Source organism: Gasterosteus aculeatus, chromosome Y, assembly GCF_964276395.1.
Source record: "Gasterosteus aculeatus chromosome Y, fGasAcu3.hap1.1, whole genome shotgun sequence".
NCBI lineage: Eukaryota > Metazoa > Chordata > Actinopteri > Perciformes > Gasterosteidae > Gasterosteus > Gasterosteus aculeatus.
The window spans coordinates 16,880,986-17,164,008 of record NC_135709.1 but is presented as its reverse complement, the minus strand read 5'-3'; the positions used below and the strand labels follow the sequence as shown (position 1 = coordinate 17,164,008).

Below are 283,023 nucleotides of genomic sequence, written 5' to 3'. Positions count from 1 at the left end.
ATGGGGTGGTGATGAGAGATTGGGATGGCAGGGAACAGACACCCATTCAGAGTGGGACCAGTAAGGGAGGCCTACTGGGGAACTCTGAGGCCCTTTATACCCCCTACGCTGTCTAACCCCAGGCTGGGGAGAAAAACATTTTGGGAGGTAAGAATGGAGAAGGATCGGGGGTTGGGGGGGGTACTTTTCAGTAGGGATTACACACATGGACCCATGGTGTTGTTATTATTCTTAGCGTAGCCTGAGCCAGCCGCAGCGGCTTCCACATAGACTACAGTATGTGTCCACGCAAGATGCTGGGAATCAATTACTTCTCTATGCTACCTGAATAAATAATAACTCCACTGTGTGTCGTGCTGGTAGGTTGTGGAGAAACAATAACAAACCCGAGCCGGCTTCCTCGAGTAAAGGACATGATACTCCCAGATATTTCTGAGAGCACACACAGAAATAGAAGACTGATAAGAATCAGTCAGCTAAGGTCATACCAGGTACTCAGAGGGAGACTGCAATAGATGTTCATTTATAAATACCCACACCTAGGAAACCCCATATACCGGCTATCAATTCAATGACAATGTTTTCTTTTTACCAAAATGTAAAACCTGCATAGGTACCGCAAAACTGTTTCAATGCCCTTATTGATGCTAGACAGTAGAGCGATGACAAGAAACCAAGGTCCCTGGCTGGATATGACTGAGTACATGCAGTTCATGCATAGTGCTGTAACCAACATTTCTGAAATTGTCTAGTTACCCGATCCCGTTAATAGGGTCAGGGTGGGCCTCGGTTGTAAGATGTTGTGATGTGTGCACGCGCCGTGTGTTTTCTCTCGCAGCATTCCCGGGGCCGTTTCCGTAGACGGGGAGGGAGATGGATGAATCGACTATTGTTTGGGTTGCATGTGGCACATGCGTCAAGGGACAGAGTAACCAGACACAGCCCCTCTCCACATCCCCACCAGGGATCTGAGCCAGAGAAACTCTAGTCACATTCAAATAAATTATTTCCTGTCCAAATTGACACCCTTCCGTTGCCGTGGTGTGGCTTTGGTTTAGTTTACAGTAATTTAGAGTCTGGGTGGCAGAGGAATGTGGCGCGGGACAGAGGCTTATGAAGCACTTAAGACGTCCTCAAATGATGGCCTTTCCCAACATTTATCACTTATACAGAGAGGTTTACCTGCTGTTGGAAAAAAAGCAAGTCGTTATTTAAAATGGGTTACATATAGATGTAAACAAAGCCATACTGCTGCTCTGTTTACATTTGAATGTCTTTCTTCTTTCTCTGTAATAAAGGCTAAAAACTATTCCTCACTGTCAAGATAATCACTGGACCAATAATCATTTTTTCTTTATAAATTGCAATGTTTTGTTATTTAAATTGGAAGATGCCTACTTTTTTCTTTGTATTCTTACATATCACACACGCTAGCATTTAGATTCATGCAAAGTTGCATACAATGACCAACTTAAAGTGAAATATTTTCAACATACTACTTTAAGTCTACTACCAAGCAGATCCTATTTGAAGCTCCCTCCAAGGCAATTCATTTGTTAATAATAACTCACCAGACCCAAAGCATTCAGCGCTGTGTGAGTATATTTTGGGTCGGATATAGTATTGATGGCAAGCGTGAACATTCCCATGCCCATGAACAGTAAAGCGGAGTCAGTTTTGCTCAATTTCAAAGAACGATGGTACAACATGTGGTGCAGTCTTTATTTCCAGTAAGCAAGATCTAATAAAAGCAGCTCAAGTACACAAGAAGAACTGACACATGGTGTTCATAAGCGACTCAATGCCCTTCCTGCTAAAAGTTAATAGAATCCCCACTGCAGGGAGAAATTTAAATTAACACTGTAGCCTCTCTTTTATACTCATAATCTAGTTTGTCTACCCACTATCAAAATTCCCGTTTTAATGTTATGACTTACGTATGTTCAATGGAAAGTTAAGTTGTGGAATATAGCTCATATAAGTCAGCCTCTTCGCTGCAATAGGTTTAAGATAAGGTAAATAAGGAAGGTAAAGCATTCCTACCAATGACACGCACATACTAATGCAAGAAACAGTGTGCCTTCGATTTATTGAAGTAGAAGTAAGGTTGCAAAGGTCAGTGCGGAGAATGAGCCTGTAGCGCATCTTAGTTTCACACAGGGCTCTTTTCACAAACGCGCAATGATTATTTAACTATTTTATCCAAGTCATTTTTAAGTAACCAACCAACCAACCAACCAACCAGTCAGCCGCTAACCCGGAGTCTTTCCAATGCCTGAAGCCAGGCTCCCAATGGAAGACAGCGTTATCCAGATGAGACCTTTTTCCATCTCTTGAGGCACTGATGATGCCTGCAGCACGGGCCACTGGGGTTCCTATTGATTTTAATAAAGAGACTCAGCCAAATGTCAATGTTTATTATCGTTGCATATTTCCATATGTTGCTGCCCTGGCCGTGACCGCCTACAACGTGATTATTGCAATAAATCTCGCCAGGAACACGACGCAGCGCAGTTAGTTTCTTTATGGCCATCGCCCGTCTTTCCTCACCACCAAGGCTGATCACCACATAGCACAAAAGCACAAAAGATCAAATGTGCAGCGAAGGCAAGGCCATGAAAGTTAATCTCTCTTTTTGAAAGACATCTCAAGTGAGTAAAACACTAAAGTAATAAAGTGTACAGTGAGCCAGTGAAACAATCCAGCTTTGTCATATGTGACAACACGGCTGGGTTGGGTTAAAGGCTAACAATAATGCAGAAAAGTCAGGTAGAGAAAAGAGTACTCTGAAAGAAGCTTGCAGGAAGAAATACGCATTGCTGGCTGGTGTTGCTGGGAGATGAATTGCTAAACGAAGAAGGCTGTTCTTTTTGCGCCTGCAGTCTGTAAGAGAGAGAAGGGGTATCTAATCTGAACACGTGTGGAAACTTTTTTACTTCATTCTCCTGCAGCGTCCTCTTTGTGCAACCGCCAAAGCTCAAAACTGTGCGCAACGTTTCAAGTGGAGACGCCTATTAGAGGAATTCCAAGGTAGCAGCATTAAATCACCTATGCAGACCTCTTCAAACGCAGTCGCAGTGGTAAGAGGTCATGTTCACATAGTTCTGCAGGGGACACAATAGTTCCTGCAGCCTATAAATTATATTCTTGATTCTGGAGACTGTATTTAATTGCAAAAAAGTGCTACATTTATCAAAAATAAATTGCTAGCTCACTTGGTCCCCCTCAATTGGTCTGATTGTTTCTCATTGATTAATGTTTGATTCATGCTTTTTGACTGGCAATTCGAGGACAGCACTGGCTAATGCGTGGTGGGTGCAGTGTGAAGTTAGGGTCAGAGTAGAGGCCAGTGAAACAGCAGAAATTATGAAAACAGTTGCCATGAATCAAAGGCCGAAAGACAATAAACACAACCTGGCATTGGATGTATGTCTCCTCTCTTATATACAATTCTACCGGAGGACTAATCCAAAATGACAGACTGAGTAGACGCATTAAACCGTGTGCAGATTTGCATTTGTGCACACGGTTTGAGTTAATGACAAAGTGTGTAGCTTTTTTATCTTTAGCCATTGCCTGAGTCTTTTGTGATGGTGGGTGGGAGCCAAGGACCGGCTCCACGACTCCATGTGGGATCTGGCTGTATTTACCTAGTCCTGATGGAGTCCAGATGGGCTGCCTATGACTCCCCTCTCTTTTATAGGCTTTCAGTCTGGACCACTGATTCCAGCAGCAGGGCAGTTTGGAAGGTGGTCTCTGGATGAGTGAGGAAGATGGTTCATAGTTGGGAGGCAAGAGATGCCAAAGCTGGATATAAATTATTGTGCTCAGCCAGGGATGGAGCAATATTATTTAAAAAAAATAAAAGAACTTCTTCTCATGTGGGGTGAAGTTACATTGGCAAAAATTTCCTTCATGGAAACTGCCTTGATTGTGCATGAATGAAGACATTGGTTAGTTATTTGAAATGATTTATGAAACTGGCCATAGTCATTGTTACGCTACCTGGTGGCTCGACCTGGAGCGCAACATAAGGGCAACAGGTCAAAGCAAGTGAGGCGCCAGCCACACAAATCCACCACACAAAATGTAACAAAAAAGTATTTATTTTGCAAAAGTGCAACACAGGGATCAACAAGGACTTTCAGTGGCACCAAAGAAAAGAACCTAAACAAACCGCCCCTCATTGACCGGTGCTTAGCACCCAAAAGTACAGTGGGTGGTGCTCACTCTAGCCTAGGGTACTAACAACAGGTACACCTACGTGTATGCAATATGTAAACCCCGGAGTATCTTACCTGTCCTCATTGACCCTGTGCACACCACCAAAAGATATTACCACAACTACCACAAGACAGTGCTCTTCCAACCGAGAGCCCAGCTCAACACAAAATAGCCCTTTTCCCCCTGAAAACAAACATTGACTATATAAAAAGGAATGGTTGATGGGAGATCTGGAACAGGTGTGGTGATTGGATGAGGGGGACCAGGTGTGCACATCTGTGAAGTGAGAGAATGGAAACAGAAGGGGGAGACAAAAACACAAACCAACAACACAAAAAAAGAACACCATATCTGTAGACCTATTCCCTTATAGCACTGTACGTAACACTCCCCCCCATAAAGAGTCAGCCCGTGGCTGACGATACCTCAGTTCATGGGTTAAACCCAGCTTGAAGTCAAATCCAGAAAAAAATTAAAGGCCAAACAAAACTTAGCCACCACTAACCCACAATGGTTACACCCGGGACAGAGCGTCTGCAAACACATTTTCGGTGCCCTTTTTGTGGTGGATCACCAGGTTGTAATTGGTGATAATCAAGGACCAACGCATTAGTCGTTGGTTGTGATTGTGCATGCGATGCAGAAACACCAGCGGATTGTGGTCCGTGTAAACCATCACAGGCTCCGCACTAGACCCAACATAAACCTCAAAAAATTGGAGCGCGAGCAGCAAAGCCAACGTCTCCTGTTCTATGGTCGAGTAGCGCATTTGGGCACTATTGAATTTCTTTGAAAAGAATCCCACAGGGTGGACCAAACCCTCAGAATCCATCTGAGTTAGAACTGCCCCAGCACCAATAGAGCTCGCATCGACTTCAATGGAAAAAGATTTATTGAAATCAGGAGCACTTAGTACCGGGGCATTACATAATAGCGCTTTACAGCATTCAAAAGCGATTTGACACATATCTGACCAGACAAATTTTACCAATGGACTGATCAAGTCAGTCATCGGGGCTACAACGGAAGAGAAGTTCCTACAGAACCCTCTGTAGTAACCAGTCATTCCGAGGAATCGCCGTAATTCCCGCCGAGTGGTGGGTACTGGAAAAGACGTGATTGCTGCGATCTTTTCCTCCAAGGGTCGCACTTGGCCTCCGCCCACCTGTTTACCCAAGTAGGTCACAGTTGCCTTTCCAAACTCACATTTTGCAAGGTTTAGTGTCAGAGATGCATCCGCTAGTCGCTGAAACACTGTTCTTAGAGAGTCCACATGAGCAGTCCACTCTGACGAGTGTATTACCACATCATCCAAATATGCTGTACAGTTAGGCACACCACTGAACACACTACTCACCAACCTCTGGAAAGTGGCCGGAGCGTTTCTCATCCCGAAAGCCATCACGAAATATTGCGCAAAATTATCAGGAGTTGCAAAAGCACTGATGGCAGAAGCCCTTGGTGAAAGGGGAACTTGCCAATAACCTTTCAATAGATCCAACTTTGTGACATAGCGAGCGGATCCTATGGTATCCACGCAATCATCTACGCGGGGCATAGGAAATGAGTCAGGCACCGTTACATGGTTTACCTTACGATAATCTGTGCAGAATCGGACAGTACCGTCAGGCTTTGGAACCAATAAGCACGGAGAACTCCATGGACTGGAGCTGGGTCGTGCAAAGTTATTCTCCAGTAAATAATCAACCTCTTTTTTCATCAGAGATCTGTTGTATGCATTTACTCTGTACGGGTGCTGCTTAATAGGTCTGGACTCACCTACATCGATGTCGTGCTCTAGCACCGTAGTGCGGGTAGGCACATCTCCAAACAGACAGTGGAACTCTGAGATAAGGCAGAGTAGGTCAGCTTCCTGCTCCCTGCTTAAATGACACATTAAGGACGGAAGTTTCAACAACATTTCTGAGTTTGACAACCGAGGAGTCTGTTGCTGAGCATTGCGCAAACTCAGGCCATCCTCGTCATTTGCGGTGTTAGGACTCACAGCTGACACCGCAACAGTGGCTACAAGAGGTACACTGCGAGTCTCAGGCTGGACATCGGCTCTAGTGTAATACTTTTTCAACATGTTTATATGACAAACTCTGGTTTTCCGCCTTCTATCAGGAGTCCTGACAACGTAGTCAGTATCACTCAACCTCCTGTCAATAGTATAAGGGCCAGAAAATCGAGCACTCATTGAAGTACCTGGAATAGGCAGCAACACTAAAACCAAGTCACCTGTTTGAAGAGAACGTGGAAGTGCTTTTTTATCAAACTGCCGCTTCATACCCTGCTGTGCAACAGAGAGACTTTCCTTAGCGATACTGCAAGCCTCGTGCAGTCGTTCTCGGAAGCGACTCACGTAGGTCAGCACGTTTCGCTGGGTGGGCGAACCCTCTCCTGTTAGCTGATCCTTTAACACCCTTAACGGTCCTCTAACTGTGTGGCCAAATACCAGCTCTGCTGGACTAAAACCTAGTGACTCTTGCACTATTTCCCGAACTGCAAATAAAGCCAAGGGGACTCCATCATCCCATTCCCTACCGCTGTCCATGATATATTTGCGCAACACTGACTTAAACGTCTGATGCCATCTTTCAAGTGCCCCCTGCGACTCCGGGTGATAAGCACTCGAGACTCTGTGTGCTATTGACAGTGATGTTAACACCTGCTCAAAAATACCCGAAAGGAAGTTGGTACCTTGATCGGTTTGCACGATCTTAGGGAGGCCGAAAGTAGAAAAGAACTTGATCAGGGCCCTAACTACTGCCTTAGCTGTTATACTCCTAAGAGGGATAGCTTCAGGGTACCGGGTAGCTACACACATTATAGTTAATAGGAACTGGTTGCCAGATTTCGTTTTTGGCAGAGGGCCAACACAATCCACCAATACATGCTCAAACGGTTCCCCCATAGCCGGGACCGGGTGAAGAGGCGCAGGCTTAATAACCTGATTAGGCTTCCCCGTGACCTGACATACATGGCATGTACGGCAAAACAAAGACACATCCCTCTTCAAACCTGGCCAGAAGAATTGTCGCAGCACTCGGTCATAGGTCTTCGTAATACCTAGATGACCAGACCAGAGATGTTCATGAGCCAGAGATAAAACAGACTGTCGGTACTGTGTAGGAACAACAATTTGACTAACATTACTCCTCCCATTATCCAAATCCACGCGAGATTTCCATCTCCGCATCAGGAGATCATTTTCCACAAAATAATCTATTTCTTTATTTTTAGCGCTCTCCGGAGCAAGAGCCGCAGCAAAACACTTGGCTAAAGTAATGTCCTCCTTCTGAGCAGCAATTAGATTACTTCGAACCATGGGCAACCTAGGTGTCTCTTTGGTGGACGGATCACACTGAACCTTAGGCTGGACACTCGGCTCAGCAGCAGACTGAGGAAACACAGGGGAAACAGTCTGGCCATTCAACTCAGTCGCGAACAGAGTATCCGACAAAACAACTGCTTCACCCAAGCTACGTGCTTGAGCACGGGTGACCACACACACAGGGAACACTTCAGGGAAGTCCTGAGCCAACACATCAGGCTGCAAGATCTCAGGTCGTTCTAGAATTTCTAAAACTGGCATAACTTTACCACCAGCGATGTCATTCCCTAGCAGAAATGTGATGCCTCTAACGGGCAAAGACGGGCGTACCCCCACTTTAAACACTCCATTTGCTAGGTCGCAGGCTAAATGTATCTCATGGAGAGGCACAGCCACAAACCCCATTTCAATGCCTTGCACAAGCACACTAGAGCCACTTAAAGTGTCATCACAAAAGGGTAACACGTCTGACAATATGAAAGACTGAGCGGCGCCCGTATCTCTAAGTATGCGCACTGGACGCTGGTTCAACGAATTTGCGCTGAGGGAAACCAGGCCGTCCAAGATAAATGGTTCATAACAAGGTTCCAGAGTATCACCCTCCATCTCCATCGACACTGGAGCCACAAACGCACGCACTAAACCAACCTCTTTTGGTCGTTTGCTTGGCTGTGACAGCTTGCGTTTCAGCATAAAACAGTCATTCTTTATGTGACCCGTTTGGTGACAGTAGAAGCACTCTCGTTCCTCAGTGGAGCGGAGTGGCAATGGCCGTGGCGGACTAGACTGCATTCTAGCCGAGGCAGAAGGAGTAAAAGACCTACTCTCATATCGGAGAGTTCCAAACGTTTGTTTGTGTGATAACACAAACTCATCAGCAAGCACCGCAGCCTGCGCTAATGTCTCCACCTTTTGCTCATTGAGATACGTCACAATTCGATCAGACAGACTATTCTTGAATTCTTCGATGAGAACCAATTGAGACAGAGTGTCAAAATTAGTCACGTTGCTCGCCTTGCACCATCTATTAAACAGAGTCTCCTTCTCGCGGGCGAACTCAACAAATGTTTTGCTAGACAATTTTTTTAATGTTCTGAACTTTTGTCGATATGCTTCAGGCACTAGTTCGTAGGCACGAAGCACAGCAGTCTTAATTGTTTCATAACACAAACTATCTTCCAGAGGTAGTGCAGCTAAAATCTCCTGTGCCTTCCCTGTCAGCTTACACTGAAGCAGTATTGACCAGACCTCTTTTGGCCATTCCAGTGAGGTAGCTACTCGCTCAAAAGCAGTAAAATAAGAGTCTACTTCCGCCTCACGAAATTGAGGGACCAACACAATATTTCTGCTCACCTCAAAACCTCTTGTAGGAGCGGAGGGATCCAGGTGTATGGACCTATTAGGGTTAGGAGAGTGAGCTATACTCAAAGCAGCAGCAGCAGCTTCTAGTTCTAGGCGCTTTAGCTTCACCTCTTTCTCTGCTGCTATTTCTAATGCCATTCTTTCCGCCTCCATTCCTAACTCCATCTTCCGAATAGCCAACCTGTGACTATATTCTGCATCCCGCTCTTTCTCCTGCGCCTCAAATTGCAAACGTGCTAGGCGTAGCTTATGGCGGGCCTCATCGCTTACCTTAGGTGAGGAAAACGGAGAAAATCGGGGCACTGTACGAGGAGGCTTCAGATCGAAATCAGGGGCCTCATCTAAAGGAACGGGTTTATCCGCAACCAGCCCTCCATCAACTACCTCTTCCTCACAACTGTCCTCTGCGCTAGAAGACAAGGAATGTGAGACAGCGGCCTCATTAGCAGTCGCACTGCTGTCCGTACCAAGCACTTTTTTGCTTACCAACATATTTACAACCGCTTCCTTTAACTCTGCCTTTAGCAGAACTGGTGAAAATGCAAATCCAAAATGTGCCGCAATGGCATACAAATCCTTTTTTGTGCAGTGATCAATCTGCTCCACAGAAGGATCATCAAGAAAACCCTGAAGATCAAACATGCTCATGTTGTCTTTAACTCAAATTAACCAATACTACCAGCCTATTTGACGTGTGTACTGCACACCAACACTCATCCAACCTGTTGCTTATTAAGGATCAACATATCCCGGACGAGCCCCCATTTTATGTTACGCTACCTGGTGGCTCGACCTGGAGCGCAACATAAGGGCAACAGGTCAAAGCAAGTGAGGCGCCAGCCACACAAATCCACCACACAAAATGTAACAAAAAAGTATTTATTTTGCAAAAGTGCAACACAGGGATCAACAAGGACTTTCAGTGGCACCAAAGAAAAGAACCTAAACAAACCGCCCCTCATTGACCGGTGCTTAGCACCCAAAAGTACAGTGGGTGGTGCTCACTCTAGCCTAGGGTACTAACAACAGGTACACCTACGTGTATGCAATATGTAAACCCCGGAGTATCTTACCTGTCCTCATTGACCCTGTGCACACCACCAAAAGATATTACCACAACTACCACAAGACAGTGCTCTTCCAACCGAGAGCCCAGCTCAACACAAAATAGCCCTTTTCCCCCTGAAAACAAACATTGACTATATAAAAAGGAATGGTTGATGGGAGATCTGGAACAGGTGTGGTGATTGGATGAGGGGGACCAGGTGTGCACATCTGTGAAGTGAGAGAATGGAAACAGAAGGGGGAGACAAAAACACAAACCAACAACACAAAAAAAGAACACCATATCTGTAGACCTATTCCCTTATAGCACTGTACGTAACAGTCATGAACAAAAACATACATGCTGTATACATATTAACTCGACTTTGTAACAGAATATATACCTAAACTCAACTTTGCCATAAGACTACCTGGAATGACCAGAGTTCTTTAACAGACAAGCTTGTCATCGGTCACAAATGTGATAAATTGACATCATTGCAAATGAAAGAAAAACTCCATCCTTTCGATACTACACATTCTCATTTTCCCCCAACTTATTACTTTGCCTCATGCTGTTACTGTTTCCAATGTTACCAATAACTGATGATAGATAAACTATAGATCACATATTGATCTACAGTTACATTGCTTACATCAATTGTGCACACAGAGCATCAGTGACTTTGCAGGTACATGATCACACAGAGCAGGTTTCAGGTTTCAATTTGCATCTAGGCCTTAAAATCTGAGGTTGCTAGGTTGGTCAGGAGGACTGTGCAAAGTAAAGAAACTACAAATATGCACAAGCATGTGTTCCTTTTAAAATTAAATACTGATTGTACTCCCCTACATCCTCGGACACCTCTGCTCAGCATGCCTTCTACAAATATGTATCAGCCTGTTACGACCCCCGGTCTTGTCTGTGTTCTGTGTGTGTGTGTACATGTCTCTGCTGTGTGTGTTAACCCTCCTCAGGTGGAGCTAATTGTCTTCATTACTCATCCGCCCTCCCGTGATCTCCTACAGCTGGTTCCTGTTTTCCCATCCTCCAATCGCATCGTCCCATCACCTGTATTTATGTGTTCCTGGTTGTTCAGTCCAGATCTCTCAGGCAGGGTGTAAGGTTGTGTTGGGGGTGCTCTTGTGAAATTGTTTGTTCATGGTGTTTTGGATTATTGAAAGTGTTAATCATTTGTATTTCTTGTGTCCTTCCCAGGGAGAACGGAAAGCACTTGGGAGTGTTAGGAAAGAAGCCCTGGGCATACATCACCCGTAGGGATATCTCCTGTTATACACACCAGGTTAGATCTGAGCGATCCACCCCCTGTATTTTTGGTTAGGGCGCCTTGCTCGAGCGCCAGAGTAAATAAGTGTTTTGTGTAGGACGTTGGAACAGGTAAGGGGTGGGGATTTTGCTAATTTCTTTGTTTTGGATCAGCTCAGCCGTTCTCCCATTTCCCTCTATAGTTTATTAATATTATCATTATTAAACTGGCACGTGCTAGCCTGTTTAAACCAAAACCATCGGTGTTGGTGTGATTACTTGCGCCCACTTGCTCCTTACTTGTGGCAGAACTCTCAGCAGATCCAGACTTGCACCCATGTCAACAGAGTGTTCTAAGACCGGCCAAGAGTAAGAACCAACACCAGTTGACAGCTAGTGGGCTCGATGGAGCCAATGTTACAGATGGTTTGATAATCTGTCGCGTCCCTTCATTAAAAGAGACACTTTGTTGTTGTTCATTTTGCTGTAAAGATGATGTCAGAGTGCAGTCCGCTGCCCTGAGAAATCCCACATCAGTCACCTCGAAAGGCATTTCGGCTCTGACGTGGCTGACCTCCTTCATCCTCTGTTCTCCCCACAACAGCCGGTCTTCACCAGCAAAGTAAAGTCACCAGTAAAGTCAAAGTGACAGACAGCCTCAGCCTCAGCACGAACGGAACGAAACCACTAAATATAACGCAAAAAGCATTGCACAATTTAATTGCATACATGGACATTTATGTGCATCAGTTCGGCAAGTGGTGCTGACACTTTCCATGGTTCCCCGCCATTACTGCACCCCCATTGGCAGAGACATTGACCCAATACTCACTGGACCGGCTTGCCCAGGTATTTATACAAATGGCGGATAAATGGATAGCCGCACCTAATGCAGCAGTTGCGTGTGCAAACGTTCTTTCCGCTCACACTACTCGTCCTTATATATTAATGTAATGTTGAATTTTGTCTGGCCTAGACAACCAACCCGTCCACCTGCTGTATTATGGCACTGATACCTCTGCACTGGCGGGTGAGGTTCCCTTGTGGCTCCCTATACATCTACTTCTTACATAACTGCTGTCTTGTTGTTCCAGGAATATTTCTTAAAAAAGCTGCGAGCCAATGGACTAAACGCCTGCTGTGGAATGAGCAGGGTATCCCAGGTGAGCTCAGTCACCCCTCTGTCTTCAAGGACAGCTCGGTTGCCATCGTTTTCCCAGATAACAATGGAATGATTGGATCTTTTTGAGCCACCAAGCTGATTCCAAATTCCATCTGCAGAAGAATAAAGAAGGGTTTCTTTGTTCAACACTCCAATACAAACATAGTAGGAGATGTATTCTCTGCAGTTCAGTCTCAGATATATCCAACATGCTGTCTTTAAACCGCTAAAAGTCACAGAAGGTCTTTCATATTGACCTCAGCAAGGTCACCCCCGCTCTTACAGAATGATATATTCTCTCCTCTGCATTCTGTCCCAACATTTCTTCTTATTTTAAACTTTGCCCCTCCTACACAACTTCAATTTCCCTTTTCTCTACAATAACAATGGGTCTGAGGGGTTTAACGCACCCAGGTGAAATTCAAGTCACACCCAGCAAAGTGGAGCAAAGTGCTTCTCAAAAAACAGTAGGGTCAAAGATGCACTAATCCCAGCTATCTGTGAGCCAGATAATACATGTGCATGTATGCAAACACAGAAGTCATCTGTGCTGATCTAGCATCGACAGGCACACAGTATAAAGTCACGCTGCGTTTGCCACGCCCCTCTCTCTGAAAATACAATATACCACATTTCTGACAGGTCATAAGAGGTCTGTCAAAGTCCAGATGTTAACGTTAAAAAGGGTTGTTTATACACCTAACTGCCATCATGTTATAAAAGCAGCTTAAAATGGGGACCATGAATGGAAAACTGAGTGAAAAAGGAATGACAGCCGTCCCGGCTTTCTGATGTGGTAATAAGTGGACCTTGAATCTGAAAATAAAAGTTCAAACATAGATGAAGACGGATCAAGCTCATTACAAACATTCCAGCGTGTCTTAAGAGTGAAAATGCAAACTAAAACAAGTATGTCCAGGTCGCTTTTATTAACAATAATGGCATTTTCTTATGAACTCAGGAAATGCAGTGACCTGGTAACCAGAAATCCCACAGTGTGTGTGGTTTATTTAAAGGAGCACGCCCTGAGTATAATGATGTCATCACAAAACAGGTTAAAGCAGGTAACCTCAGAAACAATAGATAGAGATTTTTAGAGGAACTTAGAGGTTGAATTGCATTGACTGCATAAGTGAAGGATTTTATTGCACTGCAGACCTGCGTCTGATGCACTCACAGCGCATTCCTACCAATTCAAGCTTCAATCCTGCAAACACAAGTCAATGCATTTCCTTAGAGTGAAAGACAGTAGAGGGACAATATGTTTGAAGAGAACCCCCATAAAACCTGTGCCGACACTGAGGCTATTTGACATTGATTGAGAGCAGGTCAAAAACCGCTCTTTATATGTGCTAGGGATTTAAGCCAGAAGTGCACCCTGTTGTGTTCAGAAATGAAGAAACGCCGGACGGACAGTGGTCATCGCTGATCAAAAGGTTAAAATCAAATGTATTTAATAAAAGACATGGCGTTGTGGTAAAAAGAACATCTCAGCTGAGGAGCCGCTGGTCTCAGCAACCAACAGGCCCCAGGTCAGTCCTTTGACCATCCCTAGTGCCCGTCTGCTGCCTCCACCAGCGAACTCTAGAACAATGGTTCCCACAGGTATTTATAACAATGCTTAAAGGTGTGAAAGTCAGTGTCCACACCTCTGGGAGTCTTCTGGTGAGTTCAATGTAACTCAGATTTCGAATGATCCATAGTCATTATCAGTTGTTGTTCAAGTATTACATGCATGCATTCCAGTTGATTACATTACATCAAATACAATCATAACTGCATTGGTATTATTCTATTACAGCTGCAGATTTACAGTAGTTTTACAATATTGTCATTACTTTATGGATTACACAGTTTCAGAATCATGGCTGCATTCTGGTGTACACTATATGCATTTTTATTAATTTTATGAACCGGATCGTCAATTTGTTTCTAATATCCTACAATCCATCCCTTTACACTAATTTTGGTGTAAAAACCAATCAGAGGGATCGGTTCATCAAATTCCTCAGTTTTGTCAGATGTGTCGCCTCTATTTGTTTAGCACAACGTTCGATCCAATATGATACGCTTGATCCTAAACATTCTAATCATAAGATGTGCATCTGGACACACCTTGTTAACTTGTACCTGGCACAGAACAAAAACTCCCTCGAAAACCCTTTTTGGGAATAAAACGAGGAAGAAATCTGTCGGAGAGATTGAAAGATCTTCTCCCAGGATTTAACATTTCATCACGGATGTCATGTGTACAGTATAAATTGACATAGGACACATTAATTTAATAAACCTAATGGCATCATGGGGCTGGTCTTCTCTGATGATTCTAATGATAAGAGTCCTGATGCAGAGGATGCAACAGCATCCACCTAGGAATAGAATGCTGGCCATAATGGAGACTGTTATAACAGAAATAAACAATTGTTTGTATTTACTAAATCATGAGTCCTATAAACCTGAGAAGCGGTTGTCCATGTCACTGTTCTCTGCTGGTTCTTCAGTGAGAGCTTTCAGCAGTGGTTCACCTCCATTCGTGTGTGCGGGTGTTTTCTCGACCATTTCAGGATCTCTTGTGCTCAATGGTTGTTGTTGTTGTCCATGGGGCAGTGTTTGTAGAGGGGATCGGAAACTTGGAAGTGTCTGTACTGGAAATCGATGGCTCTGATGTGACCCAATGGGTCTGAGGTTATGTCTGTGCTGGGCTGTCGTTGTCCCCCATTAGTGTGAGGTGGTCTTGGAACTGTGCTGTCCCTCAAAAGGGTGACCGGAAGGTTGCTTGGACCCTTTCTGAATCGGTCCTAGTCTTGCTTCTGGTCTCCTAGAACGATGCTTGTCTTGCTTCTGGTCCGGCTCTGCGGTGCTGGTTCTGCTGTGGTCGGTCCTGATGCTTCCTCCTGGTCCTGCATGGTGGTCAAGCAGACTCTGGGCTGAGGAAGTCCTTCCTCTCAGCGAGATGACGGTTGTTTGGTCACTGCTCACGGTTCCTTTGGCGCCGCTCAGGTTGACATGCGGTAGAGAAGCACAATGGGGTGCCTACGTGTGTGTGTGTGTGTGTGTGTATGTGTGTTGGTTCTCTTTTGTTAAGTTTTTTCCCATCGTTCAATTTGGAAAAATATTTCTATATCTACATCCCTCCTGTTGAGGCATGTGTTATTTTAACACATGTCTCAAAATAAATGTGTCATAATCAGCATCAGGTCAGCTTCAGACTTCTTTGCATTGTCTCAAAGTTCAACGCTGGCTGGCGAGCTCTTCCATTGTCTTTGTGACTTTCCATCACAATTGGACTTTCATTTGCATCCTCAGTCGTCAGGGCAACTTACTTGCGTTCTCTACCTGTGAACTCAAAACTCAACTCATGGTTTGTTAGTGACCTAGAACATTCATTTATTCCTAATGAAAATGGTAGATTATCAATATATCATATATAGTTACATGTTTGTATGGTTTGTTGACAAAATCATTACAGGATGATGGTCTGTAACAAAGTTTCCCATTCTGTACTGCCCTATGATCTAAAATTTGCTTCCGTCATTAAGATGCTGTATGAGATGTACCGTGCACTGTACATCTCATATCCACACTCAACAACTTGCAGCCTATCACTAAGTTTAAGAGAAAATAACAAATTATTTACAACAAGGTCTACAGATTTGGCTCAAATCACATTATTTCCCACTCATTTAAACGTCTCCCTCTGTGCTAACTATTTACATATATTCACCCACTGGACTGTTGACCGTCCCTACGTCCCTATGGGTCGCACCTCTCTGGGAACGACTCCCTTTTGTCTTACCAGACCGGCTCCACAGACAGCGTCCTGTCCTTTGTCTCTTGCCCAAGACCCATGGGTGTGTGTGCTAATGTGCATCTTCAGGTGTGCTGCTGCTGTGTGTGTCTGTGTGTGATGTGTTGCAGACTCTGATTAGAGTATCTCTTAAACTCACTAATTGTAAAAATGGTTAAACAATAAATGGGAAAATTGTGTTAATGTAAGCAGAGAACAGGTTATATACACGTTAAAACATAAAGAATCACATAGAGCCTAGAAAAAGTCCATAGACCATTTGTAATGCAAGCAAAAATCACATGGTCCTAGGAATGGAGGAAGAAAAAATGTTAGAATCATTTGGAAATGGAGACAGGGGAGACACTGTTTAATGGGAATACAGAGTGGAGGTGGGAAATACAGAAACTGTTACATCTGGTGCAACTTTCTTCTTTTAACTGTCGCCGGCTGCCATTTTGGAAATCTCCAAAGCACATGTTCTCCACCCCCAGTAGTGGTGGATAACAAGTCATTGTTATCTCCTCTGTAGACCAAGCTGAGAATTTCTTTCTCAGCCATCTTTTAACTGTTTTCTCTATTTATCTCCGCCCGCCATCTTGTAATGTTCCAAAAACATGTGCTCCGTTTTCCCCAAGACCAGGCCCCAATCAAATCCTTAATCCGGCTTCATTCTTTTCGAAACATGCAACATACAATTATATACAAGTTCGCAACGTTTTCAACTGATCTATATTTATTGTAAAAATGTATCCAGTAATTTATTATTTTCGGGTCTTGGCAGACGGCCGTGGCACTATCCTCACCCTTTTCGAATTTAAATTGTAACTTCCAGCCTTCAGGGTCTTGGCGCGCTGGTCCGTGACTCTGTCCTCACCTGCAAGGCGAGTTATATGATGACCTATTTCTTATCTTATCTCTCATCTCTTATTATTTTAGGTCTATTTATCCCTGCACTTAATTATCCGCAAAATTTTAGTCAGTTCTTGGCAACTACGGCGCGTTGCTCTGTCCTCACAAGTTCCAAATTTTCTTTAATCTTGGTATCTAGCCTCATTGGCGTCATCTAGTTCATATTTTAATTTATTGTGCCGCCTAACAGAGTCTAAAAGAGCTTACGGAGACAACAGTCAGGAAATTATAGTATGTGTAATAATGTTTAGTGTTAGAATTATAGTTTGTGTGATGTTTGATATTAGTTATTACATTAACATGTTAGATGAAGTGAATACAATTTGAATCAAACACAATGTATAGTCATTTAAATCGTATAAACACTGTACACATTAACATTCTGTCACAATGTGATGTTAAAACCTGGGGACGGATGCCAATTGCCGTCCTTTATGGATTTCTCCCAATTTTATCCCCAAAGAGGGTTTTTTGGGAGTTTTTTCTCCTGTCAGGTAATAAATGAACAACTTAATGTAAGGCAGCCAACTGGGGCAAATGTCTTGAGAATTGAACCACATGAACTGTCTTAGATCTTATCATTATCATTAATGATGGGTTGTTGTAATTAAAGTGTCCTAGTTATAAGATGAAGACTTAAACAATGTATGCTTTGTTAAATTCACTCATTGAGGCGTAAAGCCAACTGTATCTACATTGAGTGTATTGGAATGTGAGGGACAGATAGTACAGTGAGGTTTCAGGTTACAGCTGCAGCTTCACACCTCGACGTGAAGGGGACAGTCCAGGAGGTGACCCTTTGAAGAAGAAGCCAATGGCATTCAAATGCACCAAGGAAGACACACCTCAAGAGTTTTCAAAGGACCAAAGCGGGGAAAAGACTTAGAATTTTCCTGCAGCCGCTTTGATAAGTCACTTTAGACTTGCTCAGAGGATTCTCTATTTCGCGAAATATTTTACTGTTCGCTTAGTATTTCACTTTGTAATTGTGTCCCTTATAACGTTGTTTAGTTATTAAATACTGGTTGTATTTTTTAATTTAAGCAAACTGACTCAAAGGAGTGAGGCTTCCCTCGAGGGCTTTCCGAAACTCTAACATTTGGCGCCCAACGTGGGGCTCTCGATTGGGGGAAGACGTTGCTGAGAGGTTTGACTGCAAGTACCACGGGTACAAACAAGGTAAAACAGAACCTTTTTCATGAATTCTGTGATAGGTAGATTTAGGAAAATTTAGAGTGGTGCTGGCAGTCGGCCATGAGGCAAGGCCTTAGATGCTAAAGACTAAAGGCTAGTGCATTAATGACTTGGGTGAATATAATGAGCTGATATTGAATAACAGTAGGGGCATACTTTTGCAAAGTGAATGCGAATGGGAGCCGGCTTTTAGAAATTCCAAACACGTGCGTTTGGTGCGTTCAAGTACACACTTTGAGCGTTAGAAAATCCAGTCGGCGAACTGGTCTGCTGAGACATAAAGACCAGCAGGATAAATTCATACAAGTAGACCCGTATGGGATTGGTTAGGGGGTTCGCATGAGGTGTGACGATGCGCATGTTCTCCACTAGGTTTCCCACAATAATTACGGCGTCTTTAGAGAAGACTCTTCTCTTCATTTCCCCTCTCTGTGCAAGTCCTTCACAATTAGGTATTGCAGGATTTTAATAGATTGGGGGGGGGGGGGGGGGGGGGGGAGCTTGCTCTACAGGATTGGGATACGGGAAAATCCAGCATCGACTGGTTAATGGAAAATCCAGCATCGACTGGTAACGTGAAAATCCAGCATCGACTGGTAACGGGAAAATCCAGCATCGACTGGTAACGGGAAAATCCAGCATCGACTGGTAACGGGAAAATCCAGCATCGACTGGTTACGGGAAAATCCAGCATCGACTGGTTTGATTCTGCTTAACATTTTCCACTCTCTAGAAATCCTATAAAATTAGGTAGATAGGGTATTTAATAGAGGGTGGGTGGCAGATAAGCGCTTTTAGTGTAAATGATAGTGTATATATATTTGCATGCTGGTGTGAGTGTTTGAGCAACGTGGTGCATGTGCTTGATTGATGAATAGATGTTCCGGATTATGACTTACTGTGTGTATGTGATTGCTTAACATTGTATATAGATGTATAGAATCCGAACTGGAGACTGATCATCTCCGGCGTCGGGTTATAAAACCTTAGCATATTAAGGTGTTGGTGAACAGTCCAACCTGGACCACGTGAGGCTGCATTGCTAGCAGCTAACGGGGTCTCATTGGTAATTCCACTGGGGAAATAGCGGGGCTTGCGGGGTGCTGATAGCTTGACCACATCGTGGGTTAGCAGTTAGCTTGATCCCATTGTTCTTTGCTACCCCGGCACACGGCCTTTTACGATCCATGTGCTGAGGTGTGAGGCACTTCCTCTTTGGTAGTTCTGTGTTCAATCTTCAGCTATCGGCTGAACAGCGCCTCGTGTGGTTGGAGTAAGTGCACATCGTGAGGGGAAGCCCCTGAGTGTGCCCTCTGGTGGATGTAAAGGGAATTACAAGGGGGGAGTTCAATTTCTTCACTTGCTGTGTTCGGATGTTGACATTGATGCACACTTGCCTTTGCTTACTAGGATAGTGTAAAGATTGATAAGATAACTTGACGGATATCTGGATTGGTGTTGACGTTTATTTGAAACATTAAAGTGCTGTGATATTACATTGAATTTGGTTTGTACTATAGTTCTGCATTTGTTTTGGATTGAAATTGGAGATTGACTTAATGTTGATGTGGTGCTTTTGTGGAGCTGTTATGAATTGTTTGATTTCGATCTCTAATGTTTAACTGAAACCAGATTGACTGTCATTGCATTGTCTCTGGGTTGTGGGTGGATAATTGTTTGTATTGCAGTATAATCTCTGGCGGCATTTGTGGGGGAGTGCTTCTGCTCTACTTCCTGATTAATATTGCCGGCAGTTTGACTGTATCATCATAACTTTGTAATGGTAAAAATATGTTATAAGATTGTTTTCTGCTAAAGCCGTGTCTCAAGTGTCCTGTATTTGACCCTGATGTGCAAAGAGCAGTATGATACAAAATGTTGGTTTGCAGCTGTGCTCTGAGAAGGGAGGACGGTTGACTCGATCTCATAGAAGCTTCAAAACAAAGGACTCCTCTTCATGGCCTTGGTTGATATCTTATTCTGCACGAAAGTTCTGGATCCAAGTTTTACTTTCATGTCAAGTAACAATGATTTGCAGCGGCCATTGAGGAGGATCTTGTGTGTGTGCTACCCTCAGCTTCACCTGGGTTCTTATCTCAACCTGCTTTGCAGCTTCTCGTAGCTGGCACGGAGAATGTCCTTCATATGTGTATAAAAACTCAGTGTCTTTTGTGCTCGGAGACGCCATTTCCACAGAGCACCGTGATACGTGCCTGTGTATTTGACCTCCTGCTTGCAAGCAATAAATGGACTTTTTGCAACTTTGATCATTCATCAAGACTCTGTTTTATCAGACAAATCATTCTCTTCTACCGAGCTTTTATTGAAATATTCCACAACAATTTGGCGTCACGAACAGGATACGCTGACCGTCCGTCAGGCTCCAGGGGACCGTCCGGGGAAAAAGGCCTTTTCCAGGATCACCAGCTGATGATCCTGCCTCATACCTCCTTAGACAAGAGAGAAAGGACCGGCAGAAACCAGAGGAGTCCTGATTGACGTCACGTGTATCCAGCGAAAAAGAATTAATTTCTACTAACTCGGGTAAGAAGTTGAAATTCCAATTATAAAGTAACAGTAAGAGTTGAACATAACGGAAACGGATGACTGATCAAGTGGTTGTTATAGTCTGGGGAATACAATTATTATCATTATTTTTTTTTTAAACATTTTGGGTTTTTATTTGTTTTATTTTTTTATTATTTAGTACATGATTCCGGGATATTTCTAATGCATCATTTTATGCGAAGGTAGATAGGATCGTTCGACTTCACTCGGAACAAATTCTCCGAGATCGTAACATCGCTAGACTACAAGTAGAAGACAGGATTGCTTACGGTAAAGATTTCACTCGGAACAAATTCTCCGAGATCGTAACGCAGATCGCTTGACTACCCGGGTAAAATAAGACCGTTGTTATTGACCAAACGTGAATTCCACCTATGGAATAAGATTGTGGAAATAGCGTACGTGAATTTTATGCTGAAGCAGGTAAAACGATATCACTGTTATTGATAACCAAACGTGAGTTCTACTGAATTACCCTTAGAATAAGATCGTGGCAATATCAAAGCGTGAGTTTTACACTGAAAAACATTCAAAACAATATCACTGTTTTTGATAACCAAACGTGAGTTCTATTGAATTACCTTTAGAACAAGATCGTGGCAAAATTGAAGCGTGAGTTTTTGAGTGGGGTTTTTGCAAAGTTTTTCCTCGAGTAAAGAAACTAAGCCTTACGGTGACGACTGTATTGTAATAAGTAAACCGGTAGGGTCCACCAGTAAAAGATGGGTGGCCAGTCCGCAAAACACACGGAACGTCGGGTCCGATTGTGGCAATGATGCAGCAGAAATACGGGAAAACATGTACAGAGTGTCTCCCATACTGGACAAAAGAGTTTGGGTTTCCAGAAAACGGCTCGTTGAGTGCCGCTAAACTTAAAATGTTAAGAGGGGATTTGGAAGGTTGGAAGAAAGGTTAAAAAAAAAAAAAAATGGAAAGTGGTAAAAAGATCAAAGTTAAAGACTTGGAAATAATAGAGAAAAAACAGACATGTCTGGCACAATGGGAAATGGAATGGGAATGCAGGGAGAGAAAACGAATGATGAAGAAAATGACGTGTTTAAAAACTGAAAAACCTGACATTGAAACACAGAATAATCCATGTGTGTCTTCTCCACTGTATCCATCCCTGACAGGGGCAGGCGGTCCTCTCCTGAACACGTGTTATCAAATTCCTGCACCACCTCCAGTCCAACAATCACCACCACCGTACAACCCCGATCCTACGGTTGGCAGACCTGTAACACGCAGTCAAACCCGGCTGGGAGACCAGGGAGGTGCAGACGTCAAATCATGCTCAACCCTCAACCCATTCAGACCTGACCCCACAGCTCAGTCCACCCCGACTCTGCGTGGTCAATCCACAACCCATCCCCCTGGAGGGGCACAGCCAGCAGAATTGTGGATTTTCTTAGTCCTAACACCACCATGGACAGTAAACTGGATGGGTCTTATATTCAAGCCCCCATGTTTCAAGTTCCAGGGCCACAGGATGGACTACCTGCCTCCCATCTGCCCACCATAGAAAATGGCGTGGCTTTTGGAAAAGAGTTCCTGACGTTATGCAAAGACATAACAGCCATCTGTGCTGCTGTGGTTGCGGCCTTCCCAGTCAACATGGCACTCATCAACAGCACGAAACAAGGTAAAGCCGAAGATGTAACGTCTTACTATCAGCGTCTTGTGGCTGCCTTTCAGATTCACAGCGGCCTCGAGGAGCCCACAGACATAACCAACATGACTGTGTGGGAAACTCATCTCAAGAACGCCTTCATGAACGGGCTTCTGCCAGACGTCAAAACTGCCACTGAACGCTCTGTCGTGGGTCTGGAAGATGCAAGGCTCACAGAAGTGGTAAAACATGCACGACACAACTATAAAATGCATGTGGAAAATCAAATGTGTCGAGACAAACGCAGCAAGCAGACTGGGGAGAAAGTCACGCTTGCGATGCTCCAAGCTGTAAAACAGTTGACACTGGGTGCAGAAGGAGGACGAGACCCCCACCCATCCGGAAAATCTTATGGGAGGGACCAACAGAGAGGACGAGCGTATGGAATAAATCATGGGAGAAGAGGGCGTTTTCAAGGAGGGGCCCCACGAGAAGGGCAACCCGATGAATGCTTCCTCTGTGGCAAAACAGGACATTGGTACAAAGACTGCCCCTACCGTTCAAACCAGGTACGTCAGCCACATGGACGACAGCGCCACTCCGGGACTGACAGAGGGGGTCAACAATTCGGCACTTCAGACTGACGGTGTGTGTGGGATGGAGATTGCACGTGTGAAGGGATGACTACTGCTGCCTCTCCAAAACAGGGAAGTGAAACACACCACACACAAACACAATGCTGCAACGAAGACCTGCTTCCTCGCACGCACACCCACATACACATGCACACACAATGCTGCAATGAAGACCTGCTTCCTCGCACGCACACTACAGAACAACATGCTGTTTTGCTCAGCATCATTTCTCACTTAGAGCAACAGAATACATCCACACCACCACCACTCACGTATGCTATGTTTTCATCAGATGCATACAAGGATATGCCAACTACAAGAGTAATGGTGGAAGGGAAAGAATTGGCGTTTTTAGTAGACTCCGGAGCTACTCATTCAGTAATTCAAGAAAAACCTTTTCCAAATCAAAAAATGAGTGGGCGATATGTATATTCTCAAGGGGCTTCTGGTTTGACTGTGACAGAAAAATTTACTGCACCTATGGCGAGTGTACACTCTGACGAGACTGACCTAAACCCTGACATAAAAGTAAAACTTTTTTCTTTTTTACTCTCTTCACTCTGTCCCATAAATCAGATGGGCAGAGCCTTGATGTGTTCATGTGGTATTTGTTTGACGTCATCTCCAGACGGCCTTAAAGTGGTGCGGCGTAGAGCAGCACTCCAAATGGTGCAAAAGGCTCCCTCTAATCCTCTTTTTGTGTATCAGTGGTGGATCCCGATCGATGAAGCTCGGAGGCTGAGCCAGGCTGGTGAAGCACGGGTTTCTCCTCATGCAGACGTATGAACCCTGAACACCTGCATTGCACAACATGTGTCTCAGAGGGTCCAGACGGCTCTTTTGAAGAGACATTTTTTGAGGCCCTCAATGATGCAATTGCCTGTTCTACTTTGTACTGGTCAACTTGTAAATCTGCTGTCTCTGTTTCTCTGTCTCCCACACAGAAAGAACTGTTTCAAGTTCCCGGCTCCTATCCTCATGTCTCACTGTCTAAAGGACGCCTTGACCAATGCAGGGATTTGGGACCATTTGTGGCTCAGTGAGAATCTCTCACTGACTGGGAGGAGACAATCGATCCACTCGTTCTGCGCTCCGCCTCTACAGGGTTTCACAGAACTCACTGTGTACACTGTTGCGTATTTCCCCGCAAAACTCGACCCTGTCGCTGCAGGACTGCCACAATGTTTGCGCGCTGTGGCCGCGGCTGAAAAGGCGCTCACTGCCTCACGTGGCATAGTGGGTTACGCACCACTCACTCTGCTCGTTCCGCACGCGGTTTCTTTGATTCTCCTCGAACAGAAATCATCTCACCTCTCTGTGGCTTGCTATTTGCGTTACCATACATGTCTCCTGGACATGCCGAATGTCACTATAAACGTTGTACTAACCTTAACCCTGCATCATTACTTCCTATTCCTGGGGATGGGGAGGACCACAACTGTTTGGCTGAGCTCCAAGCTCAGTGCACTCCTCGCCCTGACCTAGTGGACACTCCACTAACTAACAGCGACATGGTAATGTATGTGGATGGATCCGCCTCCCGTGATCCTCAGTCTGGTGAAAATCGTGTTGGTTTTGCTGTTGTTTCTGACTCTGGTGTGCTGTGTTCAGGTCCTCTGCCATGTCACCTCTCAGCCCAGGCAGCCGAGCTCATCGCTCTGACCGAGGCCTGTAAACTGGCTACGGGTAAAACAGTCACAGTTCACACTGACTCTCGCTATGCGTTTGGTGTAGTACATGATTTTGGGGTGCTGTGGAAACACAGGAACTTCCTTAAATCGGACGGTAAGCCCATCCTACACCACACTCTCATTGCTGAGCTGTTGGAATCCATCTTGCTACCCACAGCTATTGCTGTCTGTAAATGTGCAGCACACACGTCCAATATGGATGATGTATATATGATGCTCGAGCAGACTCTGCTGCAAAAGCTGCTGCTCTGCTTCCGCTTCCCACTACCTGTGCTCTAGTGTGCTCTGAGGAGTCAGTTCCCTCCTCTCTCACAGCGATGCAGTCACTCTCTACCCCTGATGAAAGACGGCTTTGGTCCACATCTGGCTGTGTTTACACCAACGGTATCTGGACTGGACTTGACGGCAAGCCGTGTTTACCTAAACACTATTTTGCTCATTATGCTAAGTTGACTCATGGGTTAGACCATGTGTCAAAAGGGGGAATGTTATGTGCACTTAATGAGACGTGGTTTACAAAAGGGTTCACTGCATATGCACAAAAATTCTGTTCTGCATGTGTCACCTGTTCTACTCACAATGTAGGCAGGCCCGTGGGCGTGTCCAGCCAGGCTGCACACCCACCACCAACCCGCCCATTTGAGCACATTATGATGGATTTTGTGGAGTTGTCTCCATCACAAGGTAAGAAACACTGTCAAGTGATGGTGGACATGTTTTCCAAGTGGGTGAAGGTTTTTCCATCAAGCAAACAAACCGCTGCAACAGTAGCCAAGGCCCTAATTTCTGAAATCATCCCTCGATGGGGCATTCCTTCTAAAATATCAAGTGACAATGGTTCTCATTTTGTCAACCAGGCCATTACAGAATTAAGCGCATACCTGGGTATTGATTTAAAAACACACTGCGCATACCATCCAGCCAGTGGAGGGGCTGTGGAACGAGAAAATGGCACACTCAAAACCAAATTGGCAAAATGCTGTGCAGACACAGGTCTGCCCTGGACAAAAGCCCTGCCTCTAGTGTTGATGTGCATGCGCATGAGAAAACGAACACGAAGCAACCTGAGTCCCTTCGAGATATTGTTTGGTTTTCCTCCTCACGTAGGAACCGAGGCACCGACGGCATCACTCCCTTCAACCGCATTATGCGAACATGAAATGTTAACATATTGTGCACAACTCTCTTCTGCTCTGTCTAACATACGACAACAGGTTGCAGCCGCCCTCCCAAAACCAGCTGAAGGCCCACTCCACAAGCTGAAACCTGGTGACTTTGTGATGGTGAAAGACTTCAGAAGAAAAAACTGGAAAGCACGACGCTGGCAGGGACCATTCCAGATCCTCCTTGTCACCCAAACAGCTGTCAAAGTAGATGAGAGGGCAACTTGGGTCCACGCGTCCCATTGCAAGAAGGTTCCAGTACCAGCAGTGGGCTCAGGCGACCCTACCCCCACAACAAGTGTCAATCAACCGACACCACCGATCCAGTGACCACGGACGGGCAGTTGACCGACAGACACACAGTGCATTGTGATCTGTGTTGACTGTCTACAACGCGGATGCCTCACAAGAAAGAAGGTTGGCAGACTCCACATCCCAACGTGTACCTGCGGACCAACACAAGAAGAAGAACACGGCCAGGACCCCTCCACATAGACACAGAAGTCGTTTGTGTCACTACGGTTTTATTCATATTATTGCTTGCTTCAGTTTCATTATCTAAGTATCTTTTTGTGATTTTGTAATCAGCCATCTAAAGAGTGGTTTACACTTGCTTGCTAAACATATTTTTTTGCAATATTACGTGTGATTAAATAATAATCAAAAGAGTGGAATGTAATGGTAAAAATATGTTATAAGATTGTTTTCTGCTAAAGCCGTGTCTCAAGTGTCCTGTATTTGACCCTGATGTGCAAAGAGCAGTATGATACAAAATGTTGGTTTGCAGCTGTGCTCTGAGAAGGGAGGACGGTTGACTCGATCTCATAGAAGCTTCAAAACAAAGGACTCCTCTTCATGGCCTTGGTTGATATCTTATTCTGCACGAAAGTTCTGGATCCAAGTTTTACTTTCATGTCAAGTAACAATGATTTGCAGCGGCCATTTAGGAGGATCTTGTGTGTGTGTGTGCTACCCTCAGCTTCACCTGGGTTCTTATCTCAACCTGCTTTGCAGCTTCTCGTAGCTGGCACGGAGAATGTCCTTCATATGTGTATAAAAACTCAGTGTCTTTTGTGCTCGGAGACGCCATTTCCACAGAGCACTGTGATACGTGCCTGTGTATTTGACCTCCTGCTTGCAAGCAATAAATGGACTTTTTGCAACTTTGATCATTCATCAAGACTCTGTTTTATCAGACAAATCATTCTCTTCTACCGAGCTTTTATTGAAATATTCCACAACAACTTTGATTAATGTTGTAACTTTGATTAATAATTTGGAATAATTCATTTTTAGACATCAAGATTAATTTTATTAAAGTTTAATTTTTTGAATTTTTTGACTTTTTTAAGATTGAGTTTTGATTTGAAAAATAGTTCATTCTTTCTCTTTTTCCTCTCTTTAATTGTAACCATAGTCTCTGGCATTGATCATTGATTATACAAATTTTTACAGTTCCGTGATTGATTTGATTTTGTGGTTAGAGGTACTGTTAAGTTGATTTAACTTAGTGGTCTAACAAGATAGTTTTGGTAAATTACACTGTAGTTATTGGACTGATTTGATGTTGTAAATTGCCCTCCTTTCTTTTAGATTTGGTTGTTTGTTTTACTGTGTCGATTCCGGTTGACAGTTCGATTTCACATTTCCTCGGACAGCTGTTAGAAGTGACTTGGTTTGTTTTTTCTTGCTGTTAGTGACAGAGTAACACCTAGGACAGACGGGACAGCATAGTGGTTGTTTAGAGTATTCCAGGTTGCATGTTGGCTGCGCTTACAACTCAGAAATTGCTTGGTAGGGCCAGAGAGTTCATGGAAGAACAAACTGAGTCCAAGGAAAGAGAGAGGGAGTGGAGTAGGATGAAGAGATATTTGAAAAGATGGCAAAAGAGTGGATGGTTTCCAACGGTGTCGCCGCCAGCAGGTGAAGACAGGCGCAAGGTGTGGAGGGAGACTGTAACAGCGAGAAATCAAGCCACTACAGCTTATGTAGAAGCCGGCCAATTAAATAGAAAGGGTGAGAAGAGAGCCCTCAAAAGAGAGGATAAGAGATGTGTCCGCACCAAGCGGCTGCTTGCCTACTGGACTGCAGTCGACCCAAACACCCGCAAACCTGCTGTTGACCTGACAGAAGAAGAAGAAGCAGATTGTGAGCCCAGCGTATTTCTACCCTGGAGTCATCGAGACAGGGAAACGCTGGAGAAGGCATTGCCGCCATTGGATGGAGGAGCCAACCCATGATCCTGCTCTTTAAAAGGCACACAATAGGTGATGAGTTGGCTCTTGGAGATATGAGAGCCTCTAGCCCACATGTAGGGTACTGACAACCTAAGCGCCTTAGAAGCAAGAGCGGGAACCACCAACCAAGAGGATGAGGCTCCATTTGATAAGGTCAGAGGAGTATTTTGGGCCACAATGTGAAACATCTGGCCTACAAAGCCAAGTATGTCCATCCCGATGGGTCTGAGTATGAAACAAGGTGAAGACATGTCTCAATATCTGAGGAGAGCAGAAACAGAATGGCATTTGGCCACAGGAGAAAGACACGACAATAACAAATCTACTGCTGTGATCTGGCAACACACTGTGCTGCAAGGCTTGTCCCTGTTAGAGGGAGTAGTGGGACTGGACGACATGGATGAAAGCACATGGAGAGACCGTCTCACCCATTACCACCAGAAACAGTAAGCAGTGGAGACGATCGAACGGGGAAAAATCAAGAGACAGACGAAACAGCTTCTGAAGGTTCAACTGGCAGCAGCAGATGCAGAAGCAACGGAAAAACGGAGAGTCAGGAAACAACTGTCGGTGAGTGATGAACAACCCCAATACCCTGTTCCTCCAGAAGCCACATATCCAACCGTAGGTCAGCAGTGAGAAACCAATTGAGAGGATACCAGCAACCACCACAGTACAGAGGGAGAGGCAGAGGCCGTGAATATAACCGAGGGAGTGGATACTACCAAGGAGGGTATGGGGGTGATGTGTGTTATATATGTGGGCAGGTGGGACATTGGTCAAGAACGTGTCCAGTGAAATATGAAGGGAACACCCGGTCGAATGCTCCTCCAGGAAGGTTTCCCTACCCACTGCAGCCCAGGCAGAACCAGAGACTGGGCACACCCCAGCCTCCACCGCCCCATATGTGGTGACCACAGCAACAGATGCCACTTGCGTTGATGGAGACAAAGCAGACAAGGCCCTAAACAACTAACTGGTGACACACCGACCCCCGCTGCTTTCCAACAGCTCAGATAAGCACCCTCAGCCTCTACGGTTTACGACTCACATTCCAGGTGGAAGAAGGGAGACTAGAGATTATAGACTGCTGAGAGTGTCAGCTGAAACTAGACTTAAACCCGCAGGGAAGATTGATTAAAAAAAAGGGGAAATCAGTCATAGAAAATTAAGACACAAGGTTGTGTAAGATTTAAAGGATGAATGAAGGTGATAAGGAATTAGGAGAGTTGTTGTATATATTGTCCGTATGTTGTATAAATGTTTGTAGTTTTTCGAGTTTTCTCCTAAATTCAGAGATGGGCTGTAAATTGTTGAGTGCTGCTATTGAGTGTATAGTGCACGATACACTTGATACAGTATCTTGATGATGGAAGCAAATGTCTGATCAAAGGAACACTGACAGCACCAGTACACGAAATATGGAAACTTGTTACAGACGGTCATCCTGTAATGTTCAACAAGTAGTACACCCTTACATTTGGATACGCTAACCATGAGAGGTTGGTGATCTATCAGTAATGAATGAATGGATTGGATCAAACTAAGCATGAGCTGAGTTTGTGTTTGCAGGTAACAGACATGTCTCCCACCCTCTGCTTTGCTTTTGGGCTGAAGAGCAATAAAAGTGGAGATTAACACTGGAGGGGGGTCTGGAACAGATGGGTCTGATGCTAAATTGATTTATTATCTCCTGGTACTTTTTGGGATCAAGGGACTCACAATCTTTATTGTTGTTTTATGACCCTGAAGGGTTTGGAGAACCTTTGTTGATATCACCGGGGTTTGAGGTTCACATTCTGATACATTGATTGAAGTTTTAGAGACTGATACTGCAAATGCTCAACCACTTGTGAAAGTGGTTACAAAGGTCAGCAAAGAAAAGAAAAGTAGGTTGGAATGTTATGAGAGACACACGCAGGTGTTTGAAAGTATGACCGAGGGTAAGTGGAAGTGTAAAAATGGGAAATACAGGTTGAAGAGTTATGCAGTAATGCACAGGTTTTCAAAGATGATGACACATCATGACAGAGCAAACAGGCTGAAGGTAAAAGGAGAAGAAATTCACTGTGAGGGTGAGAATGTGAGGTAACATTTTTGTGTAATCTTGGTATGAGCAGATTTATTCCTGGTTGGTCAATTAGTTGATGAAGACATGAAACAGTCATACACCATGAGGGTGAGACCTACAAGCAAAAACTCAAAGAGATCATTGAACGGGGACACAAAGGCAATATTGGTGTTGTTGTGTTCAAAAATGAAGAAACGACGGACGGACAGAGGTCATCGGTGATCAAAAGGTTCAAATCAAATGCATTTAATAAAAGAGATGGCGTTGTGGTAAAAAGAACATCTCAGCTGAGGAGCCGCTGGTCTCAGCGACCAACAGGCCCCAGGTCAGTCCTTTGACCATCCCTAGTGCCCGTCTGCTGCCTCCACCAGCGAACTCGAGAACAATGGTTCCTACAGGTATTTATACCAATGCTTAAAGGTGTGAAAGTCAGTGTCCACACCTCTGGGAGTCTTCTGGTGAGTTCACTGTAACTCGGGATTTCGAATGATCCTTAGTCAATATCAGTGGTTGTGCAAGTATTACATGCATGCATTCCAGTTGATTACATTACATCAAATACAATCATAACTGCATCGATATTATTCTATTACAGTTGCAGATTTACAGTGGTTTTACAATATTGTCATTACTTTATGGATTACACAGTTTCAGAATCATGGCTGTATTCTGGTGTACACTATATGCATTTTTATTAATTTTATGAACCGGATCGTCAATTTGTTTCTAATATCCTACAGTGTTAATTTTTCCTGAGTTGACTATGGGGGTCAATAATCAGTTATGTCGGAGATTTAAATTTCTATAAATAAATGGCTCCTCAAATCGGTTGGAAACAAGGCCGTTTGAGAAAGGCAATTTTCCAAAACAGTGTGTAAATACTCTAGGAGCAGATAAAGATATGCAGAGGCATTCTTTACGTCAACGCATCACATTTTTCATTCAGCTGAGGCTCTAATCCAAAGCGACTTGCAGTAAGTGAATTTGAATAAGAGGGAACAGAACCAGAACAGCAGGAACAAAGAAGAGATTTCTCCTTCTAAGAAAGCAACATTTGTGAGTGTCATCCAGGTGCTAATTACTTCAGTTGTAGTAGGTAGGTATGTGTGTTTAGCTCTACAGGCTTTACGTTGTCCTAATATCATTAGGGAACTCCTACCACCATCAGGTGACCATCAGGAGTCAGGACAAATGATGACTTTGTTGGGTTAGTTTAGCTCCCCGTTGGAGAAACAATAGGCAGATGCTGAGATGGGAGTGAATTAGGGACGAGTCTGAGAGGCTGCAATTCAGAGGAGATGCAAAGGTTGAAAGGTGATGGCGACTCGTGGTCGAGGAGGGAGTGAGCAGGCCTCCCTAAACCAACGACTGATAAGAGGAGGAATCTCCTGTCGGAGCCATAAAATCCATCCATAGGTTGTATGTCATCTCAGAGTCACCCAACAGGTTTAAGAATCACACACGGTTTGAATGGGAGCAATTATTTCACTATGATAAAATTTACTGACACATTTTTCCTCGAATACATGTGCAGGTGTCACCCAGTAGAAACGGTGTTGAGGGGGTTTTACGACATTGTTGGATAAGCCAGGAGGTGGCCTGGGGGTGATTAGCATCACCAAAGGCTATGTGAAGGGATGCTTTTACACCTACCTCAAAGTGAGGGACTGGGGGAGAACAGAATACAACTAGAGTATTTGCCGATTTGGGAACATTATTGCATGCAGTGTAAAACACAATCATAAGATTCTAAACAACAGAGATGTGTAGATGACATTGATTTAAAGTGTTAAGAAGAACATACAGTCTTTCTATCAATGAAACAACTCACAAATTGATTAGAATATTTTTAGGAAAACACTAGATGTTAGAGTTTAGCTACTCAAGTGGCATTTCTGGAATAACAGCAGACGATGGCCAACGCAGGAAGATCCAACCTGACTTTTCTTCCTGGAACGAATGTGTATGTGTGAAAGTCCACCATTTCATAGAATTATGCCTATTCAGATAACTACAGCATTGTCTCGGTTGAAAGGCATATATCATAGTAAGAATTGAAATTAAGAATTGTTTTTAGGAGGCTAGAAGTTCCTGTATGTGTTGTTTCTATTTCACTCCAAACAGAGCTGAGATCATTAGTCAATGCAAGTGAATCCACACGACAACAAGTGGAGAGATGGTGTCCATTCATGGAGGGAGAGTAAACTATGAAGGGCAGGGTCTCAACCATTGACTCACTGGTTATGTTCTCCTCCTCAACATGTGTTTTCAACTTGAAGCATCACTGTGGCACCGCCACATATAGAGCGGTTATTCTGTTTGATGATGTCATCCCTCCAGAAACAAACAGGGATGGGAGCATCAATTGAAAGACACATCCAGAGCTGCCCCTGGGGGGGGTAAATTATGTCCCTTATAACGTTGTTTAGTTATTAAATACTTTGAATTTAAGCAAGCTGACTCTTTTGATTCTTCGTTTCCGGCCGGGACGAGAACAAAGGAGTGAGGCCTCCCTCGAGGGCTTTCCGAAACCCTAACATATGACCATATGATACATCACTGCATGTTTTAACCACATTTGTCATTGTTTTTTCTCAAAACAATGACATTGTGTAGTCCAGAGAATCAAGTTTTTTACACATCCATTGTCACCGCAATGAACGTTCCATTGAATCTTTTCTGTCATATTTGTGTGCATCCATGTGTATGTATGTATATGAGTGTGTGTGTGCGTGCGTGTGTGTGTGTGTGTGTGTGTGTGTGTGTGTGTGTTTATGATGAAACCTTAGAATGCTGACCACATTCAGATCAAATGTAATAAATCTTTACTTCATTATTATTTTTGGTAGAAGAACAAACACGGGAAGTTTCTGAACTCGACTGCGATGCAGATGATGGCCATATTGCTCAAGATGTGTAATATTGTTGAATTCCAACTTAATCCTAAACTTCCCTTCCTGCTGTCATGCTGCATTAGTGCATCTGGCTGTGGGAAGCTGCAAGCTGTTACTAATTGATCTCTGCTATTTATTTTCCAATTTATCCTGAAGGACATTTGTTACACTCTTTTTTTACATTCAAAAGTTACTTCGGGGCAGGAAGTGGAAAGTCTGAGGGAATCACCAAGGAAGCGTGGTGATGACGGGCTATTAACCCGGTCCTTACAGATAACAACCGGGTCCTCCTGAGTTTCAGCCTCCTTCTCGCAACTCGTTGTGCTTAAGTGCCGTTTGGGGTAGCGAGGGGTGTGACGGCGCATTGTTTCTTTTGTTTGTTTATGCACGAGTGAAACCAAAACACCAGCAGTCAGCTGTGCCGTCTTCAGAGGGCATTCACTGTGTAATTTGCTAAAGCGGATCAAAGGCTGTGACAGTGAAAGAAAGCACCATTTGTGTGCTGAATGTCTACCCCCTTGTGGACAAAAGGCATATGCAATCTGGTGCAGGATAATATGGTGAAGACATTGAAAGCCATTTATTTAAAAGCTAAATCCCATTTGATGTTGAATAAATGGCAAATATAAATAGCCATGGCAGCAAAGGTGCAGTTGGTTCGACATAGATGTGAATGACAAATTATGTTAATCCTCTCCCCTTTTTTTTGTGAATACGAGCGGTAGGTTCGTTTTCATCAGCCCAAGATAAACCTGTGGTTTTGACCGTCCGTGCCAAGAAACATTGTAAAGCTGCAAAAGGCTGCCAAGTCCATCCGTAAGTAAGCGAAGCAGCAATGTGCAACGAACATGCTCACCCCACTTACACCGCTGTCAGCGCGATGCTCCATCTCAACGCTCTCACTCGCTCTTCCCAGTAGTCAAAGTGAGAGTGAGGTCGCCTTTCAAAACTCCCCCTGAGAAACGGCGAGAGGAGCTCAAGGTCTTCTTGGAAATCAATCCTGGAGTCCAAAAAGGTCTTTTCAGGCGCACTGAAATAAAGTCCCGTAGAAACAAGACTAGATATATGTACGTGTTGCGGTTTAAAGCGTATGTATGTATAAGCTAAAGTGTTTGGATGCCCTTGGCGATGTGAGTGAACTCTGATACTAATCTAAGAGCTCACACAGACTTACTACAGCACCGTCTTGGCGCTGCAGAGCCGTTAAACCCGAGCATTATCTTGGCACCTTTTCTCTCCTGCCAGGATGCATTAGATTTGGGTTTGTGTTCTTTAAAAAAAACAGATGAACACTTCTGTTCTTTAGTCAACCAGGTTACAACTACTATTGTAACTCACATTTACAAACAGCTAATAATGAACAAGAGGATCACAATAATTATAAGACGGTAAAAAAAGAAAAGTGTCGCACATACAAGCTGCTCTTGTCTAATTCATGTAGAAATAACTAAATGCACTCAATGGAGTATGATACATATAATAACAGCTGTAATTCAACACCACGATGGCTTCAACACATTTTAGAACACTCTTGAGTGTCGAAATCCTGCTCTAATCAAACGCAGACAGATTTCAATCATTGACCAAAAAAAAGCTCTTAGAACTGATATGGAAGTGATGCCATTCATCTTGCAGACAGGGCAAATAATACCATAAACATTGTATTGGTCATTCTTAGAAGCTTGTGTCTATGTGAAATCCCTTTTGTTACGCATATTCATTCATCATTTATTTATATGAGGGATAGTATTCAAATGGTGGTCACTCTAATCATTATGCAGCTGTATCTGTGTAATGATGGAATGCAAAACACATAAATAACAACAAGAACAATTGGCCTCAACGTCGGCAGTTTGCAGCCACCACACCAAGCTCGGAAAGAAAAAGTGGGATCTGGGAGTAAAGATCTAAACAGACACTCTTTCCTGGGAAGGTGCCAGGGCCTTTATTAAAACAGTATGTTTCACCAGCACTTTATATGGATGTTTTTGTTGGCCGTGGTAACGATTATTCTATTAACCCAGAGGTACAGCAGAGATAAATGCACCTTAGATCACTGCATGATCAGCAGTATTCAGTTGATCATCTCACAACAGCTCGGGCAGGTGCGGCCCTCTCATTCTCCTCACTCAATGGGCTTCACGCCGGAGCATGAAGGGACGAAGCCACTCCCCACCACTAAAACACACACAAAGAATGCCGCCGGCTGTCAATCATTTTAACTGACCCGACCCTTTCGTATGCCACAAACTCCATCATCGACAGGCCTGTAGAGCCGGGTGCTTACCCCCGTCTAGACAGACTGGGGGACTGGCAGCCACGGGCATCCGAGTGGAGTAACGCACCCAGTTTAACCACAGATGAGAGCTCCACTCTCATTTAACACCGTGAATCAGCCTCTCGCCCACAAATAGCCGGCTGGAGCCGAGGGCCGAGGTGTTGAGAAACCAATTTGAGGAGTAATCTGAAAGCAAGGTTTCAAAGCATGAGGAGCTGGGCGAAGGAATTCCCTTTGGATCAAACACATTAGGCCACCTCGGGCCAAACTGCGCTATGTGATGAATCATCAGGATGAAGCTAAAGTATAGTCTTTTGGGATTTCCATGCCATGAGCGTTATTTCCAGCCAACCGGCTTCAAGGATAAAGTCTAACGGGGGGGGGGAGTTGTCTCGGAGCCGAAGTTGAGATGAACGCTCTGAATCACGCTCCCCATCAGCAAACATTGCACTGAGGTGGACAGAACTACATGTTCACATGGTTATTTGGGCAAATAAGAGAAGTTCTTGTTGTTGCGAGTGAAGCACTCTTCTTTCTGCAAAACAAATATTGTCGTCCCCCCCCCCCTTTTAACTCAACAAGCACTGACAGAGGCACACTGTCCGCTGCCTCTAGAGACCTCAATCCTGCATGGCACCCGAAAATATTGGAAAACATTGCCACCACACGTTATTATCATATTAATTACCACAGCGTATTTTTGCTCTACCGGATGTTAAGGAATGGCAAAATAAAAAATCGGAAAAATGAAGAAAAAAAAAACAGTCCTGCCAGAAGAACGCAAAAGTCACAAGGCAGAAGAACAAATTCTAGAAACAACACTGGTTGCAACATTAAGCCTGAACGTCTGCACGAATACAGATTGAGCTGTGTGGGTGCTTTTCAAGAACATCAGACTTCTTATACCAAAAAGACGAGGGAAACTGTATATTTTGGAGTCCACAACTGTCGATAAATGAACCGGAGTGTAATCATCTTCAGCACAGCCGTGACAAGTCCTCCAAACAGCGTGGCTGCTGTTGCTTTGATGTAAACCGACAGTGTCTGTCTCGTTCTGCAGCACTTTGACTGGAACCACGGCCATATCACTGCAAGGAAGTGGAACTGTTATTGTTATGACCTCAAAGGCTTTGGGTGGTCCACGTTCGGTCACACACAAATATGAGGCGAGAGAGACAGAGAGAGACGAGAGAAGGACACGCAAATGTAACAGTCCAAAACACTGGTAGAAGCTCTCTCTGAACATCTGCAGTGTCCCATCGCGCACATCGCTTCATTCACACACACACTTTCATATACACGATCAATACCCGCAACGACGTTTTTTATGAAACAGCAAAACTATTTACGTTTGAGACATCTACACTGGGAACTTATCCAGTGGTGGCCTGTTTTTGAGAGGGAGAGAACTGCGTTCGTCGTGGGGCTTTCATGGTTTCTGCTGTATGCTGTCAGTGGATGATGCGAGATTGTAGAGAACATGCTCAACATCGCCTTAAGCCCATCGCCACTGCAGATCTGAGAAAACGCCAAGGTGCCGCTCTAAGCTGTTCAGTTTTTTGGTCATTTTTCTATTTAGGATCTCAGCTGCTATCAGCGCAATTGGTAACTGGTTAAGCGTGTGTGTGGTGACAACCCATCAGCGCCCAGCAGATAGAAACATCACTGTATCCACTTAGTCTTGTGAGGACACACGTCTCACACATGAAGACGGACTGAGAGAAAGAGACATGCTCATGTTGGGTGTATCGAACCAGGGATCCCGTGCACACGCACCCAGACTTTTGCACATGGAGACAAATGGTGGCGATCAGTGGGTGGACGTCAGCCCCGAGACGGGAACTGCTCCATGCATTTATAACGCGGCCCATCAATCAGTGCTCACAATGGGGTAATGAAACATTGAGAGAGGTGAAACTAGTCTGTCAAATTCAGCGTCTCTTCTGAAGAACACACGTTCACAGCTCTGCTTTCATTATAATGACCAGCGATGTGTGCGGTTTTGACAAAACTTCAACACGCTAACAAAGCACAAATATACCAGATTGAACCAAAGTCTAGTGTGGCCTCAGTGGCACTTTGCGGTACATTTGTTAAAAATTACTCAAAAGGTGAACTCTTTGTACTACTGAAATGTCGTATTAAAGGTTTAGAAACAAATCTAATACCTGTATTTTTACAACCATCAGTTGAAATGACATGGTATTGTGGTATTTTCTTGTGTGGTTATTCAAATTTCCCGGAAGAATCTAACAAAATCTATGCTGGCCTGCTTTCTATCTAATTTTCAGGAGGAAGACACACTGGCGTCAAAACATGATACGTCAAAGGAAAAAGTATAATTGCAATGCAAATGTGGTCTGTGTGGAAAAGAATCGGCAAAGTATCCTTAATGTCATTCCGGTCATCTGTCACCCATTTAATTGTGTTTAACACACCATTGAAGATACTTTGAGGCCTTTGTCTTATTTTGAAAACATTTCTGCAATTACTAACAGACTTCAATGAAGTTCAAATGCAGCAAAATTAACTTCAGGAGGAGTTTTTTTTTTCTTGCATTATATTCAACGGGGCACTGTTGGTAATATTTAGCTCTGTAAACGGTGTGAGACAGACTTTAAGGCTCGGAAGAAGTAGATCCTCAAACTGATCGGTTCATCTTCTGCAGATTTCCTCCACATTAATTTAATCAATTATGTATACAACTGCAATCTGCAGGCTATCACAGAACAGAGACACACCCAACAATTTAGAGATTCAGACTGATCGGCATACAAACAGCTCTTTGAGGGCTAATCATACAATTGGATTCTCCGGTCTAGTTAAATAAGAGTCAGTTTCTCATGACAGCGTCTAGATGATTGATTCCAAATATGTCAACGGTGTTTTTAAAGCATTTTTTCTGCAAAAAACAAGTAATATCACCTTTAAGTAGACAATCATCGGCCTGTGTATCTAAACTATTTCACCACGTCACCTCCACTATACCACTGCCCCCCAGTGGCTGGACATGACCACCAGCGGTGAATACACCAGTGAGGGGGATGGGGAGGGGACTGACAACGCGTGAAACTGTCTCCCGATTGTTGTCACATTTTCAGGTGACTCACCCTGAGCGAGGCTGTGGACATCAAATGCATCGCTGGCGTTACAGCACATCGGCGGTGACAGATTCTCACATGGTGTGGCAGTAAAGAGAAAGGAATGAGTAGGAAGAGAATGAGTATCATCATTATGCTAAATATTGTTGATTCGTTAATTAGCAGTTGCAGACTTGATTTATACGTTCACATAATCACTTTTCTGAAAAGCTTTTGACTTCTTTACCAGAAGTACCATATGTAGCAATTTGTACTGAAGCCACTGTTGAGCAACAGTGGAGAAGTGAATCATTAGGATCAATGGATTATGAGAAGTCTCTATGGACAAACGGTATTTGTATGTTTTGACACAATGGCCTACGAGTGGGATTAATAATGACTGACGTGAATCCCCTCTTCTACTCTCTGCAGCCCTCCGGGCTCTGGCATTCAGTTAAATGGCTTTTCCAACATAATCTATGCTGATTACACTAAACTAATCCTCTCTTTTTCCCCAATGTGAAACACAGGTAGCAGCAAAAATCTCTGCCTGGCTGACTGACGTCTCTCGGTGGATGTCTGCACGCCACCTGCAAATGAACCCTGACGAGAATGAACTACTTTCCCTTCCATGGGGACGGCTCTCGCACCCACGACCCATCACCTTTGAGAACTCCTGCACTGACACTCGATAGTCAACACATTTTCTTCAGCAAAGGACAGGCCCACACACGTATATATACACGTCTGCATGCAATACACGCCAAGTGCACATACATCACATGCAGCACGTAATAAGGATACATAAAGTGATACATGCAATACAAAATACAAGTAATGAATAAAGCTTAAATAATTCTGCACTTACTGTTTGAGTTCCTGTCAGTTGTGTCTCTTACTTCAGTTGCTCGCCGCTGCTTGGTAAGACTTTTCTATAAGACACAATATTGGACAAAACGTTTAGACGGGGTAGACACACTCTGGATGAAGGAATTACTCACCACCAGCTCAGTTAAGATCTCAATAAGTCTGATTTGGGTTTTTTTAAAAAGCTAGTAGAGCAGGTGGGTTGAGAACCTGGGGTACCCACATGCCTCTGGATGAAAGACAAACACAACTGGAGGGAACAGAGTTTACCGGTACATCGTTACTAATGCGGAGATCACAACAAAATTCCTCCTAATTGATATGAATAATCTAACCATGGAAAGGATGCATTGCTTCAGCACAAATACTTTTGGGACAGACTTAAATTATGGAATGTAAAACCCTGTATGTCTGCGGTAGGATAAAAAAAAAAAAATGTAGCATTGCAAACTCAATACAAATCAACCGAGCAAATGTTCCCAAAAAGGCCGGAGTGTGGACATGATTTCCGTGTTCAACGTCAATCCAAAAGCTATTTGTCAGATGGTTTTCTAATGACATGCGCAAAGTGTAAAAGCTGCCAATGACAACAGAGTGGCTCTCACTGTTTACTCTGAATCTGTGCCTGCACCATCAACCTGAGGAAGGAACGGTGTTCTTACGAAGGGCCCCAATCCTGCTTGTCATTCATTTACAGCTTAACTTCTGATGAAAAAATGATGTGATAACATGTGCCAGTATTTTAAAGCGCCCCGAAACAGTCAAATACTTCAGGAATCAGATTTACTGAATAGAAGACAGCGGGATTATGAGATTTGGAAACCAGTAAGGAAGGCATTGACACAGCTGCTTGTGAGAGCCTGCGAGGACCTTTGAATCGGATTGGTTTGAGGAACATAAAATGTATCACCCCTGAATGCAGCCAAGTGGGATATATATTCATGGAATTGCTGACAACGACTTCTGTTGCGGAACAACTCCATTCCAACAGGGCTCAGCCCAGCTGGATATGGACAATCTGAGATTTATCTCTGATTAAGTTTGAGAAAATGGAATAAAAGCGTAAAAAAGCCCCAAGGGGAGAGGGGGGAGGATGGAGGCGGATCACCAACGGTGAATGCTCTCATTTCAGACCCTCGGGCCACACTGATTGAATCTAAATCCATTATGACAAGACAACTGCACACGCCACTATTCAGACACTCTTCTTAATCGCCTGTGTTACAAAAAAAACATTATCCCGTTTCATGCACATGGTTTGAATCAGGGTTGGATTGGCTGCTTGGTTGTTATTTTCTAATGTTTTTTGTCAAGTACATGGACCAGGTTTTGGTCGTGGTCCATGTACTGCATACTGTAACGTTCCCTGTCCAGCCATAGATAAACAGCTCTCAAGAAGACCTAATCGATTGGGTTCTGCACAAACACTGGCTGCTCATTAGGATGCAATGCAGCTCCGTAGCACTGAGCCAATGCAAAACAGCAACACGCCAGAGATGCTGCCAGAGCCGATGTTGCACGTAGTCCTTGAATAAGATAAAATGATGAAGTCATTGTGAACCTTTTTCTCAGGTTACCATGAACTGTTGAAGCAGAAAGATACAATACAATTTTAGCCTGTTTCAGTCAGTTTGTGTTAGGGTGTCCACCAGGGCTGTAGTGGAGGGTAAACGCACGTAAACGCCGTTTGTGGCGTTTACGCACCTCAAAGTTCCCTGCGCCTTGTATTCTTCCGTTGAAATAATCCGAAATAAACTTGTTGTAATTTTAAAACAGCTAAGACTACGTTTCCTATTTTTTAACATATAAACGCTGTAGTCTGAATCATGTTCATCTCCGCTGTATTACGGTCTGTGAGCATCCAATCAGTGCCTTGCGGCTGCAGCAGCGACACCAATCAGGATCCATGAGGTGTGTAAACACATACACATTGTGGATTAGCCTGCCTGCTGTTCGGAATGTGTAATATTCGTGTGCGTGCACTGACATTTAACTGTCTAAGTACGACACGTACCAGTGAGTTTCTTTTAGTCGGCTCTGTATGCGTCCATCTTTATTAGTGCATATTTACTTCTGCGCATAAACGCGTACCTTGATGACCTCATCACAACATGACAGACATTTGAACCGGAAGTATCCAAGATACTACAGAATGGATTACCGCCGGTAATTAGCAATGGATATCAGGCGATATTTGTAGAGACCATCGAGTGCTCCCACTCCCAAAGATGCCCGCAAAAGGCCTCAAGTACAAACTAAGACTGAAGAAGATCAATTCACGTTTTTAAACGTTGTTTTGGTTCGCACAACATCGCATTAAGACAGGGACAAACACTATTAACAACGTGCTTTCAAATACGATGATGCAGGTACAAGCCAGCCTTCCCGGTCCCATCTAAATAGGCCTAATAAAATGAGTAATTATCCTCACGCATATTGCTGCAGATTAGGCTAATTCATTGAAAAATTGTCAACAGATGTGCAAGCCAGTTAGACATAGCTAAGAGAAATGCTAAGTGAAATGTTTTAGTTTAGCTATAGAATCTTCAAATTTCGCGGTTAAAGTCAAATATATTAGTTTTTTACTTTCGTGATGACATCATGTCCTGCTCTCGCAAAGAAAACGTGAGCGGGGAGCAAAGCTGTTGCTTCACTGAATAGGCCTATATGCTTAATCAATTATTTGAAGTCATGAAAGGTGTAGAGTAGCCTGTAAGCGAAATACACTGTAAACATAGATTATTTGAAAACAAGTCAGTTCTCAATGTGAAAAAAACATGCTGTATAGGCTATTTCTGATGACATAGGTAGTACATGAGTGTTCCTTTAACTTATGTTGTCAGTGTAATTGACAGGCTGCTTAATTTAACATTACATTACATTACATTACAGGTCATTTAGCAGATGCTTTTATCCAAAGCGACTTACATTACATTTTAAACCCATGGCTTTTTCACATTTTTGCCTGGGGAGCAATTAGGGGTTAGGTGTCTTGCTCAGGGACACTTCCACATGGAACATGGGGCAGCCTGGACTCAAACCACCAACCTTGTGCTTCCCAGCACACCTTCTCTAACCCCTGCGCCACGACAACACTAACTGGTATTCTCAGCCCCACAACTCTTAAATTCAACATATTTTTTCAGGCAGTGAGAGGACAGGCAATGATGCAGAGAGCACAGGGAGAGAAACACCAGGTCGAATAGAGAGAGAAGAACGGCTGATGAGACAACGAAATCATGACAGTGGAGAACCAAAGAGTGGAGAAGAGGAAAGGGGAGGAAATGAAAGAAGACCAACAGAGAATGAAGAAATAGAGAAAGGGGAGACAGAGAAAGATGAAATAGAGGAAGGAGATGAAGAAACAGGTAGTAAGAGAGGAGTAAGAGAAGAAACAGGGGCAGGAGAGATGGAGAGTGAAGAATCTGAATTAGAATCTGAAGTAGAGGGAGATGCAGAGGAAGAAGAATCTGAGACTGAAGACACAGTGAGAGGAGAAATAGAGAGCAGATGCCACCCACATATCTGGACAGAAAACATAATGCAATATAGCCAGGACAGACTTACAGAGTCGCTGCGCTTTGTGTCGCGTTACATCGCATCGCGTTGCATTGCGAAGAGGTCTGTATGATCACAAAATTCAGAGTTTACCCACCTCTAATTTTACCACTACAGCACTGGTGTCCACGCCGGTCTCGTCTCGGGGGGGGTCATTCTTTAGCATTGTTATCTGAGAATGGAGCTGCTTACTAAGCGGAACGTTTTTTCCTGAGGAATTTCTACAGGACCACAATCAAAAATACATGTGATATTCCCAGATTTAACTGTGATCTGATGAAACGCTAACAGGCAGAACATATAGGCTGTGCCAAAAGTGTCCTGGTTTGGTGCAATAGTTTTTGTGTGTTCCAAAACACCCACAGCTGTTTTCCCCCATTCCTCCTGTGCTTTTTCCAACAGATCTTTCATGACAGATGTACACCTCACTTGGGGTAGAAATGACAACCAACGCTCCTGTGTGCTATGAAACGTATCCTCAGGTGAAGGGCTGATTTCGCTAGAGCAACGTTGTGCCATTAAACCCACTAACAATCCACCTTAACTGGAAACACGCATACTTACAGTCCTTCCGTCTTCGCAACGTCCGCGTGGACGCGTGGTGGTTTGGCTGGAAGCATCTGATCTGTTCTTCCCCCGTGATCCAAACTTCTTTCATCAGCACCAAGCAAGCCCAAGGACGTGTTCGCCCAAATCCACCCACGCACCTCCTTCCTCCCCGTCGCATCCCTCCCATTTTCCCACCGCCGACCAACCCACCGCTTCATCAGCAGGCCTCTGTGTCCCATCTACTGATGCATCCAGGGAGACAGGTGTTTCCTGTCTGAACCTACTACAGGAGGGGGGAGGGGAGGGTCCTGAAGGCCTACATGCATCCATAGATACTGCAGCCCTGTGTGGGCCTGTGTGGCCTGGGGCTTGACATGTGGAAGTAATCTCGGCAGAAAGCGATGAAATGAGGCACAGAACTAATCAAAAGACGGAGATCTAATGCCTAATCAAAATACTGTCACACGAGCAGTGACTTCTCGGGTGCGGGTGAATGTCTCAGAGTGGAGGCCAACCGTCAGTAATGACCGGGATCGCGTGAGTACCTCCATTATAAATAATGGTCCAAAAACACTGCTCACACAATAACTCTCAGCACTGCAACGGTGCCATCATGGTAACCCATAAAGCATTCAAAAGGCGTTTAATAGAATAAAATGTCTAAATAGCAAAAAGGTTTCCATTTTCTAGCTGCTCTCAGTTAAATCACAATGTAGGAACAGAACTCCCGTGTCAGGCCTCCTCTTCAGAATGACTCTTTGTTGGCAGGAGTGTTATACAGGGTTGGATTGTGATAGTCTTTTGCATTTTTCTTTTCTTTTTGTTTCCAGGTTTGTAAAGTTTTAAGCTCTGTATCCGACAATTTGTTATCTTCTCATTCTTTTATATTAGCATAATTGCATAAGGATAGTTCACATAAATAGTGGAGCAGACACGTAATCTATCTGGAATGGTTTATTTTGTTTTTGCCCTTCAAACTAAATGCTAGTTATATAAAACATGTTGTTGAAAGTTAAAAGAAAAGCTACGGTCTGGGAAATGTGTGTTTTTTCTTTTTTGTCCAGGAGATAAATGATCAAGAACGCTGTTATTTTTGTAGTATTAATAGGAAACTGGTTGACTTAAGCTTAGCATGCAGACTAGAAACAGGGGCAAACAGTTGGCTGGTTCTGCCCAACGATGACGACATCCACCGACCGATGGTGGCTTCAGGTGAGGCGGACTGGTTCTTGGACAATGTCGTCCTGCAGTCTTAAACACATCCAGGAGTTACCAAAATCTCCAGGTTGATACTGCACATAGCTGAGAAATACCCCATAAAACCAAACCAGACGTTCCTTTTATGGCTGCATTAAACAAATCTCTATAATGTGTTAATGGGTTTAGGTAGATTGACTTCGGTACCTTAAGAAGGAGGCACGCTAGATGTTTCCCACAGTTTTCCAGGTTTTAATCTGAAGACATGGACGCTTTGAAAGATGTTAGAAGTTTTGAGTTCTGAATCCAACAAACTCATCGTCATCCACTTTCTCGCAAAAATGTAATGCTTTTAATGTGGAGACAAATTTTCTACAATGGCAAAGGCAGATGAATACTATTTAAACCTCCATTTCTCACACACACACAGTGTAGTGCACAAAGACACATTCTTAGGAGTCCAATGTCATGTTTCTGTCAGTGTATCTTCAGGTAGCACTCTCTGCATCTTAAACTAGGAATCGTTCTGAGACAAAAGAGAAAGAGACAGCCTGCTTTGCAATCTTCACTCCTCATTCATCTTCCGCACACAATTACCATCGTCTCTCTGACAGCAACTGATCCTCGCACAACATCAATAACAACTTCTTGGCCCAATTCTTATGAATGTGTTTAGTAATTAAAAACGTGGGCAAGCAATATACTACACTCGGATTCTACAACTGTTATAGCACTTTATTGATTACAGTGGCGGTTTTGTGGATGTGGAGCACATGTGTCAAACTCGGGGCCGGCGTCCAGTGCGGCCCGCCGCCGGATGATATTGCTGTTGTGAGGATTACAGAGAGGTCGCCACGCACACACGCACGCACGCGCGCTCGCTTGTGACAGAGGAGAGGCCCGTTGTCTTTAAAAAAAAAAAAAAAAAATCGATTCGTTTTGCAAGGTTTTTGTTTCTTAAAAAAAGATCTCAGTAACACTTACACAACAGTACATTTTAAACAAGACATTTAAGAACGTGTCTTTTTGTGTGTTTGTACCGTAGATCAAGAAGACCTGAACCAGATGGCTAAAAGCCGTAAATCCCCCCGAGCAAAAACACACGCACACAAACCAAACATCTATGGTGTAACTTAGGCCAGACTGCAAAGCTTTAACACGTTACCACCATTCTTTTATAACAAATACTTTATTCTCTTTATAGTTGACAAACATTCAATCCAATCAAATGTCTTCTCTCCGCAGATGCGTGCCGACAACAAACGCTTGTGGCCTTCACGCACTGGATGTTAATGGCTGTGAGTTCACTCGGCGCAGGCTGGGGAGGTTTGTTAATCCTTCAGGTTTACATCACATTCCGCCTCGGGCCTTCTAAGGGCCACTGCCAGGCGCACTCACTTCATCATGTTCCTCAGCAGAGACAACGGCCTTTGGGTGTTTCCCCATCTTGTCTCCGCAATTGCACAAAAGCTATTTGCTCAGCCAAGTCACAGCTGGGTACAACGACAGTCACCTCATGCTCCTTGACGGAGTACGGTGGAGCTAAGCGGCGCGAGCACCGCGGATGCTGGGAATGAAAAGGTTCTTGTTCAGCGCTGATTGCAAAGATAATTGTTGGAGCTGAGAGCCAAAGAAGCCCCCTACCCCCCATGCCTTTCCTTCAGCCTCCTCCACAGTCTTCACTTAAATCGTAAATACGGCACAAACGCGAGGCACCGTCCGCCTTACAGTCCCAAACCCTGAACCCAAAGTACGACGACTCAACCAGAAAACAGCCGGTGCTGAGAAGTTCACACCACATCCTCCTCCATGGGTTTCCTGTGTTTGCAGCAAAGGCAGTGAACTTGATTTACTTCAGTGTGAGAGATTTAATGAGGATCTGCTTCTTGTTTTCTCTTCTCTCGAATTTTCTGCACACTTTCTGGAGGTCATTAAGGAGAAGAAAGAGTATGATACGACCACTCGGCCTGCAGAAGAGGCGTGAAGGTTCTTGTGAAATGGAAAGTATGTGTCGGGTATACGTCAAAGAAACCTGACTGACTGGGAGTTTAATGTAATGATCCTAAACTACAGTCTATGTAAATACACCATAACAATTACCTGGTCCATGAAAGCTACATCCCTGGGACATTTGACCTATTTTATTCTACTTTATTCTTATAATTCACAAAATCACAAATTCCTGTATGTGTAACATAAATTGCTTCCGATTTGGATTCTGAAACATCCAAGGGCTCATTGGACTGATCTCTGGTGGGGACGAGTCCGCCTACAGGTGGAGTCTGACCACCTGGTGTCGTGGTGCAGCCAGAACAACCTGGAGCTCAACGCTCTAAAGACAGTGGAGATGGTTGTGGATTTCAGGAGGAACAGAGCCCCACCCTCCCCCATCACCCTGTGTGACTCCGTCACTATTGTGGATTCCTTCCGTTTCCTGGGCTCCATCATCACCCAGGACCTCAAGTGGGAGCTGAACATCAGCTCCATCACCAAGAAGGCTCAGCAGAGGTTGTTCTTCCTGAGGCAGCTGAAGAAATTCAACCAAGACGATGATGGTCCACTTCTACACGGCCATCATGGAGTCCATCCTCTGCTCCTCCATCACCGTCTGGTACGCTGCAGCCACAGCCAAGGACAAGGGCAGGCTGCAGCGTGTCCTCCGCTCTGCAGAGAGGGTGTTCGGCTGCAATCTGCCGTCCCTGCAGGACTTGTTCGCTTTGAAGACCCTGAAGCGAGCTAAAAAGACGGTGGCCGACCCCTCTCACCCCGAACAAAACCTGTTTGTGCCCCTTCCATCTGGCAGGAGGCTGAGGTCCATCAGGACTAAGACCTCCCGCCACACCAACAGTTTCTTCCCGTCGGCAGTCGGGCTCATCAACAGAGCCGGTCCCCCACTGACTGACTGTAACACTCCACCGGTCACTTTCTTTCACACGTCACTTTCACTTTCTGTTCGCTTGTGCACTTCATCTTTAATTTTTAAATATATTTAACTTTAACTTTTATTCCTTTTTTTTAAACTAACCCATAGCCTTATACTACTAACCCATAGAATTATTTTTTATTTTATTCCTTGTGCACTGTTGCACATGTTGTCGCACTGTCTGCTGTTACGCACCAACAGCCAAGTCAAATTCCTTGTATGTCTGACATATTATGGCAATAAATGTTTCCTGAATCGAGGAATAAGTCGTTGCTGACCTTTGTAAATCACCAGCCAAAAAAGACAGAGGTTTCCACTATCCATCAAAGATTTTTCATGTATTTTGAACTCCTATTATTGCTCTAAATCACATCTAGACAAGCTGGAATGTATGATGACGACAGAAAAAAACCTGTAAATTACACAATATTACACGTTTAGCTAAATTCTAATATCTGTTTATTCAACCAAACCAATACACTAAAATGCCAAGACTTTTTTTTCAATTGGTGTTTGTGAAGGTGTATTTTACAGCCAGAGTAAAATAGCTGTAAGGTTTCTGCGGTTGTCAACGATTCGAGGGTTGTGGTCACTGAAACATTACGGTCGCTGCGGTAAACTGTGGGTCCAACTTTAGACCTTTTTAACAGGAACCCTTTTGTGACATTCCAAAGCAGGAAAAAGCACAGTTGTAATTATTGCCTCTAAAAACAGCTGCATTCCATTTGAGTTCTAATTCCAGCGTCCTGGTCTCGTGCATGCTGGCTGACGAGCAAGACTTACAAAGAACACTTACGCAATCTTTGACCAAATTTGAGGGGTGTCAAAGTCTCTGATGTAAGAAAGGCCAAGACATTTTTCAAAGAGAGAAAGGCGGTAACCTATTGGATAAAATGAATGACTGCTGTAATCTATTGGGCGGCTTTGATTTCAGGTTGTTGGTATCGTGCATGTTTGCTCCCTGTCACTTTCACTGCAACACACTAGTGGTAGGACTCAGACTGTGTTCCAAAAGGTTTCATTTGAATTGTTTCTGAAATAAGAAAGTAGGTTTCAGAAACAAGCTAGCCTACAGCATCGTTAAAGCTACAAACTCTTAACAAACTCTGCCCATCATGAGTGATGTCCGCTCCTTAAAATACATGGTATGACCCCACTTTTTCAAAACATAATTAAAATAGAAAGAAACATTATCACACCAATGAAATATCTAACAAATATAAATTGATATATGACTTTCTTCTTGTGAGCGTACTCAAATTCTCACTTTTATCTGTTCCTCCCACTCTCCTCTCCCTTTTCCCCTCTCCGCTCTCACAAAATATAAGAAACAATTTATAACATACATACATACATTCATTTCAGACAGAGCTGGCTGAAAGATATTAGTTTAAATCAAAATACCAATTGATCATGTCTATGCCAAACCAAAGGAAATTAAATTCCCTCAGTGGACGAATAGATTATTTTCCAGCTATCAGTTCATTTTTAGTTGTCAGTTAGCTGACAGTGGCGGTAATTTTATTAACTTGACAGAGAACCTTAACGGTCAATTTGCTCTTCTGAAAGTATTTACTTGCTAAACATCTGTCAACTGTAAAGCAAACACCTGCCATCAGTGGTCCACACGGAGGTTTCGCGATGGTTGCACGGAACTGGAAATCAAGTTCTAATTTCAAACTGTCCTCCTCTCTCTGCTTTGTGTACATTTTTCAGCCAGTTAAAATCTTAGAATGGATCTTTCCATCCAAACATCTGGTAGACTCCCAAACCCAACGCAATGTCAGAGAAAGGTCTTGACCGCATCCTAACGCCCGCTTGCCGGCTCCGTCTAATCGTGCCGATCTGTCCGTGTCTTGGCTTTCTATGAACGTGACAACTGCTCATCTGGCTTTGATGCCGTCATTCAGCCTCTCTAGCCAGAGACGTGTGCAATAACATTCAGGCTTTTCTGTCACCCATCCTCTAGTGATCAGTTGAGCCAGCCAGGGTTGAGATTCGGCTCATAGTGCGAGGCACAAACCCCAGAATCAGATAGGCAGACTTCCTGCCGTGTGCTCATATACCAACAAGAGGCCGAGGGCTCATTTTACAAAGTCTTGTGAAACAGTAAATCAATCTCTCTCCCTGCGCACATCAAACAAACTTAGATAAACGTGTGTTGACTGATAATGCTTGAATATAAGCGGATTGGTGGGATGCGGTTTCAACAGATGCAGAAACCTCTGAGGCCTTTTTCCCCTGGACTGACTTCCTGGTACGTTTGGACCGAGGGAAAAGTTATGAACCAATTCCGACTTCAGACAAAGCCTCATACTGCATGCCATGTCGGGCATAATTATATACAACCATAACAAAGATAAGAGGAGGTAAATCTAACACAATCTGTCTCAGAGCACTTGCCATTCGGTTCAATGAAAAAGCTTATCGGAGTTCCTTTCACCACGTGGGAGCTTTCTGGCGTTAACAAACAAGCAGTCGTTCTCCCATGGAAGAAGGCTCGGCCTCGGCCCAAAGCCAGACGTCCTCTTAGTCCCCCAACGTTCCTGAAAACAAAAGGCCCATTCTGGTAGGTTAAAGCTCACCAAGGGTGAACAAAAATACTCTGCAAGATGCAGTCATTTCCGTTACTGACCTCTTCTGTACTGACTGTACAGAACAATACATGTCTTTGAGTGAAGTTATCCTTACCCTGATGCATATTTATGCAGACGTTATCAATCTGGAGGTTTCAGTGTGTTCCCATTTGCCAAAAAGTATTGGAAGATGAGGACATGACGGAGACTAAAGACGCACAGTGTAAGGTAACGTATTCCAGGTATTGACTAAATCAGTTTACCTCCTCAAATGTAGCTTGATATTCATTATCAACCTGATAAAGTATGTCACAGTATGAACCTTGTAATATGGAAAGAGGCAGTGGTTGTGTTATTAGAATTCAGCCGCTCATAGTAAACCGTAGGCTCTCAATGACTTATAGCGCGATCAAAATTATGTTGTGGAAATAGACCCACATTGTGCACATTATAAAAATGAAAGTAAGATGGATGTTGCACGGCACTCTGACAAAAAAAAGAAGCTCACGGCCTCCTATCTAAGACATCAGCTCTGCAACCCACTCACATTTAAAACAACGGTGATCACATTTCTTTCAAATAAATCATCCTCTCTTGTTTGGAAATTATTAACAATCTTTGTTATTGTTAAGCTTTCAATAGGTAGTGTTTCCAAGCAATGGGCGATATCCAAATAAGTTTCGTGGAAAACAGGGAGTAAATACAAAGACTTTTTTGCGCCTTTACCTCGGTACTAGATATGAAAGTGTGATCTTCACATGATGATGGACTCCTTCTCGGTATCGATGCACCTGCTTCACTCTTCGCGTTGGCCGGTCAGCTGAGGCACAAGGAACTGTGACACACCGCGAACCCCCTTCACGCCTTTGAAGGACTCGGCCGGTTGGTTTTAAAGAAGTTAGCCTGCTGACGTCATGACCTCATGGGTTCACCTTAAGGTCACCGGCGTAATGCGCACAAATTTAGACGGCCAAATAAAAAGTCAACTCACCGTCAACGACCAAAATAAAAAGCTTTCAGTTAATGGCCCGAGCTTTCAACTCGTGACCCTTTTTTTGTTGTGTGCTGTTGACCAAAGCAGTGTAGCAGGAAGCGGATTGTATCCGCTGTGTGGGTGAGGTTGTACCCCTCCTCTCTCCCTCCTCCCTCCTCCCTCCCTCTCTCTCTCTCCTCCGGTCCCTCGGCTGGAGGAGCGCCTCCCATCCTTCAGCCTCAGCTGCGCATGCAGAGTCCTCTCTTCACTTCCAATACGTTTTAGAGAGGTGAGGAGTTCGCTGCTGGTTCCTGTTTAGTTAGTAATGCCCCTGAATGGGTCTGAATGAATTGGTGTATGAATCCTCCCACTGTTTCCCCGGTGACGTCGTCAACAACATTGATTGTATGCGTGGATCTGTGAAAGCTTCGTATAGTTGATGCAGGATTAACATCACGGATAATCGTGTAATAGTGAAAACGTGCAGTGTAGAAGACCAAATACTCACCAGGAATATCAGTAGCAAGGAGAGCTAAAAAAGAACTGCAACATTCTTGGTTGCTAATATTTATTTTTGAAAAAAAAGAAAATTTCCAGTAAAATATAAACAAAACCGTAAAGCATTCTTGGAATGATAAATCCGTACACTTCCTATGTGTACAGAATCTTTGGAAGAGGACTGTATTTTTCAGGCCAGCTAATTTCTTCTTTTTATTTGAAAAAGACCTCCTGGTGCTTCCTTCTTTAGCTTCTGTTAAATTATTATAATACTACTGCAAAATAAACTAATATATCAAGTCAAGTACAATTACCAACTTGTGATTGTACTACATTCATGTCTGTCCATACTCATGATATACATGTTGTCGAGACTTTGAAGGAAGCCGATCTGTTAGTTGCATTACTTGATTAAATGCAAGTAGTCACTACATTGACATGCATGACTGCAGTGAATCATTTCCAGTGGTAAGGCGGCTGTTTTCACTTGAGACCGTGTTTTGCTCACTCACCTGAAAGCGAAGGCAACGGGCTTGCGGTGGACTATCGGAAGAACAGGAGGACTCTTCTGGTTGTCGTCCAGGAAGAAGGTATGAAGACCGATGACTAATGCAAGTACCGTGGGGACCAAATCAATAAAAAGAAACTGGACTGGTCCCAGAAACCACTGAAGCTGTCATCAAGCAGGGATGGAGGACGTATGTACCAAATGTAATATAACTCCATCTATAGGAAATCAACCTCAACCTCCGACCACCAAAATCTATTCAGTTCATCCTTGAGTCCAGGAGAACCTTTTGTGCCAGTTTTCAAGGAATTCCCTGAACGGATGCCAGAGAAAGCTTTTCCCAAGTAGCTTATCATTGTTTCTTGAGTAAAAGAGACGGCAGGTAAACTTTTGACTGTGACTAAAAACTTTGGACTATCAACATCAGGCGCTCCTTCTCCATTTTATGATGCATGTAATAAAAGCCATGTGGCCAGGCTTCCCCTGGCCTGCTACCGTCAAACGTGCATCGAAATCCCACACATTGAATGAAATACTCTGTACTACTGTTTGGACATTTTAGCTCCAACACATATAAGACTTATCTTTGCGCATCCTGAGGAAAACGATGGGGTAATTTCGGGCGGGCGGGTAGCGGAGGTCAGTACCGATACGTGCATGTAGAAGGAGATGCCAGCTGAGCTGCGAGATGCGCGTCACCGCGGGGGAACGGAGCTGCTGAGAGAAGACAGGGAAATGTGCACCGCCTGGTCTCTGTCCATCACTCCGCTCCTTCTCCTAAAACATGCAGCCTGCTTCCAAACAACCTCATCCATCCATCACTCATTTCTGTTTTCACAAAGTTATCTCGGAGGCGGCCGGAGAGAGGGGCCGTCGCCGTGGTAACCACTTCAGCTCCTGGATGGAGCCCAGGCTTGTAAAACCCGAGAGCGGAGTCGGTTCCCTTTCAAGTACACGATTTAAAGTGAGAGGTCACCGGGGGGAGAGACGGATGTCCAGGCCAACGTTTTAACAGCTACATCAAGATTATTTTTAAAAGGATGGACCCACCACTCAACCCACTGCATTTTAGCCCCAGCTAAGAGTATGATTATAAGGGGAATTTAAGAAGTACTTTAATACAGCTTCCCAAGGAGAAAGAGGGAAAACAAAAGCCGAGTGGGAGGAGAGGACTATGTGCGAGCGCCAGAGAGGGGAATGGACAAGATGAATAAGCGGGGGGGGGGGGAGAGAAGGGGGCGTCAGAGACAGCAACAACAGACTAGAAACAGGAGGAAGCAGCCAAGACCGCGAATGTTGTTCCATCAAGTTCATTTTGTCGCCTGGTTCCTTTCCACGAGTCCAAAATACACCATTACATCACACCGAGCATGGGAAAGTTCCCCAAACCAACACACAGCCCGAGATTATCTCCTTCATTGTTGGCTGCAGATATTCACCATTAGCCGAGGATCAAATCACATCGGGGCTGGAGGGGAGTCGGTAACCGCTGTGCCACCTTGTTCATAAATGGTAAATACAGGAAATCAAACTATTATTTACCACTCTCTTCGATTGTCTAGGTGTAGCAGATGAAAGCTAAAGTCATGCCTTGGACATCTTTGAGGCCACTTTGATGCCCGGGGGTTTGAAATGCGGAGAAAACTAAAATAAAAACACCTTTTTTTTATGGCAACCACAAAATGTTTTATTCACACGCACGAGAGACAAAACTAGAGTAACAACTTCAAGGTCTCCTTGGTTTTTCTACGAGCAACTTTGCCCCGTCTACCGCTGGCACCAGCTCTTCTATTACATGGTCTTCTACCTCCAAAATTAAAGCTCTCCGAATACTTCAGCATGTTGCAATTATATAAATCAAAACAAACAAACAAACAAACAAAGCTGTGTGGCTGAAGTAATATGAAAACAAGGAGAGCAAAGCAAAAGGCAGGCCAGGCTCACAGCCGGGGGAGATGCGGTACGAACCGAATCAAGGAGTGCTACGGGAAACTAAATCAATCGCGACCAAAAGAGGCTGTGCTCAGCGACGTCTACTGTCCACTGCAGTCCACCGTGACGAGACACGGGGAGAAGAGGTTGGCAATGAACTGAGGAGATTGCAGGGGAGAGAGAGAAAAGAAAAACTCCTGCGTTTCATCAGTAACCTTCGGCATTTATCACAAACGCTTTCCGACTCATGTGCATTTGCCAACCTCCGAGACTCGCCGGGGGCGACGCTGTGGAGAAGAATTCCGGCCTGTGTTGGACCAGAGGGGGGCTCTCAGGTGGCCACAGAGGTAACAATCTGGAGCACCTCGCCGTTCTCTCCCTGGATGGCCCCTTGGATGGCCTCTTTCACCTCCATGTCCGCCTGCAGCGCCGGGGTCAGCTCCACAGCCTGCAACACATCAGAGACAGCAGAGGGGAGGAGGTGATAATTCTGAAGACCCGTGGAGATTCGATGCTGCGTTCTGCTACAGCAAATTGGGAGTAATTAGGAAAAGACTGTGACACAAGTGTTTCCTGTGCACAGATGGGGAGAAAGCAGCCTTTAGGACACAAACCAACGGAGAAAAGAGAAAGCAAAGAGAAGAGAAGAGAGATTTTGGGGGAGATGAAGAAAGACATTTGGGCAAAGGGCCGAGGAAAGAGGTGGGACGACAGGTGAAGAGGGACTTGGCCAGCGATGAGCTATTTGTATTTAACGCTCTAGGGTTGTCTCATGTGGTTGTTGTCAGACAGAGCAATGTATTGTGTTAAACCTCAAAAGACGAGAGGTGCATGACTCATGAGTCCTGGATGATGACCGTGAAGAATGACTCACTCCTTCCTCAAACGCACGCCAGAAGTTTCCTCAAAAAACACACCTGCAGCGTTGAGTCCTCCCTCCCGGCAGACGCCAACATCAACGTGTACTTGTACAAAGTGTAATAAACTTGAAACACTGGACATGTTGAACCAGTTGGAAAGTGGATAATAGATTCACTGCTTGGTGGTTCACCCGGGCTGTTGGTGCTGTGTAAGCAGAACTTTGGACCTGAAATGCCCTTTCCGATAGCCAGACTATCTCCGTGCGTAGCCCCCCTGCTCCATCCAGTTTGTGAAATGGAAAGTATTTAACAAAAAGAGGAAAAATGAAGAGATAAATAATTACAGCCCAAGTAATTTTTCTTGAACTTGTGTAACTGCTACCACATATCTGGAGACAGATGAAAGCAATTCACGGGATTCAACACTTTTCAGAAGAGGGCGGGCCGGGAGGGAGGGGGAACAGCGCTGACCTTCCTCTAAACTTTGAACTGCCAGCGACGTTTACACTTGGGGACATGGGAACCCAACTGTGATAATAACCCCCCCTCGCCCCTCCTGTACCGGACAGCTACCGGCCCTTTACTTTCACTGTTCTGTTTTAACTTTTGATGATTGATTATCAGTTATTGGTGGGATCGATCTTGTTTAGGTTTACTCTGTAACGTCCTTTAAGGCATATAAAACATTTTCTTTATGGAAAATTGAAAGAAAAGTTTCCTTAAACCCTCTGGATGCATTCAACGCTGCTCATTATTTTGGCAGTGAGGTTGAATGAAAATCTGCATTTGACGAGTTGATTCATCATTTGAGCAATAAAACACCACATTGTTAGCAAGTTCTTTCATTATGTCCTCGACCCCGTCTTTGCGCCCGTCCCAAATGCTGATGAGTGAACAGACTTCTTCTGACTTTGTTGATTTCTGGCAAGGTCTGAGTACAATCAGACATTAGGCAGAACAAATCCATGCTCATAAATCAGTTGAGTAAACAAACAGTCGGATTGCTTTGAGAAACGTGGAGAGCAGGCCTTGGAATATAGGGCGGCAATTGTTTTCAACTCAGTTCATCAGTTTGTGTGTGATCCACACCCAATATGATGGATGGATGCAAGAGGCTTTAAATACCTCTCACAGGTTGAACCAGTTACCTCCACGACTGGAGACAAATCACCAAGAGAGCCCAGTTCGAACGATGGTGGATCACAGTCTGCAGGGAGATCCGTACCAGGCTGCAGGACGGCAGGTATTTCACACACCAAAAACCATTTCAGCTGATTTCTGTTTGTATGATACTAACACAACAAAGACAGGATGGAGAAGATGTGATATTAAATCTATTTGGGGGGAGAACAGAGAAGCAGAGAGGACAATGGAAAGCGGTTCTTTTACATTCCTGGCCGTGTGGGGCGCGCGCCTTCCCACCTCCACAAAAGGCTCCATCGCAAAGGGATTTAAGGAAGATCTAACAATGACTCCTCTTCTCCTTTTAACGCTTTTTTTTGTTAAATTACTGTTTTTCCAGTAATGACTTTAAGTTGAGTCTATTTTATTTGAGCATAATTATGACAACAGGGTAAAAGGAGGCCTACAATACCTGCAGGTAGTTTAGCTAAATTGCACGCATAATTATTATAACACTGTGGTAAATTATGAATGAAATATTACAGGCTTTATTCTCCCCATTATGAAGCGGCTCAAACCATCACAGAACAAAAGAAGGCAGGCGTCAGCCCAAACAAACAGAAAGCTTTGCTGCCTGAAAAAAAAAGAAGAAAGAAAGATCGCAGACGAGATGTTTAAAGATTCCTGAAAATCCCAAAATATGTTTTGATGTTTTAGTGTATTTTTCACTTAATTCCCTGTCATGATTTATGAAGCTGTGACAATTCTTTAACAATTGATCGATATATTCATGACGTACTCTCCAGCAAAGCGGGAAATGCCGTTTTTGACACCAGCACAATGATCAACTGCGTTGGCATCCAAGTGTTGTCAACTGTCTCACTGTTTCCAACGCGGCGTGGACACGATGTTCTTCTAGTTGAGTCATTGGTACAAACAATTAAAAACACAGTTAAAAGCAATCGAAGGCACAAGACTGTGTGTGACTCCAAATTCTGCAGTAAGAGAAAGGTTATCGTTCCTACCAAACAGTCAGTTTCTTACGCCACTATTGAGTGGTTAGAGGCTGCGCTTTGCAGGATAGTTTCTGTAAGTTTGATCAAATCCCTTTTGGAGTTAGTTTAATTGTTTATGACTTGAGGTGGTGTTGTGTTTTATGGAAAGGCAAACGTGCACATTTGGGACCGTCTTCACCAAAACCAGCTGATGTGGCTCGTAAGCACAGTGTAGTTACTTCCATCGGACATTCCAGACTAACAAAAGTGGTAACTAGTAAGGTACATATCTGAACCATTTACAACTGATGCGTTAAACTGAACCTCGTAGCATCGTGAAATTATCCAGAAGGCTCACAAAGTAAAAGGTTTTTAAAAAGTTCACTTTTAAATCTAGATTTGTATTTCAGAAACACCCTCCCATAACTTCTTGGCAGGTTTTCCCGCTGATTTTAAACATAAATGGCATCTTCGTGCAGACCGAATATGAATAAGAACATTTTCCTTAATAGGAACACTAGACTCCAGACTCCACCTTTCAGTCCGTGACTTCTACACACCAGAGCACAAAACCGCCCGGCGTGCTGGGACGTGGACTTTCTGGCCGAGCACCCGAGAGCACAGATGAACAGCAGCCGCAAAGGATTGATCGACACTATTTATTTCTCAATGAGGGGCGGATGGGGAACAGTTCATCATTGTGGACTTCTTAAAACACCAGCCCATGCAGTAAGACTGATTTACATCAGTGCCAGGGTCTGTTTCAGCTCAGACAATAGACGCATACTCCAGCACTTGGAACGCGCCGCCCCCCCAGTTACAACCTGCAGCCAGCGAGAAATAGCTTTTTGTGTATGTGTGTGTGTTTGTTTCTTTACCTGTACGGCAGCTGTATGATCTGCAACTGGGGCCAGTTGGACGTACTGCACTTGGATGTCAGACGGGAGGGGGGAGCCCTCCACGGCCGTGGCCCCTCCATCGGTGGATGCCACCGCTATGAGCTGAGCCCCGCGCAGCACCTAGGAGAGATAAGAGGAAACAACCGCGGCAGACGTTTTCACTCCACTCTCGAAACGACCATCATTTAATCAACCTCGCTCTCGCTGCTCGTGTTGTACGAGGAGTTCAAAAAGCAACAATCTGCAATAGTCTACCGCACACATCACTGGAAACTACAAAATGAAAACAAACAGCAGGAAGACTAATTTATGTCCCATCTGATGTGTTTATGTTCTTTTATTGATTACAGCCGTCATGGTTTACAATCACAGTGCCTCAGAAACAAGTAACTTTGTGGTAAGGAAAGAGGCATCAGCGTGGCGTAAATAAACATTTCGGTTCTGCTGTTCGCACTGCTTCCCATCCCGACCTCAGTGTATACGTTGAGCTGGAGAGGAACTTTATGGCCCCATTCAAATCAATTGTATTTTTTAAGAGTTCTGTTTTTCCTAGGCTCCATAACATGATATACATGATATTTTCATTCAATTAAAGTCATTGAGGAATGGAGGGCGAGCCTTCGCGGGGGAACCCGACGCTTCTGACGCACTGATCACAGAGAAATGCTAACACAGTACTCTATAGTCTGTTCCTATAGATGGACTGCCACTGCAAACATGCAGCAGGAAAACAGGGAAATCTTTCTTATAAAATGCTCATTTAGAATTAATTTAGGAATTTGTTAGGAATTATGAAGTGATCTTTGATATTCCTCAAATTACATACATACAAAACATTTTCCTCCCTATATACTAAAAACATACACAATGTTGATAAATTAAGATTTTTGCAGTAGTTCCAACTTTAGTAATCCATCCTTTTTTGATAAATAAATTAAATGAATTAATGATATAAGTTGTTGATATGATAAAAAGTTTGGACCCATCCTCTCATTGAATGAGAAGCTAAACCCGCAGACTCTCATTGTCATCTAAGAGACAGCCGGTTTCACCATAAAAAATCTGCTGCCTCTTAGCCAGAATGTGCCAGAATGTGCCAGGCCTGGGCGTCCCGATGGAGGCTATTAGTGTGTTAGAAGTCTGACTGACTCAACTCCTGAGAAAACCAGGACGAGTCCAGCACAGACATGGACGAGGCGGAGTGAGCGAGACTCTTAAGATAGCAGTAGACTGTTTGGTTCAAAGGAATCAGTGTCTGAGGAGCTATTAAAACATTCCTGATCAATTAGAGCATTAGCCTGCAGGGTTAGTTCAAACACTAATCAGGTAGTGAAAGACTATCGATCAATATACTTTTGCTTCTTCCAGAGCGTTAGAAGAGAAGATCGATAGCACTCGTGTGCATGTGCACTGGTTCCAGAGCTGGAGCCAGCAGTCAGCTGGCACGAAGCCGCGGAGCAGACGGAAACCGCTACCATGGCTCGTTCCAAGCTACGCTGCACCTATTTCCCAAAATGTTACTCTATTGTTCATACTTCAAGTAAGGATCATCCCAAAAATCCATTACATTTTTTTTTTAAATGAGCTCCATCAGTCACCTCATTGAGGACAGTGAGAAAGCAAATGTGTTGCCAGCGTTTCGTCATGGTAGACGTCCATCCTCGTCCGCGGCACTTCATCACGCTGCTCTCTCGGCGGGGATCAGCCTGCCTGGCGCGCGCATGTGAACGCACAGGCGGAAGAAACCCAAGCACCATCACGTGTCTGTACCGCGAGTGTCCACTTCAGCGCAGCTCACGAGATTGGACGTTTGATACTTGAGATGCTAAAAACACTTGTCTGGCTCAATTAGATTCTCAACCTCCATTTGCAAGTGTTTTTTTGCATTCTCAGCTGTGGGGAGCAGCGCACGGAGGCTCAGGCGAGCATTTAAAGAGTTGGAACGGTGTGTGAGATCTTCGCGGCGATTACACAGGAACTTCTCGGATCCGCATCCTGTCCCACGACTGGCCGGGTCAGAGCAACTCCTCGCCTCTGTTTGGGTGGATAACTGTCATGCTCGATGTTTAAGTATGACTCAGCCGAAAACGATTTAAGGCTAAATCTGCCCTCAAGAAACATCCAACAACTTCACGGAAGTTTACTCGGGGATACATGTCAGTCTTTCTAGTAGAATATACTTACCTCTATAGATATGAAGTCTTGATTTGTTATCAATAGTTGCCACATGGTTGGTTCATACACGACACTGTTGAGCACCATTACAGGACTGTAAGATTGAGCAAACACCATATAATCAACACAATAAGTGGTTTGGCAATGATGCAAATAAACAATAGAAATCTAAAAAGGACCTGAAGGAAATGTTTTATGAGGGACAAAGTCAATCTGCTTGAACAGAAAATCAAGATTGCTGGTAGAAACTAATGAATTGCACGATGAGAGCAATGTTTATGGGGGCTGTCTCGGAGCGGACATGTCCCCTGACACCGGGGGAAAACTTTACAATCTTGCCTTGATTGCCTAAAAACTGGTATGAGTCACTTCGACTGAAGACCAATATATTTTATTTGACATGGTGGGCTTAATTAGTCAGAAACGGGGGCCAACAGCAGATCTTAAGTGGATTAGATATTGTTGATCTCCCAGTTTTAGGGACTGGGACACTGAGATAATCAGCGCCGGCTGGCTGGCCGGCCCAAGAGAGGCGATGATACCACAGCGCAGTCCCGGAGAGAAGAGTGCTGAACAATCAAGAGCATCTTAAATCCTCTGCAGGCTCACTATCGGCCGTGGCCCTGAGAACGCGGGGAAGGGAAAAACAAAAAGGAATCTTTTGCAGATGCTGTAATGCTTTCAGTAATGGATCCAGGACACCGAGGAGACACACAAACTTGAACAACAGGGCCTCATTTGAAAAAAAAAAAAAAGATTCAGAGGCTGGAAGACGACGACCAACTGGATAAACTAGGCATCGTTGCTCTTCCCTTGTCTGAGCAAAGCATTTTTTACAATGTACATTTTTGTCCTTTACTTTCACGTAAAACTAGTAAAACAAGATAAATAAGCTTTTGAGAAAGTACGGGTTGTGTGAAGATGCAGTGGTTGGTAAGAGTATTTCATCAGTAGGAAAATTCATTCCCGGTAATGCAGATACTGGATCAATTCCCAGTCTCATGGGAGGCACTCCAGCTGAACCCAGCTGGGAATCGGACTCAATAATACAAGTGAACTGCTTTGTGTGCGTATGTATCAGTAGCCTTTAAAGAATTTAGTATCGACATACACTGGAATCCCCCAATAATAAGATCCTCCTTGCGAAAGAGTCAAAAGTCCTATCCTATCATTCCAGTTCCTATCATTGCTCCTCTTTGGTCAGATGGGAAAAAAAACAGGGAAATGAAAAAAGAAACATTTAGACTTTGGCTGGAACTTTCTTTAAGCTTCACAGCCGGAAGATCACTGAGTAACATTAGCTCTGGGTGGGTGGGGTAGTCGGTGGAGGAGTTGGGGGTGCTAAGGCCTGGCTGCGACTATGCTGTAAAGATGCCCATAGACGCAGTGGCGTGCTGAGCGATTGCTACGTAAAGATTGGGAAACTGAGCACACCGGATTATGCACGTCTCAATGAGAGCATGAACTCCTTTTTTATTTTACCTCAGATTCTGAAAACACTAGTCGGATTTCAGCCGGCCCTCAGCTCATATTATGATCGAATGGACATACGTGGGCTGGTGCAACAAATAAAAAATAAAAAAAGAATACGTCAGTAGCTGAAACACAAGCCAAAAGGTATCACACTTTCTTTACTTGTGATTTGGGAATTCTCTCACTTATTTGCAGTTGTAGGTCCAGGCTATGACAACTGATGCTAGCCTGCATTACTGATGAATCCATCTGCTGTCAACGCACTGCTCTGACATACACCCGCGATATAAATATTTATGTCTTGCGATCCCTGACCTGGTAACCTGGCCCACTGCTTCCCATCTCCACACACACACACACACACACACACACACACACACACGCACACACAAACCCCCTGACGCCGTTTCTACACCAAAGGTCGGCACCTGCATCCAATCAGTCCCTCCCTTGCATCCCTTCACTCGGCAACTCCCGCCAGAACACTGGGAGTCGGATTCGGACAGGACGCGGAGAGGGTTTACGACAAAACAGGCGTGACTTCATTTTTGATCCAGAAACAGCAAATCAAAACGAGACTGATTACAAAAAAAACTGCCGTTATATAGAGTCAATGCCACCGATCCATTGAGGGTTTTTCTCTGTTCTTATGCATGCTCTTATGCAAGAAGGCATTTTTACAATCGCTGTAAATGTCATGATTTCATGACTGTGTTTAATTTGACGGTGCCAGAGAAACTTATATACACAGCTTGTAAAACTCAAACTGACAAAATATCACACTGCACAAAATACCTGTGAGTCGGCACCTATCTGAGCAGGTAATTGAGACAAAAACTATACATGCACAATGCCAGAGACCAGAACATCCTACTGACCCAACGAAGGTGAAACATACGATTCCATTTACGGTTCTGGCACGTTCATTTAAATATCCAAAACAAACAACATTGCTTTGGAAATTACATTTTAAGACTAGACAAGTTCCCGGGGACTCAAGACTGACCCTTAAGCAGTTTCCTGAAGAGGACTAAGTGGATTCAGGGCTCATGTTTAATACACAATAGAAATGAACCCAACTAAAACTAACTAATGCGTCATCACACATCAGCAGATAGCACACTGGAGTTTTTTAAATGACTGACGTACCACTTCAGATGAAATTCCTTTCACTGCTTCCTGTGCACTTGCCAGCAGCGGTGAAAGGGAAAACAAAAACACACTCTTCAAAGAGGGGTCGCTGGGAAGAAACCATCCATCTCCCCCATCTGGCTTGGGCTTCCTCTGGAATAATGCCCAACAGTCATGGTAACGTTCCAAGAATGTGTAGCAACACCTTTGCAGTGTATGTAAAATGTTATTTTCTATCACTACAATAAAAAAACATTTTATTTTACTTAGAATTCCTGTTGAAGATGATGACTAATGAGTGAAGCAGGGCCGACGGTGAGTCACGGTGGAATTCATCTAGAACATCTGTTCCCGATTTCGCGCACGTCCACACGCACGCACTCGGTTCTGCATACAAAGATAAAACGCTACCACCACTGTGGGTACCAGCCTCTGCACTCATCTAAACACACACACACACACTTTATCTCAGAGCCATGATGCAACAAGGACACAAAGCAGACCACTACCCCTTTGAAACAGGATCCACCACGAGACCTCGACACCCTCAAATGTCTAAACACGTCCCACAGACTCCAAACATTGGTCGTAAAACATCTTGTTTGCATCTTTTCATCTCATGTCTGCCTCCTCTCGAATGACAGGAATCCCAACAACCGCATAGTTATTGAACACAAAATTCCTGAGCGGTGGGAGAGAGAGAGAGAGAGAGAGAGAGAGGGAAAGTGAGTCGGGGACGGGCCAGCCGCGCGATCGCAGCACAGATCACACGCCGGTTCTCTGAGGTTAAACACTGTTAAGGCATCTGCTTTCTGTGTGCTCGTCACAAATCGTGAGGCCGTGTCCTAGAACGACCAGCATTTTACAAACGTTAACTAACAACAGACATTGAAGAGTAGAGGTCTCTCCTTTATATACCAACCCCCCCCCCCCTCGTCTTATGTTCATTACCTCACTCAATTCTTTCCCTTGGCCCTGTTTTGCTCTCCTCCGTCGACTCATTGACGTGTCCTCCTGTGCACCGCTCTTACACAACGCACTGCCTGTATTTATCTGGGTTCTGGATTTACGGGTCCCAACGGTTCGGAGTTGCACTCTCTGCTCTGTGACCAATTTCCCACAAGGAACATGAAGAATTCCCATAAGGAGCCTCCAACAGATGCACTGACAGGAAGTGGTTCAAATCGGGGGAAGGTGAGGTGGGTTCGTGGAGGACGGGGGGTCATCCGAGGCCATTGCATTTGCCTAAGCCACTTCAGTTTCTGGAGGACTTATGTGACACGCGGTACCTCGCGTGTTTTTACACTTCACTGCCCAACCAGCCTCGGTTATCACTCAATGGGACAACACCTGTCTTCCAGAACGTGTCCCGTTTAGGCTTTCACCCTTTTGGATGTAAGATGTGAGGCCCACTGTTCTGTCCACTGCATGCAGTGAATCTTTGGGAACGACACGATGAGCATGATGGGGTAGACAGAGGGGTCACTAAGTATCATGCAAAAAAGTCTCGTACGTAGACTCAAGTTCATTCAGAATGCGAAGGAAAACAAATTCCAGGAGAGATCACAAAATAAATGCCGGATTACAAAATTGGCGATACATCAGTCGTACGAAAACACACATCAGGTTTATGTCTGAACTGTTATGTCTTTGTCTAATGCTCCTAACAAATTTTGGTCCAAGATACACAACACCAATCAGGATAAATACATAGTATGTCACTTGTGTGCAACCATATCTGGTCCATGTGATTTATCTTTGTGATTAAGTACGAATCACTAAAATCATACTTGTTTGGGCCCCACTTCCCTCGAGTGTCTTGTGAGTAAGTTCCTGGGTTTGTTGGTTTGTAGTGCTTCACTGCGTGTGTGTGTGTGTGTGTGTGTGTGTGTGTGTGTGTGTGTGTGTGTGTGTGTGTGTGTGTGTGTGTGTGTGTGTGTGTGAGTGTGTGTGTGTGTGTGAGTGTGTGTGTGTGTGTGTGTGTGTGTGTGTGTGTGTGTGTGTGTGTGTGTGTGTGTGTGTGTGTGTGTGTGTGTGTGTGTGCGTGCGTGTGAAAAGCTTGACCTGCAACCTGAAGTTGAAAGAATAAGTCGCTGTGTTTGTTTTGGCCATGACCTCCGATCGTTTTGCAGACCCAATCAAAGTATGAACCGCAAAGAAAGAAGGAAAATAAAAGTGCTTTTTATTGGACCCTTTGGTGTCCATTTTACGAGAAGCTAATGCCTATGCAAAGTCCACACCATACAAAACCGCTTGAAGAGAACCTGCTAACACTGAACGTATTCTTATGTCCTCTGCACTGATATGAACATGTGGTGTGCCACATCGTGGTGCAAAATTCAAAACTCTGGCCCAAATCCTCGAGAAGGAGAGGAATGCTGCTATCGGGGACATTCAAGGACGCAAGCAGATATGTTTTCATGCAGAGAACTACCTCAATCGAGTGAAAACACGGAGTAGGACAGCAGATAAAGCACATAAAAAACACTCATATAAAGCAGATGCATTCACACATCTCCAACGTGTGGGCACACACACAGGCCTCAGGCGCTTTGGACCAACGAGCAAATTGAATGCAATGGTAATCACACGATGAAATATAGCGCTGAGGTAGAAAGCACATGATTGGGGGATCTGGTGAGAGGTGGCAGTCATGGGCGTCAGGTAGGAGGAAGCTTTAAAAATAATCTGTCAGTTACCAGAAGGGCCGAGTGCGCTAATGAAAAGCATGTTAAATTGGATCACAAATCACAATGTGGCTCTGGGTACCGACAGATTACCGATCCTTCATTTTACCTTAATCTGTCCACACAGTCCGCTATAATGCGGCAGACACATAACCCGCCTGTGAACAAGTATTACGTTACGCTGTCTCGGTAACACGAGGCGGGCGTGCACATCCGACCCACATGAGTGATGAAGACCATCAGCGAGAGGGTTGACTATTTCTATATAGCTTTTCGTGGCACAGAGCGCAAAAGCTGGAATGGTGTAATGGTGTTTGCCTCGCCACAATTGTTTAAGGGCACAATGCCAAAGTAACATAATAAAAATGGTAGGTCACTTTCATAAGAGGGGCATGTGTAATAAATTCACTTTAAACATTTTGCCATAACAACCCCAAAAATGAATATGTGTATCCTCCATTCAACTTTTAGGAAGGGGGAAAAAACTGGACAGGCTGTTGCATAAAAACACCTGTTGCAACAAAACCACACAAAACGGTTTAACAGACAGATGGGCAGCATGAGAAATAACTTCCTTCCCTAAAGTCCTGCTGCTTGACAAACATTATGAATTCATGAAAGTGGAATGAAGCGTCCATATGTGCCCTGCGCTGGTCAGACACGGGCCAGCTCGGCTTAGATCGACACCCGCTCGGATATCAGCAGAAAGAACAGAGGAACAGGAAGGGCCAGGATGTCCGAGACGGGGGAGGAGGGATGGACAGACACACAAGACACTCGGAGGACACAAAGACACGGGCGGTGAGCGTGTATGTTTCTAATTAGCGCGGCATTATTACATAAAAGTCTGTGGTAGTTTGTGATGCTGTTGAACGGAGGCAGCGGGGTGGGTGGTTCATCGAGTGGGTCTCTGACGTAAAACACGCACACAATGGTGCTGCCAATGGTTTCACAATATTCTGATTCACAGGTGGTGGTAAGAAATGTAGCAAGAAGAAGATGGCCAGCGAGTAAACATGGATTGAAACAATTCTCGATTAAACACACGACTAAATCTGCTTTGTAAATGTTTTATGAGTACGATGATGCATTCAGCACATTTGCTGGCGCTCGAAGATACTTGTGTAACATTGGAACCCCGCGGCTGATTGAATGATGAGTCAATTCTGTGCATATACTACAAAACAAGTCATTTTCATTCCTGTTTATGTTTCTACTAGTTTGTTGCTGCATTAAAAGAAGATACAATCTACAATGTCTGAATGAAAAATTGATCATTTGAATAATAAATAACAATTCAATAAATGTATATCTATGTATTTATTTGCTGTATTAAGTTTGAATAAAAGTAAAGCCTGATTTACTAGCACATAGTGATTAATTAAACACTGCTATCATATGAGCATTCAGCATCGACCAATCACTCTGCCCACAGATCTGGCAGTAAAGTCATGTGGGTTTTTGTGTTTTTCAGAACCACAGCTGCTTTTGAAGGATCTAATTCACTGTACGTAAAGCACAAACGTAACAAGTGATGCAGATATGTGGCTTATCACCCACCGCATGAATTCATTAGTGTATCGTACCTCTTAATTAGTTTTATGTAAACGTTCTTACCTGTCCATCCTGACCAACGTGTACCTGGTGGATCTGGAGATTTCCCTGAAAAAGAGGAGTGACGCGTCCCGTCAAAGGTCTGATGCCATATTAAATACACATAATCATTTTGCTATTTTAACCACCAAACATCGAGTCACGGAAATGATAACTCTTGCACATTTCTTTGGCCTCCTATTTGAACCAACGTACATTGACAACGGATTACTAAAACCTGCCTCGAGGTGAATCCGGTTCTAAAAAGGGTGGTAAACTGAACAAGGTGGAACGTGAATGTCTGAGAAGAATCAAGACCTTTTTCCCGGGTTTCTGAGCATCCGCGGTTTGGCCGAGGGTTTTTTTAAAAAAACGCAATGACATAAGAGTGAGAGGACGTCTTTCTTCAAACGCCAACGTTGCGTCATTCACGGTGAAGTTTACAAGACCACATTAGAGAGAACGTCATCAAAGCCAAATTTAGAAACGCCAAACTTTGGGTTGTTTTCTCTTTGTCAATCGCATCTAATGCAGCGAATTGCCTTTTCAAGGACGCTAAAACCAATGAATTTGACGAATTTAGCCTGTTCCAAATGTGTATGTGTCTACACTTCATGTCATAAATCCCTCTTCCAAATCTTCAAAAAATATCACTAACAATGATGCTGATGTGGAGGTTTCTCTCGAGCAGCTGGTGTGGTTTGGAATTAGATTTTGATTTTAACAGCCAGGCTGTGTGTGCACGCAGAGTGCATGTCTGGTGGGGGACATGAGACATCTGGGCATTATGTGGAAACTAAAGTCATAACCCTGCGCAAACGCAAGCGGATATATAAACATTACGTGACATCTGCTTTCGTTAAAATTCACCAATGACTTAATTGTTGTCAGATATTACTCGGGTGCATTATGCCTCTTTTGGATTACAGGAAAAGTGTAATTTTGTAGAGTAACGTATTGGGTTTTATGAAAAAACTTAACTTTATTACTGGGAATTGCATTCTATCCACGTTAAAATATACATCTTTAAGCATCCCCGTGTTTGGAATTGTTGATTACAGTTCAACTCAATTCAATTCATGCAAATTTGCATTAAATTGTCTTGTCGTTGTGTCTGCAAAGTTCTGTAGAATTTGCAAAAAGCCATCCAGGGTGCGTTTGCTTAATCTCCATGCTCACACGGATACGGTGTCCACAATGTTGGCTTTCTCTTCAGTTGAACCACCTATTCCTCAAGCATGACTTTATGGTCACGGCTTTGTTCTGTCAGGAGACAAATTATCGAGGCAATTATCTACTGCTCTAAGAGGTAGTATGCCAGAGGCAAGGCTTTAAGCAAAGGAGTGGCTGATTGTCCCCTAAACACACACAGACACTTGCCTCGCTGTCCTGTGTGATCTGCACCTCCTCTCCTTGTGGCACCTGGGCGATGTGCAGCTGACCCTGAGGAATCTGGGAGACACGGCGAAGGAGGAAGTTGCAGACATGTGATCAAACCATTTGCTGCTACTACTACTACTTATCACATTTTTCCCTTTAATGCTAAATGTTATTTAAATGGAAAAGAAGCATGTGAATGATTATCATACATTTACAAATAGGCACCAATAGACAGTTTAAAAGGTACTTTGCTTGTTGTAATCATCCCGTCTCTACATACTGGCCATTAAGAAATCAATGTCTAAACTGTTTTAATATACCCAGTTGTGTTGAGTAAAATGAAATATAGAAGTCTCTTGTTTAGTCAAATTTAAACAAATCAAGTGAATTCACAGTTGTTGGAACTTCCAACAACTGAATTACGAGGGACTTTGTATCCCTGTCATAACAGTTTGTGTGCCAATCAGCAGATATGGAGCCTAACAGCAGAAGGTTCATGTGGTATCATCAGACCATGTTTAGTTATTATCATTTCTTTGTTAGAAACACTGACTTTGCAACTTGCACACACAAACTCCTGACAAACTTTGTCTCACAGCTTGTGTGTGTCGGTCACCGGTTGTTTGATTACACAACATTAAACAAGACCAGCCGAAGAGGCTCTTCCACAATGAATTACTGTACTCAACGTTAAGCCTTGGACTTTTACACGGAACAGAGGCCACAGAGTTTAATGAAGTGGTTTATCGCTCGTTGGAGGTATTTTTTGGTGATTTCAGAACAAAGATACGAAAGGCAGGTCACTTCCTTCCTGTCAGCCCACAATTGATGCACAGTATTTCTTCATGCTAGTGGGTGGAAAGATCTTTCCTTCCGCACTATGAACAGGCATGAAAATGGGTCAAGGGTGAGAAGGATATTACCCCTCTAGGGCAGGGGTTTTCAACTGGTTTTGTCCCAGAGATTTCTTCGGGTCATTCGTTGACGGAGGGGGGGTAAGATATTACCCACCATTTTACCGACTCGGTTCTTTGAATCTCGTTCAGTAAAATTAACGAATCTTTCTTCAAGTCATTCGTTGACGGAGGGTAGGGGGGGGGGGGGGTAGGGTTAGCGTTAGCTAATCATTTTCCACCGTAGCTTTAGCTAGCTGGCCAACGTCACGTTCTCTCCTGCTGTGTTAAATGACTCAACTCATCAAGCTGTAGCTAACGTTAGCTAAGTCTATGTCAACAAAGCTCCTGGGTAACTTAACTTGGATATACCAGAAAATATTAAAACCATCACTCACCCTGTTCGCAATTCACTGAATCTCACGCTCCCTTCTGACACGCGCACCTGTTCGCAGGTCACTGAATATGAATAACCCCCCACAAAAAGAACTCATTGAATCTACACGATTCACGTAGGTCACCTATTTTGGTTTCAAAACGGCGAATTTTGCCAAAAGGTGAGGGATTTTCATGCCGGTATGAACCTGTCGCCTATGACGACAGCTACACTCGTACTCTAGCCATCAAGACAAAATATATTGTTCTTATGGATGGATTCAGAAAATGATTAAAAAAGGGGGGGGAAAAAGTCTGACACTCACCACCTGAACTTGTCCATCTTCCCCGATACGGTGGAACTGGACCTGTTGATTGGCCAGCGTGTAGTGCAATGTCTGCTGGGTGGCGGCCTCGATGTGGCCCGTTTCTTCTGCCGTGCCTCCCTCTGGTTAGGAGGCAAACCGCAGGGCCAACGAATAGGTCAGAGTGACATTGCAAAGGATTCCAGCACACACAGGAAATACGGATGGGGCCGAGACAGACACACAAACCAACAAACACCCGCATATCAAAGGGCTGTAGCAACATCTTGTGAAAAAAAGAGCTAATTCCGAGGCCATCTGTTGGATGATGTCTTGTTTATACTTTATCAAACGCCTAAATACACAAGAAGAGCTCTCCAGCTGGTCACCCGGCTTGAGACCGCCGCATGGACCTTACGGCTGAAACACCGCAAGATGCCTTTCAGCGGTCTGAGAAGGCAAAGTGCTCAGTGACAGCGGAGCTTGGATTAAATGCCAGAAAGAAAAACGGCATCTAAAGACATCTGTAAGATGGCAAAATGACAAAAAAACTAAAAGATTTGTGAAGACTTGAGAGGATTTTGTCATTTCTGTGAGTCAGAACTTGAACCGGGGCTGAGAAAGGCGGTCAGACTACATTCTTCATCACAAAAAAGGAATGCAGCTTTAAAAAGGGAACAGTATCTCAGCACATATTGGTTACCCTCTGTTTTGTGGTAAGCTGCTTTGGAAAGTAAGGCTATCTTTGGTTATTACTGCTATGTACATTATTAAATAATGCTCAGGACTTTTGTTTGCCAGATGAGGAAGTAAGAGCCAAGTGGTTTGTGACTAAAGCTCTCCTTGTTGGTTTACCAAGAAATAATGGTTCTAAAAGCGGACGAATTGACACTTTCTGGCCCATTAACACATAATCAAATTAAGGGAGGAATGATTGTCTGGAGTGTCTCTATCCACGTTTGTGCCTGCACCGTCTTGCACTTGTGTTGTGCACTGTAAGGGCGTGTGTGGCCTGACTATCTTGAGCACTCGCAGGATATTTGGGTTTCCCCTGCAGTCTTTTCCTCGGTCAGAGGTCAAGGCTCACAGGGAGGGAAGGACAGCATGCATGGTGTGCAGATTACAACCATCTGCAGCAAAACACAATGCATCTGCATTTGGGTTGAGGTCTTAAAATATCTTCTTTATAGCTGCTAAAATAGGTCCTGTATGAGCTGACCGTGTAGGACGTTTTGTGGATTATTTAACAATTTCCTAAATCAAAAACCCATAAATACTGGGAACTGTGAATACATTTATAGGGTGCAAAATGGCCAATGAGTAAGAAAAGGGTGCACATAAAATATGTACCTCGGTAGTTTACTTAAATTGATAGCACCAAAACCATTTTTGCCCAGCATAATGCTAATACAGAAAGCTTTTAGGTGGACAAACCAGACACATTTTATAGAAAACTGTTAGAAAGCCATAGCGAGCAAGATGATAAAGTTAAAGAGACTGACTCCAAAAATATTTCCCTCCATTACTTTCGAATTGGTTGAGCACCAATTCAATTTAAAAAAAAAAAACAATCTTTCGTAAATACGAACCCACTGATCAACATGCCAATCCACGAAAACCAGTAACTAAATCAACTACTTAAAACGAAGAACCAGTGATGGCATCATTGGCGCATGAGAAATAGAAACCGCAGCAGATCTTTTTGGTTGATTTAACACTGTGGACCTTGTTTGACAAGAAAACAAACAGAAAAAACGCAGCAACCTTAACAGCAGATAAAGACTTGAAGCGAACGGAGCCAGGTAGGCTCCGTTTTCTCAGAACATAGATAAATGTTCTCCCTCCCAAAGCATTTCACAAGAAAGGTGGCAGATGGTTGTAAAGATGTTTTTTCCTCATTTAAAAAAGGTTCACTTCAAAAGAAAAATGTTCATGTCATTAACGTTTTAGAAATCAGCCTAAAGTAAATGAGGGAGGTGGTCTTTGATTAGAGAACCGCACATCATTCTCTAAACAGATTCAATATCTCGCTCACTGTTACTGGAACTCTCTTTTTATTTGGCAATCGGAGGGGACGTCCCATTTAGTCCCATCGATGGTCTTGATGCACAGAAAGTAACACAAATACATGCATTGCAGTCTGTACCTCCAGATGTACCACGAGGCGTTCGTTTGGAGAAGCTCTTGACAGCCAGACTTTGGCCACGCTGCTTGCGTCTCCAGGCTGTGCGACACTTCGAGTCAATGCTTTGCTTGATGCGGTACCAGTCTGACTCAGTGATGCGAAATTTGTGGAACAAGTGGCCTGTTGGGACACAGAGAGGGCTGCTTGTTAGCACATTAAGCACAGCAGTCCGGCATGCATGGCAGAACAATCAATCTGCAATGAATGCACAAGTGTGTGAAAACTAGGGACAAATACGTGTGCAGGTTCTGTTTACTTCTGCTCCCCTCACCCTTTGATGAGAACCGGTCTGTGTGCAGTGCCTCATTCCTCCCTCAGCAAAGAAAGTGGCAGGTGCACCTGGGTGCAGCTGTATTTAGTGGCGGTCTACCTCTGGTTTATGAAGTGGGGTGACCCGCTTGGAAGCTCATTTCCACACAAATTAATCAATGAAGCCGGAAAGAAGAGGGGGGCTTTGGTTAGGGAGATCAATGAGAAGCGCTTTCACACCGGACGGGTCCGGCACAGACCGGCAGGGCACATGTCCCTCCATCGTGTTGCTTTTTTTTTTTAATACAGGCAGAATGACTTACTCAAAGATGCCCTGGCCCTGCTGCAGCCTCTGCAGGTCTCATGTGTGCCACAGGGTATGTTTACTAAAGCCTCCTGCAGGGGGCAGAAGCTGTTTGCACAGCAATGTGAACCAAATACACTATATAGTCACATGACTTTTATATATTTCCATCTGTCCATTTTCAAGACCTGGACGTGAGGATCTTTCAACCAAACATGCGCATGTCATTTAAAGTCTGGTATTATATAAAATGCTTTGCACATTAATGCTAGCGTGCAGTGATTAATGCACGTTGTTGTAACCCACATTGGGAATAGAGACCGCATTCTACTTCTGTTTTCAATCCGGTGCTGCTTTGTGATGGAGCTACGATAAAATGGGGAAAGGTCTCAGAGAGTTCCTTTACCCCTTACCGAGACAGTGGTCACTAGATCACCACCTCAGAGTTCAATTAGATAACGGCACGTAAAAAAACACACGTCTCTGTAAACTTGGTTATCGTGAAATAATGTTAACCACCGGGTCTCCCAAAGTAAAGCGGCTGGAAGGAAATCGATAGCCTGTCCATGCCAGCTGGTTACGACGACGACAACACAAGAGGACTCACAGCGAATGCCATAAATCATGAGCGGGTCCAGCTGCTTCTTGCCGTGTTTGCCCTGACCAGAGAGGTTGGACAAGGCCTGGACCTCTCGGTGGAACAGGTAGTCTAACAGAGTCAGTGCCATCTTCTCCGCTGTGCGGCAGTTTGTGGTGATGTGGAGCATGTCCGCCGCAGAGACTGGGCAACGAACTCGCATCTCGGTGTTGTTTTCGTCTCCCAACCAGGTGCCCACGGGGTAATCGTCTAGAGGAGACGGGAGACGGGGACAGTCTTTCAAACACAGATCTCTGTCAGCAAGCCTGTATTAACACAGAGATCTGGGGCAGTATGTAAATTCTACCACACTTCCATTCACAGGTGGACAAACACTACACTGGCATAGAGCCACTGATTTACGTGTGTAATACAACAGCGCAGCCTTGTGGCGGAGAATGAGAGTTAGTTGAAGTGTGGGCAAAAATGTGTTATCACCGATGTATCAAAGCGTAATACGTGCCTTGGCAGTTTGCTCACGCGAATGTTCTCTGTTAAACACACCACACAAACAAACCGATCATGAGGCACAGTTCTGGATACCATCTAGCTAATAATGACGAATGGTTTTATCACAGTTCACAGTGACCCACAGCTGCGAAAAACAGATTAGTTTGCATTTGAAGATAACCAGAAACGTCTTTAAATCACAAACAAAACACACAAATAATCACAGTAAATAGCAACACAGTTACAACAACATGGACCTGATTTACATTTAGCACATGTCTCGGCCAACTTCGCTCTCCAGCTCAGCAGAAAACCACAGAGTGAAGCAACTGAAAACATGAAGGATTAATTAGAGCATTTATCAATGCGGTCTGAGGGCATAGAACTGACACATCAGCAAAGTTTCCTTCAACAAGGACACCACCTGAATGAGGCCCGTTAGCCATGTTGAACAAATTCAACATGAACAAAACTATTGGGGCAATTATTTAAGGCAGCGGTGGCTCATGGTCATGGATGGTCGGACCACAAACAATTTCTAGTAAAAGTACTCACATTCTCCTACTTTCCAACAACAAATACCAATAGAGTACTTAATAAAACCATTTACATGCTAAACAATGGCTTTCAAAACAACAAGACCAGCGACACTGGGGAAACATCAAGTTACTGTTGAACTTGTTTGGACGTTCCCGATGGTGGAGTCACCTACGATCAAAGCCGCGAGCTGACATGGACGCTGAATTTGTAGGTCAGGAGCTGGACACCCTGGAGGAGGAGTGCCGGCGCATTGAGGGCCACAAGCTGCTCCTCAGAGCCTAGAAAACCGTTTGACCAGTAGTCGGCAGTGTAGGACACGTTGTTTTTTCTCAACCGAAACGCCCCACCGGCCTCAGAAAGTAGGAATCTCTGAAGAGCTCTGCATGTTGTGTTGAGCACCGAGCCTCCCTCGATCGGCCTCATGAAGAAGGACGGAGCCAAGACTTGTGTGTGTTTGTGTCTAATGAGCAGTGTTAAGTCATACCTTCTGAATTGAGTGTGATGAGTGTAACATTTTGACCATTTTGTGCGTTGCTGGACTGGCCCCCATTAGAAACGGTGTCACTGGCATCTGAGCAGCTGTCTTGCTCCTCCTGACTCTCGTCGGGGGCCGGCACCTTCACCATGATTGTGTTTTGACGCTTCCTTGTCACCGTACTGAAAAGAAAGACATATTTGACCACAGTGTGTGAGACAGATTGAGACGGATCATGGCACCGGCAACCTGTTTTAAGGAATTAGGTGTTCAGCTTGACCGATATTATAGAATGCTACATACGGGGCATTAACAGTATATTCAGACGATACGCTTTAGAAGGTCTCAATTGTGTTGTCGGGCAAAGCAAGAGTCCAGTTTCTACTGGTGAAACCGAGGGGATTTCGTCCAACACGCTGATAAAATGGTTTGTTTTTTGCCCTTCACAATTACAGCAACTGCTGTTTGGGCAATTAAAAGACAGGACTCTGATAGAATATTCATAAATAGGTTTTACAACCACAAGAACGAAAAGGACATTTTAACCGAGCTTGGCATTTGCCATCGTCATAAGGGCTACCATATAAAGCACTATGATGTGTTTCACTACATCATAAGTAACATAGGTCCATTTTTGAGAATTGTCTAAATTAAGTAGTCTCGTGGTACAAAACAAATCAAACATCATTTTTAATCATGCCATGTAGGGGCAGTTTTCGGAAATCCCCAACACAAGGAATTCTACTCTAAACACAAGAAAAACAATTTAAAGTAACTCCAGAATTAAATGTAAAAGACTATCAATTATTTAAGGATGAGTGTGAGTTTCTCTAATCTCACCTGGCTGCCGTGGCTTTGTTCAGGTTTTGATAAAAAACAGTATGACTATCTAAAGGGAAACAAGGATATTTCTGTAAAATATAGCGGAGAACGTGTCATATGGTCAATATAGCACGCTAAACATTTACCAGCTCGACAACATACGCTAGGCTACAGGGGAAATTGACAGTAAGCCCGCACACAGGATTACTTAACTGATACTGACATTACAGGTGCATGTAGAATGCAGATGAACAGATATCTTATGAGACCTATTTTATATTGAAAACAGCTAATTTGGCAGAAAGGTCACACGTTTCCACACTGGTGTTTTACAATAATAACCCAATAGAGACGTTCCCATGTCTGACGTCATTAGGCATCATTTTGGCACACTGAGCAAATAGTGTAAATGTGAGCCACTCACTTGCTTAGCAGATTTTCCAAAGGGTTGTCTTCATCGTTCGTGCCTTTCGGGTGTTCACTGCTCACTATCACATTTGTTTGTGGAACCACACTAAACAAGAAGTAACACACACATTGGTTAACGGGCACATGCGTGTATGCTTAGCGGACCGTTTTCTGCATCATAAAATATTTTGATGAAGACTCATTAAACTGCATTTTACTGTGGAGACAATTAGTGGAGACTAATTGCTAATGGTGCAAAATGAAACAAAGGGAAAAACTTGCATCTTACCATCGCACTTTGTTCCAAGTTTGAGTGGCCCCCTGAGGAGACCCTGCCACCATAGGAACCTGGATGGGACTCTTTGCACATGGCAACATGTTGTCTAGTTTGCGTCCAAGGGCTTTGCATGTAGCATCGAGGGAATATAACCTTGATTCAATTCCTTCCAGTCGCTGGCTGATTGATGCGGTAAATGAGACCAACAGATTCTGCAGACAAAAATACAATTTTGTCAGTAAAATTGAAGTAATTTCCTCATATTTTAAATACATAAAAACATATGAGCTTTAGACAGAGTCCTGGTATAATGAGCTGTTACCTTAATAAAAAATATGTCTTGGTTATTGTTATTGTTATTGTTATTCTCTTGGCTGATACTTAATTTTCTTTTCTTCTTCTGAAGCCTTTCATCATCGTCTTCATGATTGTCCAACATGTCTGGCACGAATCAAATATGGAGACAAGAATTCTTAATAATTCACATTTACAGAACACACAGCATCGTATTAAATGCATATTAAATGTACATTTTGATGGTGCTGCATCCAATATACCTCTCGACTCATCAAGCGGGCAGGGAGTGCAAATATTCACTACCAAGAAATTTGCTACACACTGATAAGAAAAAATATTTTTCTTATCAGTGGAGAAAAAATATTTTTCTTATCAGTGTGTAGCAAATTTCTTGGTAGTGAATATTTGCACTCCCTGCCGAAGGACGAATTTTTTTTTTTTATATGTAAAAAACAGATGGTTTTCATGTTGCATCACAAGACTCATACCTGTCCGGTCATCCGGGTTAAAGTCCTCCACAGTTATTTGCACAATTTCATCCAACTCTTGTTCAGACATTGTTCACAACTGAAATAAGATGATAGCAAAACTTTAGCCTCTAACAAGAGAGCAAATATGCATTTACATACATCCTACCATAAGAAAGGATATATTATGTTGTTTGCATTATGGTGAATATGAACTTTCAAAAAAATATATAAATCGTTATTAGTTATTTCCTCTTGCTCACCATTTCATACCTACACTGAGCATAAATTTCTGCTGTCTATGTAAATGTATGCAAACTATATGTAATGCTAAATATTGTTAAGAAGTTCTAGGTGATCACTACATCTCTAATGACTTATTTGAGCTTCTATTGGGGCACATAAGTATCTTATCAAATCTTGAGTGACAGTCAAATGTAGAGCTTCTAAAATGTATTATTTGTAGATTGTTGTAAAAAAATATAGTTATGGTTGATGGAAAAAAAAAACTACTACAGCATGCTTCAATAGTATCCTTATAACCACTCTCAACAACCTTTCACTGTAAATCTAGGATACATATTTAAAGATGGATTTTGACTTTATCAATCACTTAAGGGGAGGGATCGGTTTATTGTGTAGGTGTACAGCATGTATATGATCCAGGCAGTCACAGAAGGGACAGTCATGTGTGTTTTTTGGGGAAAGGGAGAGTAATATTAACGACAGGTATTAAGACATTATGTCCTCGTCTGTTAAGTTACCACGTTAGGTCAATTCCTCTTCACGTGGCGTATTTCAATCATGACAGCGTGGATTTCAACGTAATGAAATTATTAACGAGAACAAATAACTTAAAACTGCAGAACCCCAAGCACTTTATGAAGTTGTCTGACTGTCAATGTCATCTTCTTGAGATGACGTTAAGCTATAGCAGTTGGGTTACAAGTCTTTTTTTACTAAATTAGGCTCATCTACAAATAGCTAATCGGTGTTGCGTAATTAAAGCACACCGACAAAGTATTGCTGGCTCTATATTGAGTAAACCGTAACTCCGTTTACATCGCTAACATTACTCCACTTTCAGCGTTAGCTAACGTAACTACCGCAGTGGCTAGCTAGCTAACTGGGCGGGGGTCTATTGACAGTCTAAATGAAGTTAGCTATCGGTAACATTAAGGATATGAACCGTCCATATTCACGTGTTAGCTGGCTGGAAATGTATATAATACCATTAGGTGAATCCTAGCTAACGTTTATACCAGTGCATTTACGCATAAACGTCCAATGTTGCACTCCCGCTAGCAATGTAGCATGGGCGGAAACATATTAGCTAATGTAGCTAAGTTAGCACGACTCCAAAATCGGATTTGCCAGCTCGCATGCTAACGTTAAAACCGAGGCGACGGAATTGAGTTGGTCTCTAAGCTAGCGTTGCAGTTAGCATGCTAAATGGGGCCTAAAGGCCGCCGAAATGTAAAGCAACCAACGTAAACTGATCTAAGAAATAACAATTAACTGCTGTTTTGAATCCGCTTCTTTCCTCCCACTACTGACCATGTAAGATTGGGTTATATTACCGTGTGGATGTTGAATTCTCGTGTTGTTTGTAGGGATTCCGATAACGGCGTCGTTCCTCGCGAGAGATGAGACCTCGCCTTGGTTTGTTCCTCGCGCAGGCGGTTCCTCGCTCATTTAGGGGGAACACAAAAAGCAGCACACAGAACAGTACAACTACATGTAAGCTGATCCGATGACTTAACCTTAACAACAACTTTTCTTATCGATTTGTTGACAATTACTTTATTTTGTAGTAGTTTAATGGTTTAAGCTTGTTAATTGTTAGTTATTTGTCTCAAAACGGCTTTAAATGAAACCATCATGTTGTGTTTGATTTAAGAATCAGAATCAGAAACATTTATTTGCAAAGTATGTTAGACATGTGAGGGAATTGTCATGGTGGGTGGTATGGAACAAAAGGTAATAATTAAATACATTTAAATAATTTCACAGTTTATTTTATTACGTTGTGTCATTCTGATCATACAGGCACTCTGGGAATACATTGTAAATGTCAACGCCCGAAATCACATTTTTTAGGGGGAAAAAATATATATGTTTTGCACAAATATCAGTTTTTTGCTGCCTCTGCCTGAGCGAACGGGTAAAAAAGACGAGCTAGCCAGGAGTCGAACCTAGAATCTTCTGATCCGTAGTCAGACGCGTTATCCATTGCGCCACTAGCCCGCATGAAAACACCGAGATGAAGATTTACATCATATCCCTGCATTCATGCTAATGTTAATATACAAGTGCAACCCAGACGTTGCTGACCAAAACGAAGTTAAGAGGTTAAAATAGGTTAAAATACCAAAATATTCATTAACTTCACTGTTGATGATTGGTAGCATGACCACAATCATTTCATACAATAGTGAGCTCAGTAATGTTGTACTATAGCTGTTATTTTGATTAAATGGGCTTCTGATTAATTATGGTGGACTTTTATTGTGAATAATATTTAATAGTTGATTCGAATTCATTGTTGAACCTCCCGGCCGGCAGTTGTAGTAAATCAGTAATTATTGAGAGATCTACTTAGATAGTGCAGAATAGTTGTTATTGGCAGGATTAGTCAATAGAGTTTAGTTAAATTGGCAAAATATTTACAGCATCGGACTCCCGGTTCAATCACTCACCGGCAAAACGTGGTTACCGAACTAATCAAGATGCAACATGTACAGTGATCATACTAATAGTGAGGCGTAAAATGAGGCGGTCTTCTTTCTGTCGGCGTGACCTTTCGCTACAGTAAAGGACTCAAGGAGTCACGTGTTGTGTTCGCACACTTAAAACAGGAGAGGAGCGAGATAGGAAAACTGATCTTTTCATTTCAAAGCCAGCAGTGTCGTAATCCACCCAGACGACGACCATGAACTTCCGTGCAAAACCCATTTTCGTCTTTCTGACGTCTGCGTTGTTTCTCGATGTTGCTGCAGACCTTCATGGTAAGAAGGAGAAAAGTCCTTTATTTGCACAATAACTATGGGGACAATGACCCACGTATTACGCTGCTGTATGGAGATCTGATTGCACTTTATATGTGAATAACAGAGATCCGCTCGAGTATTAGAACATCATATCGTCTCTTGATGTATTTCTAATTGGAAATAATTTCAATCTGTTTGCATTTCTGTTTGGATTTCGTGGCGCCTCGATGGAAGTGAAGTCGACTTTGACCTTCATATGTGCTATGCAAGTGTCTAATAAATGTGAAACTCGCAATGAGGTCTTATCTTCTGCTATCTCAGCAGCAAAGCCCATGTTTGGAAACAGACTACTGTTGGGCCCTGAATAGGAATGACAGTGGGTATGAAAAGTATTACACAATGCTTTAAAACTGCTCAAATAGATGTTTTATTTCTATGGTCTGTATTTTCTTAGTAGGTTATTGTAGAGCTTAGATCTACACAATGAAAAAAAGGAATGCCCAGCACTCTCTACATTTCATTTTGAGATACATGTTTGAAAATTATGTCCGTGACAATACAAATCAAACTTGTCCACTTGTCAGTTGCAAAAGCTTAAAGTAACTGAAACCAGACACACAATACATGGATGATTTTCTTTTTGACTTCGACGCATTTTTCTTGAAACTTAAACTGAAATATTGCTTCGCATTATGATTTTGAATAATTCCTAATATCCCGACAGCTCCGGAAGTCCACACAAAGTTGGGGGCCCTTAGAGGTCAGTATGTGAGTGTAAAGGGAAACCAGGGTCCACGCCTACCTGGGAGTCCCATTTGCCAAGCCACCCATAGGCCCTGCTCTGAGACTGGCTGCCCCCCAGCCTGCAGAGGGATGGGAAGGAGTGAGAGATGCCACCCAGCAGCCACCCATGTAGGGCCTTCATCGGCTTCTGTTGCTTGATAACACACTTGTAGATTTACATCCAGTTTTCACTGTGAATTTCTTTTCCCTCAGGTGTATTCAAGTGAAGCAGTTATCAATAGATGTCATTGCTAAGTATGGTGCTGTGTTAGTTGGTGTCCAAGACATTTCAGAGGACTGCCTTTACCTCAACATTTACACTTCTGCAAAGAAAGCTCCCGGTACCAAGATGCCAGTAAGTTGCTGCATGTTTTTGAGTGATGCATAACTATTGGTGGTCCATAGAATCCATAATGGTAATATGAGTAGCGATGCCCATATTTGGAACCCAACTGCAAAGAGACTGATGCTCTGTTTTTCTTTTCCATCAGTCTTGTTTTTTGTCACATTCCAATTTTAGTTTGAGTTAGTTTGAGCAAGGTTTTTGTGAGCCCAGAGACGAAAAAAGGTACAAATGTGGTTAATGTTGTGTGGAAAATATAAAGGTCTTTCATTGCCTTACGAGGTCATGGTCTGGATCCATGGTGGAGGGTTTATCTTTGGGGCCGCTTCACTGTATGACGGCTCTGCCCTGGCTACCTATCAGGACGTGGTTGTGGTTGTTATCCAGTACCGCTTGGGATTTCTGGGCTTTCTCAGGTAAAAGTATTTAAATTACTAAGCAGAGGAGGGTTGCTATTTTTTGTATTTGTATTTGAAGTTAATAATAATTCATAACTGGGTTGCTCTTATCAGCCGGTGTTGAACATAATTTTATGCTGTATCAAGCACCGGAGATGAGCACATGTCAGGGAACTTTGGAATGCTGGACCAAGTAGAAGCTCTGAGGTGGGTCCAGCAGCACATTCATAACTTTGGAGGAAACCCAGATTTGGTCACCATATTTGGAGAGTCTGCTGGTGGAGTGAGTGTGTCCCTCCTGGTAAGCATCAATCTGCAGATGATGAAACTCAACTTGCTTCTTTTGCAAATATTTCATAGTTATGTCACAACACAATCTCTACTCTCAGCAGTACTCTTTTTTTCTGCATAAATCAACAGCTTTTATCACCATTGTCTGATGGCCTGTTCCACCATGCCATTGCTGAGAGTGGAACTGCTGCAATCAGACTACTCCTCGCAAATGATCCTGTCCCAGCGATGCAGGTTAACTATTCTTATCTCTCTTTTGTCATGTAAAACATTATTCATTGCATATTTGACCATTTGTGTTATATTTGTGAGATGGATCTCTCATATCGGCCCTCAGGTGGTAGCAAATAAAACTGTCTGTAGCCTCGAAAGCACAGAGAAGATCGCTGATTGCATCAGAAACCTCGATCTTGACACAATTCTGTCGACTGTGCAGGACTCATATTGACTGACTTAATGGAATCTGCCTATTTATGCATTTATTTTGCTTAGACATATTGATCCCAACTTTTGCACATTTTATTCTTTAAAGGATGTGGCACTGAGGATTCCATTGAATGTTGATGGAGTCTTCCTGACAAAACCGGTGGATGAGCTGTACCAGACACATGAACTCCTCACCATACCATTCATGACCGGCGTCAATAGCGATGAAGGGGGCTGGTCAATTTCTAGCGTAAGCCTGAATGCTACTGAAATTTGTGTGACTGACAAGCTTACAGATGAGCCCCTGGAAACTTGGTTTTGTTCTGCAATGGTGCATGTCTGAAATGTTGGTTGTCTTCCTTTAGTTCTTTGCTCCTCCAAACTGGACCGAGGGAATGGATTGGGAGCATGTTGAGAACTTGCTATTCATGTTCTACCCTGATGTAAGGCGAAAAGTGCTCAACATTACAATATTGTTTCGCTCTATCATGGTCAAACATTTCTAATAGACGTCTGGCTCTTTTCCTCGAGCCCAAAGATATGTTCTTCAGAGATTTGATCACAGATGAATACACTGGAAGAGGGGAAGATCGTCTGAAAAATAGAGATGCGTTCACTAAGATTATTGGAGACATGATGTTCACCATTCCAGCAATCAAGACTGCTAATGCCCATAGAGGTATTTTATTTACTCAAGATATTGTACTGTCACACACGTTCTCGGACAAGATACAGTATATGACCGCCATTCCTCCACGACTAGATGCCGGTGCTCCCGTGTATCTGTATGAGTACAAGCATGCTCCCACATTCCTGCAGTCTATGAGGCCAAGCTTTGTTGGCAGTCACTGCCAACAAAGCTTGGCCTCATAGCCAATGGTGATAAAAATCCAAATACTGTAAAGATCTCATCTGCATGTATTTGGATTATGCTTCACAACTACCCACGTCAAAATAAGCGGTAAGCACATATAAAAGAAATTGCTTTATCAATAGACCACCAAAGGTCTGTGTTTCCTGAGTTCGAAGTGTCTTACACAATGATCATCATTTTAGTGGCATGCGATGAAGTGGAGGAACAGCTGAGCAGAATCATGATGAGCTACTGGGGAAACTTTGCTCGCACTAGGTGAGAATTCATCTTATTACGAGCAATAACACACATGGACATAAGACTATTTTTAACTTGTGCACGTGCGCGCACGTAGGTGTCCCAATGGTGACGGCCTCGTCCTCTGGCCAAAGTACGGAGCAGAAGAAGGATACTTGTCAATTGATGCAAAGGAGCAGACAACTGGTCATCACCTGAAGAAAGACCAGTTTGTCTTCCTGACTCAGACTCTCCCGGAGAAGAGCCGAGAATACAAAGAGAAGCTGGAGCGCAACGAGCTGTAGAGCAGTAGCCTCTCCTTTCTCCGTGCCGTCCTTCTTTATTAATTGATTTAATTAGAAAATTATAGAAATAACGTGATACATTAATGTGATAATTGTATTTAGGAGAGGACTTCCTTTTCAAAATGCATCTTTCGTTGTTTTTCAAATCCCATGTGAACTTTTATGACAGGATGCATTAAACTTAGTTGGGAGAATACTTTTGACCTGTGTTTATTGATCAGTTGGAATTCAAGCTCTACTAAAAGCCCAAGAGGAAATATGTCGTAAGATACCATCTCTGTGTTTGGCCATATATTTAGTATCTGGATTTCAATGTAAATTAAAACAAATAATATGAATCCTCTGGAATTGTGTGGAATAATATTGTACTATTTAATTGCATGTGATACTATACTGCGCAACAACGTCATTCACTCTTATTACAGAGCAAGACAATTGCACACATTGGTTGTTAGGCTTGAATTAGATGGAGGGTCCTTCATCAGTTTAATAATGTGCTATGTGAGGTGAACATTATACTTTAAAGAACAACAGCACACTGGGCTGAGGCCAGTTAAGGATGGTGTGTGAGGGGATGCAACATCTAATTGCATTATTATCAAAATTCAACTGTGACACTGCAAGGAGAGAATGGGATGAGGTGATAGTTGCGCCGAAAAGGGAGACTACAGATTTGATCAGTTTTGTATTTTTTATTACTGAGAAGAGCGCTCAAGCTGAAAAGCTCCCTGAAGTGTGACATGAGCTGTTCAATAGGTCAAACTTCCCCACAATCAAGCGTGTGGCATTGTAAATAGTAGAAAGTAACATTTCTTTTTTTTCTGAAGGCAAATCACTCCAATAGCGAGCCACAGAGGGCTTAGGATATATATGAGAATGTCAAATAAATTAAGAGGAAATAATAAAAAAAAGAAAAATTGATAAGCAGACACTTTTATTTTGCAAATGTTAGTAAAGCAGCAGTCCGATATAAAAGTGCTGGCTGAATGATTCACTATACTGCCCAGGAAAGTGCACTTGAACTAAGGAAGCTACTGAGCAACCCCATCATCATCGGCTGTAAGGAGACAAATAGACACTTACTTAGTACTTTGAGCTGTTATTTTGTATAATGTGCAAATAGCCTGGTCTCAAGTTGGAAATTATTTGGAAAACTGGAGGGAACAACTTTGCAGTTGGAAAGCCGGGCAAATGATAGGTCAGCCATTTAAACACAACAAACACATTTCAAGAAAAGTTTCAGATAATTATACAAGCACATAAACGGTATAACTTGAATATCAGACCAGCTTATGTAAAGGTCATGTCACTCTATTGCAGTACTACACATCTTTCCCACTTACATAATGTTATGTCAAGCGTGATGACATGAAAGGTGTGTGTGTGATGTAGTACCATGAGCCAGGTCATATCACAATCTATGAAGTTCAAAAGGGCCAAAACTGGCTGATTGTTTTATCTACTGTGTTTTGATAAGACAGCACACCCTCACTTGTCAAAGGGGACAAAATTACCCCATTGTGAAACTCACTCAGTATTTTACTGGACAAACTACCAAAAAGATTTTGAACTTCACATAAATAATTAACTTTTCACTGATTTGTGATGAAGAGAAAAACATCCGAGAAGCAGTTTTTTTTTAAGCAAAATACACAAAGGAAAAAGATTCAGATAAGGGTGAGATGAGATGAGATAAGACCAAATGCAGCATGCATTTCAACATGTTGGGCACTTAACTCCGAGTAATGCTTTATAGTAGAATACATTGGACACTTTTATCGTCTTCAAGCGCTATCAAGTTACAGACATGGTTTTAGAATCGGAGGCACGTACAGTTTGATTCATAATATAAGAAATCAGAAACATCATTCCTTTTCGCCTTGGGGGAAATAAATAAATAAATTTAAAAAAGGATTACTGTGACCCGTTTTCATGCTGCAGTAGAGGATAAAGGTCATTCTGAGGTGGGCTGATAAACGGTGACCTGGGGAGGCCTTTTAAAGTGCTTGCATGGGAACAGGAGCATAAGAGCGCTAGATCAGGGTGATACAACCAAACAATAAAACCAAATGTTTGAGAAACATACCAATAACACGGGGACAATTGCGGCGATGAGCTATCGCGGTGAGTCATAGGTCACGACTCAAAGGGCGGCAGGAGATTATTTGTGTAAAATGGTTGCTTTTATGCATTGTGTTGTGGGGTGAAGCTTAGAACGTGGTGCATCAGGATGTCCAGGACTGCATGTTAAACAGCATGGCCTCAAATCTCTTCATATTTGGGGCATGAGCGTGAGCTAGTTGGTCCGTCAGCCGGCTGTACAAACTGAACGACTTCAACTCCAGCCAGATGAAGCCAAAATGGTCCTCGTCGAACAGCACAAAGAGCCCCGGGGTGCGCTCGGGACTCGTAAAGCCGTGACCAGCGATCAGGCCTGTACCATAGAAGCTGAAATGGAGGCACATCAATTCATAAATCACCCAATCAATACTCCTTTGATATAGGTTTCAATGGGTAGAAGTGTAATTTAACCAGGGAGTTAGTTGCTCAGTTTATTTCGGTTTATTCTGTTTTTACTTATTGGGAAAATCTTGTAAACCATGCTAGCAATGGGTTGTTAAGTCTTCAGCACAGACCTTTTTGTGGATTTATGAAGATGAATAAATTGGGAATATGTGATAAAAGCAATGTTGTTTTACAATTATCCACAGCCATATTCGAAATTAGTGTCTTTTCTTTGAGGGTGCCACCACAGCATGCAAATACATTAAAAAAAACTGCAATCTGCAGTTCCGCTCCTCCTGCAGATTGCAATTAATTAGGGAAGCCAAAATCCCCATGATAATTTTGGTATTTTGTTAATTAACCATGTTTATCCATAAAACATCAACATTACTGACAAGCATTGATTAGCGGCTGCTTTCAGCCTTTTGGACTTTAAACAGCGTATAAGCTTAAGACAGCTCAGGAACAATCAGCGCACTGTGTCTAACACCACTGTTACTGGAACAAAGCCAGCTCCAACCAATTCAATCCCCCCTACACTCTGCAAAATGTATACTTCATGCTTTTTCCTTACAGGCGAGTTCTTACCATTTTCTACAGGTGCGCGGGTAGACCTCATTGCGTGCCATAACTCCCAGGGGCAGGACAAAGGGCTGGGCTTCGGGAGGACTGGTGCTGGTGCTGGGGCCGGGCTGGCAACTGTGTGAACAGGCAACACGGCCCTCCTCCACCCAATTGGCTGCACTGGCGTTACCGCAGGCCCCCTCTGCTGCCCCTCGGCTTGCGGCAGGAGCGTCCTTGGCCTGTTCCTGCTCTTCTCTCTGGACCTCTGCGTGGACCTCCAGTACCAGGCGGGACAGTTCCTCTATGTTGCGCTGGTGCTCCAAGTCTGGCAGGACGACAGGCCGGCTCAGGTCAACATCTAAAGTGAGTTGCCCTGCAGGAACATTGGGGTCTCCCTGCAAGAAAATCAACATGCACTATTCATTTACTGTTTGGAAATTAATTGTACAGCTTATTTTTTTAACAGAAGCACAGCCTCTGATGTGGATTGTTCATCAGCTTACAGTGAGCTTGGTGGCTCTCAGATAGATCCCGTGGAAACTGAGCATGACGATCTCCAAGCCATGACTGCCGTAGGTGCCTTTGAAGAGGCCCGGATGGAAAAGGTCAGAGGGCATCAAAGGTGGCAAGTAGATCCTCCGGTATGTCAAGCAGTTACTGTCAAATCGAAGCAAACAATAATGGTCAAAATTGACTTTTGCCATTGTTGAGTATTGTTATTTCACCAAATATTTGTAATATATGCAACAAACGATTTACATTATAAACTACATAAAAGTGGAGATGGTGGCCGCCGCAAAGGGCATCGGAGCTTCATAGCCCAGTTTTACATTCACTCACAAGTGAAAATCAGAGCTATCCACAAATATATCAAGCCATTCTCGCAATACTTTTTTAACAGTAACAGATTCGTAGGCACACAATCTTTAAGTCAGCGTTAGAGAAAGTGTGATGTAAGAAAAAGACTCATACTCATATTGACTAGTGTAAATAAACTTCATCAGAATGAGCTCCTGCATGTGCTCGTGGAAGATTTCTTCAAGTGTCCGGCCCCATTCTTCCTCCAACCACGTCCTGAACTCCTACACACACACAAGTTAGAGAAATCAGTAGAATGCTGCTCACAGCCTTTCCAACATCATCAAAGCACATGGGCTTTTAAAAAGATACACAAGACAAGGGAATAGTTCCGGTATCAACCACTGCCTCACCTCCTGTCTGCCTCCTGGCATGCGGTGATGATCAGTCTGGTTACACTTTGTTGAAAACTCATCCTTCTTCCCAGTCTTAAAATAACAGAATCACGGCACACATATTAAAACGTAACATACTTTATCAATTTGTAATCTTACAATGAAGTGGAATGTTCTTCTAAAATGTGTCAGAAATATCCAGATGATCCAGAGCAGGTGCTTTATTTGGGCTGTGCAGGCTCTCACCTGGATGTCTCCTTTGTGTGGCCCCTTGTGTCCGTACATACACTCCATGGTGGCCTTATTGCTCTCCAACATGTGGATACGAAAGAGCGGCCGTCTTCTCATGGGATCCTCCACACGGGGGTCGTGAGGTGGCAAATACATCCAGCCGATGATGAACAGCCCATCCACCTGAATGAAAAATACTTTGAATAATTCACGAATCATTGAAATTATTCTAAAAATATGCTAACGTCCGGATTTTCAGATTAATTAAAAACAGTGGACAATCGGCAAACTGCACACTATTGTCATCATTTCTCATCGTTTTGCAAATGCCTTGATGGAGAAACACTTCTTACCACAACATTGAGCAATCCCCCGTAAGGCCCTATGTCAGGCTGCCATAAGCCCAAGATATGTCTGAACGGGTGTAGCACTGCAACACAACAGCACAATATCACACCATACAATCAGTATCTGTAATGTAACAGCTTTACTATGGGCTAAAACTGTGCATGGTTACAAACACAAGAAGAGTTGTTAATACCTACAAACACCACTTTCAAAGGTAAGAAAGCGTCAACGGACGCGTCCTGTCCACCAGTCCAAACTGAATACACAGCACACCAAGTAATCGGGTTTCCCATTTCATACTTAATATGCAAGCAAACAGCACTGAGGACAATTGAGAACATCGTTCAAAAAGGGAATACGTAACACTGCCGCAGCCGTTTGCTTGCAAATTAAATCAATGAGTCCCACTCGCACAACCCCTCGCGCAGCAGCCATCCGCGTTGAGGCCCGTGTACACACAGCGTTTGTACACGTCTTTATAGTCCATGCGCTCGTAGTCCGGAAGGAGCTTCTTAAAGCGCCCAGACTTCACCCGTGGGTTGACACCTGGACAGGCACAACACAGGCAAGTGTGGAGCAGACAAGGACTAAGCCCAGTAACAGATGGAGGAACGGATTAGTGGAGCAGATGAAATTAAAATTGTGGTATTCCAGTTGCTGGGACTGTTTCCTGTCTTTTGCAAATCAAAGTAATTTGGATGATCTGCGAAACTATACACAAAAAAACATGAGGGTGCAAATCACGAATGAACCAATGGTGGACGACTGCACCAAATACTTTATTGGTGGGTGACATCAGACCTTCACAAGCTGCAGTGTAACTTACGTTCAACATAGAGGTCCCGGCTGGATACTCCTCCAACTTCCATCCTCCTCAGATCCTCCTTCATATCAAACTCTGCAGAGAGAAAAAACAAGAGAGAAATGAGTTCAACATTAAATTTACTTCAAATTCATGCAAAATATGACATAATGTTGATTGAGGGGGTTTACATAAGTACATAAGTGATTATAAGAAGCCAAAGAAGAACGTTTTGAAAGTACGGTCACTAGGAGAGGTTATTGTTGTTTTGTCCCTTTTTATCATTATTAATTAAAATGCACTAAACAGATTGTAGATTGTTGTAGATTGATCAGTAGATCAGTAGATTGTTGACGGAGTTCTAACGCTGCAATATTTACAGCTTTTAATCGTGCATTAGCGGTTGACTGTAAATGTTTATGCCGGCAGTAGGATCTATTTGACTGCTATTAAGGTCTATGTTAATGTGGTTCATGTAACTCTGAATCAGCTGACTTTGCTAGCTGTCGTCAGTGTGACTGATTTCTTAATTTACTATTGTGGACAATGTTGCAGAACTGCTTTGTTTGGTTATAAGACTATTAACAACTTTTCATTCGATATATCAGAAAAGTATATCATCACACAAAATTGCATTTCCCATATAAAAACCTGTTATCATATTTCATGCACTGATTGTTAAAATTATTACAAATATTATTTCACAGTATTTGTGTTGTATTATGTACAGATTATTAGACACATTTGTCCCAAGTAGGGCAGTCTCATACATATGTCACAACAAAACCGTTCAAAACTAATGTTCGAGGCCCCCAAAAGGTCATGTCCCACCCGCGGAAACATCTTATCAGCTGCACGGAATGGCTGACACAGGCCTCATAACAGAGAGAGACCTTGGCCCGTGTGCACAGCAGTGACTGGGTTAACCTTAATGTATTCTACGCTTCCCGTCCGGATCTATAAAATGCTTTTAAGCAAACACACTTCGGAGTAACCGCGGCACGAATAACCTGTTTACAGAAAGGAATCTCCCCGGTCTGGTGCACAGATATATTGCCTCATGTTTGGGGTGGGGGGCGCATTCTAACGGTGTGCGTGAGCGTCTCCACTATCTGTACGTGCAGCCGTCGCTATAATTACCTGCCATGCACCGCCTTCTCCAGATGGTTTCTGTGTTGAGGATTTGTCGGAATTTCTTGCCTACGAGGGCGACACTCGGTAGCGCTGTTCCGGGCAGCAGGGAGAATATCTCCACCAGGAGCTCCGGCGGTAAATCCGCTAACGACTGCGGGCGCGGAGGTCCCGTGCCGCCGCGATCCAGAGCGCCTGCTCTGTTGACATGACAGCTGCCATCTTCACGAGCAACACTCGGCCCTGCAGCAGCGGCGGCGCCTGCTGCGCCTCCGTCGCCTTGCGTCGGCCCAACGATCTGCTCCTCTTCTTCCTCCTCCATGTCCGAATCGCTGCCCTGGTCCTGCTGGTTATGCCGCTGTCGCCTCCGGCATCTCCGCGACTGACCCACTCCGCAGAGCCTGGCACAGACAGCCATCCGGAGTCACCGAGCAGGCGACGTTACATCACTGCGAGGCATCTAATCGGCTGCAGTCGGGCCGATCTCCCTGCCGCTCGGTGAGCATGGGCAGAAACCGCCCCGATGACGTCACGTCAGCGCACGTAAACAGCGTAGCGACTTTTCATCTATAACACGTGTCACATCTGAGACCAGCAGTGGGGTTATGTATATTTTAGTATACTATAATTACTAATATCACGGCAAGAATCGAGTAAAGAATCTTCCAGTTAAATATGAAAAAATATAATTTTCATGAGGCTAACATAGTGACTAATAGTGAGTCCAGTAAAAAACGGCGATTTACAGAATACAATTGAAATACTCAAGCAACATACTAAAATGATTATAAAATAAAGAGAAACCATATTATTTTCGAAGCATTGGAAAGGTCAATTCTTATTTGACGTTATTTGGACGAAGCCAGGCAGCGATAAATGCGCTGATTTGCCAAAAAAAATACATTGGGTAGAATTTTGGTTACTAGCAAGAGTCCCCTTTGTTGACAGGCGCACGAATCTGAACGCATTAATACAACCTGATTGGCTCTTTCTTGGTGGAATTGCGGCAGCAATGTGATTCCAACAATCCAGCACTATCTGTGTGTAAGAAGTGGTCTATGGTCGTCTTATTATACTAAAATATTAATTACATGTAGGTTCTACTTTATATATTTTATCAAAAGCATAATATATTTGGCAAGAAAAACCTCGAGCTAGCCAGGAGTCGAACCTGGAATCTTCTGATCCGTAGTCAGACGCGTTATCCATTGCGCCACTAGCCCGTCCTGTTCACTCTCCAAGCCTAGAAATTACTTAATCAAAATCCAAATGTTGTGTCGTGTGGTTTACAGTATACATATATATGTGTATATATGACTAAATCCACATCGAGTGGAGCGGAAATAGTTTGCTGTTTGCTTCCTTGCTCCGTGAGGATACCCCGTGTAATCAAGATGGCGTTTCAGTACATTTGATATACAAAAGACACGTGACACACCTGGAATAACGTGAAAACATGGCAGCGTTCTATAGATGAAACAGTTCTCCTTTTGTTTGCATATTTTTTGCTTATTTTAAGATAATCAGATAGATAATGTTCTGCCATTTAAGGCATGGGGCTGATATTACAATACGGTTATAGATACTTAAATGACATTAAACAGCTACAATACTGACAATATACTTTTAAGCTATTAAGTAATGTGTTCCTGTACTTTACAAATCTGGTTTTATATTATTCGTCACCACACTACGAACATTGCGGATGTGGGCGTGTCTTGTAAACCAGGTTGACAGGTTTGCAGAAATACCGTTTTTTTACAAAATGTTTATATTCCTAATTTCATTCGACATTTTTGATTGTAGCTTTACATTTGTTTATTTTATTATATATACGTATACGTTATTATAGTAGATATTTTTGTCACTGTCGTTATGCTACGGTCTAATGGAATATTATGCTCACGGCGTTGGGGGATATTTTGAGCCAAACCTGGCAACCAAAAAGCCTATCAGGAAGTTTGCGCTGGCGGGAGGTTCGTTTTATTATTGCATCTTTGATATTACGCAAGCGTCACCGACGTTACTGAGGTGCTTGACTTTGCCTATTTCTCGATTTGAACTTTGATGACGCAGTTCACTTAATTCAATCGATCCCATTCATGCAAATGAGCTAAACACTCGTGAACTATGGAGGACTAAAAGTGCCACAATTAAATAAATAAATACACCATTAAATAATTACTTAAATGTGTCATTCATTAATTAAAATTGGAATTAAATAAATAAATGTGTCATTAAATGTGTCATTAATTAATTAAAATACCGATTCATTGTATGTAAAATGCATATATAACTATTTCACTATTTACATTTACATTTCATGATCCTGCGTTGCAGCGCTTCATGAATTACTTAAAACTGTCAAACTGACCCATCAAAGTCAGTGGGCGGGGCTAACGCGAATCTAGTCTGATCCATTGCTTTGGTCTGAAGTACCTGGATAGAAACATGGAGGATCTCCGTGAACTTTCCAGGGAGTTGGTGAGAGACATTTTAAACTTAGCAGGGGATGTAGAAGCAGGACCTGCTGAGTCCGAGCATGTAGCTAGTAAAGCAGAGGAACTTATTGAAGTTGTTGGAGTCATTTCCGCACTTTCTGACGAAGATATCGACCACAGAGTAATTACAAATCTAGAAGAAGTTGTCCACCGCTTCTCTGGTACCAGGGCGCATCAGGCCCAACACACACAGGGACCGGGGCGTTTGCCGTTTGACATACCGAGTGCAGTTCTGGAGCATCAAGTTCTTTGTGGAGTTCCCGCAGTTCAAATCGCAGCGATGTTCGGAGTGTCAAAGAGGACCATCAGGAGGTGCATGCAACAACACAGTTTAAGGTATTTACACTAAATTCATGAGGTTTCTGTTTATCAATTGCTGCTCTCATACACTCTGAAAGAATATGGCGTTTAAGGTAACATTACTTGATGTTGTGTTTTTTTTGTTTCTACAGAAAAACAGATCTCTATTCAGCTGTGAATGATGAGGAATTGGACCATATTGTAAGTGAAATTCACAGAAGTCATCCAAACACCGGCTACAAGCTAATGCGTGGTCACCTGAATGCAAGAGGTGTGCGTGTTCCAAGTGAGTATAATAATATGGGCATTATTTAAATGTATTTTTAATTCGGAGCTCTGCCCTTTTGAAAGGTGAAGGAAGCCCGCTTTTGGAAAGACATCGCCTCTGAGATGTAGAATGTGTATAATAGAAGAGAAACACACATTTCAGGACAGCTGACTTCTATCATCAGGATAGACATGTCCTGTGATTTTTAGCCTCCTGTTTAATAGAGGTGGAACAATATCTGACAGTAATACGCTCAGCTGTCCGGATGTTCCTCCCCTCAGTCTCAAGACTGCAAGAGTCTTTACGCAGAGTAGATGCAGAGGGAGTCTACATGAGACGTCTGAGGCTGCGTGTATTAAGGCGACGGCAGTATTTTGTGCCTGGCCCAAACTCTTTGTGGCATATAGATGGCCACCATAAGCTCATCAGGTCAGTGATATTAGCAGATAAACAATTCATCGTTCTAGATGTTTCATTACAATTGTTTCACAATAAAGTTGTATGTTTTCATGTCTTTGCAACAGGTGGAGATTTGTTGTCCACGGTGGGGTGGATGGATTCAGTCGTTTAGTGGTCTACCTGACTGTGGCTGGCAATAACAGAGCTCATACGGTCTTACAGAGCTTTATCGCCGCTGTTGAGCAGTATGGGCTGCCATCAAGGGTACGGTCTGATAAAGGGGGGGAGAATGCAGATGTAGCAGAATTCATGATCAGAAGCAGAGGTACCGACAGGAATTCACACATCACAGGCAGAAGTGTCCACAATCAGCGGTAAAGAAATATGTTTGGCAACTAGGCTCACACAACTAAAATACCAGTTGAATGTACTTTAGCATATGTCACATAAATTAACAATTTGACAATTTTATCCTAAACACAGAATAGAGAGGATGTGGAGAGATGTTTATGAACATGCCCTGGACCTCTTCTATCAGATCTTTACTTCATTGGAAGATCAGGGAACACTGAATCCAGACAATGAAGTCCATCTTTTCGCTCTGCACCGGATTTTCCTTCCACTGGTTCAGCAAAGCCTAGACTCTTTTCGAGATGCTTGGAACTTTCACGGTCTGAGAACTGAAAGGAATCAGTCACCACTCTGGAGACGTTACAGAGAGCAAGGCCCTGAGGAGGATCCTACTGAGGTTAACAATCAACTTTAAACACGTTTCTAAAGTGTTTGCCCAAAAGGAATTATGGGAGGAAAAAAATTGTGCTAAATGTGGTACTTTAAATGGAACATTTACTATATTGTCTTTAAAATCTCCCAAGCTTTTAAAGATCAACCTGTGAGCTGTAGTTTCTACAGTGCATACTACAGCTGTATTATTTCACAAAACTTTAATAACTAACAATTTCTCACTGACTTGGTGACCAAAAATAACAATCTTGTGTTAGGACATGTCAAACTATTTTTAAGTACAAGTTTGATTATGCTTGTCATCTTTTCAGATTCCTGAAGAGTCTGGGATCGACTGGAACGGACCTCACAGCCTTCATGGAGGCACTGTGTCAGTCCCCGAGGTTCAGCTGGCCCGTGAGCTCTCAGATGAAGAGGTTGCAATTTTGCCAGCTCCAGGAGTTTCTGTTACTGATGCGCTTAGACTATATGTAGAGACTGTGGAAGTGTTATCAAGAATCTTAGACTGATGTCCGACACGTTTTTATTTTTTGTGTTAGAACAAGCAGTCAAAAACTGAAAGTTTGCTTTCCTTTAAAAAAAAAAATATATATATATATATATATATATGCCGAATAAAAATAAAATAAAAAGTCAACTGCTGCAGTGTGTTAATCAGTTAACAAGTTCAAGACACTGAACTTGTGTCTGAAAATACTTAAACAAGCCCAAATCCAGTACTTTTTATAGCAGAGACAAGTGCTTTCTCAAAGTCCATGTAGATCTTGAAATGAGCTGGCAGCTTTAGTGTTTCAAAGCATGTGGAGGACGTAGGAAGGGTTCCCTCAGAAATCACCACTGTCAGTTCAGGAGGAAGCATCTCCCAGCCAACCCAGAATGTCAGCAGCTGGGCCAGGGTACCTGATGAAGCTAAAAGTCATACAATGGATTGAAGACATTTAGTTCAACTTTATTTGATCATATCTATCCATGAGACATAGAAGCATTTGTAAAGAGAAATGAGGTTTATACCCGTTTCAATGAACATCCTTAGAAAGCCAGTGATGCGGCAGGTGGTGTCCAAGTCAAAGTCTTCATCATCACTGTCCTCAACTGGCCATGTGATTTTTTCTAGGAGCATCTTAAAGAAAACAAATTGTAATTTTAAAAAGGGAGATGCAGATCACATTATTGGAAAATGGAAAAATAGCCAGCTCAGTCATGGAAAAAAGACGTAAAATTCATTAAGTTAAGTCACAAATATAACTAAATTACTGACTTACCTGGGGTGTGAACTGCATTTCAGCCATTTTGGGGAAAAGAAGTGGGACAACATCTGGCCTAGATGTCAGCAGGGGCCATACCATCACATCTTTCAGTCCCTTTCTCAACTGTTTAATTTGGCGCATGGTCCTCCCAACGACCTAAGAGACAGACAGACCCATATTACAGCAGAAATCCTTAACCCAAATTTGACAAAAGTTGGCACAGTAGAACAAAATGTTAATAAAAGCACAATAAAGTGTCTTATAAAAACCCATTAAAACTCGAGTACTTAAACTCTTGTGTTAACATTAACAAGCCAGGGTTCAGAATACATTCTATAATTTCAACAAGTACAGCAATGAGTTCTGTCACTTAACCAGCAGGAACTCACTGCATGGAGTAGAAGTTTATTATGTAGCCATCTCCGATTTGTTTTGGTGACTGCCGGAAGATCCCAAGACATGGAAAGATCTGAAACTGTGGCTTTCTGTTCCGGTGTAAGTTCTTCATGTTCAAGCTAGAATAAGGACCATACCATTTATTATATCTGCCCAATCAATATTTTTTTACATGGCAAATTATCTTTTAGGTTACATACCAGTTCTATGATGCTCCTGATGTGCAGATCAGGACAGTCTTCAATAACAACAGTAGCCATTTCTGGGTCCCCATTGAGCAGTACATGAATTACAGCAGGACTTAATCCTGTAACATGGGGACCGTCATGCAGAAAAGTGTGGGCCAACATCCTTCCTGCAACCCGGAAGAGGTTGCTTTCAATAAGTGCCTCTGATGCTGCTGGAACAAGATGGTCAGGTTCACCCTCAAATAGCAGTGTTCGGCCCATTCCTCCTGTAAAGTACCAAGAGAGCAGGGAATAAAGTCACAACAACTAACCTCTTAAATACATAAAATTACATCATACTAGTGCAGTGCCCGTTGAAAATGTGCCTGTTTGGAACGGGCGATTACTTGGCCTGTGGTATTGCTGCTTGTAGAATTCACTTAAACAAAATTGTAGCCTACTCCAAAATGACTTACAGACCCCAAACCACTTCAAATGCAACCCCCCTGAATATCCTACTACTGACTTACTGATTTACCTGACACAAAACATTGCCCACCGGCCCTCTGCTAAACAGCACATATCTGCGTTCATCAACCACCAGAACGTGTGCGAGTACTTACCAAGATCTAGACTGAATCCAAACTGGAGTTTGGATATGATTGTTGTCATAAAGTACCGCATCACTCCCTCTCCGATAGCAAGATCACCTGAAATAAAATACTGATAATAACACAGTGGAAAAAAGTGGCAGACAAATACGGGTAACTTGATTAGCTAACATTTAACAAGCAAGGGAGAAAAATAGTCAAAATTATATTGGCTGTAATTTAGAACAGCATCCTTAATATTGATTATTCCAGATAAGAGTATATTGTGCACAATATTCACATACATAACATTTTTTATCAATTATATAATTTTGTGCATTCCATTCTCCCATTTTCCAATGGGACAATTCCATATATGCTACTTGAGTGGTATAAACTGTACTGATGTATTTATATTATAAACTTTATATTACTTACCAACCAGAGTACAATGAAGTGGACATGCCCATTCTTGCTGCTGTTTATAGAATAAGAGAAGCTCCCGTTCCCGGTCCTCTTCAGACTCCCTTACATCCATCTTTATTCTAAGTGGTTTCCCAGTTGCATGTTCCCTTAGCAGATTTTCTTTGAAAACTTTGGCAGCTTGAGTGGGTTCCTCAATAATCTTCCATTCTAAACAAACAACAACAAAGTTATCTATTCCAGAGACATATTGTGAGTTGGCATGTTACCTGCATATACAGATACCCTCTCACTCTACACAACAGGAGGAAAATTATGTTATTTCACTGATAAAACGCGGGACCCAATAGCTTAAAAATCTGTCACAACGCCGAGTTGACATAAAAACGTCATTCAACAAAAACTAAATATTAGAAAAATAAAAAAAACAGGTGCATGTTATTAATTGCCTGTAACTATTATCTTATCCAATTCTATATTAAAAGTGTTCGCTTTCTATTGACTTTTCAGTTACACACAATCTTATAGCAACACTATTGTGATGACACATACCACTGTCTGTTTCTTTGCGATCCAACTCCTCGTTGACAATCACTGCTGGAACTACTGCACTCTCAGCTGATGTTTCAGACCTCACTGGAACACTGTCACTGACTAGGGCTGTCTCACTATCATTTTCTTCCCTTTGGCCTCCCTCTTGTTCTCTTTCCTCCATGGGTGTCCTCGAAGTGAACAGAATCAAAATGGTCATACTGGCTTATTTGTGTGCACAACACTCCAAGAGGACATATTCCCAAAGAAAATGAATATGCTACCCTCGCATTGCTTTAGGAAGTACATACCCATTGCAGCTCAATCTGTGCAGCTTCATCTCTGAAAAGGGAACTTCCATCTGACAAGTGATGCAGGGGATGACTGGACCAGAGGCAGGACGTGAGCTCTCCTAACAACAAATGGCTTTTAATTAATGATTAAAAGTCACCAGTAATCTTTGTTTTGATTATGTATTAAACTAGGTCTCTGTAAATTTATGTACACAATCTAAGGGTAGATCCTGTTGAAGTGGACGTATGTAGATTGTAGCCTGTCCAATCATCGTCGATGGATCTTTCAGATAGGCAAGGGTGTATCCAGTGCTGGGACACTGAAGCAATGCAAGATTTCGACTGCGAGTAGATCCTACAAGTTTTAGAAGTTCAAAGCCTCCCCCTTGTTGGAGCTTCGGAAACACTTCCATCAGTTTATTTGTTATAACCATGGGATCTTGGTCATTCCCTGGAGAAAAACAAAACAAAATCATAACTCACCTCACCTTAAATTAAGCAAATAAGCCTGTGATAACTATTATTCACAGTATTAAAATGAATTACGTTTGAGTCACTATACAATTAAATGCAAATAATTTCAATGAACAGAATTTGTTTTGTTTTGGTAAATGCCTAGTTTCGCACTGACCTGAAAATGTTACTTTTTGCTCTCCAAGTCCTGAATGAGGAAGTTCAGCTATAACCAGTACGCTTGGAATTTTATCCGCATTGTGGTCAGCCAAACAACAGACAGTATGTGTGTAGCTTCTTCGGCTAACTTGGACTTGTGCTGGTCGTCTCGTCATATTCCTTCTGGCTCCAATGTTGTATGGCGCAAAGAGCCTTGCTACCTCCGCTGCAACACAGAAAAACGTCACCGCTCAACGGTCACCAGTCAGCTAAAACAGTCTCTACTTCTATCTTGGGATGCTCAAACCAGCTAACACCATTAGCTAACTAGCGGGTTTTATGCTCCACCAATTAACAACGAACGTGTCGCGCACGAAACATCATAATACCACATACAAATACATTTTCGAGTCGATCTAATTTAACCCACACGTGTGTCCCGAATCATTAGTGAGTAGCACACCTGGCTAACATGAAATTACTTAGCTTACCTTGGACAGGTGTACGTGATTGAGCGGCCGGTATCTGCTGTGACTGAGCCGCCGGAGCCGTTGGACTTCTGCTCAGAGCTTCCTCAATCAAATTCGCTGCTTCTCTCAGCAGCTCCGGGCAACTTTTTGACATTTTGTCCTGCACCTCGCACGGCGTCTGCGTCCTTGGTCATTGGGGCTAGCAGGACCGCGTCATCTCCTTGATTTTTAGCCGTTGCAATGAAAGTTCTGTTTAACAGCGTATCCAAACCAACGTAGAGGTGAATAGCGCCACCCAGTGTATTGGAATGTGTTCAGTAGCTCTGCAGCGATCCATTATCTGGAATTGATTTGTCTTGACTTGATGCACAGGGTAACCAATCAGGCGTTATGTTCCGCCTACCAACTTTTGATGGGTCAGTTTGACAGTTTTAAGTAATTCATGAAGCGCTGCAACGCAGGATCATGAAATGTAAATGTAAATAGTGAAATAGTTATATATGCATTTTACATACAATGAATCGGTATTTTAATTAATTAATGACACATTTAATGACACATTTATTTATTTAATTCCAATTTTAATTAATGAATGACACATTTAAGTAATTATTTAATGGTGTATTTATTTATTTAATTGTGGCACTTTTAGTCCTCCATAGTGAACTAACGTCCTAGCGTTTAATTTGTGCGTTTCGTTGGTTCGCACTGAGCGCTGGCCACAGTAACAGCGAGGGAGTTCAAGTCCCTTCTCTCGCGTTACGTTTTAACCAGCCGTAATGGATAAAAGCCTCGCACTATCAGACGGGGACAGTACTGAACTCCAGAAGTACCTGTCCACGCTCACAGATGACCAGGTAACGAACGCTCACCTACTTCATCAACCCACCAAATGCTGTAATTACTAAAAACAAACATGTTCTGCTTTCTAGCTGACCACTGTGATTAACAACGGCGCACTGAAGAGTGAGAAGGTCGGTGCCATGATTAAAGGCATATTCAAAGGTAAGTAGCATTGCAGATCACAACAGTCTAATGTACACATGTCTATTCAGAATCCTGTGATTTTATATATATATATATATATATATATATATATATATATATATATATGATTACTTTTTCTGCTCTATTTTAGGCTCCGCGCCAGATTCCCCTGAAGGGTCAAACCGCAGACTCCTTGTTTATCAGCACTGCATCCCTCTGTGTGAGTCTGGGGATCTTCAGACTGAGGTGGCAGCTGATGCTGGAGGTACGATCTGTTAATAATTATTGATTAATTGCATGTATAAAAGCGAAACATTTCTTACAATTGTGATTGTACTTGGCTCCAAAAGTGTCTTTTGAATGAGAATTTTATATACCCAGTCAAGAGCTAACCGCTCATTTGCTACAGCATACAACATACACGACATACAACATCCTGTACTTGCTGCCCGATCAGTCCAATTAAGGATTGTGTACTGACATGTTTTCTAATCTACGCGTCACCAGGCGTTTTTCTTTTACCGCGCACGACCAGCGAACACAGAGCGTGCGCCTCCTGGATCCTGATTGGTCGCTGCTGCAGCCGCAAGGCACTGATTGGATGCTCACAGACCGTAATACAGCGCAGATGAACATGATTCAGACTACGCCGTTTATATGTTCAACAATAGGTAAGTTTATTTCGGATTATTCCAACGGAAGAATACAAGGCGCAGGGAACTTTGAGGTGCGTAAACGCTATTTATAGGTGCGTAAACGCTATTTATAGGTGCGTAAACGCTATTTATAGGTGCGTAAACGCTATTTATAGGTGCGTAAACGCTATTTCCAAAATTCCAGAGGTGCGTAAACGGCGTTTACGTGCGTTTACCCTCCACTACAGCCCTGGCTGCATCCAATCACCTCTCTGGGATGAAATATTTGAGATCCGTATGGATCTTAGTTGTAAGAGTGACGTATTTGTTTTCATGCAGATGGGACCCGCAATGTGATCCACCTGACGACCATGTTCAGGTAAGACCTTTTGACTATCGAACCACCACATTCTACAGTCTATTCCATCTCCCACAGAGCAATACAACTTTTTATTAATGCTTTCAATATTTTTTAGAGCATATAGCAATGTTGACCGTAGTTTTGTTTTGGGCCTCTCTAATTTTTAGGGATGTGCCCTTGTCATCAGAGGAGCTGCAGTTTGTGGTGGAGAAAGTACTGAGGATGTTCACCAAGCTGGATCTGCAGGAGATCCCACCACTGGTTTATCAACTGCTGCTTTTATCTGCAAAGGTTGGTGTGCGTGTGTGTAAAATGAAACAATAGGTGATCATCTTTCCTGCTTGCATTAATGATCTAAAGACCTGCACTGCACCCTTGTCTCATAGGGTTGTAAGAAACAGGTCCTGGATGGAATCATCTGTTATTTTAAGGAACAAGATGTCTGCCAGGAGGAGGAGCAGAAACTTGGAGAGTGAGTGACTCGTACACTGCAAGTGGAACACACCGTGTTCACTCTGAATCTTACTGCCCACTTTTCACTGCTAATCGTTCCTTTTCACCGTTCCTTCCTCAGGAGCCTGGACCTGGAGGTTCAGTCCATTCCACTGGACCAGTTGAGGCATGTGGAGGGCACTGCTATCCTCCACATATAGTCTTTGCTATACGACTCAACCATGAACTCGGCAGAGGATTCCTTAAAAGCTTTAAGGTTCGTAATGGCTCATCTGTAGGTTAAGTTATTTGTGAAAAATGCATAACTCTATTTTAATGCCATACATCTTTGTCTGCAGACATCATACGGGGATCTATGCCCTTTCAGCGTTGCCCTGTTGCTCTCAGTGGCACGCATCCAGCGTTATGGAGAGCAGGTGAGAATCCTATACATTCTTCCCGATACTCATTGGAGTATTTCTTTTTTTGATCTTCTCCGCACATTTGTCCTTTCTCTGGTTTGTTTAGGTGTTTGACCTTTTGAAAGGGGCGATCATCAAGAGCTTCAAGGATGAGCAACTGCAGCAGGGGTCAAAGTTCCTGCAGGACCTCCTGCCTGGTCACTGCAGTGTGGCTCAGATGATACTTGACACAGTCAAGAACAGGTCAGCCCTTCAAAAGCCAACTTAAGTCCTTTTAACAGAAGAACTGCACGTCTTAAAATTTTCTGGACAAATATGTGATATTCACCACTTCAGCATCAACACACAAATTCTATACTTCCGCCTCTGCAGTGTGTTTGGTTGGGATCATGTGACCCAAGGTCTGGTTCAGCTGGGCTTCTTCCTTATGGATGCATTTGGACCCAAACCTGGACCGTTTGGCAAGACCACTGAAGGGTCTGCTAGCATAGCCCGGACCCCTAATCAGCAGGCATGCAAGCTGGGAGGACAGGTGCTTCTGCAGGGCTTTAAGGTATTTATTTATTTGATGTTATAGAATAAACCAGGTCAATTTTTCATAATTGACTACCTCATTATATGGTTTCCTTGCTGAAGGATGTGCGTTTCTTCTCCAACAGGTGCACGAGCCCATCAGAGGTGAGATACTGGACCAGGTCCTGAATCGATTGGTCTCAAAGACGGCGTCGCCTGTCAAAAATTACTTAGGTAAGACCACCTTTAGATATAGGTGTACAGGAGTGTTCTGGTGTACACCAGTGTCTGTCTGGTTAGAGATTACATTCTGACTTATTCTCGTCTTTGTTTGTGCATCATTTAGATCTTTTTTCTGACATTGTGGTTTCTGCTCCCATGATCCTCCTGGAGTCATCTTCTAAGGTGACCGAGACATTTGACCACCTATCATACCTGCCTTTGACCACTGTTCAGGGTCTACTAAAAGCCTTCAGGTAAATAAACTGACACACACACACACACACACACACACACACACACACACACACACACACACACACACACACACACACATTGTAGTGGTTGATTTAGTTTGATAATCTTTCTCTGTTTACTCTGCAGCCTTTGCTCAAGGTCAGCATGTCTTTGAAAGATGCTTTGATTCTAGTTCTCCGCAAGGCCATATTTTCCAGGTGGGCGAAGCTTCTCTTTGAGTCAGATGAGACTCATCAGTACGGCTTCTTGTTGCTGCTAAAGAACTTCAAAGTGTTGGGCAGCTTGGCCTCGAGACAGTGTAGCCAGGCCGTCTCCTCTAGTTAGGTACAGTTGTGTCAATATATCTGAGGACGATGGACAAAACACAGACATCCAGGGACAGTATGTCTGCCTGAAACCCTGAATAGATCCAAGTGGACGTCCACGCTCGCTACAACTCGGCTGCCAACGAGGCGTTCTGTCTGGAGATCCTCAGCAGCCTGCGCCGCTGCCTCGGCCAGCAGGCCGACGTTCGCCTCATGCTCTACGAGGTTAGACGTCTCCCGTGCTGCTTTGATGCGCTTAACCTGTTTTACGCCACCGCGAGCCAATTGCATGCACGCTCGTGCTAGTAAAGAAATATACTAAGAAGGCAAATCATCAACCGTTTTCAGGGTTTCTACGACGTCCTCCGTCGCAACTCTCAGCTCGGGAGCTCCGTCATGCAGACCCCCCTCTCGCAGGTATGTGCTCGTAAACCGCGTTCGGTATGACGGCCGCGTTTGTCGCGTTCTCTGTATGTCACGTCTTTGTCTCTCTAGCTGAGGCGGTACTACGAGCCCGAACAAGACCTCCTGCCCCCGGTGAAACTGGAGCCGTGCATCACGGCAATCGGAGACCAGGTCTACCTGCAGGAGCCGCTGGTACTCTGCCTCTGTTTACACTTTACTGCCTGTTTGTGCCACGTCGGTACCTTTTCATATAAATACGCTTTTGTTCCATTTCAGGCCATTTCGTGCATTGCCTACTGTGGCTGCAGAACAGCCAATCGGCCAATACCAACACTAATGAGGAGGAGGAAGAGGAAGGGGGAAGGGGTACCAGAGTGAAATACAGGCAGTCCTAGAGAGCATGACGAGACGCATGATCAAGTGTGAACTAGAGGACTTTGAGCTGGTATGCATTCGAGAAAAAAGTACACAGCTTACATTGCAATTGACAGCAGATGTAAGGGCTTCAAAAGGTTCAACTGGACTATCAAAAATATGATTTAGATTTAAAAGCAAGGGGCAAATAATCACTTCTCCTTAAGAATGAATTGGCCATTTTTTTTCTTGAATTGTCTATTAGTTGATCTCTACTACCAGTGTTTCTCACGCACAGCTTCCGCGCTTGTCCCTCAGCGTGCCAGATGATGTTGTTCCACTGAAAGCACCGTCTTGAGTCATTTAATGTCTGTCAGTCGGCCGAGTTCTCCACGGCAAACAGTGTTGGGGTTAAAAACAATATCTATGCGGTGCTGGTGATGGGAGTGTACGAGGTCCTCATGGAGCACAACTTCATCAAAGCCAACTATAGGTAACAACCCCCTTCTCCTGGTACGATTACGCTCCTGTGCTGCGTAGCAGCTGTTAACGTGATGGTCTGCGTGCCTCCACCTCTGTGTGTCGCAGTAAGAGCCGCTTTGAGGAGCTCATGGAGCTGTTCAACTGCTACCACAAACTGGCCGAGATCCCGAAGGAGAAATCTGGCAAGGCTCGAGTGCTCTCAAACAAGATTCCTCGCAGTTTACTCTCTTTGGGCTTCGTATCAACTCTCCTCACTGTGCTATTCCGGTAACGATGTTCGCACACAGACGCTGTCTGAATATATAGATCAGATTGTATTGAGTGAAACCACAATGTACACAGCACATCTTGTATAGCATTGATTGGTCTCTGAACTTGTGAAGTGCTGAAATATACAAATAGCATTTTATTGAATGTGCACTGAATCAGGGGTAGAGTTGGCAACACCAAAACACACAATAATAATTGCTAGAATGAAATGGATGGTGGATTTTCTCGTTCTTTTCTTCTTCAGGAACAGTACTCAGAGCAGAGAGGAGGCCCTCTCGGTGCTCCGCTCAAGTGGAGAGTTTGTGCGTTACGCCGTGAATGTGGCCGTACAGAAGATCCAGCAGCAGGAGGAGACGGGACACACGGACGGGCCAGATGGACAGAACGCAGAAAGAACTTTCCGCTTCCTCTGTGACACAACGAGGTAGAACTCACTCCCTCCTAAAAGGACAGCTCCTGGTTAAACCCTGTTTATGCTTTTGTCGCCTTTGTCCAACGAGAGGTCTGTCATTGCGCAATCCGGCGTGCTGCTGTGGCGTTACACCAACATCCCCAGCGGTGTGGAGGACGCAGGGAAGAAGGAGAACCGCTCCAGCTTGTCCCTGGTGTGTCTGGAAGGTCTGCTCAGGATCTTCACTGCTTGTCAGCAGCGCTACCCGGACAGGTTGGCCCAGCTTCTCTCCTCCATGGGTTTGAAACCCACCGCTCTCAAAAAGCAAACGCCGCACGTCCAAACGGCACGCAGGAAGTCATTGTTTTTTGTTTTTTCTCCCCCCCCCTCACAGAAATGTCTGAGGACGACGCCGAGCCGGACGAAGGCAACGTTACAGAGATGAACTTCTTTTACATCAGACAGTTTCAGGTACACCCACAAAGAACGGATTTGGTTTCTCCCCTCTACTTATTTCAAAAAATGGTAATTTCAGAGGCCTGGCTTTAAACGTTATTTCACAAGTGGGTTTTCTAAACCTGCCAACAGAGGGCGCTCTTCACACAGTTAAGCCGAGGGGAGGAAGAATTTAACAGCAAAGAGGCTCAGCTGCTGGTCAGCATCTTGTGTGTGCTTTCACGCCAGCTAAAGCCCTCCTCCCAGCAGGTAGCTGTACTCCTAATTGCACCTCACACAGCATCCTCCGTACCACCTGCCCGCCCCCACCCCCCCTAACATGCACCTCCATCTACAGTTTGTACAGATGATCCCTTGGACCGTAAAGATCTGCAAGGAGACCAGTTTTGGTGAGTGACCGTTTACTTATTTGCGTGCACGTGTAGCGCCGGGTGTGCTGAGATCCGACTGCTTGTCTCGTACAGAGGATTCGGCTTTCTCCAAGGGGCTGCTCACCCTGCTCTTCAACCTGCATGTCCTCTACAAGAGTCCTGTAAGCCTGCTGCTGGAATTGTGCCAAGACATCCACAGCCAACTTGGAGATATTGATGGGGTACACAAAATTAGTACAAGCGATTTGGCATTTTTGCAGGGATTCAAAATGTGGCCAATTGGCGCATCTAAAATCACTGTTTTTGCTATTAAACACATCATTTATTTACATTCTGCAATAATACTGTGTGGGAACCTTCTGGTGCTGGGGGTCAAAATGAGCATGTCATTCTTATACCTTTCTTTGTCTGTGGCCAGAATGTTGAGGTGGAAAAACAGTCTCACTTTGCCATCATCAACATGAAGACTGCAACGGCGGGAGTGGTGAGTGTTTGCTCGACAAGCGGAAGCTTCCGATGACATCACAATCCGTTTTCGCGCAGTGTGCCCACCGCGCTTCATTTTGAATCCCTCGTCCCCAGCTGCTGGTCCTGTCTCAGGTGGACAGAGTGCTGGATGAAGTGGACTGGCTGATTGTCCGAAAGAAAAGTCCTCTGACAAATCTGCTGCTGGTACGACACCTTTGACGCGGCTGCTAAATTGGGATTAATGGTGAGCGTTAAAAGGGGGGGTACGAGGTAATAAAACTTGCGTTGCGTTCCCGACGTGTAGGCGAGGCCACCCAGACCGCAGGCCAGCAGGACCCAACAGAGAAAGCCGTGACGCTGCAGATCGGGACCCTTTTGACTGCTTTAAATGAGCTGGTCCAGACGGCCCTGCTGCCCGGGACCTGCACCATCACCCCGCTGCGGGTTTATTTTTAAAAAACTGTTTTCTTTATTAGAACAGAGAATTTGGTGGTAGAGGAGAAGATGACAAGAAGAAAAAGAAAAGAAATGAAGTGAACGCTGCTCCCTCTGTAAGGATTTCCCTCCTATAATGTGATTAACGATATACTGTAACATGTGGACCTCAAACAAATCTACATTTTTAAGTATTAAAGCAGTATGAAAAATACCTCATCACACTCTCAAAGAAATCAAAGATTTGTGTGAACTACGTTGCCTGTGGTGCTTAACCGAATGCTATGAAGAGAGTCGTACAACACACCACGGAACAAAACGCTTGACGAGTGCAGGCCTGTCCAGGTAAACCTGATGCAGTACATGAAGCTGAGCACCTCAAGGGATTTCCGCATCAACTCTGCCACTCTGGACGCAGCGCTACAAGAGCAGGACACCAGTCAGGAGGTAAGTGTGGGCTTCTTTTACTTGATCACGCGAGTCACTGAAGCGGACTTGTCCTCAGTCTCTCCCCACGTGGGAGGTTTTGAATGCCTCTGTTGTGCCTTTTTTAACACACTCCGCTGGCTCAGATCAATTCGTCAAGTCTCTTCTTTGGATCCTTTTCAGGCCAACGTGTCACAGGGGGCCGAGGAGACACAAGAACCCCGTCAGAAGAAGAGAAAGCAGTGAGCCGAGGCTCAACTCGGTTTGGATCGCACACCTGCGGCTTCCTCCCGGATCTTGTCCCGGCAGTTGGGTCCTATCTCCCTTTGTTTAGAGAGCCTTTGGTAGCGTTGAGGATTTGGTAAATGTCCAATGCCTCACCTGTGGAAAGTTTGCACAAAGTTTGTTGAACTTGGTTTTCTTACAGTTCAATTTATTAAGTGTTTTTTTTTTCTTTTTAATGTCACATCTTGCATGGAATGTTACCACCACTGACCGGTATCAGATATGTTTGATTAATTCCCTTAAATGATAAGCTACATTGTATGTCATTTCACTCTTTTCTGCCATGTCACTTACAGCTCTGTAAGGTAACAAATTGATTAATTTACAGAAATATTTATATTTTATTCGTAACATACCCTGCTGTTTTTAAAGCACATTCTTCATATCATATATTTGGAAAAATACATATTACAACCCGTTAAAAGACACGTTTAACTCCCGGCTGATGACGGCGTGCAGGAGTTACCGGGTGGTAGGTTGTATCTCCTTTCCAGACCCGTGGGGTTGGAGGGGGTCACACAGTCCATGGTGACCTCCTTCCGCAGACACTGGTCAATGTCCACTGCACTGAAGAAAGCTACTGACTGGGGAAGGTCCTGCAGGCCTAACGCATGGGCAAACACACTCCTGCAGGGGACACAAGCTTTTATTGCCTAGTCCATAATAAAAAAATTGAAAATTCCAACGGGGTAATGAATAAAATAGCAGACATCGTAAGCAGGTTTGTGATTTGAAGCGCCAGCGCCGCTCGGTAGCGGTCTTCACTGCGGACGAGATACCGCACCTCGTGGTGGATGCTGATGCAGAAACAGCCATCGACGTCGTGCTCCTCAGAGAGCCACTTTATGGCCACCAGCATGAGGTGCAGGTAGTCCACCGCAGAGCTCTGGACCACCCAGTTCACTCTGCTTGTTATAAACTAAAACAGAATATGGCATCGTCTTAATTTAGACCTTATCCTGCTGGGGCGTTTGTTTTGATCAAAAAAAGAAAATAAAAGAAATCAATAAAAAGGCCATTAACATCCTCACCTCATCCTTGACCGCCGCGGGCTCGAGCGCCCTGCTAATCCTGCAGCCCAGGACCGGAGTGGCTGGCTGGGCAGAGTGCGCGATGGTCTCCAGCTTGTTGAACATGTCGGACTCCGTGCCGCCGGCCCACAGCCGTTTGCCGACCATATCCCACCTCTTCCGCCGCGAGCTATGGGGGGTGACGACGAGGGGGGGGCATCTAGTGACGGTAAAAGAGCTCGCCCGAGTCCAAGCGCTTAGTTACTCGCCCCCCTCACCTCTGCGAAGCCAGTCGGGTGATCCTCTGCAACTCCTGCAGGGTATACCCACTCATTGACCAGCCACTCGCCCTCCTCCGACAGCCGGTATCTGATCAAACACGTAGCACCAGTACTCCACTTAAATGGAATCTAATAAAAAATATGAAATCTTAACTCAAAGCCGCAACTACCGAGCGTACCTGCGTATGCCCTTTGTCAACGCGTACATCTGCTTGGCCTTGCTGGCGGCCTCGGCCTGATCGAGGCGGTGGTTGAACTGCATCAGCAGCCTCTCGGCAAAGGGTTGACCCGCGCCGTAAATGCGTCCGTAGTTGAAAACCTTGGCGTGCTCTCGGCTGATGCCCACCGTGTCGGCGGTGCGGCTGTGCAGGTCGGTGCCCTGACTCTTCTTGCCCTGCAGGGTCATCTAGCCGAATGCCGTGCAACCTGCACCGGGGGGGGGTAGGGGGGGGCAACACCGTTAACCTTGCACGCTCCATTCCCAAACTGACCCGTTTTAAAGTATGCGTTCTTCTACAACGTTAATATCGTGGTGTCAAAGGACGGGGGACAAATCTCACCGTGCATTCCAGCAAATTCCAGCCTCTCCGAGCACAGCGGCAATCCACAACTCTTGGGAGTCTACATCTGCTCCCACCAGGTGATATCCAGGTGGAACCTGCACCATGGCCTTCAGCTCACTGCCGAACTGGTCCCGCTTACGGACACACAAAGAAAACAGTCCGTCAAAAAAGACAACACTGTTTCTCTGAGGCGTTTCTATTAGTCGGCTCGGCTTCTTACCCGTGCATTAATGGCAGTCAGCCACGTGGGCTCCACGGCTCGCCGTGTTACCGTTCCCGCAGTGATGACTTGAGGTAATAGGGCACCACATCGGCCCTCTTCATCGAACTCTTTGTGTCTTCGGGAGACCGAAAGGTATTTAAATACAAAGGGCTGGCTTACCCCCCCCCCCCCTTTATGGCTGACGAATGAGTGCAGCCGTCGGTGTGCGACAAACCTGCTGACGATGTGAGGAAGCTCTCCTTTCCTCAGCAACAGCACCATCTGAGAGCTACAAAGACACGGTGAGGTCCTGTACGCGCTGTCTTCATGACAAGCAGATGAACAACTACGGCGGGGAGGAGGTACCTAATACGTTTGTGGGCGTTCCTCCAGAAGGACACCATTTTGTTGATCTCCAGAGCTCGTGTGGCGTTGGTTCCACCGTGTCCGGCCCGGAGAGTACCGTCCTCCATCTTGGATAGGAAGTCTTTGGAAAAGGGACTGCCAACGTTGTTGTTATTGCCGTCCTGAAACACACACACACACGTCCAGTGAGACCATGAAAGCAATTCACTGATGTCAGCTATCAGGGCGCTGTAGGTAGAACAGTGAAACTTCACCTTGTGAGGTCATTTGAAAAACCAGCACCCTGAGATATCTACATCGTTGTAGGGACCGTTTCCGTGGTGATAATGGCAGCGGCTCTCCTCTGGGGCACGACGTGGCTCCGGAGACTGCTGTTAATACAGAATGCAAATCCCATCCACTAATGTTCAATTTAAGCACAACAGGCTCCATTTCAGAGCGGCTTGTGCTGTTCTGTGTTAACAAGGCTATAATATGAAATAAAATAAAGAAAAACGTGTTCATATTACAAAGTCAGAGTAAATGACAATGATCAATTCACTCACCATGCTTTTCTTACTATCCCCATTTCTCATCATTCTGACTCCATTTTCCTCCATGAGACTTTCCCAGGACCCAAACTCCTCCACCTTGATGTGTGTGGGGTTAAGAAATACACAACAATGTCACGATAAATGTTAGCATTCCAGAGCCCTCGGTTCTGCTCAATGCGGCACAATCAGAGGATTCAACATGTATTTTATACCGTTAAAATGAAAGGTCACGCAGCATCTAGCTACTAGCCGTGGCACCAGTCTATACTTTACATCATCTAAATGGTTTATGGTTATGAGGAACAATCTGAAGTTATGAGAAACCTCTTTTTTCATGCGATTACTAAACAGTGACTACGCGTACGCACCTTTGCCCACAGTGTGCCGTCTGTCCACATGAGGTCATCTGAAGGGTTGCAGTCAGGATATTCAGGCTGCAGTTTGCTGTTCCGCTCACAATATTCTCTGTAAACACTCTCAATAGCTCTGTGGAATAGGACAACACCCCCGCCCCCTCCTCAATGAACACACACACACATACACATTCTATTGCCTTGATGGTGCAAGCACAAGTGTATCAACTACCTGTGTGGGCACACAGGGCCCGAGCTTCCCTCCTCGGCTACCAGGTTGTCCCTGCGTCCAGGAACCAGGTAGCCCCAGCCGTGTTTGTCTGTGTAATGCAGGGGGAAACCGTCCCACGTCAGACCCATCAGCTTGGGGGTGACTCTCATCTGTAGACTGATGAGGTTGGCTCCAGGTGACCAGCTGTCCTCCTCAGACATCTTCTCACACAGCTTACGATACCACCTGAATAGAAGGCCACAGTAAGGAGGTTGAGGGACTGATGATTATTTGTATGGCTTTGCTTGGAAGTGACCTAACTCACCCTGGATGTCCAGGCAGATGTTGCCTTCTCTTAGGGAGTCGACTCACGGTTTCCTTCAGCTTCTCCAAAGCCAGCGTGCTCGGGCAAGGACCTGCCATCTCCTCTTCAGAGGGTGGGCCCGGGTCTAATATCACAACAACTCAAACCTTTATCTCTGTTATCTTAAAACAAAATGTCAGCCACAATTATCCATCTTAAAAATAAAACGTACCTTCATCCCAGTCTGGAGGAGGAGTAGGAGTTTTTAACAGCATTAAAAAGCTTTAATTTCCAACCCTTTATTCTAAAACAGAACCTCAAATTCGTCAGAACTAGTTCTCTATACTACACTCACAAACACACCCTCATGTTCACTTGAAGCATATTCATTAAATTATTACCATCATTGTAGTGCAAGTTAAGTAAATGCATACAGCTAAAAAACAACCAAGTGCTATGAGATGAATTTAAAATGGCATTTGTAAATAAATGCATTAGAGGCTTCTTAGTTGATTTAATGGATCACCATGTGTCTCCCTTTACAGGCATAACATCAACTACCGTATAACCCACAGTATATGCGCAAGCGCACTGGACTACCGTATATGACAGCATCAAAAAGTACAACACACACAAATATATTTATCAACAATAACCGATATGGGACAAAGCACAAAATATCAGACAACACATTGAAAAATGAATGGTCCAAAAGAGGCGAGTAAATAAAAACGTGTCTTGCTAACTGCTTTACTGCTGTTACTAGCGAGCTAACGCTAGCTTGATCAGCTGGATGACGAGTAAACAGGAGGCTTGTTACGTCCCTCACGTCAAAACGGGACCACGTGGACCGGGACCCCCCACGCTCGCACACCTTAGACGACTAGTCGAACAGACGTCTCTCCCTGCGTCATGTGACTCACAACAACTGCCGGCTGCTCTTTCCTCTACGTCGGCTCGGCGCCTTTATTTTCGTTTTTGCTCCGCGCGCATCTCCGCAACTCATTGAGTGACGTAATAATCGCGCGACACAACGAATCGATAATGAAATTCGTTGCCAACGCTTTTAATAATCGATTTTAATCGATTTTATCGATTCGTTGTTGCAGCCCTATTTAGGGTACTTTAATATAACATCTATTAAAATATGTGGCCTATTAGAAGAGACAATTTGACACAACATTTGTCATGAGCATCTAACCTGGAAGTTCTTCCTGACATCCGTCATGCTGCCCTCCACGAATGTCTCTCTGGCCTCTTTCTTGAGTGCTAGCCCTCCCACGTACAGAGCATGTACGTCAACCAGGTTATTAATGCTGCTAATATTAACCCAGTCCCAGCAGCCGACCTGCACACATAAACATCATTAAAAAAAAGCCGACGGCCAAGGTGGGACACTGTCCCTCCGTTACGCACACCTCCACGTCAAACACCAGGGCTTCCTCCTCGGGGAAATCCATCTACTGACACTGCCCGTCGGGCCGGTAGCGCGTCCATCCCACCTCCCAGTGCCATTTGCGCGGCATGGGAGGGAGATCGGCCAGCTGCAGCGTGGTGGCAGCCTCCAGGTAGGGAAGACTCTGCTTCTGGGCCAGGATGCGAAAGTGCTCGTCAATATCTTTTCCGTGCATCTGGGGCAGCTTCAGCTCCACTTCGGGCAAAAGGGAAATCTCCTTCCCCACAGCTGATGTTTCTGCAGGTGCCGAATGCCGCGCTCCACGTCATCCTCGATGTACTCTGGTTGCAGCCCTCGAAATATCTGGTCGTGGAGGTTCCTCGACAGCATCTGAATTTGAAGAGGGTTGAGGCGGGTCTCCGCGGAGCCCTCGGTCTGAAGAGAGTCCCGTGTGGTGCAGAGGAGCGAGCGGCGGGAAAAACCGGGACTACGGAAGCCTAGGAGGCGCAGGAGAGATGTATCGCAATTTCCGCAAATTTAACTCATGAAAATAAAATTCACACACACACTCAACAAGATTGTTGAATAATAACCAAAAATAAGATACAATACATTGAAAATGACAGCGTATTTCTAAATCCGTTACATTAGCATACTACAGTCACGTGGCGTTAAGATGCACACACGCCTTATTTGGTTTGCTTATTTAAGCCAACGTTATGATTAACCAACTAACGCATGTTTACCATATTTGAAGGGGAGTGTTACTATTTTGTGACAAGCCAATCTAAATAATATTCCCGTTTAATCCTGCACTCGCCAACTTTGTTAGATGCTGTCGCTGAAAGCAAAAAAAACAAAACCTTACCAGATAGGTGTCTTTCTGTACAACGCCGACAATGTGTGTACAACCTTCTTCACAACAAACTATTAATTCAGCGTGTTCAAGCCACGAGGAAGTGAATCAAAGGCAAGACGAACCATTAGCCCCTCCACGCGGTCCGGATGACTAAATCGTTTCTAGAAATACAAATAAATGATAACATGAACAACACGGTTTAGTTGTCTTTTTCTGAATAGGAACATGTAGTATATGTGCGAGTATTTAACAACTAGATATGTTTTTGAAGAAGCAACAGAGAGGCATAATTACTCTTGTGGCGCAATCGATCATATCGACTGGCCGCGTGGCCTAATGGATAAGGTGTCTGACTTCGGATCAGAAGATTGCAGGTTCGAGTCCTGTCGCGGTCGCTTTTTTACAACATTGCGTTTTATTTTGGTATTTGAAAATATTTTAGCCATAATGTCGAGGCGGTCACGTCGTCGCCTGTAAGTGGCATTGTCATCATTACGGGAGTCCTCTTGACCGTAAAATAATTTTAGCCCGAGCTTCTTGACACGACGGAGCATTTAATGACCGCGGAGGGAGGCTGGGTGTCGGTCTCAATTCACTGCAACACCTGGTTTATTCCATCCCTGCAATACAGCTAACGCTACGCCTTTCCCCGAAAACAGGTCCTCGCGTTGCTTTTCACGTCTGCGATGATGACACCGATGGGCATCACCGTGGTAGCGAAGGCTTTCGGTCTAAAGCGTATTGTGGTTGTCTGTATCCCATCAAGATGCTGCAGGCTGATTCACTCCGGCTGTGTTTTGTCGTTGCTCCTCAGACTATGGCGGACGACACGGAGGATGTTCAGCTGGACTTTGCTGCCGACGAGCAGGAGAGTGCGCGGAGAAGCGCGGTCATAAGGTGCACTATGGGGGCTGTGTGTTTGCGTTGCAGAGAACATTTTGTTTTTGTAAATATGGCATCAACAGTGATTTAAGGGACGGCTTCCGACCTCGTCACCACCAGTGTCATTTAAATGACTTAAAACCTCCATTAGGAATGACCCTCTCTCAGGTGTTTACAAGTGGCTATTTTTTGTTTGTGATTCATAATGAGTCTCGTTGCCTTTTAATGTGCTCAGATGTGTAGATATGCAGTAGCAAATATTACAACTTTCTTCTTGCTTTAATTATAGAGGCCTTATTGGCATTTTTAGGCTTTAAATCCTTTCTAATCCTTTGCCTTTGATTGCAGACACCCACTCGTCTCCTTTTTTCACCTGTTCTTCCGGGTGGTCACCATTGTTGTCTACTTACTCTGTGACTGGATCAGCGAGAGCTTTTCCTCATGTTTTGTGCTGATCCTCACTCTGCTCTCTTTCGATTTCTGGTCTGTCAAGGTGAGATGTCATCCAAGTCAGCAGCTGATTCAACTGTGCCTCTCGTGCCTTTCTCGTCTTCTTATGAACTTCAGGGGGGGGGTTGGAGCTAATTAACATTTGTGCATCCATGTGTGTGTGCAGGCCTCATTGGGCAAGGACATCGGGACAGAGGCAGAGGCGAGGATTTTTTGGCTGGGTCTCATCATCTGCCCTCTCATATGGACATTGTTCTTCTTCATCTCCCTTTTCTCCCTGAAGATTAAATGGCTGGTGAGACACATGCTGCTCGTGTGCAGCACATAATCAGCACATTATGATCATAAAACATCCCTCTTTAAATGTATAACCCGTGTGCCTTCCCCAGTCCCTTGTGGTTGTGAGTATTTCCCTCCAAGTGGCTAATCTTTATGGTTACCAAGCTGCAAAGCAGTAGGAGAGGACGGCCAGCCGGCAGACATCCGCTCCTTCTCAGGGCAGCACCTCCTGCAGCGTGTGAGTGACTGACTGCAGCCTTCATCGCTGTTCTGTTAACATGTCTGTTGTGTACAAAAATGAAGAAACGCCGGACGGACAGAGGTCATCGCTGATCAAAAGGTTAAATCAAATGTATTTACTAAAGGAGATGGCGTTGCTGTAAAAAGAACATCTCAGCTGAGGAGCCGCTGGTCTCAGCGACCAACAGGCCCCAGGTCAGTCCTTTGACCATCCCTAGTGCCCGTCTGCTGCCTCCACCAGCGAACTCCAGAACAATGGTTCCTACAGGTATTTATAACAATGCTTAAAGGTGTGAAAGTCAGTGTCCACACCTCTGGGAGTCTTCTGGTGAGTTCAATGTAACTCGGATTTCGGATGATCCTTAGTCAATATCAGTTGTTGTTCAAGTATTACATGCATGCATTCCAGTTGATTACATTACATCAAATACAATCATAACTGCATCGATATTATTCTATTACAGTTGCAGATTTACAGTGGTTTTACAATATTGTCATTACTTTATTGATTACACAGTTTCAGAATCATGGCTGTATTCTGGTGTACACTATATGAATTTAATTAATTTTATGAACCGGGTCGTATTTTTGTTTCTAATATCCTACATGTCAGAGTTCATTAAAACTGAATATAAACTCACTTGTAATGTGTCCTCTTCCAGCCAGACATCATCTTTGGAATACTATGAAGATGACCTCCTCCTTTACAGCCACTAGGCTGCTGTGTGTGTGAGTGTGAAAGAGAGCGAGAGCGAGAAATAAAAAAGCAGAACGATGAGAGCTGCCTCATCTCCAAAGTTCCCACAAACTGCATTTACTTAAATGGCTGAATGCCTGGTGCATATAGCACATGCTGCTGACTTCACTTTACATGTTGCCCATGAATCAGTCTGCCTACAATGTCAATAAAGAAATTTGTATTTGTTCCTACTGTCATTGGTTGAACACCACTTATCTGCAAATACAGTTGGCATGAAATAATTCAGAAGCAGTATATTTTTAAGCATATACTACAAGCTGTGTTTCCAGCTTTTGGTGTAAATTACGTGTGCTGCTTTTAACAAAGCTCTGCTTTAGAGAACACAAGGTCAAGTTTGATGCAACGACCCCAAAGTGTTTTTTCAAAACCTGTTAAAAAAACACATTACTTCCAAAAGTTGGACCAGGAAGGCTCGTGGAACCTCACAGTATTTATTTTAGGCATATAAAAAGAATGAATGATGTAAATATGGACAGTTGAGAACTGTTAGGTCTGCGTGTTGTGATGTGCGCCTGAATGCACCACGTGATTAAAAAAATCAACAAAGGAATAGAAAGCACGAATAAAACAATATTAGAGTCCAGTTGATTTAAAACGTTTTTTTATTTGTTTGTCTTTAATTAAATATTGATTAATTTATGTGCAGGACCTAAAAATCTACGTTGTCTGTCGTTAGTTTGTGTTTCCAAATAGTTTTACACTGACCATGTTCAATGCAATTCTCATCCACTAATTATATCTGCCTAATTGACAGACCATTACATTTAAAAACCAATATGGGTGGTTTTGCTGTCCAACCCTCAACTGGAATAAAAAAGTATTCAGACTACCCGTTATGAGAAAAAGTTCAAATTGCCTCTATTGCCCAATTTAGAGAAACTATTAACAGTATTGTATTTTACTTTCTGCTACCCAGTGAGCACAAGACGTAATTTCAACGTTGAAATATGGTTGAAATCGGGTTGAAATGAGGTCTGAACGTCTAAGACCTCATTTCAACGTCTTTTCAACTGGCTAAAAATGGGATAAAACATCAACGTGCGAGAAAACGTCAATTTGTTGACAAATGTGTCATGATGTAACGTTAGGTTGAAAGATAGACAATATTAACGTTAAGATTTTCATAATAATTAATGAACTGGTCGGCGAAATTTGGTCTACGCGAAGACGTAATTTCAACGTATTTACTATTTCGCTTAAAACTTCATAAATATGAAACTACGGAATGCGTGCTGTCAATAAGATGCGTTTAAGACATAATAATGCGGGCAGGTTCAAACATTACTTGTAAACACGTGACTCCGCTCACATCTGTAACGCGCATGCGCGAGTTCTTAGACGCCTGCAGAGCTCCGAGCGGACGAGGCGAAGTTACGGCAGCAGAGCGACATGAACGGGCTGATAGAACCACGACTACCGGCTCCACTACTCTGTAAGTACGGGAGTGTTTGGATGAAGCACACATGGAACTATAACCGGGTGTTTTACTTGTGCTGCCCACCCGATACGGGAAAGACGGCCCTTTTTGTTAAGCTAGTTAGCGTTAGCGCAGGTAGTTTGCTAGTTAGCATGCTAGCTTGGAGCATGCTAGCGTGCAGCATGATGACCTGGACCAAAAGTAAACATTCCAGACATTTTTGTGCGTGTTTGGTGTTACTAATGCGTTAGATTGTTGCTGTACCCATAAATATTATTGCATTTCACATTGAAAAAAATACGTTTTTAAAGCAATGGGGGCTAAATACAGATTGCAAGGGTGAAGGGCTGAATTCAACAAGTTGTGCTCTGTAAACAAGAGGCCGAAACATTGTAAGTTACTGCTGCTTAAAGCATGATACTGTGTAATATACCTGGACATGTTACTCCAGAAATACCATAAGTTGCAGATGAATTGTTATCTTGTTTATAATGTAATAAGTAAACCATCTATAAATGAGTGTTCTAACACACCTGCTGCTGTTATTATTACTAGTTTATTACTGTCATCATAAACCCAAATGACCAACTTTGCCGTTGTGCTTCCCTCCTCACAGGTTTCTGCGGGTGGTGGTTGCATCTGATGGAGGTTACGTCTGATGATGGTTGTCCCTGCACTGGTCCTGCCTTACCCCTGGCTTAATAATCCACAATATTAGAATCATTTATGTTGTAGGAATCGGATGTACTGTACATCTTTTAAGTTGTTCACACCTTCTTCCCTACTGTTTTCCCCTCAGGTTTCTCCAGGTTGAAGGTTTTTTACATTTTGGGGTTTAGGGGATAGGGTGTTGCATGTTTACAGATTGCAAAGCTGAACAAAATAAAATGATTTGAATTGAATAAACACGTTGACCAGAGGAATCTGCTCCGTGCACTCTGACTCCCTTTACACAAAGAATCCTCAAGTGAGGATGAGGGAGATGCAGCTGATTTCAGGTATACTATCCTAACTCAAGTGACTCAGACCCACATCTTGTTACAGAATCTATAATGAAGTTCCAATGATTCAGAAAAATGGTCTACAGACACAGAATTGTTGAACACAGAAATGTTGTTTCTGCACTTTTTATTCCATAATTTATTTTCCTGAAAAATATATTTTATTTCTGTATTGTTTTTAATTAGCAAAAGTGCTGTTATATGTATAGTGTTATATTTATAATAAATACAAATCAATAAAATAATGTGTTTGTCCTTGTTAAGGGATGTTAACATGACAACTGTGACTTAAGTATGTAACTTGTCCGTTTCCAGCGAGCAATTTATCCGTTGAAACAACGTTTAAAAGACGTCTATGGCCCGACGTTGAAAACGCGTTGCAAAATGGTTTAAAAGTGAAAGTTGTTTCAACGTCTATTCGTAGTTTTCAACGTGATTTATAATATCGGTGGTAAACTTACAAATGTGGACGTAGTTTCTTTTTAAACCTCTAAAATAATGATATAGCACACAAGAGAGGACGAAATATTACCGTATTAAAAAATCACGTTGAAATGTGGTCTAAACATAGACGTCTTTTCAACGTCTACGAATAGACGTTGAAACAACTTTCACTTTTAAACCATTTTGCAACGTCTTTTCAACGTTGGGCATAGACGTCTTTTAAACGTCTTTTCAACCAAAAAATGCTCACTGGGGGTGATCTCACAGTCTGCTTGTCCGTGGCCCCTGATCTTCACATACAAACGGATCGGAGCTCAAAGATCCTCTATTGATGAAGAGGACTCACTCCTGTTTCTAGCCTGCGACAACCTGTCGCAGCAAACACACACTATAGGGCGGAAAGTATATGTGCCGTGCACTCTCTATGCACGCTTACCGCCACACAAAGGCCATGGTAAGTAACTTCATAGTAACTTCTGTTATGAAAATATGAATCCGTAGCAATTTATCGGCACCAAAAACCATGTTGGCCTCCGCTGCACGTGGCGTTGCTGATCTTCTTTCAATTTGTGCGTCTAACACGGCAGTGGGACCATTCATTTTCAAACATAAATCAGGAGGTATATAAAATTGTTTTTCTGAGGAGCTGCAGAGGCAATTAGCTCGGTTCTTGAATTGTAAAAATAGGTCGCACCTTTTTGATTGCTTTTATAAAACAGTAGATCACAATGTGGTGTGATTGGAGTCTATATACATATAACATCATCATAACATCTAAAATGTTCACGAGAACTGGGTAAACCGGGGAATATTTGACAATAAACTCCAGAAAAGGCGGTTTGTCCTTCACATTGCTACGCCATGTCGATAACCAAAAGTGTCACCATCAACCAAGCAGCGGAGTGTAGTCGCGGCGGTGAAGAAACACCACAAAAAGCCAGAGTGAGACGTCCCTCGCGCACTCTGCGGCGCGGCGGGCCCTGTGATTGGTCCGGCTCCGGGTATGACGTCAGTGCGGGAGCGAGTAGAGGAAGCGCGCAGCCCGGAGGAGAGGCAGAAGCTGGAGGACTGAGGATGCGAGCGGACTCACCTGAGAGCAGACTCGCGCGGACTCTCTGTCTCTCTCACAAGGGCCCGATGTCCACGCAGAGGAGGAGCCGTGTGGGACAATTGGTTGCGACCTTTAAGTGGAGGACATTTCTCCCCAGAGTCCGCTTTGCCTCCGGAAGAGGTAAGAGATGCTGTGGAGACGCACGGCGTTTGCTTTTTGGACCTCTTGTCATGCCGCGTCCATGTGATGCACACGCAGGGCTGTGCACGGGATGCATGTTAAGTCTGACTTTTAGATATTCACTTTTTGTTTTTCGTAACGTGTTTTTGAACCGATCATTTAAAACGAGGGCACGTGTTTGGTCCCCTTGTTCTTTAAAACGCCAGAATATTTCACCGCGCTCTTCGGTCTGTTATTATCATCAGTAATAAATTGGCTCCTGTAATAGCTCATGCGGATGATCGTTGAGATGTGAAATAGTCTAGTTCCAGCAGAAGTAGGCCAATCGCAGCTCTCATTAAAAGTCGGGGATCCGTTGCCCCTTCGGGAGCAAAAGAGAGCCCGGGGCAAATTAAAGCATCTTAAAGCCCGACTCAATTCACATTTAGTAGATTTTAAACAAAACGAAAAACTGGGCCAGCTGTTGATCTCAGACCGCCACATCTGCTCTTCCTTCACATGTCATGTGTTCAGGCCGCCCGGTTTGGTCACACCGACCTTTCGTGATCATCCAATGACGTCAAAAACGCAGAATATGTACAAGTTCGAATGCTTGTATCTGATTTTACGGCAGTGAATCTGCTTGTAAAAGAGATTAGTTGGTCCAGCGGGTAGTTTTGCACATTCACAGGCCTGCAGTAAAAAGTGTGTGACATCTGAAATAGATTTTTTTTCTCAATTCAACTGAACACGTGATTCGCTGCTTGCATTTCTGATGCTTCCCTCATCAGTTTAAACGGCATTAATAAACATTCAGAATAAATACTGCACACGCTGTCAATGATGTAACACTATGTTCCGATATTTACTCGAGTGTCAATCGCGAGGCGTGCCGATGCAACGTGCCTCCCACACACCCGTACATGCAAAAGACTGATTTCCTTTTATTACTAAATCTTTAAATAATCATTTTATGTTTTCGAAGGCTTTAACATGTGGATTAAAACGAGGCAGTGATCAGTAGGCCTTTAGCCAGACTCCTTATCACGACAGGGAGTATTTGGATCTTCTTTAAACAACGCAATTGTGTTAAAGTGCAACACACGTGATCAGTCTCCTCCTGTCACATGGTGTCCGGCTGCTGTCATCCTCAGTGGCCCGCAAGTCCAATAAAACACGCTGGAAATGTGTGTGTGTGTTTTTTAAATTTAATTTATATTAAAGGCCTACTTCTTCATCCTGCTTCTAGATCCCGTCAGCATGGCGTCGGGCTTCATCGGAGCGCGAGAGGGGGTCTGTTTCTGTCTTTGGTTATCTAGCTGTATGAGTTTTAAATGCCTGTCATAAAGCTAGATAACCGAAAGTAGGAATGACTTCCGGAACGTTGTTTTCATCCCCGAAAGACGCGGGACTCCTTGAGCTTCCAACTGGGAAAAAGGTGAGGAAATCGTTTTGCTTTGTGTGTGTGTGTGTGTGTGTTTTTTTTTTAAGTTTGATAAAAAATAAAATGAAACAATTAGCATTAAATAATCCCAAATCGATAAAAAACGTGTGTATAATGCATTCGTTTTTATGCTTCGTCAGTTAATTTTTCTATATTCTTTTTAGTATAGTATACACACATTTCCAGAGCTTTTTGCAGAACAAAATGTTTAACTAGCTTCAGCAATATCAGTCATGTTGGTCTGAAGAAAACAAAAATACCGTTGAAAAATTTGAAAAAAAAGTTATCCCAGGATGTCATTAATGGCTTTAGAGTGTAGTAGACATTGTTTGTTTGTCTTTCTATCTCAATCCACTTTATTTTAAGGATTCAGTACATGAGGTCCTTGTACACAGTGTTTGCTGTCCATTCAGGCCCTCTGCAACGTGGTGCTGCATGTTAAACGGGTCGCTCCGCTGGAGGGGAACAGCACAGACCCCAACCGTTTTGTTTTCATCCCGTGGAAGAAGAAGATGAAATTGAATAATACATGCACAGAGTTCATATTACGTCATAGTGTGTCTTTTTTCTCACAGGAGACATTTAACTTGTCACAGAGGGGGAAGCACAAGTGTCACCAGTAACACTTAACAGAGGCTCTATTCTATTTCCATGTAAGTCATGACAATGTGACAATGTGACAATGTGACACTAATGTCTCCGCCTGTTAACGCAGTCAAGTGCTGGAGCAACCTACACACACACACACACACACACACAGGAATAAAAAAGACACTTGGCGCATGCATTTAAAGCTGTAGCTAATCTCAAGGCCTTTGGGACACATTGTGTCGTGGCTGAATGAGACGGGCCAGGATCTGAGTTTTTGAACTTGGCACTTCAGTGCGGCGCACATACGCTCGGCCCGCAGAATGCCACCAAAAGCCTAAATGGCACCAAAGTGAGATGAGTTTTCATTCACCCTCTCAACCTAGCAGAGCTCGCCGTCGAACCAGGCAAATTGCTTCGCTTCACAGCGATTTATGTGAAAAAAGCCGGCAGTCCAAGTCTTTGCCCGAGCTTCCCGCTGTCGGGGCGTGCCAGCACGCCGCCGTTCCTCAGTGAAGAGGAGTAACAACACTTGAGGTCTTATTTATGGGATAGTCAGGGAGTTCCTTTTGCAATCTGCATTGTTTTTTGTGCTTTGACTTTAAGCAAAAACACACACTCATGCACGCACAAAAACTTAACAAGGGGACTGGCCATTAATGGAGAAAAGCTGGCAGAGATTTAAACATTTTTAATAACTTTACAAGCACATCTCAGTGCAAATGTGAAGCGTTACAGGTTTAAAGAAGAAAGCAAAGTTACTATTTAGCCTGTGTTTAGCTATGCTGATGACTGAAAGTGCAAATGTGTTTCTCCCGTTTCACTCCTTGGTTTTCTCCCTTCCGTCCGCTCTCTTTTTACAGGCTTCCAATTTACGACATTGAATGATCGTGGATCCCTGAAAAGAGGCTCGAGCCATCGTTGAAAGAAATGGAAGCGAGAGCTGAGGAGAAAACGGTCGGTCCGGAATTGCTACCTCCTCCTCCTCCTCCTCCTCCTCCTTCTTCCCCATTAGTCGTCCTTTTTGCCCAAGAGCCTCTAACACCATCTGTGCTGCCAACGGGGGTTGGAGGGGTGGGCGTGCCAGGACGCGGACAAAGACCCTTCCGGATCCCCGGAGAACGGGCACGCTCAGAGGAGCCATCTTGGGGAGATGTTACCGCGATACCTAAGATGGCAGGCTGGCACACCGAGGTGAGCGGCATCACGGTTTTCTGCCCGGATACCAGGGGGATGGCAGTGGGCAGCGGAGGGTGCGGGGGGGGGGGGTGGTAGTTGGTGCTGGGAGAGGGGGGTTGAGGGGTTGGGGTGCTGGGTAGCAAACAAAATTAATGAGCTGGCACTGGTTGAAGGAAACCTGCCATCCTCCCTTGTCATGGTGGTTCTTTACTCCGCGATGGAAGCCAGGCGATGGCGTACATTTTACAAACCTCGTGGATGAATTCATGCAAAACTGCTTTTATTGTGTGATTTACATTACAGTGTTTAATATTATCTTGTCTTAATGTGCCTTCAGTTAAAGCTCTCAGGTGAATTCGGTAGAGGAGGCGACACAATAACTATTTGGGTAATTGCATTTCTTTGTTATTAGTAGAACCGTTACAGTTTTAGATTTAGTTTACTTTATGAACAAATGTGTTTTAGCTCACAAAGCAGCTGTAGTGATGTCAGGACGGACAATTTTCAGGACAGTTTGAGGGCTTTAAATGGAATTTTTGATGGAGTTAAATTACCGGATATATTTAGTATCTCAAATCATCTCGGCAATTATTCCTAAACGTTTCATGACTGCAACTCCATTCGTATAACTCTGCTACTGCAACGTCACGCACGGCAGACACAGAAAATGTCAAATCAGTGATGTAAAGACCCCGTATTTCTTAAATCTGATCAAACAAACCGACAAAACCAACTCCGGGTCTGCCGCATATCAAAGCTCCAAATCCTTACCTCTCCCATCCCTGTAACCTCTCACACACAGACGGGGGCGGACACACTAAGCTCCTGTAACCGCTGCTCGTCATGGAGCGGAGCTGCTCGCTATAAGAAAGTGACACGTGAGCATGTGGGTGTGTGTGTGTGTCCGGGGCCAACATGTGCAGCTGCAGCGCTGCCTGTGTGTTAATGAACAGCGCCGTGCATTTTCACATTATCATTCAGCCCCGCTCTCTCCCCTCTCAATAGCTGTTTAGTCCCCCACACCCTCCTCCATCCCCCACCCCTCCGCCCTCAGTAAAGGCCTGCTTTCCCACCATTGTGGGAGCTGGTGCAGCGGCGGGCCCGGGCTGGGGGGCAGGGTGGGAAAGACCCTCCAGACTAGACATGAGCAGATGCCTGAGACATTAGACTGTCGTGCGGATCACCGGGGTCGGGCGAGCTGCTGAGTTTTAATGTGTGAGCGAGTGTATGTGCGTTTGATATGTGTGATGGGGGGCGGGGAGGTGGGGGGGGTGGCGGCGGTTCAGGGGCCCTGGAGTGCCACCTGACTGTTCATTAGTCCTTTCAGCCTCCTCTGCATGTCTGGAAGGCATGTAGATGCTGTTTTGAGAAGGATCTTGCTGCATTCAGACATGACGTGCATATAGAGGCTCGGGGGCCGGCACCCTGTCACACGGCACATCACGCTTTGCCTTTCCGGTCGCATCAAAGGCGTAAGGCAATGATGTTTCAACGCAACATGTTTTTTTTCACACTGGGAATTTCACTGTATTTCATGCAAGTGCGCCCATGCACACTCTTTATCGTCAGTTTACCAGCTGGATGTGCTTTGTCCTTCTTGCAAACACAATCCACATGTCTGTGTCACACTCAGTCGGGGAAACAGACAGACGGGCATCACAGAAATATCACAAGACAGCCAGAAACAGGGATTCACCGGGAATGACTAAGCTAAGGCGGTGGGCAAGCTGAATGATGTAACCTGCGGATAATGATTATTAATCAGCCTCGTAATGTACATGTGCTTCCCCAAAATATGCGAGGCAGCCCCACATGTCAAAAGATCATTCCCTCTCTTCATATAAAAGACTCCGAGCTGCCTTTACGTGGCCTTCTGTAAGTCAGACTACTGATGCATCAAGAAAGGGTTAAAGACAACGGAGACAGACGTATGCGCGCCGGAGGCAGGTGTTGCAAGCCTGTTTTTTTTTTGCCACCAGTGTCAATGCCACATCTGCTGAGCTCGCGTTAGCTAGTGCCGTGCCCTGCTGAAGCAATTTGCAACCCCGCAAGGATCTGCGAGTGCATGCGATGGCTGCAGCAGTCAACAGAGACCGGGTGGTCAAAGACGCCCGGTGACTGAAGAAAATCTAGCAGTAAAATGTATTTGTTCTTACTATGCGTGTTAGCAGAGGGATCAATATTACTAGGGTGTAAAAAAAATACACACAACATATTTATTTATTTATCTATTGATTACTACTGCTTATTCTGACTAATTGCAATATGTAGCTTGACATAAAATGAGAATTACAAATGGAAATGGAAAACAAATGGTTTTAACCTTTTTTTTAATCCAGAGCGTCTGAACAATGGGTTTTAGTTTCCTGGACGCTGTGTCAGGAGAATTTAGGATGTGAACGTCCCTGAATATTCCTCTGCACGCTATAGACACAGTCACTTAAATATTCATGCTTTAATTTCTTCTTGTAAATGACCTTAAAACCAAACTAAAAAATTGATCTCGCCTTCATAAAATGACATAAGTATAGATGATTACCTTCCTTTCTTTTTGTCTTCCTTTGTTATTTATTTATAACTATCTGGGATTTCAGTGCAAGAAAATTATAATGTGTGACACGATGAAGGAACAGAAGGCGACGCCCGCTTCCAATTTCGTGTGGGTGAAGCGGCGTAGCCATAGTAGCGATAAAATGTTAATACCATACAGCTCCTGGGTTACCTCTTTGGATTCTCCTCCCTGTGTGTGGACACTATTAATGTTTTAACGGCTCGACTGTGATTTATAAAGCCGGGGCTCGGGGGGCCCGCCCATAGTCTTGGATGAGGTCCAATGTGGGTCAAGCGGGGATCATCCGGGGGTTTTTAATGTAACTTTGGCCGAGACTAATCTAGCACAAAGCCTGACATTAAGTATCTTAGAAGAAGATGGAGAGAAGTTCCTACATCACGGGCTTTTCAGATTACGTCTGTTGGCCGCGGCGTCCTGAGTAGGGGTCCCGTACGCTCCAATGAAAGTAGAGGAGAATTAGGTGACTGAGCCTTTAATACAGCGGCCCTTTGTAATCATATCAGGAGGAGATGAGGTTCTAGGGTGAGGAGAATTAGGGGAATCCTTGGTGTGACCTCATTTTTCATTTATTTTTTACTCTACTGGTACAGTATGGGAATTTGATACCAGGCTAAGGGTTGAAAAGAGTGTGCTCATCCTCGTGATACATACGACTCATACAAGTTCAAGTTCATGGCTGCAGTCGCTCTGTCTGCGGCCAGTCGGGGAGTGATTGGGGAGTCTGTGACCACCCTGCAGTGCAGGAGGAGGAGGAGGTGGAGGTGGTGGTTGACTGGGTGGATGGGGGGTACATGGTCTTTGACCTCTGTTCGGGTTGCTATGGGAAAGAGGCCGGCCAGCTCTGTAATGTATGAGTGAAAAGGCCGAACTGTCAGAGCTGTCCAGCAGACGTCAACCCCCCACCACACACACACAGACACACACGCACACACACGCACGTTAACGCTAACCCATTCACGCATACTCACAGATGGCACGGGCCAGCTTGGGAATGTTAGCTGCGAGAGAACGCTTTATGTTCATCAGACACCATTATAATTCATCCAGCCTTTAGAGTTACGCATTAGCAGTCTACACCTCTTCCTCAGAGCCGCTATTGTGTTGGACCACTTGTGTCCCATTTTTCAGCCTCATCCTACACATCTGAACAGCCGTTGTGTATTATGTGCTGTGGACTTATGGGCTTATAAAACAGCAAACATACCACAGCTTTGGTGAAGTACAATAACTTCTTATATTGAAAAGAAAGAGCTTTGTCTCATATTTATCCATTTAGATAAACTGCCTGTATAGGAATATATAGATAAAATAATCTGTGGCATCAGTTGAGAATATATTTCTGTCTGCTCGTTTCAGAATCGCCTGTGTTCAATGTTTAAGTGGCTGGGTGTCAGAGAGGGCATGCAAATCTACTGATTGTAATATGTGCATGTTTCCATGCCCCCTCTGTAAACGTGTGCAAGTGTGTCCTCATTTAAGGTTGCATTCACCCAGGAATAAAAGAGCACATATTTGCATACGCTGCATGCTGTCTGAGGAGAGGGAGCAGTCAAAAAAAGATATCAGAGGTGGACAAAGGGAACGAGGACAAATCCTTCATTGTGGTGTTGGTGGGAGAAAAGCCTTGTCTGAATTGGGGAGTGGGTGAAAATTGACAGAGAAAGAGTTTGGGCTGGGTCCCTGTGGGGATAAAAGCCTTAAGGTCCCCCCCATGCATACAGCCTGAAAATGGGAGAGAAGAACAACATGCAGAGTGCAGGGGCCTATTTTGACAGGGCATGAAAGGAAAGTTTGTTTTTATGAAACACTGCCTACAATTTCTGATGTGCAGAACTAAATCTGATGCCCAACAACAGATTTAGTTGTTTGTTTGTTTGAGTGTTAGGCAGTATCAGGATCATTGGGCCCCTTAAACATATCACTCGCTTTGATATGTCTGCACCTTCATGTCTTGGGGGGGGGTTAATCTTTTTAAAACAACAAATGTTCAAAGCCATGTGCGATATAAAAACGTTTTTTTTAATAATAAAACTTATTTTGAATGCCTCATCTTCTAGTTCTCGACAAATGTTCTTTGGTGCTATATTCCCAGTATGAATGTCAATGATCCTCCAGAAAGTATGTATTGCAGTGGGAGGAAAAAACGTACTTCTTTCTTTTGAATCGGTATTATTTGCAGAGGGGAGTGTTTATGGAACAAAGTTTTATTCTCATGCTAATGACTCCCTCTATCGTTTATTCCCAGGACGGGGAACAGGATCTGCCTCTCTGCGCTCTGAAGGAACCTGCTTGCGCGCGAGGACATCCTGGACCAAACTCAACGAAATACTGTCTTCAGAAAGTCTCAACAGAGATCATCAGTCACCTAAACGAGGAGAGCAGCCCTGTGTGGCAAAGGACACGTAGAAAGAAAAGAGCTACTGTACAAGCTGGAAATGTGCCTGTTATCCATGTTCATGATATTGTATTAATGTGTGTGATACATATACATTATTTTTAAAATTGCTGAAAACTTGAATGTTCTCACCGATATATCTAAAGTGCATCTACATGTTTTAATTAATAATTTATGAAACTGCTGTTCTCATATGTCTGAAATGAAATAGTAATTTATAAGACTGGAGTGCATTACTGAAAAAGCTGATTGTATTTCTTCTTTGAAATAAATCAATAATGAAAATATTTTCATCTCTGTGTTACAATCGTGCTTTTGAGCAATTATTTCAGTGATAAATTAGGAAGGGAAACAATAGATTATTACAATGCGGACAACTGTTTTCATGTTGAATGTTTTCAATAGCACTTTGTCTTTAATCTTCAATAAAAAAATGAACAAGGATCGATCTAAAACAGACAGTATACGGAGTCAAGCCGGCTGGACCTTTTCTCTGCCGGCTTTCTGTTTTTAAATTCAAATGGTAATTTCTGTGAGGATCGCGCGAGGCGGTCTTTGAGTGACCCCACATTAAGGTTTAATTAGGAGGAGCAGACGGGGAGTTGTGTGTTGATCAGTGTGGGAAAAGAGAAATTGACTGCCTGAACTGTCTACACTGCGGAAATAGACATTCACTCTGTTCATATCGGCTGCGAAAAATTATACGGCTAAATAACAGGAGTGTTATATTTGGAAAGGTTTGTTTTTACTGCTCAGCAGGCACAGTATCCGTTTTGGGGATTACAGGCCTTCCTGGAGTCTCAAGAGTCCGACTCATCTGCAGTCAAACAACAGATGCTCATGCTTCTTATGAGAGATAATCTCTGTCTCTAGGACACAAATTATTTCCTCTCCATTAAAATGATTCCTTATCTTAGAATCAGAGGTTTGATATTCTTTTTTCAACAATTTAACAATTTTACTGGGATTTCTTATTTAATATATGTCATTTTATTCAATGTGTGAAAATGTATTTTAATTTGTTTTAAAATATCTTACTAAAGTTTACAACAAACTTTAAAATTTTAAATAAAGAATAAAAAGCATTGCTGTCACAGATTGCACAGTCACAGATTGCACAAGAGCTGTTGCATTAAGAAAGACAAAAAACTAGACTATTACTACTGCATTTGTAGACCAAAGTGAGGATCTACAAATCAAAATAAAGGTGAACTATTGAATACAATAAACTGTAAAAGAGACAAAAATAGTCACAAACCCAGTGAGGACACATGGGAGTTGCATGAAAGAACTGAGCTGTGCTTGAATCTAAAATCACACTCAAGCATCAGTGGAGCTCTCTCTTTCTCTCTCTCATGGAGAGCCAAGCACGAGTCAGCAGGCTTTCAATCCATCCAAATGTTGTACACCGACTGATTTGGGTCATTAATTCCCCCTCTGGAAACTAGTGAAATCATCCTCGGTGGGGATGGAATGAGAGCCGGGAGGTTTCAATGGATTTCTATCATGCCGCTTGCCAAAGTCGCTGATGTGCTACTTGGGATGAATATTGCTTTTTGATGAGTTTCTTGTGGTGCGGGGCGGCTGGTCGGGGACCTGTTGGTGAAGTCCCTGGATGGCAGCACAGGGTCAGAGGTCATGATCTGGACAGTCCCCGAGAGGACGTTAAACAGGCTGGAGAGATGCTGAGGTCGGGAGTTGTCTGAGCCGGAGCCAAAGGTCAAGGGCCGCTGATTAAGTGGCTACTTCCTTCTTTTGGTCATTGACCACTGGACTCAGAGACGGACAGGAAAACGCCTCAAGAAGTTAATAAAAACACAAAACACATATTTGTGACCGCTAAAACAGGAAATATAAAGTGGGAGGAGGAGTGAGGGGTAACAACATCAGGTATACCTCCAAGGTTTTTTTTAAAGAAGGAAAAAAGGTCTGACTTAGAGATTATGTTTATATATTTAAAAAACAATGCCATGTCTCTTCTGGTACAGTCGGTGTACCTTATTTTTTACATGATTGAGACTTTCTTACAAGAGTGTAGATGCAAATTCATTTTAATGGATGATGTCAAGTTCAACAATCTCAAATTAAATCCAATTTCCATTTCAGAAGAAGGGAAAGGAACACAGAGACGGGGCCTCAAGTTAAAGAATTCAAACCTTTTGGAGGGAAAGTCAGTAGAAACTGTTTATGCCTTTCCAGCCATTGAATAAGCCCATGTGTATATGATCCTTTAGCATGAGAATGGAGATGGGGCCTGTGAACTCTTCTGACACTGACCTTTCTCCCGGGATGTGAATAGTATCACTCAAGAGCTGCCGGCAGCCTTTCAGCCAGACCCGAGCGCTGCCCTCGCCTAAAACTCCTAATCAGGCTGATTTAATGCATCCTACAAGGTCCTTCCCCACCACCCGGCTCACCGCCGCTTCAGAAGAGTCGCTCTGCGTCATTTACCGGAGGCACCCTCGCTCCTCGCAGCCCTGCCTCTGGGCCCCTGCATTTTGGAGCGTTGGATGAGCTGGTTTAAAAACAACAGGGGGCGATTTTCTCCTCCCAAAGAGTCTGGCTCTCTTTATGACCAATTGGTTCCTCCCCCAGGGAGCCGATGCTAAATGCTGGATTTCCGAAACAGGAAAGAAATATATGCAACGGAAAAGAATGGGATCCAGGGGAACGCGCGCTTCTGTCTGCCGGAGAATGACCGGATAAAATACAGTGAAGATGAAGACAAAACAACGACACACACACACACACACTAGCAATATGCTAAATATGCTTTTTTAAAATTTTACAAACCATCATCTCTGCATGATACCTATGGGAAATTACCACTGATGGTGAAGTCTAAAAAAAGGTTATAATAATAATTCTATGAAGATGTAGTTATCTTCTGGTTTGGGGATAAGTCTTGGTCCAAAAAGAAACGAATAAATGTGCTTTAGAAAGATATTCCTGAAAGTCTTTCCTAAAAAAAAAGCTTTAGTAATAGCCTGCCTATAAATTCAATAATTTACATTTGCTATATGTATTTTTAAATCCAACAATACAGCCTGTTTAAGTGCATTTGTTAAATTTAAATATCTATCAATATCTATTGATCAATTTTTTTTATTGTTTTAGTTATTCGTTTACACTTTACACCTTATCATTTACGACTTCACATTGGTGCCCCACCCCCCCCTCTGATTGGTGCGTAACTCCATCAGCGCCGCCCGTAACGCAGTTAATGGAGGACCGCTGGGACGTTCCTCTGAGCGCACGAGCTTATTTCATCTGTCGTCACCTTAATGATTGTCCGCTCGGGTCCTGATGGGGGGCGATTTATTTATTTTTGTTCATATTGTGACGGCTCGCCATGCGATGATGTTCGATTCTTATTAATTCAAAAGTAATCGATTTATTTTGATTTATAACGAGACTTTCGAGGATGCAAAATGCAGAGGAACTTGATATTATTTCCCTCCGTGAATAAAACAGCAACAGTGTACTGCCTGTAGTTTACAAACGGAAATTATAACCGTTTTAAAAAAAGAGAGAAAATAACTAATCATTTTTACTGACTTATTTTCTGAATTTATTTTTTTGTGAAACAAACTTAAATCCGATGTAGGCTTGTACCAACATGTTGTCCATGACACTCTCAGTGGTGTATAAAATACGAGCTGAATTAAATTAACACAGGTGAATAAAAAAACACAATAACCGCATTAGCAATTAAAATAAATGTACTCAATCTCTTATTTATCAATTGTATTAACGAATGCAATATAAGGTTGTGCTTTAACTTTATATCTACTAAAAGTATTTCAAATTCAAAGTGCTAACATAACATAACGCCATCTATATCAGTGGGTGTGTATAAGGCTTCATTCCAAAACTGATGATGGTTTTGAGCAGCAACCCGAATGCATCTCAAACAACAAAGGCGATCTACTTGTTTGTCCACTGATAAATAACCTGACGTGTGAGTGAGGAGAGGAAGCTGTGTATGTGTGTGTGTGTGTGTGTGTGTGTGTGTGTGTGTGTGTGTGTGTGTGTGTGTGTGTGTGCGTGTGTGTGTGTGTGTGTGTGTGTGTCACTTTGCTCGTCCACGTCTATAATGAGAGAACAGCCCTCAATGTGACATAAACTGTGTTTTTGTTTGTCCTCCTGTACTGGTCCTGAGCCCACAAACACCAACACTGTGATTTGCGTCCCGACTTTAAATTAGCTTATCAGAATGTCAAATGTCTCCCAAAGAAATAAAATGTTTTACGAATTAAATTCAGATTAGAGGGGAGATGAGGACGGCTCTGAATTAGACGATAACGATATTCGTTTTGGTAAAAGAAACAGTGATGCAAGTTTAAAAGAGTTCAGAGACGGAGGGGAACGAGAGAGTGACAGCATGTGAGAGACGAGCCCATTCGAGACTCTTTCAGCGCTCTGCGCATGCTCACACGTGGCTCCTCACAGCGTCACACTCTGCCAGTTGGCCTTTTTTTAAAAAGCCTCATGAGGGTGCAGCCCTTCCCCTTCCTTAACAAATCGATGTGAATCAGCAGTCGGAGGTGAAAGGTAGAATGCGGCGTGGCTGCTTGGAAATGGTCCTTAATGCTGCTGCAAGCTGATTCTCTTTGAATTCAATGATAAACCGCTGTTTAAATGTAACAAAAAATCCATTCGGACAACGGATACATTTTTTTGTTGGAATCCATATTCCTGCAGGATGAGATAGCGTGAATGCATGCATGTAATAAAACATAATTGTTGGTTTTCCAGGGTCTTCACATTGTCACAACAACGGTGTCCTTGAGGTGTCTGCGTACTTCGCTGCAGGAATTCAAAGTCACATTCCAACAGGCTGATTTTTTTTAGGGTGATTTACCATTCGGCATTCACATGGACACAGGGGACTTGAACCGTGTCTGATGTGTGCCTGCTGTGTTACCCTTTAACCCCAGACTGTCTGGAGGGCCACGGTGACAGAGAGTCACGGTCAAGGGGAAGGGGGGACGGGGTTGGGCAGCATCTGATGGATTGAAGGGCTCCCTGTCTGGGAGTGCAGAACCCAGACTGTCCCAGACGTCTATTTGAGGGGAGGCGGTGTTCCGTGTGAACCCCTTCAGATCCACACGTCCTACAGCCTGTCTGCTCCCTCTCACCTCTGTGGCCTTGTAGGGGGAAACGGGGACTGCTGGTGTCTACAGAGTGGCGGGGTAACAGTTCCCAGGCCGGGGAGGGACACACATTTGAATAATCACTAATGCAGATAAACACAAACCGCCTTAATTTGCCCTTTTTGATTTACAATACGTTCTCTCTATCTCACTTACACACAGGCTTTTTTCACAATTCTTTGTTGGACCTGTTATTCTTTTTTAGCGAATATCTTAGATTATTCAAACATCATATAAATAATGTGTGTATGTATACAATATAAGACAACGTACAGCATAGACTCACACTGCATAATTGTTTACCAATGAGTATGCTGCTAACCTTTTATCTTTTTTTCTGTTTTTATCGATTTATTACCAGCTATTTATTTAAAATGTCAAAATCTCCAGTATAGTCTTTAATCAATATCCATAAATTATAAATCCATAAATTGATCTCCATCAAAGAGTATTTTTTACCTAGATGGTTTCATTTATTGACAGTTCAGAAGCCAAGAGGATGCAGTGATCAGTAACGAGAGGATGCAGTGATCAGTAACGAGAGGATGCAGTGATCAGTAACGAGAGGATGCAGTGATCAGTAACGAGAGGATGCAGTGATCAGTAACGAGAGGATGCAGTGATCAGTAACGAGAGGATGCAGTGATCAGTAACGAGAGGATGCAGTGATCAGTAACGAGAGGATGCAGTGATCAGTAACGAGAGGATGCAGTGATCAGTAACGAGAGGATGCAGTGATCAGTAACGAGAGGATGCAGTGATCAGTAACGAGAGGATGCAGTGATCAGTAACGAGAGGATGCAGTGATCAGTAACGAGAGGATGCAGTGATCAGTAACGAGAAGCAGTTCAATCGCCTGCATACCGGAACATGATTGGTGTCTAAACTACATCCTGCTCCTGAATAGACGTTTTGAAGTCAGACTAGATGATCACAGAGAAACATTCGTAAAAATTACCTTCTTGTCTAAAACTAACATGAAATCGTTCTGCACAGTGAAGCTCAAACTTCAAAACAAACAAGTGATGAGAAAACATTCTAAACTTGAGGTGAGCTTTCAGGGCATTTCTATTTGAATTTCATAATTTTCAATGCAAGCTTTACCTTCTTTTGTCCCACTATCAGCCAGGCTCACAGATGAAAACACCAACACAAAGCGTTAATAGTTGTTACGGTGATCAAACAGCTGTTTTTAAAACAGTAGCAGCTCCCTCTACAGGTAAGAAAATGGTGCCACTTTCATATCAGCAGAAACCTTCTGTACCATATCCCCAACCCCCATGTTCCCTTTAGCAACTAACATAACCTGCCATGAACACACACCCACACACACACACACTTACACGGTCGCAGATATGAGGCCCCACGGACCTCCCGGGTGATCCGCAGTGGAGCGTGTAGCCACCTGTCAATCACCAGATCTCGGCCGCCCTAAGAGAGACATTTCGTCTGGGACAACGGCAGCCCGTCCCTCCCCACACATTCTGCCTCCCCTAGCAACCATCGCCGGATGACTGAGAGGCTTTGTCCCCCGCACAACGGGAGTCCGCCATTGAACCCAGGAGCCTGTACACAGCAAAATGGACAGACTCAAATTAACACTATTGGAGTTAATTTCAACACTTTTAAAGTGTCCCATGGGGTCCACACTACACAGTGTCAATGTAACACTTTTTAAAGTGTTGCCATTTTAACACTGTTATAGAGTTAATTTTAACACTTATATAGTTGAAATTTAACAATACTCAAGCGTTAGTTTCTCAACACCAGTGGGTAGTGTTAGAAATTAATACTCATCGGAGTCATTAATTAACTCTTATAGTGTGATGTGCATACTATAAAAGGAGTTGCCCCATTAACACTACAAAGTGTTATTGCTGCCCCCCCCCCGCACCAAAAAAAATCTTTAAATGAAATGTCAATAATTAGAAATACAAATGACAAGTTCACTACTTTAACATTTTTATTTCATCAAATGCATCAACATTACCAAATATTTTTTCATTGCTGTACATTTATCTAAATGTAACAATAAGGCACTATGTATGCTCTTTGACTATTGTCATTAGAGCATTGCTTGTCAAATGGTCTAAAATAAGTCAGTGCCTTCACAGATATGACAGAAAACACATTCATTTGGTCTTCTGTACAGTATGCAGACCATTTGCTTGTCAAATGGTCTAAAATAAGTCAGTGCCTTCACAGATATGACAGAAAACACATTCATTTGGTCTTCTATACAGTATGCACTAAAGTGGTCATCATAGTACATTGTTTGTACATTACAGGATATTATGAAAGCGTGCTGTTCATGTATTATAATATCACAGATCTTTTTGAACACAGGAAGATCATCGGTACATCCAGTGCATAAGTACAACCCAACCTGGTACTCAGTACCGTAATATCTGACCCACCTTGTACTTGTAACATTTGAACAGGCGGCCAAATGTAATGTCTAAAGCTGCCACTGATGTGTGTGCCTTGCACGGGAGTGGTTTCGGTCGATAATAAGGTAGAACCTTTGGATATTCTTCTTTTGCTCACCGATGCAAAGGAGGAACGGTTGTTTGCGTCGACACTCTCAAGGACGGTAGTAATACTGGCTCCTTCCTGTAGGTCAGTTAAGAGACATAAATTACTATAACATCTTGATCACATTTCTGCAGATATACAGAGCAAAACTGTCTCAGAATCCCAACATCTATTCAGGGATTCTTGGTGTAGGAACTTTTGCATACCTTAAGATATCTAACAAGACGGCTGGTTGCTTGAGCTGAACTGATCTTGGCAGTTTTTTTTTGGCCCCTTGAAGTTGGAGGTAGTAGATGCAGCAGCAAAAGGATTGAAGACATATCACTGTCCCATCCTAAAGGCATAAAAAATGTATTTATTTAGTATAACACTGAAATATATATTTCAACAAAACGTTTTATACTGACCATTGTTATCTTCAGACTCAGATTCAGTTGCTGACAGCAACTCATCCATATTCTTTCCAGTCTTGCAGTCTGTGATGTTTGGCCTGAAGAAAGTTGACCACTTGGACAGGAACTTCTAAGACACTTCGTCACCAAACATCATTGAGAAATCCTGGTCGATCTACAAACAAGGAAAACAATATTTTAATATACAGGTTCAAGCATACATGACAAAATTAATGAAAGGTCAAATACTGAAATGGAAGATTGAAAAGAAGATTAAAGAGATTATAGTATAGTGCCAAAAAATATTATATTGTCCTGCACTGGACTATATTACTGTTCTACACTGGACAACTACAACCAAAGCAAAAGAGTTTTCTTACCAATCCAGGTACATCAAGAAAACGAGGGAACACATCCAGGAATGAAGATGATGCATCATCCCCAACCATCTTCTGTCGATACTGGAAAGTCGCTCTCATCTTCTCTTTGACCACAGATTCATCGCTGGAATGTCTTATTGTAGATATCGCCTCCCTGCACTCCTCACCAAATAGCTGTTGGCAGGTTGACAGAGATTCTCGCCTGGTTTTTGGACCATCCTGAAGAACGGTCTTGGAACGACCCCGCAAGCCAGCAAAGGTGTTGCGTTGAACCGTCTTGATCCTCCGTAAAATGAAGCCAGTATTACCCTCAGGATCATAGTAGTGTTCCTTTTTAAAGAAAGACACAAACAGAGGCATCTCATGCTTCAATTTAAGAATAAGTTACTCAACACAAAAATTGTAGACAGTGAATAGACTGCAAAACATTTTAAAAAACAGGTTGAAAATGCAAGGGTGAGCAACCTACAAAAACTCATCTGAAACAAGATGAGTACAAACTAGAAAAGTGAAGAAGATATTGAAATCACACTGATTTGGTTTTCAGATAGAACTTACATATCCAAGTTTGGAGAATGGATCACGGAGGTATGGAAAAAGAGTCACAATTCCCAGTGCATAATTGGTCCTTACACTTGACGGTGGAACCCTCCTTTAAAAATAAGTCATAGTTTACTTTTAAGCATGTATGTTTTGTAAGAATAAATACACCTTTACTACTTATACAGAACAGCATTATTTAGCTACAACACATGACATATTCAAGTGACCTGCAATTCTTACCCATGTAGCTCTATCATATCTGCAACCAGGATGTTCACCATTTGTTTACGGGTTGCATCAGTTAGTGTTTTAGTCTTATCATACTCATTGAAGACTTCTTCATCCTTTGGATTGGCCCTCAGAACACCCTCAACCATCTGCCAAGAAATATTACATTGTTATGGCATGCTTACGGTAAATTAGTTTTTTTTTTTAAGAATTTAACTTTTCTAATGACATTACTTTATACTGCGGATACATTTACAAAAAATAATTAATTTTGGATTTCAAATGTATTTATTCAAAGCTCTACCTGTTTTGCTTCATTCTGGTCCATTAACCCTGTTGGGTTCTTTCTTTTTTTTCCTTTTTCTTGTGGACTCCAGAATAACGGTGGAATCAGATGAATGGGATAAAGCTGGGGATAGTGCAGTCTGTGCCACTACCAAGGATGAATGGGATGAAGTTGGGGACAGCGATGTCAATACAGAGGAGGATGCTTGATCTGCAACCAGCTCAACATCCAGATCTACAAAATGGCAGACAGAACAAAGACAATTTAAATGTACCTATCAGTAACAAAACAATCTCAATCTTAAATAAAGCATTTAAAAAGTACTAAGCATATTATATTCTTCCTTAATTACTACCCAGTGATAGATCATATGTATTTAAGACAATGATTGTCAAGTGTTACGCCACACATCGTATTTCTCACGCTGAAAAAAAAGTCCGCGCTGGCTCCCCTCCAACCTTCCCGACTGTGTCTGTAACCGTAACCGCTGCACGTAGTGTCCACGCCCGGTCAGCCGTAGCGTTCACCCCCCCCTCTTCAAAACTTGAGCCCTGCGGCGTTGAGTAACTATAAGCACAGTAAAACGTATTTGAGAAAGGAGTCCTTCCGATTAACTTTCCGATAGTAACTTCATATTAACTACCGACACTTCTGATAATCAAAATGTAATTTAGATATACATATACCCAGTCCTCGTATGAGAATATTTGCTTTCATGCAGCTAAGACGTGGGAACCGGTTCTGGCTCTTAGCTAGCCAGCTAACTAGCATTTATTTATTTGAAAGAATGTTGGCATTACTAAAGTACCGTCACGTAACTTAACGTTACATTGTCAAACTTGAAACACTCAACAGGAATTCTATTTTGCTCACAGTCAGACTCAATAGACCAGTAATCAGAAAACGTGTGAAAGTAGAAGAAACAAACTCTTGCTAACGTTAGCTTGGCAACGTTAGCTTGCCAGTTACCGTACAGTAGTTTGTCCGCTCTGAGCGTAGGTTACGGTTGCTAGCTAGCTGACATTAGCCTGGCTGCAGTAAAGGTGGCAGCATAACAGTTAACCTACATTAGAGCGGCTATAAATATATTACTAATGTCTAAATATATGTCCATCTGTATATAATAATAGCACTCATTAGGTTATCTAATTAACTGTTACTTACCGACACAATGCAACACGTTTTCTTCAATTTTGAACAAACTGTCCTCGAAAACGTTGTGCTGCTCGTTGCGTTCCAGTTGAGTTGTGCAGGTAAATTACTTGAATCCCGCCAGATTGTTGCTCTCACGAGATTATTGTTCGCGCGATGCCAGAGGGTAGTCACTCCTTACACCCGAGCTGAGAGACTGACGACCCATAGAGTTGGTTTCACAATAACAGTATTAACACTCCATTTTGACACCAACTCTTTTGTGGTGCAGTGTGAAATCAAACAGATTTAACAACATACAGATTTAAATCAATTCCAAATAGAGTTCGATTGACTCTATCTTTATCAACACCAGAAATTTAACTCTGGTCAATTTGCTGTGTAGCAACCAAAATAAGAGGGTGCCAGAAAGGGGTCTCTTCTGTGAAACGGGGTGGGTGAAAGCTCTGTTCTTGTCCCCTTCGTCTGGGATTCATATCAGGGGCCTGAATGGCGTCCCCTCCTCCTATTAAATGCTGGTGTAACGGAGCGTATGAAGGGGCTAGCGGCGAGAGGATAGGATCATGGTTAATCTGCTGTTCCTCGCCACTGTGGTCCGACAGGGACACTACCCGGGGAGGCCAGAGGTAGGAGGCTCATCAGCAGGTTGCAAACAGAAGGGAAAGAAGAAGTCATGGGCAGAGGCGACAGAGAGCTTTGGACCGTTTGGACTGTGTGTACCAGTTAAAGAATATGAATATACTACGCAATTTAAAGGCTTTCACTTTCAATTGCAAGATCACAAGCCACGAAGGGGTCGCAGCAAATACATAATATCTTATAAGCTTATCGTATATATTATTTAATGTAATGCTGCAAGTATAGAATAGGTGTCATATGAAATCCCTTCTAAAATCTAAATACTATACTTAAAAAAGAATAAATCTGCACTGCGATCAGAATTGCACACTTGCTATACCTTCAATACATTCAAGGATATCCTGGGTTTTTTTTGTATGTATTGCACTCCATGCCACATAGTGCCACAATTGGGCATCAAAAAAAACAGTCCAGATTTAAACGGTCAGAGAGGTTTTGCGAATCAGACGCACCTGCTGAGAAGTAACCTTTAGAGGATACTGAAGCAGCACAAAAGGTGAGCAGATTAAGTACAGAGAGAAAGGAGTGTGGGCTTGAATGGTTTATGACCAGTTCTATGGACTTGTGGTTTCTTTCAGTGGGAGTTTTTACTGCTCTCTTGAGAGTGAACACACATGCCTGAATATCCTCTACAACCGCTGCAGATCCTCGTAACTGCAAAGTGAATTCAGGGTATTTAACTGCGTCGTGACTGAGTAAACTGTAAAACAATCAAATGAATACGCCGGCAACATAATCACCCTCAGAATAATGGTGAAAAATTAGAAGACAAAAAGTCCAAATGGCCTCTGCCAGGTGCTGTGACGCGACCTCCCACGTTGGACTTGGCCCCGGGATGATGTGTGCATCTTACATCACAAGATTACAAACTAATCTCAACCTACAAACAACATAGCAGGGAAAACATACTTTCCCTGATGTGTTCTTTATCATTAATGAGCGGACTCCTGTATGGAGCTCTCGTTCTAAGCTCTCGTCCTGCACCCTTTCCCACCCTCGCCTCTCACCCCCCGAGCTGCCAATCAAACATCATGATTGAGCCCGGATGGCGGGCAGTCAGTCATCAGCAATGAAAGTGAGGCCTCCCTCTTTTCATGCCCCCTTGCCCCCCGCTTCCCTGCTTTCCCTGTGCCATTTTCGTTCCCACCCTCCCCCCCCACACCCCACCTTGTGCAAGTAAAGCAAATCGGTGGTCAGTGTCCGTCCACAGCGGGGCGAACATCTTGAAACGTGGCCGTTGTGACGCCGTGAGGCTCAGCTCCCTCAACCTCAGCGAGGATGGCCCCGTGTCATTCATAAATAAGAGAGATTTAGTTTTAATATGACTCCGCATTTGTCCTGTAAGTGGCTGATGAATAAACATGAGCAGAGTTGGGACGGGGACTGCATGGGGGTCGGATAAGAAGAGGCCCGGTTTGTGTGTGTGTGTGTGTGTGTATGTATTTTGGGGTTGTTGGGGGCAATGAGGGAGCCTTTCTTCCCAGCAGGGCTGCATCTTGTTTAATTGGAGCACTTGTGGCACCATTACCTCCTTTACTCAAACACGTTACTGATGACAAAAGAAAACAGCACTAAGCCCGCCTTTGTTAGCGAGGAGGCTGGACGAGGCGATGGATTCCTCGCTGCTACTCATGTGTGGGAATCGTCTGCACTCCCCTGTTTCCTCCTCTTTTAATTGCTAAGTTGTTTTTAAGTATGTTTTTATCTCCATCAAGTTCGGCAAAATTTAATTAGTGAAAAATAAGCATTTCTCATTCATTGAAGATATAAATTATATATCAGAAATGATTTAATTAATAAGTATTTATTGATCCTCAAAATTACATTACCAGGAAATTCTTTTTCAAAACAGCGTGACATAAATATTTGATTTGGGAATGTTTAAATTTACAAACCCACTCATTTGCAGAACAATAACGTGACACATTACTTAAAGCCTCTTATTTGGATGTCTACGTAAAGCAAAACATTTGATAAATCGTTTATTGTGCACCACAATGTGATGTTTATGAGTGCATTCCTAACTAACTCCCCCCGCGAGCGCCAATGGGTGGGGGCTGGTGAAGATAAAAATAAAACACAATACAATACATTTAAAAAATATATTATTTTGTGATTGCAACAATACATCATGGGGTTTTGAAAGACATTTAGATTTTATATAATGCTTACTAATGCTACACTATGGTGGCTCCATGTAAAAGGATACTGAACATCCTTTATGTCATAGCATTACTAAATTTAAAACCAATACAATAGGCTTTAATTTTCAAAATCCATAATAACTAACATGATACATAGCCATAGCCATCATACAAACCTCTCCAGAAGACACAATTATTAAATCTCACTTTTTAATGCTTCGAACTGCAATAAAAGGAAAAGAAACAACGCAAACAATAGTGTAGCAAATTAAGCTGACAGCAGTAAACAAGCTAAAAAAAGCTTGTGTATTGTCTTTCAATGTGACCTGCTGACTATTATGTCATATAGACAGGAATCTACAGCAAAGTGCAACTCGTGTAGGTCTTAAGCAAACAAAGTTCAAATATGGGAATTAATTGTTTGAAATGAATATCCTGTCAAGTAGGAAAATGAAAAGTTACAAACAGATCATGTGTTATGAAGAGAGACGGCCAATAGGACGAGGCCTAGCGTGCGCTCTGTTCCACAGAGAAATTTGACTCCGCTCTGAAAAGAAAAGATCATCACGTTATGAGTGAAAAACAAGCGAAACCTCATTGTGGCTCGTAGCATCTGGTGTCAAGCTTCCAATCAACGTATTTTCTTCTTTAGTAGCTTTACTTCACATGATCCACATCAGCATTTTGTAACCAGCCGTCACCGCGTGACATGGACACTGCAGGCCCCCGGGCTACAGGATGTTTCCCCATCAATAATTCTTCAAGACAAAGGTCGGAAACTGCAAAGAATCACGTGTGACGGCCACAAATTTGGATCTGCTGCTACCAAGAGGACACTGAATGCATCACAAAGGCACTTTACATGTCATTTAGCTGACGCTTTTATGCAAAGCGACTTACAATAAGTGCATTCAACCATATGTCAAAAACCAGTTGGAGTCGAAGAGCATCTGTAGCATCCCTTCAACTTGGAATAAACAGGCTTGGGAGTGTTTCCAGACGGGTGTACTTTAATTCAGATGAGTGTGCATAGCACCAACACCAACAAAAGCAGCGTGAAAACTAAAAAGGGAAATAACAAAGGCAATTTAGCCAGATACAAAATAATCCTTTGACAAATGCACTTTAGCATACATGGATAACAGCATAGCAGGCAAGTCATTATATGAAATGAATTTACATGAAATACAATTACAATGAACCACATACCTCGCTCCGCATATCAAAGGGTGCTATAAAGTGGTAATCCAGGGAAGACTGCCGCCATTAGCTTAATTTAGACGTTAGAGAGCGAGCTAGCTTCTCGTGTCTTCTATTGAACAAATGTGAGCGTGAGCATGAGCGCGAGCGATTAATCACGTGAGCAGATAGTATGATGTCAAAATAAAAGTCACATAAAATGTAAGTAGGAAACAAGATCATCAAAATAAAAGAACACTGCTAGTGGTCATTTACAGCATCCCTGCATTTGAATAGTAAGTCTGTTACACCTACACAAACACGTATTACGTTAAATGCATTGGTAATGACGTCTCGCTCCCCGTCATCAGGTGACAGCTGCGTGTCCCTCGCGGGCTTCGCCTCCCACGAGTCGTGTGACGCGCGTCCCGTGCAGCGTGAAAGATGTCCTCATCAGTGAGTCGTTCTTGAGCCTCGCTTTTTCGGACCGAATTGAGTGCTGGGATCTGCAGGAGGAGGAGAAGACCCCGTCGTGGAGCATGGAAATAAAACCCCACCCCGACAGCTCTGGTAAGCTCGTTCCATCGTCTAACTTGACCTCTAGTACGATGTGATAATTGGACACCTGCAGGCCAAGATGTTGGCGCTGAGTTCAGAGCACGCTGTCCTGCTCAGCGCCTCCGGAGCCGTGCACACCTGGGGACTGGGCAGGTACACCCAACAACCGTCTGGACACACAAAAGAAAAGAAAACCGTCTATCCTGATCTATTGTGTGTGTGTTTATTTAACAGCCATGGTCAATTGGGGCACGGAGGCCTGGCCTCTGAGGAGGAGCCCAGGATAGTGGAGGCCCTCTGGGGGATGCCCATGAGCCATGTGGCAACAGGAGGCTGGCAATCTGTCTGCATCAGTGGTAAGTGTCTTTAAGGAGGAGGGGGGGGGTAGTTATCCCTTCAAAAAAGATTTACCACTAATGACATTTTTCTTCAGATGGAGATCTCTATGTGTGGGGCTGGAATGAAAGTGGCCAACTTGGACGTCCCTCTCGAGGTCTGAGGAAAGCACTACGGCAGCAAAGTAGCCAACAAGAAGGTAAGTCTGTATTACCATTTTTAAGAAATAAACAAATCAAACTCTTATTTATCCCTTTCCACAGCATTTGTAAAGGATCTTTGCTAATTAATTAACTTTGAACAGGAGAATATGCTCACTTAAATTCCTTGCTGTATATTTTCCGGTGTATTTTTGCCATTTTAAAGCACCATAAACTAAATTCCATTACGCTTTATTGTACTGGGTGAGTTAAGAGTGGAAATCTCACATTTCAGATCCACAAACTCTTTAAATGCATGGATAGCACAGGAAGTGCTTTACATTGTACGTACATGCACCCCGACCCTGAATTGTAAGTGGCAACAATTGCATCATTAACTGTACTGAACAGGAGCACAATATCAAGATGCCAGCACGTCTCCAGCTGAAGAGCCCAAGGAGGGAGAACAACATGAAGAGATATTCATATCAATCCAGGCATTCCCAGCTCTGCTTGACGTCACGCCGCTGTGTGAAATCAGAACAGTGAGCTGTGGATGCCGCCACACAGCTGCAGTAACAAGTAAGAAACCAAACTTTACAATGGTTACGTGCGCCTTCACATGTTCATTGCAAATCTCATCTTTATTTTCTAATTCTAGCAAAAGGCGACCTCTACACTTGGGGCTGGGGTAGGTTTGATTTGTGGACCTAAACTGACACGCAAAAGCATTCTTCCACTCCCAATTTAAGTCGTCAGTATGCTTTGAGGACAAATACTCGATTTGTGGAACTCACCTTGTCCATCTTTACTTCCACTGTCATTTTCAGGTGACTATGGGCAACTTGGACAGCAGAATTTACTCAGTTCAGATGAGCCGCAGCAGGTGGAGTTCTTCAGGGAGCAGCAGATGCATGTGACTGACGTAGTGTGTGGGGCATGGAACACTTTTGCTGCTGTCGCCGAGGAGGAAGTAGCTTGCTCGTGAGGACTTTATGGGATCCATTTAATAAACGTGGACCCTGGACTTTGAACAACACACCAGGAAGCGAAAATATTCACAGCAAAAGACTGAATTAAATTTTTTAAAGAACACATCAAATAGTTAAGGCAATAAAATCTACAGGCACTATACTTTAAGGCAAATCTCAAACGGTTTGAAACTGAATTATAAATTAAATACCATAAGGGTTAAAAGTAGAGGTAAAGGCCATTCGATGACTTCACAGCACAAACTTAAAAGAGCTGTGGAGAAATCACTATATCAAGCTGTTAGGGGCAACATACTTGGGAATAATACACATCAGTGTTATCAGCAATTTAGTTTTTAGTCACCTGACAAAATCTGGAGACCTTGAAATGACATGCTGAAACTCTGAGAGGTTCACGGTTCCATCCTTGTCAATGTCTGACTCTTCAAGAATCTGAAAGACATACATACGCTATTAAACATGTGTTACACTATTACATCCGTGTGCCATACACCGGCCATTTCAACCATCCGGTGTACCTGCTTGCATCTGTAAGGAGCAGAAGGCTCGTTGGACTCACATTGCTGATGAGCTGCCTCATTTCCTCTGCGGTCAGCTTTGTCTCGTCCGTCTCACCAGTCAGACAGTTGACCAACTTCTCCAGATCACCACAGTCAAGAGTTCCATCGTCATCAAAGTCTGAAAATATGAAAACCTATTACACAGATTTATAGCTTTAAAGACATCATGACTGACCAACCTCCTTTGCTTATTTACCAAATATACAGAACGCATAGTGGGATTTGATTTCCATGGTAGCAGAGTCGCTGAAGGCAGTCAGGAGATCCAGAAAGTCCTCAAAGGTGAGGCTTCCATTTGTGCTATCAGATGTTGACAATACGTAGCAGATTCTCTTCCTGAAGGGGTTGGACTGTGCCAGGAACACGTACAAGGGTCAGTGTAATGCATCAGTACTGGAAGCACATAACACACAAAGCACAGGACATTCTTAGTCCTGCACTGGGAACCACCAAGAAGCAGTCCCGTGTTTCTGATCTGAAGTAGCTTCTCACCTTGAGCTCTGGCAGAGTGAGAATACGATCCATTGGGACTCTCTCGTTGAGCACGTATTTCTCATCTTTACTGAGCAGTTCACTGAATCTCTTGTAGGCACTAAAAACAAAACAAAAAAACAGCTTAATCTTGTATTTTAGTAAGCAGCAATTTTTCCATTATATATTTTTTTAAAGTTTACATTTTTTACATATTCCATGCAGCCGATCACTTACAGAAGAATTTCTTGTTTTGTCAAGAAAGTCAGCTCCTAAAAGTCAAAGTGAGCATTATTGGAATTAATCAGTCACAGATTAATTTACACAATACACGCAACACACTACAATTCTTGCTACAAGAACTACTTTCCCACGCTAGAGTCCACGAATGAGTCCAATCTCTCATAATGAACCCATGAACTGCCCAACATGAAGTTATATTAGCAAAGTTAGCTTTCACTGTAATGATGGCGTGATGACAACTGTCATTCTCGTTATATTTACATTACAGGTCGTGAGGAATACTACAACTAATGTTAGTGACGGTAAGCAAAAACTTCCGAGTTGTTGCTGCGTATGACATCTATCGTTGCCTGTCAAACTTTGGGCTAGCAGAGCTACGTTCAGTTCCTCTAATTCGCTGCTCACAACACGCAAAAAACTTGAGCCAGCCGCTAAACACGAACACTCACTGCGACGCTACATTTGCGCTTCGAGGACTTTCTCCGGGCACTTACTTGATATTCTGAGAGCAAATCCTTCCCAAGTTGACTGGCCGTGGTGCCCATTTCCAAAATGTCGATTCTGAAATGTACTTTTGTTGTTGTGAAGAGTTTCCCACCACCGGGCGACTCTTTTCCCACTATGCTTACTTCCGGGATCACTGTCTTTCCTGTATTTGACTACGCGATCGTTTCCATGGTGACGGGTTGTCAGGACAAAAGGACGGTGTCTGATGACAGCTGGATTGTTATAGTTATATATCTTTTTCATCTGAATGTGTGTATATATTCACAAAATACACAAAAACGTAGTTTTGTTTAACGGTTTGTTTGCCGCTAATTTGATCATTTTTCTCTTCAAAAGTATTTAAACCTTTACTCAATGGCTCAAATGACCCAGTGAGCACAAGACGTAATTTCAACGTTGAAATATGGTTGAAATCGGGTTGAAATGAGGTCTGAACGTCTAAGACCTCATTTCAACGTCTTTTCAACCGGCTAAAAATGGGATGAAACATCAACGTGCCAGAAAACGTCAATTTGTTGACAAATGTGTCATGATGTAACGTAAGGTTGAAAGATAGACGATATTAACGCTAAGATTTTCATAATAATTAATGAACTGGTCGGCGAAATTTGGTCTACGCGAAGACGTAATTTCAACGTATTTAATATTTCACTTAAACCGTCATAAATATGAAACTACGGACTGCGTGCTGTTAATAAGATGCGTTTAAGACATAATAATGCGGGCAGGTTCAAACATTACTTGTAAACACGTGACTCCGCTCACATCTGTAACGCGCATGCGCGAGTTCTTAGACGCCTGCAGAGCTCCGAGCGGACGAGGCGAAGTTACGGCAGCAGAGCGACATGAACGGGCTGATAGAACCACGACTACCGGCTCCACTACTCTGTAAGTACGGGAGTGTTTGGATGAAGCACACATGGAACTATAACCGGGTGTTTTACTTGTGCTGCCCACCCGATACAGGAAAGACGGCCCTTTTTGTTAAGCTAGTTAGCGTTAGCGCAGGTAGTTTGCTAGTTAGCATGCTAGCTTGGAGCATGCTAGCGTGCAGCATGATGACCTGGACCAAAAGTAAACATCCCAGAATATTTTTCGTGTGTTTGGTGTTACTAATGCGTTAGGTTGTTGCTGTACCCATACATGTTATTGCATTTCACACTGAAGATACGTTTTTAAAGCAATGGGGGCTAAATACAGATTGCAAGGGTGAAGGGCTGAATTCAACAAGTTGTGCTCTGTAAACAAGAGGGACAACACATTATAAGTTACTGCTGCTTAAAGCATGATACTGTGTAATATACCTGGACATGTTACTCCAGAAATACCATAAGTTGCAGATGAATTGTTATCTTGTTGATAATGTAATAAGTGAACAATCTATAAATGAGTGTTCTAACACACCTGCTGCTGTTATTATTACTAGTTTATTACTGTCATCATAAACCCAAATGACCAACTTTGCCTTTGTGCTTCTCTCCTCACAGGTTTCTGCGGGTGGTGGTTGCATCTGATGTTACGTCTGATGATGGTTGTCCCTGCACTGGTCCTGCCTTACCCCTGGCTTAGTAATCCACAATATTAGAATCATTTCTGTCGTAGGAATTGGATGTACTGTACATCTTTAAATTGTTCATACTCTACACACCTTCGGCCTTGCTGTTTTCTCCTCAGGTTTCTCCCAGTTGAAGGTTTTTTACATTTTGGGGGTTTTGGGACAGGATGTTGCATGTTTACAGATTGCAAAGATGAACAAAATAAAATGATTTGAATTGAATAAACACGTTGACCAGAGAAATCTGCAATTGAGGGCTGTTCTCTGCACTCTGACTCCCTTTACACAAAGAATCATCAAGTGAGGATGAGGGAGATGCAGCTGATTTCAGGTATACTATCCCAACTCAAGTGACTCACAGCCACATCTTGTTACAGAATCTAAAAATGAAGTTCAAATGATTCAGAAAAATGGTCTACAAACACAGAATTGTTGTTGTTGAACACAGAATTGTTGTTTCTGCACTTTTAAATCCATAGTTTATTTCCCTGAAATATATATTTTATTTTTGTATTGTTTTTAATTAGGAAAAGTGTTATATGTATAGTGTTATATTTATAATAAATGCAAATGAACAAAATAATGTGTTTGTCCTTGTTAAGGGCTGTTAACATGACAACTGTGACTAAGTATGTAACTTGTACGTTTCCAGCGAGCAATTTATCCGTTGAAACAACGTTTAAAAGACGTCTATGGCCCGACGTTGAAAAGACGTTGCAAATTGGTTCAAAAGTGAAAGTTGTTTCAACGTCTATTTGTAGACGTTGAAAAGACGTTTACGTTTAGACCACATTTCAACCAGCGAGCATTTCAACGTTGAAAAGACGTTTAAAAGACGTCTATGGCCCGACGTTGAAAAATGGTTTAAAAGTGAAAGTTGTTTCAACGTCTATTCGTAGACGTTGAAAAGACGTTCACGTATACCCGTTTTCAACATGATTTATAATATCGGTGGTAAACTTACAAATGTGGACGTAGTTTCTTTTTAAACCTCTAAAATAATGATATAGCACACAAGAGAGGACGAAATATTACCGTATTAAAAAATCACGTTGAAATGTGGTCTAAACATAGACGTCTTTTCAACGTCTACGAATAGACGTTGAAACAACTTTCACTTTTAAACCATTTTGCAATGTCTTTTCAACGTCGGGCATAGACGTCTTTTAAACGCCTTTTCAACCAAAAAATGCTCACTGGGGACAGTCACGAGGAGTCAGGAAACAAGGAGAGAGGAACATGATGGATGACAAGAAACAAATGACTCGATGCTACCTTTATTGTATTTACCAAGGGAGCTACCACCTGTCCTACAACTATACTTCAGTTTACCACAATACAAAAAAAGTCCCAGCAAAATGAAAGATATTGCATTAAAGAAATAAAACCACATGCAAAACGTATAGTTGGGAGAATTGTAGGAGAGCCAGGTAACAATGTCCAAAGAAACCATAATCATGTCACTAATTATTGACCTTCATATGCAAAATATAAACACTAACATTTTAAAGTGAGCTTAAAACCATCAAATCTGTCTGTGGCGTAATGGTTTCTTATCCTGCCGACAACGCCACTTGGGATAGGCCCAAGACCTTTTAAAGCACACAGGTTCGTTCCACTCAGTAGGCAAGGGCTCGTGGTTCCCAGTTTACAAAAGCATTTCATTCAATAAATATACATTACCATAAAATCTAACATTCATCACAAAATAAGAAAAGAAAATTAATCGCTAAGGCCTAATGGTGAGAAGCGCCGGTGAAGGGGAAGGAAAATTAATAAAACGAACTTAGAGAAAACATTAAAAAAAGAAGGTTACAAGAGAATTAAACCAAAAATGTACAACACAAAACAGAAAAAGAAAATAATTCACATGAAAATCGTCCTAATCAAACAATTCACGTAACCCAAACAAAAAGAAAATAAGGGAAACAAACCAAAAGAAATACAAACTAAAGGATTAACTACTCAGTTAGTCAGCTAGAATCCAAGAACTACACAGGTCCAAGTCTGGTGCCGGCAATATACATGCTAGGTACGTTGCAGCGGAGACCAAACTGTGCACTTAACAGCATTTAACAGTGCAGACAGTTACAGACAAGGTAGCAGCAGACAAAGTTGCATTTAGCAGCAGACAAAGCAGCAGTTAGCAGCAGTCAAAGCAGTTGAAGCAGCAGTTAAAGCAGCAGTGGCCCCAATCAACTGAGTGTTGTCACATCAATCACCACCTGTAGATTTTGGCCAGCTGATGAGCATTCCCTGTTTCTCAGGTCAAACCTGCACAGGGAGAGGGAGGGAGAGAAAGACCCACACGGCAGGAAGACATCTAGCACCGGTTGAGAGGACCAAAGAGCAAACGGAGCACGGTGCACGGAGCACTCTGTCGCTACTCTGCGCAGACAGACTCCTGACCCGGAAATGATGCATCAGTGGGGCGCGAGAAGGGGGGCAGCCTTTATATACTACCGCTGCCCTAGTGGTCGGCAGGCGCACTTAACTGTAGCAGGACAATCCTATGTCCATACTGCTACATGTCCATAAACGCTTATGCTTTATATTTGTTTTTAATACTGTTTGTTTTGTTTAACTTCATTTATTAATTTTGTCTTCTTTGTATCATTTTAAAATGTCCTTAAAACAAACCCAAAGTAAAACACCAACAGCTGTTCTAAGCACCTTAATTATATAACACAGTTGTTTTGCAAAAATGAGGATTTTGTTATTTGCTATTATTTGAATCAACAAACAGATGCATTTTCTTCTATAATATAAAATCCTTAATAATGCTTTCTGGTTTACATAACACAATATAACAAAATACTCATATATCAACATATCAGAAAAGTCTTGTAAGGAATTCATTAATTAAATTTGCAAACATGGGGGTTAGACGGAAATATAAACAAGAATCTTGACACGAAGATCAGAAAATGGTTACTTCAACTCCAGAAAGAAGAGGGGCTAAGCTCCTGGATTTGTCTCCCAATCCGTTGTATCTGAAAAAATATATAGATTTTGAATACAGGAAATAGGACAATGTAGAAAAAGTGAAATAATTTTATGTTTCCAGTTGCTATCTAAGATCCTTCACATTCTACTTAGGCTTATATCCCATCCCAATCATTTTGCTTTTTATTTCTACTTAATAAAACATCTATTATGTGATTCTTTTTTCTTTGGAGATTGTACCTATCATCTTCGTTCCCTCCTTGGTCTCAGCTGAAACACCAGTGCCGTATTCGTTTTCACCAGTCACTCTGAAGAAGTAGATCCCTCCCTCCTCCAGGTCAGACACCTTGTAGGACAGGCGGCGGCATTTGTCTGTGAGCCTTGTCCACCCTTTTCTGCTGATGTCCCGTACATCCGCATGGTAGTTCTTGACAGGGGCCCCTCCCTCATTTTCGGGGATGTCCCAGGTAACAGTGGCAGAGCTCTTAGTCACATCTTTAACCGCCACACGTGCTGGTTGTAAGAATACGTGTTGAAGATTTGGAGCCTGGTCGGGGTTATCAAAAATTCAGCCGAATAACTTCTCTCGTTCTGGAAAATTTATTTGTCAGATCACAGGTCAAGTATCAGCGCTGCGTTTGCAAAGGCAGGAGCAGTTCAGGCAGCACACAGGCCGGAAGAACAACTCCCTAACATCAGCAAGAACATTATGTTTTATAACCCTTGAAAGACAGAGAAGGAAATATTTCTATTGGCCCTAAACTGGCGTAGAGGAGGACCTTCCACCTCCCGCATCTAAGATCCGGTCACATCCAATGTCCAGACTCCTGACTTAACGTAAACATCGTAAACAGAGTGTGTATGTTGAATAGTGTTGGTGTGTCTCTAACCCCCCTTTGGCTGGTAAATCTTCTAGTTGACCCGCAGACCTTACATTCCTCAGCCAGGACAGAAACTGACTCCCCATCCTGTCAGACTCGTGTCTGCCTGCTTGGCAGATCCTGCTTCCCCCCTTACCTAACTCTTAAATCAAGACTAGACAGCAAACCCCCAACTAAGCCCATGAAAATAACTTTTGATTATCAATTCCCCGTTTTTACATAATTCATTATGTAAACCAAAAAAAAATCAAAAGAAACCACCAATCTAAACGCTAAATATCTATATCAGTGAATACGGGTGAATGCAGCAGTCATGGAAATCCCTAAACAGTACAAAAAATCTACACCACATCTAAACCAAGTATAATAGACACAGAATACATCCTAGCCCAAAAATATCACACCATCTACGTGTATGCATCCACTATATATGATGTGTGCAACAGTTAGCAGATCACGCGGACAGGAATGTTGAACCTAAAAGGATTTCTTCTTCAGGTCCCTCGAAGTCGGTTCTTACCATACCTATCTCCTCTCCAATCTCCTCCGGCCCTAACAATTGGATCCTCTCATGTAACAAAGCCATCTGGTATGGCAGGGGTATTTTAGCATCTATTGCAGAGGTGATGCCTCGGAGACATAGTTGTCTGATACAGGGGATGCAGCAGCATCCACAAAATCAAAAACCACTATTGCGATTACTAAGGTCAGAAAAACTGACAGGAAGAAGCCCTTCCATTGTCCAAAGTATTTACCAAACCAATTACCGACGGTGCCGTCTATACCAGAGTGTTCAGCTAATTCAACAGACATGGCTCTTAGTCCGTGTAATGCTCTAGTAAAGGATCCATCTGGGGCGGTGTTATTGGGGATAAAAGTGCAGCACGCTTGGCCAAACATCGCACACACTCCTCCTTTCTCAGCTAATAACATATCCAAAGCCATCCGGTTCTGGTAAGTCATCAATGAGGTGGCCGATAGTTGGCTGTGCACCCCTTCCAGAGCATCTCTCGTCATATTGGTGAGCCGCTGGATATTGAAATGTACATAATTTAGTCGATCCACATTTTTGTTTACAGTTATAAAAGGGAACAATGATTCCCATCCGGCCGCTATCTGATCCGTTAACTTGTATTGATCAGGTACCCCTCTCGGCACCTCAATAGCATCGAAATAAACAGGGGATCCTTCTGTTAAGCTAAATTCTCTTTTACTGCGACTGAATGAATTACGCCTTTTTGCCTCGTTGCTCAATGTTTCAGCGGTTATTGGAACTATTTTCAGCGGAACGATGAGGGAAACTGAGGTGCATTTCCCCATCCACTCAGCTGACAGTACATTAAGTAATCTCCTACCGCCGCAGTACCAGTAGATATCAGAGCGGGCCTGGGTCAATTTGGTCATATTTGTCCAGGTGGTTACATCAAATGTCACATTGCACCATGAATCGGTTAAGGAACCTACGTTCAGTCCCCCTTTAAGATGCTTAGTGAAACAGGTATAATCGCCACTTATGGGAGTGAACATGGGAGGGTTTGCTTGTGGTTGTGATCCTGGAAAAATAGTTACCCACGACTTGCAACCTTCACTTGGATTCTCTTTAGTATGTAATTCTATCAGGCAGTCAATGTTACCGGCCTGGCTAAGGACCGAGGGCACTGTCCATAGGCTGGCTCTTGCACCTGCACAGGCCACACAGTCAGCTGAGTCCATTTGCTGGGACGCAGTTGTGATCCAATCCACCCAGTAATTTGTCTGGGAGAACCCTGTCTCTGCGGAAAGTTTGTCGTGGATCACAGCTAGATCTTTTGCTATATTTTGGCCCTTGGGGTTCTCAGTGACTTCTTCAGCCTCAGCAGTAGTGGGTTTCCCCTCAATGTCAGGTGACACGTATTTAAATTTAATCAAAGCCAATGGATCTTTATCGGCTACATCCACTCCTATAACCATGTACCACTGAGTAGGATCACTCTTCTCATGACTCATACCGTAATAGGTGCCCACTGCTCTTGGAGCAAATGGTGACTCTGCTAATCCGGTCACAGAAATCATTAAAGGATTGTGCCCCTTATCCCGAGCCCCCGATTGATCTCGAATCAGTGTAATGGATTTTTGTAAATCCACCCCCGGAGTTCTACTACCCCACTGTCTCTTGAAAGAAGGCGATGTGTAACCATATGGGCCTGTGTTCCATCCTACCATGTCCCAGGATGTACACCAATGTTTTATGAGCCTCCCCCAGGGGAACAGACACATGTATACATCATATCCCCTCCACTTCTGTTCATTTGGTCCACATCCAATCAGTGAGCACAGATCTACTCGGAACACTTGGGTTCTGTAGGTTTTATTCAATTCTAATGTCACGACACCGTCCACCTTGCGGTGTGTACCCACTGCTCTAACCCTCCGCTGGAGTCCCCTGCTATTTTGGTCTTCTGCTTCTACCTGAGACGTGGTCAGATTGTTAACATTCTGTTCTAAGTTCTTCAGCTGTAATTCCCACCAGAGAAAAGGCAGAAACACATCAGAGTAATGAAAAGGAGTACTAATCCTATGTTAGCCCCAGTACATCCTAGAGGAGTTCTCATGATTTCAGAGCTTGATCAACTTTTAGAATGCAAGATACTTTTATTGAGATGTAGATTACTTTTACTGCACTGATTGTTAAGAGATGCTTTCTTCCACCTCAAGGGATTAATTCCTTATGGGGAGCCTGAAAACGACTCCCTCTTTTAGCAACGAAAACGGAGTAGCGGCTCCTTAGTTTACTGACACCGGTGTTCTGAGTCTCGGTTACTCTATATTCCTCGATCTTAACCGATATCTTCTTCTGGACGAACAATGGGTTTGACACAATCTGACTGTACTTCCTTGGACAGCAGGGACAAGCCTATCCTGACATCAGCCAGGGTTCTTTCTGTTGAAGGGAGAGAGCGAGCGCAGTGCGTTTTGTGTATCCAATTACTTAATTTGCCTCTTTTAACCACACTTTCACACAGTGCGTGGTTACTTCTGCAACTTTGTATGGACCTTCCCAGCGGGGATCAGTCCAACTGAATCTGGCTACTTTCCGTAGTACCCAGTCATCCACCTCCACTGGTGCACACTCTCCTTCTTCTTCAGAAAGGATCTCTGTCACCTGTTGAGAGATACTCATCACAGTATTTTTCAACATTCTCATATAGTCAGATATTTCCACATGTTGGTACTGCAATGGGCTGACAGTGGTAGGCAAAGTGGTTGTTAACGGACAAGGCATCTTTCTTCCCGTTAATACCTCATGGGGGCTTATCCCTAACTTAGAGTTAGGACATGATCTTATCCCATACAGCACTATTGGCAGGGCTGCCACCCACGTCAGCTTCGTTTCAGCACAGACTTTAGCCAAACCTTCCTTTATGGTTCTGTTAGCTGTCTCAACTAGCCCTTGAGACTGAGGATGATAAACTGCCCCAAATTTATGCTTGATCCCAAACGTTTTCTCTATTTCTTGTAGTTCAGCGTTCGAGAAGTGTGAACCATTATCCGATCGTATGACTTCTGGAATTCCAAATCTGGGTATTAGTTCTCTGGTCAGCCATTTTACTACGTCTGCTGCTCTTTCTGATTTTGTGGGGATCGCCTCCACCCACCTAGAAAAAGGATCAACGCATACCAACAAATACCTCTTGCCCTCAACTCGATTCTTCATTCCCATGTCTGTGAAGTCAATTACCACCTCTTTCCATGGTGCCATAGGGGCAGGGAAACTTCCAAGTCCAGCCTTCAGTGTTAATCTCCACTTTTATTGCTCTTCAGCCCAAAAGCAAAGCAGAGAGACATGTCTGTTACTTGCAGATACAACTCAGCTCATGCTCAGTTTGATCCAATCCATTCATTCATTACTGATAGATCACCAACCTCTCATGGTTAGCGTATCCAAATGTAAGGGTGTACTACTTGTTGAACATTACCGTCTGTAACAAGTTTCCATATTTCGTGTACTGGTGCTATAAATGTTCCTTTGATCAGACATTTGCTTCCATCATCAAGATACTGTATCAAGTGTATTGTGCACTATACACTCAATAGCAGCACTCAACAATTTACCGCCCATCTCTGAATTTAGGAGAAAACTCGAAAAACTACAAACATTAATCCAAAAAATGGACAATATATACAACAACTCTCCTAATTCCTTATCACCTTCATTCCTCATTTAAATCTTACACAACCTTATCTCTTAATTTTCAATGACTGATTGTCTTGCCGTGGAAAGTGTGAACGCGTTTGACTGTAAGAACGCAACTATTCCATGCGATGTGTGCACAACAGTCTGGTGTTCCATTGTTATATGGGCCGTTTTAATCAACGCTCTTCCAATAGCAGCTACGTTTCTGACACACGAGGGATGCCCTATTTCCACGTTATCCAGCTTACCACTATAGTACATCAAAACCTTACGATCTGTGTTACCCTCCCCCTTTTGAAACAGAACGGAATTCACAAATCCGTTCTTTTCACAACATCCAGATGGAAGGGTCTCGAGTAGTCAGGGGGGTGAAACGTGGCTGCGCTGGCCATGGCCTGCTTGGTGGCAATAAATGCAGTCTCCGCCTCCCGGGTCCACACCAAAGGCTTTGAGTAGTTTTTATAGCCTGCACCCAATATTAGCGCCCTCAAGGGAGCCACCTGCACCGAGAAATCAGGTATAATATTCTAGCTCCATGTTACAAGTCCTAAGAATTTCATCATTTCTCTAACCGTCGTGGGCCGAGGATGTTGCAAAATGGACGACTTCTGTGTGTCAGTCATAGCTTGCCCTGATGGTGACACAATTCTCCACAGAAAATTCACCTTCTGTCTCCCAATCTGCAATTTCGATTTAGACACTTTGAAGCCGTTTTCCTGTAACCACTGCAGAACCGTTCTGGTAGACATAATCGTTTCTGAACTAGTCCCTGCTAGCAGGATGTCATCCACATATTGTAGTAAAACAACTCCTTCTGGTAGTTCCAACTCTGCCAAAATGGTCTTCAGAACATGGTTAAAAATCGATGGTGAGTCCACATAACCCTGTGGTAACCGCGTATATGTATATTGGCGCCCCTTATACGTAAACGCAAACATTTGTCTCGAGCGCACAGCTAGAGGGACACAGAAAAAAGCATTCGCCAGGTCAATGCAGGTGAACCATCTTTTATCAGGGCCTATTGCATTTAACATTGTATAAGGATCTGGGGTGCCATAGTGAGTTGGTACTACAACTTTGTTGACGAGCCTCAAATCATGCACCATTCTATAGTCAGGCTTTCCGAGTTTAGGGACCGGGTCAATCGGGGTATTCCAGGGGGACCCCGTCCTCTCCAATACACCTGCCTGCAGCAACCCTTCAATTGTTTTTTCTATCCTTGCGATTTGTTCCTCCCTTAAGGGGTACTGAGGACGGTAAATTGGGACCGTTCCGGTTCTTAATTCAATTACCACTGGGGCCATTGGAATCAATCCCACATCAGCTCCCCCTTTTGTCCAAAATGTATCAGGAAAATCATCTAGCATGAGCTGTGTGTTCTCATGGTCAGTATTTTCCCTACCATGTGTGCGGCTTAGCAGGTGTTTCTCTGGTATAAGTTTTACTTCTGAGGTATGTGCAATATGGTACATGTCATTAGCCTGAGAGTAATGTAAGTTAACATTTTGAGTGGGCACCCAGTCCGTGGCATCAACCCCCGCTTTAACCATCGGCCCCATGTTCTTGGCTTCTCCTCCGCTTTGGATGAGCAAGGTGATGTGAGGAGCAGAGGTCTCTTGTAGCGCATATAGAACTTGTAACTCAGAGGTTAGTTCCACCGCAGCTGCCACACCTTGTTTCCCCACATAGATCTCTCAGACCTTAACAACAGGATGTCCATGGACCTCGCTTTCAAACTCAAGTCCACTCCACAGGGTGTCATAGTTCTCATCAGGAGACAGCGAATAGTTCATCGTGCAATGAGGAGGATCCGCAGGTGGTTCAGTCGGGTGTAATACCTTGAACCATGGGCCCCAACGGCGGACAGTCTCATGCAGAACAGTTCGATCATAGTCCTCCACTCTCCCCCACCAGACCTCTTCTTCGTCATTCAGCGTCTGTTAAACTTCAGCTTGCAGCAACTGGTGGCCATAAGAGTGGGGTGTGGCACATCGTTGCTGTGTCCCATCCGGGAATGTTACAGTGATACATCCCTTCGTCATTTGCATAATGATATTTTGGGAACACAAAATGTCTCTTCCCACCAGGTTAATCGGGCAGGCAGTGGAAACCAAAAAGGATTGGTCAAAACAGAGCGATTTCCATTTACATGGGACTCGAATAGAAAGTGGCCACTCATCTGATTGACCCGAAAATCCGATAACTGGCACAGTATTCCTTGATGGTGGCAGTGGCGTGTTTATTGTGGAATACCTAGCACCTGAGTCCATCTGTAATCTCTTCCGTTGATTGTCAGAGTCACCATGGGTTCTGGAAACAGGTTACAGTCAGCCGTCGGATCTGGGCACCCCTATGGCATTTGCTGATGACCTGGGGCCTGATGCCGCAGGCTATTACCCTGTTGTAGTGTATGTGGTGCTTGTGGTGGATAGATATCATAAGGGTATTGAGCTGGATTGGACAGAGGCCTCTGACCCTGAGGTGGATGGGGGCATGCGTCGGACCAATGTCCAAGCTGCCCACAGCTGAAACAAGTATTCTGTCGTTGTCTAAACTACCCTAAATTGTTTGGAACTCGGCCACGATTTCCCCCTACCCACTGTCTTTTCGGTTGCCTGAAGCCACCGTACAGTGGGGCCCCCATCATGTGTTGTGGTTGCGGGGCATAAGGTTGGGGATAGTAAGCCTGTGGAGGAGTGTACACGGCCTGTTGTGGCTGCTGGCAGGCTGGCGCACGTGGGAAGGGAGGGGGGTCTGGATAAGGGTCATATTGAGGTGGCCCTTCCCCCTGAGATGGCGCTGTTGTTTGGGTCATCTGTTTGGCTTCACTCTTGCCCTGGTTCAACTTCTCTCTGCTTTCCTTCAGCTGTGCTTTCGCCAATTGTAACTGAATATTGTTTAATTCACCCTTTTCCTTATCATATTTTTCTTTGCTCCGGTCCACATAGTGTTTAATCTGTGAGGACCAAGCATCAAAATTCATGTCAGACAACCCCACTATTCCTCTTAGTTGGGTCTTCATTGTCTCCAAGACAGATGACTCTATGGCGCCGCGAAAAAGAAGCTCGGTTCTGTGATCATCCATGACACCTTCCCCTAACTTGTTGTCCCATAATTCTCCGACTCTCCTTAAATAACTATTTCCACCCTCACTGTCGTGTGGGGGAACATAAGTGAGTTCTATGGTAGCCACCTTCACAGGATATTGGAGTCTGAGCTTTGGCCAGAGCACTGACACCCAATTTGCCAGAGGCTCCCCGTCAGGGAGGTCAGAGGTCCCGGCTTCCCCCTCTAACTTCTGGAGGTCAGCTAGTGAGGCACACGCCAAAAAAATTCTTCTAAGATCCCCCAAACCGGGAACACTACCCGCACACTGAGCAAGGAACCCACAAATCCACGCTGCACCACCCTTCTCTATTTTAGGTAATGCGAGCTTCATCATGCTTAGGTCTGACAATGCGAGTGGCGCATATGTTGTTTTTTCACTTCCGTCTCTACAAATAGCCGTTAACAGTGGTAGTTGATGAGAGGCCGGAGCATCCCGTCTGATTTTTGATTTAGGTTTCAAATCATTGCATTGATGCACATTCGCTCTGGCTGCATTCCCCTGATAATATCTGTTCCTATTACCTCTTAACCCCCCTGTCTCATGGCGCTCCATCGGAGTAGATGACTGTGGTTTTTGTGACTCTAGAGCTGCTCCATGCTCCTGAAATTCCTCGTCCCAATCATCTGCAGTGACAGGCTCATCTTCCTCTGACTCAACCTGCCTCCCCCGCTCATCCTGTCCACGCCGGGTGATTGATTGCCGCTCTGCCTGGGCTATGACTTCTAACAAAGTTTCTTCTCCTGCAACTCTTCCTCCCCCTACATTAAATGAGGTCATAGGTCTGTGCTCGGGTTGCCGCTTCTTTACGACTGTCGAGTGACCCTGTGTTGTGTTAGGATTACTCCAATCGACAGGCTCCGGCTGGGGCCTGTCCTCCAAATATTGTACCGTCTCTGAGAGAAAAGCAGAAACCTTCTCCACCCGATCATTCTCTTCATGTGGATATGGGGTTACCTGTAACAACCCTTTTTGAACTACCAAAACCTGAGATTCTCCTGGATTAGTAGCTTTCCCTTGCCTCAGTGGCATCTGATGTGGTTCATTTAACAACCGATTAGCCTCCGCATATGGGCCTGTCGAGTAGGGAGGAGGCGCACTAGATTTACAACCGGTCTCATGCACTTTCTCTTCTCCTGCTTTGGTTTGCGGCAACTGCATTGCCGTCTTACTCACGAATACCGCATTTATTTCTCCCAGAAATGTTCTACAGTCCACTAAGAACTCATCTGCCTTTTCTGCACTTTTCTTCTCTTTTCCACAAAATCTCCCTTTAACGGCAAGGAGCGCAAGCGCTTGGTCTTTTCCTCTTCTCGCCATCCTAAGATGGTCCTGCAGCTGCTCGTCTGTTGGTTGAGAATCCGTCTCCCTTCCAAACATTCCTCTTTCCTGCATCTGTGCAACCCACTTCACATATTTTTTTGTTACACATTTCCTATCTTTTTTTAGGGTTTTATCCATATGTCTCTTATAAGTCTTAAACAGGGCAAAACCCAGAGTGCCTTCTTTACACCTCTCCCATATCGTTATGGTTTCCTCCATTTTCATCACAGGTTATTTATTTATTCAAACGTGGTTTTTGAACACAAGAGAAAGGACTCAATGCCCAATACTGTGAACCCAATCAAGAACCTTCTACTGTATTAGAGGAATACAGCGCTCGATTGTTGAGGCTTATAACACCAGTTCACTCGTATTGTTTTATTTCTCTCGTATTTATACCACCATCATTTAACTATGATTTTCCCTTTTACCCTTTAATACATATCCCCACAGATGTGTAATCCGGTCAAACACTTTTCACTGTCGGATTCTCAGTCCTTTTTCAAGTCCTGATACGCCCAGCTTCCAGGTTCGGTAAAACACCAGGAGTTACACCAACCACCCACACATTTCCCAGTATGAAAAACAACAAATCTTTCCCTGTGTCCTTATTTCTTCATCTAATATTCTGACCTGCCAGTCCAAGAATCACACGAGTAGGACTGCAGGACCAGAGGTATCTACGTACCACACGGATTGCAACTTGGATTTCTACAGACTAAGATTAACATAAATCCCTGCTCTATTCTAAACTGCCAGTCCACGACATGCAAACGTGGGACCCCAGTCACCAGAGGTATCTACGTACCACACGGATTGCAACTTGGATTTCTACAGACTAAGAGTCGACCTCAGGGAACTCAAGTGAGCCCCGTCGTTCCTTTTTAAACTCTTCATATATTTACCTAAGTCCCTAAACCTAAACCTAAACCCCTACACTGTTCTAAACTGCCAGTCCACTGCATTCAAACGTGGGACTGCAGTTACCAGAGGTATCTACGTACCACACGGATTGCAACTTGGATTTCTACAGACTAAGAGTCGACCTCAGGGAACTCAAGTGAGCCCCGTCATTCCTTTTTAAACTCTTCATATATTTACCTAAGTCCCTAAACCTAAACCCCTACACTATTCTAAACTGCCAGTCCACTGCATGCAAACGTGGGACTGCAGTTACCAGAGGTATCTACGTACCACACGGATTGCAACTTGGATTTCTACCGACTAAGAGTATATATATTTTTACCTAAATCCCTAAACCTATGGACACTTATTCACTTTCCCTAACGTTGAATTCAGTGTGAGTATGTGCTTATACTTTACATGTGATCAACAGGAAATTTTCAAATTTAGTTTTAAATTTAATGGTCTTATAACGACCTTATTCAGTCAATGGACAGAGACGAATTCTGCAGTTGACAACAAATCTTTTTAGAAGTGTCCAATCACAGACATTCTATTCATTTAGAACAAAAGGTTGTCTGCTCACCTGATTCTGTTTTGCGCGCCTGTTGTCAATGCTGAACCACGCCGCCGGTCCTTTCAGCTCGGTCCGGAAAACGGACGTCCCCGTCTTTCTTTGTCCAGGTCAGCAAATCACGTCGGGGTCACCAAATTGTAAGAATACGTGTTCAAGATTTGGAGCCTGGTCGGGGTTATCAAAAATTCAGCCGAATAACTTCTCTCGTTCTGGAAAATTTATTTGTCAGATCACAGGTCAAGTATCAGCGCTGCGTTTGCAAAGGCAGGAGCAGTTCAGGCAGCACACAGGCCGGAAGAACAACTAACTAACATCAGCAAGAACATCATGTTTTATAACCCTTGAAAGACAGAGAAGGAAATATTTCTATTGGCCCTAAACTGGCGTAGAGGAGGACCTTCCACCTCTCGCATCTAAGATCCGGTCACATCCAATGTCCAGACTCCTGACTTAACGTAAACATCGTAAACAGAGTGTGTATGTTGAATAGTGTTGGTGTGTCTCTAACCCCCCTTTGGCTGGTAAATCTTCTAGTTGACACGCAGACCTTACATTCCTCAGCCAGGACATAAACTGACTCCCCAGCCTGTCAGACTCGTGTCTGCCTGCTTGGCAGATCCTGCTTCCCCCCTTACCTAACTCTTAAATCAAGACAAGACAGCGAACCCCCAACTAAGCCCATGAAAAGAACTTTTGATTATCACGGTGGACCAGGTGAATCCAAAACCCTCACACTAAGCGTCAAAGAGGCAGATCTAGTGACGTTTTGCAGTTTGACCACGTATTTGCCGGAGTCATCGCGTGTCGCTCTTTCCAGTGTGATGGAGGTGACGGAGCTGCTGGTGTTGATCATTCCTCTGACTCCAAGATCTACATCTGCTTTGTCCCATGTCACACTAGGAACAGGCTTGCCAACAAAAGGCACAGTCAAAGTGAAGGTGCTGCCATCTTTAACTAGCAGGGTCTTCCTAATGTCTGCGCTAATATCAAACCGGGGCTGCTCCTCTCTCTCCACTGCTGCTTCAGGATCTGTTTCAGGACTTGGCTCACTGACACCTACCTTGTTTATGGATCTGACAATAAAAACATACTCCATCCCGGAATTTAGTCCAGTTACCGTAAACTCTGTTTTATCTGTGTTGTGAACACCAACGGTCCAGTCTTCTTCCGCGGATTTTCTGAATTCAACTTTGTACCTTGTTACTACTGCTCCACCATCAAACAGCGGCTTGTTCCATGTCAGAGTGATGGAAGACCTGGATGAATTGATTATGGTGGGTTTGGCAGGGGGGGAGGCTAGAAACTTTGGATCGTCTGCCAGAGTGAGTGGGCTTGGGAGACTGGGTTCACTTAGTGAGTCAGCACTCACTTCATCCACACTGAGCTCAATAGGTGGTCCAGGTCTTTCAAACACATTGACAAAGATTTCAGCAGATGTGGTTCCAGTTGAGTTGGTTAGGGTCACCTCATACATGCCAGCATCTATTCGGGATGCGTCCTTGACAATTATCTGAGATGATGTGTCCGATGTGTGCGTTCACTCTGCTGGTCTCTTTCAGCAAGTTGTCTTTCTTCCAGGCTACTGTTGTTGTTGTTGGTGCACTCTTGAATGGAACATCAATCTTTAAATAATTTTCTGCCTTTACACTGAATGTCTTGGACAGCAAATTGATAATGAGCTCAGCCCCCCTGGTATCCTTTACTTGAACAGGTGCTGAGAAGAGCTTTGGTTCACTTTTTCCTTTTTCATTCACAGTGGTGACTCTAAACAAAGACTCCTTTCCTTTTGCCAGCCCAGTGATAGTCGCTTCCAGTGCTTTACCCTCTGAACACGTTGTCCACGAGTCATCTCCCTTCACCTGCATTTCCACAATATAACATGTGATTTTGCTTCCGCCATCATGTTCAGGCTTCTCCCAAGACAGTCTTGCACTATTGCATGTAACATCACTGAGAGATATTTTGCCAGGACACAGAGGGGCCTCAGACAATTTAACAGCCTCAGTGGTCTCTGTCCAGTACCAAACTCATTCACAGCCAGAACACGGAAATAATAGAAGCTCCCTTCGAGGAGGTTGTCAATCTTGAATGAGTTTCTCACACAGTTGTTGCAAACGTTTGTGAATGCCTTCCTGGCCTCCTCTCGCTTTTCTACAATGTAGTGTGAAATCTTTGCTCCTCCGTCAATGAGAGGTGCCTCCCAAGAGATCAACGCAGAGTTCCTCTTCACGTCTTTCACCTCCAAGTTTGTTGGTGCGCTCGGCGAGACCAGCACTCTGACATTGACGAATGCGGATTTAGAGCCGCAGCAGTTCTCGGCAGTCAGTATATATGTCCCTGCTTCGTTTCTGTTGACATTCTCGATCAATAACTCTGTAGAGGAGCTTGTGACCTCAATTTGCGCACGCTCACTGACAGTGCCCCCTTTCTTTTGACCATCTAACCTCAGGCTCTGGCTTTTCTCTGACGGTAACGAGGAGACGTAATGTGGAACAGGCTCGAACAATGACAGTTTTCCTCAAGGTAGTGTCCAACTCGATTTCAGGGGCCTCCAGTTTCTCAGCAGCTACCACAGACCCGGGCAACTCTGCATACTCCCCAACTCCCACGGCATTCACGGCACGTATGCGAAAATAATACTTTGCATGTTCTCTTAGTCTCTTCACAGTGTAGTTTGTGTCCTCTACACCCGTGCTGGGTGTACATGCGATGCCATGCCACTTGTCTTCTGCTGCCTCTTTCATCTCGACCACAAACCCACTGACGGCTGCCCCACCATCATAGATGGGCTTTGACCAGCTCAGAGACACAGTACTGCTGGAATAGTCCGTCACTTTGGGGTCGGTAGGGGGTCCAGGTGGGTAGGTAGCTTCACATACTTTTATATACTCGCTTGGCTCACTGGGTGGACCAACACCTGCAGCATTCTCTGCCGATACTCTGAACTGAAAGTGATGTCCCTCAGCCAGCCCTGTGCATCGGAAGCGCAAATCGTTTAGTCTTCTCTTGTTGCATTTGGTCCACCTGACAACTTCTTTGTCACATTTCTGTCACATAGCCATCGATCTCTGAGCCACCGTCCCTCTCGAGCCTTTCCCACGATAGCACTATTGAGTCACCAGTCACAGCGCTGGCAGTAGGGGTAGAAGGTGCACCAGGTGTTGTAAAAGGGTTTTGTGCGATAAAGGCATCTGATTCCAGAAATTCACCAACACCAAATTTATTCACAGTAGCAATCCTGAATATATACTCTTTGCCGGGCACAAGTTTTGACACTTTGTAGCTGACAGTTTCAACGTGAGGGTCGACCGCTGTCTATGTCACACGGCTGGTCTCCCTTTTTTCAATTACGTAGTGGGAAATACTGTCACCCCCATCATTTAAAGGATGGTTCCAGTGAAGATTACACTTCTCTGCACTGACAACTTTCACCTTCAGAGGTCCACCTGGAGGACTAGGTCTATCAAGCACCTTTACAATAACAGGGATAGGTGTAGTTCCATCTATGTTGCTGAGGCTCAAGAAAAAGTGTCCCCCATCCGCTCGTGTACAGTCCCTCACCGTCAGAGTTGTATGAGTGAAGGTGTTTTTAACCTCTGTTCTCTGTGTTGTTTTGTCAATTAATTTTCCGTTCTTCAACCACGCCACTACAGGGAGGGGCTTCCCAAAGTAATCAGCATCGATGACGAATGTCCCACCAGCCTGAACAACAGTCGTACTCTTGAACTTGGGATCAATGAATGCTGTGGGTTCTTCAATAACATCCTGTGCGACAATGGTTATAATTTGCGACTGCGTCCTCCAAACACCAGCACCATTCTTAGCAGTTACTCTAAACTCATAACTCTGGCCTCCCGTCAGACCTGTGACTGTGAACTGGTTCTAAATAACACTGGTGAAGTTTGCTTTCATCCATCTGCCATCTGGGAGCTCCCTCTTTTCGACAACGTATCCTATAATGGTGCTTCCTCCATCATACTTGGGTTTGGCCCACTGAAGTGTGATGTTCTCTCTCGTGATGACAACAGCTTCTGGTGCACCAGGTGCATCGCAGGGGTCTCTTGCCACACAGCATTCAGATATCTTGCTACATGGGCTGAGTCCAGCAATATTTTCAGCAAAGACCCTGAATTCATACTCAATGCCTTCCTCCAATCCACTCGTTTTGAAACGCCCGTCGGGTATAACGAGTTTGTTTAGCTTGGTCCACAAGATGTTTTTCTCTTTGCGTTCGAGGTGATAGCCGATGACGGGACTGCCCTCGTCTTTTGCTGGAGGCTCCCATTCAACCACCATGCTGTACTTTGCCACTGAGGACACAAAGGGTTTGCCAGGAGCGTTGGGCACATTGAAAGGCTATTGTGCAATGACAATAGGAGAGGTGATTGCAGTACTCTTTCCATACCTTTTTGGTATCACTCTGAACTGGTATTCGTTTCCTATCTTCAGTTTGGTGACTTTGATCGTGGTTCGTACTCTCGTTGCGGACACAGTCTGCCATTCTGTGCTCAGAGTTTCCCGTTTCTCCACTATGTAGTTGTCCAGCTGACAGCCTCCTGTGTATTCTGGTGGCTCCCATAAAATGATGGCGTGGTCAGAACTGATCTCATCAATCCTCACTGGCCCCGGGGGTGGGCCTGGCTTTTCCAGAACAACCACAGCAATTTCTACTGAATGTTTTCCGGAACTGTTGCTGGCCGTGACAGAGTATTGACCAGAGTGCTCCCTGGCCGCGCGTCTTATGCGGAGAACTGTTAATGATGATGTATTTACAACCTCTAGCCTTGATGTCTCTTTTACTGCCTGGCCATCTTGTTTCCATTCGATCTTTGGTGCCTGGTGCCCAATTACTGGGATCTCTACTTTCAGATTTTCACCATTCTTGACGGTGAATGTGCCAAAAGTTATCTGGAGTTTTGGATTAACAGCATTTTCCTTATCTGCGACAGGGCTGAGTTGGACCTCTGGGTTGGGTTCTTCAAGTCTCTGCAGAAATGGCAGGCTGACCTGCAGTGTGAGGGGGGGAGCACCAAATACATGAAACTTTAGATCGGATCCCTACGCAGAGTAAGACTAATTATTAAATATTCACATGTTACTGAATAAGCTAAATCATGGCATGGCAAATTATGAACAGCTTATTGTTAATTTTGTAAACTTTTCATAACTTCTAACTTAAAAACTGAATGTTTGAACGTAGGTTATGTTTTGCTGCACTTCAGTTGTACTTATTGTGCTGTTTGTTTTCCACAGGCATGACATACCTTGGACAATGACTGTGAGGGGTGACTGGGAATCCTCTGCTGTAAGTGCTGCATCAGTGTCCAATGTCATATTTATATCTAGAGTGTGAGCCGTATCTGTTTTTTCTGCAACCTACGAAAGAGAGAGCACAAAAATGTTAGTGAAAATAAAACTAAAAACCAGCTGAATAAGGGCAGAATACATTTGGGCTTCCAACTTATGAGTAAGGTTCTTTCCTTATTATGTTGTTTGGTTTTTAAAAAATGCTTCACACATTTAATCACAACGGATTTAAACAAAACTGCTTCATACAAGCTAGATTGTAGATGATGATAGTTAATGTTCTGTGTGTTGGTAACAGAAACTGCTGTTAAAAATAACTACAGTTATGGCAGTACCATCTGTTCTGCCAAACACACACACACACACACACACACACACACACACACACACACACACACACACACACACACACACACTTCTATACATTTTTTAAAGCTCTTTAAACAATTTCACTTCAGTAGGAAACACAAAAAAGAAAAATCAACAAGTTGTTGCTAGGTGCCCTCAATTCTTACTGTATATGTTTCAATAACTTTTAAGATAGGACAACTTACTTTGTGGTTGCTGGCTTCCATCGTTTCTTTTACGTTTATTTATGTATTTAAGATGAAATGTAAATTTAAAATCCAGTTGGTTCAGTCTTTGGCTGTGATGTGCCTCAAACTCTGTGTCAGACATTCACAACTGTGCCAGTCACACTCTGCTTTATCTCCAAAATGTGCATGCAGAGACTAAAATAACCATGAAGCCGGATTGGCCAGCTGGTCATTCTTTCAAAATTAGGCCTGCATGGATCAGCTGGGAGAAAAGAGAAATGTGCTCAGCACGAAAATATTGTCCACATACTGTATAGCTTTCAACTTTGGATGTCCTCCTAATAGCTTTGTGTGTGTTGGTTGGTTGATATGTGTGCATTTATTAGGCACACAAGAGCCTTTCTAAACAAATTATCAGACACTGAGGAAGTAAAGATGTAACATTCCCTGTAGGAGCCAAATTCCGAATTCTATATTTACTTATTTGATGTTACAAATGATGTTACAACCAAGCTGTCTTTTTTTTCTGCAATCGATTATATTGAAACGTTCCGTGTCAATAAAGAGCCAGGTTCTTATCACTCGGGTTTATTGTCGCCTGTTGTCGGCCACAGCCACGCCATTCCACAACACTCGGTCATCATTTTTAGTCAGAACTCAACTTCCCCTTCCTGTGCTCCCCGAAACTACACACATTACCCCGGAAGGGGCGGTACCCCAACCCTGGCCTACGTAACAGTAACATTAATCAGAACTAGGGATGCACCGATCCACATTTTTTCACTTCCGATCCGATCCCGATATCTAAATTTGGATATCGGCCGATACAGATAATATTCCGATACCAGAGCTGTGTTTGAAAAACAGGAAATCCTGTTAACAGAAAAAATTCTGAAAACAAATTTGAAACTAAGGGTTTCAGATTGATTGTCATGTCAATATTTATTTAATTTCATGAATGTCAAATGTCAAAGACTTATTTTTAATAAGTCTTAAAATTTGTGACACAAAAAAGTGCACACACACACACACACATACACACTTGACACACAGTCTCACTCACTCGTTCACAAAAATAACAGCACAAATCAAGTAAACTGACTCTTGTATCATGAACAACATGTCAAATATCTGAAGAAAAGTGCAATAAAATAAACTCACTCACTCACTCACTCATTCACAGACAGGACAGACAGGCTGGACAGACAGGATGAAGGCGGGGCTCTTCCGCTACCATCTGGGTGATTTACAAACACGGATCCTGCCGGGCCCGCGTGGCTACGTGGCCCAGCTGAATATTGAAAGAGGAATAGAGAGAAGGAAGCCTTAGGAGATACTCAGCATTCAGCAGGAGTTCAATGGCGAGCAGTTTAATTTTAACAAGATCAATCCAGAGGAAATCCTATTTGAGATGATGAAGGAGGTTGAGGGAGGAAGCGAAAAGGGGCCGTTGCACGAACCCTGCAGGATGGTTGTGCTGGTCAACGTCAGCCCTTTGGAGTTTGGCCATTGTCTCCTCGTTCCAGACCCGTCCAGATGTCTCCCACAGGTCGTGACGAGCTTCGCCATCCGGGTTGGCATTGAATCCGTGCTTCTGACCTCCGATCTGGGCTTCCGTGTGGGGTTCAATAGTCTGGGAGCATTTGCGTCCGTCAATCATCTGCACCTCCACGGGTATTACCTGGAGCACCAGCTCAAGATAGAATCTATGCCGGTCAAGCCCCTGGTTCCTGAAAAGGGCTTTTATGGCTTGTTGGACTTTCCGGCAGGCTTTTTGTTTTACCCGGAGTCGGAGAGGGTGGAGGAAGTCGCCGAAGCCGTCTGTCGAGTCACAAACTTTCTTGTGGACGGCGACGTCGCTCACAATCTGTTCCTGACAAGAGGAAGTCCGCCCTGTGGACGTCCACGGAGCGAAGAGGAACGCTGTTCAAGAAGAGGCGTCCGCGTCGCCGTGTGGCCGAGAGCGTCGTGCTTCGGCGCCAAAGAGGAATCGGCCTTCAATGTGGCTCTCTGTGAGCTCGCCGGACATTTACCTTTTAAGAACAAGAAGGATTATGAGCTCATTTCTGAGAGAGATGTAACAGATATCATCCAGAGGTACCTTCTGCCCGATTCAGAGTTTCACACCTTGGAGCATCAGCTCACTCGTCACTTAAAGGATTTATAAAGTATGCAGTGGTTTTAAATCAACGCTTTCACAATGTGTTTTTCTTTTGTTGGTTAAGAAAATTAGTGTCTTTACACTTTACTGCGCTTTGGGGATATGCTGAATCTTTCCTGCTGCCTGGCCTAAATATAACATGTGCTCAGAAAGATCTTTATCAGTGAGAATATATTCGATGGACTAAGGGGTGTGCTGTATTAAAACTGGTAATAAACTGCCAAAAAGCTTTTTATTTTGTGAGGAATGTGTCTTTTCAAAACATGTGTTGCCTTCAGATTCAGAGTATTAAAAAAAAGACTTGCCTCAACTTTAAATCTCTCGTGATGAAAACAGTATTTGCTAGATTCAGTATGGCTCCAAAGAATTCTCTGTATATTGCTAACAAATTTACACAAGTCACGTGTAACAACAGCTGTCAATCAAGCCCAGTCTGTACCTGCCCACACAGGCCGGAGTTATGGTTTAAACAGCGACATTAACTAGATTCACCTGCGTGTGGAGCAAGACACTAGACGCTTGAGGGCTTGGGTAGAAAAAAGAAATCTGTTTCACTGGGAAAAGCACAGGTGTGAATAATGCAATGAATGAATGATGGCCGACAAGACATGTATTTATCTCTTCTCTCTTATCAGAGTTCTGATATTTAACTGAGATTAGTAACACCTGCACGTTTCCTGTTATGAATATAGGGGGGGCGGGTTACTGGGTACCTCACACCATTTACCACTCTACCAACTCTTGTGCTTCTTTTATTCTGAAGAAGATAGAAGATTAAAAAAAGCTCCTTCGAGGAGCCAGCCAGTGGAGCTCGGATTGAGGCCGAAGGAAGCTGCTCGTCTTCCCCGACGAGCACATCATGTGCCAAAATGACGTCTCCAAGGCAGCAGCGCCAAGCCGAGCAGTAAGATCAATGTGCATAAGTCACCTGCTCACTCGTTTTAATGAGGCTCCTCCTAGTTGAGCGCACAACCAGTGCATTTACCTACAGGTTTAGCTTCTGACACTTTTATGTGATTCAACCAGAACTTTACTTTTGCTGTAATTTCGTTCCACCTGAGCGGAAGAAATGATCTGAGATATAATGCAGTGCAGTAAATGACGCGTGTTCCTTGTTGCACTTTAGATCTTTAGCACAAATCACTAGCAGCAATACAAGCTTCAACTATCCATGCAAGCTTGTGGGAAAAAGAAGAATTACATTTAGAATCTTTGACTTCTGGTATTAAATAAGGAAATTACACTTGTTTCACAAATCCGAATTCTCAAGGCCATTCTTGAATTATAGATTCTATCAACATAGCTCTTTATTTTATTTGATGGCAGTTTTTTTCCATTTCTCGTCACGGTTTCATCGGAAGATATCGCGGTAACCTGCATGTGACATTTGAGCTGCTGCTTCTCCAACTCCGCTGACCTTGCTCACGAAACGCGTAGGTCAGACACGTCTGCAGCACATTTGCTGTTTACATTAAGCAGCCTGTGTGTGTTCAGTCGTCCTTTCTCTAATGTAAAGGTTGCATAGTGGTCACTGAACGGAGAGTTAGTACATCGTCATAGTTAAAGATGGAGAATTTGCAGAGAAGACTAATCGCAGTCGCTATATGAACAAAGGGATTATTTACGCTCTCAAAGGGGTAGTTGTACATTTCCACCACTGTTTACCCAGCAACTGTTCACTGACAAACATTTCCGGCCCATATACCCCCCTTGAGTTTAACATTACTCTTTACTTGTTGCACAGATTAGTTATTGTTATTGTGTGTTGAAGAATGATTCTAAGAAATGCTGGTGGCTGGACTTTTTTTGTACACTTTTCTTCACTGGCTGCATTCATGATACAACTCCTGTCTTCTAACTCTGAGATGATTGTATTGAGCGTCAATAAGAAGAATCCCACATGTCCAAGTCACTACACTACTACACAGCAAATAACAGCAAACTCCATGCATTTTTTTGCATATTTTGCTGAGCCACACAGTTTTAATTCCAAAAAATCACTATACCATTTTTATTTTACACAAATGTCGCAATTTTAGTAAGATCAGGTTTAAACGGGAACTAGACTAGATTGTTCTACAGTTTGCTTTTTACAATGGTGCAGAAACAACGGTATGTATGTATGTATAACTCAACCTATGTCTTGTCCTTGAATCCCGTGCCTGTGGTCGTTGTTGACTGAGTCAAACCTGTTGTGCATCTTTCTAATGGGTCGTGGAGGCATTATTTACAGTCGACGTTTCACAGCATCCGCCCTGTTGAGGAGACGATGACTGGGCGGCTGTGGAACGGGGTTTCGGGGAGGCTTTGTTATATAGACAGCTTCGTATTTAATACAAATGTGACTTTTTGTCAAAGTGTTTGCTTAAAGGGAGGCGAAAAAGGTCTCACTGCCCTCCTGTCAGCCGAATCCCAATTGTTTACCGACACAATGTGTCAGCATAAAGCCGTCCTTTTCTGTAAAAACTTACATTACAGAGCTGAGTTTTATTTAATGAGGATTTGTACTCTGCAAAAAAAAAAGCTGCCACAAAACAATTACAGAGAAGTAAGATACTTTGAGATGTGTCACCATTTGACACAAGTCTAGTCACGCATTGTCACTCGCTGCAATAAGGGTGGGAGTGGCCGTGGGAGCGTCCTCCTATTAAAGCAGACCATCATCCTCCATCTGCTTTAATGCTGCTGCTCAGGGCCTTTGCAGTCACTTTGAGCCCACTCGGATCCTCCAGCTGCAGCTCTCCGCGTTCATTGTGAAGGATTCGGACTAACCGAGCGCGATGGGCTGTGTTCAGAGCTTCAGGGAATTGTGCGACCGTCAAAAAAATACCAATGTTCGTAAGAGTCTCCCAGCAGTTTGCATCGTGTGGCAAACAGCCATGATCATCTTGTTTGGGGTATTTATTCGCTACAATGAAGAAGCAGATCCGCACTGGGTCGAGCACAGACACACAAACAATATATCAAGTGACATAGAGAACGACTTCTACTACAGATATCCGAGTAAGTACTTACATTTTCAATTTTAAATGATTCTCTCTCCTCCGTATTCTCTTTCACGTGTCTAGTATTTCAATCATGGCGTTCTTAATTTGTTCTTGTGTGTTAGCCCTTCTTAACTTAATATCTTTCTTTCTTCATCTACATTGTTGCACATATTGTTTTTTTCTTCATCATTTCATTATTGTCTTTTGACCAATCAGCTTATTCCAACCGGCTGACAAGGCTCAGCCTCCCCAAGGTGCACATTTCCCTTCGGGGATTGAATCCCCTCATTCTTTTGTTTCCAGTTCGACTGTGGCGATGTTTAGCTCCTTGCATCCGTATGGATAAAAATGTCTTCGAATGAATAAATAGATTCAATGAATGTTGCTGCATTCTACGTGGCATTCATCTACAAGCCCTTGGTGTCAGTGTCAGGCTATCCTAAAGCCGTCTCACGGGTGGTGTGGGATGTCAGATGATGAATTGACATGCTGACACATTCAGGTGTCACCAGCAAGACCTTTTTCAGGCCTTCTTTTTCCAACACGACGCCCGCACGGCCAGCGTTGAACTGAAGACGGACTGCCTCGTCTGTGTTTTTTTTTTTTTTTAATCGAGCTATAAAAAAATCCTCCAATATGACACAATGTAAAATTTGTCTGTCGTTACATGTTCTATGCGGTTTGTTTCGCAGTCCAGTGGGAACCTATTGTTCCCCGAGGCGTGTCAGTTGGTCACTGTATTACGTTGCAAAGAATACCGGCTGGTTTGCTCTGGTATCCGAATACTGCTGGTGGGATGTTTACTGTCTCACACAGAAGATCCACCTGTTCCAGAAACCAAACCTTTGACCTTTTACCGACTGATAATTCCTCCTCATGTCTCCCCTTTTTTGTCACAGGTTTCCAGGATGTCCACGTGATGATCTTTGTTGGATTTGGCTTCCTCATGACGTTTCTTAAGCGCTACAGCTTCGGCGCTGTGGGTTTCAACTTCCTGATTGCAGCCTTTGGCCTCCAATGGGCGCTGCTGATGCAGGGCTGGTTCCACTCCCTGGACTACACGGATGGAAAGATAAAAATTGGAGTTGAAAGGTGATTGTTCTGGTTTATTTCTCAGTCAAAAGGACAATGTTTTCTTTAGAATCATTCCTTCATATTATTCTATTTAATTCTGATGAATGACTTCAAAGCAATCATCAACAAAAACCTGTGGTTTAGTGATAATATACTGCCGCCACCAGGCAAATAAATGCTATTCAGCTCTGGTTCTTTTGTTAAAATACTCAGTACTGTCTACATTTTGGGCAGAATGGATTAAAACTCTGTTCTACATTGTTTGTCTGACTTTTTTCCCCTGAACTTAGCATGATCAACGCTGACTTCTGCGTGGCGGGCTGCTTGATAGCCTACGGAGCCGTGCTCGGTAAAGTCAGTGCAGTCCAGCTGCTGGTTATGACGCTGTTTGGGGTCACGTTGTTTGCTGTGGAGGAATATATTATCGTAAATGTCGTACATGTAAGTTGACATTATTCTTGATATCATTCATGATTTCAATAAAGTGGAAGAGAACATATATTCCAGTGTGACTAAAGATGTTGCCCATCAATTCCTCTGATTTGTGTGTTCATGCTTCAATTGCGCCTAAATCCTGTGACGCAGATTGATCGATTTTGCACCATAAAGCTGCTAAATTACAACCAACAATTGCATTCCTGAAGGCCAGAGATGCCGGAGGCTCCATGGTGATCCACACATTCGGAGCTTACTACGGCCTTTCCATCTCCTGGATGCTCTATAGGCCGAACCTGGACCAGAGCGACCGTCTGCACGGCTCCGTCTATCACTCCGATGTCTTTGCCATGATCGGTGAGCGTAATTTAATTTCATACTTACTTTAACAATACTTATTGTGGAGGTTGTGTGGATCTGCTGGATGCTTAAGGTGCAGCCCGCTTCCCGCGTAGGCACCCTCTTCCTGTGGATGTTCTGGCCCAGCTTAAACTCGGCCATCACAGACCACGGCGACGGGCAGCACAGAGCGGCCATCAACACGTACCTGGCTTTGGCCGCAACAGTGCTCACTACTGTTGCCATATCCAGCCTCTTCCAGAAGCATGGGAAACTAGACATGGTAAGGACCTCCACGTTTTGACAGTCAGTTAAAACCACTGTGATGGACGTGATACTGCGAGGTCAATCCAACAGTATTTTAAATATTTTAAACAGATGCATTTTTCTGCACACGTTTCCAGGTCCACATCCAGAACTCCACTCTTGCTGGAGGTGTTGCAGTCGGAACTGCAGCAGAGTTCATGCTGATGCCCTACGGCGCTCTGATTGTGGGATTCTGCTGTGGAATCATCTCCACACTGGGATATGTCTACCTCACGGTACGGAATTCATCTGGCTTATTGTAATATGGCTATAATGGGATATGCCTATTTAGCCTTTGACTGGTCATGAAACCATACAGGCAATTGGCTACAGAAATGCACCAATTTGAATGAAAATACAAAATGCTTTTATTCTCTACAATCATTTAAAAAAGTTACTGGACCAAAAATCTTCTTTGCCTGGTTACAGTTAATAACATAACATCGTGTGGTTTACCTGATTACTTTAGCTGATCTTAAGCTAACTGCTGCTCTGAGTTATAATCAACTTTTAAGATGTTTAAGTGAGCTCAGTTTATTCTAACTCTCTCTCTCTCAGCCTTTCATGGAGAAGTACCTGAAGATTCAGGACATGTGTGGAATCCATAACCTGCACGCCATGCCAGGAGTCATCGGTGGTATTGTGGGAGCCATTACTGCTGCATCTGCAACAGAGTCTGTTTATGGTGTTGAGGGGTGAGTGGTCTTTGCTGACAAATAGAGAAGTCAAGGTCAGGTAGCTTTGCCTTTTTCAATAGATACACAATTAACAACCAAGTAAACGAATATATCTATATAGTCTTTTGTTCCGAAATAAATGTATATCACTTTTTGGTATTAAAGGCTCATCAACACCTTTGACTTCGAAAAGGATTTCAAAGACATGGTACCCTCACGGCAGGGCGGCCACCAGGCTGCGGGCCTCTGTGTAGCACTCTGCTTCGGTGTGGGCGGAGGTATCGCTGTCGGTAAGTAGTTGTCACTGCAACCTCCCTTGAATGTGACTACAGAAAAGGCTCAGTGAGCATTTTTTGGTTGAAAAGACGTTTAAAAGACGTCTATGCCCGACGTTGAAAAGACGTTGCAAAATGGTTTAAAAGTGAAAGTTGTTTCAACGTCTATTCGTAGACGTTGAAAAGACGTCTATGTTTAGACCACATTTCAACGTGATTTTTTAATACGGTAATATTTCGTCCTCTCTTGTGTGCTATATCATTATTTTAGAGGTTTAAAAAGTTTACCACCGATATTATAAATCACGTTGAAAACGGGTCTATACGCGAAAGTTGTTTCAACGTCTACGAATAGACGTTGAAACAACTTTCACTTTTAAACCATTTTGCAACGTCCTTTCAACGTCGGGCATAGACGTCTTTTAAACGTCTTTTCAACGTTGAAATGCTCGCTGGTTGAAATGTGGTCTAAACGTAAACGTCTTTTCAACGTCTATGAATAGACGTTGAAACAACTTTCACGTTTGAACCAATTTGCAACGTCTTTTCAACGTCGGGCCATAGACGTCTTTTAAACGTTGTTTCAACGGATAAATTGCTCGCTGGAAACTTACAAGTTACATACTTAGTCACAGTTGTCATGTTAACAGCCCTTAACAAGGACAAACACATTATTTTATTAATTTGTATTTATTATAAATATAACACTATACATATAACAGCACCTTTGCTAATTAAAAACAACACAGAAATAAAATATATTTTTCAGGAAAATAAATTATGGAATTAAAAGTGCAGAAACAACATTTCTGTGTTCAACAATTCTGTGTCTGTAGACCATTTTTCTGAATCATTGGAACTTCATTATAGATTCTGTAACAAGATGTGGGTCTGAGTCACTTGAGTTAGGATAGTATACCTGAAATCAGCTGCATCTCCCTCATCCTCACTTGAGGATTCTTTGTGTAAAGGGAGTCAGAGTGCACGGAGCAGATTCCTCTGGTCAACGTGTTTATTCAATTCAAATCATTTTATTTTGTTCAGCTTTGCAATCTGTAAACATGCAACACCCTATCCCCTAAACCCCAAAATGTAAAAAACCTTCAACCTGGAGAAACCTGAGGGGAAAACAGTAGGGAAGAAGATGTGAACAACTTAAAAGATGTACAGTACATCCGATTCCTACAACAGAAATGATTCTAATATTGTGGATTACTAAGCCAGGGGTAAGGCAGGACCAGTGCAGGGACAACCATCATCAGACGTAACCTCCATCAGATGCAACCACCACCCGCAGAAACCTGTGAGGAGGGAAGCACAACGGCAAAGTTGGTCATTTGGGTTTATGATGACAGTAATAAACTAGTAATAATAACAGCAGCAGTTGTGTTAGAACACTCATTTATAGATGGTTTACTTATTACATTATAAACAAGATAACAATTCATCTGCAACTTATGGTATTTCTGGAGTAACATGTCCAGGTATATTACACAGTATCATGCTTTAAGCAGCAGTAACTTACAATGTGTTGGCCCTCTTGTTTACAGAGCACAACTTGTTGAATTCACCCCTTGCAATCTGTATTTAGCCCCCATTGCTTTAAAAACGTATCTTCAATGTGAAATGCAATAACATTTATGGGTACAGCAACAACCTAACGCATTAGCAACACCAAAGACACGAAAAATATTCTGGAATGTTTACTTTTGGTCCAGGTCATCATGCTGCACGCTAGCATGCTCCAAGCTAGCATGCTAACTAGCAAACTCCCTGCGCTAACGCTAACTAGCTTAACAAAAAGGGCCGTCTTTCCTGTATCGGGTGGGCAGCACAAGTAAAACACCCGGTTATAGTTCCATGTGTGCTTCATCCAAACACTCCCGTACTTACAGAGTAGTGGAGCCGGTAGTCGTGGTTCTATCAGCCCGTTCATGTCGCTCTGCTGCCGTAACTTCGCCTCGTCCGCTCGGAGCTCTGCAGGCGTCTAAGAACTCGCGCATGCGCGTTACAGATGTGAGCGGAGTCACGTGTTTACAAGTAATGTTTGAACCTGCCCGCATTATTATGTCTTAAACGCATCTTATTAACAGCACGCAGTCCGTAGTTTCATATTTATGACGGTTTAAGCGAAATATTAAATACGTTGAAATTACGTCTTCGCGTAGACCAAATTTCGCCGACCAGTTCATTAATTATTATGAAAATCTTAACGTTAATATCGTCTATCTTTCAACCTTACGTTACAACATGACACATTTATCAACAAATTAACGTTTTCTGGCACGTTGATGTTTCATCCCATTTTTAGCCGGTTGAAAAGACGTTGAAATGAGGTCTTAGACGTTCAGACCTCATTTCAACCCGATTTCAACCATATTTCAACGTTGAAATTACGTCTTGTGCTCACTGGGTCATTCTACACGCAGCAGTCCCGCCTGTCCACCTCACTGGAGAGCTCGTCGGACTTCTCACTTTAACTTCTGCTGCTGCATCGCTACACTCCCCTTGCATCGGTTTCTCGTGGACATAGATTTGTCCAGACGCGTTACAACCAAACCCCAACCACCGCATTGGGAACGCGACGAAGTTTTGAACGCTGGCATGAACTGTGTGTGCGTGTGTGCGGCGCATGCGCAGGACGCTCCTGCAAAGCGACACGGGAAACGGAAACGTGACCATTATTATCATCCGGGTATGTACATTTTATTTAGTCAAAACGACCAACCGTACAACATTGTAAATGTAGTGGAGCGATAATAGTCATAATACATTAAAAAATAAACCGCACACAAATATGTGAATTCAATGTTTTTGTATTTGGTCTCTATGCATTTCCTGCAAACAAGTGTGTTATTGCTGAAAACTGCTGCAAAATATTTCATACTAAACATTAGTGCATGGAATGGAAATGTAGTCTTAAAAGTATTTTGGGGAATAATCATAACAAAAAAAACATCCAAATATAAAAGAATGGCAATCTTTAGTAATTTCTATAGAGTAGCCTTAATAGCCTCCCAAGTCAAAAACACTTGTTGGTGGTCCATCATCATACAGTGCACAGACAGGATTTATTTTGCAACCCAAAACAATCTCTTATTAAACCCACGTTAATTAGGTTTGTTAATTAAACCTAAGGAAACGTCTGGTCGAAAGCCCTTTTTCGATGTATGTGAGTACAATTTAGAACAATAAAATGAGTGGAAAAGTAATGTAAAACACCAAACCACTTCAGCGAGAATCTACTACCTTTCAATCGCTGCCATTCTTTTTTCACGTTTTGACTGCTATTCACAGTTTTTGCTTAAGACAAGTGAACATTTAAGCGTCGGCCGTTATCCATCCAGACGAGAGGTGATTTCCTGCCATAGTGAAATGATTTTATGGTCCCAGACAAAACACAAATTATAAAAGAACTTCACCATTACCAGGAGGCACATTCACACTCTGCAGCTGCGTTTTCAGGGTTCAGTTCCTTTGCCGTCCCTGGTCATGATGATGCTGTACTCCACGGCCTTCTCCAGACAGCTCTGGGCAACCTTAGAAACCGGCTGCGGCGTGCCCTCTCCTCCCTTGGCCAAGACAGAAAGTATCTCCAGAGCTTCACTCTCCATGATCGTCTCGGCCAGGCTCTTCTCCGCCTGCATCATATTGTGAACTATGACCACTCCACGGTGGCACAGGGCAGGTATGTCGCAGAGCAATAGCGACTGTATGATCTCCAGCCAGTGGGTTGTCTGAGAAGAGAAGAGGAAGTGATGTTTACTTAAATAGAGAGGTGAATCGTTGCAGCGCTGGGGTGATGCATGTGTGGGAAACCGTGATCCGCTGCAGTGGTCTGCTTACTGTTCCAGGGATGCATGCGCAGAGCTCAGGCTGCTCGGCGGTCAGCATGGCCAGAGTTCCCGCAGCAGCTTTACGCAGCCTCTCGTCGTCTTCTCCGCTGTAGAGCACAAGCAGCTTCAGCCGGTCGTTCCCCGTGGCCAGGTAGAGCTTCTGCACCTGAGGACGCACCACTTTGAAATCTACTCAGCATATTCTTGCCATACGATCCTCTATTTTGTATGCGTCTTACCTCTGTGCTCAACACCAGATTACACATGCACTCTGTGGCTGAAGCTCAGACCAGGTCGTGCTCCTCAAACATGTAGCCTTCTATTTTTGGGACGGCCTTCTCCTTTATGATCTTTTGTCTGTGAAATGGCACTTGTGATTAAAAACAAGCAGATGCTCTAAACAAAACTGTTATGCCAAAAGAGAAGATGTATTATATGAATGAAAACAAATTGAGACTCAAAGGCAATGATATTTCAGTTTGAAGCTTTGACCGGATCGAATTCAACAACAATAAAAGACAGCACAAAGTATAAATGCAAATAAGGCACTTAAAGAAGGTACAATATCATGTAATAATGTTCCTTGCTTTGAGGGAGGTAGGTAAACAAAATAAGTAAACTTTTAGATGTGTCCTGTGACAATGGTTTAATTCCTGCATTCTTATGATAGACTCCCCCTAGTGGCCAACCTGAGTCTTTCACTGATCCCAGCCAAGTTGGTGAGAGCCATCAGTGCCTCAAAGTTCTGCAGCAGCGTGCACTCAAGACTGAGAATACTGACAAGGGGCCCGATCCACCTCATAGATCTGACAACAGAAAGTTAGACATGGTTAAAGAGGAAATGGTTTAAGTTGTTTTTTACCACAGACTTTTGTAGTTTGCACTTTCTCACCCTTTCCCCTGGGAAGGCTATCTCTGGATTAGATGTGATGGTGATTTTTGCCAGAGCCTGGGCTGCTATGATTTTACCCACATCCGTGTTGTCAGAAGCCAGTGGGATCAACGCCTATGGAGGAAAACAAATCATAAAAATCATCTGAACCTTCAAAAGTAAGATGTTTAGATCGTGTGCAGTCTAAAACTATCACTGTGTTCTACCTTTCCTCCACCCTGCGCCACTACTGTGCCTCGGTCTTCTTGTCGTTCCACCAAAGCCAAGAACACCCTGTTGTGAAAAATGGCATCAACGGAAAGTCTACCGAGAGAACAGTGAGTGTGAGAGACTTAACTACTATTTTCCTACCTGGCGATACAGTCTCTACAAGCCTCAGTGAGGGCAGGACTTTCCTGTTTGACCATACACACCAATGCAGACACCACACCAGTCTCCAGCAGCTTCCTCAGTCTTTTCTCCAAGTAGGAAGGTGCATCCTGAAGCATGGAAAGACAAACCGCTACATGTAAACCACGGGTGTAAAATCCTTTAGAGTTCCTCTAGACGTAGGAGTAGTAGAGTGCAAAATCATGGGTTGTTTATGTAGCTCTATGTGAATAATTAAGAATTGAAATGGCACCTTGGGGTGCTCCTCAGGCACATGCTGCTTTGCATACTTGGCCAGCTTCACCATCTGAGGGTCTGGCTTCTCCACTTCATAGCTGTTGGTGCAATTCACTAGCGTGGAGCCCACAGCGAAGAGCACCGTCTTATCCTCAGACTGAAGCAACACAAAGAAAAACAAGGTCAACACTACAAAAAAGCTTTTTGAAATACTGCAGACAAATAAATATTTAAGTAGCCACTAAGATGCTCTGAGAGAAACGGGCCTTTTAATTTGCCCTGTATTGTCAATGTGTCAGTATTTAAACAACCTTACGATTATTATCAGCAGTCAAACCTTTGCAAGCTCAAACATGGCCAGGAGAGCGTTCTTGTCTTCCACCAGGTCTTCCTTTACGTCGGCGTCAAAAGTGAGGTAGGCGAGGCCTTCCACAGACCACCGACGGGTGGTTGGTGGCAGAGACTCATTACACAGCCACCTAAAAGAAACACAGCGTTCTTCTTATTACACTTTCTTATCTGTTGTTTTTAGATCAGGTTTAGCAACGAAGTGAACCAGCCATGGCACATTACTCAGGATTCAGACAAACAAACATACTTCCTGCACTGCTTGGCGAGCTAGCGTGGATCCCTCCGCAAACTGCTTCATGCTGAAGTCCGTCCCACCAGCTGATCCAAGCTTGCACAAACCCTGTGTAGTAACCACCAGAGTAGCGTGCAGATCTTTAATTAGAGGTTTCTTGTGGATCACGGTTTCCACCGCGACCTGCTGGTGGGTTGCGTCTTCGGAAGCACACAGAGCGATGACTGCGTCCATCATTCCTGACATCTCCAGAGTTCGGTTACCCACGTCGCTTGGCCCTTGGAGAAGCACGGACACCGTCTGGATGGCTTGCAGCTTGCCGTCTAGGCCATGCCGACTAAAATGTTGCCTAACCGAAAAGAGAGGGACAAAAAGCAAGCTAGTTAAGGAATGCCACTATTTGGCTTTTAGCCTGTGTTACACAACGTTTTGGTAGTCCACTCACTGCACATATTCTTCACACAGCTTGTTGAAGTTCTCCCTCTCTGCGTCGCTCTTCAGGTCATCGTAGAGTTTGCTGAGTAAGACGGAGCAGCTTATGTGGGAGTTGTCGTTAAGAGTCGGCCCTTCAGAGAGCTCAGGCACGGTCCCGGCCACCTACAGGATTTTCTTCAGTCATGCAAGGGAAAAAGGTTTGTTAATCTGGAAAAATGTAAGAAAATCTACATCAAGGGCAGGCGTGTTCGTACCCTGGTCAATCACCCATAACGTGAGGGAGTTGTCTGGGTTTTTCATGGACTTGCGGGGAACTTGTTTGATCAGGAGGTTGATGGCGCTGTCTCTGCCCGGTCCCGACACGTTCGATGCCGGCATCATTTCCATGAGGTGGCGTAACATTGAGCGTAGCTCCTTGGAGGGTTCTGTGTTAAATTCACACAGTCAATAAACGTGTGAAGGCACAAGACAGAAGGCTGACACAAAGCATTTTGTACTTTCATGTGTGGCCAACTCCAAATATAAACATGATCAGAATCCATACTCACCAGGAAGTATGGCTTCATCTTTCCCTCTGATCTCTTTTTTCATGCCTTCTGTCAGGGCCTCAAACATCACTTGCAGCAGGTGGCAGGCAGCCAGAGACACAGTGGAGGCTCCTTCCCCCATTACTGCACATAGCTGCTCCATCCCCAGCTCATTCACTATAGCCATGGTCTGGGGACATAAAAAGAATATCAGCAATCACAGGCAGTAAATGAATTTAGCATTTTACCAGCTTGGAGAACATGGTCTCTGACAAACATGGACGTTAAGATATCGGGTCGTCTGTTGAGCGATGGTGCTGCAGCAGACTACAATGAATGGAAACAGATGGAAGGAAAACAAACAAATTACAAACAAGAGGGCTATTTATGTGTATACACTTCTGGTTTTATCAATGTTTTCTAAGAAACAACGCAAGTTTGCGTGGCTGTTAAAAAAAAGACAAGAATGCAGTATAGTTAAGTTTAAACGTTCAATCTTACTCTGGACTGATGCCCCGTGCACATCCCAACCAGGGTCCTCAGGGAAGAAAGGACAATGTCCTTCTGCTTTGACTGAAGAAGTTTCTGAATCAGTTTCACTCCATCATTACGGAAGATTTGCTCGGCTCCTGCGTCTTCTCCAGTCAACACCACCAGATTCTGAGCAGCCTGAAATTGTTGAATGAATGGACATAATTTTGGTGCATTACAACGTCACACACAAATCAAGATGAAATGAATAATTATCAAACACATAATAAAAGAGAAAATCATACTACTGCGTATCTCCTGTCTTCGGGGTTGCTTTACCTTTTGTCTATCAGAGTCTTTCGCAGATGCGTCTACGAGAAGTGAGAACATTTGCTGCACGCGGGAATCTGTTGAGTTCTGTTGCACCAACTACACAGTGAGAGGAAAGAGCATAATTAGCAACTGTTTTCTCAAACCTCCCGTGACCCGCCATTCACTCAAAACACATCACCTTCTGCTGGATCTGTGCTGCGATCTGCCTGAGCAGGTCGTGGAAGGCTTTGTTTTTGGGCTCCAGCTGGGCACACCTCTGAGCGTCCAGAAATGCCTGATCAAGCCAACAGAGCTTCTGGAAAGCTTGAGCTCTCCGGAACCTGGCTTTCACGTCGCCCGGGTCGATGTTGAGAACTGAAAAGGAGTGACACACATCGCATTTAATATTGCTGTGTAGCCACATCCATGGATCTCAGTGCTGTGCATGCAACAGGACAGTATTCTAACAACAGTTAGTGGGTGTTTTGAAAGTGATTCTCAATTAAACCACTCGAGTCTCAAGATCATCACGAGTAGCGGTCACTTCAAATGTTTGAATTACTTTGTAATCAACAATATATAAACCGTATTAGGTGCAATAGACGCGACCTTTGGAGGCATCAGACTCTGCCTTGTTGTACTCCTCTTATCTCAGGTAGCAGGCGGAGCGGTTGCGGTACAAAACAGCCTTCTCCGCTTGGCTGCCACTGCGCTTTATTGCTTTGGTGTAACAGCAGACAGCGGAATGTCTGCTGCCTTGAAAAGAGTGTTTCCGTCCTCTTTCAGGGCTGCAGAGTTACGATGAAGAAAAATATATATATTTATGCAAGTAGGGTTCAGGATGACAGAAATGCTTCGAAAAAACATGTTATTGAGGAAAGCTGCTAAGCTAAAAGAAAAAAGCTAACTTTTGTTGTCTTACCTTTTCGTTTTCTCTCGCACTCATCTTCCAATTGTAATACACAATGACAACGTTACGTAGTGTGCCGAATGTGTGGTTTAATTTGACTCTTAATTGGACAAAAACACCGCCAGCTTCAGCCAAACATGTTAGATCTCGCTACGCTTCCGGTTGTCCGGAGCACGTTGATGACGTTTCGGTAAAAGCCCCACCCCCTCCCGCACGTTCTATTACCATAAAAGGACGGGGGGAGCCAGACTGTGTCTGTCTTCATCCCGGCTTTATTTGGTTACATTTGAATTCTGTGGCTTTCACCAGTTCATACAGAAAAGAAGAGAACAAGCATCACCAGTTATTGATGCAATACATAGCAACTAAGAAAGTTACTGGGTTACTATTTACTATTTACTAAGTTACTATTAATAATGGGCTTAACAGAATAAGGGTTATTAAATATTTTATTAACCATCAATAAAGATCTTATATACCCAATAAAAAAACATGTTTATTGATAGTTTTAGAAGACATAAGGAGCATCGAACTAAGCTGCACAAGAATATATTACACAGTGTAACAAACATATAACAAAGATACAACAAAACTCAAATGAACTCATCTACATACATTAAATAAACACTAGTGACGACTTTACTCTTGACTACTGCTGCGTGACAAATATAGTGTATATGTGCTTGCACAAAATGAAAACAGTCAAATAAAGTGCTTAAACGCCCACATCAAATGTACACTGCAGTTTGCTTGAGTCTGGATTTGTATTTTTTTAAAGTAAATGCAAAAAATACATTTTGAGTCTTAAAATGTGAGATTGAAATCCTATTGTGCATTCGGACAAGTTAAAACCACAAAAGTAAGTGTGGTATTTCCTTCAGTCCCCTGGCGACTCATTTTCCAGGACAGCCGAGCCCCATTGTTGTGCTTCTGTTGCCATGGAGACAGGGTGGTTCCCTATGGGATTTGTTCTCAGGTACACAAGGCTGAGCAACAACATCAAAGAGATGAGTCCCGGCCTATAATCAAAATCAAAACCAGCTGTGTAAACATGTTTTACTTATCAAGACTTTCCTGTGTGAGAGATAGCTCTCCCGGAATGTGATTGTCTCAATGCCTAATGTACTTTATGGTAACAAGTCTATTTTTTAAGTCTGGAAATATCTCTCATAAACTGATAGAAAACAATACCATCTGTCCCTGTCATGTACCCCACGATCTGCTCATTGATTATTTAAGTCTCAGCCGAGCTCCTGTTTCCAAAACTGTCAAATAGTTTGATCTACCAAAATAATCCATGCAAAGCATCAGTACATTTTCCATACGGCTTCAGGTGGCGGGTGTCACTTCTCCGCAGCAGTCACCCCGGTCTTTTACTTTGGTGATAGAAAAGGCAGCACCGATTAAGGCATTAAGTCATCGAGCCAAGTGTCTCAGACAGGGAGGTAGAAATAACAGGGGTCAGTGGTCCCTCTGACAACATTGTAAAAGCTGCATTGTAAACTACATTTCTTAAAAAGATCCCATTACTCCCATTCATTAAAGTGCTGAATGAAAAAGGAAGTGCATCATTGTTCAAGCTATTATCTCCTCTTTACTACTGGACATGTTCAATGGACTACCCAATGTGGACACAAATTACACAATGTGGACCCTAAATCACTGTATTTTTATTTTTACTCAAAAGCTGCCTCTGCACAACAAGTGAGAAGTGGGTCATTATTTTTATTGATTGTTCTCCATTCATACTTAAACACGAATGGTGAAGTTATTAATTTAAGTGAATTAAATAGCTATAAATTCGCTTTCAACAAAGTTTAGACTTTTTGGCAGATTGTGTAAATCTGTTTTTAGGGTAACTGAAAATTACTTCTAAATGTAATTCATTTTATATACGAATACAACTAGAAAGAGTAGATTAGTGCCTACTAGGAAATATGATTTACGATAACTCACGTTATATTATTTTAGATCTTCTGTCGTTTTGCACTGAGGTGTATCTGAGCAGATGATCCAGGGTATTATCGCAGGATAATTTGCGTTTATATAATTATTCTCACTCATAAGCTGCCAGCTTGTGTACTGCTTGCTGAGCCGTTTTTATATATCACTGTTTGTTTTTTAAAGTGCATTGTCTATTTCGCGGCGGGTAATTTCTTCCCTCACCCCACACGTTAAGCTATTGTATTTATAATGGTGCATTTTTTCTTTTTTTTTACAATCCTCTCTTCCCAGAAGCCTTTGCGGCAGCTCATTGGTGCTAGCTGCTAAGCTAACTGGTTCAAACGGGTAACCTGTCACAGCCGGGAGCCGCTCACTCGCGCACCGCTGCGCTCCACTCTCTTCCGGATCGCTCTCTTTTGATGGGTAACGTCCGACTTTTGTGTTTTTTTATTTTATTCTCGAATAAACAGGCACGGAAAGCGTTAAGCCCGAGATGTCACGAGAGATTTCACCCACGTATCGCCCTAATGTTATCGAGCCAGTAGCGTCGCTCGCCCAGTCTTCCGTAGCGCTGGACGCTGGACGTTACATCCGCCGTGCCGCACACTGGCTCCCCCGCGGACGCCCAACGGAGAACCGTGACAGCCGCTCAGTCGGATTCATCAGCACTCACGCTAACGTTGTAGCATCGGCTCTCGAAGCTAGCTGGCAATAAATCGATCCGGGCTCATCTTGGACGTCATCCGTCGGCTGGCTAACGCAACGCTAGCGTGTCCGCGATAACCCGGTGGACGCCAGAGAGATTAGTAAACTTCACCAGAGTAGATAAAAGTGTTTTACCGGTGAGTGAGCTAAACGTGTAAACTGCCCGCCTTGTATCTAAGTTGATACGGCATAATGTCGTAATGCAGGTATTTGGGGGGCTTTTACTTTGGAGGGCACGCGACGCTGCCCAGCCATAGCTGTCCAGAAGACATCCGAGTTAAACAGTAACATTCGGGCAGTGACCCGAAGGACACTGTTCGGGGTCATTTGGTAGTTAATTTTTTTGACGTAGCACCACACGTAGCTGCGGTATTTTTAAGTTGTCTCTGTCCAGCACCTCCATTTACGAAGATGGATTTATTCATCATGCGGCCCAGATGATCTCGGAAACGTTTGTCCAACTGATGGCAGTCACGCTATTTGTCTGTGAGTGCCAGGTTATTATCCCGGCTCCCTGGGGGTAAATGCTTAAGACACACCAGCCTGCAAAGCCAGCGGCTTATGATCCGGTAGGATTTGCACGTAGAGGGACACGAGGGATCCCACTGCAGGCCACTGTGACCCGCAATGATCCCGAATCCCCTTGTTGACTTAACTTGTCAGATCAAAAAAAGATGTCTCTCACTCTCCTGACCTTTTGCTTTTTGTGACAGAAAATGGCTGAATGGGTTTTTGTTGTTGTTGTTTCTTTTTACCCATTAATCAAACATTTTCCCTAACAGCTGAAGAAGACCACTAAATGAGGATAGATGTTATTGCACCGGCAGAGCTGCTGTTCCACTGCTACTGAGCGAAGAATGACATTTGTTTCGTTTTAATTCCTGGAGATGCCTCAAGCATTTCAGCTTTGAGTTAAGAGAATTAAAAAAAAGCAGCTTTTCACTGCCAATTTGGTCCATATCTCGGCCTATTTCTCTGCACTGCTGAAGCCTGGAGGGCAAACCGATCAGAAGGGGGGCTCTGGCTGTACTAGAGTGGGGACTGGACCCAGAAAGCAGGCCCACAGTGACCGACATCGACCAGTGAGGCGCTGGAGGATCTTCGGGCGTGCTTTGACCGCACAGACTGGGATGTTTTCAGGACTGCTACTGACAGTCTGGATGAGTTCACAGAGGCTGTAACTTCCTACATTGGCTTCTGTGAGGACAGCTGTGTACCATCATGCACCAGGGTGAGTTACAACAACGACAAACCCTGGTTCACAGCGGAACTCAAAACACTACGCCTGCAAAAGGATCAGGCATTTAGGAGTGGGGACAAAGACTTGTACACAGAGGCAAATTACAAGTTTAGCAAGGCGGTGAGAGACGCTAAACGACTGTACTCTGAGAAACTCCAACAACAGTTCTCAGCAAGTGACTCTGCTTCGGTTTGGAGAGGCCTCAAACACCTCACCAACTACAAGCCAAAAACCCCCCACTCCATGAATGACCTCCGCCTGGCAGACGAGCTCAATGAGTTCTACTGCAGATTTGAAAGACAATGTCCTGATCCCATCCCCCACAGCTCCACCAACCTGCTGCAGTCCCCCTCCCCTCCCTCCCCCAGCCCATCAGGTGCTCACGCCTCTTCATCTATATCACCTTCCCCTCCCCCACCAGCAACGACCCTCTCTATTCCGGAGAGAGACGTTAACCGGCTCTTTAGAAGACTAAATCCCCGTAAGGCAGCCGGTCCGGACTCAGTCTCCCCTCACACCCTGAAGCATTGTGCTGACCAGCTGTCTCCGGTGTTCACTGACATCTTCAACACCTCCCTGGAGACATGCCACGTACCAGCCTGCTTCAAGGCCTCCACCATCATCCCTGTCCCCAAGAAGCCCAGGATCACAGGACTCAATGACTACAGGCCCGTCGCCCTGACCTCTGTAGTCATGAAGTCTTTTGAACGGCTAATCCTGACCCACCTGAAGTCCCTCACCGACCCCCTCCTGGACCCCCTGCAGTTCGCCTACAGAGCCAACAGGTCTGTGGACGATGCTGTCAACATGGCCCTCCACTACATCCTCCAGCATCTGGACTCCCCAGGAACCTACGCCAGGATCCTGTTTGTGGACTTCAGCTCTGCTTTTAACACTATCATCCCGTCTCTGCTGCAGGACAAACTCTCCCAGCTGCACCGCCCGACTCCACCTGCAAGTGGATCACAGACTTCCTGTCTGACAGGAAGCAGCACGTGAAGCTGGGGAAACATGTCTCAGCCTCTCGGACCATCAGCACCGGTTTCCCCCAAGGCTGCATTCTTTCCCCTCTGCTCTTCTCCCTGTACACCAACAGCTGCACCTCCAGCCACCAGTCCGTCAAGCTCCTGAAGTTTGCGGATGACACCACCCTCATTGGACTGATCTCTGGTGGGGATGAGTCCGCCTACAGGTGGGAGTCTGACCATCTGGTGTCGTGGTGCAGTCAGAACAACCTGGAGCTCAACGCTCTAAAGACAGTGGAGATGGTTGTGGATTTCCGGCGGAACAGAGCCCCACCTTCCCCCTTCCCCCGTCACTATTGTGGATTCCTTCCGTTTCCTGGGCTCCATCATCACCCAGGACCTCAAGTGGGAGCTGAACATCAGCTCCATCACCAAGAAGGCTCAGCAGAGGTTGTTCTTCCTGAGGCAGCTGAAGAAACTCAACCTGCCAAAGACGATGATGGTCCACTTCTACACGGCCATCATGGAGTCCATCCTCTGCTCCTCCATCACCGTCTGGTACGCTGCAGCCACAGCCAAGGACAAGGGCAGGCTGCAGCGTGTCATCCGCTCTGCAGAGAGGGTGATCGGCTGCAATCTGCCGTCCCTGCAGGACTTGTTCGCTTCCAGGTCTCTGAAGCGAGCTAAAAAGATCGTGGCCGACCCCTCCCACCCCGGACATAAACTGTTTGTGCCCCTTCCATCTGGCAGGAGGCTGAGGTCCATCAGGACTAAGACCTCCCGCCACACGAACAGTTTCTTCCCGTCGGCAGTCGGGCTCATCAACAGAGCCGGTCCCCCACTGACTGACTATAACACTCCACCGGTCACTCCCCCTCACACTGCACATGCCACTTTAACTGCAATTCATCACTTTGTCGTCACTCGTCACTTTGTTACTTGTCTGTTACTTGTTCGTTAGTGCACTTTAATGCTTAATATTTTTCTTTTTAACTTTTTAATATTTAAAATTTTTAACTTTATTCCCTTGTTTCATACTAACCCATAGCCTTATTCTACTAACCCATTGCATTAGTATTTCATTCTACTTTATTTTATTACTTGTGCACTGTTGTCTTGTCTGTCTACTGTCGCGCACTAACCGCCAAGACAAATTCCTTGTGTGTTTGACATATTTTGGCAAATAAATGTTTCCTGATTCCTGATTCCTGATTCGGGGATACTAGACTCCCTGTTTGAGCCCTGTCCGTTTTCTCCTTTTTCCTGCAGTGTCATTGGTTCGGACAGTTGAGCACAATGGCCACTTTGAAGGAGCCCACCGGTGTCTGTGGTTCGGCCAAAGCTGACGGACCGCTTGCCAGCTATTGCTGATTTAGTTCTCCCGTCCACTGCTGCAGCTTCGTTTTGCTCACCCCGGTATGGAGGCATCGCAGGAGTGAAACTGAACCATTATCTCCGCAGCAGCGGCTGCTTACCTTCCGTTTCTTTCTCCGCTGTTGAAGGATTGCATTCCGGGACTTTTTTTTTCTCTTTCCTGGGGAAAAAAAAACAGTCAAGGTCATTTTTTTTTTTTTACTCCAGGAAAAAAAGGCCGCTCCAGAGGAGGATGAAGTTGAGGAAACAGGTGACGGTGTGTGGCGGGGCCATATTCTGTGTGGCGGTGTTCTCGCTCTATCTGATGTTGGATCGGGTCCAGCATGACCCTGCAAGGAGACAGAACGGTGGGAACTTCCCACGGGTAAGAATAATGCCGGTGGTTGGAGCTGCATGCTAAAATTGCTTTTTCCTAGTTATCAATGTTATTAATGTAATGTACAAAAACATTATTATTTTTTGTATTTAGTTTTTTCAGAACATACAAATGTAAATAACTCTTTCGTTGTGTAAATATCTCTGGGACTGATTGAACTAATGCTGCTACTTGTCAACCTGGTGTAATCTGAAAGATTTTATTGCAGGATAAATGTTTTGTTAGGAGATGTTTTATGATCTCGTCATGTGATTTATGTTTTGTTTTTTGTTTTGTTTTTCTGTGCGTGGGTTTTTAGAGCCAAATCTCTGTTCTGCAAAACCGAATAGAGCAGCTGGAGCAGCTCCTGGAGGAGAACCACCAAATCATCAGCCACATAAAGGACTCTGTGATGGAGCTCACAGACACAGGAGCAGTGTCCCCCCGCGGCCACCTGCCATTTAGGAGCGCCAACGGTTCCTGGGTCCTTCCCTTTGACGGCCGTCCCACCTTCCTAGCTGTCAAGCCCCAGGACTGCCAGCTTGCTTCAGGCAGCCACAGTCAAGCAGATGTTCAGGTAAGTACGTTTTCCACAGTAGATAAAATGCAGAGCAGCTTATCGGCCGAATCATTGTCACTGCTATAGTTATAGGTGCTGTTCAATACTATGGACCGATTCCTTTGTTTTTTTCGTTCTAGATGCTGGATGTGCACTCCATCCTCAAGTTTGACAACCCTGACGGCGGAGTGTGGAAACAGGGCTTTGACATTACCTATGAGCCCGACGAGTGGGACAGTGAGCCGCTTCAGGTGTTTGTTGTCCCCCACTCCCACAACGATCCAGGTGAGCTGAGAGGAGATCAGACCGACAGGAAGGTTCCTTGAAAGCTGTAAGCGTCTCTGTGCCACTCTGTCCGTATCGTGAGACCTTAAGCGAGTGCGACCGCTTTCTTTTTGCCTCGTCTGTATAAGAGACAGCTAGTGGGAGACTAGAAAGCATTAAGAACTTGATTTATTTGTTTTCATTATTCTTAGCATAACACTTAGATAATTGACAGCTTAGACTTAAGCAATGGCAAACTCTAGCTATTTATATGTGGGACTGGCTGAGATTCCTTTTCAGACATCATTAAACTTGTCTACCAGCCTGCCAAACGCTCACTAACTTGACAGTTGTTGATATGTCGCCTGGCGGCAGAGACCTGCAAATTCGAATCTTGAATAATCAGAGCTGTTTTTGATTACACTTTTCTGAAAAGATTTGTTTGCCTGTATTAAGTTCCTAGAGTTCATGGGTGGCGTGTATTTCAACCAGAGAGCATATTGTCAGCTCACGCCGAAGACGTGTGAAAGCTTTACTGCTAATAAGCTCAGTTTAGTAAATGCAAAGAAGGTACTTTAAGGGTTTTACTGAACTGCAGGTAAGCGGCTCAAACCACTTACGATATTATAACGACTGCAGTGAATAGTCCTGTCCCTCACAACTGACAGCACACGCTTATCGGCATCGCTGCAGGAATGATGTACATTTCTATAAAATATATTAGGCTACAATATATGTCATAAATATTGGACCGGATATTTATGGACTGTGTTTTATGCAGGTGCTTGAATTCACTTTCTTTGAAACCACTCGGCTAAAAAGCTTTCTTGGGGGGGGGAATTAAATATGAGTTTTATTTTTGATGTGTTGCAGCGTTTTTGTTCCCCCCCCCCACAGCGTGAAGTGTCTTTCCTGCCCCGTCTCTTCATGCCACAATGTGTCGGTTTGCCAACACTTACTTATATCATTGCATTGGTAGGTTGGATCAAGACTTTTGACAAGTACTTCACAGACCAGACGCAGCATATTTTAAACAACATGGTGGTGAAGCTGGCCGAGGATCCTCGCAGGAAGTTCATCTGGTGTGAGATCTCATTCTTCTCCAAGTGGTGGGAGACGGCAGACGTACGCAAGCAGGAGGCCGTGCGCAAGTGAGTCACGGTTTGGAGGAGCACGCGGTCCGCCTCCGAAATACCTGCAGAACTCCATAATTAGTTCATGTTTCTTGGTGCCTACGGGACTTATGTGCAGCGTTGTACGCGATGGATAACAACCGGTGGCTCTGAAAATAGCTTGTTTGGTTAATGTGACTCCTCCTTAGGGTCCGGATTATCCTCACCTTGCTTTCCTAATCCTCTCCGTTCAACAGGCTGGTCCTCGGAGGGCAGCTGGAGATTGTCACGGGAGGCTGGGTCATGACCGACGAGGCCAACGCGCACTACTTTGCCATGATAGACCAGCTCATTGAGGGGCATCAGTGGCTGGAGAGAAACCTCGGTACACGATCTAAAATGATTCCTCACTTGAGCCTTACAGGTCTTACTCAGAATGTAAATGTCTCTTTACCTCTGAGATGTTAGAGCTTTTTTTCCATACCCCAATTCCTTTTATTACGCAAGTTAAAATGACTATATTCGTCATAAGGTGCGACAGTCCAATCTGCGCTCGTCAGTCAGCGGGTGATAGAATCCCCTGTGCTCCTCTTACTGCTCCCTGCTGAAGAGAATGACTTTCTAGTGGCTGCAGTCTTTTTACCCGAGCACGAACCTGAACTACCCGCCTCCTCTCATAGGAGTCACTCCTCGCAGCGGGTGGGCCGTAGACCCGTTCGGCCACAGTGCCACCATGTCCTATCTGCTCAAGAGGGCCAACGTGACCAGCATGCTCATCCAGAGGGTCCACTACTCCATTAAAAAACACTTTGCCGCCACGCGCAACCTGGAGTTCATGTGGAGGCAGTCCTGGGGTGAGTGCGCTTATCTTTGCTGAGCTCACAGCGGAGTGAGTCATCCCACCAGCCCTGTAAAGAGAGGGACGTTTCGGAAGAACGATCAGTGCGCAGAAACGTCAGAAGCGCTCTCTCTGCTGTTAATTCCCAATAAAATGGAAAAGCCCTGTTGGGTATTATATAAATATTATCTGTGGTGCTCTGTTCTTCTGCGGATGCCATTTGATCTTAAAATTGCCAGCCAGGTTTCACGTGTCACCCACACTCGGTAGAACCTGCCTTACGACCGCATTTCATTGACTCGACAATAGATGACATTGTTCTTCGCTGCTTCGACAGACGCCGGGTCGAACACGGACATCTTTTGCCACATGATGCCGTTCTACAGCTACGACGTGCCGCACACCTGCGGGCCCGACCCGAAGATCTGCTGCCAGTTTGATTTCAAGAGGTTACCGGGTGGTCGGATCAACTGTCCCTGGAAAGTGCCGCCAAAAGCTGTGGTGGATGCCAATTTAGCAGAGAGGTGAGCCGCACGCGGTGGTCAATCATGGCTCTCCAGGAGAACACGTTTTAGGAGACTTGTTTGTTGTCGAGTAAAAAAAAGAAATCTGCAAGAATTTAAAGTGGCAGTTGTTGTTAATTAAGTAAAAGCAAGGACATATTTATTACACGATGAGGCATTTGAAGATGTCAGGCTGGGCCTGTTCACTATTTTCTGACATTGCACAGATTGATTAGTTCTCTCCAGCTGTGGTGAATATGTTGACCTTTTTTTTTTAGATAATAATAAATGTCAATTCAGTTTTAATGTTTCCATTACAACGAGCAAACAAAGTCATTTGAACTGTTAAAAGTAATGCTGCGTCTGTATCAAGACTTTCCTAATGGGTCGAGTCAAATTTTAAAATAAGTAATAATTGTTTATGTATTGTCTTCAAATCCAGCATTGATCTTGTATGTATGTATGTATGTATGGTGAATGTTATTAAGAATGTTATTTGCATTAGCCAAAGTACAAAGTTGAACTTACGACAGCGACCTTAGAGGAGCGATGACCTGAGGGAGACCAACATGGACTGCAGGTGGTTTGGGGGATTTTAAAGGACACGTTTCAGTGTTTAATGGAATAAATCTGCTCCACCCTTCCTCTTTCTATGCTCATATTGATTAGGGACTTTGATTCTTCTTATGTTCTTCCCCCCCACACTCTCATTCAGGGCAAACCTACTCCTGGATCAATACCGTAAGAAGTCCAAACTTTACCGCAGCAAGGTGCTTCTCGTGCCTCTGGGGGACGACTTCCGCTACGACAAGGCGCTGGAGTGGGATCAGCAGTACACAAACTACCAGAAGCTGTTCGACTACATGAATTCTCACCCAGAGATGCACGTACAAGTGAGAATACCATTTGTCTACTCTGACTCTCTCAACATATGGTAGATGGGTCGCACAGAAAGATGCTTCTTTCTTGTGTTAATGAATCATGCAGTGGGATTGAAACTCGAACAAAGAGTCTGTCACATCTCAATGTTTGGCTCAGAAAATGCCGTGTAAGATGAAAGGCACAAATTCTCTTCTTTCCCCTTCTGTGCAGCCGTGTTTTTGAGAATTGTTTTTTTAAATAATATGTCACGTGTCTGCCTGCTGATCCAGGCTCAGTTCGGGACTCTCTCAGAGTACTTCGACGCTGTATACAAAGCATACGATGTGGCCCAGGGGGCCAGACCGCCAGACTACCCAGTGTTCAGTGGAGATTTCTTTTCCTATGCCGACCGGGAAGACCACTACTGGACTGGCTATTTCACCTCTCGGCCCTTTTACAAGAGTCTGGACCGTGTGATCGAGTCAAATCTCAGGTGAGGCACATGTAGTCACAGTCCCTTGCAACCCGCGGGGGAAATGTCTTTGTACGATCGCACAAATGGTTTATTGATTGTTCCTTTTAACTCTCATCATCTCTTCATGTTTCTCTCAATTATGAACAATCAAAATAAAGGCCAAACATCAACAACCTACAATGCATACATTAACACAGTGTTTTTCAACCAGTGTGCCACGTGTGCCGCGAGAGGCTGTCAGGTGTGCCGTGAAAAAAACAAATCATTTTTTACATACTGTCACTTCATTGGTGAAAAAAGAGCCAACTTGTGTGTTTGTGTGTGTGTCGTCGCGCTGTTAGTGGTATGAAGGCTCAATACTCCCCTCTGCCTCTGGGTGGCGCTACGCAGCGTAATTAATAGGAAGATTTGCTGAGGCGACAATTTAAAAAAGTGAGATTTAAGGTCGGCGCATGTTTCTGCGTCGTTTCAATTCATGTTTCTGCGTCGTCGCACTCGTTTCACTTCATGGTTCTGCGTGTGTTGCAGAGCAATTCACCGCCAGAACAACAAGCATGGTGACGTGTTTTGTTGAAGACGACCTAGAGAGTCACGTCTATTTATTTATTTGTTTATTTATTTATCACAGACGTTATTGCCCCGTGCATCGCCACTGCTGCTTTTCATCAAGGACACATTTGTCCCGTATTTTCCTCCACAACTTTGTTCCTCTCGACCGGCAAACCGGCGTCTGCGGCGATCTCCCTCCGTGAATCCAACCCGCTTCCACAACCCGCCAATGACGGCTTGTATAAGCGGTCATATTTACGCATTTCTTCCGACAAAAGTTCTTCAATCTGCTCCGTTCTCTCGTAAACATTCTTCGTGTTAATAATGGCGGTATCGGGCTATGAAAGCGGAAATGTGAGACTCTGTAAAGGACGCAGTTAGCGGACCAATCGCAGCCTGGTGCGCTGCGGGAGGCTGCGTCGCTTTGGCTCGACACACGCAAGGACGCAAGGAGGTGTGAAAAGCGACGCAAGGGACAACGCAGAAGCATAAATCCGGCTTAAGAGATACCTGGGCATAAAGCCTGTGCCATCTTGGCATTAGGATGATGTTAAGTTTAATAAAACACAACAAATAGAACACGCGTTTCCCTGATTTCTTAGAGTATATTATGCTCATGCTGAAACTATGTTTGGGATTGGTTTTCATATCATTTCCGGTTGTTGGTGTGCCCTGAGATTTTTTCAGTGTCTTAAGTGTGCCTTGACGCAAAAAAGGTTGAAAAACATTAACATACTAAAGTCCCCTCATGAGCATGTTGCACAGATCCCAGGAGCACATTTCCGATCAATTTTGAGGGAAAACAACATCTGTTAAGGTTCAAGTTAAGCAATGAAATAAAACCCGCCTTGAACCGGCTGAGCCAAGCTACTAAGGGGCTCCTCTGTCGCTCTTCATCTCCCTCAGGGGGGCAGAGATCCTCTACAGCTTGGCGGTTGCGAACGCTCGGCACGTGGGCATGGAGGGGCGCTACCCGGTCTCCGATTACGCCCTGCTGGTGGACGCGCGGCAGTCCGTTGGCCTCTTCCAGCACCACGATGCAATCACCGGCACCGGCAAGGAGAACGTTGCCACGGACTACGGCAACAGGTGAGGAAATAAATGGCTTAACGGCGCCGGCGTCTCCTCCTGTTAATCCTGTGTCTCCGCCGCTCCTTCACAGTCGCCCGTTCAATAGTGTGAAGCAGAGTGACGAGCTGCGACTGCTGCAGTCAGCCATTGATTTATTTATTTTTTCTTTCTTCTCCTCCCTAGATTACTGCGGGCACTCATTGGTCTGAAGAGGGTAATCATCAACGCTGCTCATTTCCTGGTGATGAAAAACAAGGAGTTTTATCGCTTTTACCAGACGGAGCCCTTTCTGGAGACGGTAAGAGGAAACACGGCGCGACGCTTCCCCCCCACTGTGTAATAAACTGTTTCAATAGCATAGACGGAACTAAAATATCCAGGTTTCTCAGTTTGTTTCCTGTTTTTATGTTTTTAATTTTTGTAGGATGACAGACGTGCAACTCAAGACTCTCTACCTCAGAGCACTTTAATCGAGCTGGATCCATCAGGGCCGAGGTATTATTCCCTGGACATCTTTAATCTTCCCCGTCCCCCATCCCGTGCTTCCGATGGATCTTCTTTCCCTTTTTTTCCTCTCCCAGGTACCTGGTTCTGTTCAACCCCGTCGAGCAGGAGCGCCTCTCTGTGGTGACGGTGTTGGTCAACACGGTCCGGGTGCGCGTTCTCACCGAGGACGGACAGACCCTCCCCGTGCAGCTGAGCGCTCAGTGGAGCTCCGCTAGTCAGATGAGCGCCGAGGTATTTGAGGTAAGCGAAGAAATCCATTTCAGTGACGGCAGCACCATGTTAAGTTTCGCCGTGTGAATAGATGCTTTTATTCCATCCACCGTCCGTCCAGGCGGCATTCATGGTCCGCCTCCCACCGCTGGGCCTGGCTGTGTTCCACCTCTATGACTCCCCCGACTCGCCCATGACGCTCCGCTCTGACACCCTGCTGCGGCTGTCCGGTCGGAGCGTCACCGCTCGGGCCGCCGACCCGCTTCCTGTCCGCTCTCAGCAGTCCGACCCTCAGACCTTCTACGTTAGCAGCCAGTCTCTGACTCTGGGCTTCTCTGGGGCCACTGGCCTTCTAGAGGTTTGTGTGTTTCGTTACCTTTTTGGTCTTTTTGGAGAGTAAATGAGCCTGATTTCCCAGTAAAAACTTCAAAGTACTTATGGAATGTCTCGTTGCTGCTCAAACAACCTTTCATCTCTTTTCTTTAATGCTGTGCTCTTTATATTGCATTTCTATTTGCAGAGTATCAGGCGGAAGGATGATCCTCAGGAAGTGAAGGTTCAGATGCAGTTCGTCGTCTACGGCACCCGTCCCTCTAAAGACAAGAGTGGCGCCTACCTGTTCCTGCCTGATGGGAAAGCAAAGGTATTCTTGTCTGAGAGGTTTATTTGCCTCCCAGAAGGCTTTGATAGCGTCCTTTGTGTGTTGTGGGTTTGTCTCATGTTGGGGTGCTCGGGGGGGGGGGGGGGGGGGGGGGTGGGGGCAGGCAGACTGGGTGCTGCTTTATCTTTTCTTTGTTTTTAAAGACAACGGAGCCTCAAGGCTTTGCAACTTTACTGTATGTCGTCAACCATTCTATTGATGGCTCCTTTTAACTTCTCTCTCCTTCAATTTTTAGCACAAATTGCGCTCACGTCTGCCCCCCCTCCGTGTGCTTTCAGCCTTACAACCAGAAAGAGCCACCCGTGGTGCGCGTGGTGGAGGGGCCTCTCTTCTCGGAGGTGGTGGCCTTCTACCAGCATTTCCAGCAGACCATTCGCATTCACAATGTGCCAGGTAATCATCAAAATGCATACAACATGGGCCAACATCCGACAAAATGCCAATTCATGATTCAACTACTTTGTTCCTGTGAGCTACTTATTTATTTTTTTTACTTCGAGGAGGCAAATATAAATGCTACTATTTGTCAAGATATTGGACAATTGTCAATTGGACAATTGGACAATTTTGTATTTCCAGGTGTAGATGGTTTGTCAATAGAAATCACCACCCTGGTGGACATCAGAGATCAGACCAATAAGGAGCTGGCGATGCGACTGGTCACTGACATCCAGAATGGGGACGTCTTTCACACAGATCTTAATGGCTTCCAGGTTAGAATACTGTTCTTTGCATAGTATGGCATCTTACCAGATGGTGTTTGTTAAATAACCCTGAATGTCGTGACATTTATCTCAAGTCAACTATCTACCACATCTTTCCTCGCGCGTCCTTCTGCGTTGCATCTCTCCTTGTAGATGCAGCCCCGCCGCCACCACCTGAAGCTTCCCCTGCAGGCCAACGTTTATCCCATGTCCAGCCAGGCGTACATCCAGGACAGCCATCACCGCCTCACGCTGCACACGGCTCAGTCGCTCGGCGTCGCCAGCCTGGAGACCGGTCCGTATTACGTTACGTGTCATCCAATGGTGTCATTTGTTTTCATTCCATTTTTAATGAAAGTTGTCTGCGATTCGCGCTCTGCTTCCTCGTTTACCCTCTCCAGCCCCGCATGCGATGCGTTAAAGCAGTTTTCCTCCATTCTACTTGATAATGCTCTCACGTTTAATGTACAGAGCTTTTTATCATCGTTCAGCAAATAACGGAGCCGTTTTGTAAAAGGACAAGTAGCTCAGAGTTGGTCTTCATTGACTGACGTCTGGACGTTCAACACTCAGGTCAGCTGGAAGTGATTATGGACCGGCGACTGATGCAGGATGATAATCGGGGGCTCGGTCAGGGCTTGAAGGACAACAAGAAGACAGCCAATCGCTTCCGACTGCTGCTGGAGAGGAGATCGACGGGCAACAAGGTCGGTAGAATGAGCTGTCCTTGATAGTCTCACCAAAAAGGACTTTTTATAAGTGTTTTTTTCCTCTTACATTCTGTGTTCATTAACACCCGTTGTTACGTCTGCGCTCATTACGCCCGCATCTGTCCATTTGTTGTTCTCCCTCACTTTGCTTACCTTCTTTGTTTTTTGTTTTTCTCACTCCATTACCTTCAGCACGATGGCCTCTTTGCCAAACTCTCGTCCTTGTTTCATTATTACCTCTCCAAAGTCTTGAGTGCCAGGGTTCAAGAGGTAACGCTGTTGGCGCTCGTCACCGTCTTTCCTGTAGCACAAGTTCCTCTTCTTTTTTTTCCTTTTTTCGTCACCCTGGTAGCTCTAGCAAAACCAGTCCACTTTTTACGCGAGCACCGGTGAACGTAACAATGTCATCTATCAAGTAAATGTGTTCACATTGTGCAGAGAATGGAAAGCATTGATTGCACTTTAATCATACAGCTCTATGCCGAAACTCCTGAGGGTGTTTGGGATGAAGTTGCCAACACTAATGCTTTTAATAAAAAAAAACACAGCGGTGCTCTGGCTGTAATAAATCCAATACAGATAGATCAGTACTCTTTCTGTTTGGTCTAGAATTAGAAGTTTCCGTTGTTCTCTGATGCCGTATTTAGAGCCTCTTCCTCGTAACGACAAAACACCGAGACCAGAGGTGTGACATTCATATCGTTGTGGCTTGAATTTGTTTCTGCCCTCCCGCAGATGATGGACCGCGAAACGACCAGCTTCCCGTCTATACTCAGTCACATGACCAACTCCTTCTTAAACCACAAGGTCCTGGCGCTGCCCGTCCTGGCAAAAAGACGCGGCATCCCTCCCTTGCAAACCTTCGCCCCTCTCAAGTCCATCCTGCCCTGTGACTTCCACCTGCTGAACCTGCGCAGCATCCAGAGTCAGGTGACGAGACGAAAACAAGAACGTGGTCATTTGGCTGTGTTGACCTTCGAATTGACACGTGTCTCCTGTGTGAGCTGCAGGACCCCCAGTCTCCATCTCCCCACGCAGCTTTGATTCTCCACCGGCTGGCGATGGACTGTGGGCTGGACGCTCCAAACCTCGGCATCAACTGCACCACCACGCAGGGACAGGTGATTTTCACTCAATGTCTCAGTCATTTTTGCATTCGCAAAGGTTCGTAACCAAGTAATTTACTTAAAGGTGCTTAACTGCATTGCCTCCATATGGCTCTCAACATAGCAACAACTTTAGAGTTGATAATAAAATGATTCAATCCTGTATTTTCTTTCTTTAAGTGTTGTTGCTACTTTCTAATGGTCTGAATAGTCATTCCACAATTAGAAGTGTTAGTTTGTTTTACCTCCTGTAAGCTAAGCTGCCTTTCCTCTGTGCAGCTGAGCGTATCGGGACTGTTCAAGGACCTGGACCTGCAGCTGCTGCAGCCCATGTCCCTGACGCTGATGCACTCCAGCACGCCTCTGGCCAACGACTCCACCATCAGCCTGGATCCCATGGAGATCTCTGCCTTCAAGCTCAAGCTGCGCTAAGCTCCGTCGGGACGAAGAGAGGAAAAATAAAAAATAAAAAACACCGGACTCCTTGCACCGAAAGAACCGGGCCAGCGGCGGCCACAGACTGGTAACAAAATAGGGTCTGGGTCCCCCTGTTTTGTCAAGCAGAACCATGAACTCTGCAGCTCAGAGAAAAGGGGTCCACTGTAACAGGGCTGACTGCACAGCAGGGGGCAGGCAACGGCAGTTACCGTGGACAACTCCGAGAGCAGCAAAAAAAAAAACCCGGTGAACAGCTATTAGACAACAAGGAAGACTGCCAGAATCGCTCATCAGACACATCCGGGTGTCACCTGGTTCTGCTTTGTAAGATCTTGTGTCCTTTTTCTATCTTTGCTCCATCCTGGACTGAACTTCTGAATGTAAATTTCCCAAAAGATGTGTGGGTGGAGGGCTGCGACTGGTGCAATTTACAAAGCTTTATTTGGGTGGGTGGGTATGTTTATTTTGTTCATGGATGCAATTAAGAAGACACATCACAGTGATTTTGTTTTTATACTTCTTTTTTTTGACAGACTTTAATGCAGCGAAGCGAATGTGTGGTCTCTGCTCGCGAGGAGACCCGTGCTGCAGCTCTTGAAGCTCTTTATCGTATGTCTGAGTCCATCGGTCACTAGTAATCATTAATCACATTCAATGACTTTTACATCCTTTTTGCTGGATTTTCTTGTCGATAGTCGACAGACTTTCTTTCACTTCACTTCTTTTTCCCTCCGTGAGCTTCCTCTTTGCTGGTGAAAAAATGGCCCATTTCAAAGTTTGTGTCATTCCTGTGCTCGTACTTGACTGCTGCCAGAGTGTTTTGTGGACTATTCAAAGACTCAACCTCGTAACCACAAGGCAGATAAATCTGTATGAGAGTATGTTGTGAATATGCGAGGAGTTTTTTTTTTGGTGGTGTATTGAGATTTACAGTGCACACTATCAGGGACCATTCTTGGTACGTCTGTGTCATCATTGCGGCACAGAGGGAGATTCCCATTTGAGATGAAGAGAAACAAAAAGGTTTGTTCACCCAATTAAAAATGATCCGGTCATTCAGATTGGGTTTTCAAATATCCATTCAGAGCTGCCACTGTTTTAATTTAGTCTATGAAATGGCAGGAAAAAAAAGTGTAAAACGCACAAGTTGTTATTTTTAATGACTTGTTTTGTACCAACAACAGTCCAAAACATGAGGACATTAAAGATTTTCAAACTGGAAAGTAGCACTCATCATTTTGAGAAGCTAAAATTGCAGATTTTGGATGCATTTCCTGCTTGTATGTAAGAGTATGAGGAATTATTGTATACAGCTATTAAATTATATATGTAAAACCCATGGGCATAAAGTACATCTCAATACGTAGACTGGGACACTGCAATAGTTTGTAAAACTGTCAGCTGGCCACTGTTGAAGTTTGTTTATTTTATTAGAGGTTATCAGAAGGGGGCAATGTTGAGTCAGTCCAGCAGCACATCCTGTGCACACATGCTGTCAGTCAGATGGCTGTCAAGGACTCAACCTGACATTAAAAACAAAGCAGGCTGACTGCGTCGAAGCTCACGTAGTTTAACCATGGCAGGTCCTCCTCCCCCCCATGTGTCCCCCTCGGTCAGGTGCAGGCGACGGCGTTGAGCAGCAGGACTCACACTTCGTGAAAAGGGATCAGCAGCACAGAGGGATACAGAAAGCGTGGTGGCGGGGAGGCCTGAGGCCTGAGAGAGATCACTGCACTGCGCGTGTGGAGGGGGTGAGGGAGGGAGGGGTGATGACTGATTTTCACACGTTCTGCGTTTGGAATAAAAAGCGTGGCGCTTCTTAGGGGCACTGAGTTGTGCAGCCAGTTCTCCTGGCAGATCTAATTATGGACCACAGAATGAATGTACCTTCCCCCATGTACCCAGTTACCTGCATTTTACAGGGTGTTATGAAGAAAGGCAGCTAATGAACAACGCCGCTACCAGCTGGCCATGTTTCCCCCCCATATACATACAAACCTTTTCCATTTATATTAATTTAAACCATATTGAAACTTGTTCCTTGGCGGCATTTCGGAAGCACGCTTGCAGCCCTACAACTGAATATTAGGAAGAAGGAAATGGAACGCTGGCGTCCTGTTGAGGCCAAAGCGCCCGCAGTGAAGGAAACACGCTTTCTATAATGTACAGATGTGAAGAAGTGATGAACCATCTGCTCCCTCGGTCGGCGTCGGATGCAAAACAACCCCCGAAAGTTTTCAAATCTGCCAGTATAGACACAAACAGTCCATCTATGCAACAGACAATTTCTTATTCCAGCATGACGCTGATCTCCACAATGTCAACATCCATCGTCAGTTAAATAAAAAAGGATATAAAACAAGCATAAAAAATGTCATACAAGATCTCATTACTTAATAATTGTACTTTGCATTGAAAGACTGATTCATCTTGCGCGGTGGTCTACACTGTTACAGATGAGGAAATAAAGCCTTGTGTTCCTCTTCCAATGCGTGGGGCTCACAATGAAGAGAGAGAGCTTCACCCTGATGAAGATGTCCTGGAGAGAATCTACAAAATTAATATGCTCCGTGGGGAAAAATGAAGACAAAATAATGTAATTTCTTACCAGCAGAAACCTGGAGGAGCCGCGCTGTGAAGGTCAGCAAAGCAGAGTTATTTTCATTGGATTCAAAAACTGTGCTGCTTTGATTTAAATTTCTCTGACAAGTGCCTCAACTTTATGGGAGTGCAATACTCAGTTGGTAGAATATTCCTTTGACAAACTGGACAAAATATGGTCAAACGGGTCATTCAAAATAAATAACACAGTTGCATAACACCTCAACTTGGTGACCAAGAGCCAAATGCATCATGAATACATCTGTCATCTAATATTAATCAACAAGATACATTAACAAACATTGTTAAATGTTCATAAATACGCAACAAAAACAAAGCTTGGCTCATCAATGCGTTTGGACGGCGTGCTGATGGGACTCCTGCGCGTATCAGCTCTGTACATTCATATCTAAATGCCGATGAGGCAGGTCCAGCTAGATCGCGCTCTGGGTCTTGATGAAAGCCGTCCTCTCACCACGACCGTCTATTTCCTCGCTGTCTGATTCAGACTGGAAGGCGATCGTGTCCTCGTCCCCCCACACAGTGGGGATCCCCCTGTAGCACATGCGGGCCTTCCTCTCCCGTCTTTGGCCCCACCCAAAACGGAAGCCCATCCGCACCCCCGCCTCTGAATACCCAGAGGGCAGTTTGGTCCTCCGGCCCAGAGAAGCGCCGCCTGAGCGCATCTGCAGCAAGAAGAAGACCCCGACGAAGGCGGACAGGACCGCGGCACAGCTGAGCACGGCGACCACCGCCGGCAACTGGGTGGACGCCGCTACGCCTTCTCCGCGGCTAGATCGACACAGCGGTTCTTAAGATGTGCGACGAACACACAGACGCGCAACAAAAAGAGCCCATTCCACTTGAGTGGTTCAAAGTTTGAGTGAAGCCTGAATGATCTCACCGATACAGATCTGCTGGGCATCGAAGGTCTTGCAGCTGTCGTTGGACGGTCGAGGGAAGTCAGACGAGGAGGGGTTGACGACGCTCGATCCGGTTCCCCACAGAATGAGGGTGAACTGACTCAATACCACTGAGAGAAAGAGAGAGAAATATTAAAGTAACACTTCTGAGAGAGTGAACAGTGTGAACTGGCTGAGATGAGGATGTAAGGGGGGAAGAAAGGGAATCGGTGAGGGCGGACCAAAGACAACAGTGGAGGAGGAGGTGATGCCTTCATATCTTAGTTACCAAAGCCACACCAGATTATAGGACTTAACTTATCTGAAAATATGCTGCTTTATGCATTTTGGAGGGAAATGCAGCCCATTCATTGAAGTTCACCAACCACTTTCTTGCAGAAAATCCACATTTATATCCGAGAGGCGCTTCCCTCTGGTACCAAAAATGGTGAAACACTGAATCTTTAGAGAGATACAGAAAGCGAGGGAACTGAGCATAAGATAATTTGAGATGTTTTTAATGGGGGTGTGCATGCTGGCATGAATGTAACGTGAGCAGACTGAGCAAATCACGGCGATGCGTCGGTGTTACAGAGGTCACGGCCATTAGCGGCTACATTTTCTATTTCCAGTGTCCATTCCCCTTGAGGATCCTCGCCCCATGGGTGGGTGGTAGGCCCAGTCGTTGAATCCCTCAAAGGAGAAGTCATTAGGCCTGCGAGAAAAGCGCAAATGAGGTGATTATGCTATTTATTTTCAGTGTTTCCCCCCCCACAGAGTACACATGTGGGAGTATCGCTGCACAGATTAAAAACACAGGTAAGTGCGAATTGTGGTTGTCTGCGTGCGTGAAAGAGATTGATCCCACGGTCCAGCTGCTGCTGTGTCTGTGTATATAGAGGTGCATTTACTGTGTACCTGGGAAACAGCAAGGTGGAACACGTGCCCAGTGGGCTGATGAGATGGATCGCCAATTTTCCTCTCTGGTTGTGGGAGAGAGTGATGCGAGCCTGAACATGTTCCAGAGACCTGACGTACTCCGGGAGTCCCCAGCAGGCGTCCACGCTCTTGCTGAACACCAGCTTGCTGCCCACGTCTCTGCGGGGGGGGGGGGGGGGGGGGGTAATGTCGTGTGGCTTCAGAAATATACATGAACGTCCCAGCTCCAAGGAGAATACAGTGACATCGATCAGCTGCATGGCGGAACAGCAAGTGCTCGTAAATGCACACACACACACACACACACACACACACACACACACACACACACACACACACACACACACACACATACACACAGAGAGAGAGAGAGAACCTTGGTTGTGTGAGCATGGTGTGAACACACTGATGCTGCGGCGCCACTGTGTTCCAGCCCTGTGCCAGAGTCACCATGGCACCTGCATCCAGAAGCCCGTAGCCGTACGAATGACTCACTGTGGGGAAACGAAGACCAGAGATGAAGAGAATAACAGGTTGGTGGGCGGTAATCATCTCAAAAAGAGAGAAATAGCTGCCAGCCAACAATCCATTCTTTTACATAGCCAGCCATCCGTATCTGCCGATGACGTCAGAAACAATGTTGTTGTTGTTTTTTTGTTATTGAAAGGAACCCCTGAGGCGTCGGCAGCAGCAGCAGCAGCAGCAGCAGCAGGGTCTTGCCCTGTCGACCTCCTGTAGTGGGCTGACAGTGTGCTTTTAACCGGGCTATTAGTCAGGACTCCACTAGAATCTAAATGGACCAAGAGGATAATTGCAGCTCAGTTATCTGGCCTCGGAAATGACGTTAGCCGCGCACTTCTCCCTGGCGGAGGCTTGTTCGGGATATGATGTGGGTTCATGTGTGAGCCACATAGGAGGGAAAGCTGATGTCGGTTTTTGTTGAGAATCTGGAGACTTTGTGTTGTGCAGCAGCCTGCCGTCTCACTGCGTGTGGCTTACGGCTCTGCCTCTGACAAAACACGGACGTTACGGATTATGCAAATGTGTCTTAAAATGAAGCCATCAAGAAAAATATAAAAATTTTATTCTCATTGGACAACACAGGAGGAGGAAATTGTACATATTGGAGCGGACACACGAAAAAACCCCAGAGAGGAGACCAAACTTATAGTGAGCCGTTTACTATTGTGCATGTTTGCGCACAATATTGAGTAAGCGCTTCATTATATAAATACTGTTGTATAACGAATGTGCTCAAAAATAAGTTATTTCGTGTGTGCCAAGGAGAGAAGTACAAATATCACGCCATACGATACTATCGGTGCTTATGTTCCGAGCAGCGTACCTCTGCGTCCCACTCCGTTGGTCTTCCAGTCTCCGGCGCTGAGGTGCCCGGGCCGGGACGTTCTCACCACCAGGTGCTGCATGTCCCTCCAGGTCAGGTTCACGCTGCAGAGGTACGGGAGGGTCAGTAAACTGTACCGCCCTTGAGTCGTGTACCGCTAGAATGTAGAACTTTCCAAAGTATTCGCATTAAGCGAGCAGCCCGGGTCCGCTGACCTCGACTGCACGACAATACATGGAAAGGGAAATGTGAGGAGCTGTGGGATATGGAGAAAGGTCGAGAGTCTGTAGACACGCCTGAAATATGATCCACCGGAGACACACATTTCTAAAATATCATGCTGAGCCGCAGGGGAAGCCCCGAGCGATATGCCAGTCAACCATAACAAAGGTTAGGCTAACGTTATGGTTTTAACACAGTATTAAAAAAGGTCCATCATAAGCTAGTGTGTTGAAAGGTCGCGGGACACAGTAAAACAGAGGACACGGCGGGGCGAAGTACTGTGTCTAGACCTCTCGTTAAAGATGTTTCTAATGAGGTCTGGGACTGGGGAGGGGGAGGGGAGGGGTCACCTTCCACCGGTACAATTTATTTAAGGAAGCACAGCGGGGGAAGAATTAGGACAAACAGCCTTTGAGAAAACCGATGGTGAGAAAACGGCGCCGTGGTTTAAGATGGTGCCTCCTGAGCGGACCGCCACCACAGACACATAGATTCAGGATTCCACTTTTGCATCACTCACTCTGCCGGTCTCCGTATCAGCATTCACATCTCAGAAATCAGTAATCATGAATATTTCTTCACATGGTTTTCAAATGGAGATCGTTTTCAAATCCTCTTAAACTTCTTCAACTTTCAGATGTTTCAGCTTTGCCAATCTTTCAGCTACAGACACCATTTACACTTTCAAATGTTGACACGAGTCTCAACTATTTTATCAAAAAAACTGCTTCTTGATATCTATTCTACTTTTTTCATAATCACTGATTATGTTTCACTAGTTCTTCGCTCCGTTTCTGACTTTTACATGAGTGTGTATTGCGTCTGCTAGAGTGAGACCCGGAGATCTTAGAGTGTGAGGCAGCGTCAGAATCTGGTTAAAAAAATATGGAACTTCTGTCCTCAGAGCCAAAGTATACACTCTAGAGGCTTCATTTTTAGCTTAACGTGATGGCATGGTTGTGCTGCTTGTAGTCATGTGGTTATGGAATCCCAGAGTTCTTTAGTTTTGGCCTACGGAGACCAACAGTCACACAACCTCTGCCAAAAGCCGCATAGGCTCCAATACAAATCTGCCGACATATTTCTCAAAAAATCCAGAAGGTACACGTTTTGTAAATTGCGGTAGGAGCCGTATTTATTACCGGACAGACATAAAAATCACATCATGCGTTCGGTAGAGTCTTGGGTCTCGCACAAACGTCTTATTTTTTAGATAGCTGTTATAGTTTTGCGCTAGTGGACACTTGTTTGAGGTGTGGATTCTGTGTAACTCGCTGTACTGTCTCTGCCCTTTGAGCAGATGCTCCGTTACCGTGGATACCAGCACACACGCTGCAGTTTGTCAGTTGGTCAGTTTGTGTCACACAGCTGATCCATAATAGTTGATTAGTGGAGTCACAGAACCTATGCTTTCCCCCTCTCATTCTCCCCCTCTCTCCCTTCATCCCTCTCTCTTTCTCCCTTCCTCCTTCTTTCTTTCCATTCCTCCCCTCTTTCTTTCTCCGCCTCTCTCTCTCTCCCTTCCTCACCCTTTTTTTCTTACCCTCTCTCGCCTTTCCTCCCCCTCTTTCTTCCTTCCTTCCCTCTATCTTTCTTTCTCCCCCTCTTTTTCCATTTCTCCCCCTCTCTCGTTCTTCATACCCTTTCTCCCTTCCTCCTCCTCTCTTTCGTTCACGTCCTCTCTTTCCTTTCTTCCTCTTCCTTTCTCGTCCTCTCTTTCCATCCCTCCCCCTCTCCCTTCCTCACATTCCACCTTCCTAACCCTCTCCCTTTCTTTCTCTTCCTCCCTCCCTCTCTTTCACCTTTGCACTCTCTCTAGTGTGCTCTCTCCTTCTACCCTCCCCAATGCCAACATTTCAAACTATACCTCCCATGGAGGGAATTCTTACTGTATTGTTGTTGATAAGAACCTATTGACTAATAGTTTGAAGGAAAAACATTCTGTCTCCCAACACCCTCACCCAATTCCGTCATTTCAAAATAAAAGCCTCAATGATTATCTGAACCTTAACTATGGAGCTCACAATGAAGCTGTTTTGTGAAAATACTTATTGCTCTTTCAAATACTACTACAACTACTACTAATATCACTAGTACAACTAGTAGTACTACATCAACTGATACTGCTACTACCATTACTAATACTAATACTAGTATTTCAATGGTATTAATACTAAATTACTACTACTAATACTACTAGTACTAAAAATACTATTACTACCAGTAGTAGTGGCACTGCAACCGATAGTACTTTTTATAGTAGTAAGAGTAGTACTTCTAGTATTCATACTGCTATTAATACTTCAACAACTAGCTTTTTGCCAACCAAATAATTAATGCAGTTTAATCATTCTAGCTTTGAACATTTTTCATGATGGTGTTTTGTCATCTATGTATATTTCAGTAATATTTTGAAATTGAAATCATAGAGATGCAACTAAACGCCCTGAACACATACTTGCTTAGCGGTTTTCAGGAAATGACAGAATTTCCGAGAGTTCCTGAAGGCATCAAAAAAATCTCACTGCTCGTCACTGCGACTCCATTTTGTCCTGAAGTCTTGTCCGGTAAGTCAACTGCCAACGGCAGAAATACGTTGAATGTTTTGAAATGCATTAAATACAGATATAATGTTACGAATTGCATTAAAATTGAATTGTAAGTCAAACATAATCCAAACATGAGTGGAAGGACGACATATTTCCGCTAGTAAGGCTTTATTGTTAGCGAGCGCAGTAGCGAGGATGCTAACGCGAGCATAGCTGCTAACACACTAAACCGTTAGCAGACTACTTTCACAGAAAATAAATGTTGCCCTAATTTTTACTAATTGAGCTGACAATGCTGACACCTATAAGTAGCTGCTAACGTTTTGAACGGCGGAAATACAAGTGTAATGTTTACAATTGTATTAAAAGGGAATTGTAAATCAAATATAATCCAAACATGAGTGCAAGGATGAAATATTTCCCATTTGTGAGCCTGTATTGTTAGCACAAATGCTAACGCCAGCATAGATGCTAACGCTATCTTTAGCAGATTAGCAGATTACAGTCACAGAAAAATAAATATTATTTTTTGTGTGACCTAATGGACACTTAAAATACTTTGGGAATAGTATCCAGACGTGACAACGCCACTCTCTTTGGAGGGGAGAGACCCTGAATTCAATTATCTTATTGGCCAAAACCCCATACGAGGTAGATCATAGACAGACAGAGGCTTCTGCGTGTACAATGCAATATCACTTTTATTTAAACAATAACTTTATAAAACCACATCCAAATAATTTATACCAGTAGTGATTGACCGGGGGCACAATGACACTTCCAACAATAAAAACACTGCACACTGTTAAGAAAGGCTAAAATAAGCAACACTCCAAACCAACACACTCAAATACGATTACTGATCCTAGTTAAAAGACACAACACAATAGAAGTGGGGGAGGGGGAAGCAACGGTCATCAAAAGGGCACAATATCAGTGTGTTATCTCTATAAATAGAAGGAGCAAGATGGAGGCACTTGAGCACAATCTAAAGTAAAACTATGGTCGGAGAAAAAGAGCAGTGGCTGTCCTGCTGACCACTACGTGTCACCAGTTCAGCCTGAAATGCACAAAACAGCCATTAATCACCAAGTACCCACCATCCTTCTTATTACAAAACGCATAATATGCTTGCAAGCCCAACTTCCTACCTTCTTGGCCCAATGCACCTGTGCACCAGCAGGTAGGACCCTGGGCTCACCTGGTCTGGTTCAGGTCTAACCTTCTACCATAGAAAAGAACATTATATTAATTTCCCCATGGCCTACAAGATGTAGATTAAAATGGCACAACCTACCTCCTTAGTACGGTTTGCTCACCCGCACGGTACTGGCGAGCAACAAACAAAGCACCCAGACTTCAGCACATGCCGGACAACGAGAACAAACGTGAGTTGCTCAACTCTCACGGGATCTCCTTTATATGGAGAGGCTCTCCTTGAGTTTAAGCCTCCCGCTCTATGCTGAGGCTCCCAGGTCCTAAGGTCCCACCCCTCACATTTGTACTGATGCAGCTGACTGATTTATAATTCTAACGTATTTATTTATATATTTGAATGATTCAATTCAGTTTAAAATGTATTAAATGTAGTTTATATTAAAGCAATACGGTACAAGGGGCTGTACTGTATTCAATAATGTTACGTTGTAATACATTCTGTACCCTTAGTAGGTACCTATAAGGTGAGGCATCTTTAAATTTAACTGTCTTAAGAGTTTGAATTAACCAGTTGCAATTGGAAGTAGCATAATTGTTTGTCCGTTTTGCATCAGATTTAAACTTTAGTTTCTACGAAAACATTTGCTTGGAATCTGTGAAGTCTCTTGGGATATAAATCGTAATCATTCCAAAGAAGTTAACTCTCAACTCCTTTGTGAGCTAATTTATCAGTCCTAAGAGTCCTTGATTACTAAAGTCAAACAGGTTTCATCCATCTTTACGTCCCGCTTTATTAATAGTACTATTTTACCTTTCATTTTGTGTTCACGATCTTTGTTGTGTACATTAAAGTAAAACAATAGCATTTGTGGTTTGAAACACAACAATGCCAAGAAAGAGTAAGAGGTCACAAGCTCAGAGCCAGCGCTGGGAAAAGACTAATAACAATCCCTGTGCAACAACTACTGAAGGAGCAGAATGTGTTGGTCCTGAGAGCAGTGGAGAGGTAAAGATGTCTGCAGAGTCTCATGCTGGTGTGAAACAGGGAGGTCAAAGTGATGAGTCACGTGTACCACAGGTATCATATGCAGACGTAGTAAAGAATGGACATCACAGTGAGGATCCATGTACAGCAGGACCTTCTAATGTCAAGCAGGTAAACCTTAGAGGTCAAGGTGATGAGTCATGTGTACCACAGGTATCAGATACTGTAAAGAGAGGACAACCCAGTAAAGAACCATGTGCAGCAGGACCTTCTAATGCAGACCGTGTAGACCCTGGAGATCAGCCTTCTGAACAACATGTCCGTGCATCCCACAGCCAGGCTTCTATCATATACGGGAGATCCAGGAATCGGCAGTGCACCTGTAACTCACTGACCTTTCTTGCATTCCTCCATGAGAATGAAAGCATCACCAGAGCAGACCTGGACCATGTTTTGGATAAAGGTAACACGGTGTATAGAGAGACCAGGAAACAAGTCACTAATCACATCTATCTGACCACCGACGAGCTCACTGATGAAGTTCCTGCACGCAGCGCTACACACCATGCCGGTGGCCGCCCGCATCCAGTTCAAAACATTGGTGCTCGAAATGGTGGAACGAGCTCTCTGAAGACACCAGGACCGCAGAAAGCCTTCACATCTTCCACCGCAAACTAAAGACACACCTCTTCAGACTCTACCTCGACTAAAGACTAACAAATTGTAGCACTTAAATTGTACTTGTAACGTCACTCATCTATAGCTAATTGTAAATTGGCTTATTTGAGGAAATTGCACTTCGAGACTGAGTGTTTTTAAAACAATAAAATTATTTATTGACAGCTTGCAAAGATACAAAGAGACCTCAATTCCACTTGAACGCAGACTTTAAAAAAAAGCTTGTTTGATTATGATTTCCTTTTCTGAGATATATATATATATATATCATAATATCACAACTGACCATGAGTTTGTGGGGAGGATTTAATTTGAATGAATGTGTTGCCGTTGGATCGTATCAGAGTCTTGTGGCTGGAGCGTGATTCGCCACCCAACGCTGCCTTCGCAGGAGGCCGGATGATGAAACCTGGATGCCAGCGGTTATCTCAGTGACAAGTACAAGTTCATGCCGCGACTAACCTTGGTGATTCCCTGGAGGAACGCCTCCTTCGCCAGCTTGGCCGGGCCGTCCAGCGACTTGCCGTCGTCCTCCGGGCCCCAGCTGGCGCTGTAAATGTGGATGTGCTGCGGGTTGAGACTCAGAGAGTGGGCCTCCACCACGTCCGTCACCTCCCCGTCCAGCATACAAACTCCTGTGAGGCGAGCAGGATCCGCAGAGCAGAACCGGTTACCATGAGCAAGCACCCCCGAAGCAAGAGTGACAGAATGAACCATGGTAAGTGGATAGCGCGAGGATTAGCTTTGATTTATTTAGTGTGCTCATAAAAATACATTACCATACTCAGGAAGTGGGGGAAAAAAATCAAGACCAACAGCCTTATTGCGTATCAGTAGTAGCCTAAAGTATAGAGGTGACGTGTTCTCAAACGGAATGTGCAGTGTTTTAGAGCGAGGCCGCCAGTAAATCAAAATGACGGCCACGAGATAAGACCGGAGATTTTGCATAGTCTGCTCCCGTGTAACTTCTGCATACGTTAGGAGAAGAGGACGGAGCGATGGTGGTGTTTGTACCAACTTTAAACCAACCTAGACACAGCCCCGTCCCTGTTTAATAAACATAATAAATCAGATACCAGCATGTTTTAATAAGAGGCGACTACCCAAAATGCCCAAAATGTATATATGTATATATAGAACAGGTCAGTACAACCTTAAATGTAAAAAAACAGCATTCAGATCTAAACGATCTGAATGTCTTCACCCGCAGATGCTGATCTGATGGGGGTATTTTTTTTAAAGTCAAATTTGAAAACTCAGGTGGTTATCAAACCAGGAACGGCTAGTTCCCTCACCCCAATGAACAACCGAGAAAGGACACGTAGGCAAACCAAAGAGGGAACACGCGGTGCCGACTGGCGTAAACGAGCGGAGCGCTTACAAAGCCTTGGACCGACTGTGGGGGCCCACGCGGGGGCGGCGCTGAATGCAACCTTTCATCATACCTGAACCAAACCCCGTCGGAGCCTTTGAAGCGAGCGCCCTCAGATCCCTCCTCTGAATATTAATGGCTGCAAAGAGACGTGAAACGAACCAACCTCAAATAAGGTTCCATTACTGGGAAAAGACCACCGGCGACGTCCGCCTCAAAACTTAAATAACCATTCAGAAGAAACGCGGCAGACGAGATGCAGCTGAAGCAGTAATTACTCTGTTGGCATGGAGATTGTTCACACCGCAAGTTTGACTAGTGAGCAGCCTGAAAAGCGCAGCGTTTACCGGGCTGATCGCTTTGCTCTGGCTGTAATGCGGCGGTAACGATAATCATTGTCATCAACGTCCTGCAGCTCAACGATTCCTTATAAAGACGCTGCTGTGAGAGTCAGAGGCGGGAGGAACGCACACACACACAAGGAGGAATTTGGGAGCAAATCACAGCTGTTTATGAACAATCTCCTGACGTGAACAGATTCAGGGAGGAGTAAATTACGAGAACGAGGCCGTTCTCCATCGGGAGATGAATGGTAATGAAGACAAAGAAGGAGAATTATGAGTAACATCTGTGAACGGTACTGCTCAGGGCGGCACGAGGCTCCGCTGAGTCTTGTTGCTGCAATCATGTCACTGACATCTGTGTCACTGACATCTGTGTCACTGACATCTGTGTCACTGGAAGATTACATGCATGAACAGTCATTACATTGCACATCCCATGTAAGCACAGGGCGAGATAGAAGGTATGTGGAGGTACAGCATGACCAAAAGTTGGAGAAAGAGAGATTATGGTTGAAGTATGTGTATTGGTCAGAAGAGGCTGCTGCGGTGTCTGTATCTCTCTCTCCTTCCCAAAGGGAAAAAAGGTGTTCCTCGATTCTACTCCACATTTCATTGGCTAAACCATCTCACTGGGAATGACAGGATCTTGGTCCATGGTTGCAACAGTGTCTCGGCCTAAAGTTCAGACCGGGTGCAGAGGATCCTCATGAAGAGTATAGCGCTAGTGGTAATGTAGATCGCACTACGTTGATCACACGAGTAAGTGTACACAGAACAGTAGAGCTCGTTGAGGAATGCACACAACACGCAGACTTGTATAGCCTCCCAAACAAGAAGACATAAGCTGGTTTGTTTTTTTCTATATTGGGTGCGGCTATAAATGGATAGGATGTCCAGTGGGTTACCACAGAAGTCAGGTGTATTCCACAGAAGCGCTTAGGAACATCTACATAATTTATAACTCCCTGCAGGGTCGGCCCATCTAAATTATGTGGCTGATATGATGATTTGCAGCCCATCAAAAGAGGCTTGTAAAATTGACACAATTTCGCTACTTAAAGATTTGGCAGAGAACGGAAATAAGGCTTGCCTACGAAAAACTTAAATTTGCTCTAGAACAAGTGACTTATCTGGGACATGTGATCACAGCTGAGGGCAAAATCCCTCTCTCCCAAACGTATTGGGGCAATTCAATTGGTACCAAAACCGATTACAAAAAAAGAACGATGAGTTATTTAGGGATGATTTCACACAGTGGATCCCTAATTATTCAGAAAGAGAGGCACCTCTCTCGTTCATGGTCCACGGTAAAGGCCTCAGCGCGCATGACAAACTGACTTGGACTACTGAAGCTGAAAAGGCTTTTCAGGACTTAAAGACTTCCTTATCACAGGCCCCGACTCTGGGCCTACCGAGACCCGACTTACCGTAGACTCAGTTCGTAGACCAGAAGGACTGTTAAATGACATCAGTTTTGTGTCATCTTCATGGAGGGAAACTTAGGCCTGTTGCCAACTTCTCCTCAAAACTTGACCCTGTTGCTTCGGGTCTTCCTCTCTGTTTGTGAGCAGTGGCAGCAGCCGAGAGAGACATTTTAGCATCATGTGACATCGTGGGATTCTGTGATGTCACATTTATGGTCCCACATGCTGTCTCCCATATCTTACATGCAGAGAAGATTTCTCACCTCTCTGCTCAGAGATGGTTCAGGTATCATACGACATTGTTCACTGCATGAAAAGTGGGAATTTCGTCAGTATGCGGCACTGTAAATTGTCGTGGAATTTCAGGTTTGCGGCTGTTCATGGCAATTTGCGGGCAACGCCGAAAACTGCCGTAAATTGTCAGAAATTGATGTGGGCCTCCCTTGGCAGTTGTCCCCCCATGACCCCCCTCCTCCTATTTCTAGGGGAGGCTTTGACATGTAAATGAAAATGCTGTGAGCTATACAAATGCAAATCAGGGTCGCAGAGGGAGTTTTAGCCCAGGTGACATTTTTTAAAAGGTAAGAAAATCTCTGGTACAAATAGATCAGGCTCAGTAGCCTTATTATAGACTCTTGGTTTTGGCTTGAATTGATTTATTTAATTCAAATATGCTAGATTACTGTGTACGCCATTAGCAATGGCAAATGTTATGTAAAAAAGATACACAAAATAACTTCTTTAAAAAATTAGTTTTAATCAAGGTAAAATGAGCATTCCATGCAAACAACATTTGAATCAGCATGAGGGGTCTGCAGAGATCACAGTCTCCTAGAGCTCAACTACAGTGCATAGTGGCAGGACTACAGTGACCTTTGCTTTGGTCTTACTTAAATGCACAGAGGATGTATTAACCACACATCTTCTAGCAATGCGCTCAACTGGCATAAAATGATGCTGTATGACGTGTCTGTTCCCTGCAAGCCCCAAACTTCTATTGGCTTTCCATAAAAATGTCTGTCCGGGTGGAGATGAAGCCAGGAAACTTGTGCAAGAACATGTTTAAATGCCGTACCCTTTGACACAACATTAACAACTATAAACTGCTTTATAATGGCTGGTCGTAGTTCTGCTAGAGGGTCAAGGACGGGTTCCTCAAAACTGTTAGTGTTTCCACACCACTTAGCATAAATATACGCTGACCTTTCTGCTCTGCATCTATCGATTGAGTAAGTTACATTCATATATGTTACCCGTTTACATGTCATGGCAAAACATTCAACCTCAGTGACACAAGGGTACATGTGATGATACATTGTCAACATTGCATGTCTGTCAGACTCATTGTCTGGTGGAATGGAGAAAGAGGCACCACTGTACAGGTTTCTAGGGAAAGTCGTTCCGCTGACACCAAAACACTGCTTTACATGAAGCATATCAGCTGTTTCAAAGTCCCAACCATTTGTCTTCCTAAAATACTGGTCCTTCCGTATAACAATAACCTCGCATGTGATTGGAGGACCCTTAGACTCCTCGTCCAATCACGTGTGAGGTCATAGGCATGACTGATACAGCAGTACTTGCAAGACGAGCATACAAACAGACACGTGTGTGTTACTATATTCAGAAGAACTGTATCTCCAGTTCCTTTGTTTGGTTTTTGCTGCTTCGTGAATAATGGCTGGACGACGTCTCGCGTTCAACTCGCCTTCAACTCCTCTCCGCGGTCACCAACTTTCGGCCAGTCCGCAGACAAACGAGAAGAAGCTGCTGAAAGCTCTCAGTGGATCGTCTCGTCAACTCCAACAACAAACTGCCGATATCAACGAGCGGTTCGCTCCACTGGAGCGTTCGGGACTCTGCGGGTTTCTGTCCATGGAGGAGAGGAACCGACTCAGAGAAGAGGAGACGGGCGCACAATCCCACGATAGCGGTAAGAATACGTTCGATGGCTGCTAGCTAAGCTAAGAGTAGCGTAGCCTCAAGCTAAGCTAAGAGTAGCCTAGTAGCCTTACAAGTGAGCAGAAACAGCTTTATTAAAGTGCGTTTTCTTTGCCGTGTCGTTTACAGGAAGCGCTGCGCCGTCTTCACAACTCCGAGACGAATTACAGGCGCTACGAACCGGAGCAAGGGTCAGATTTACAGAATATGCTTTCATTCTGCGCTATAAGGGAATATATACGTATAGATACCGATCATAACTACATTTTGTTTTCACAGACTAATCTCTCCTCATAGTGAGGCGGTGACCTCGTATTTGCTCCGGGAAAAGTCCAGATTTAGACGACGTCATTGTGTGTAAGTGACACTGTTTCTCCTTCCTTGTTAAATGTTACTGTGACTTGCGTTTGGTTTTTTTTGTATTCATACCACACTCATTTAATTTTTTTCCAGCCGCCTGTGAGATGTATTTTGAGACGTACGCAGGAGCTTCAGGTTCAGCCGGAACGCTCACTGCGAGCGGAAGCTGCGAAGGATTCAGCGCGGAGTCGAGCGAGAAGAAAGAGGGTCAGAGTTTATTTGCTGACTTGTTTCAGGTGCATTGATCGATGTGTTGTGTCCATACGCATCGCATCGCACAGTACTGATTCATTGTTGTTTTTACAGCTGCTGGAATCGAGACAAAGTGAGCTGGCTGATGACGAGGTGGAACTCTGGAAATCCGCCACCGTGGAGCTCACGTCGGACGGAGGGGACGGCGTTGTTGGCGGGGTCTCGGGTGGATTGTACGGTCGCCACACGCACACGAGCCGCCTGCACAACAGACCTGCCTCGGAAAACACGCCGCCAGTGACGGTCCACAACCCCGAGGAGGCAAACGGACAGTTTACTGAGCTGTAGTTTTTAAACCGCCGTTACCCAAGTGTGGGCAGATCCTCACTTTGTATGTAGTTGTTGTTTGTGTGTTGTTAATAAAGCTCGTTCTTTGCATAAACATGTGGCAAATGTTCATTTTCTCTATAAATTCATTGATGTCCTGGTTGGTATCCTAATAATAGTGTAGTAGCCTACATAGAATAACCATGAAATGAATATACAGCATAATATGAATATATAAATATATATAAATAAAATGAGGCGGGCGACCAATAGCGACAGATCTGCCAACCAATCCCGAGTGATTGAAAGTTGTGGTTTCAGCCAGTTGTGCTTTTCAGCCTGTCAGTGAGACACAGCCTAAAACAGTACCACCTGAAATAATTTACGAAGCCGGTAAACCACAGGCCATGACCTCCCGCAGGCCAGAACAGCCCCCCACTAAAGCAACTTGGAGGCAAAGGTTGATTTCTTTCAAATGTCAAAAGGGGGGTGTGGGAAGGAGGGTTGTAAAGCTTACATGTTACGGCTGAGCACGCCGCACTTAGGTCACTGGTCAGTCCTGAACTCAGAGGACTTTAGGACAAACAACACTTGCACGGTGACTCTAAGTCGTAAATATGACACAAGTTGGGAATACCCGTTCTGGTGCGCTCAACCTGCAGACTGTACGACGGAGCCAGCCCACTTTCACTCAGCTAGATTGGCAGCATGCATGCAAAGTAAGCCTTCAGTTAAGAGAACTTCCAACCCGAACACCACCGTAAGAGCATGACAATATTGTGTTGACTATTATGAATGAGTTTGCTAACGAAAGGAATGTCTCTAATTGTTGGATATGTCAGCATATGCCCATTTCATCTAGAGCACCTATGCTGATTCCTGTTTCATTCACGGAAGCCGACTGGGATGTCATGGGGTGGCCTGAGCTATCTCATCGATTTGTGAGTAATGATGAAGACTGTTACACTCCTCCACCGCAAACGGCGACAACAGCGCAAAGCACAGTTGCCTATGAGGGTGAAAACAACAACATCGCGGCAACATCGCTTACAGCTGTGTTCCGGTCGTAGGGAACCTTCATAAAAAGTCAGTAACTGGGAAATGCTATTCAGCATACCTTGTACCCCTAATTAGACAGGCTGACTCCGAGGAACTTGCTCCATTCCACGTACGTCATAAACGTGCCATTTCACTAGGTTCAAGGATTTTTAGCATACTAATACCATCGTATGGCACCTACAGGAGCCAGGAGGAAATAAGGGCACTCTCAACAGTACTGGAAAGACACATGAATAAGACTTCAAAAGCACTTTCCGAAATGCAGAAGGAAGAAATGACATCAAACACATCGTATTACAAAATAGAATGGCTCTGGACCTCGTTTTGCCCTCGCAAGGCGGGGTATGCAAGGTAATTAACACTGAATGCTGCACTTACATCTCTGATGCAACATCGCAGTTTATGATGTGGTGGCAGACACAGAACAAGGCATTAAGGAATTGCTCGAAGACCACAGCTGGAATCCTTTTGGGGAAATACAGGCACGGGTTGGATCATGGGGAACTTCTCTCTTCTAGGAACTGCCATGGGAACTAGGGGGCATCATTTTGTCTGTAATTGTTATAACCCCAATAGTAACTGTTTTAAAGCTCTTTGTAAGGAAGGTTGTTAGTACTTATGTATCAGTTTGACAGACGAGTATTACTACGCAGCATCCGGTTCAGAAATGGACTCCACCATATCCGGATAGCCTTGACAGGGACGACGAATGTGAATATTGTGCTTAACTGGACGATATTTTATGTGTTGGTGGTTTAAGTAAATGTTCTCATGTACTTTGAGTTAATGATGTATGTTCTACGATTTTTTATGTTTCATTTTTCATTCTTGATTTTGAATTGATCGTTTAACGTTTTCCTGATTTCTTAGTTGTCAAAGAATGACAAAAAGAGAGGGATGTCGGGGGAGAATTTGTTGAGGTGCATGTTGTGAGAGTCTCAAGAACTCGTATGTGACCTTTCTTGGGAAACTCGTGACCTGACCTAGTCCACGATGAAATCCATATGTGACTTGGACAGATCATATCATGTTCTTCTATTTACCTTTCTCCTCTGTTTTCCTCTCTTAGTCAAAATGATTGATTTGGTCCCACTAAGAGGGTCGTGGAGGTTCCCAAAAGAACATCTGGTTACCATTCCTCGAATCTTCAGAGATGTATAAAAGCTCCTCGTCCCCCATAGAAACTTTGTCAGATCTTCCTGCTCCTTTTGGGAGAAGGAACTTTCTGTCCCTTTCCAGCTGAATTGTAGTCATTTGACTTCTGTCTGTGCTTACGACTTGTGCTGATGATCTCTGTATTCTTTATAATTTTTCTATATTCTAGTTAGTAATAAATACTTAATCACAAAGCAAGCTCAAGATACTTTTGATTTCTCACATGGGCTAAATCCACAAATTTCCACCACACGGAGCAAACAGAGAGGAAAATAAACTGCAAATGTACCACATTCTTTCACTATCAAAGGAGTGTGGGATTATTCGCTCTGTCTCACATAACTCACACAAACAGACAGCCAGACTGCTCGGTCCAAACTACTGCACGCCTGCAATGAGCAGCCACCTGCAGTGGAATTGCAAATCAAATCTCAAATTTCATTGACTCACGTTCAAAAAACAAACAAATGCCTGGCTCAAAGCTCTTCCCTTTAAAAGAAATAATTGAACAAATCGTGCAAACAATAGTGTGAGTCATGTATAATATTCAAATAAAAATCCATGATAATAATACATCGATAGTGTGGTACTCCTTTAGCTGCAAATACTCGCACATTAAGTTATGTTTCATCAAACGGCATCGTAAAAATGTGTCTTCCGACCCGGTGGCGCATGTCCTCGGACCGGGGAGCTGCGGACACAGGATGGGCAGACGTCTACGGAGGGGCTTTACGCATCCAAATGGAGCCGTGTTTGTGTGCGAAGGAGTTATTGGCCTGGAATAAATGCAGCTAAACCAGCCAGGCAGCTTAATACATCCAGGGAGGCTCGGACGTTGCAGAGCAGACAAAGGGTTTGAGGTGAAGCCACAATTCCATTTGTCAAGTGTCCATAAAATGAAACTTCCGAGACGCTTTGCTGCATGCCTCCATTCTATATCCATTAAAAAGCAATTGGAAAAAAAGTGTCATAGGCTGCGACCCTCGGGGTCACGCGCGCCTGTTGTCTAAAGAGCTCATTCGAGGGACATGTGAAAACAACAAAAGCTTAACGACAATGCAGCCTCATCCGGGAGAAAGAAGCGAAGTTGGTAAATATCAGAGTGAGAGTCAGAGGATGGCAAAAGACGATTCTTCGTCTCGAAGACGAGCCGTGGAGAAAAGATCCAACAAAGCATCGATGAAAGCCCGCTGGGCTAGAGACACTATTCACAAAACCAACGTGACCTCCCTTATCTTATCGGATGGAGCAAAGGGACCGAGTGAAGTAATGCTTTTATCTTTCCTCCTTAGGATTAGGCGCCAAGTCAATGCTCCACCACTTACTGGGGAATGCACACGTTTTCCTGCACGCGGTGTGACGTGACCACAGGCCGCACGCTGTCAATATTCTCAACGGTCAGCGGTCTATTAATGTGCAGTAAGCCTCAATGTTGGTCTAATCCTAATGTCAGCCGTAAGCATTTACGCATTCAAGCAAGTAATTACATCATTAGTTGTGGTAACAATAAATTAAAACATTGCTTATTTTTTTAAGACTAAAAGTAATTATTTTTAAAATTGCTATAAAACGGGATAATTTCACCGTGCATTGCATTTAAACGGGAGTTATTGTGATTTAATTATATTCCTGTTTTTTTTTTTACTTCAAAAACCACCTGGCTGTCTGTAAAACAAAAAGGCAGAATAAACAAGACGACGGCTGGCAGCTTTGTAAACAATAATTGATAAACTGAGTGTAAACAGTGGAAAGCATTTATTTACAGTGTGCAGAGGTAAATGGAGAAAATATCATTATCTTGTTTTCCAATTCCAATATCCGTTCACGCGCAAACAGCGTGAATGGAAAAAGGAGAAATGAAGACTCATAAAGTTATTTGCTCGCACTCTCGACTCACTGAATTCAGAGGTCATTTGTTCATCTATGCACTATTTGAAAGATGCCTTCTACTCCTTAAACCAGTGTTTTTCAACCAGTGTTAGGCTGTCAGGTGTGCCGTAAAAAAAAACATTTTTTACATACTGTCACTTCATTGGTGAAAAAAGAGCCAACTTGTGTGTTTGTGTGTGTGTCGTCGCGCTGTTAGTGGTATGAAGGCTCAATACTCCCCTCTGCCTCTGGGTGGCGGTACGCAGCGTAATTAATAGGAAGATTTGCTGAGGCGACAATTTAAAAAAGTGAGATTTAAGGTCGGCGCATGTTTCTGCGTCGTTTCAATTCATGTTTCTGCGTCGTCGCACTCGTTTCACTTCATGGTTCTGCGTGTGTTGCAGAGCAATTCACCGCCAGAACAACAAGCATGGTGACGTGTTTTGTTGAAGACGACCTAGAGAGTCACGTCTATTTATTTATTTGTTTATTTATTTATCATAGACGTTATTGCCCCGTGCATCGCCACTGCTGCTTTTTTCATCATTTGTCCCGTATTTTCCTCCACAACTTTGTTCCTCTCGACCGGCAAACCGGCATCTGCGGCGATCTCCCTCCGTGAATCCAACCCGCTTATACAACCCGCCAATGACGGCTTGTATAAGCGGTCATATTTACGCATTTCTTCCGACAAAAGTTCTTCAATCTGCTCCGTTCTCTCGTAAACATTCTTCGTGTTAATAATGGCGGTATCGGGCTATGAAAGCGGAAATGTGAGACTCTGTAAAGGACGCAGTTAGCGGACCAATCGCAGCCTGGTGCGCTGCGGGAGGCTGCGTCGCTTTCGACTCAAGCCTAGAAAAATGTCTCGACACTGCACGTTTAAAATGTTGTTTTTACAGTTAAGCACATAGACATTTAACCTCTAGAGCAGCGGTTTCCAAACTCAAGAATGCCGCGGCCCACTTTGAAATCTGAAAATCTTTTGCGGCCCACCCAAACCTTCAATCACAACTCTGATCAAAACATAAACTAGGGATGATTAAATGACATCCGCCGGCAAAAATCCGTCTCGAGCGAGTTATTTGCTCGCCGTGAACTTCGTTGCTCGCAAGGTTTGTCTCTCCTCGCGATCGAAGGAGTTTTCTACGCGCTCGCTGTTTTTCTTTTTGACAGTAAGGGGGCGGAGCCAGTCACCATGGTCTCTACATCTGATTGGTTACAAACCCCGTCTGTGGATTGGCTGGAGTGATGCGTTCACACAACAAAAGCCCATTTCCGCACTGAAGAAAGGGGATAGAAAGTCGAAATTATGAGACAAAACGTTGTCAAAACACAAACGACACCTTTATGTAACCGTAGTGCACCGTAGATGACAACCGGCTACAACCATCATTTACCATCATTACCGGCACATTAAGACCAATGCGTCCAGCTCGCAGACCGGCTGGTGATTTGCCGCCGTAGCAGTCAAACGTTTAGCGTCGGGGCGGGTGGGTGTGCAGAGGTGGAGACGGTGCTTTCAGGGTCCGATCGATGCTGCGAGGTGCGTTCGCTCCCGCCGCCTCCCTCGCCATCCACGCCTTAAATCTTCGGCTGCTTTTAGAATAACTTATTTTCCCCGTTAAGATGGTTCAGCTACTGTAGAGAAAAGGGCACCGTCTCTCGCTCTTTAATCTCATTAAATGTTCGGCGAGAACGACAGCTTTGTTTCTCCCACGCGCCCTGAAACAAGCTCCATATGTCACGCGCTTGAGCGCCGCTCAGCATCTTGCCGTCGTAGACGAGCTTTGGCATGTTTGGCAGAGCGCCTTGAGCGCCGTGTACAACCAGTATGGATCAACCCATTAACCAATCTGTTCGTTTGTGCTTCATCAATTAATGTTTCACATAACTAATGTGCCGCATCATAAATATTTGTATATTAATTTCAAACGTTTCAAAATTGAAAATTAAAAACTTTTTATTTATTTATTGTAAATGACCTCTCGCGGCCCGCGTGCATTACCTTCGCGGCCCACACTTTGGGAATGGCTGCTCTAGAGCCTGACGCTGTCACAGTTATGCTCGGTTAAGTAAGATATAAGATCTTTATTCAAAGCCGAATCAAGATTTCCCTCATGAAGGTTTTAAGGATTAGCTTTAAGGAGTAATTACTTTTTAAAATAATTTGTATATTTTGTTAATGACACTGCAGAGAAGTGTACCGCTGTAGAAATAGGTCATCTCTGCCTATATATTATCCTACTGCATGAACATATGAACTAATATTAGTGATTATTGCATCCAACTTTCAAACTGCCAAAATACATACAAATAATTTGATGCCTTAAAATGGCGTCGACTGAAAAGAGACGCGAGTCAGTCTGTGGTGAGTGACACACCAGGGAGAACAGAAAGGGTCTGTGCCTGTGAGAACACCTCAAATCATCCGGCAAAGGCCTTTGCCCCGCAGAAAAGACTCAAAGTCAAAATCAAATGTGCTCAATACAAACACAAGCACCACGACATAAGAAAAGGGAAAATCAGAGGTGATTCATCGACACTTCAAATCCAATTTTGATGTGTTACGCCCCAGTCTAGGGGTGGCTAAGGTGCAACATGGATAGGCCCCAATCTTCCCCGTCTCCCAAGTAGCCACAAACACTATGCGTTATATAGGGGATATATTTATTGAACAAAAGCTAGGTTGAGTAAACCAGGTATGTTGGGGTAGAAAAAAAGCACGGCTTCGCCGTTGCCCATCCCCAATATAATAAACCAAGTATATAAGCCAAGATGTTTTAACAGAAAAGAAAGTAGAGAGAAAAACGCGCCTACTTCTTGTTTCTTGCTCACACACGAAGCCGGAGAGTCAAGCTCTTTTAACCTTTAGGGTTTGAACGATATAACTGCTTTTATTGTTTTTCTATTCAATTTTTGTAAACCTTTTCGCTTTTTTATGTATATAAAAATTCTCCTTTTTGGGGAACAAAAGACCATTTGTTTCCGGGAGATTCTTTTCCACTGAGGGGCCTCCTCCCAGGGGCTGAATGATGGTGGCGCAGGGGTTAGAGAAGATGTGCTGGGAAGCACAAGGTTGTTGGTTCGATTCCAGGCTGCCCCATGTTCCATGTCGAAGTGTCCCTGAGCAAGACACCTAACCCCTAATTGCTCCCCGGGCAAAAATGTGAAAAAGCCATGGGTTTAAAGTGTAATGTAAGTCGTCTGCTAAATGACCTGTAATGTAATGTAATGTAATGTAATATAATGTATGACAAGAACACCGCTTCGAGTGAGTGTCCTTATCTTGATACATAGAGTTACCAGTCATCCCCCAAGGGCATTAGGGACCTAATCGGTATGTAAGGACGAGCTCACTCGACGGAGGGGTTACAGGTCAAACATATACGTAGGTCCCGGGTAAGAACTTAATCAAAAGGAATCAAACCTGGGAATCAAAAGGTTCCTTAAACTCAATAAAGTGTTAGAATGAGTGTCACGAATGTAACCATCATCTGCGTTAGATATTGGGGGGAAGATAAGCCATACTGTGTGTACCGAACAAATACGAGTCATCTCCAAAACCTTAAGGAATATGATCAATATTAGAACTTACTCGCTAATAACGATGAGATACACAGTGAGATACACAGTGAGATACACAGTGAGATACACAGTGACTATAAAGTAGTTCCACTGCTGGCGAAAACATAAAACGCACGACTTAATAAATAGGCATAATACGACTCGCCCTTGTAGCTGTAAGCCCTACTCTTAAGGAAGTTGTCTTCTTCACTCAAACTACTATAGCTCGTCGGGACAAAACCAAAAAACGATCCTAGCTAAAAATAAGATGCTGACCTACCAAAACAAAGGAGAAAAATAATGACACCAGTCTTACCTACCTATCTACTTTAAAACAGGAGAAAACCAACTCAAAAGAAAAACGGCATACTTATTATTAGGCTTCACAATATAACACAGGTGGCTGGTTGGGAGAGGAGGAGGAGGAGGAGGAGGAGGAGGAGGACGATGGTTGTGTGCTGCTGCTGTTCTCCCCACTCTGACCTGCTCTGCCTCGGACGCCATCTTGGCTTCCCTTATATGCAGGTACTGCAGCCAATCACAGGACGGGTGGGAGACCGTCCACCAATCCGCGCATGGTTGTGGCACATCCCTGTTTGAATGAAGGAAAGGGAAACCAGAAAGACACAAAAGGAAACAACACTATACACATATGACCCCAGTCATAACAGATGCATTGCCCCCGACATGGGCTGCTGGAGTTCCTGGATGTAGGCTTGGAACTGGCAGAGATGCCGTTCAATACATATTTTAAGTACATGTTTGCAACAAACAAAAGCCCCAGAATTAGCCAAGATGAAAGCCCCTGAGTACAATAAATAAATGCCAAATAAACAGTCAGTGTGAGAACGTATGGCTTAAACCAAAACTACTGTTTGGCTTTCGACTCACATCCGTGTTTAATACTAAATACATGAGAATTAAAGGTGTGAGTACTGAGATGATAAGACGTCTTGTGCTGAATGGCAGAATTGGTTTCACAACTTCTATTCAGCGGTGATCTGTCTGGCGTAGTCACTGTCATTAATCCCTGACAGCGGCAGAGGTAAAAATGGGAGATTATGGCTAATTTAAGGGTATCAGAGAAAAGGTGTGAATAACCAAACAGACAGAGCCAGAACCGTTTGCTATCAGCGGCTCACAGATCACACAGTTCACCGTTCAATCTGTCCTTACGTTTAATTTTCCATTGAACCAGGCATCCTGGAATACATTATATTGTACTTTTGACTGTTTATACAGTGCAGCTATAACCCGGAAAGCCTCTATGTTTGCTTGAAAAGACAGAAATTCCATTCATGCTGACTGACCATAGGGAAATAAAGGACTTGCTGGGATAATGAATATGTCTCAAATAAGATTATTCTGCAGAGCTGAAACTATTGAGAGCTGTTCATACGCGAGTGAATAAGAAGGCCATCAAGGTTTAATTAGAAATAATTGCAGAGCAGAGACTGAAATATGAAAAAAATACTGCTATTAACACATCTGAATGCAGAGGAGGATGTTCTCCTTGGCTTCAAAATCCTAAAAGGGCTTTCTGAATGGAATAAAGAAAAGGAAAAACTTTCACCATTCTACGGACTGCACCAACTAATGTGTTTGCTCTATATGTATTACTGTATATTACACACTGAGTGAGATATTTTAGAAATGTCATCGTCAACTCTGCTACAACGACAGACTACGTGTAGACTATCAAGACAAGAGGCCGCTCACCAGGTACCACTGCTCGGGGAAATCTGGATCTGTTGGGTCTTCATAGATGTCCCTCTTCTTCCTCTTCTTCACCACTTGCTGCTCTGCCCACTGGACCTGCGAGTCACGCACACTATCATCCATAGTTCACACATACATCTTCGCATCCTATTGTGAAATTACCATTTTTTTCTAATTTCCCAAAATATTGCATTGTCCCACAGACAGTAGACGTGGAGATGAATCCCAGCTGTGCTCCAAAAAGCAGTATCTAGAAAGCGAGGCAGAGATGTGAGGCAGATCTAATTCATTTCATTCTGAGGGGAAGTGGCTCCCCACGCTGACTGACTGTGTCGGAAAGGGGGCCTTTGAAGTCCCGGAGGCTGCAGGGACATGCACAGGACCGGCTGGGAGTCAGAATAAAGGCTTGTACCGAGAATGGCAAATGTCATCACACACTCTGGTTATACGTACATTATTTTAAAAAAGAAGCTATCGCCGGCAGCCAAACAATGGGAAATAATTGAATGTTACCAGTTAAGAGATCTTGTTCCTGCCATGCTTGTATCTATAGATCTTGACAGGTACTTTGTTCTGTGAGGCAAGAATGATGAAAGACACTGTGAGATGCATGTAGTGGTAAAATATATTATAACATTGTTTTGTGCTAAAGCCGTGTCTCAAGTGTCCTGTATTTGACCCCGATGTGCAAAGAGCAGCATGATACAAAATGTTGCTTTGCAGCTGTGTCCTGAGAAGGGAGGACGGTCGACTCGATCTCATAGACGCTGCAAAACAAAGGACTTCTGTTCATGGCCTTGGTTCATATCTTATTCGGTACGAAAGTTCCGGATCCATATTTTTTACTTTATGTCAATTAATAATGATTTGCACTGAGGAGGATCTTGTGTGTGTGTGTGTGTTACCCTCAGCTTCACCTGGGCTCTTATCTCAACCTGCTTTGTAGCTTCTCGTAACTGGCACGGAGAATGTCCTCCACATGTGTATAAAAACTCAGCGTTTTTACTGCTCGGAGACGCCATTTCCACAGAGCACCGTGATACGTGCTGGTGTGTTGGACCTCCTGCTTGCAAGCAATAGTTAGAATATAATAGTTGCTCATGTAATCTTTTACTCTTCTAAATACATGTTAACTTTTGACTTTAATTGATCAACGTGCTGTGATTCTTCTCATCAACCAACTCGGGGGGATTGGAGATCCTGACAACACCCATAGACAAATTTGTCCATTATTGTCCAGGCAATCAAACATATACAGTATTTGGCACATTTGAGGAGGTGTATTGATAACTGATCACTAAAATCATATAAATGCAGGGAGTTTGTAACACATTTTATGTAAGAATGATACATGAAGTCATTAAGGAACCACAAATAAAAGTACCTGTGTTATTGCTTTTTATAAACCATATTCTAAAGTAGAAGCCAATCAGATTTAGTAAATGAATTAATATAATATTTGAAAGCTGAAGTGAGCTGCTAGAACAGATACTTCCTCTGAAGCGCTTACAGCAAATGCTGTTGGACATTATTACTGTCAGCGATGAGTTGTTGCTGAAGGTGACAAAGCTTAAACCGATTCTGCTTCTAGGTCAAGAGTCCTCAAGCAACTTGTGTCTAAACCAGGTATCTTCCTCCACATTGCCCAGAGGATTGTGAAAATCCAACTTGTTATTCAGGTATTCAGGTCCTTTTCTATGTTTTTTGTGAGAACTTGACATGGGACAATGCCTTCAACCCTTGCTAGTGCCTTTAATCCGCTGCTGAAAATAGTCCCCAACAAATACATTATTCTTCCATGACCCTCCTCTGACTCATAGCGTTTTGGTAGCGGACGCGGCACCGAGCTCAGACGACAGACAATCTACGGATTGAGAGAGAAAAAAAAATCCACCAGCATTGTTGGTTTTGGTCCTTTGATGGGATTTGTTAACAGCAACACACACATATATTATTTCCACCCTTATCCTTTAACAGCACAGCCTCAAAACGCACAATGTCAAATTTACAAATAGGAGAGAGAGAGAGACACCGCACGCAGGGAGCTGCCTTACCCTGCGGTTTGTACAAAAGCAACAGTAGCCGTCCCAAAACAAATCAATTTTATCCTTCACAGAGAAGGTAAAGGGGAAAAGAGAGAGAGGATAAAAAACAACCCAGGGAAGCATAATGATGAAAGCTGACACAGCTGCCAATGTAATTTTGCAAAATTATTCAAAGGCGACGGTGATAAGTGGCACGTTAGCACCACGATGCCGTGGAAAAGAGACAAAGGAGGTAATGTGAGAGTCGGCAGCCGGATGAGAGAGGAAACACTAAAGCGAGCTCAAAGCTCATAGCGTTGACAAATCTAAATCCAACCATTACGCTTTTACCCCACGTTCTTAAATGTATTTGCTTTGAACCAAGTAAAGCAGAACCTTCTTTCTCCCTTTTTTCCAAGAATCAGATGGTCACACAGACCCACACACACACACACATTCAACACGCTTTGTGCCTCATCCAGAAACATTGTCATTGTCACTAAAATCTCTAACGGTACATTTTTTTGAAACCGTGACAACGACAAACGTCTTTGCCTCGGTCACTTCCAGCTCTCGTTTGTTACCAACAACAAAACCATTTTTGTGCTGTAGCGGGCGCCTCTGAACCACTCGTTCAGCCCAACACCGCCGGCCTCCCTGAATGTCGCCGTATCTCACTAACGGCGTCTTCGGGGCTTCAGTGGTCGTCTCCTCGGGCCGGCTTGGCTCGCTGTGTGGAGAAGCCGACAGACCTACTTGGTTAGCTACTTGGCAGACGCTGTGTCGCTACAGATGGCCCACGTTATTTATTCCAGCCACAGAGGATTCACACACACACGGAGTATCGTTTTTGGTAGTGAGACCTTTGTGGCTTTCTGCCCACTCAGGTCCAAACAGACAAAAACATTTCCTCGCTGAGGTGTTGAAATGAAAAGGTTAACTTCTTCAGTTTCATGATCTCTTCTGCGTTGCTTACATCACATGACCCGAGTAATGAGAGCCTGTATTGGGAGTAAACTCTATTTTTCCTCAGCTTATCTCTTGTTGCCTTCACAACACAGCGATGCGGTTATCTATAATTCTCCCATCTAACAATCATTTGTATGTACGGGGGAATGAAAGATCGCATCTAGTGTTCCTCCGAGGGTTATTTTTCCTGTAGTCAGCCTGCTCAGGTGGATTTGTTTTTATCCAAATTTTTTTACCAACAGGATAAATGACAATGGATACTGCCAGACATGTTTCCCAAGGAGAAAGACTGCTTATCTCTTAATCCCTGGTCTGTTGGCGTCTCCATGCTGACTCAACTACATCTGGGATGCATCTACTGAAGCGCAGATTTAATAGTGCGCCGGGTATAAAATTGGTGGTTGGTCTGCATGCAAATTCAAGATGTCCAAATGGAAACAACATTCAGGGACTGGAAATGTTCTTGTTACTTTGCAGCGATGAATGCCAATTTTCTCCTGTAGTCAACATCTAATAATAAATCTACTGGAGTGGAGTCAATTTCAAGACAAAACAGAGAACTGACAGCAGCTTTACCTTGGGTTCTTTTTCCAGTCGGATGTGTGTCCCCCTGTGGCCGGACAAAGACCTCTTCTCCACGGCATGATGCCTGAAGTGATAATAATCACCGAAAACCTGCACAGACATAAAGGGAGAGGCAATGAGTTCAGCTACTGATAACACTCAATGCCGCCCCCAAAGCACTCGTGAGCACGAGAGCAAATGTGCAGACCGTGGTCATTTAAAAAAGGGCTGGAAAAAAAGACACATTTATTTGAGAAACTGAGTGTGGCATTCTCTTCTCACACGTGAAGCTAAAGGAGCATCTATTACTGCAGAAGAAAAAAACTGTATTCTTTGATTGGCACCCAGAACATATTGCACGAGCCTTGGCCACGGGAGAGTCACGAGCGCGAGGTTTTCTGGAGACAGAATAAAATGTGAGACACACACACACAGATATACGCGAAGGTATAAAAGAACAACATCCATTACACAACAGCAGAAGGACACAATCTCTCAAAAGTGATTAGAGGCATCCATTAGACCGAGCATCAATCAACCCGGAGCTCGACTGGAGCCTTCAACGTGCGGCTGTCTTTGTCCCTTTGCAGAGCTCGCTCATGAAAGAACAGATAAGGACAAGCGGTTGGAGGACAGCTGTCAAAAAAACGGCACCTCTGGGGGGAGGAGGGGGAGGGGGGGGCTTTCTTTTTGGCAGCTCTGCTCTCACGTGACACACGGAGCAGTCTGCGCCCCCCTCCAGTCATCGCGGCCAAGGCCAGCCGACCCAAGACCCAAGACTGAGAGCAAATGATACAGACAGCCAGAAGTAAGTGAATGTGCCGCAGGAGCCCTAAAATAACAAAAACAGAAGAAGTCGCAGGAAGAAGACGGGAAGGATCAGCCCTGATGCTCTTTACACAGTTATGCGCGAGGGAGAAGCCTCCATTTGAAGTGGAAGCGTTGCAATCTGTACAGTAGTGCCGCTGGGGACTGGCTCACCTTCACAAGCCCAGTGGAGCGGAGGAGGAGATGGGGGACGGGGGGGAAGGAGGGTATCAAGAGACGCAGGCTCTGACGGGCCGACCAGGCAGGATGGATGTGGGTGAGGTGGGAGAAGAGCAGACGCAGCAGGATGGAAGGCTCCCCTGGGGCCCGCGGGCCGATCCTGCAAGCCGAACCAGACTGGAAGTCTGAAGTCTGGCAGCACGGATACGAAGCCGCCCGGCTGGCGCCTCATAATTTGAGTTGATTTGTGAAATATCTGTAATTAAGACTCTTTTTTTTTTTTTAAATACCTTGCTCATTTCCACACAAACGGAGTGATCGTCAATTTATTCGGCGAAAAATGATCCATTTCGGAGGTTCAGGTCGCACACAACTTGTGCGTGTGGGAAAAAATGAATCATTCTGCGTTTGAAGTGAGAGCTCTGCGGAACAGCAATCCTTAAATCGTTCAAAATGGGGCGAGAGCAGGAAAACAAATCTCAACTTATAAAAAATACATTTCTTTACTTGATGACTTACACAAAGCCCTTCACACATCGAGCCAACGTAAGGCGAAATAGGCCACATACGTTAATATGGCTCCAGGCGATACAGGTAACATTGCACAGAAAGTAGAACTTAAATCACCACATCAAATGACAGAACACTTGGAGTTGAAAAAGAAAGTCACTGAACTTACTGAAACCCCGTCTCCAATAAAACATCACAGGAAATAGCTTTGAGATGGAGATTTAGATGTGGTGACGGCTGTAACCAAATAAATGAGTGGGACCAATTTTCACATTGATTGCAGGGGGGCAGGAGGCAGGTTTGCGTCGCACTGCCGTGGTGTTTTACGGAGGCGAGACAAACCTATTTCCTAGAGTGCTCATTTAGACCTACAGTCTTTGGGTCTTGGGAAATTAAGATGGGAGATAGAAGTGTTGGTGTAGCTGCACATGTGTGGAGTCATGCATCCCTAAAGACGCAACCCGAAATAATCACAATGTGTGTGTGTGTGTGTGTGTGCGTGCGTGTGTGCGTGCGTGCTGGTGATAATAATTGAGTGCGCTGTGGGCCATTAGTCACCCTGCCGCTACGCTGTGAGTCGGCTATAGAGGAATACTGACCTTTACACTCATGTCTCATATCTTTGGGGGTCTCGCAGCCATCTCCATCTTGCCTTTACCTTCCAGTAGCCCTGAGGTACGAAATTAAAAAAGCTGCATGCTGTATATAATTGAAAATAACCCAAAGTTAAAAACGCTAATCTATTAAATGTAATTATTTGGATGAAGTCCAATGAACATGGCCAACACTAAATAATCCTTTTATGATAGAAAATCAAATTAACTCTAAATTTAATTTAAGAATATTGTTATTCCACTTGTATAATGTATAATAATATGCAGAACATCTTGCAGTGGTGGCTAACATATGTAAAGATGATACCTTTACAGTATAAAATGTAGCTGAGGACAGAATGGAGAATAATAACAGCTCCGGTTACTGAAAATCCTTCTTCTATAAGAGCAGAGAATGTCCTCCTATTTAGTTTTTTTTCTCATTTTCACTAAACCCAAAGGAATAAGTTAGGGAAGTTTATGTTCTCAGATAATACCATCATTTTGTAGTTAAACTCCAATGAAAGAAGCCCTTGTTCTGTGTTTAAAGATATCATTTATGACGGATAATTAATTCATTTTCTTCCTCCGTTTACACTTCACATTTAACCATATTAATGCCTTTCATCTTGAGTTCTTTTTCCATAATAAAACCCCTGGATTGATGAAACTATCCATTAAATGCCAGCATTAATTATGAACACACTCTGTTATATAAAGTATTAAGTATAACTTTTTTGCGAAACATGTCCCTATAGATTTATTCTCCTCTTCAACTTGGTCAGATCTTCCTGCTCCTTTTGGGGGAAGGAACATCTGTCTCTTTTCAGCTGAATTGTAGTCATTTGACGTCTGTCTGTGCTTACGACACGACTTGTGCTGATGATTTCTGTATTCTTTATCATTTTTCTATATTCTAGTTAGTAATAAATACTTAATCACAAAGCAAGCTCAAGATACTTTTGATTTCTCACATGGGATAAATCCACAAATTTCCACCACACTTTTCACCATTGGGAAATGAAAGAAAAGAAGAAAAAGAAGCCTCTACATGTTCCGCTGCAAAAGGTCACTCCAACGGGGGAATTCAAGCCATTTGCCGACGTTATCAGTCAGACTCGGTTGTTAAGACTTCAAGGTGACTGAAAGTAACGTCATGGTGTTTTTTCTCTGCATTCCGTATGTGGCGGCGTAGAGGCAGCAGAGAGTACGAGTGTGGATTCCCACCGACTGATGCAATCATGTAGACGTGTATCTTAATGTCAGTATGTGTGTGTGTGTGGATGGAAGCTGAAAATAAATATTCCTTCCCTTATGCTTCCCCAGTGCACAGATGTGCAGAACGTCCTCAATGGAACTAGCGGCAATCGGATGCATCTTTTAGGGGGGAAAAAAACTAAAAACACTACCATCAATGGTTGGTTAGAGACACAGAAATAACGGTTATTCCCTATAAACAGTGAGCCCCTTGATTGACAGCCCGCAAAATGCAGCATGACTTTGCTAACCTTGATGGACGATGCTACTGTGAGCAAATCGATGTGCGAGGTATCCACGGCGACGCACACGATCCGAAAACGGCGTGCGCGGTGCCAAGAGAAGTGTCAGCGGCGCATTGATTGCCGCACGCGCAGCCAAGCCGGTGTCCTGTTCCTCTTACATGTAGCCTTTCCTTTTTACTTTGCCTATTCACACAACTCACGTCGCTTCCGGATTGCATACACAGCCAGCTCGTTGGTGCGTTGTGATATTTTCGCTGTTGGCTTAATAAAACAGTCGTGTACTTATCGTCTACGCCGAGCTTCCACCGTCCGGACTAATTACAGCCGACGTTCCGCTTAGTTGGGGAAAGTCATTATTCTACTTGGAAATAGAGGCTAATTGAGTGTTTTCAAGAGAAGGGTAATTATTTGTTTGCATCGGAGCTGCAGCTCTGCTTGTTTCCCGCCTCGTCCACATTACGCAGCTCAGGGGACTTTGCATCTTGGGAAAAGCTCGGCCACAGAGGAGTTTGGGCTAATTATGTGGCTGAATAGCAGAGATTTAACAAAATGTCCCTTCCAGCGGTAAAGCAATAAGACACAGGCAGCAAGAAAGGTGTGAAAACTGACTCGGGCCACCTACGATTTATTGAAGCAGCTGTTGGAGAAGCACAAAGATCAAAGAAATATATCAAAAAAAATAAAAAAGGGGTGTTATTCCTATTCAGGAGAGTAGAACACATGGATGGGATATGACAGAAAAGAGAGAAATGAAAGCGAGGATCGAGAACAAAATGCATCACAGGACAAAATTCAGATGGGCGAAAAAACTCCACGTCAGAAACAGCTACAAAAGGCGAAGCACTAAGAGAGGCCCCACTGACGCCTGACATTTGGCTAATATCACCGTGGAACTCATTTCAGACCGTGCTGTTAAACTTAACCCTTAGATGCACAAGTGGGTCAAAAATGACCCGATGAGGTTGTTTTCTTGAAATATCTTCGTAATGAAAAATTGTTATCATTTCATATTCCAGGTATTCCTCAAAAAACATGTTTTTGATATAATTCCATTTACATTTTTAACTTACCCGTTATACATTTTAAGAAATTGTAGTTTTTGTATTACTACCCCAAGCTTCCATAATTGGGTCAAAAATGACCCGCATGCATTTTCTATGGAATCCAATGGGAACCTTTGATTCTTATCAACTGTGGCTGTCAGGAATACATTTGACTGTGGACCACACAGACTATATCAGAAGTGTCAACCCTCAGGAAGATTGTTTTCGAACAGCTTGTGCCATTCAGGGGTAGGTGCAAGTTTCTATAGTACATGCCAAGCAAGCCCGCCAAATGCGGCCTAAAGATCTTCTGGGTTTGTGATGCACGCATCCCCTATGCAATAGATGGTATAGTTTACACGGGGAGACAACCAGGGGAAGAAGTTCAGAAGAATCTGGGGGAAAACATTGTCCAGCAGTTGTGTAGTAGATTGAGAAACACAGGTCGCAACATCACCATGGATAACTTTTTCACCAGTGTGCCTCTTGCGCAGCATCTCCTGGAGAAGGATCCCACTATTGTGGGGACTCTACGTCAGAACAAGCCAGACATCCCTCCTCTGATGAAGCCTTCCAAGTCCAGGGAGGTTCACAGCAAAGAGTTTGGATTCAACGACAGCCTTACCATGGTCAGCTTTGTCAGAAAGAAAGGAAAAGATGTTGTGCTCCTAAGCACGATGCACCACGACAAAGAGGATGAAAAGAAAAAAACAGAAGTGATCACATATTACAACAAGACGAAAGGAGGTGTAGACACCACTGACCAGATGGTTGGCACCTACACCTGCAAGTGCCAAACACAGAGGTGGCCCATGGTGCTGTGGTACAACATAATTGACATTGCCACCCTGAATGCCTACACCTTTTTCACGGCTCAGCACCCAGAATTCAATGAACGACGGCTCTTCCTCAAAGAGCTCTCAAAGGAGCTTGTCACACCACACATGAGGAGTCTCCTGGAAGGCTGCCCCCAACTGCAAACCCAATTCTTGAAGCAATGGAAAGGTGTGGGGTGACAAAAGCCACAACCCAGCCAAAGGAAGGAAGCAGACAGGGCTAACCAAAGATAAAGAGGTGTCAGATCTGCCCAAGTAACAAAGATCGCAAAGTCAACAATAGGTGTGGGAAATGCAATGTACCTGTGTGCAATGATCACAGCCAGAAACAGGTAGTTTGTCTGAACTGCATTCAGTGATGAGACTTCACTGAATGCAGTTCAGACATGAAATCATTCTTCTGTGGTCCTAAATATAATACTAAATATTATATTAGTGATTATTCTTAACCAAAATGACAAAATATGGCATAAAAAAACATAGATTCTAATATGGGTCATTTTTGCCCCACTTATGGAAGAGTGTAGGGTCCAGTCACTCGTGCATCTAAGGGTTAAGGACTGCTGCCTTGCAATTCCAATCAGTGGTGGTAACACCTTCTGTGATTCCAGAATCCGAATAAAACGTGCTGAATCTCCAGCACGTCCCATAAGACTTAATGCAACCAGTTTAGAGCTGGATAAGACCGGAAAATGAAAATGTCTTGATGTGTGTGAAGCGTATGCATTCGCGTCAGACATTTACTTTTTTTTTTGCTGAGAAAGTGGCTGATTCCTGATGTACTCCATCTTTGGGTTGTGATTTTTAGATAAGGGATAGAGTGGAGAGAGAGAGAGGGCACGCACACACGCAATATAAAACTACATCATCACTCAGCCAAACCTCGCTTTAAAGTTCCACTGATACGAGCAGCGAGCATACACACACACGCACACACGCACACACGCACGCACGCACGCACACGTGCACACCTACACACCATACAGGCAGAGCTTTGAGAAAGAGGGACGGGTGAAGACGACATTGCACGGGTGTGTGAGAGATACTCTTTTAAATATTTCAGATCCGCATGCCTTTTTAATTTGAGATTTATCCCACTGGGCTGATTCCTCAGTCTGAAATCCCTGACTTGGGTGGTGAAAAATGTACTCGCCAAACATCCAACTCTAACTATGCTTCACCGAAGCATTTGAATATACATGGAGACCGGGGGGAGATGGAGCCAATGGTTTTCGCAGTGTCGCGGAGGCTTGTTCCTTCTTTTTTCAGTGGCATCAGTATTTATGCTGGTCAGGTGACCCAATATAGATCACAGTTGTAATGGTTACGTGGGCGTCTATGGAGATAAGAGATAAATGACGATGATTTGTAAACAGGATCTTTGCTGAAACATGGGCCGCAGGGGGCCTCTTGCACTTGCCATGAGGAATAACAGCAAAAAAAGACTTGATGATGAATGAAGGCAACGTTTACATAAAGGCCGAGCATCGAGATCAGACTGTGTTAATTTTAAAGGGTGTCTGGGGGAGAGGTATATAGAGTAAAGCCACAGCGTCATTTCTCTTTAAATCCCAGGGAGAAAAGGGGCCACTACACTGAGTGCATCTGACAAAGGGCTCAGGCAACCAAGCATAACATTATGTAAATGAGGAGGAATACAAAAAAGAGAGTGTGATTTGAAAAAAATAAAAATAAAAAACTCATTGCGAAAGGAAATCTTATGAAATATTGAGTATTTTACAGTGTTTAGTATTCACAGGTTCTGCTCAAGTGTAACTTGAGCATTGCTAGCCTTTAGTTGCATGCCTGGATGCTGCATGTCGACCTGATTGCAATTGTGATGCGATTTTGGATAACCCCAATATGCACTTGACTCTTCAAAGCAAAAAAAGAAAATATCTCTCTCTCTCTCTGTCCCTCCTGCTCTCTCTCCCCATCCTCTTCTCCTCCACATAGTTACATTAATAGCGCCTTTGTGTTCCTACATTACTTTGTTTCAACCCATTGTCTGCAGTTGGAAAAGGGCACGCTTTAAATTCGGAATTAAAATCCTGCTACTTGTTAGTACAGTACCTAAAGTACGCTTAAAATCAATGTGAAGTGCACTCAAATGGCTCTCCTATTGATTTTTTTTCATAGTCGGATCAGTCAATCTTATTAATAGTTGCACTGAGAGGCGTCGTGGATGTAAAGCTGCAGTGATGGACGACTAAAACGTAAATGTGCAAATGTCCTGTGCCTACAGCGTGCCCTTCACTTCAAGGTCTCAGCTTAGGAGAATTTAAGCAAGTCAGCACCTTCAGACACACCGCGAGAAGAGGCAACCAAGGAAGGCAAGGCCAATGCATTTGTGCAGCACATTTCAACAACAAGGCAATTCAAAGTGCACATAAAACCATTAAAACCATCAAAACATGAGGCAAAAGGAAAGGAAATTTGAAAACAGAAATATACATTTATGCATGTATGTATGTATGTATGTATGTATATATATATATACACACAAAAAAAAAATCAATAACGTTTAATAACATTTGTTTGTTATTGTTTTCTTAAATACAAGACAGAATGCGCCTTCTTGCATTATATTTAGATTTCAATCTCACTCCGTGGGAAATAGAAGACAGCAAATACTGCAGGTACGGTCATTGCTACAGAACGGTGTGCTGTGCGTTTATGAGTGTGAGGACATGAACAACGTGCACGGATGGAGAAGCAGAAAGATACTTTTTATGTTCCCATTACCTTCAAATAAGGACAAGAACATTAGCTAGACAAACAAATTAACTGGCACACACACACACTTCCCAATTGTACATAACCCAAGTGAAATCAAGATAAAAGCAACTATCTGGCTGATACAATCATCCTGATTGGAGCTTGCTTTGAAACTCAAAATTGAAAACACTCAAACTCTCACACACGGACCACTTTGGCATTATGAAACGCTCTGGTGTCCTTTAAAGCAATAAAACATGAAGTCAATCGCCGAGCAGAGAAAGACAGAGTTCATGTATTGCATTTCTTACTTCTCATGCTGGTACACCGCATTTAAATCCAGTGGACAGAGCGAGAATGAGCCAGTCGGCTGCTGCGTCACGCGGGTTGGCAGGGCACCACCTGCAGAGGGACAGGCACAGTGGCACCGGAGCACATTACATTCTCCGTGGCACGCAGACAGTAGGTGTGCGTGTTTTTCGGTGTTGTGATGGGATGAAATTGGCAAACGGCGCTCCTTAAAAGCCAGAAAGCCCGAGCTGTTGGAGGATGGGGGGGCGTTGGATAACCTGTGGTATTGTTTATTTCAGGTTACATTTACGCTTATTGCCGAAGCTCTGGTGTAAATTAGCTATGAATAGAAAAGAGATTAAGGGACCCAGATGGAGGCAGAGGGAGCCATAGAAAGGCTCTGGCATCGAGCGGTCTACCGCACGGAGCGGCGCCGGTCAGTTCGACGCCCACGCAGAAAAAAATAACGATTTGGACTCTGTTAACCGAGAAACACGCAGCGACATTTAGCTCGTGGGATGCCCACGCAGACACAGAAACATTAGCAGAAAAAGAAGGAAAGGAAGAAAAACAAACAAAAAAACAACACACACCACTGAACTTATTACAAAGAAACAACAACCCTCCGCGGCTACTCGTAAAATGCCGCTGCACACACTGGGAAGTCTTGATAGCTTTTGCACTCAAACCCTGGCGTTGAATACATGTGCGCACCCACGCGCGTTTACACAAACACGCTCTCCTCCCCTCCCGGCTGCGGCAATAAGTGAATCTGGAATAAATAAAGCATAAAAACAATGAAGCATTTCTGAGCACTGCGGGGAACAAACAATCAGTTACGTGATGATCCAGTAATCACATTAGCGATAAAAATCCCATTTACCTCCTGATTACAGGGCACATCCGCCTCCTTGCTCTCTTCAAGAGCTGCACGGAACAACCAAGGATGACGAAAGAAATGACTAAGCCGTTTCCCTATAGGCCCGCAGACGCACGAAGCCTCGCTCAATCCAGGCCCTCGCATAACCCGCCCCGACCGTCCGTCCGTCTCAGAGAGGGCCGCCACTCAACGGAGACTATTCGAATCGGGTGCCTCTGTGAAACAACAGCTGAAGACGCACTCACACAAAATATCATTTCAGATGGTGGACGATGCTAAACTTCATCCTTCCGGTTAATCTGCACTTAAGCAGTTTGGTTCCTGGAAAAAGGAAGGAGAGATCAAAAATAAAAAGCAGGGAAGAAAGCCATATATGTGACTTTTTTTCCCCCCCTCAAAACTCGAGACGTTTATATATCCACAATATTTGACTTTGACATCAAAAGTGGATAAAAAAAAGCTCCACTATCTGTGAAGTAGACGGGCATCTTGCGAGTCTGTATTATTTTATTTTTTTAGGCCTCACATTGAGGAGACACTCCCATTCGGGGGCCAGTGTGCACGACGGATGCACGACAAAGTGAAGCGGCCATAAAGCATCAGAGGTTCAGTGACAGCCTTCTTCTATAGCTCTACTCCTCCTACTTAATCACAAATTGGCATGGGGGGGGAAGGAGGTGGGGGGATGTCTCCCCATCAACCGATTGTCAAAGAGACAGAACAGAGGCGGATGTTTTTGTGGTTTGGGTGACATGAGGAAAGCCATACAAGTTGTTGTTTTTTAGGGAAAGTGATCACATTAGGAGGTTATGAAAGAAAGACGAAAGCCTCGGTCAATGGAAGAGGGACGTTTCTTGTGTCCTGGGCGGTTGTCTGGAACATGTAGTCGCGCTCGTTGAGCAGAATATTAACATTTTATTTTACGAAAAACTCACTAAGACTAGAGATTGATTTTTTAGGAAAAAATTAAGAGTAAAACTCTGCCAGGGGCCATTACACCTAATGTCTTTTTCTTCTCTGCACAGTAGAATGCGTTTCCACTGTCGGAACAACCGATGGATTTTTGAAAAACAACGGGAATTGATCTAAAAGAAACTCACTTTTAGTGGATCCATATAGATGTTTTCCCACTTAGCATGGGTCCAGTTAAATGGACGACCTTGCTCTTGTGGACTTGGTAAATAAAACCAATGCAAAGACACTCAGGCAGTGGGCAATTGTAAAAGTAGCGAGGTAATTGGTCCATCGTCCCACACAGGGAACGGCTTCGGTAAGGAAAGTTTTTAACTGGCATAAGGCTGCGCTGAGCCTCCGTTTCACCCTGACAACTGCTTCTGTGAGTTACACACATCCAAACTATTTAAAGAGAAGACGCCTTCTGGTTCTGGACAGGTCTGTTTTGCGGCAGATTCATCTAGGAGTGGGTGTGGATTGCAGAGCAGCGGGATGTCTGGCGGAAACACGACCAGGAGCCGTCACTCTCCCTGTGGTGCTGTTCTTCTGAGCTCATTAGACGCCACGCTGGAGCCACAAAAACAGGGGCGGGGGTCCGCTGTCACCGAGAGGGTGGAATAGATGCAGGGAGAGGAGGAGGAGAGAAGGGAGTGTCGCCCCCCCACACACACACACATTATTGCAGACGCCTCCTCTACAAACACGACCCGGAGAGGAGTTAACTAGAGGCCGCTAGACTCGTACAATACACATCAAAGGCCCGCAACGGGGATCAAACTTCAACCTTCAAGCCGTGCATATGCACCGAAGGACCTAAAACTACAACAACAACAAAACAAAAAAAGGCAAAACCGGTTGCACAATGTCTTTTGAGGAAGCGTTACACTGGAGTTAGTGAACCGCTGGAACTGCGCGGGTGGACAGGTGACCTGCTAAAATAGCCTGACAGCACTGAATTATTAATTCAGCACCTTCGGTTTTAAGCTACTGACATAACAAAAACAATGTTCACTACATCTCACAAGGATGAGGTTAGAGAGAAACATCGGAGCGGAGACTCTGGTATTCTGAGAAACGCTTTCTCTTATTATTGAACACAACAGCATCAACGGCCAACTCCTACAAAAACATTTTGATTACGCCTAGAAAACTCATAATGATCATTTAAACACTTGACTAAGAACTTTAGCGCATAAATAATCCGACATAACCGGGTTTTACAATATCTCAAAATAGGCTTTTGTCACAATAGGATTCCATCAAAAGACCATGAATCATCATGTTGAGTTGGGTTCAACAACAAAAACAACCAGAGGCATTCCGGTCCTGTGAGTGGAGAGAGGGTGATGGATCAGCAACGCATCAACACTGTGCGTACAGTCATTTGAGCCTGTGGGCCACAGAGTATCAAGCAGTGCTCTACCCTGTTGGATGTTACACGGAGTTGCAGCTGAGAGGAAAAACAGCTTTTTGCGTATGTTAAGCTGCAAATAGAGTGTGCATAAATCTAGCAAAATCTGCAGGGGAGTTCTTAAGCGCGGCGATATCGATATGGTCGTATTAATACCGTATCAATGTGTTGCTTATTTGGTTGTTGAGCCTGTGTTACGACATGATACGACGGGCTAAACAGCTCGACACACACACACACACACACACACAAGCAGGCCATTATTGGCCAACGCTACTTAATCACAGATGATTTATGCTGCGCGACAGTCAAACAGATAACGCCGGCACATCGTCAATACCGTGGCATCGAGTCCAACGCATTATAAGATTCCATTGTACAAGTCTAGGTCGAATTCTTTAGAGTACTGGTTCTAAAAGGAATGGGGAGTCTAGAGAATTGAGAAAAACCTGCACGACAAGGGAAACACTTGACTGCCACCAGAGGAAGTGTTAGGTGGACATCAGCGAAAGCCCCCCGGGTCACATGAGCAGGTACGAAAGTCCAAACGTGCAGTATATGCATTCCGTTAACTCCCTCGACACTAGTATGTTCCCTGAGTGGCCCAATATAAATCCTGTGACAGAGGAACACATCACTTGATGGAGGTGAGAGGGAGCGTTTTCCCATCGGCACGGACAGGCACTCTAAGTTTGAAAGCCAAACTTTCCTCGCCCGAGAGGGGGAAATTGCTCCAAGTCAGATTGCGATTGGCAGACCCGATTGTATTGTTCAGGCATCGTTGTGCTCCCATCAGGATCGGCGCCTGCACAGTTGGAAGTGAACTGCGCTTTGATCGACAAGGAGGCGCAGTCTGAAGCGAGCGGGGGTTGATCCGTCCATCTTTCCTCCCGCCGCCCAGAGAGATTGAGATGGAGAAGCCTGATAACGACGTTGTTCGGGGCGGCAGCAACGTGTCCGGCAGAAAGGAACCATTTCTGTGAGTGATGTCCCAGAGAGAGAGAGAGAGAGAGAGATCCAGCCATCACAACCCTGGCATTGTTCCCTGTGTCAAACACTCGCTCATCCACCACGCTGTGCCCTACTGTATAGATGAGTTAGTGTTGACACCGGGGGAAGGGGGGGGGGTTCTTCCTACTTCCATCTCCTGCACTGCGTTCCTGTTTTATGTTTTTTGTCATAAAGAGTTTGCTACGACGCAGTTAGCAGCGTTGTTGAGGAATAAAGAGCGAGAGATGGTAAGCAAACAGTCCGACTTCCTCCAGTGCACATGGACACAGAGGAGCATCCCTTTTAAATAGCCTGGATAGCTTAACTGACTTGGATGAGAAGATGTAGTCTTAAGTCTTATTGGGGGGATCTTTAATACGACGAGGTGTCCATTTGAGGAGGGAAGCTTAGAGCCCTGCTTTTCTCCTCAATGGCTGGTGACCTTGACCTACTACCTTGCTGAGATCCCACTGGGAGTTGCACTTGAGGTCAAGATGAATAAATAAATTAAGGTCAATAACAACTAGAAAAGGCATTTCCTGCTGAAAATGCGTTGGAATGCAAAAAGCTGAAAGCTGAAATGAATATTTAAAAATAGCTGAAAATACAGAAAGTTGAAGGGAATTTGAATACATCTGAAATTACACATATTAGAAAAGCTGAAATGAATTTGAAATTGCTGAAAATACAGAAATGGGAGAAGCTGAAAGGAATTTCAATAGATTTGCTGAAAAAGCAGAAATGAAAACAGCTGAAATGAATTTGAAATTGCTGAAAATACAGAAATGGGAGAAGCTGAAAGGAATTTCAATAGATTTGCTGAAAAAGCAGAAATGAAAACAGCTGAAATAAATTTGAAATATTGCAAAAAAATACAGAAATGAATATTAAAAAATTGCTGTTGATAGAGGCATAAGAATAGCTGAAATTATTTTAAAGAACTGCTGAAAATACAGGAAGTGGGGAAGCTGAATTTCAATAGATTTTCTAAAAACAGAAGTTGCAGGAGCTTAAATTTGTTTAAAATGGTTTGTAGTAATATTAGTAGTAGTATTAGTTATAATTGTGGTATTAGTAGTACTAGCAGTATAAGCAGTAATAGTAGGTTTAGTATCAATAGCAGTAGAAACAGCTGTAATACTATTAGCCATAGTAGTATTTGTAATAACATTAGTAGTAGTTGTAGTATTAATAGCAGTAGAAATACTAGTAGTATGGTAGTAGAAGTATCAGTTGTAGTACTAAAAGTACGAGTAATATTCGTAGTGGGAGACAGAATGTTTGTTATTCAAACTAAGAAGTTTTTAATTAATAGGCCTCATCACAAACATTACAGTAAAAATTCCCTCCATGGGGCTTTTATTTTGAAATTATTGGATTGGGTGGGGGGGTGTAGATAGAGGGAGGGAGGGTGAGGAAGGGAGGGGTGGTGAGGAAGAGATAGAGGGAGAGAGAGAGAGGAGGAGAAATAGACAGACATACTGACTGACTGAGTGATTAACAGTGAGAAGAGGTCAGGGTGGAGGGGGGAGGGGGGGCGAGTGTCTTTATCATATTGGTCTGTTGACAGAAAGCATAGCTGCGTCATGTGACTCCACTAATCAGGTCACAAGGAGCAGCTGTGAGTCACAGACAGAGATACTACAGCGTGTTTACGAGTAACCACGGCAACGGCGCACCTATTGGATTGGGTGGGGTGAGGGGGTGTAGATAGAGGGAGGGAGGGTGAGAGGGTGAGGAAGGGAATGGTGGTGAGGAAGAGATAGAGAGGGAGAGGGGAGGAGAATTAGACAGACTGACTGACTGAGTGATTAACAGTGAGAAGAGGTCAGGGTGGAGGGGGGAGGGGGGGCGAGTGTCTTTATCATATTGGTCTGTTGACAGAAAGCATAGCTGCGTCATGTGACTCCACTAATAAGGTCATAGGAGCGAGCAGCTGTGAGTCACAGACAGATCTTGCAGCCGTGTGAGTGCTCGTAACCACGACAACGACGCACCTGTGCGGCTGCAAAAGGGCAGACACAGGACAGCGAGTTACACAGAATCCACACCTCAAACAAATGAGAACCAGCGCAAAACTATAACAGCTATCTAAAAAATACGGCGTTTTTACGAGACCCAAGACTCTACCGAACGCATGGATGTGCGTTTTATGTCTGTCCGGTAATAAATACGGCTCCTATGGCCGTTGACAAAACGTGTATCTTCTGGATTTTTAGAGAAATATGTCGGCAGATTTGTATTGGAGCCTATAGGGCTTTTGGCAGAGGTTGTGTCACTCGAACACTCCTTAAGCAAAAACTAAAGAACTCTGGGATTCCATGAACGCATTAATCCAATCAGCACAACCATGCCCTCATTAATCTGAAGAAATGAAGCCTCTAGAGTGTATACTTTGGCTGTAAGGACAGAAGTTCCATATTTTTTTAACCAGATTCCTGCGATGCCCCACACTCTAGCCCTCGAGCTCTCCACTCTAGCAGACGCAATACACACTCATGTAAAAGTCAGAAACGGAGCGAACAACTAGTGAAACATAATCAGTGATTATGAAAAAAGTACAATAGATATCAAGAAGCAGTTTCTTTCATAAAATAGTTGAGACCTGTGTCAACATTTGAAAGTTTAAATGGTGTCTGTAGCTGAAAGATTGGCGAAGCTGAAAAGTCTGAAAGTTGAAGAAGTTTAAGGAGGATTTGAAAACAATTTCCATTGGAAAACCATGTTAAAATATTTATGATTATTGATTTATATAAATTCAAGCATAAGTGGTAGAAAGCTTAAAAGTCATAGCCTTAAAGCCAGAAAGGAGCTGAACATTTTAATATTTGAACGGTTTAAATAGCTGAAAATGTGAAGGAGTTGAAAGGTCGCGCGGAAGAAATAGAATAATAACTAGAAAAGGCATTTCCTGCTGAAAATGCGTTGGAATGCAAAAAGCTGAAAGCTGCACTGAATATTTAAAAATAGCTGAAAATACAGAAAGTTGAAGGGAATTTGAATACATTTGCTGAAAATATTAGAAAAGCTGAAATTAATTTGAAATAGCTGAAAATACAGAAATGGGAGAAGCTGAAAGGAATTTCAATAGATTTGCTGAAAAAGCAGAAATGAAAACAGCTGAAATAAATGTGAAATATTGCAAAACAGAAGTTGCAGGAGCTTAAATGAATTTTAAAAAGTACAGAAATAACAAAAGCTGAGATGAATAAAAAGAGGTTTAAAATTGTTTGTAGTAATGTTAGTTGTAAATTGGGTATTAGTACTAGCAGTAGAAGTCGGTTTAGTATCAATAGCAGTAGAAACAGCTGGAATACTGATACTATTAGCCATAGTAGTATTTTTAATAACATTAGTAGTAGTTGTATTAATAGCAGTAGAAATACTAGTAGTATGGTAGTAGAAGTATCAGTTGTAGTTCTACTAGAAGTACTAGTAATATTCGTAGTGGTTATAGTAGTATTTGAAAGAGCAATGCGCATTTCAACGAAACCACTTCATGGTTAAGGTACAGATAATCATTGAGGCTTTTAGTTTGTAATGATGGAATTGGGTGAGGGGGGGTTGGGAGACAGAATGTTTGTTATTCAAACTAAGAAGTTTTTAATTAATAGGCCTCATCACAAACATTACAGTAAAAATTCCCTCCATGGGGCTTTTATTTTGAAATTATTGGATTGGGTGGGGTGGGGGGGTGTAGATAGAGGGAGGGAGGGTGAGAGGGTGAGGAAGGGAGGGGTGGTGAGGAAGAGATAGAGGGAGAGAGGGAGAGGAGAAATAGACAGACATACTGACTGACTGAGTGATTAACAGTGAGAAGAGGTCAGGGTGGAGGGGGGAGGGGGGCCAGTGTCTTTATCATATTGGTCTGTTGACAGAAAGCATAGCTGCGTCATGTGACTCCACTAATCAGGTCATAGGAGCAGCTTTGAGCCACAGACAGAGATCCTGCAGCGTGTGAGCGAGTAACCACGACAACGGCGCACCTAATGGATTGGGTGGGGGGGTGTAGATAGAGGGAGGGAGGGTGAGAGGGTGAGGAAGGGAATGGTGGTGAGGAAGAGATAGAGAGGGAGAGGGGAGGAGAATTAGACAGACTGACTGACTGAGTGATTAACAGTGAGAAGAGGTCAGGGTGGAGGGGGGAGGGGGGCGAGTGTCTTTATCATATTGGTCTGTTGACAGAAAGCATAGCTGCGTCATGTGACTCCACTAATCAGGTCATAGGAGCAGCTTTGAGCCACAGACAGAGATCCTGCAGCGTGTGAGCGAGTAACCACGACAACGGCGCACCTATTGGATTGGGTGGGGTGGGGGGGTGTAGATAGAGGGAGGGAGGGTGAGAGGGTGAGGAAGGGAGGGGTGGTGAGGAAGAGATAGAGGGAGAGAGAGAGAGGAGGAGAAATAGACAGACATACTGACTGACTGAGAGTGATTAACAGTGAGAAGAGGTCAGGGTGGAGGGGGGAGGGGGGGCGAGTGTCTTTATCATATTGGTCTGTTGACAGAAAGCATAGCTGCGTCATGTGACTCCACTAATCAGGTCATAGGAGCAGCTTTGAGCCACAGACAGAGATCCTGCAGCGTGTGAGCGAGTAACCACGACAACGGCGCACCTATTGGATTGGGTGGGGTGGGGGGGTGTAGATAGAGGGAGGGAGGGTGAGAGGGTGAGGAAGGGAGGGGTGGTGAGGAAGAGATAGAGGGAGAGAGAGAGAGGAGGAGAAATAGACAGACATACTGACTGACTGAGAGTGATTAACAGTGAGAAGAGGTCAGGGTGGAGGGGGGAGGGGGGGCGAGTGTCTTTATCATATTGGTCTGTTGACAGAAAGCATAGCTGCGTCATGTGACTCCACTAATCAGGTCATAGGAGCGAGCAGCTGTGAGCCACAGACAGATCTTGCAGCATGTGAGTGCTCGTAACCACGACAACGACGCACCTGTGATCATTAACGAGCGGCTGCAAAAGGCAGAGACATGGCAGCAGGTTACACAGAATCCACACCTCAAACAAATGAGAACCAGCGCAAAACTATAACAGCTATCTAAAAAATACGGCGTTTGTATGAGACCCAAGACTCTACCGAACGCGTGGATGTGTGTTTTATGTCTGTCCGGTAATAAATACGGCTCCTATGGCCGTTGACAAAACGTGTACCTTGTGGATTTTTGTGAGAAATATGTCGGCAGATTTGTATTGGAGCCTATGGGGCTTTTGGCAGAGGTTGTGTCACTCAAACACTCCTTGCGCCAAAACTAAAAAACTCTGGGATTCCATGAACACATTAATCCAATCAGCACAACCATACCCTCATTAATCTGAAGAAATGAAGCCTCTAGAGTGTATACTTTGGCTGCAAGGACAGAAGTTCCATACTTTTTTAACCAGATTTCCGCGCTGCTTCACCCTCTAGCCCGCGAGGTCCCACTCTAGCAGACGCAATACACACTCATGTAAAAGTCAGAAACGGAGCGAAGAACTAGTGAAACATAATCAGTGATTATGAAAAAAGTACAATAGATATCAACAAGCAGTTTTTTTCATAAAATAGTTGAGACTTGTGTCAACATTTGAAAGTTGAAATGGTGTCTGTAGCTGAAAGATTTGCGAAGCTGAAAAATCTGAAAGTTGAAGAAGTTTAGGAGGATTTGAAAGCAAACTCCATTTGAAAACCATGTTAAAATATTAATGATTATTGATTTATATAAATTCAAGCATAAGAGGTAGAAAGCTGAAAAGTCATAGCCCTCAAGCCAGAAAGGAGCTGAACATTTTAATATTTGAAGGATTTTAATAGCTGAAAGTGTGAAGGAGTTGAAAGGTGCCGCGGAAGAAATAGAAGAAGAAGATGAAGATGAAGAATAAAGATTCGAAGAACAATACTTGGAATGCATCTAATGCATTCCAACAATAAGTCGGAAATAAAGATTCGAAGAACAATACTTGGAATGCATCGTTAATGCATTCCAACAATAACTAGAAAAGGCATTTCCTGCTGAAAATGCGTTGGAATGCAAAAAGCTGAAAGCTGAAATGAATATTTAAAAATAGCTGAAAATACAGAAAGTTGAAGGGAATTTGAATACATCTGAAATTACACATATTAGAAAAGCTGAAATGAATTTGAAATTGCTGAAAATACAGAAATGGGAGAAGCTGACAGGAATTTCAATAGATTTGCTGAAAAAGCAGAAATGAAAACAGCTGAAATAAATTTGAAATATTGCAAAAAAATACAGAAATGAATATTAAAAAATTGATGTTGATAGAGGCATAAGAATAGCTGAAATTATTTTAAGAACTGCTGAAGATACAGGAAGTGGGGAAGCTGAATTTCAATAGATTTTCTAAAAACAGAAGTTGCAGGAGCTTAAATTTGTTTAAAATTGTTTGTAGTAATATTAGTAGTAGTATTAGTTATAATTGTGGTATTAGTAGTACTAGCAGTATAAGCAGTAATAGTAGGTTTAGTATCAATAGCAGTAGAAACAGCTGTAATACTATTAGCCACAGTAGTATTTGTAATAACATTAGTACTAGTTGTAGTATTAATAGCAGTAGAAATACTAGTAGTATGGTAGTAGAAGTATCAGTTGTAGTACTAGAAGTACGAGTAATATTCGTAGTGGGAGACAGAATGTTTGTTATTCAAACTAAGAAGTTTTTAATTAATAGGCCTCATCACAAACATTACAGTAAAAATTCCCTCCATGGGGCTTTTATTTTGAAATTATTGGATTGGGTGGGGTGGGGGGGTGTAGATAGAGGGAGGGAGGGTGAGAGGGTGAGGAAGGGAGGGGTGGTGAGGAAGAGATAGAGGGAGAGAGAGAGGAGGAGAAATAGACAGACATACTGACTGACTGAGTGATTAACAGTGAGAAGAGGTCAGGGTGGAGGGGGGAGGGGGGGCGAGTGTCTTTATCATATTGGTCTGTTGACAGAAAGCATAGCTGCGTCATGTGACTCCACTAATCAGGTCATAGGAGCAGCTGTGAGCCACAGACAGATCCTGCAGCGTGTGAGCGAGTAACCACGACAACGACGCACCTGTGCTCATTAACGAGCGGCTGCAAAAGGCAGAGACATGGCAGCAAGTTACACAGAATCCACACCTCAAACAAATGACATTCAGCGCAAAACTATAACAGCTATCTAAAAAATACGGCGTTTTTATGAGACCCAAGACTCTACCGAACGCGTGGATGTGTGTTTTATGTCTGTCCGGTAATAAATACGGCTCCTATGGCCGTTGACAAAACGTGTACCTTGTGGATTTTTGTGAGAAATATGTCGGCAGATTTGTATTGGAGCCTATGGGGCTTTTGGCAGAGGTTGTGTCACTCTAACACTCCTTGCGCCAAAACTAAAGAACTCTGGGATTCCATGAACGCATTAATCCAATCAGCACAACCATACCCTCATTAATCTGAAGAAATGAAGCCTCTAGAGTGTATACTTTGGCTGCAAGGACAGAAGTTCCATACTTTTTTAACCAGATTTCCGCGCTGCTTCACCCTCTAGCCCGCGAGGTCCCCCTCTAGCAGACGCAATACACACTCATGTAAAAGTCAGAAACGGAGCGAAGAACTAGTAAAACATAATCAGTGATTATGAAAAAAGTACAATAGATATCAAGAAGCAGTTTTTTTCATAAAATAGTTAAGACTTGTGTCAACATTTAAAAGTTTAAATGGTGTCTGTAGCTGAAAGATTTGCAAAGCTGAAAAATCTGAAAGTTGAAGAAGTTTAGGAGGATTTGAAAGCAAACTCCATTTGAAAACCATGTTAAAATATTAATGATTATTGATTTATATAAATTCAAGCTTAAGAGGTAGAAAGCTGAAAAGTCATAGCCCTCAAGCCAGAAAGGAGCTGAACATTTTAATATTTGAACGGTTTTAATAGCTGAAAGTGTGAAGGAGTTGAAAGGTGCCGCGGAAGAAATAGAAGAAGTTGAATAAAGATTCGAAGAACAATACTTGGAATGCATCTCAATGCATTCCAACTAATAAATCACAGGACAGCATAGGATGAGTTGAACTGCTAAGAAGGGAGTTGTTTTTTTACAGTTTGTTCAAACTGAGCGATTCATTTTTTAAAGTACACACAAATAGGTTGGTCTGGTTTTGTAGTAATTTAAAATGGAATGAGAAAAATAAAATAGGGAGACGGAGAGAGGGGGGAGGGGGGGGAATAAAGGCAACCTGAATCAGCAGAATGTTGATTCTGCGGATTCAGGTTGGGGAAGGTGCACAGCAAAGACGAAACAAGAGTTAGAAGAAAGCATGCCGTCATCTCACCGACGATAAACTTCAGCGAGGAAGCGCTGCGCACGAGCCCGGTCAGGTCATCTCTCACTCCGGTAACGAAACAACTAAAAGAGGCAACGCCGCTCTCTCTGTGGGAGCGCTCGCCTGACTAGGAGAACTGGTGAAAGCTGGTGCTGGCAAGCGCTGGGGAGAAAAAAAAGAGACTTTACGCAAAAAGAGCCTTCATGCTTTCCGCGAATCGTCCCATTGTTCCCACCCACTCCTCCACAGCCCCCCCCCCCCTTTCCTCCCTTCTCCCTGCTCTCAACACATCTCGCTAACTCGCGAAACTAGGATGCTCGCACGAGACCTCCTGCCTTCTCATCGTCTTCCTCCTCTTCCCGCGGGCGGAGACTCTCCTTCCTCCCGAGGGTTTGACTTCCCATCTAACCCCGAGGCGGTACGTCCCCCACTTAGCTAGCGGGTCCGCGGAAGCCAGCAGTGATAAGGGGCGATCGCGCCCGTCCTCCCTCCAGGTGACGGCCACGTTAAACCCTCCACCAACTTGCCACTAGCGTCACTTGGGTTATATTTTGCCCGTTGATTTGTTCTTAGCGGGCTTTGGTCAGTTGTTTCACGTGATTTTTTTTTTGCTTGCTACGGGTAACGTTATGCTGATATAAATTCACTGACTAAATAAATACACGGATGGGAGGGAGAAAAAAATGGAGAAAAATGGGGCTACGTGCCAATACTATATAACGGCTCAGCACTGTATGGAGATGACAACAAACTGCCACAAACCATTTTCACCAGGAAATACGTCACATAATGGGCCGCTAGTGCTCGATTTGTACACCGTGGTCGCCGAAAGGGACGGGTGATTGTTTCAATGCAGACAAAAAACTGGAATGAACTTGCCCGAGGTCACCTTTACCCACCCTATATTCGCCATTACCAGTTAAACCTCAGAATTAGGTGAAATTGACTAGCTTATTGATTCATATGGCATAATAATAAAGTAGCAATCTATTATGTACAAGTATATACGTATAGCAATTAGTTAGTTTTACCTACAGAGTGTAAAAATTGCTTTGCTAATGCTAAAACAGAGTAATTGTTTTTGTGTGATTGCAAACCCGATCGTCGTTATTTAATCGCTTTACTGGATTACTGCGCTGCGCGTGTGAACAAAACACACATCCCCCTTTCAAGTCAGCCGGTCTTGTACCGTACATGTAACCTCTGTGTGTGACCGCCATCTTGTGGATATCTATTCACCCTACATGCATGGGGGGGAAGCCCACCGTACGCTAGAGGGGGCCGTAGCACAACGTTCCCTGGTGTGACTCGTACGGTTGTGTCGTCTAGCCGTTACATAGCCTGGTATATAAGTGAACCCCAGCACCCTTTCAAGCAGCTACCCCTTAGCGCGGACCAAAGTTATCCCGGAATAAGGACAGCACGCATGTGCAACAAACCCGGATGTGGATGTTTCGTACGCGGCAGTAGCCTGGAGTCCAGCTAAGTTATGACAAATCATAACGAGCTGCTGAAAATGAAGTAAACAGTACCGGCAGAATAAAGCGCTAGCATTTCGATCCACTAGAAACCGGCTGACCGGACCGTGACATGAATGAACCCACGTGAGGGTCACGTAAGAGTGACAGCCCCCAAAAAAACAATCTGCTGCCGGAGAGCTGCACTCGTACTTAAGCGGCCAGAGATCACCAGCTGGTAAATATCGCGCCTTCGTTGTTTAAATAAACTAACGTTAATGTTACATTGAGAACGTCGTGTGCGGGCATTCCGAGGCAGCGGTGCCCCCCCCCCCCACAATGTTTCTCCCTCATTATCCTTTTGTCTTGTCTTGCAGACAGCTTCCCGTAACTTAAAGAGGATGGACTTCCGCGGCCGGAGGCACGAGCGGGGAAGCAACTGGACCGACCCGGAGATAGTGGAGCTGCTCCAGCTGTGGTCCGACGAGTCGGTCCAGATCGAGTTGGAGAGCTCGTTGCGCAACCAGCGCGTATTTGACCGCATAGCCCACATCCTGCGCGAGAAGGGCATCTACCGCACCGGGGACCAGTGCCGGGAGAAGATCAAGAAGATGAAGCTGGAGTACCGCCGCATCAAGGACAACCACAAGCTGAGGTCGTGGAAGTTCTACGACGTGATGGACCGGGTGCTGGCCAACCGGCCGGCTATCACCTACTCCTCCATGGGCGGAGCGGTCATCGCCCAACAGGTGTTTCAGGGCCACGCCGCCGGGCCTGAGGCGTACCTGCAGGGGCCTCCGGCAGCAGGTGCCTTCGGCCCCACTTCCTCGGGTGGGTTTCTGTTTGGTCAGCCCCCGAAAGCTGGCGATCCACTGGCCATCAAGTGCGAGGACGTTGAGGAGAGCATGCTGAATGCAGACGACGCTCCCCCCGAGATGTACTACGGGTCTGGAGACGACCAGGAGGCCGACAGGCAGTCTCTCCTGGGGCCCGAGGACGTCTCGACAAATGTCAGAATCTCACCTTCAGGTGGTCAATCTGAACACTATCAATACCAATATCAATACAATAGAAAGTGATGTGTAATCAAACCTCTATTTAACTCATACCCTTAGGTTTTAGTGACGTGAACGTTGCTGGATCTGCCACGGAGGCTGATACCGCGCCGCAGGACGCGCCCGCCCGGCCCGGCAAGCCGGCCCCTCATCCCCCGACGTCTGTCAGGCAGAGAAAGCGACGCCTAGGTGGCAAAACCACTCGGGGCCACGGGGCCGCCAGGTGCGGCAGCCAGAAGAGCCTGGATAAAGCCATGGCCAGCTTCATGAAGTGGCAGCGGTCAGCGGAGGAACGCCTCCTCTCATTGGAGGAGGCGCGGCTGGAGAGAGAGCTGCAGGCCGAGGAGCGCAGGGAACAGCGGGAGGAGAGGAGGGCGGAGCAGGAGCGGCAGCACGAGCTGCGCCTGTTCAGCATGCTCACGCGGGCACTGGCTGCCATGAAACAGGGCGCGGCGGCGGCGGCGATGCCGGCGGCCGACCCGTGCTCCTCCTCCCCGGCTCGCCCGTCAGCACCGCCGGCCTCCGTCACGTCGTCGCTGTCGTCTCGGCCCCCCTCGGAGGCTCTCGCCACACCGGCGGTTCCCGCGCCGTCATTCGCGAAGGCCTGCGAAGTGTCCCCGACTGTTTTGGCCACTCCCAGAGCCGCCTCGCCTGTCGGCCGTAGCGTGTACCTGTCCAACCGCGGCAACAGCATCCGGCAAAATCAAGGCATTCTCCAGGAGAGCTTTGCCCAGTACGCGATGGACAAATACCACAACACAGAGAACCCCGACGTGAGTCCGCGTCAAGAAATAACGTCGGACAGCTCTGATGTGGCGAGAAATGAAATCATAAAGAATGTTTTACATTTCTTTACCTCACTCGCAGGGCATAATCAACATGGGCACCAGTGAGAACAAGCTCTGCTATGATCTTCTTCATAGACGGGTACGAGCTGCATTCTAAGCCTGGTAATCTCAATCATTCTGTCTGCATTCACAAAATAATTTACTTTTCTTCTTTGCTGCAGCTCACCAAGCCTGACATGCTGTATGTTGGCTCATCCTTGTTGCAGTATTCCGACTGGCGGGGACACACATTGTAAGACAATAAAGAGTGGACCTTTTTATTTTTGTTTAATTTAAAGTAAAATTTGAACTATAGCTAAAGCCGTTTTTATTACCTTTTGTTCTTTTTCAGCCTGAGAGGGGAGGTTGCAAAGTTCCTGACTCACTACTGCTGTTCTCCAAAACCACTGAAAGCTGACAACGTGAGTGAAGAGCGTTGCTTTTAACAGCTGCCCCAGTCAGTTTAATACACCATATAGCCCGTCACATTCTGTAAGACGACAGCGTTTACTTTCTCCGCACGACATATTGGAGGGAAATATACTTTTGCATAATACTACTTTATCAACTGTACAGTTGCTAAACAATATTTAATAGTTTAGCCTGTTAGATTGACGGTAGTGTCACCTGAAGCACGATACAGCGCTGCTATTTTACCTATAAATCATTTAAAAGTCTTAGGAGGAGTTGTTGCACTGCTGAAAGACATTTGTTGTTGAGGTGAATAAAGAAGGCAGTTGTGCACACTGATTGACTTGCACCTCTTAATTGTGTAGTGTTTCCTCTTGGTTGACAGCTGGGTGAGTTTAACACCGGAATCCATCCATGTTTCTTTGTTTTGTTTTTGTAGCTGTCGTCCATCAGGGTTGCTGTGAAATGTGTAAAGAAGGGTTCCTTCCCATGACTGCACATATTTCCAGCAAGTTGTGAAATGAATACACTGACAAATATTTGATGAATATTTTATTCTCCTACTGCAGAAGTCACTGTGATAACAGCAATTTGTCAGAAAGGAAGGCAGTGGATTCAATGAGTTTAAGACTAAATGCTGCAACTGAACTAACATTATTTTAGTTTTTTTGGGGGGGGGGCCTTCAACGTAATTTACAGATGTAATTAACGGCTGGATGAATTTGTAGCATATTTATCAGGTCTCCATTTGTGCTTTAATTTGGTCCCCCCATAACACAGTGGGTTTGTGTGCGTTTGCTTGTGCAGGTTGTGGTGATGAATGGCTGCAGTTCCCTCTTCTCATGTATTGCTGCAGTAATTTGTGATCCTAAAGGTAGGTTCAGATTGCTCTGGCACACACAATACATCCATATAATGCAAATATGTGCACTCTTTTTGTTTTACACAATGATCATTGTGTAAAATCTAAATGATGGGGTTATTGCATAATCATTTAACAAAACACATTTTCAATAATTTATCAATTTATTGTTCCTTAGTGCCGGCATTTTAAAGCATTGTCAAATATTTGTTTTGCTCAACAAGTGCTTTGAAAAGGATGAGGCTGATGATGGTAGCGTGTGTTTGCCCACTTTACTCTCAACGTGGATCATTGTGTTTTGTGCAAAAATGCCTGGTAAATTTGCTAATTTGACCCCCCGCTAAAACCCTAAATAGCTCCCTATGTAGGTCTTGATGTGTGTGTGTTTGCTCTTCAGTGCTCATTGTGGGTTTCATGTTGTAGATGCCATTCTCATTCCTACTCCTTTCTACGGCGTCATCACCGAGGATCTACATTTGTACAGCGATGTCAATCTCTTCCATGTTCCTCTTAACTGTGAGGTAGGAATACAGAGCGTGATATTCTTGCAGTGCTTATCATTGTTTAAAATGTTTGCTCTGTATTTGGTGTCGTACTGGTCGTAGACATTCAGTCCATCTCACATTCGTAGGCTTATTCTATTCACCTTTGAATGTCCAAGTTGAATGTTGTTTTTCATCTTTAGGCCGATGGCAAAGGCGGGCAGCCCTTCCACCTTACTGTCAGCAAACTCGAGGAAGGGCTTGAAAGGGCTAAACAAAAGGTCATTTATAAGCGTGTTTATTCTTAAATACTTTGATGAATTATTAAAGATGGACTAAACGGTTCCAAAAATGCTTAAAAGAAGCTCTCATTTAAAAAAAAGGCTTTGAACGCTCTTAAACGATATCCTCTGTGATGGTTTTACAGCTTCACGGTTCATATTTATTTAGAACCTGGCCGTCTCTTCTAGGGGTTGAGTATCCGAGCGGTCATACTGATGAACCCCCACAACCCTCTGGCTGAGATCTACACCCCCGAAGAGATGATTGCCTTCTTGGAGTTTGCCAAAAGGTATGTTTTTCCCGCTACTATCTCCCGCTGTGGCCCAATGCTGTAATTCTCAAGCACAAAGTGCCAGAGCACTGCATACAGGTCTTATGGGAACTGTTTTATTTTACAGCCCGAGAGCTGTGCCCCGCGTGCGCAGAATACCAAGCGGTCTTGATGGAGTTTAACACCTCTCTTAACCATCAGCATATTGTGAAGTGCAGCTATGTGCCAAGGAGCCTCCTGCATCATGTTTTCTAAATCATCTTGCCAGATTAATTCCCTCCTGCTTGCAGGCACTAAGCTGTTGTAACCGTAAACCACAGTGCTTTTGCACTGACGCAGGACGCTGAGGGGGACCGCTTTACCTTTCTGTTGCGTTTTCTTTCTCATAAAACAATGATTAACAACACAAAACTAAGGTTTATTATTATTATTATTGCTGTGTATATATATACTTATATTCTCCTTCTCTCCTACTTTAGAAATGAGCTCCACGCTATCGTTGATGAAATTTACATGCTGACGGTCTTTGAAGAACCTGTTGCCTTTCACAGTGTTCTCAGGATAGACAGGTACTGCATGGGCGCGCGAGGGCTCTTATCAGAGCGCTAATCATAATGAATGTGGCCAAAGACAATGTGCTCCTCTTTCAGCTTGCCCGACGCACAGAGGACACACGTCATGTGGGGTCTGAGCAAGGTACGGCCCGTTCTGCGCTGTATCAGTAGATGAGATGTGAGACTTGTTCCAACCCCCCCCGTCCTCGCAGCACGGGCAAATCTCTCGTTGTTCCTCAGTGGGTTCAGTTTGCTTCTGCTGTCCAAAATGTCTGAGCCCAAGTTGCTTTCTGGGCTCTTCCCAGCATCCTACTGCTCACACACACACATGCTAAGGGTGGTTTAAACACAGGCGGGACATCCCATGTATGTATGCCAAGATGTATATTAATTTCTTTTTGTTTTTGTTATAGGATTTTGCAATGGCAGGAACCAGACTAGGCACTCTGTATACTGAGAACACAGACCTTGTGGAGGCTATGGCCAAGCTGGGCGCTTTCCACGGTATCTCTGGAACCACCCAGCACCAGGTAGCACAGCTGCTCCAGGACAGAGGTACGGATCCAAGCTTCTCATGGGCTTTATGGGAAAATAATCTGCCGTCCTTACACATAGCAAGCAGGCTTTTTTTTTTTTTTAAATAGCTGAACTGGAATAATTTCTGTTTAACAATTCAGAAGTGTGCTTTTGTAGCGGTTAAACATCGGCCCTTTTTTTCGGCCTCCTTTTGATACGCCGGGAGCAACACGTGGTTCCGCCGCGAAACCAAAGCGTGATCTACACACGTAGTGTCACTTAACACTCTTGTGTTCCAGAGTGGATCAGCAACGAGTTTTTGCCCAGGAACCGATGCAGACTGAAAGCTGCTCACACTTACCTGACCGGAGAGCTGCTAAGCATGAGGATCCCCTACCTGCACAGAGCCGCTTCGCTGTTCGTCTGGGCCGACTTCCGAGAGGTAACCATATCAAAGTCACTCTGTGACGTTGGGGCTGATATATTTTATGTTCTTACCGGCACTAATGCAAAGTGACTCCACGTGGATATTTCTGGAAAACATGGCGCGTTCCTTTCAGAGCCCTTGACGTGTCTCTTCCACGTCTTTGTTTCGGTAGTACCTCAGAGAGTCCACGTTTGAGGAGGAGTTGGCCCTGTGGAGGCGTTTCCTCAGACACAAGGTGGTGTTGAGCTGCGGTCAGGCCTTCTTCTGCCCCACGCCCGGCTGGTTCCGCATTGTCTTCGCAGACCAACCGCACCACCTTCAGCTCGGTCAGTCTTCAGTCATCCGTAAACTTGAAAAAGCTGATCTGGATAGTTGCTGTTCACTCTAATTCCCATACTCTTCACCTAAACAACGTTTCAACGTCTTATTTTTGTCTTTGCTTTTAATGGATATGTTCTTTCAGGCTTGAAGCGAATGAGGAAGGCCTTGCGAGAAATGGAAGAGGAAAGCGCCAGCCCTTCTCCACACGTCAAAGAAGCCAGTCAGAAGGGTCACGAATCCGTGAAAGAGGACTGTGCCGATTCAGACAATGCCGCGGTTGTCAATTCAACGTCGTCACCTCAGAGCAAGTCATCGGACCAAGAGACGGAGAAGGACGGACCCGTCCCCAACGCCGGCCCGCCGGCCGCTGACGAGTTTGTGCTGCTGGACTGCCAAGCCTCTAAGCCTGCCGACAGCCTGGCCTCTCTGATTGGCACGCTCAGCCAACAGATCAATGCCTCCGATTGGCTGGAGAAAAACACTCCAGAGCTGTCTGCCGGGGAGGACCCAGATATTCTTGATGTGTTCAAGGCCCTGCTTCAAAGAGCCAGAAAGTGAGCTTAGGATAAACTGGCACCAATGCAGCTGCCAGGTTTCAAGAGTCGGCCCTTCGGCGTCCCTTTTTTTTCGTCCCTGCTTTAAAGGGGAAAAGCTTGAAGCAAACCCAAAAACACAGAGTCAAAGTTTGGCAGATTATTAGAGAGTATAAAACAATACCTAAGAGCAGCGTAAAAAGGAGGCCAGGATGGAAGGACCTGACAAAGTGCTTTTCTACCTGCATCTCAAGGCCTTCTTTTCCATCTGCACAGGGACACGACTTTGTTCTTTTTGTAATCCAGCTTGCTAAAATGTATGTTTATTTACCGCATGCTAAGTGAATGCCAAATTTAAATCAACCAAAATCAGTCAAGCTGTATTCTAAGATTTTAATTGTAACCTGAAAAATACACTCTATCATTTGTTCAGATGCAGTAAGTATGTACTTTCTGAAAATGTAATGATCTGTGAATAAATATTATTCTTTATTTGACTATAATCTTTTATTTAGAGTACATCTGAATTGGCCATTAATATATTTTAATATATTTAAGATATTTACCGTCTTATTTTTCATGAGATGTGCTCCAACGGCATGTTACTGTTTTTGATACCTCGGTCTGGCTGGGTGGGCTGTGGACGCTGTTCTGTTGGTGGTGTGACGCAGAGGAGAGATATCCGAGGTTGACGAAGCCATCGTCACCACCATCGCCCTGCCACCCGAGGGTGGGATTTCCTTACATGTTTTTGTCATGCATAATGGCCCACTGACACCCCCACTCACTCATTTCATACTAACAAATCTACTACGAATGGCTTTTAAAAAAAAAACATGACTTCCTTTTACAGTCCAGTTATTAAATCCCCTACTGTTTTGGGATATCTTTCTACACAAACATCTTCTTCTCTCTCGTACCGAGACCAGTCGCACCGAGGAGCAGCTCCGCTCATTTTGTCCACTTTCACCTCTGGCAACGGCAATCGCTTAACGAAACAAAGAGCAGGAGCTCCTGGATACTTACAAAACCAGTGGGATTATATTTTCTTTTAGATAAAACAGGCATTTTTCAATATTTTTACGACTTCCTCAACGCTACGCGAGGAGGCCTGCCAAACAAGATAAGCCTGAGCCTGTGCTACAGTGCTACAGGTAATTAGGAGAAGATGCCTCCCTTCTCTACGGAAGATTACCACAAACTCGTACAGAAGATTTTACTGCTGGAAACAAAAGTTAATCGGTTAGAGGTAAATGTAGAAGTAAATGGACCATGTGGGAACAACACCACTCTAGCAATGACTCAAAACAGTGGACAAGAGCATGCTAGAACCCAGCTAACTAGCAATGATGGAACTATGAAGAAACTGGAGGACTCTGTACAGGGTAATAAATCTACCAGCGACAATCCTCCCTGGACCACACTTGGTGCAAAGCCAAAGAGAAGACCAGACAAGGGAGAACGGATAACTGGCAGGACCCAGCGGCCCGATATCTGTGATCTGGCCAACTGGCCTGCGTTACCATCCAGGCATAACGCCTCCTCAACCCCCGTTCTTCGTAGAACAAAGCAGCGGACAACTGAGAAGAGGGGAACTACCAAGGAACCTCCCCAGCAAACAGGTGTAAATCTACAAAACAGGTTTGCTCCACTGTTGCAGGACCATGGATCCCCCTCTAAATTTCTGGATAACCCTCCACCACCACGCAGCAGGGTAAGACCTGCTAACTTAAAGCCACAGAGAAAGCTAACGACAGGGCCTGAAAATCTGATTGTGGGTGATTTTTCTGTAAAAGATATGAAAAGTAGTAACGACACCAAAGTACTCTGCTTCCCGGAGGATATGGTGTCTGACTTGGAAGAAAGAATTTTGGAAATTGTGGCTGAACACCCAACTGTGAAAAACTTAATTCTGCACATTGGCTCTAATGACATTGAAAAACAACAATCAGAAAAGTTGAAAGAGCACTTAATCTCCTAGAAACAGTCAGCTCTGTGAATGCTGAGGTGTTTATCAGTGGTCCTCTGCCCCCGACCGGGAGAGGAGCTGAGAGATTCAGTAGACTGTTTTGGCTCAACAAATGGCTCTTAACTGCATGTGTAGTTCGTTCAATGCATTCTATCAACAATTTTAGCTTTTTCTGGGACCGCAGGCATCTTTTTAAGACAAATGGACTTTGCCTGAATGAGATGGGAGCAAAGCTTGTCATTACCAACATGTTTTACATCATGCGTCATCCATCTGTCCCCACTGCCAAGGACACGAGACCAGAAGAGGAGCCCACAAAGAAGGAAGAGAAAACACAGCTTATCAGAAACGGCGAAGGAGGACCGCCATTGCCATCCCCCTCTAACCCTCCTGCCATTACGTGTGAGGATCCCTCTCCCACCCCCCAGAGCCCCCATCCAGGTCCACGTGTAAGAATACGTGTTCAAGATTTGGAGCCTGGTCGGGGTTATCAAAAATTCAGCCGAATAACTTCTCTCGTTCTGGGAAATTTATTTGTCAGATCACAGGTCAAGTATCAGCGCTGCGTTTGCAAAGGCAGCAGCAGTTCAGGCAGCACACAGGCCGGAAGAACAACTAACTAACATCAGCAAGAACATCATGTTTTATAACCCTTGAAAGACAAAGAAGGAAATATTTCTATTGGCCCTAAACTGGCGTAGAGGAGGACCTTCCACCTCCCGCATCTAAGATCCGGTCACATCCAATGTCCAGACTCCTGACTTAACGTAAACATCGTAAACAGAGTGTGTATGTTGAATAGTGTTGGTGTGTCTAAACCCCCCTTTGGCTGGTAAATCTTCTAGTTGACCCGCAGACCTTACATTCCTCAGCCAGGACAGAAACTGACTCCCCATCCTGTCAGACTCGTGTCTGCCTGCTTGGCAGATCCTGCTTCCCCCCTTACTTAACTCTTAAATCAAGACAAGACAGCAAACCCCCAACTAAGCCCATGAAAATAACTTTTGATTATCAATTCCCCCTTTTTACATAATTCATTATGTAAACCAAAAAAAATCAAAAGAAACCACCAATCTAAACGCTAAATATCTATATCAGTGAATACGGGTGAATGCAGCAGTCATGGAAATCCCTAAACAGTACAAAAAATCTAAACCGAGTATAATAGACACAGAATACATCCTAGCCCAGAAATATCACACCATCTACGTGTATGCATCCACTATATATGATGTGTGCAACAGTTAGCAGATCACGCGGACAGGAATGTTGAACCTAAAAGGATTTCTTCTTCAGGTCCCTCGAAGTCGGTTCTTACCATACCTATCTCCTCTCCAATCTCCTCCGGCCCTAACAATTGGATCCTTTCATGTAACAAAGCCATCTGTATGGCAGGGGTATTTTAGCATCTATTGCAGAGGTGATGCATCGGAGACATAGTTGTCTGATAAAGGGGATGCAGCAGCATCCACAAAGGGCAAAAACCACTATTGCGATTACTAAGGTCAGAAAAACTGACAGTAAGAAGCCCTTCCATTGTCCAAAGTATTTACCAAACCAATTACCGACGGTGCCGTCTATACCAGAGTGTTCAGCTAATTCAACAGACATGGCTCTGAGTCCGTGTAATGCTCTAGTAAAGGATCCATCTGGGGCGGTGTTATTGGGGATAAAAGTGCAGCACGCTTGGCCAAACATCGCACACACTCCTCCTTTCTCAGCTAATAACATATCCAAAGCCATCCGGTTCTGGTAAGTCATCAATGAGGTGGCCGATAGTTGGCTGTGCACCCCTTCCAGAGCATCTCTTGTCATATTGGTGAGCCACTGGATATTGAAATGTACATAATTTAGTCGATCCACATTTTTGTTCACATTTATAAAAAGGGAACAATGATTCCCATCCGGCCGCTATCTGATCCGTTAACTTGTATTGATCAGGTACCCCTCTCGGCACACTATCACACAGTGCGTGGTTACTTCTGCAACTTTGTATGGACCTTCCCAGCGGGGATCAGTCCAACTGAATCTGGCTACTTTACGTAGTACCCAGTCATCCACCTCCACTGGTGCACCCTCTCCTTCTTCTTCAGAAAGGATCTCTGTCACCTGTTGAGAGATACTCATCACAGTATTATTACACATTCTCATATAGTAAGATATTTCCACATGTTGGTACTGCAATGGGCTGACAGTGGTAGGCAAAGTGGTTGTTAACGGACAAGGCATCTTTCTTCCCGTTAATACCTCATGCGGGCTTATCCCTAACTTAGAGTTAGGACATGATCTTATCCCATACAGCACTATCGGCAGGGCTGCCACCCACGTCAGCTTCGTTTCAGCACAGACTTTAGCCTAACCTTCCTTTATGGTCCTGTTAGCTCTCTCAACTAGCCCTTGAGACTGAGGATGATAAACTGCCCCGAATTCATGTTTGATCCCAAACGTTTTCTCTATTTCTTGTAGTTCAGCGTTCGAGAAGTGTGAACCATTATCCGATCGTATGACTTCTGGAATACCAAATCTGGGTATTAGTTCTCTGGTCAGCCATTTTACTACGTCTGCTGCTCTTTCTGATTTTGTGGGGATCACCTCCACCCACCTAGAAAAAGGATCAACGCATACCAACAAATACCTCTTGCCCTCAACTCGATTCTTCATTCCCATGTCTGTGAAGTCAATTACCACCTCTTTCCATGGTGCCATAGGGGCAGGGAAACTTCCAAGTCCAGCCTTCAGTGTTAATCTCCACTTTTATTGCTCTTCAGCCCAAAAGCAAAGCAGAGAGACATGTCTGTTACTTGCAGATACAACTCAGCTCATGCTCAGTTTGATCCAATCCATTCATTCATTACTGATAGATCACCAACCTCTCATGGTTAGCGTATCCAAATGTAAGGGTGTACTACTTGTTGAACATTACCGTCTGTAACAAGTTTCCATATTTCGTGTACTGGTGCTATAAATGTTCCTTTGATCAGACATTTGCTTCCATCATCAAGATACTGTATCAAGTGTATCGTGCACTATACACTCAATAGCAGCACTCAACAATTTACCGCCCATCTCTGAATTTAGGAGAAAACTCGAAAAACTACAAACATTAATCCAAAAAATGGACAATATATACAACAACTCTCCTAATTCCTTATCACCTTCATTCCTCATTTAAATCTTACACAACCTTATCTCTTAATTTTCAATGACTGATTGTCTTGCCGTGGAAAGTGTGAACGCGTTTGACTGTAAGAACGCAACTATTCCATGCGATGTGTGCACAACAGTCTGGTGTTCCATTGTTATATGGGCCGTTTTAATCAACGCTCTTCCAATAGCAGCTACGTTTCTGACACACGAGGGATGCCAGTAGTATATAGCCTCTACTTTTGCGCGTGCATGTGACCTTTGACCTCAGTCACATGCCAGAGGGCGTGCAAGAGGGAACTTTTGGGGGGTAGGAGGGGTGGGGGGGTGGGCATGTGACCGCCGCCATTTTGACCGGAAAAATGCGTCATTGAACTTTTGGGGGGTAGGAGGGGTGTGGGGTGGGCATGTGACCGCCGCCATTTTGAAGTCATGCCCCGGAAATGCGTCATTTTACGAATGGATACGTAAACCATTTTTGACGATGATGTGCTTGGTTTTGATTGGAAATTTGCCATATCAGTGGGTGTTTTATGCGATGGGCGTTAGTTTTGACCGGAAACACGGGACTGTAGGAGGGGTTTCATCATATATATAGATGTGTTATTCACCTCCACCACCAACGCACTCATTTTGGCCTCATCCGCTGTTGCTGCTGCTGTTGCTGCTGTTGCTGGTTCCGCTACTATTGCTGTGCACACGGATTCTTTGCAAAATGCAGGCTGCATATTGCATGGAGCAGGCCGCAGAGACTGACATAGGTATGTCTACAGAAAATAGCCCATGCTATACAGATGTAGATGCTTCCCAGAGCCGGAAAAAGCGTGAGGGATGTCTTTCTAGAGAGCCGGCTGTAGAGCTAGAGCTGGAGGGTGTTTATGGGTACGTGTATAATGTTAAATACTATGATGGCACGGTCACTATGATTTCTAGAATCAAGGCCCAAGACAAGCTAGGAGGGGGTGTTGGTGAAACAGTTGATGATGAGGCTGCTGTGGGGGGTCGACATGGGTGTATGTCTGTAAAAGATTGGCAGCAGTTTCGATCAATTGTCTGCATAGATCTTGAACAATCAGGTTTTCTAGAATCTCTATACTCTGTTCAGTGGTATAGTACAACAGGGCCTAAAATACACCATCTCATGGCAGATCGGTACAACAGACGCCCTGACGATTTCATTTTTTTAAACGTTTGTGAAGACAGAGAGTATGTGGTAGCTCAAAGAGGCCGCCGAGGATGGAGAGAGCATCCGTACCCTCTTACCATTGAAGAGTGTAATATATGGTTCCCCCTCGTGTTCTTTGTTCAGTGGTGTGACTGGCCCGCTCTGCAAAAAGTGTTTAGTCAGATTGACAAATCTATCCAGAGAGACAGCGTCAGTAAGGCTTACGGGGCTGTTAGAAAACGTCTTGTTTACGACAATACACCGAGCGGTGTGCAACCTGGTATATCTACTACCATGTGTAGACCGAAAATAATTCACCCCTCAATCATCTAAAAGAATGACAGGTGGGTTATGCTAATGTTGTGTGTATATATATATATATATATATATATATATATATATATATATATATATATATATATGTATATATATATTTCTGTCACTGATGTTAATTCATGCAGAATCATAAAAAAAGAAAAACATTTTTTGTTTAGTCTCTGAAATCTCAGGGACCCAGGGGGGATGGACCCCGCCCACTTCTCCTTCACCTCCAGCTCTGATGGTTCACACCCCGCCTCAGACTCCGCCTCCCGGACCGACGGCCACACAAGAAAAAGAAGAAGAAAAGAAGCTCTGTGAACCTCACGAGGTGTTTAAGGATACTGCACGGTTCCTAGAATACCTTAGAATCGGGGTGCTACATCTGTTGAACAAGGTCTGGGTTAAATATAATATAGAGATCTGCTACGGCTGTCAAACAAATAATCCCAGTCAGAAAAACCATCCGTGTTTATATCCATGTGACTGGTTCTACGAACTACACTTTGATCCGCTGATGAAAAGGCTCTGGAATGACAACTTCATATCCGCCATCCTCCTGTTTATGGATATGAATGACCTTCAGGTCGATGCAGACCGCATCCAGGGGGGTGCGGAAGTACTTCTTGACGAGCTGAAATCTGGAGGCAATGCGGCTGAAAGTATCCAGAAAATGTATGATACACTGATCGGGGAAGATGAACTCAAAATGAATCAACTGAAAAAGCTTGGCAGGTTGTGGGGAGAAGTATCAAACCCGTATGAAGCATGGGAGGTACCCGATGATGATGATGATGATGATGATGATGATGCGACAGACATTGATGCGTAAAAACAATCTAACATGCTAAAAACAAAAACAAAATGAAATCGAAAATGAATGAAGTTCTTGAGTGTTTTTATAACTGAAAATGTATTTTTGCTTTTGCAGTGGGGCGAAATACTACTATACTATCAATCTGCTTGTCACATGTTGTACAAGAGAAATAAAATATGTTGTAACGAATGAACTGTCGGGCATTTATACTTTGGTATTATCATGGAAGGGACTCTACAGAAGATTTATCTAGACCCAGCCCATCCGGGAGGGTTAGGCAGTGTGTCTAAACTTCGCAATGCGGTTGGAGAATGTACCGGGGTGACGCCGTCACTATCTAGCGTTAACGAATACCTACTGGCGCAAGACGTGTACACATTACACGCCAAGGCAGCCGTACATTTCCCGAGGAATAGGGTTTTGGTCAGCGGCATTGACAAACAGTTTCAGGCTGATCTAGTTGATATGGGTGAATATGCTGAGGAAAATGATACTGTGCGGTATTTACTGACGTGTATCGATGTATTTTCCAAATATGCGTGGGTTAGATGTCTTTCTAACAAATCGGGCCTCACAGTCACAAAAGCCTTTAAAGACATTCTGAGTGACGGACGCATACCTGTGAAACTTCAAACAGATGAAGGTACAGAGTTTTATAACAAACACTTTCAGCGGTTAATGTCACAGTATAAAATTATGCATTTTTCAACATCGAACGAGACCAAGGCCAGCGTGGTGGAGCGCTTTAACAGGACTTTTAAAACCCGCATGTGGAGATATTTAACATCCGTTAATTCACGAAGATATGTGGATGTAGTACAGGAGCTTGTCGAGGCCTATAATAACTCACACCACAGGTCCATAAAGATGCAGCCATCAGCAGTCAATAAAGACAATGAGAAGACGGTCTTCATCCAACTGTACAAGTTGTACCCTCAGAAGCCAGTATGCTTTAAATTTAACAAGGGCGACACCGTGAGAATATCAAAACTCCGCGGGGGATTTAGGAAGGGTTATAAACAAACATTCACCGATGAGCATTTTACAATATCAAGGTGTATAGCCCGAGATCCTCCGGTTTATAAACTAACTGATTGTGCAGGGGAATTGTTGAAAGGTACGTTTTACGAACCGGAGTTACAAAAAGTAATTATAGGTAAAAACAAGATGTTTAAAATAGAAAAAATTATGGATAGAAAAATCTCCAGAGGCAAGAAGCAGGTCTTTGTGAAATGGTTGGGATGGCCCGAGAAGTTTAACTCCTGGGTCTCAGAAAAAGACATAACGGATGCTTGATAAAAGACACATGCATGCATCTTGAGAGTTCACTCTTAAACCGGCCACCATAGGACACGGCACGATGACCCAGAATGGTTTTTATGTTACACTACCTAGTAACGCGTCTGCTCAGGTTTATCCTAAAAATCAGATATGGAACTACAGGACAAAATTAGCCAAGGCCATTGTTCTGAGCGAACCACATGAGGTGGGGTTGGTAGAATTCCAGTATCCGAGAGTGTGGTACAGTTTTCCGAAAACAGATGCGGTTGTAAAAGTGTACAATGGTAAAAATAGGGTTAAATCGGCCTTTACTATGGACATTGGGGTTTATGAGTCTATACAGGCTATTGTTAAAGCGTTTAATGCTCGAATCAGCACTAACACGCAGCTGGAGGGGGTATCTATGCATTATAGTAGTGTTAAAAACCGCGTATACTTTCTGGGGTCAACAGAGGATTCAACTATAACCTTTGTAGGACGGCTCGCGACAATATTGGGGTTTAAAGATGGGGAGGCTTTTCCCCTACCGACTACTGACAGATCCCACATCACCCCCTATCCCGCCGATATACATGCAGGTTGTTACACATTTTACATATATAGCGATATTGTCGACTATCAATTAGTGGGGGACAGCCATGTACCTCTTCTAAGATGTATAAATGTGGCTGCCGAACAACGACGCATACCCACTCTGACTTACGACAGGCCGCAATACACATCTCTCTCCAAAAACGTTATTGATGATATTGAGATATCCATAAAAAACGATCAGAACGGATACATACCCTTTTTATACGGAAAGGTCATAGCGAAGCTACATTTCAGACCTATAAAACAGCGTTTCTGAAAAGAAGAAAACAAGTGGAAGATGAGGAATAGCCACTACACACACGACGACGGCCGATATATGGCATATTATATGAACCAAGCCGGCGGAGAACTACCGGGATTTATAGGATCTCAGACACAATATGGCAATGGTTTGGGGGGTATATTTCGGGGGCTGCTCAGGATGGCCCTTCCTCTTTTAAAACGGGGGTTCAGCCTGGCTAAACCACATTTGAAAACAGCCGCTACTAACATCATCGGAGACGTTGTATCAAATATAGCCAAAGGACCGTTCTCTGGGGCTCAACAACAACCAGAGCAGCAGCAGGGTCACGGCATGCTAATACACACCCGCAGGGCTTTGAAAAGACCCCCCACAGGCAGGGGCGGTGCGGGGCCAGGGACCAAAAAATGTAAAAGGGATGGTAGGAACAAGGCGGGAGTCAAAAAGAAATCTGGCACAGCCCGAAGAGGTTCTCAGATAAAACGCGCCCGGATTTTGGCTAAAGACATATTTTAGAGGTAGAAACTATGGCGCTCATCCATAATCAGTCGGCGGAGTGTGTCAAGTCTGAACTGGATCTCTTTACTGTTCCTTATACACAAACGTCCATAGAGAAATATTCCTTCATCGAGATCCCGCCAGTCTCATCCATTACAGACAGAGGCCCTTTGGAGTTTCATATTTCGGCCAGCGGTGAAGATTACCTGGATCTGAACGATACCTTTCTGTATATGCGTGTAAAGATAACTAATGCGGATGGGTCCAATTTAGCAGCCGATGCTGATGTCGGCTTCATAAATTACCCTGGATGTACCTTATTCTCCCAGGTTGATATCATGCTAGGGGACAGGCTCATTTCACAATCTTCAAACACCTACCCATACCGAGGCATAATCGAATGTTTGCTTAATTACGGGAAAGACACCCTGGAGACGCAGTTTAGTACTGCTCTGTTTAGTAAAGACACCGCGCAGCATATGGACGAGACGTCTATTAAAGGGGACAACGAGGGGCTGGCCGCGCGAGGAGGACACACCGTTGAAAGCCGTATAGTGGAGTTAATTGTACCAATACATGCCGATTTGTTTTTTCAAGAGAAGCTGTTGCTTAACGGCGTTGATATTTCCTTGAAATTTATACGGTCAAAAGACGAATTCTCTCTGATGACGGCTGCAGCGGCTCAATACAAGGTCAAGATAGTCGCCGCTAGTGTATTTGTAAAAAAGGTCTCCGTAGCTCCGACGGTCCGACTGGCGCACAGCAGGGCTCTTCAACACACAAACGCCAAGTACGCCATCGACAGAGTAGCGCTGAAAACATTCTCCATTCCGGCGGGGACCCGAGTCTGCAACCAGGAGAATCTATTCATGGGCCAGATCCCTAAGTTTATTGTTTTAGGGTTTGTTGACAACGAAGGATACACGGGTAGTTATACACGGAATCCCTTTAATTTCCAACACTATGACACCGAGTTTTTAAGCATTTACGCTGATGGCCACGCATATCCAGCGAGACCGCTACAGCCACTCTTCCAGAGCGGCCAGTACGTGAGAGAATATTACCACCTGATTCAAACAACAGGTCGACATTTAAAAGACAGATCGCTGGCTGTAACACGGAGTGACTTTGGTCACGGTTACTCGCTGTTCTGTTTTAATCTGGAGCCTGACGACGGGCAGTCGGGGAACGTGTCACTAATCAAGACGGGGAATGTGCGCCTGGAGGTCCGCTTCAGAACGGCCCTTCCTCGTACCATAAATATCATATGTTATTCTGTTTTTGACTCCGTTATCGAGATATCAAACCAACGACAAGTCTTGGTGGATAACTTTTAAACACCATGAACACCATAGAGTTGACGAGTATTGTTCGAAAACGGGTTGTTAGGGGGGTCGATTTTATGGGCGTGTTAGCGTGTGACCAGCTGCCTATGAAGGCTTTGCGCAAGTATCCGGTGATGACTATTGTAAATACGCACCCGTCCAGCAGCCCCGGAGAGCATTGGTTGGCGATTTATATCACAAAATACAAGCATGGCTTTTTCTTTGACAGTTTTGGAAACCCTCCTGATTATGAACAGTTTCCAAAAGAAATAGTTAATTTTCTCAATTATAACTGTACGACTATGTCTTATTCTAGGAAACAGGTTCAAAATAATTTTACTACAACCTGTGGCCAACATTGTGTGTTTTTTCTATGTTATATACAAAAAGGCTGGTCTTATTCACGAGTTTTAACTTTGTACGGACCTAATCTAGTCAATAATGATGCAATGGTCTGTCGTTTTGTTAACAAAATCCAACCCTCAGGGTGTTGTGAGGATGCTTTTACGTGTGTACAATGTGTGATCTAATGATAAACTATCCTGTGACGTTTTATGAATAAAATATATAAAGACAACTTTCAGCAGTGAACACCAATTTTATTTTCCATCCACAAAGAACAGACTAACAGATAATACAAAAGCATTACAAACACTTGTGTAAAGTTAAAAACAAAATAATAATAATACAAAATAAAATAAAAATAATATGCATCCAGTACAAGCTTAAAAATAAAAAAGACATGTGTCACACAGTAATAGCCAAACAAATCTTAAAAATCTTCCCACGAATCATCACTCCTAAAAAATTTGGTCTTTAGGGATTTAGGTGTCTTAAAGGGGGTGCTGTCTATAGATCGGCTGGTCCTAGTTTTTGTTTTGAATGACCCCGAAACATTAAAACCCCCGTCATAAACTGCATCACCACCCTTATATTCAGCAATAGACCTCCTAACCTGCGTGTTGGGGATAGCGGATAGGGGGATATTTAAATCAGCTAGCGTTTTTAAAAATATCTTCCAACCGATAGGTCTAGATTCGTCTAAAACATTATACGAGGACGTGACACTTTTCACCAGATCATACAGATGGGTGCCTTTGATCGTTTGATTGTTGACAACGATCTCCCCTCGGTCTGTCCAGGATATGTCGTTTTTTGCGTGGTTCAAAGCATCCAAAATATATTCGGCATGTTTTTTACTTTTTTTAGGTATGTGCCTGATCACATTGCCTAAAATCACATCTTTTCCTGGTACGTCATCTGCTGAAACGACAGGATTTGAGCCCGAGTCCCTTTCACCGGAGGGTAGTGGTAAAGGCAACGTCCCCTTCTCACGCTCTCCCTGTCTCACCACAGCCAAGTATCTTTGTAAAATAACGGAATATTTTTTGGCTTTTTCGTACATGTCTGTATCAGGTTGATTCAACACGTCAATCATAGCTCTATCAAGCTCATTTTGCACCGCCTGTCTTATAGACTCTCGTTGATCCTGCTGCTTATAATGAGGCTGCTGCTTTACCAGGCCAAGCTGATGCTGGGGGACCAGAAACATTTTTTGGGTGTGCTCCATTTTTAGCCCCTCCTATTGACAAGACTAATTATAAACGGAATAGCAGCCCCTAATAACGGTAATAAAAAGCCCCCCGACTGGTTGAGGGTCTTTTTCTTCTTGGTCCGTTTAACTTTTTTATCCGCCACCAGCCGGATAATCTTCTTCTTCTTCTTTAAGAGGGCGAATTGTTTGTCGGTCAAAGGAATGTTACCTCTCAATACATTGAGTGCGATCTCACACAGAGAGTCGATAAAATCCGTGCTGGCGTTATTAACAATGACACGTCGCACACGAGGCGTAGATTTATATATCAACTCCAACAATGACAAATTCCTCTGCATGCGTGATGACATTTTAGCGTTATTAACGCCTGTTTGTTTTTTTGGGGATATACACAACCTGTTGGTCCGATAGCAAAGCCGTTCTGAGTCTTAAATGTTCGGGGGTCAACGCTTTATAATCTATGAGAAGATAGCCATATGATTGTTGGGTCGCATCGTTAAAGGCCTCTAAAAAATATTTAGTATTACCCGGAAACATCTGTCTGGCCAGTAGTGTGATTTGATATTTATCCCTAGGGTTTTTAAACAGAATGAGATAGTTGGTGTTTAAACTAATAGTGCGACTAGATTTACCCTGAATAAATAAATTTTGTACTAAATATATACAGCTGAGATTTCTATGATGTACATATTTGGTAAAAACATTTTGAACTTCTATATTATTCCCGGCATCATTCATTAAATCGTCTATAATGAGTAGATTGTTTTTGGCAGGAGGTAGTAAAACATCATCGCACAGAGACTCTGGTAAGCCCTCTACAAAGTCAATGTCTCTGGTTTTAAGCAGTTGATCATATAAAGGCTGCCAGCATGAATAAATGTAGACGACATTGTCAATACGATGTGAAATAACCCTCTCAGCATTTGCAATAATATCCTTGACAAAAAAAGTCTTTCCACAGTTTGAAGGCCCACTCACTACCAAACTAAAGGGGTGTTGTAGTCGTGCATCAAATCCCTGATCGCTGTTAGTATCCATAAGGAAGGGTCGTATAGTCAGACAACACCCTCCGCTTATTGTACACCACTCTGACTTGCTTAAAAACTGTCTCGTTTTTAAGATGGAACTTCTTTTTATCACGCCTGATAGTTTCAGACACTGTGGTCAAAGTGTGTGTGTTGTGATTGGTTACATAAGCCTGTACGAGGCCAATCAGTGACTGGGGGGTGACGACGGAGGCGTTTCTAGCGTTTAATGTGACGCCTTTACATTTGACAGCTGTTTTACCCTGTACCGTGTTATAGGCATAGCATTTGGGTCCTCCTGATACAAACTCTGTGATGTAGTCTTCACTAGGCAGCCCGCATATGTCTCCGCTGTTTAACTCATCAGTCAGGTCACCAAGATATGCCCCCAGGGGCGGCACCCATTCGCTCCCTCTCGATGTAAAGACAATGCTGTCTGTGTCACAGTACAAGACCCTCTCCTGCAGTTTGTCTAACAAGTCGTAGAGCATCAATCTGGCATGGGCAGTTGTCAGGGCTCCTATAAAGACGTTTACGTCTTTTATACGGGAACCGCGGGCGTCTGCATGTCGCCACTGTACCAAAGCCACGTCATCTGAGATAAAACAGAATTGTCGCACATCAAAGTGGTCACTAAACATCAATTGTGTGAACCGAGCCGGATCTGTGATCAGCTCGCATGCAGGCATATTATTGCGCATACTAAAACGGCCCCACAAAGAGTTTAGGAGGAGTTTGTTGCAGCTTCTCATGGCTTTGTTGACCCTGATTTTGTCAGGGTTTAATTGAATGCCTTCCTTTTCAAAATAGTCTTTGACATATTTCTCCTTGTCGTCGGGGGTTTTAACATGGCCAGGGTAGCCTGACGCTTCCTGTTTACACTTCATGAATGTCTTCACATACCCGCTGAACAATGTGTCTGTTTTGTTGGGGAAATGCCAAACTTCATCAATGGACACAAGCCTGTATCCCTTTTCCACAGCCTTCTGCAGTTCAATTGACACCCAGACCCCCTCCAGCAGTCTGTCTCTGTCTCCGTGAGTGCACTCGCCACTCTGATTCAAATCCTCAGCACATTTGCCACACAATGGGAACATGAGTTTGTCATGACATCTGTATGGTAGGACCGGGTGAAACAGCCCTCTGGGCGGTAGCACTGTGCACTTTATGAGTCCAAAATACTTGTCAATAGACTCAAAATCCTTCAGGATAACCTGAGGATGTCCAACTGGATACTGCTTTTTAGCCTGAACCGTCGGATAAAGACTGGTGAAGTCGTAGTACCTGATTTTTTCATCAGCACCGATCTTGTGGTACAGCTTCATAGCGTTTGTACGTCCCCCAAAGAGGGCCTTTCTAGGCTCTAGACGCTCACGCTTTTTGTAAGTAACCATAAAAGCCTGTACAGCCCCGCTCGTCCGTTTTAACGACGACCACTCACACTCCCACATCACTACAACTCGCAGCCCGTGTTGTTTTTGTAGAGAATATATTTTGTCCATGAACACCCTGTATTGTCTACCGTAGGTGATTTTTGTAACAGGGTTCATGTCGCTCTGGACGTGGCATTTGACACATCCGTGGAAAAAACATCCCGCAAATTCATAGCAAGTGTTTGTTACAGAGTTATAGCCATCCACATAGAACGGCTCAAAAAGCTGTTCACCGTGATTGAGAGCATGTTTAATCTCAATATTCTCTGTGAGGGCCACATATTCAAGCCATTGCATCGATACATCAGAATACGTCTTATTCTGAGCAGTGTATGCCCCCTCAAACGTCAGAGCAACTGTGTCCTTTGGGAGAAACAGGGTTTTGAACACCCCCATGCAGCTCGATGCTAGGGTGGTAAATGAGAAGGGGTCAAGTTCCGTGCACTCTATGAATGTCTCACGATAGATGCTGCAGGCTTTTCGCAACACTTCTACATCGTTAACACAGTAGCGTCCGATTTCTTTTTGGAAGTCAAATGTTCCTCCTGAAACGGCATTATACCATTCCATGAATCTCGCTTTATCGCTATCACTCATATCGTCAAAGCCGTAGTAGGACGGATCAGGATATTTACCGACATAATACTCATGCTCCCGGGTGTTGAACTTGTGGGGAAAATAGCCTTTCTCGACATCACTGAACCCTAGGGCAGCGGGGGTTTTTGACAATCGCATGGGAAGGAAACTGAATGAGTCAATCCATCTCTGCCGGTATGACCTGTCATACATCAGTATCACCCGACTCCCTCTCATGGTGACTTGCGGAGTGATCTTTTGTTTGACAAAATATTCCAACAGAATATAGTTGTCAAAGCCGGATGCGTTGTGGGCGATAAACGTGTAGCCTTTGTATCTAGGTCTTCTGTAATACTTCACAAAGGTGTCCACACAATTCAAAGTACTGAAACAAAACTTTTTTCCCTCTAAATCCATAGCACATACATAATTTGCCTCGTGTTTTCCGTTATGAAACCTTGTCTCAAAGTCAAATAATATGTAGGTTGTTTGCGGCTCTTTCTTTTCAAGAGGCTGAATAAAACACTCATGTTTATCATTGCTCTCCAACTGTTGCTCACCACAGTGAACGCAGACTTTTGGCGCGCATTTGTGCGCTTTTTGTCCTGCTTTGTATGTTTTTCCACATGCCTCACAGTATTTCATAGCATCACAGGGGATGAGGGCATGGACGCTTTCTGGCCGCTTGTGCTGATCAAAACAATATTTCGACTTACATATGCGTTTACAATCACCGCATTTCTGTGTTTTACCCAGCTGTGTACGACACTCTAATGTAAAACACACATTACACAGCTGTTCACAGCTGTGGTATAATCGATGTTCATAGGCTTGGTAGCAATACTGACATACTTGTTTTGCCCCAAAAAAGCCTTGCTGGTTTTCAATCAGGTGATAATGGTCATTGTGTAGATATAACCAGACTGTCCGGGGATGAGGCGCATCGTGGGTTTGGAAACACTGAAGTCGTTTACGACCTGCTGCTGCATGGTGGAAGATTATGATTTTCACACCCAGATGTCTTTCGAAAGCATCTACATCGGAGAATGAGACCTTGTGCATTGGTCCAAAACCCAACGATCTATGTAGTTGAGTTGCAAATCTCACTTTATCTTGCAGGGACATGTCTGGATGATTAAAATGTGCTAAACAGAGCGAAAAGCACAGGTTATTATCAGTATTGTCAGGGGTGTGCAGAAACCGACCCTTCTTTGATAATATCACATCATATGGGACATTTGCTAATTTTAGATAACCCCCACCGTTTCTGTTTTTAGCTACGGTGATCACTAATTCCAATTCATCATCCGTTATAGTCTCATCATTGCTCTGTATCACTTGTGCAATTTGCTCCATAAACAAGTCAGAGTTGTACGACTCGTTTACGCGTAGAACAGCTTGTATGTCACTAGCCAATGAAGGTCCCCGTAACAAAACGTTCAGCACACTACCAGCCGGAGAGGCCTCTACAGCTCTATCAATTACACCCGCCACTATTTCTCTGACCATGTAGGGGATTTGCTCGAGGTCAGTAAGATCCACGTTTCTGAAATCAACCCCTTGTCTAAGCTCAAATGCATTGAATGAAGGCATCTCTCTCATGGTGACTGTCCTTCCCTCTATGCCTGAGGAGGTCTCACCCCCCCTCATTATCTCCCCTCCTCCTGTTAGTGTATCATCATGCCCCCCTTCTGTTCGGGCCTGCTCCCATGACCCTCCCTCATGACCCTCAGCAGGCCCCCCAACACCCTGTTCATGCTCCACATCTCCATTTGCCCCCATCTGATTCAGCCGGTCGTCACATATTTCTGCCAACACACACCCCCCAGCCCCTGCATCATTGTCTGTGTACACAAGTGGGCCGTCTGCATGATCCAACACGTGGCTATTTGCGCCTGTGGTATTAAACCCTGGGTCTAGGACACTGACCAAGTCTGCATAGCCGCTATCTAGATACGATGAATGTTGTTCCGTATAATGAATTCTGTCAACATCATGAAAAGCTTCGGCAGGGTATGCAACAGCAGCAGCAGCAGCAGCAGCAGCATCAACGCGCGATCTCTCCACCAGTGCACGTAGGCTTTTAAGCTGTTTCTCTGTATTCTGTAACAGGACCCTATACCCATCATCATTATTATTATGGTTATCCCCTGATCGATGTATATCACCCGTGCCCCTCTTCAAAACTTTTCTGGGGGGAGGCATACTACACGTCTGTATTGTTTATTTAGACACCACCCCTTATAGACACCATGCCTAGTAGATCACCTTGGATAAAATTTATTTGTAAGTAGAGCTATGATAGCTTCACTGGATGCATTCTGAGCTATCAGGTATTGTTTTATGGAACAGCCGTTGGCGTCCTGTGTTTGTCTAGCCTCCTCTTGTTTCTTACATAGATCGGTTACTATCTCTTTTAATGCGGTGTTGGAACGCCGCAGTTCACTGATTTCATTTATCAACTCTACATATAAGGGGTTAGCTGTGTCCCTCGGGTGCACAATCACCACCGTGGGTTCTGTGGGTATACCTGCTCTGTTTTGTTGAAATGGGGTTACACACTCTGCCGATGTTGCTCCTATTGTAGTACTCTCTTCTTCATAGTCACAGACCGCCTGCAGCATTTCCTCGTCAGTCAAACATTCTGGATAGTACCATGTGTCCTTTGTTGGTGTAGACCGGTCAATCTGCACCCTGCTGTACAAGCATACATGGTCAAAACATGTTATAAAACAAATGTCTATATATATATATATATATATATATATATATATATATATATATATATATATATGGATGATGTCACATACCTTGTAGAAGGTCTCTCAGACTGGACACCCGTATGTACTTTTTTTTTTTTCACTGGGGGAGCATAGAATTATAAAATCATTTGAATGATTCGTCAAATAATAAATATATAGAAAGCTTATATCATACTGTCATTTTCCCTACCTGTGCCAGCTCCCTGGTTGGGGCACGTAGTCGTTGTTGGTAGACAACTGAGTGCAGCAATCTCCTTTTCCAGTTTTTCAAGACTCCCATGTATAGGATGCGCGCTGTCATCTATTTCTAAAAGGTATAAATACCTATTAAAAAAATATATATAAATATATAAAAACAAATATGAATCACTCGACATAGTACAATCTTTAAAGCTTTCTATTTTTAATTTTTTTAATTTATACCAATGTATGTGTGTGTGTGTGTGTGTGTGTGTATATATATATATATATATATATATATATATATATATATATATATATATATATTTGACAATGAAATAAGTACTTACCACATATCTGGTCCATTGCTCCCCCCTTGTAGTACATCTGGCTCTCACTGGAAATGTCTTAAATGTGAGGATGCACCAGTCTGCCAGGGTGTCAAGAAGGGAACCGTGGCTGTATCTATATAGGAGACCCATACCCCCCGAATGCAACATCATTACCAACTAAGGACCCTGTTTTTTCACACGCCAGGGTCTCAGTGGGGGTGAGGGTTCATATGTTGCTTAAAACTAAACAAACTGCTCACTGTTTACCACATAAGGACTCTGTTTTTCTCCATCCCTGTGGGGCTCTCAAGCTATTTAGGGTTTAGCACCGTTTGGGTGCTGCGTACATTATGCGACCCTAAGTCGACACGCTTGTTCCTCGTTAAAACTGTATGTTTTGCTGAGGGGTTTTTCCTCTGTTAGGTTACAATGTGTGTCCTGTTGGCTAAGAAGAAGATAGCCCCCTAGTTCATGCATTAAGCTGTTATTTTTGAATCTGAACAGAAGCACCAGTGTCTCACTGGTTTGTGGTGGGACCTCTCATACAATTGAAGAGAAGCAAAAGAAGACGTTTGGGGGTTGGCCCCCGGCTTGTGTACTGTGTCACATAATGCTACACTAAGTCGGCATATGTGCTCCTCGTTAAACCTTAAGATGTATGTTTTGCTGAGGGCTTTCCTCTGTTAGGTTACAAATTGTGTTCTATTGGCTAAGAAGATAGCCCCCTAGTTCATGCATTAAGCTGATATTGGTGAATCTGCACAGAAGAACCAATGTCTCACTGGTTTGTGGCGGGGCCTCTCATACCTTTGAATAGAAGAAGAAGAAGACGCCACTGGGACCACACTGGGATAGGCCTCTGCTGTTTCACTAAGAATCCTGGAGCGTGAACCATTCCAAAAGGAAAGTTCGATCGAGGCGCCAAATAACACATCTATATATATGATGAAACCCCTCCTACAGTCCCGTGTTTCCGGTCAAAACTAACGCCCATCGCATAAAACACCCACTGATATGGCAAATTTCCAATCAAAACCAAGCACATCATCGTCAAAAATGGTTTACGTATCCATTCGTAAAATGACGCATTTCCGGGGCATGACTTCAAAATGGCGGCGGTCACATGCCCACCCCACACCCCTCCTACCCCCCAAAAGTTCAATGACGCATTTTTTCCGGTCAAAATGGCGGCGGTCACATGCCCACCCCCCCACCCCTCCTACCCCCCAAAAGTTCCCTCTTGCACGCCCTCTGGCATGTGACTGAGGTCAAAGGTCACATGCACGCGCAAAAGTAGAGGCTATATACTACTGATGCCCTATTTCCACGTTATCCAGCTTACCACTATAGTACATCAAAACCTTACGATCTGTGTTACCCTCCCCCTTTTGAAACAGAACGGAATTCACAAATCCGTTCTTTTCACAACATCCAGATGGAAGGGTCTCGAGTAGTCAGGGGGGTGAAACGTGGCTGCGCTGGCCATGGCCTGCTTGGTGGCAATAAATGCAGTCTCCGCCTCCCGGGTCCACACCAAAGGCTTTGAGTAGTTTTTATAGCCTGCACCCAATATTAGCGCCCTCAAGGGAGCCACCTGCACCGAGAAATCAGGTATAATATTCTAGCTCCATGTTACAAGTCCTAAGAATTTCATCATTTCTCTAACCGTCGTGGGCCGAGGATGTTGCAAAATGGACGACTTCTGTGTGTCAGTCATAGCTTGCCCTGATGGTGACACAATTCTCCACAGAAAATTCACCTTCTGTCTCCCAATCTGCAATTTCGATTTAGACACTTTGAAGCCGTTTTCCTGTAACCACCGCAGAACCGTTCTGGTAGCGGACATAATCGTTTCTGAGCTAGTCCCTGCTAGCAGGATGTCATCCACATATTGTAGTAAAACAACTCCTTCTGGTAGTTCTAACTCGGCCAAAATGGTTTTCAGAACATGGTTAAAA

At 44.0% G+C, this 283,023-nt stretch overlaps 14 protein-coding genes, 7 long non-coding RNA genes, 3 other non-coding genes and 6 pseudogenes across 48 annotated transcripts; 16 read left to right on the top strand and 14 right to left on the bottom strand.

Annotated features, from left to right (window-relative positions):
- The first annotated feature begins 20,465 nt into the window (after window positions 1–20,465).
- On the top strand, window positions 20,466–27,124 carry LOC144391083 (uncharacterized). The gene is made up of 2 exons (XR_013454955.1): window positions 20,466–20,833; window positions 26,007–27,124. It is a non-coding gene; the product is annotated as an uncharacterized LOC144391083 (long non-coding RNA).
- Window positions 20,950–23,108, top strand: LOC144382918 (uncharacterized). Its single transcript, XM_078097623.1, has 2 exons — window positions 20,950–22,708; window positions 22,842–23,108. Exons 1-2 carry the CDS (start codon window positions 22,283–22,285, stop codon window positions 22,914–22,916), a joined length of 501 nt encoding a protein of 166 aa, XP_077953749.1. The 5' UTR covers window positions 20,950–22,282; the 3' UTR covers window positions 22,917–23,108.
- A 26,700-nt stretch (window positions 27,125–53,824) lies between the features above and the next one.
- On the bottom strand, window positions 53,825–78,801 carry LOC120812191 (protein BANP). 6 transcript variants are annotated; one of them, XM_040167994.2, is made up of 13 exons: window positions 78,676–78,801; window positions 77,117–77,195; window positions 76,654–76,772; window positions 76,344–76,543; window positions 76,071–76,160; window positions 74,834–75,006; window positions 73,330–73,569; window positions 72,131–72,289; window positions 70,006–70,127; window positions 68,412–68,483; window positions 67,056–67,100; window positions 57,952–58,092; window positions 53,825–54,544 (listed from the first exon to the last, which is right to left on the bottom strand). In XM_040167994.2, exons 2-13 carry the CDS (start codon window positions 77,184–77,186, stop codon window positions 54,428–54,430), a joined length of 1,548 nt encoding a protein of 515 aa, XP_040023928.1. In that variant the 5' UTR covers window positions 77,187–77,195; window positions 78,676–78,801; the 3' UTR covers window positions 53,825–54,427. The 6 variants fall into 6 exon arrangements, with proteins under 6 accessions (XP_040023928.1, XP_040023929.1, XP_077953745.1 ...); XM_040167995.2 differs by having other exon boundaries at window positions 78,653–78,691; XM_078097619.1 differs by lacking the exon at window positions 73,330–73,569.
- On the top strand, window positions 78,762–84,064 carry LOC120812190 (cocaine esterase-like; annotated as a pseudogene). The gene is made up of 14 exons (XR_013454951.1): window positions 78,762–78,835; window positions 79,995–80,103; window positions 80,810–80,997; window positions 81,082–81,223; window positions 81,494–81,627; window positions 81,757–81,910; window positions 82,030–82,134; window positions 82,238–82,338; window positions 82,435–82,576; window positions 82,692–82,769; window positions 82,858–83,005; window positions 83,090–83,287; window positions 83,383–83,455; window positions 83,535–84,064. The product of XR_013454951.1 is annotated as a cocaine esterase-like (transcript).
- trnar-acg (transfer RNA arginine (anticodon ACG)) lies at window positions 79,270–79,342 on the bottom strand. The gene has a single exon. It is a non-coding gene; the product is annotated as a tRNA-Arg (tRNA).
- A 329-nt stretch (window positions 84,065–84,393) lies between the features above and the next one.
- Window positions 84,394–90,993, bottom strand: LOC120812189 (F-box only protein 31-like). The gene is made up of 9 exons (XM_040167992.2): window positions 90,505–90,993; window positions 89,389–89,460; window positions 88,568–88,644; window positions 88,230–88,397; window positions 88,002–88,076; window positions 87,763–87,872; window positions 87,294–87,447; window positions 86,815–87,185; window positions 84,394–86,169 (listed from the first exon to the last, which is right to left on the bottom strand). The coding sequence occupies exons 1-9, from the start codon at window positions 90,911–90,913 to the stop codon at window positions 85,947–85,949; spliced, it is 1,659 nt and encodes a 552-aa protein (XP_040023926.2). The 5' UTR covers window positions 90,914–90,993; the 3' UTR covers window positions 84,394–85,946.
- On the top strand, window positions 90,868–107,476 carry LOC120812887 (Fanconi anemia group I protein-like; annotated as a pseudogene). The gene is made up of 29 exons (XR_013454954.1): window positions 90,868–90,993; window positions 100,369–100,441; window positions 100,575–100,688; window positions 100,931–101,094; window positions 101,398–101,437; window positions 101,587–101,710; window positions 101,806–101,891; window positions 101,994–102,128; window positions 102,211–102,288; window positions 102,380–102,516; window positions 102,646–102,826; window positions 102,933–103,020; window positions 103,133–103,255; window positions 103,382–103,587; window positions 103,671–103,793; window positions 103,917–103,985; window positions 104,064–104,178; window positions 104,250–104,418; window positions 104,705–104,820; window positions 104,916–105,077; window positions 105,325–105,503; window positions 105,603–105,770; window positions 105,866–105,942; window positions 106,060–106,176; window positions 106,265–106,316; window positions 106,392–106,519; window positions 106,717–106,782; window positions 106,881–106,970; window positions 107,071–107,476. The product of XR_013454954.1 is annotated as a Fanconi anemia group I protein-like (transcript).
- trnar-acg (transfer RNA arginine (anticodon ACG)) lies at window positions 91,646–91,718 on the bottom strand. The gene has a single exon. It is a non-coding gene; the product is annotated as a tRNA-Arg (tRNA).
- LOC120812192 (uncharacterized) lies at window positions 92,792–95,225 on the top strand. Of its 2 annotated transcripts, none has more exons than XM_078097622.1 (6): window positions 92,792–93,332; window positions 93,449–93,582; window positions 93,846–93,993; window positions 94,089–94,337; window positions 94,447–94,711; window positions 95,019–95,225. In XM_078097622.1, the coding sequence occupies exons 1-6, from the start codon at window positions 92,947–92,949 to the stop codon at window positions 95,214–95,216; spliced, it is 1,380 nt and encodes a 459-aa protein (XP_077953748.1). In that variant the 5' UTR covers window positions 92,792–92,946; the 3' UTR covers window positions 95,217–95,225. The 2 variants fall into 2 exon arrangements, with proteins under 2 accessions (XP_077953748.1, XP_077953747.1); XM_078097621.1 differs by having other exon boundaries at window positions 92,808–93,332; window positions 93,822–93,993.
- On the bottom strand, window positions 95,214–99,951 carry LOC120812188 (uncharacterized). The gene is made up of 12 exons (XM_040167991.2): window positions 99,458–99,951; window positions 98,986–99,192; window positions 98,567–98,805; window positions 98,373–98,473; window positions 98,083–98,252; window positions 97,546–97,740; window positions 97,141–97,227; window positions 96,551–96,804; window positions 96,344–96,469; window positions 95,970–96,110; window positions 95,719–95,827; window positions 95,214–95,616 (listed from the first exon to the last, which is right to left on the bottom strand). The coding sequence occupies exons 1-12, from the start codon at window positions 99,588–99,590 to the stop codon at window positions 95,405–95,407; spliced, it is 1,974 nt and encodes a 657-aa protein (XP_040023925.2). The 5' UTR covers window positions 99,591–99,951; the 3' UTR covers window positions 95,214–95,404.
- Window positions 107,212–113,871, bottom strand: LOC120812886 (DNA polymerase subunit gamma-1-like; annotated as a pseudogene). The gene is made up of 18 exons (XR_013454769.1): window positions 113,868–113,871; window positions 113,066–113,628; window positions 111,968–112,000; window positions 111,757–111,880; window positions 111,453–111,677; window positions 111,236–111,353; window positions 110,880–110,963; window positions 110,589–110,705; window positions 110,335–110,495; window positions 110,204–110,257; window positions 109,987–110,104; window positions 109,764–109,900; window positions 109,383–109,629; window positions 109,201–109,291; window positions 108,944–109,112; window positions 108,697–108,831; window positions 108,379–108,539; window positions 107,212–108,008 (listed from the first exon to the last, which is right to left on the bottom strand). The product of XR_013454769.1 is annotated as a DNA polymerase subunit gamma-1-like (transcript).
- Window positions 113,872–114,312: 441 nt separating this feature from the next.
- trnar-ucg (transfer RNA arginine (anticodon UCG)) lies at window positions 114,313–114,385 on the top strand. The gene has a single exon. It is a non-coding gene; the product is annotated as a tRNA-Arg (tRNA).
- A 47-nt stretch (window positions 114,386–114,432) lies between these two features.
- LOC120812193 (Golgi apparatus membrane protein TVP23 homolog A-like) lies at window positions 114,433–116,767 on the top strand. Its single transcript, XM_078097617.1, has 6 exons — window positions 114,433–114,703; window positions 114,805–114,887; window positions 115,221–115,365; window positions 115,489–115,617; window positions 115,712–115,839; window positions 115,967–116,767. Exons 1-5 carry the CDS (start codon window positions 114,677–114,679, stop codon window positions 115,778–115,780), a joined length of 453 nt encoding a protein of 150 aa, XP_077953743.1. The 5' UTR covers window positions 114,433–114,676; the 3' UTR covers window positions 115,781–115,839; window positions 115,967–116,767.
- Window positions 116,768–117,908: 1,141 nt separating this feature from the next.
- On the top strand, window positions 117,909–118,924 carry LOC144391080 (uncharacterized). The gene is made up of 2 exons (XR_013454950.1): window positions 117,909–118,033; window positions 118,635–118,924. It is a non-coding gene; the product is annotated as an uncharacterized LOC144391080 (long non-coding RNA).
- Window positions 118,925–120,510: 1,586 nt separating this feature from the next.
- LOC144391079 (uncharacterized) lies at window positions 120,511–129,138 on the top strand. Its single transcript, XR_013454949.1, has 5 exons — window positions 120,511–120,694; window positions 121,923–122,111; window positions 122,693–122,770; window positions 123,569–123,899; window positions 128,702–129,138. It is a non-coding gene; the product is annotated as an uncharacterized LOC144391079 (long non-coding RNA).
- Window positions 129,139–135,958: 6,820 nt separating this feature from the next.
- LOC120813989 (uncharacterized) lies at window positions 135,959–138,529 on the bottom strand. Its single transcript, XM_040169530.2, has 7 exons — window positions 138,390–138,529; window positions 138,098–138,234; window positions 137,873–137,966; window positions 137,315–137,644; window positions 136,950–137,109; window positions 136,749–136,876; window positions 135,959–136,620 (listed from the first exon to the last, which is right to left on the bottom strand). The coding sequence occupies exons 1-5, from the start codon at window positions 138,411–138,413 to the stop codon at window positions 137,065–137,067; spliced, it is 630 nt and encodes a 209-aa protein (XP_040025464.2). The 5' UTR covers window positions 138,414–138,529; the 3' UTR covers window positions 135,959–136,620; window positions 136,749–136,876; window positions 136,950–137,064.
- A 4,769-nt stretch (window positions 138,530–143,298) lies between these two features.
- Window positions 143,299–147,446, bottom strand: LOC120812738 (calcium and integrin-binding protein 1-like). Of its 4 annotated transcripts, none has more exons than XR_013454945.1 (8): window positions 147,280–147,446; window positions 146,780–146,814; window positions 146,564–146,663; window positions 146,268–146,421; window positions 146,071–146,189; window positions 145,855–145,943; window positions 145,317–145,546; window positions 143,299–145,089 (listed from the first exon to the last, which is right to left on the bottom strand). XR_013454945.1 is itself a non-coding variant. In XM_078097616.1 (7 exons), exons 1-7 carry the CDS (start codon window positions 147,328–147,330, stop codon window positions 145,513–145,515), a joined length of 582 nt encoding a protein of 193 aa, XP_077953742.1. In that variant the 5' UTR covers window positions 147,331–147,446; the 3' UTR covers window positions 143,299–145,512. The 4 variants fall into 4 exon arrangements, 1 of the variants encoding a protein (XP_077953742.1); XR_013454946.1 differs by having other exon boundaries at window positions 143,299–144,213; XR_013454947.1 differs by having other exon boundaries at window positions 143,299–143,991.
- Window positions 147,447–147,665: 219 nt separating this feature from the next.
- Window positions 147,666–149,427, top strand: LOC144391078 (uncharacterized). The gene is made up of 2 exons (XR_013454948.1): window positions 147,666–148,180; window positions 148,780–149,427. It is a non-coding gene; the product is annotated as an uncharacterized LOC144391078 (long non-coding RNA).
- Window positions 149,428–150,109: 682 nt separating this feature from the next.
- Window positions 150,110–159,397, bottom strand: LOC144391077 (uncharacterized). The gene is made up of 2 exons (XR_013454943.1): window positions 152,034–159,397; window positions 150,110–151,840 (listed from the first exon to the last, which is right to left on the bottom strand). It is a non-coding gene; the product is annotated as an uncharacterized LOC144391077 (long non-coding RNA).
- A 6,099-nt stretch (window positions 159,398–165,496) lies between these two features.
- Window positions 165,497–168,818, bottom strand: LOC120812911 (immunoglobulin-like and fibronectin type III domain-containing protein 1; annotated as a pseudogene). Its single transcript, XR_013454942.1, has 3 exons — window positions 168,619–168,818; window positions 168,022–168,133; window positions 165,497–167,764 (listed from the first exon to the last, which is right to left on the bottom strand). The product of XR_013454942.1 is annotated as an immunoglobulin-like and fibronectin type III domain-containing protein 1 (transcript).
- A 958-nt stretch (window positions 168,819–169,776) lies between these two features.
- On the top strand, window positions 169,777–170,999 carry LOC120812884 (GDP-D-glucose phosphorylase 1-like). Its single transcript, XM_040169083.2, is given in 1 exon segment — window positions 169,777–170,999. A coding segment is annotated over 1 exon segment (957 nt). The 5' UTR covers window positions 169,777–169,810; the 3' UTR covers window positions 170,768–170,999.
- Window positions 171,000–173,457: 2,458 nt separating this feature from the next.
- Window positions 173,458–184,506, top strand: LOC120812908 (ammonium transporter Rh type C 1). The gene is made up of 8 exons (XM_040169102.2): window positions 173,458–173,764; window positions 174,648–174,840; window positions 175,113–175,263; window positions 175,467–175,614; window positions 175,713–175,879; window positions 176,001–176,138; window positions 176,461–176,597; window positions 176,745–184,506. Exons 1-8 carry the CDS (start codon window positions 173,542–173,544, stop codon window positions 176,875–176,877), a joined length of 1,290 nt encoding a protein of 429 aa, XP_040025036.2. The 5' UTR covers window positions 173,458–173,541; the 3' UTR covers window positions 176,878–184,506.
- Window positions 179,539–185,462, bottom strand: LOC120812883 (protein unc-45 homolog A-like; annotated as a pseudogene). The gene is made up of 17 exons (XR_013454767.1): window positions 185,459–185,462; window positions 185,126–185,304; window positions 184,716–184,891; window positions 184,544–184,633; window positions 184,235–184,402; window positions 183,755–183,923; window positions 183,217–183,631; window positions 182,787–183,120; window positions 182,526–182,667; window positions 182,205–182,345; window positions 181,934–182,061; window positions 181,789–181,855; window positions 181,575–181,696; window positions 181,380–181,487; window positions 180,930–181,047; window positions 180,701–180,856; window positions 179,539–180,591 (listed from the first exon to the last, which is right to left on the bottom strand). The product of XR_013454767.1 is annotated as a protein unc-45 homolog A-like (transcript).
- Window positions 185,463–187,668: 2,206 nt separating this feature from the next.
- Window positions 187,669–203,914, top strand: LOC120812180 (alpha-mannosidase 2x-like). Of its 4 annotated transcripts, none has more exons than XM_040167972.2 (24): window positions 187,669–187,793; window positions 191,550–191,696; window positions 191,862–192,018; window positions 192,329–192,586; window positions 192,709–192,853; window positions 193,812–193,983; window positions 194,202–194,329; window positions 194,625–194,798; window positions 195,120–195,306; window positions 196,001–196,178; window positions 196,437–196,639; window positions 198,077–198,259; window positions 198,425–198,539; window positions 198,666–198,736; window positions 198,823–198,988; window positions 199,080–199,316; window positions 199,479–199,601; window positions 199,898–200,012; window positions 200,199–200,332; window positions 200,477–200,618; window positions 200,897–201,030; window positions 201,769–201,963; window positions 202,044–202,154; window positions 202,419–203,914. In XM_040167972.2, the coding sequence occupies exons 3-24, from the start codon at window positions 191,887–191,889 to the stop codon at window positions 202,569–202,571; spliced, it is 3,456 nt and encodes a 1,151-aa protein (XP_040023906.2). In that variant the 5' UTR covers window positions 187,669–187,793; window positions 191,550–191,696; window positions 191,862–191,886; the 3' UTR covers window positions 202,572–203,914. The 4 variants fall into 4 exon arrangements, with proteins under 4 accessions (XP_040023906.2, XP_077953738.1, XP_077953739.1 ...); XM_078097613.1 differs by lacking the exon at window positions 187,669–187,793 and adding an exon at window positions 201,226–201,303 and having other exon boundaries at window positions 190,949–191,696; XM_078097612.1 differs by lacking the exon at window positions 191,550–191,696 and having other exon boundaries at window positions 187,676–187,793.
- A 2,588-nt stretch (window positions 203,915–206,502) lies between these two features.
- LOC120812182 (furin-like) lies at window positions 206,503–214,673 on the bottom strand (annotated as a pseudogene). Its single transcript, XR_013455282.1, has 6 exons — window positions 214,419–214,673; window positions 212,287–212,360; window positions 208,365–208,468; window positions 207,396–207,513; window positions 206,999–207,178; window positions 206,503–206,795 (listed from the first exon to the last, which is right to left on the bottom strand). The product of XR_013455282.1 is annotated as a furin-like (transcript).
- Window positions 214,614–220,031, top strand: LOC144391074 (uncharacterized). Of its 3 annotated transcripts, XM_078097614.1 has the most exons (5): window positions 214,614–219,029; window positions 219,167–219,228; window positions 219,317–219,394; window positions 219,491–219,604; window positions 219,704–220,031. In XM_078097614.1, exons 1-3 carry the CDS (start codon window positions 218,774–218,776, stop codon window positions 219,332–219,334), a joined length of 336 nt encoding a protein of 111 aa, XP_077953740.1. In that variant the 5' UTR covers window positions 214,614–218,773; the 3' UTR covers window positions 219,335–219,394; window positions 219,491–219,604; window positions 219,704–220,031. The 3 variants fall into 3 exon arrangements, 2 of the variants coding, with proteins under 2 accessions (XP_077953740.1, XP_077953741.1); XM_078097615.1 differs by having other exon boundaries at window positions 216,861–219,029; window positions 219,491–220,031; XR_013454940.1 differs by lacking the exons at window positions 214,614–219,029; window positions 219,167–219,228 and having other exon boundaries at window positions 219,254–219,394.
- Window positions 220,032–226,652: 6,621 nt separating this feature from the next.
- On the bottom strand, window positions 226,653–254,110 carry LOC144391075 (uncharacterized). Its single transcript, XR_013454941.1, has 4 exons — window positions 253,862–254,110; window positions 232,855–232,953; window positions 229,286–229,381; window positions 226,653–228,158 (listed from the first exon to the last, which is right to left on the bottom strand). It is a non-coding gene; the product is annotated as an uncharacterized LOC144391075 (long non-coding RNA).
- On the top strand, window positions 253,837–262,347 carry LOC120812181 (1-aminocyclopropane-1-carboxylate synthase-like protein 1). 3 transcript variants are annotated; one of them, XM_040167975.2, is made up of 16 exons: window positions 253,837–254,346; window positions 255,687–256,338; window positions 256,425–257,137; window positions 257,232–257,291; window positions 257,374–257,444; window positions 257,544–257,613; window positions 258,410–258,476; window positions 258,888–258,985; window positions 259,150–259,227; window positions 259,417–259,517; window positions 259,979–260,068; window positions 260,150–260,195; window positions 260,467–260,608; window positions 260,869–261,011; window positions 261,169–261,322; window positions 261,460–262,347. In XM_040167975.2, the coding sequence occupies exons 2-16, from the start codon at window positions 255,711–255,713 to the stop codon at window positions 261,873–261,875; spliced, it is 2,877 nt and encodes a 958-aa protein (XP_040023909.1). In that variant the 5' UTR covers window positions 253,837–254,346; window positions 255,687–255,710; the 3' UTR covers window positions 261,876–262,347. The 3 variants fall into 3 exon arrangements, with proteins under 3 accessions (XP_040023909.1, XP_040023907.2, XP_040023908.1); XM_040167973.2 differs by having other exon boundaries at window positions 254,120–254,270; XM_040167974.2 differs by lacking the exon at window positions 253,837–254,346 and adding an exon at window positions 255,064–255,547.
- A 4,970-nt stretch (window positions 262,348–267,317) lies between these two features.
- On the top strand, window positions 267,318–269,452 carry LOC144391072 (uncharacterized). Its single transcript, XR_013454938.1, has 2 exons — window positions 267,318–268,472; window positions 268,623–269,452. It is a non-coding gene; the product is annotated as an uncharacterized LOC144391072 (long non-coding RNA).
- A 4,328-nt stretch (window positions 269,453–273,780) lies between these two features.
- LOC144391071 (uncharacterized) lies at window positions 273,781–282,218 on the bottom strand. 3 transcript variants are annotated; one of them, XM_078097609.1, is made up of 4 exons: window positions 281,084–282,218; window positions 280,744–280,877; window positions 280,602–280,653; window positions 273,781–280,488 (listed from the first exon to the last, which is right to left on the bottom strand). In XM_078097609.1, the coding sequence occupies exon 4, from the start codon at window positions 279,994–279,996 to the stop codon at window positions 275,785–275,787; it is 4,212 nt and encodes a 1,403-aa protein (XP_077953735.1). In that variant the 5' UTR covers window positions 279,997–280,488; window positions 280,602–280,653; window positions 280,744–280,877; window positions 281,084–282,218; the 3' UTR covers window positions 273,781–275,784. The 3 variants fall into 3 exon arrangements, with proteins under 3 accessions (XP_077953735.1, XP_077953734.1, XP_077953736.1); XM_078097608.1 differs by having other exon boundaries at window positions 280,744–280,860; XM_078097610.1 differs by having other exon boundaries at window positions 273,781–280,485; window positions 280,744–280,860.
- Window positions 282,219–283,023: the final 805 nt, after the last annotated feature.

Bases quoted from the DNA above. Each gene is read 5' to 3' on its own strand.
- LOC120812189 (XM_040167992.2), bottom strand. From the start codon at position 90,913: ATGGCTGTCTGTGCCAGGCTCTGCGGAGTGGGTCAGTCGCGGAGATGC. The intron at 89,461-90,504 runs GTAATTATAGCG...TTCTCTCTGCAG, and splicing joins GAGAAGGCGGTGCATGGCAG to AGTTTGATATGAAGGAGGAT. The intron at 88,645-89,388 runs GTAAGTTACACT...GTTGTGTTGCAG, and splicing joins CCGGGACCTCTATGTTGAAC to TGCTACACCCGTTCAGACAT.
- LOC120812738 (XM_078097616.1), bottom strand. From the start codon at position 147,330: ATGGGCACCACGGCCAGTCAACTTGGGAAGGATTTGCTCTCAGAATAT. The intron at 146,190-146,267 runs GTAAATAAGCAA...TCATATTTTCAG, and splicing joins CTATGCGTTCTGTATATTTG to ACTTTGATGACGATGGAACT. The intron at 145,944-146,070 runs GTGAGTCCAACG...TATGTCTTTCAG, and splicing joins TGAGGCAGCTCATCAGCAAT to ATTCTTGAAGAGTCAGACAT.
- LOC120812191 (XM_040167994.2), bottom strand. From the start codon at position 77,186: ATGTCTGAACAAGAGTTGGATGAAATTGTGCAAATAACTGTGGAGGAC. The intron at 76,161-76,343 runs GTAAGATGCAAG...CTTCTTGTTTAG, and splicing joins ACTTGGAACAAAGTGCGATG to TGTGGTTCCACAAACAAATG. The intron at 58,093-67,055 runs GTAAGAACGTTT...TATCTCTCCTAG, and splicing joins ACGTTGGTCAGGATGGACAG to GTGCTGCGCGGGGCTCAGCT.
- LOC120813989 (XM_040169530.2), bottom strand. From the start codon at position 138,413: ATGGACCAGAATGAAGCAAAACAG. The intron at 138,235-138,389 runs GTAGAGCTTTGA...ATTTCTTGGCAG, and splicing joins ACCAGAATGAAGCAAAACAG to ATGGTTGAGGGTGTTCTGAG. The intron at 137,645-137,872 runs GTAAGTTCTATC...TTCTTTAAAAAG, and splicing joins CATTCTCCAAACTTGGATAT to GAACACTACTATGATCCTGA.
- LOC144382918 (XM_078097623.1), top strand. From the start codon at position 22,283: ATGGACAGTAAACTGGATGGGTCTTATATTCAAGCCCCCATGTTTCAA. The intron at 22,709-22,841 runs GTAAAACATGCA...CACTGGGTGCAG, and splicing joins ATGCAAGGCTCACAGAAGTG to AAGGAGGACGAGACCCCCAC.
- LOC120812193 (XM_078097617.1), top strand. From the start codon at position 114,677: ATGATGACACCGATGGGCATCACCGTG. The intron at 114,704-114,804 runs GTAGCGAAGGCT...GTTGCTCCTCAG, and splicing joins CACCGATGGGCATCACCGTG to ACTATGGCGGACGACACGGA. The intron at 114,888-115,220 runs GTGCACTATGGG...CTTTGATTGCAG, and splicing joins CGGAGAAGCGCGGTCATAAG to ACACCCACTCGTCTCCTTTT.
- LOC144391074 (XM_078097614.1), top strand. From the start codon at position 218,774: ATGGCTGGACGACGTCTCGCGTTCAACTCGCCTTCAACTCCTCTCCGC. The intron at 219,030-219,166 runs GTAAGAATACGT...TGTCGTTTACAG, and splicing joins CGCACAATCCCACGATAGCG to GAAGCGCTGCGCCGTCTTCA.
- LOC120812181 (XM_040167973.2), top strand. From the start codon at position 254,166: ATGCTCGCACGAGACCTCCTGCCTTCTCATCGTCTTCCTCCTCTTCCC. The intron at 258,986-259,149 runs GTAGGAATACAG...TTTCATCTTTAG, and splicing joins ATGTTCCTCTTAACTGTGAG to GCCGATGGCAAAGGCGGGCA. The intron at 259,518-259,978 runs GTATGTTTTTCC...CTCCTACTTTAG, and splicing joins TTCTTGGAGTTTGCCAAAAG to AAATGAGCTCCACGCTATCG.
- LOC120812188 (XM_040167991.2), bottom strand. From the start codon at position 99,590: ATGTCAAAAAGTTGCCCGGAGCTGCTGAGAGAAGCAGCGAATTTGATT. The intron at 99,193-99,457 runs GTAAGCTAAGTA...TCTGTGTTGCAG, and splicing joins ATCACGTACACCTGTCCAAG to CGGAGGTAGCAAGGCTCTTT. The intron at 96,470-96,550 runs GTATGTAACCTA...TCCTTATTCTAG, and splicing joins TCAGGAGCATCATAGAACTG to CTTGAACATGAAGAACTTAC.
- LOC120812908 (XM_040169102.2), top strand. From the start codon at position 173,542: ATGGGCTGTGTTCAGAGCTTCAGGGAATTGTGCGACCGTCAAAAAAAT. The intron at 173,765-174,647 runs GTAAGTACTTAC...TTTTTGTCACAG, and splicing joins CTTCTACTACAGATATCCGA to GTTTCCAGGATGTCCACGTG. The intron at 174,841-175,112 runs GTGATTGTTCTG...CCCTGAACTTAG, and splicing joins ATAAAAATTGGAGTTGAAAG to CATGATCAACGCTGACTTCT.
- LOC120812192 (XM_078097621.1), top strand. From the start codon at position 92,947: ATGGAGGATCTCCGTGAACTTTCCAGGGAGTTGGTGAGAGACATTTTA. The intron at 93,583-93,821 runs GTGAGTATAATA...TAATACGCTCAG, and splicing joins AAGAGGTGTGCGTGTTCCAA to CTGTCCGGATGTTCCTCCCC. The intron at 94,712-95,018 runs GTTAACAATCAA...TCATCTTTTCAG, and splicing joins CTGAGGAGGATCCTACTGAG to ATTCCTGAAGAGTCTGGGAT.
- LOC144391071 (XM_078097609.1), bottom strand. From the start codon at position 279,996: ATGCCTCCCCCCAGAAAAGTTTTGAAGAGGGGCACGGGTGATATACAT.
- LOC120812180 (XM_078097613.1), top strand. From the start codon at position 191,887: ATGAAGTTGAGGAAACAGGTGACGGTGTGTGGCGGGGCCATATTCTGT. The intron at 193,984-194,201 runs GTGAGTCACGGT...TCCGTTCAACAG, and splicing joins AAGCAGGAGGCCGTGCGCAA to GCTGGTCCTCGGAGGGCAGC. The intron at 200,013-200,198 runs GTAATCATCAAA...TTGTATTTCCAG, and splicing joins TCGCATTCACAATGTGCCAG to GTGTAGATGGTTTGTCAATA.